This window comes from Cyanistes caeruleus, unplaced genomic scaffold, assembly GCF_971803275.1.
Source record: "Cyanistes caeruleus unplaced genomic scaffold, bCyaCae1.hap1.1 HAP1_SCAFFOLD_98, whole genome shotgun sequence".
Lineage (NCBI taxonomy): Eukaryota > Metazoa > Chordata > Aves > Passeriformes > Paridae > Cyanistes > Cyanistes caeruleus.
Genome location: NW_028255900.1, coordinates 482,763 through 726,675, shown reverse-complemented (window position 1 = coordinate 726,675; position 243,913 = coordinate 482,763). Strand labels below are relative to the sequence as shown.

Genomic DNA, 243,913 nt, shown 5'->3' with positions numbered 1-243,913 from the left:
ACAGTTAGTAAGATGATCGCACTCTCAATGATAGATTTAATCCATGAACTCACATTCCACCCTAACCCTTTGAAGATTTTGCCTAACCAACTTGTAGACAAATCCTTTTGCTCTTCCTGTGCTCCGTGCTCTATTTGTTGCAATTGATTGATGTCATATTCTACACCTGCAGTCACATTTGGGGTGTGGATGCAGCAATGATCAATCCGTCCCTTTAAAAAAACTCACACACTCCATGCTCTATCAGGAGTAGTAAATTGTAATTGTACGTTTAGTTCTTTAAATCTTTCTCAGGTCACTCTTGCTAATTTATCTACCGGACCTGTAAGTTTGTACAACATTTCTTTATTCTGATAGTTTGCTATAGGACCGAGCAAAGACTCTAGGGCCCACCCAGATTCCACTCTACTAGAGGCTTCTTGCCAAGTGTCATCCTGATTCTGTTCCTATCCTAATCTTCCCTAGCTATGCCTGTGTCTAGTCACTGAGTTGTTTTTTAAGCAGATTTCACATTTTGACATTACTGATTTTGTCATTGTTAGCATCTGTACTGAGATTAATTTTTGTTTCATCAATTTCACCAATGCCTCTGCACCCCAATGACATTTGCTATGTTTCATTTGTAGAACTTTATTGGAGGACTGCCAGCGATTCACCGCTCTTCACAGAAGTAAACGTGAACGCCGTTTATTTCTATCTTTAGCACACCTTTTATAGGGTTCTACAGGGCCTGCGGGCAGAGCAAGTTACTATTGGCTAACACACACAGGTTTACATTTTTTCTCCTACACACAAAGATATTGTTTTGCTTTACTCTTCTGCAGAAAGGTTTCAAGGACTTTAGCCTTTAATATCATGACTTATTTCAAAGACTGGTTTGTGCAGACAGGCCTTTACTAATATATAAAATATAGTAACAATTCCCCCTTTCTCTTTTTGCACAAACCAGGCTTTGGATGTGACTCATTCTATAGTTTCATGAAGCCAAGATAACACACAACTTAGACTTTCATCCCAATTAACATTATAAGTAAAGTCCGTCCCCCTTCTAGCACAAGAGACCTCAACCATCCAGTGATGCCCCAGCTGGAGAACCAACTTCCAGTGGGGTCACTATCTTCTTTCAGGGCATGTAACCCATCCTGTAGCTGTTGCAGTTGCCCATGGATGGAAACTGAATGATCAGTAAGATTCAAGCAGCACATGCCTTCAAACTCCCCACAACCATGTCCTTGTGCTAAGAGCAAAGAGTCAATTGCAGCTCGATTTTATAATACTGCATGACGTACACTACTCACATCAGCTGAAAGTTCACTTAACATTGTGGATGTTAAGTTCAATCCTTCTTAGTCTAACAAGCGAGCCTTTTTAGAGTTGCTAAGCTTTAATTCATTCAGGCTTCACTTTGACTGATGTTTTTTATTTTATCAACTACATTCAGCAATTGGTGTAAGCTTGGATGGAAACAAAGTAAGTTTCCCAAGATAACAGGGTTTTCTATGTGGATTAGCAGGAATCTAATTCCATGCTCTATCTCCACAAATTAGGAATATGGAACTAAGTAATCGCTTTGGTAATTGTCCTGTGAGATTGCACCACTAATAAAGGCTTTACTTTCAATGGTAGTAACGAGATCAGCTATAGGGTTGTCTGCAGCCCAGTGCTGCATTACTTTGTTAGAATGACGTTTTGTCGGGGGTTCAAACATTATCCATCCACCTGAGGTATGGGTGGAACCTAACAAATCTAATTCTTCTGAGGGCTGCATGGTAACATTGAGAACTTTGATAATTTTTGCTTGCCTGCAGGCTTCAAGTTGTCTTAATGTGAAGCCAACAGTGCAACTGCACTCTTGCAACATTGCAAATTGATTCAGTCGAGTCTCATTACTTATTAAACCTTGAAATGCTGGAGGATCCCATTCAGGGACTCCTATGAGACAGGTGTGAAGGGATCTCCAGGTGTGGCTAGGCTCAAACACATTGACCTTTGGCCAGTTCAGTGTGCCAGAGTGACCCATATGTTCTGTCACTTTTGGATGTTAGTTAGCAGACAGTTGGTCAGGACTATACACAACACAATTACCATAAGCAGTTTTTTCCATGTAAATGACACCATACTAGCAAATTCACAGCTAAACTTTAACGTTAAATGAACTTTCAAAGATGCTTACACTAGCTCTTGAAGGGGGAAATGCTTATACTTTATACTAATTTATACTAATATAACAATTGCTATACAGGCTAAACTCTTTATCTTAAACTATCTAACTACTTTTAACACACGTGCTCTGGTATATGTGTAGTCTAAGCGTGAAAGCAATTTGCTGAAAGGGTAAACACACAACTACAATTTGCTTTATATACAACTAGATGGAGTCTCTACACTTTTCTTAGATCTTCTACAGAATTTCCTTCACAAACAGACTATAATTTAACACAGTTCAGTCTTGGAACGTTCACTGCTCCCGTGATGTCAGCTGGCAGCTGATCGGTGACTGAAGGCTTTGATGTTCAGGTTGTTCTTCACGTCCTTCTAAATCATAAAACAAAAGATAACTGAAAAATTGGTAGAGACACAACATCATAATAACAACATAAAATCTCTGTTGGCAACTGTCTGTGTAGTGTTCAGACACAACTGTGTCCTGACAGCTCCACTTCTGATCCATGTCTGGAGTACCAAGGCTGTGTGGTGACTTCTCTGTTCACTGATCTCGTGTGTTCAGGGGCACACAGTCTGGTCAGATGGAGAGGTGACCTTTTTGAACCTGCCAACAAAACACAGACACTTCTCCCCTTGAAGTTAATGAATTACACTAATCAAATGCTTTTAGGGCATCAATTTCCCCCGTTTTTTTTTAAAAAAAATAAAAATGAGATGTACTTCTGTTATAAACATCAACATTAACACAAAACCATATACAATCAGTAAGAACCTATAGCAGTTAAAAATCAATAAATCATAAACATTATTAATAACATATGTAATATAAAACTACTATTAATTACTAAAACACTGCACCAGCATCCCATAGTTAGCAAACAAACAGAAACAAAAAATCATCAGTGAAGGATTGGATCACCACCTCCGGAAATGATTCTCCAAGCTCACTTCAAAATTGATCCAGCTGTCATATTAATAGGGTCAAATTGCTGAGTCAAAAAGTGACTCAAATACTGATTTGGGACAGAAAACATCTGGATCTATTGGCAAACAGATCTGTCCAGGTAAAGTTAAGGCTTGGCCAGGGCCTGGCTTTAAACTGGAAAGATGCCTCTTAACTCATTTCTAAAACAAGGTTCTCAGTAGCAGCAGCTAGGAGATGCTCACAGCACAGCAAACTGTTAAAATGCATTTGTACAAAGCAAATGATCAGAAGCCTCAGGTACCAGACCAATTAAACCATGCAGCAGCTGGTTTAATCTGAAGCCTCTCCCATGGCAGCTGTGCCTCAGCAATGGTACATCTTCTTAAAATTCTGGAAACACTGAAAAATAAGAAAACTATGGCAAACAAAAACTGCAGAGATTGTAACAACCAATAGAACTCCCGATGAAGTCAAGGGTGTCACCGACTGCATTCCCTTCTATCCACAAGCAGGTGTTCATCAGTGTTCTGTCACAGCTGTTTCAGTTGTGGCTGTCTTCATCTCTCTAGGAAAATAACTATACTTTGCAGTTTAGACAAGTGTCTCCAATAAAACATAAACAATTTAAATTAAACAATATTTAAACCTAACAATAATGATTTATGACAAAAGGAAATAACAAAACTTAACCTTAAAAAATATCTAAGTTATAAAACTTAACTTAAAAACATTCAAGCCTAAACATAATAAAACTTGACTTTTCTTAATTCTATTAACACTTAATCTATATTAAATAAAAACATACCTTAATCTTATTCTGTTACTATAAAGAGGCAACTAAAAATTTGATATGTACCTTCTAAACACAATATAACAATAACATGGATTCACTATAAAGATTATAAAAACATAACAAATCCATCACAATTCTATGTCATCTAGCTTTGAGAATAACTCACAATAACTGCAAATGGTACTAAAAATACTCATTCAAAACAGGAATTTGTCTAGTATATATTCAAATTAGTTAGGATTTTAAAGTGCAGATTTTCTAGAGAAAAACCACAACACAGGATTTGGCAAGTTGCCATTCAGCTTTTGTAGCACTTTTCAGAAATATTAAGTCTAATTCTTAAACTAAAATCTAAAATCCAAATTGGTATATATGCAGTTATATGTGTTTTATATAACAAAAGGACTCACATTGAAATTACCTTATTAAAATTGTGGAAAAAACAAGCAAATGGGTAATATATACTTTAACTTAACTTTGTCTTGTACAGTAAAGTTCTCTTAACTAATTATTTTTTAAACCACAAATCTCTTCTGCAGATAACGTTAATTGGAGTGTTTTCCTAGTAGCTGTAAATCATACCATATTTTAACCTTAGGTTCTAAAACCAGTTATTGCACGGTAACTTCTGTTAATATTCACCTTAAACACCTTTTTTTTTTTTTAACTTTCAAAGAATCACAATAATTTCTCCAGTAAAACTCCAAAAACTGCAACTGCATGAACTCATAATTACTTAAAACACAAAATCAACTCTAAAAGGGTATATAAAAACATTTTAAAAAACCAATGAACCGTGACTTTTTAACAAACTGGGTACTATCCCGGTGCTTTTTCTTAGAGAGGGAGCGGGGGGGTGGACTGCCCGCCCTGCTGCTGCTCTCTGCTGCTGTTATCTTTCTTCACATTCTCCACATACTCTCGCAGGAAAAAAAAAAACAAAAAAACACCTCACAAAGTTAACTTTAACACATACAGTTACTTCTCTCAATCTCTCTTGTTCACTGATAGAGGAAAAAAGGGGCACAATTTTTACAAAAGCAGGCGATGTTACACAAAAAGTCTCTCACGGTCAGGTGCTAACAATGGTGACCATTGCAGCTTATCAACTTCTAATTACAGTGATGAATTTCGAACTAGATACCATATAGTTTGTGATTTTTTGGCAATTTTATCTCTTTCTGAAGCTGTCTGAGCCACCTGTTCCTGCTCAGCTGTTTCTGTAATTGTTCAGTGTGGCCTTGGAACTTTTTCTGCACTGCTTCTGCCCCGGGGGTGCCCCCGCTCTCTGCGCACACCTCAGTGCTCCCCATGTCCCCCTGGTTCGGGTGGAAACCAATCTATATTTGGATTCTTTTCCTCCAGGGTAGCAAAGTTGGAACTTAAATAAGATTGTAATGTTAAGAGTGACTCCAAAAGTGAAGCAAATAGTTCAGGATATATCACATCCTGCCGTAACTGAACAGATTCTGTTCGTTGTTTCAGCGTTTCCTCTGGAATTTCTTTCTTATTATTTCCTTCTCTCTGACTCTCCCTCCCTCTTTCCATGGGCAGCACAGATAGGAGTGTTTGCCCAGCAGTGGGAGGCAAAGGCGTGAGCATACCCGTAAGCAAGAAGTCCAGGAAGCTCCTTGCACAAATCAAAACCCTTAAGCTGTGGCTTTTCTAAAAAGCAGGTAAATAAATCATGTGCTGCTTGCCTTTCCATCTTACCGTCAGCGCTGTTGCAGCCCTACAAGGTTTGGCAGCACGTTACGGCCAGGACTCTCCTCTGAGGTCGCCTGGGGCGTGGCACCGTTGCTTTTCGCCGTCCTTGCTGCGGAGGACCCGTCCCCTGTCGCCGACTCCCGTGGCCTTCGCTTTTTAATGTCCCAAAGGTCCCAAAGGTCCCAAGGGTCCCATTTGTTCAGGCGCCATTTGATGAGTTCGGCGGGAGACAAGCAGCACTCAATATGAATGATCAGCAAGTCTCCTTTATTGGCAACTCCAAACTCCCTATATAACATCAATAATTAGGCTCATACATAGTGCAAAAGCAAGCTCATTATTGGATATTTCATTTAAGGAGAACTCCACCTAGTTCCACCTTCTTGTGGTCATTCATATGTGCTGAATCCACATTCTTCTGATCACAGTGTCCTGTTCTCAGTTCACAGTTATCAGTAAGGTCTTTCTGACATTGCAACATCTCATACCAACTACACTCCACTGTTGTTTAATTCTTTCTCAGCTAATTGCTGCATGGGAACACGACCTTTGTTAGCTAGCCACTCTTTCACACTGTTGAGCTTCAGGAGCCTCCCGGGAAGCACCAGCCATGAAGATTCCAGTGGGCTCAGCTGCACCCTGCAGGGGTACTGGGTGTGGCCCGTTGTGACTCAGCGGTGCTAAGAGACCCCTGTGACATCAGAGAGCCCCACCACGACTCAGGGTGTGTAAGCGGCGCAGAACCCTGAGGTGCCCAGTCCCGTGAGAGCCACTCTTGCAGAAGGAAGCAGCTCCCGAGATCCATTCGCGCTTCAGGATCTCAGAGATGGAGGAGAAGAAGGCAAAACCCAAATGCTCCCAGCCACCCAGCCCCCTGCCCAGCTGGGGACAAGACCAGGCCCTCAGCGGGCACTTGGTGGGGGCAGTGGGTGGCTCAGCCTGGCCACAGTCAGGCACTGAGGAGAAGGAGGGGCCCTTGGTCATCACGGAAGAGAAGAACCCTGACGTGGATGACGAGCCTTCCCAGTGGGGAGACCTTCGGGCCCAAGAGCCTCGCCTCTACCGAGCAGGGAGTCACCAAGAGTTGCACCAGGGGAAGGTGGCTGTGAGAGTGCCCTGGGGAGATGTGGCACAGCAACACCTCTACCAGTGGCAACAAAGGGTGACAGTCAAGGAGCTGCCTCAAGGGGAAAAGGAGGTGAGTGACCTAAAGCTGTCCCAGCAAGGGGAAGGAAGTGCGAACAGCCAGGAGAACCAGACACATTCTCCTGCCCCCAGTGAGGAGATGCCATCAGCAGGGGTACAGAGCTCAGGCCCTGCCCCTCACAGCACCTGCTGCTCCCCCAGCCTGCCGGGAGCCCAGAGCCCCAGTGAGCAGCAGGCTGTCGCTGAGGGGAGGTCACTCCTAGCAGAGGAAGGGAGTGAGGAGGGGACCCCAGCTGAGTATGATGAAGACTGGGAACAATACACCCAGAGTGAGTCTTCCCAGGAGTGCCAAGCAGAGCCAGAGCTGTCCCAGGAAGAGGTCAGCAGCTCCCAGGACTGGTACGACTCGGAAGAGTGCAGCGAACTGGGCCATGGAGACTTCCTGGACGGGGACTCCAGCAGCCCAGACGATTCCACCGAGGAAGACAACAGCAGCACACAGGACAGCTATGAATATGTGAGCATCCTCAGCTTTGGGATCACCCCCCTGCCACAGGAGGAGGACAGCTTGGACAAAGTCAGCGTCCTCGAGCTGTGTGAAGCAGAAAGCAGGGCCCAAAGCCTGGCAGCTCTTGCGGCAGACGGGCTGCCAGTGCCTGTCCCTCGGGAGGCCTGGCTTGAGGTCCAGGCACCGGAGTCACTCCGTGCCTCACTTTCCTCCCTGCACGGCCAAGCCTCCATGGCCCAGCAGGGGCCTGAGGCAGGGCCTCAGAGCCTGGGGCCTGCCCTGCACAGCCTCGAGGTCCCCGAGGCCCTCAGGCAGCAGCCGTCTCCCTCCAGCAAACGGCCCGGCTTCCTCAGGTGGGCATGGCGGGCGCTGCGGGCGCTGTTCCGCTGGCCCTGCTGGGCACCACAGCCACAGGAGTAGCGCCGGTGCCAGGCTTACAGATGGCAGCTGGCCCAGGGCCCCAGGGAGCCACACCTTGCCCTGGACATGGCCCTGCAGCCTCAGCTGGCATGGCTACTGTGGACTGTGCCAGGGGCATCTCCCCAACACCCAGAGTCACCGCTGTGGCCAACCCCAAACAGCAGCCATGGGGCACATTGGTGCCAGGGCGCTCAGCACTGAATCCCAGAGTCATCAAGGTGGGAAGAGACCCCGACAGTCACCCAGTGCCACTGGCCTCCTGGCAGCACCGCCATCACCGCAAAACCACATCCCCAAGGGCCACAACTCTTCGACACTCCAGAGACAGCCACTCCACCACCTCCCCGGGCAACTTCTTCTAATGCCTCACGCCTCTGTCAGAGAAAAACTGCTTCTGATATTGAGTCTGAACTTCCCCTCGTGGCATCACGGGACATTTCCTCTCATGAAAGGATCCCACGCCACTCCTTTGGGATTATATCCATGAAGAATGGGCACAGACCAGAGGTGCTGCTCCACTGACGTGACTGCAGAACTTTGGCTCGTACCATTCTTCCAAAAAAATCAACGTTGAGTTTAGGAAATAGTAGTAGTTAGGAATAAGAATAAGAATAGGAATAGGAATAAGAAGATGAATAGGAATAAGAAGATGAAGATAGTCATTAATATAAGAAGAATAGGAATTACAGTAAGCATAACAAGTGAATAAGATTAATTAGAATAAGAAGAATAGGATGAAGAAGAAATAGTAGTAGTAAATAGGAATAAAAATTAGGAATAAGAAGAATAAGAGTAAGACGAAGAAGAAAAAATAGTAGTAGCAATTAAGAAGGGAAAGAAGAAGAAGAAGAAGAAGGGAAAGAAGAAGACGATTTAGATGAAGAAATAGTAAATAGTAAGAAGAAGAAGAAGAAGATCATCAAATTAAAATACACATCTGGGATCCCAGAATGCAGGGAAGGACTTTAAAAAGCACCTACTTCCACCTGATCGTCTTCTGAGCACTCTCTGCCTCTGAGACCTCCTCCCTATTTCTATGTCCCTGGCACCCATTTCTTTCTCAATAAAACCCACGTTCAATAAAATCTGCTTGTTGTCCTCCTATGGTCTCATTTGCACCTTCACTGGGGCAGAGGCACCTCTCCTTCATGGCATCCTAACCCTGGCTGGAACCATGGGCAGGGTCCCTTCCAGTCATGAACGCTCCAGGATTCTGTCAGGACTCCCTTCCCTTCTCCCCTCCGCTTCCAGCTGGAGAATGTGCAGCAAAGCAACCTTTGCTGTCTGCTCTGGGAGCCCACCCAGCTGCTGGACCCTGCCCAGCTCCCTTGGGAGGCACAGCAGGAGCAGCACCCTGGCAGCCTCGGGAATTGCCCTCTGGGGTCCATGGCACACACTGCAATGGGCTGGCATTCCAGCTTCCAGCAAGGAAAAGATGTTCCTGCCCTTCAAGGCAAAGTTCTCAAAGGGCAGAGACCCAAGTGGAGCAAGATCTTACAATGACATTCCACTGCCAGCCTCCATAACTTCATCCAGGGCTGCTTTACCTCCTGGATTGGGGAAAAACAAAAATCAGGAGAAGGTCTTTGGCTGGGAACTGCCACAGGAAAAGAGGGACACTGGGAGGGAAAAAGAGCAGACAAAGGAAGGCAGGAGAGAAAGGAGGACACAAATGGCAACCAGCTGAGAAGGTGGCACTCTGAAAACCAAACCGGAACTTACGGAAAAAGAATGGGGCAGAAATGAAGGATTCTGAAACTTTATTTACTATGCTTCTCTGGGCAACCTGTGCCAGGACCTCACCACCCTCACAGGGAAGATTTTCTACATTAAACATGAATTTCCTCTCTTTCACTCTGAGCCCAATGAAACACCACAAACTCGTTTGTGGTAATTCTCATAAACTGCTCAGCTCTTTGTTCCAGTGCACCCAGCAAGCAACAGGCAGGACAGTTCCACCAGCATGAAGGAAACCCAACTCACAGCTGAGGGACTCAGAAAATCTAAACACCAGCAGAACACCAAAAGGGCACATTTATCATTTTTGCTACAATACACAGCACTGAAAGTGATAGCTAATGACAGCCTCCTAGTCACCCCAATCCTTTCTCCATTTTAAACTTTCTCTGAAATAACCAAAATAACTCTTCAAATTCCTTCATCTTTATCAATCACAGAGCTTTTCAGAGCAGACTCAGGAAGAGAGAACATTAGCATGTTGTTATTCAGACATGGCTTGTTGTCCCTCTTCCCCTGCTAAATGACAGCAGTAGATACTGGGAATAACCAGGTATCCTGAGGAATTTTTCCTGCAGCAAGTTATTTTCCTATCATGGTCCATCTGTAATTTTATGACTTATTAAAAGACCAATATAAATACAGTACAGTGCCTTGCAATTACTCCCCCATATATTTATAAACCTCAAAGTCTTCCAGGTGCTAAAAACAGGAAAAACCCTGTGTCACTCTTTCAGGAGATTAACGTAGTTAGGGACTGGACACATCCTCTGTAGGACTAACTAGAAAAACAGCTGAAGCTCCAGCAGATCCTTAATAAACTTTTCAGGAATAAAATTGTGTTATTTCAGTGTGCTGATTTTTTATTAATCTAGTTATTATCTTTTTATTTCTTTTCTCTTTCTGACTTTTCAAAAGCTGATGTTGCACAAAAAAGTGAGCTGTGGAAACCTGAAGCAAGCTGGGCAATTAGGGCTCAACTGCTCCATCTGCTTCACAGAGAATTTTTATTTGACCCCAGGAATGCTGGTTACTCAAGCAGACTAAACAATTTTGATTCATTTCAGCATGTGAGGACTGGGCTGTGCAGCTTCAGGCCAGGCTGGCAGGGTTGAACAGGAATTCCCAAACAGCACTGGAGTCATGGTCCCCTCAGCATACCCTGCTCCACCCAGCCCCAGCCTGCTGGGAATCAGGCTCAGACGTAAAAGCATGAATTCTGAATATCTCAGGATTGCTGTGTCGCTGCCCGCTCGGCCCTTCACGCCCCGGCTAGCTCGTGCCAAGCGTCAGCGGCAGGAGTGGGGAACCAGGTGAGCACTGTGTGGCTCGACCTGGAACCTCTAGAGCTCCTTTGGGCTCGGGCTCTATAGTGTGCAGGGCGACACGAGGTGCAGTAAAGGGAGAGAGAGTGCTCGGAGTCCTCCAATTTCCCAGGAACAAGTTTATTCCAGCAGGCGCAGGGAGAAGGCGATGAGGGACAGGGCTGGGATCTCGAGGAGAAAGTCCGAGCCGAGACCCTGGGCACCTCTGTGCACCAGGTTTTAAAGCCCGTGGGTGGCTCATACAACAACCAATAATATGGCAGCAGGGGAGGTGTTGTGGGAAGGGGTTACAATACTCAAATCCAATGGTAGGGACTTGGGGGAGGGAGGATAGCTATACAACCAATAGGGCATCAAGTAAGGGGTGATGAACAGGGAAGGAACCAGAACAAAAGGTGTGGTGTACATAGACTGATAGGGCTTGGGGGTAGGACCAAAGTGATGGATGGGGAACAATCTGGAAAGAGGGGAGAGGTTTACAATGACAGGCAACTGGGAACAACTATATCGGGATAGTGGGGAGTAACTGGGGCAAACCAACTCTAAACTCAACGAAGGTGAACAAACATACTTAATGAAGGTAAACTAACAGGTGGCAACATCTCCCCCTTTCTTTTTTAGAAAGAGGAGGTTGCATCGGCAGGAGGTGCAGAGGGTTCAACAAACCAGTCTTGGGGTACGGGAGAAGGAGGAGGTGAAGAGGGAGGAGAAGGAGCACTAACAAAATTGACTTGAGGGGAGGGGGATACAAGATGTAAAACTGATTGAACTAAACATCTTCTTAAAACTGCAAACGCTATTAAAACGATGAAAACGACGAAAACAATCCATAAAACAGTCTTTAAAATGGACGAGAGCCATCCGGAGACCCCCCATCCCGAAAAAAGACTGCTGACCCAGTCATTAGTCTCTTGGCGTATTTGGTGGATCATGCCCTTCATTTCTGTGATGGTTTTCTTGATGTCTGTGCTCCTGGTGGTCAGATTCATGCAGCAAAGTCCCTCAAATTCTTTACAATCATGATTATGGAGGAGCAGTAGGAAATCAATAGCAGCGCGATTTTGTAGCGTTGCTCGCCTGGTTATCTCCTCGTCTTCGAGGAGGTCGCTCAGCGCGGTTGACGTTAAATTGGCTTGCTTGACCACCCAACACTCTAATTGGCCTAATTCTCCGAGGGCTTGTGCCGCAGCCAACCATGGCAGAAATACTGACACAGCAACCCGTTTTGGTTTATTCCAATGAAAAATTTCAGAGTCGCAATCAGGGTCAAGATCTTCGAGACTGCGCTTCTTAATGACCGAATTATTCTTTCGTTCCCAATTTTCAATTTGAGATGTATTGGGCGCAAACAAAGACAACCGGCCTAAAGTGCACGGCCCTCCGAGAAGGCGAGAGGGGATGCCAGCCCACGCTCGGTCCCCACAAACTAAAAATATGCCCTTAGGCAACTTAAGAGGGTAGGAACTGAGGGTTGAGGGCATCTTAACATGGGCGATGTTCTTGCACCAGGAGGATGCTTGAAACTGTTTGTTGTCCTGCATTAAATTAGAATAAGGAGTAGGATCTGAGGGGTAGTAACAGAAATGGATACAATAGGGTGCGGGGGAGGAGTTTAACAAATCAAATTCTTGGGGCTCAGCGGTTGCCCTTTCCAAGAAGACCAGCCAGTCTCTCCATAGTAGGAGAGGGTTCTGGACAGGCCTCTTAATCTTGTAGGTGAGTGCAGAGCGGGCCACTCGCTGAGCTGGCCTCCCTTTATTAGCTTCGCTCAACAAACTCAACAGGGAATCCGGGTATTCATTAGGCTTTAACGGGATCCCCACCAGGCAAGTGGTCATCGGATTTCCTGCTGCTCCTGTGGATAGGCATAGCTCATCCCGTTGGAGGGACTTTGCCAACATGACCCAAACATTTTGTTTGGGTTGGGGCACGATCCACATGTTGATCTGGGTCACCAGCATCATCAGGAGTGCAGTGGTTGGTGCAACGATCGGGGTGGTCATCTTTCCGATGGCTCTTTCTGAAAACAAAACATACGAAAAACATAACTTTAACTGAAAAGAAAGGTAGGTTGACATAACAAAAAGGGGCTTGGGTTGTTTCCTCCTCCTCCTCGGGATGGGGGATGGCTCATCCGGACACGACGTCATTGACATCCTCGACCCTATCTGGTGGCCTGCTTGGATGTCTGGGGACATAAGGTTTCACCCATCTTTGTGGGATCCACCTTGGTCCCTGGGGTGAGGATATGCAAGCGTACCCCCGCCCCCAGGTCACCAGATCGAAAGGACCCAAGATCTTCTGGGTCTCAGGGTCCCGGACCAGCACTGGAGGGCGCTGCTGCAACTGGTAGTTCTTGTTGGTCTTGAAATGCCGGGCCACTGGAGGGTTAGGGTCCTGTTCGGAACAATTGAGAAAGTTTAGCGTGTAAAGGGCTTTGAACAACCGCTCTTGTGGCGTGCAGCCCTTCACAGTCTCCCTTTGATGAGAAAGGACACGCTTGAGCGACTGATGGGCTCACTCAACGATCGCTTGGCCGGTGGGGGAGTGTGGGATGCCTCTCTTATGTTCCACTCCCCACTCCTGCAGGAATTCCTCCAGTTTCCTGGAGGTGTATGCTGGGCCATTGTCTGTTTTTATTTCTTTGGGGACCCCCAGTACAGAGAAAGCCTGCATTAGGTGCTTACAGACATGCTCGGCTTTCTCTCCTGTGTGGGCAGAAGCAAAGACAGCACCTGAGAAGGTATTGATGGAAAGGTGTACGAACCGAAACCTGCCAAACTCAGAGACGTGTGTTACGTCCATCTGCCACACTTCGCAGCTCTCCAGACCTCGAGGGTTGACTCCCGATCCCAAGGAGGGCATTGCGGTGGATTGGCAGTGCGGGCATGTGGCCACAATGGCTCTGGCCTGATCTCGCCGCAGGTGGAATTGGCGGACCAGACCAGGCACATTTTGATGGAACATCTGATGGCTCAGCTTAGCTTGTTGGAACAGATCTGGGAGCTGAGCCATGGAAACAGGGGCAGCGAGGGAATCAGCTACCTGGTTTCCCTCGGCTACCGGGCCAGGGAGATCCATATGTGACCTTACATGCATTACAAAAAATGGTTGCTTTCTGTGGGAAACAGCATGTATTAGCTTAGAAAGCAACTCAAACAATTTCGGGTTTGAGACCTCCTTCAGAGCAGCGTGCTCTGCTCTGGCAACTACCCCTGCAACATAGGCCGAATCAGTGATTAAATTGAAAGGTTCAGGAAACTTCTCAAAGGCTCTGACGACTGCATCCAACTCAGCAACTTGTGGAGACCCTTCCACATATTGAATATCTGCTTCCCACTGCTGAGTTTCGGGATCTCGCCAAGTCACTACAGACTTGTGAGATGCCCCGGATGCGTCTGTGAACACAGTCAAAGCTTTGAGGGGCTTTCTGCTCCGCATTTCTTTTGGAATCGGTTCAAATTTAGAATTGAAAAATTTGTGGGCAGGGGCATGGACCGAAACTTGGCCTTCAAAACTATCTAAAGCAATGTGGAGTGTCTCATTCTCCCGAAGTAGTTGATTAAACATTTCTTTTGTGAGCCTATCTGGAGACGCTTTGTCCCGAGACAAGCTGACTGGTACTCGAACGCATGCAAAATCACATCCAGCCATCTCCCGAAGCCGAGCTCGAGCTCTCCCGATGAGCTGAGCCATCAGCTCCTGTGGCCGGGTGATACTTTTGGACCTTTGATGGCTCAAGAAAACCCACTCTATGATTAAGAGGGGATCCTTAGAGCCCTGGTCCCACTGAAAAATCAGCCCACTGAGGTGTGGCATTCTCCCGAGTATGATGAATTCAAAAGGCAGGGTCGGTTCGTACCGATGTGCTTGCCTTTCGACAAGCGCATCCTCCACTTTCTCTAGGGCTTTCCTCGCCTCTGGGGCCAGAGTCCTGGGAGAACTCAGCTCTTTCTCCCCCTTCAAAAGGTGAAGAGGGGGGCTAGGTCTTCCGTGGAAAGGCCCAGCCAAGGCCTGACCCAGTTTAAGGTCCCACACAGCGAGTGAAGGTCCGCTAAGGTTTTCGGATTGCTGTTTATTGCCAATTTTTGAGGCACAACAGTCCTCTCAGCAATCCGCAGACCCAGATACTTCCAGGGTGGCATCCGTTGAACTTTATCCTCCTGGAGTTGAAAGCCTGCAGATGTTAAAACCTTAACCACTCGGTCAAGTGATCGGGTAAGTAGATCGTCATGGGGGGCGCACACTAGGACATCATCCATGTAGTGATGGATGATGACCTCCCCCATCTCTTTGCGCACAGGAGACAGCAACGAGGAGACGTACCACTGGCAGATGGTGGGTGAATTCTTCATGCCTTGTGGCAAAACCCGCCAGTGGAACCTCCTCATTGGGGCTTCTCGGTTGAGGGTTGGCACCGAGAAGGCAAACCGTGGGGCGTCGTCAGGATGTAGGGGAATTTGAAAGAAACAGTCCTTGATGTCGATTATGGCCAGATTCCAATTTTGGGGGAGCATAGTCGGGGTAGGCATCCCTGGTTGAAGGGGCCCCATGTCAACAATGATTTTGTTGATGGCACGAAGGTCGTGGAGGAGTCGCCACTTGTCTTTCCCCGGCTTTCGGATAACAAACACCGGGGAATTCCAAGGGCTGGTAGTTTCTACTATGTTACCCTTATACAACTGCTCCTCCACGAGCTCGTTGAGCGCCCTTAATTTGTCTTTTCGAAGCGGCCACTGATCAATCCAGATTGCTTCATCAGTGGTCCAATCGAGCTTCTGGAAGGGGCGCTCTACAGTGGCCGCTATTAAAAATCCCGAGGGGTTTTCGGGATTTCAATCTTTACCCCCCATTGTGACATAAGGTCCCTCCCCCACAAGGGAACCTGAAAATCCGCAACAAATGGGCGTAAATTTGCCAATTGCCCATCCGGTCCCTTAATTTGTACTACGCTCTTAGATACCTGCGCCAATTGAGTACCCCCTATACCCTGAACCTTCCCCGCCACGGGTTGCAACTCCCAATGTGACGGCCATCTCCTTTGGGGGATGATTGTCACATCTGCCCCTGTATCAAGCAGACCCCTCAAGTTGACAGATTCCGCACCCTGCTTGATGCTGCAGTCGATGATGGGTTTATTTTCACCCACCACCTCTGCCCAGTAGACGCCTGGTGCGTGGTCGTCTACTGGGACTCCCTCTGGGACAGGAATGTACTGAGCTATGATTTGCCCTTTTGGGAGAAAATATGGTGGGTGAATGCAGTGCGCTAAGAGGATGAGATCTTCCGGACCACCCGGGAAGGTGATCGGGGAGATCTCAATCTCTGGGGGTGTGTGTCTTGTGTCCCCGATGGCGATAAACTTACAGTCGTGTCCATTCCCTGGCTGGTTCTCCTCCAGTGGGTCCACAGCTACCACCGTCCAGTGCTGGGACCGGAAGAGGATGTCTTTGACGGTGATAAGGTGTCGCGTCCGGTAAATTTGGCATGTCCGATGTTTCTTTCCCCCCACCTCCGCGATACCTGCCCCATTTTTTGCATCACGCGGGGCAGGTTCGCGCCGCGCTCTCAGTTTTTTTGTTTTTTATTAGTTGTTCCCTCCAGTACTCTCCCCCCAGATCCATTTCCCACGAGCCCCTGGCGTGGGTGGGCGGTGGGACAGTCCCTCGCCTTGTGACCCAGTTGTCCACATCGGTAACACTGAGTAGTTCTTGCTGGTGGAAGGATGAACTGGCCCGACGGGTGTTGGGTCACTGCCGCTGTTGGTGTTCTCCTGGCCGCCTGTGGTGGTGGTTGTACCCTGGACGCCCCCACTAACGGAACTTTCTTCTCACATGCATCAATGAGGACGTCCAAGGTTGGCGGTGGATACATGGGCAAACTAAATATAACCTGTTTGCAGATGTCATTACAGTTTGCCTTAGCCATTTCTAAGACAAGCTGCTCTTGTAGCTCAGGTTTATCAACTTGTCTTTCTATTTGCTCCTGTAAACGGTTAATAAACACGGTAAATGGCTCATCGGGGAACTGTTTAATATTTGAGAAGTTGGTCAGGGGTTCCCCCCCTGGCAGGATGTTAAATACCTTCTCTGCGGCCTCCGTGATCTTAGCTAAGACAGGCCATGGTAAAACCCTTGCCTGTTCTTCTGGCTTCCCCCAATTTCCTTCACCGCACAAGTGATCTATCGACAGGGGGTTTTCGTCCGCGTCAACCGCGGACTCCTCGCTGCGCAACAGCTCAGGAAGGATGGCCTCTAATGACTTCTTCCACCTCTGTTTCCACAGCCTATAATCAGCTGGGGAAAGGAGGCAGGCAAACAACTCTTTTAAGTCGTGGGGGACCATCTCGTTCGCGGAGAAGGTGGCTTTTAATAAACCCTTAAAGTATTCACTTCTCCTACCGAACTCTTTCTGGGCTTTGCACAGCTCCCTCTTTGTCTGGAAGGAGAAGGGTTCCCATTCTCGGTACCTCCCTCCCTTTCCTCTAAAACTGACCGGTGTGGCAAAGGGAATCACTACCTGTTCCGGGTTCTGGTCTTCAGGCCTGTCACTTCCTGTCCCCGAAGCGTGGGAACCGGATGGGACAGTGTGGGAGCTGGGAGGAGGGACGTGGGAACCCGGAGGAGGGGCGTGGGAACCGGAAGGAGGGGCGTGGGAACCAGAAGCCGGAAGAGGCGGGGCTGGAGGACCGACTGAGGAGGAGGGCTGAAGGGAGGAGCAGCGGCCGGAAGGAGTGGGGTTTTGGGAGGTCACACTTTGGAGACACGCCCCCGAGGAGGAGGAACCACCCAAGGGGAAGCGGGAGGAGTCAGGGTAGGATGGAAGGGAGGGGCTAGGGAGGAAGGGGTTGGTCATTGAGGGAAGAAAGGGGGTCTTGGAAGAAGGAGCACAAGGGGGGGGTCCGACCATGCGGTCTCTGCCATCTTGTGCCCTTTGGAGGCCATTTTGAGGGTTAGGAGAGGGGTCAGGGAATATAGGGGAGCATTGGAAACTGGGGGAAACTGAGGCACGGGGGTTAGAAGAGGAAGCAGGGTACATGGAGGAGCCTTGGAGACTGGGGGAAACTGAGGCACGGGGGTCTGAGAGTAAAAACTGGGGACTTGTAACCTGGGAAACGTTTAACTGAGGGCTGATAACTGGGGAAACTGAGGAATGGGAAGACACTCTGGCAGCTTGGCCAGGGCTGCCAGGGCAAGGGTTCTGGGAGAGACGTGGGGAGCCAGGGATCCTGTTACCCTTGGGGGATCCCTGAACAGGACAACTTTCCCTGCAGGTCGCTCTGCAGGTCTCCCTCAACTCGGGATCAGGGGGAGAGGAACATGGGGATAGGGAAACTGGGGAAACTGGGGAATTTTGTGGTGGCTGCTTCTGCATTTTCTTTTCCTCTATTACAGCAGACCGAAGTAAAATAAATAATGTTACAAATTTTTCCACTGAATTATCACCTCCATTAACTATTTCCGTTAATTTGGACCCAACCGCATTCCAGAATTCTACAGAATTTGCTTTGTCTGGGGTTACATTTGGGAAATGCAGGAACAGCCATCTCACAAACTTCTTTACCCTCCCACGAGAAAACTTCTTATTCCCCCCCTCAAGGGTACCCACAACTTGGTAAAAAACTCTCTTTTGCTGTGCCGAAAGATGTGCTCCCATCTTGTCAACCCTGGCACAGCAATCCCACCGCCCTCTGCAACCAAACAACAAATCAACTAAAATAAAAATACGGGTCCGGACCGGGCTACACACACACTCCCCCCGAAGGAGTTTTCACACACTGGGCGCCCACTTTTCCCACACACAGGGACCACTCACCCAAGTCCGGACAGATGTTGCAGGCGACGTCCACACCTCCCGAGGCGACCGTCTGCACGTCTGACGGCTTCCGCCTCGACCTCTGGGAGCGCAACTCGGCAAAAACGAGTCTGCTACTACCAGAGCAGCTGCCGCTCACGGTCTTTGTGAAATAGGTCCACCAACCTCTCCGGGGGTCTCTACGCCTCGCGAGAGGCCCCACGTTGGGCGCCAGCTGTCGCTGCCCGCTCGGCCCTTCACGCCCCGGCTAGCTTGTGCCAAGCGTCAGCGGCAGGAGTGGGGAACCAGGTGAGCACTGTGTGGCTCGACCTGGAACCTCTAGAGCTCCTTTGGGCTCGGGCTCTATAGTATGCAGGGCGACACGAGGTGCAGTAAAGGGAGGGAGAGTGCTCGGAGTCCTCCAATTTCCCAGGAACAAGTTTATTCCAGCAGGCGCAGGGAGAAGGCGATGAGGGACAGGGCTGGGATCTCGAGGAGAAAGTCCGAGCCAAGACCCTGGGCACCTCTGTGCGCCAGGTTTTAAAGCCCGTGGGCGGCTCATACAACAACCAATAATATTGCAGCAGGGGAGGTGTTGTGGGAAGGGGTTACAATACTCAAATCCAATGGTAGGGACTTGGGGGAGGGAGGATAGCCATACAACAAATAGGGCATCGAGTAAGGGATGATGAGCAGGGAAGGAACCAGAACAAAAGGTGTGGTGTACATAGATTGATAGGGCTTGGGGGTAGGACCAAAGTGATGGATGGGGAACAATCTGGAAAGAGGGGAGAGGTTCACAATGACAGGCAACTGGGAACAACTATATCGGGATAGTGGGGGAGTAACTGGGACAAACCAACTCTAAACTCAAAGAAGGTAAACAAACATACTTAATGAAAGTAAACTAACAGGCGGCAACAAATCTCCTCCAATATCCACACAATTTCAGAAATATCCTTCCAAATTCTTAACGTCTCATCAATATCCCACAACATTCCGAAAAAATCCCACAAAATTGCAGAAAACTGCCACAAAATGGCAGAAAACTCCCACAAAATTCCCTAAAACTTCTCAAAACTCTACCAAATTCCAGAAACATCCCACAAAATCTCTCCCAATTTCCACACAATTCCAGAAATATCCTTCAAAATTCTTCAAGTCTCATCAATATCCCACAACATTCCAGAAAAATCCCACAACATTCAGAAAAAATCCCACAAAATTGCAGCCAAATCCCACAAAATTGTAGAAAAGTCACAAAAAAATCCTTAAATCTTCTCAAAACCATATCAAATATTTGAAATATCCCACAAAATCTTTACCAAGTTCCACAGAATCTAAGATAATTGACTCAAAATTCTTCTTGTCTCCTCAATATCTCTCAAAATTCCACAAAACCCCCACGTAATTCCAGAAACAGCCCACAAAATCTCCTCAATATCCCACAAAATTAAAAGAAAAATTCCATAAAATGGCAGAAAACTCCCACCAAATTCCCTACACCTTCTCAAAACCCTACCAGATTCCAGAAACATCTCACGAAATCTCCACAAATTTCCACACAATCTAAGAAAATTCCACAAAATTCTTCAAGTCTCCTCAGAATCCCATAAAATTCCAAAAAAATTCCAGAAAATTCTCAAAAATGCCACCAAATTCCAGAGACATCCCAAAAAATCACCTCCAATTCCCACAAAATTCGAGAAATATGCTTCAAAATTCTTCAAGTCTCATCAATATCTCTCAAAATTCCATAAAACCCCCATGTAATTCCAGAAATATCCCATCAAATTTAAGGAACAATCCAACAAAATGGCAATAAATTCCACAAAATTCCCTAAATCGTCTCTATACACAAACAAATTCCAGAAACATCCCACAAAATCTCCACAAATTTCCACACAATATAAGAAAAATCCCACAAAATTCTTCAACTCTCCTCAATACCCCACAAAATTCCACAAAAATTCCACAAAATTCTTAAACTTGTCACCAAATTCCAGAAACATCCCACAAAACCTCCTCCAATTTCCACACAATTCCAGAAATATCCTTCAAAATTCTTCAAGTCTCATCAATATCCCACAACATTCCAGAAAAATCCCACAACATTCAGAAAAAATCCCACAAAATTGCAGCCAAATCCCACAAAATTGCAGAAAAGTCACAAAAAAATCCTTAAATCTTCTCAAAACCATATCAAATATTTGAAATATCCCACAAAATCTTTACCAAGTTCCACAGAATCTAAGATAATTGACTCAAAATTCTTCTTGTCTCCTCAATATCCCTCAAAATTCCACAAAACCCACACGTAATTCCAGAAACAGCCCACAAAATTTAAGGAACAATCCCACAAAATGGCAGAAAACTCCCACCAAATTCCCTAAAACTTCTCAAAACTCTACCAAATTCCTGAAACATCCCACATAATCTCCACAAATTTTCACACAATCTGAGAAGATCCCACAAAATTCTTCAAGTCTCCTCAGAATCTCACGAAATTCCACAAAAATTCCAGAAAATTCTCAAAAATGTCACCAAATTCCAGAGACATCCCAAAAAATCACCTCCAATTCCCACAAAATTCCAGAAATATCCTTCAAAATTCTTCAAGTCTCATCAATATCTCTCAAAATTCCATAAAACCCCCATGTAATTCCAGAAATATCCCACAAAATTTAAGGAACAATCCAAGAAAATGGCAATAAACTTCCACCAAATTCCCTAAATCGTCTCTATACAAAAACAAATTTCAGAAACATCTCACGAAATCTCCACAAATTTCCACACAATCTAAGAAAAATCCCACAAAATTCTTCAACTCTCCTCAATACCCCACAAAATTCCACAAAAATTCCACAAAATTCTTAAACTTGTCACCAAATTCCAGAAACATCCCACAAAATCTCCTCCAATTTCCACACAATTCCAGAAATATCCTTCAAAATTCTTCAAGTCTCCTCAATATCCTTCAAAATTCCACAAAATCCCCATGTAATTCCAGAAATATCCCACAAAATTTAAGGAACAATCCCACAAAATGGCAATAAACTTCCACAAAATTCCCTAAATCGTCTCTATACACGAACAAATTCCAGAAACATCCCACAAAATCTCCACAAATTTCCACACAATCTACGAAAAATCAAAAAAAATTCTTCATGTCTCCTCATAATTCCATAAAATTCCACAAAAATTCCACAGAATTCTTAAACCTGTCACCAAATTCCTGAAACATCCCACAAAATCTCCACAAATTTCCACACAATCTGAGAAGATCCCACAAAATTCTTCAAGTCTCCTCAGAATCTTACAAAATTCCACAAAAATTCCACAAAATTCTTAAACTTGTCACCAAATTCCTGAAACATCCCACAAAATCTCCTCAATATCCCACAAAATTAAAAGAAAACCCCATTAAATGGCAGAAAACTCTCACCAAATTCCCTAAATAGTCTCTAAACTCGACCAAATTCCAGAAACATCCCACAAAATCTCCACAAATTTCCACACAATCTAAGAAAATTCCACAAAATTCTTCAAGTGTCCTCAATACCCCACAAAATTCCATAAAAATTTCACAAAATTCTTAAAAATGTTACCAAATTCCAGAAACATCCCATAAAATCTCCACCAATTTCTACACAATTCCAGAAATGTCCTTCAAAATTCTTCAATTCTCATCAATATCCCACAACACTCCAGAAAAATCCCACAAAATAGCAGAAAACTCCCACCAAATTCCCTACATCTTCACAAAACCCTACCAGATTCTAGAAACATCCCACAAAATCTCCACAAATTTCCACACAATCTAAGAAAATTCCACAAAATTCTTCGTCTCCTCAGAATCCCACAAAATTCCACAAAAATTCCACAAAATTCTTAAAAGTGTCAACAAATTCCAGAAACATCCCACAAAATCTCCTCAATATCCCACAAAATTTAAGGAACAATCCCATAAAATGGCAGAAAACTCCCACCAAATTCCCTACACCGTCTCAAAACCCGACCAGATTCCAGAAACATCCCACAAGATCTCCACAAATTTCCACACAATCTAAGAAAATTCCACAAAATTCTTCAAGACTCCTCAGAATCTCACAAAATTCCAAAAAAATTCCACAAAATTCTTAAAATTGTCACCAAATTCCAGAAACATCCCAAAAAATCACCTCCAATTCCCACAAAATTCCAGAAATATCCTTCAAAATTCTTCACGTCTCATCCATATCCCACAACATTCCACAAAACCCCCATGTAATTCCAGAAACAGCCCACAAAATTTAAGGAACAATCCCACAAAATGGCAGAAAACTCCCACCAAATTCCCTAAAACTTCTCAAAACTCTACCAAATTCCTGAAACAGCCCACAAAATCTCCACAAATTTCCACACAATCTAAGAAAAATTCCACAAAACTCTTCAAGTCTCCTCAGAATTCCAAAAATTTCCACAAAAATTCCACAAAACTTTTAAAAATGTCACGAAATTCCAGAAACATCCCAAAAAATCACCTCCAATTTCCACACAATTCCAGAAATATCCTTCAACATTTTTCAATTCTTATCAATATCCCACAACATTCCAGAAAAATCCCATAAAATGGCAGAAAACTCACACAAAATTCTTTAAAACTTCTCAAAACCTGACCAAATTCCAGAAACATCCCACAAAATCTTCTCAATATCCAAAAAAATTTAAAAAATCCCCACAAAATTGCAGCAAACTCCCACCAAATTCCCTAAAACTTCTCAAAACCCTACCAAATTCCTGAAACATCCCACAAAATCTCCACAAATTTCCACACAATCTAAGAAAAATCCCACAAAATTCTTCAAGTCTCCTCATAATTCCACAAAATTCCACAAAAATTCCACAGAATTCTTAAACTTGTCACCAAATTCCAGAAACATCCCACAAAACCTCCTCCAATTTCCACACAATTCCAGAAATATCCTTCAAAATTCTTCAAGTCACGTCAATATCCCACAACATTCCAGAAAAATCCCACAACATTCTGAAAAAATCCCACAAAATTTCAGAAAAGTCACAAAAATATCCTTAAATCTTCTCAAAACCATATCAAATATTTGAAATATCCCACAAAATCTTTACCAAGTTCCACAGAATCTAAGATAATTGACTCAAAATTCTTCTTGTCTCCTCAATATCTCTCAAAATTCCACAAAACCCACACGTAATTCCAGAAACAGCCCACAAAATTTAAGGAACATACCACAAAATGGCAGAAAACTCCCACCAAATTCCCTAAAACTTCTCAAAACCCTACCAAATTCCTGAAACATCCCACATAATCTCCACAAATTTTCACACAATCTGAGAAGATCCCACAGAATTCTTCAAGTCTCCTCAGAATCTTACAAAATTCCACAAAAATTCCAGAAAATTCTCAAAAATGTCACCAAATTCCTGAAACATCCCACAAAATCTCCCCAGATTTCCACAAATCCAAGAAAAATCCCACAAAATTCTTCAGGTCTCCTCAGAATCCCTCAAAATTCTACAAAAATTCCACCAAAATTCTTCAAAATTCTAAAAAATGTTACCAAATTCCAGAAACATCCCAAAAAATTTCCTCCAATTTCCTCAAAATTCCAGAAATATCCTTCAAAATTCTTCATGTCTCCTCAATATCCCTCAAAATTCCACAAAACCCACACGTAATTCCAGAAACAGCCCACAAAATAGATGCAAAAATTCCACAAAATGGCAGAAAACTCCCACCAAATTCCCTAAAACTTCTCAAAACCTTACCAAATTCCAGAAACATCTCACGAAATCTCCACAAATTTCGACACAATCTGAGAAGATCCCACAAAATTCTTCAAGTCTCCTCAATACCCCACAAAATTCCACAAAAATTCCACAAAATTCTTAAAAATGTCACCAAATTCCAGAAACATCCCAGAAAACCTCCTCCAATTTCCGCACAATTCCAGAAATATCCTTCAAAATTCTTCAACTCTCATCAATATCCCACAACATTCCAGAAAAATCCCATAAAATGGCAGAAAACTCCCACCAAATTCCCTAAAACTTCTCAAAACCCTACCAAATTCCTGAAACATCCCACATAATCTCCACAAATTTCCACACAATCTGAGAAGATCCCAAAAAATTCTTCAAGTCTCCTCAGAATCTTACAAAATTCCACAAAAATTCCAGAAAATTCTTGAAAATGTCACCAAATTCCTGAAACATCCCACAAAATCTCCTCAATATCCCACAAAATTAAAAGAAAAATTCCAGAAAATGGCAGAAAACTCCCACCAAATTCCCTACACCTTCTCAAAACCCTACCAGATTACAGAAACATCTCAAGAAAACTCCACAAATTTCCACACAATCTAAGAAAATTCCACAAAATTCTTCAAGTCTCCTCAGAATCCCACAATATTCCACAAAAATTCCACAAAATTCTTAAAAATGTCACCAAATTCCAGAGACATCCCAAAAAATCACCTCCAATTCCCACAAAATTCCAGAAATATCCTTCAAAAGTCTTCAAGTCTCATCAATATCTCTCAAAATTCCATAAAACCCCCATGTAATTCCAGAAATATCCCACAAAATTTAAGGAACAATCCAACAAAATGCCAATAAACTTCCACCAAATTCCCTAAATCGTCTCTATACACAAACAAATTCAAGAAACATCCCACAAAATCTCCACAAATTTCCACACAATCTAAGAAAAATCCCACAAAATTCTTCAACTCTCCTCAATACCCCACAAAATTCCACAAAAATTCCACAAAATTCTTAAACTTGTCACCAAATTCCAGAAACATCCCAGAAAACCTCCTCCAATTTCCGCACAATTCCAGAAATATCCTTCAAAATTCTTCAACTCTCATCAATATCCCACAACATTCCAGAAAAATCCCACAACATTCAGAAAAAATCCCACAAAATTGCAGCCAAATCCCACAAAATTGCAGAAAAGTCACAAAGAAATCCTTAAATCTTCTCAAAACCATATCAAATATTTGAAATATCCCACAAAATCTTTACCAAGTTCCACAGAATCTAAGATAATTGACTCAAAATTCTTCCTGCCTCCTCAATATCCCTCAAAATTCCACAAAACCCACACGTAATTCCAGAAACAGCCCACAAAATTTAAGGAACAATCCCACAAAATGGCAGAAAACTCCCACCAAATTCCCTAAAACTTCTCAAAACTCTACCAAATTCCTGAAACATCCCACAAAATCTCCACGAATTTCCACAAATCTAAGAAAAATCCCACAAAATTCTTCAGGTCTCCTCAGAATCCCTCAAAATTCTACAAAAATTCCACCAAAATTCTTCAAAATTCTAAAAAATGTTACCAAATTCCCTAAAACATCCCAAAAAATTTCCTCCGATTTCCTCAAAATTCCAGAAATATCCTTCAAAATTCTTCATGTCTCCTCAATATCCCTCAAAAGTCCACAAAATCCACACGTAATTCCAGAAACATCTCACAAAATAGATGCAAAAATCCCATAAAATGGCAGAAAACTCCCACCAAATTCCCTAAAACTTCTCAAAACCTTACCAAATTTCAGAAACATCTCACGAAATCTCCACAAATTTCCACACAATCTAAGAAAAATCCCACAAAATTCTTCAACTCTCCTCAATACCCCACAAAATTCCACAAAAATTCCACAAAATTCTTAAACTTGTCACCAAATTCCAGAAACATCCCACAAAATCTCCTCCAATTTCCACACAATTCCAGAAATATCCTTCAAAATTCTTCAAGTCTCCTCAATATCCTTCAAAATTCCACAAAATCCCCATGTAATTCCAGAAATATCCCACAAAATTTAAGGAACAATCCCACAAAATGGCAATAAACTTCCACAAAATTCCCTAAATCGTCTCTATACACGAACAAATTCCAGAAACATCCCACAAAATCTCCACAAATTTCCACACAATCTACGAAAAATCAAAAAAAATTCTTCATGTCTCCTCATAATTCCATAAAATTCCACAAAAATTCCACAGAATTCTTAAACCTGTCACCAAATTCCTGAAACATCCCACAAAATCTCCACAAATTTCCACACAATCTGAGAAGATCCCACAAAATTCTTCAAGTCTCCTCAGAATCTTACAAAATTCCACAAAAATTCCACAAAATTCTTAAACTTGTCACCAAATTCCTGAAACATCCCACAAAATCTCCTCAATATCCCACAAAATTAAAAGAAAACCCCATTAAATGGCAGAAAACTCTCACCAAATTCCCTAAATAGTCTCTAAACTCGACCAAATTCCAGAAACATCCCACAAAATCTCCACAAATTTCCACACAATCTAAGAAAATTCCACAAAATTCTTCAAGTGTCCTCAATACCCCACAAAATTCCATAAAAATTTCACAAAATTCTTAAAAATGTTACCAAATTCCAGAAACATCCCATAAAATCTCCACCAATTTCTACACAATTCCAGAAATGTCCTTCAAAATTCTTCAATTCTCATCAATATCCCACAACACTCCAGAAAAATCCCACAAAATAGCAGAAAACTCCCACCAAATTCCCTACATCTTCACAAAACCCTACCAGATTCTAGAAACATCCCACAAAATCTCCACAAATTTCCACACAATCTAAGAAAATTCCACAAAATTCTTCGTCTCCTCAGAATCCCACAAAATTCCACAAAAATTCCACAAAATTCTTAAAAGTGTCAACAAATTCCAGAAACATCCCACAAAATCTCCTCAATATCCCACAAAATTTAAGGAACAATCCCATAAAATGGCAGAAAACTCCCACCAAATTCCCTACACCTTCTCAAAACCCGACCAGATTCCAGAAACATCCCACAAGATCTCCACAAATTTCCACACAATCTAAGAAAATTCCACAAAATTCTTCAAGACTCCTCAGAATCTCACAAAATTCCAAAAAAATTCCACAAAATTCTTAAAATTGTCACCAAATTCCAGAAACATCCCAAAAAATCACCTCCAATTCCCACAAAATTCCAGAAATATCCTTCAAAATTCTTCACGTCTCATCCATATCCCACAACATTCCACAAAACCCCCATGTAATTCCAGAAACAGCCCACAAAATTTAAGGAACAATCCCACAAAATGGCAGAAAACTCCCACCAAATTCCCTAAAACTTCTCAAAACTCTACCAAATTCCTGAAACAGCCCACAAAATCTCCACAAATTTCCACACAATCTAAGAAAAATTCCACAAAACTCTTCAAGTCTCCTCAGAATTCCAAAAATTTCCACAAAAATTCCACAAAACTTTTAAAAATGTCACGAAATTCCAGAAACATCCCAAAAAATCACCTCCAATTTCCACACAATTCCAGAAATATCCTTCAACATTTTTCAATTCTTATCAATATCCCACAACATTCCAGAAAAATCCCATAAAATGGCAGAAAACTCACACAAAATTCTTTAAAACTTCTCAAAACCTGACCAAATTCCAGAAACATCCCACAAAATCTTCTCAATATCCAAAAAAATTTAAAAAATCCCCACAAAATTGCAGCAAACTCCCACCAAATTCCCTAAAACTTCTCAAAACCCTACCAAATTCCTGAAACATCCCACAAAATCTCCACAAATTTCCACACAATCTAAGAAAAATCCCACAAAATTCTTCAAGTCTCCTCATAATTCCACAAAATTCCACAAAAATTCCACAGAATTCTTAAACTTGTCACCAAATTCCAGAAACATCCCACAAAACCTCCTCCAATTTCCACACAATTCCAGAAATATCCTTCAAAATTCTTCAAGTCACGTCAATATCCCACAACATTCCAGAAAAATCCCACAACATTCTGAAAAAATCCCACAAAATTTCAGAAAAGTCACAAAAATATCCTTAAATCTTCTCAAAACCATATCAAATATTTGAAATATCCCACAAAATCTTTACCAAGTTCCACAGAATCTAAGATAATTGACTCAAAATTCTTCTTGTCTCCTCAATATCTCTCAAAATTCCACAAAACCCACACGTAATTCCAGAAACAGCCCACAAAATTTAAGGAACATACCACAAAATGGCAGAAAACTCCCACCAAATTCCCTAAAACTTCTCAAAACCCTACCAAATTCCTGAAACATCCCACATAATCTCCACAAATTTTCACACAATCTGAGAAGATCCCACAGAATTCTTCAAGTCTCCTCAGAATCTTACAAAATTCCACAAAAATTCCAGAAAATTCTCAAAAATGTCACCAAATTCCTGAAACATCCCACAAAATCTCCCCAGATTTCCACAAATCCAAGAAAAATCCCACAAAATTCTTCAGGTCTCCTCAGAATCCCTCAAAATTCTACAAAAATTCCACCAAAATTCTTCAAAATTCTAAAAAATGTTACCAAATTCCAGAAACATCCCAAAAAATTTCCTCCAATTTCCTCAAAATTCCAGAAATATCCTTCAAAATTCTTCATGTCTCCTCAATATCCCTCAAAATTCCACAAAACCCACACGTAATTCCAGAAACAGCCCACAAAATAGATGCAAAAATTCCACAAAATGGCAGAAAACTCCCACCAAATTCCCTAAAACTTCTCAAAACCTTACCAAATTCCAGAAACATCTCACGAAATCTCCACAAATTTCGACACAATCTGAGAAGATCCCACAAAATTCTTCAAGTCTCCTCAATACCCCACAAAATTCTACAAAAATTCCACAAAATTCTTAAAAATGTCACCAAATTCCAGAAACATCCCATAAAATCTCCACCAATTTCCACACAATTCCAGAAATGTCCTTCAAAATTCTTCAATTCTCATCAATATCCCACAACACTCCAGAAAAATCCCATAAAATGGCAGAAAACTCCCACCAAATTCCCTAAAACTTCTCAAAACCCTACCAAATTCCTGAAACATCCCACATAATCTCCACAAATTTTCACACAATCTGAGAAGATCCCACAGAATTCTTCAAGTCTCCTCAGAATCTTACAAAATTCCACAAAAATTCCAGAAAATTCTCAAAAATGTCACCAAATTCCTGAAACATCCCACAAAATCTCCCCAGATTTCCACAAATCCAAGAAAAATCCCACAAAATTCTTCAGGTCTCCTCAGAATCCCTCAAAATTCTACAAAAATTCCACCAAAATTCTTCAAAATTCTAAAAAATGTTACCAAATTCCAGAAACATCCCAAAAAATTTGCTCCAATTTCCTCAAAATTCCAGAAATATCCTTCAAAATTCTTCATGTCTCCTCAATATCCCTCAAAATTCCACAAAACCCACACGTAATTCCAGAAACAGCCCACAAAATAGATGCAAAAATTCCACAAAATGGCAGAAAACTCCAACCAAATTCCCTAAAACTTCTCAAAACCTTACCAAATTCCAGAAACATCTCACGAAATCTCCACAAATTTCGACACAATCTGAGAAGATCCCACAAAATTCTTCAAGTCTCCTCAATACCCCACAAAATTCCACAAAAATTCCACAAAATTCTTAAAAATGTCACCAAATTCCAGAAACATCCCAGAAAACCTCCTCCAATTTCCGCACAATTCCAGAAATATCCTTCAAAATTCTTCAACTCTCATCAATATCCCACAACATTCCAGAAAAATCCCATAAAATGGCAGAAAACTCCCACCAAATTCCTTAAAACTTCTCAAAACCCTACCAAATTCCTGAAACATCCCACATAATCTCCACAAATTTCCACACAATCTGAGAAGATCCCAAAAAATTCTTCAAGTCTCCTCAGAATCTTACAAAATTCCACAAAAATTCCAGAAAATTCTTGAAAATGTCACCAAATTCCTGAAACATCCCACAAAATCTCCTCAATATCCCACAAAATTAAAAGAAAAATTCCAGAAAATGGCAGAAAACTCCCACCAAATTCCCTACACCTTCTCAAAACCCTACCAGATTACAGAAACATCTCAAGAAAACTCCACAAATTTCCACACAATCTAAGAAAATTCCACAAAATTCTTCATGTCTCCTCAGAATCCCACAATATTCCACAAAAATTCCACAAAATTCTTAAAAATGTCACCAAATTCCAGAGACATCCCAAAAAATCACCTCCAATTCCCACAAAATTCCAGAAATATCCTTCAAAAGTCTTCAAGTCTCATCAATATCTCTCAAAATTCCATAAAACCCCCATGTAATTCCAGAAATATCCCACAAAATTTAAGGAACAATCCAACAAAATGCCAATAAACTTCCACCAAATTCCCTAAATCGTCTCTATACACAAACAAATTCAAGAAACATCCCACAAAATCTCCACAAATTTCCACACAATCTAAGAAAAATCCCACAAAATTCTTCAACTCTCCTCAATACCCCACAAAATTCCACAAAAATTTCACAAAATTCTTAAACTTGTCACCAAATTCCAGAAACATCCCACAAAACCTCCTCCAATTTCCGCACAATTCCAGAAATATCCTTCAAAATTCTTCAACTCTCATCAATATCCCACAACATTCCAGAAAAATCCCACAACATTCAGAAAAAATCCCACAAAATTGCAGCCAAATCCCACAAAATTGCAGAAAAGTCACAAAGAAATCCTTAAATCTTCTCAAAACCATATCAAATATTTGAAATATCCCACAAAATCTTTACCAAGTTCCACAGAATCTAAGATAATTGACTCAATATTCTTCCTGCCTCCTCAATATCCCTCAAAATTCCACAAAACCCACACGTAATTCCAGAAACAGCCCACAAAATTTAAGGAACATACCACAAAATGGCAGAAAACTCCCACCAAATTCCCTAAAACTTCTCAAAACTCTACCAAATTCCTGAAACATCCCACAAAATCTCCACGAATTTCCACAAATCTAAGAAAAATCCCACAAAATTCTTCAGGTCTCCTCAGAATCCCTCAAAATTCTACAAAAATTCCACCAAAATTCTTCAAAATTCTAAAAAATGTTACCAAATTCCCTAAAACATCCCAAAAAATTTCCTCCGATTTCCTCAAAATTCCAGAAATATCCTTCAAAATTCTTCATGTCTCCTCAATATCCCTCAAAAGTCCACAAAATCCACACGTAATTCCAGAAACATCTCACAAAATAGATGCAAAAATCCCATAAAATGGCAGAAAACTCCCACCAAATTCCCTAAAACTTCTCAAAACCTTACCAAATTTCAGAAACATCTCACGAAATCTCCACAAATTTCCACACAATCTAAGAAAAATCCCACAAAATTCTTCAACTCTCCTCAATACCCCACAAAATTCCACAAAAATTCCACAAAATTCTTAAACTTGTCACCAAATTCCAGAAACATCCCACAAAATCTCCTCCAATTTCCACACAATTCCAGAAATATCCTTCAAAATTCTTCAAGTCTCCTCAATATCCTTCAAAATTCCACAAAATCCCCATGTAATTCCAGAAATATCCCACAAAATTTAAGGAACAATCCCACAAAATGGCAATAAACTTCCACAAAATTCCCTAAATCGTCTCTATACACGAACAAATTCCAGAAACATCCCACAAAATCTCCACAAATTTCCACACAATCTACGAAAAATCAAAAAAAATTCTTCATGTCTCCTCATAATTCCATAAAATTCCACAAAAATTCCACAGAATTCTTAAACCTGTCACCAAATTCCTGAAACATCCCACAAAATCTCCACAAATTTCCACACAATCTGAGAAGATCCCACAAAATTCTTCAAGTCTCCTCAGAATCTTACAAAATTCCACAAAAATTCCACAAAATTCTTAAACTTGTCACCAAATTCCTGAAACATCCCACAAAATCTCCTCAATATCCCACAAAATTAAAAGAAAACCCCATTAAATGGCAGAAAACTCTCACCAAATTCCCTAAATAGTCTCTAAACTCGACCAAATTCCAGAAACATCCCACAAAATCTCCACAAATTTCTACACAATTCCAGAAATGTCCTTCAAAATTCTTCAATTCTCATCAATATCCCACAACACTCCAGAAAAATCCCACAAAATAGCAGAAAACTCCCACCAAATTCCCTACATCTTCACAAAACCCTACCAGATTCTAGAAACATCCCACAAAATCTCCACAAATTTCCACACAATCTAAGAAAATTCCACAAAATTCTTCGTCTCCTCAGAATCCCACAAAATTCCACAAAAAGTCCACAAAATTCTTAAAAGTGTCAACAAATTCCAGAAACATCCCACAAAATCTCCTCAATATCCCACAAAATTTAAGGAACAATCCCATAAAATGGCAGAAAACTCCCACCAAATTCCCTACACCTTCTCAAAACCCGACCAGATTCCAGAAACATCCCACAAGATCTCCACAAATTTCCACACAATCTAAGAAAATTCCACAAAATTCTTCAAGACTCCTCAGAATCTCACAAAATTCCAAAAAAATTCCACAAAATTCTTAAAATTGTCACCAAATTCCAGAAACATCCCAAAAAATCACCTCCAATTCCCACAAAATTCCAGAAATATCCTTCAAAATTCTTCACGTCTCATCCATATCCCACAACATTCCACAAAACCCCCATGTAATTCCAGAAACAGCCCACAAAATTTAAGGAACAATCCCACAAAATGGCAGAAAACTCCCACCAAATTCCCTAAAACTTCTCAAAACTCTACCAAATTCCTGAAACAGCCCACAAAATCTCCACAAATTTCCACACAATCTAAGAAAAATTCCACAAAACTCTTCAAGTCTCCTCAGAATTCCAAAAATTTCCACAAAAATTCCACAAAACTTTTAAAAATGTCACGAAATTCCAGAAACATCCCAAAAAATCACCTCCAATTTCCACACAATTCCAGAAATATCCTTCAACATTTTTCAATTCTTATCAATATCCCACAACATTCCAGAAAAATCCCATAAAATGGCAGAAAACTCACACAAAATTCTTTAAAACTTCTCAAAACCTGACCAAATTCCAGAAACATCCCACAAAATCTTCTCAATATCCAAAAAAATTTAAAAAATCCCCACAAAATTGCAGCAAACTCCCACCAAATTCCCTAAAACTTCTCAAAACCCTACCAAATTCCTGAAACATCCCACAAAATCTCCACAAATTTCCACACAATCTAAGAAAAATCCCACAAAATTCTTCAAGTCTCCTCATAATTCCACAAAATTCCACAAAAATTCCACAGAATTCTTAAACTTGTCACCAAATTCCAGAAACATCCCACAAAACCTCCTCCAATTTCCACACAATTCCAGAAATATCCTTCAAAATTCTTCAAGTCACGTCAATATCCCACAACATTCCAGAAAAATCCCACAACATTCTGAAAAAATCCCACAAAATTTCAGAAAAGTCACAAAAATATCCTTAAATCTTCTCAAAACCATATCAAATATTTGAAATATCCCACAAAATCTTTACCAAGTTCCACAGAATCTAAGATAATTGACTCAAAATTCTTCTTGTCTCCTCAATATCTCTCAAAATTCCACAAAACCCACACGTAATTCCAGAAACAGCCCACAAAATTTAAGGAACAATCCCACAAAATGGCAGAAAACTCCAACCAAATTCCCTAAAACTTCTCAAAACTCTACCAAATTCCTGAAACATCCCACATAATCTCCACAAATTTTCACACAATCTAAGAAAAATCCCACAAAATTCTTCAAGTCTCCTCAGAATCCCTCAAAATTCTACAAAAATTCCACCAAAATTCTACAAAATTCTTAAAAATGTTACCAAATTCCAGAAACATCCCAAAAAATTTCCTCCAATTTCCTCAAAATTCCAGAAATATCCTTCAAAATTCTTCATGTCTCCTCAATATCCCTCAAAATTCTACAAAACCCACACGTAATTCCAGAAGCATCCCACAAAATAGATGCAAAAATCCCATAAAATGGCAGAAAACTCCCACCAAATTCCCTAAAACTTCTCAAAACCTTACCAAATTCCAGAAACATCTCACAAAATCTCCACAAATTTCCACACAATCTAAGAAAAATCCCACAAAATTCTTCAAGTCTCCTCATAATTCCACAAAATTCCACAAAAATTCCACAGAATTCTTAAACTTGTCACCAAATTCCAGAAACATCCCACAAAATCTCCTCCAATTTCCACACAATTCCAGAAATATCCTTCAAAATTCTTCAAGTCTCATCAATATCCCACAACATTCCAGAAAAATCCCACAACATTCAGAAAACATCCCACAAAATTGCAGCCAAATCCCACAAAATTGCAGAAAAGTCACAAAAAAATCCTTAAATCTTCTCAAAACCATATCAAATATTTGAAATATCCCACAAAATCTTTACCAAGTTCCACAGAATCTAACTCAATATTCTTCCTGCTTCCTCAATATCCCTCAAAATTCCACAAAACCCACACGTAATTCCAGAAACCGCCCACAAAATTTAAGGAACAATCCCACAAAATGGCAGAAAACTCCCACCAAATTCCCTAAAACTTCTCAAAACTCTACCAAATTCCTGAAACATCCCACAAAATCTCCCCAAATTTCCACACAATCTAAGAAAAATCCCACAAAATTCTTCAAGTCTCCTCAGAATCCCTCAAAATTCTACAAAAATTCCACCAAAATTCTACAAAATTCTTAAAAATGTTACCAAATTCCAGAAACATCCCAAAAAATTTCCTCCAATTTCCTCAAAATTCCAGAAATATCCTTCAAAATTCTTCATGTCTCCTCAATATCCCTCAAAATTCTACAAAACCCACACGTAATTCCAGAAGCATCCCACAAAATAGATGCAAAAATCCCATAAAATGGCAGAAAACTCCCACAAAATTCCCTAAAACTTCTCAAAACCTTACCAAATTCCAGAAACATCTCACAAAATCTCCACAAATTTCCACACAATCTAAGGAAAATCCCACAAAATTCTTCAAGTCTCCTCATAATTCCACAAAATTCCACAAAAATTCCACAAAATTCTTAAACTTGTCACCAAATTCCAGAAACATCCCACAAAATCTCCTCCAATTTCCACACAATTCCAGAAATATCCTTCAAAATTCTTCAAGTCTCATCAATATCCCACAACATTCCAGAAAAATCCCACAACATTCAGAAAAAATCCCACAAAATTGCAGCCAAATCCCACAAAATTGCAGAAAAGTCACAAAAAAATCCTTAAATCTTCTCAAAACCATATCAAATATTTGAAATATCCCACAAAATCTTTACCAAGTTCCACAGAATCTAAGATAATTGACTCAAAATTCTTCTTGTCTCCTCAATATCTCTCAAAATTCCACAAAACCCCCACGTAATTCCAGAAACAGCCCACAAAATTTAAGGAACAATCCCACAAAAAAGCAGAAAACTCCCACCAAATTCCCTAAAACTTCTCAAAACTCTACCAAATTCCTGAAACATCCTACAAAATCTCCACAAATTTCCACACAATCTGAGAAGATCCCACAAAATTCTTCAAGTCTCCTCAGAATCTTACAAAATTCCACAAAAATTCCACAAAATTCTTAAAAATGTCAACAAATTCCTGAAACATCCCACAAAATCTCCTCAATATCCCACAAAATTAAAGGAAAATCCATAAAATGGCAGAAAACTCCCACAAAATTCCCTACACCTTCTCAAAACCCTACCAAATTCCAGAAACATCCCACAAAATCTCCACAAATTTCCACACAATCTAAGAAAAATTCCACAAAATTCTTCAAGTATCCTCAAAATTCCAGAAATATCCCACAAAAATTCCACAAAATTCTTAAACTTGTCACCAAATTCCAGAAACATCCCATAAAATCTCCTCCAATTTCCACACAATTCCAGAAATATCCTTCAACATTTTTCAATTCTTATCAATATCCCACAACATTCCAGAAAAATCCCATAAAATGGCAGAAAACTCACACAAAATTCTTTAAAACTTCTCAAAACCTGACCAAATTCCACAAAAATTCCACAAAATTCTTAAAAATGTCACCAAATTCCTGAAACATCCCACAAAATCACCACCAAGTTGCACAAAATTCCAGAAAAATCCACAGAATTCCAGAAAAATTCCCACAAAATTCCCTAAATCTCCTCAATATCCCACAAAATTTTACAGAAAATCCCACAAAATTCCAGTAAAATCTGATGAAATTGTTATCGTTCAAGAACACAGACAATCACGGAATGATTATATGAAGGTGCTTTATTGTAGAGATTTGGGATTTATGGGTACACATACCCAAATCTGACCCGACTTGGTTTTGAGTTGAACATGTTTTTGTACTCTATCGTTATATAACTTACATATTAATTGTTAAACTTACATTGTTCTATTGTATACATTGATGTTACCCAAGCATGGATTTCTCGTGATCCCCCCCAGCCCCCTAACATTGTTCCTCATGTTCTTTAAACAATAATTATATCTAATCACATCTAACAATTGTATCATTTATCATCTACTGACTACACAGGTGCAGTTTCACCTGATCTTTAGCAAGCACAAGGCCTAACATTTTCCATGGCCTACTTTTCCCAGGCTTGCCAAACCTAACTTTCTTTCTAAGTCCCCGAATTTTCTATGATTTCAAAGCCTTTTACTATCATTCCCCCTTTTGAAAGCATTTTCACTTCACTAGAAGTGCAAATGTTTTCACTTGATACAGTCCTTTGTTTCTGAGTTTATACTTGATGTTCTTCGAATCCTTGAGTGATGTAAGCGTTGTCCTGGATGTTGTCACGAACTGGAGAACCAGAAGATGGTGGGGGTGGATCTCACATCAGTGCCTTTATTATTTTCTGGTTCCAGGACGTTTTCTTCTGTATTTCTCCCTTGAAGATGCTGTCAACTAACCAAATTGCTAAGAATACAGTTAGTAAGATGATCACACTCTCAATGATAGATTTAATCCATGAACTCACATTCCACCCTAACCCTTTGAAGATTTTGCCTAACCAACTTGTAGACAAATCCTTTTGCTCTTCCTGTGCTCCGTGCTCTATTTGTTGCAATTGATTGATGTCATATTCTACACGTGCAGTTACATTTGCGGTGTGGATGCAGCAATGATCAATCCGTCCCTTTAAAAAACTCACACACTCCATGCTCTTTCAGGAGTAGTAAATTGTAATTGTACGTTTAGTTCTTTAAATCTTTCTCAGGTCACTCTAGCTAATTTATCTACCGGACCTGTAAGTTTGTACAACATTTCTCTCTTCTGATAGTTTGCTATAGGACCGAGCAAAGACTCTAGGGTCCACCCAAATTTCACTCTACTAGAGGCTTCTTGCCAAGTGTCATCCTGATTCTGTTCCTATCCTAATCTTCCCTAGCTATGCCTGTGTCTAGCCACTGAGTTGTTTTTTAAGCAGATTTCACATTTTGACATTACTGATTTTGCCATTGTTAGCATCTGTACCGAGATTAATTTTTGTTTCATCAATTTCACCAATGCCTCTGCACCCCAATGACATTTGTTATGTTTCATTTGTAGAACTTTATTGGAGGACCGCCAGCAACCCACCGCTCTTCACAGAAGTAAACGTGAACGCCGTTTATTTCTATCTTTAGCACACCTTTTATAGGGTTCTACAGGGCCCGCGGGCAGAGCAAGTTACTATTGGCTAACACACACAGGTTTACATTTTTTCTCCTGTACACAAGGATTTTGTTTTGCTTTACTCTCTCTTCTGCAGGAGGGTTTCAAGGACTTTAGCCTTTAATATCACGACTTATTTCAAAGACTGGTTTGTGCAGACAGGCCTTTACTAATATATTAAATATAGCAACAATTCCCACTTTCTCTTTTTGCACAAAACAGGCTTTGGATGTGACTCATTCTATACTCTTATGAAGACAAGATAACACACAACTTAGACTGTCATCCCCATAACATTATAAGTAAAGTCCGTCCCCCTTCTAGCACAAGAGACCTCAACCATCCAGTGATGCCCCAGCTGGAGAACCAACTTCCAGTGGGGTCACTATCTTCTTTCAGGGCATGTAACCCATCCTGTAGCTGTTGCAGTTGCCCATGGATGGAAACTGAATGATCAGTAAGATTCAGACAGCACATGCCTTCAAACTCCTCACAACCATGTACTTGTGCTAAGAGCAAAAAGTCAATTGTGGCTCGATTTTGTAATACTGCATGATGTACACTACTCACATCGGCTGAAAGCTCACTTAACATTGTGGATGTTAAATTCAATTCTTTCTTAGTCTAACAAGCGAGCCTTTTTAGAGTTGCTAAGCTTTAATTCATTCAGGCTTCACTTTAACTGACTGATGTTTTTATTTTATCAACTACATTCAGCAATTGATGTAAGCTTGGATGGTAACAAAGTAAGTTTCCCAAGATAACAGGGTTTTCTATGTGGATTAGCAGGAATCTCATTCCATGCTCTATCTCCACAGATTAGCAATATGGAACTAGGTAATCACTTTGGTAATTGTCCTGTGAGATTGCACCACTAATAAAGGCTTTACTCTGTGTAGTAAAGAGATCAGCTACAGGGTTGTCTGCAGCCCAGTGCTGCATTACTTTGTTAGAATGACGTTTTGTCGGGGGTTCAAACATTATCCATCCACCTGAGGTATTGGTGGAACCTAACAAATCTAATTCTTCTGGGGGGCCCTATGGTAACATTGAGAACTTTGGTAATTTTTGCTTGCCAGCAGGCTTCATGTTGTCTTAATGTGAAGCCAACAGTGCAATTGCACTCTTGCAACATTGCCAATCCATTCAGTCGAGTCTCATTACTAATTAAACCTTTAAATGCTGCTTGAGGATCCCATTCAGGGACTCCTATGAGACAGGTGTGAAAGGATCTCCAGGTGTGGCTAGGCTCAGACACATTGACCTTTGGCCAGTTCAGTGTGCCAGAGTGACCCATATGTTCTGTCACTTTTGGATGTTAGTTAGCAGACAGTTGGTCAGGACTATACACAACACAATTACCATAAGCAGTTTGTTCCATGTAAATGACACCATACTTGCAAACTCACAGCTAAACTTTAACGTTAAATGGACTTTCAAAGATGCTTACACTACCTCTTGAAGGGGGAAATGCTTATACTTTATACTAACATAACAATTACTACACAGGCTAAACTCTTAAACTATTATCTAACTACTTTTAACACACATGCTCTGGTATATATGTAGTGTAAGTGTGGAAGCAATTTGCTGAAAGGGTAAACACACAACTACAATTTGCTTTATATACAGTTAGATGGAGTCTCTACACTTTTCTTAGATCTTCTACAGAATTTCCTTCACAAACAGACTATGATTTAACACGATTCAGTCTTGGAACATTCACTGATCCCTTGATGTCAGCTGGCAGCTGATCGGTGACTGAGGGCTTTGATGTTCAGGTTGTTCTTCACATCCTTCTAAATCTTAAAACAAAAGAAAACTGAAAAATTGGTAGAGACACAACATCATAATAACAACATAAAATTTCTGTTGGTAAACTGTCTGTGTAGTGCTCAGACACAACTGTGTCCTGACAGCTCCACTTCTGATCCACGTCTGGAGTACCAAGGCTGTGTGGTGACTTCTCTGTTCACTGGATCTCGTGTGTTCAGAGGCACAGTCTGGTCAGATGGACAGGTGACCTTTTTGAACCTGCCAACAAAACACAGACACTTCTCCCCTTGAAGTTAATGAATTACACTAATCAAAATGCTTTTAGGATATCAATTTTCCCCGTTTTCTTAAAAAAAAATAAAAATGAGATGTATTTCTGTTATAAACATCAACATCAACACAAACCCATATATACAAGGATTAAGAACCTATAGCAGTTAAAAAATCAATTAAATCATAAACATTATTAATAAGATATGTAATATAAAACTACTATTAATTACTAAAACACTGCACCAGCATCCCATAGTTAGCAAACAAACAGAAACAAAAAATCATCAGTGAAGGATTGGATAACCACCTCCGGAAATGATTCTCCAAGCCCACTTCAAAATTGATCCAGCTGTCATATTAATAGGGTCAAATTGCTGAGTCAAAAAGTGACTCAAATACTGATTTGGTACAGAAAACATCTGGATCTGTTGGCAAACATTCTGTCCAGGTAAAGTTAAGGCTTGGCCAGGGCCTGGCTTTAAACTGGAAAGATGCCTCTTAACTCATTTCTAAAACAAGGTTCTCAATAGCAGCAGCTAGGAGATGCTTACAGCACAGCAAACTGTTAAAATGCATTTGTACAAAGCAAATGATCAGAAGCCTCAGGTACCAGACCAATTAAACCATGCAGCAGTTGGTTTAATCTGAAGCCTCTCCCATGGCAGCTGATCCTCAGCAATGGTACATCTTCTTAAAATTCTGGAAACACTGAAAAATAAGAAAGCTATAAAAAACAAAAACTGCAGAGATTGCAACAACCAAAAGAACTCCTGATGAAGTCAAGGGTGTCACAGACTGCATTCACTTCTATCCACAAGCAGGTGTTCATCAGTGTTCTATCACAGCTGTTTCAGTTGTGGCTATCTTCATCTCTCTAGGAAAATAACTATACTTTGCAGTTTAGACAAGTGTCTCCAATAAAACATAAACAATTTAAATTAAACAATATTTAAACCTAACAATAATGATTTATGACAAAAGGAAGTAACAAACTTAACCTTAAAAGAATATCTAAGTTATAAAACTTAACTTAAAAACATTCAAGCCTAAACATAATAAAACTTGACTTTTCTTAATTCTATTAACACTTAATCTATATTAAATAAAAACATAACTTATTGTGTTACTACAAAGAGGCAACTAAAAGTTTGATATATACCTTTTAAACACAATATCACAGTAACATGGATTCACTATAAAGATTATAAAAATGTAACAAGTACATCACAATTCTATGTCATCTAGCTTTGAGAATAACTGCAAATGGTACTAAAAATACTCATGCATAACAGGAATTTGCCTAGTATATGTTCAAATTGGTTAGGATTTTAAAGTGCAGTTTTTCTAGAGAAAAACCACAACAACACAGAATTTGGCAAATTGCCATTCAGCTTTTGTAGCACTTTTCAGAAACATTAAGTCTAATTCTTAAACTAAAATCTAAAATCCAAATTGGTATATATGCAGTTATATGTGTTTTATATAACAAAAGGACTCACATTGAAATTACCTTATTAAAATTGTGGGAAAAAAAAGCAAATGGGTAATATATACTTTAACTTAACTTTGTCTTGTACAGTAAAGTTCTCTTAACTAATTAATTTTTTTAAACCATAAATATCTTTTGTAGATAACATCAATTGGCAGGTTTTCTTAGTAGCTGTAAATTATACCATATTTTAACCTTAGGTTTTAAGGCTAATTATTGCAAGGTAACTTCTGTTAATATTCACCTTAAACACCTTTTTTTTTGAAAAGGGGCCTTTTTAAACGTTCAAAGAATCACAATAATTTCTCCAGTAAAACCGCCGTGGGAACGTTGTATCCAAGCACATCCTCCAGCGCTGCACTTTCCTCCTGTGAATTCCCTGTGCAGGGAATGTGGCTGTGCTTTTCCCTGCTCTGTTCACTGACAAACAAACCTGAGCCCGTGGGACTGTCAGAGCTCCTTCATGCAATGAAATCAGGTTGTGTTTCTCATGGCATGTTCTGGAGGAGCTTTTCTTGGTGTGTCTTGTGCTGCTGGAAATGACACAAGAGCCAGGAGGGAACAGAAGCTGCTGCTGCCCGTTGGCTCAGGGCCAGGGAACCAAGTTGTGCTCCCGGGCAGTTGGGCCCTGCTGGAAGCAGAGCCGCGTTTCCCTTGAGCAGCTCAAGCTTGTGACAGCTCCAAACAGGAAACCTCCGCAGAAAACTCTTCCTCCAAACTCAGCTGCTTTCCCTCCTGCAGCTGTTTGGGAAAGAGCCTCAAAGCACAGACTCTGCTGGGAGCCATTGGTGCATTTCCTCCCTCCCGGCAGCAGCAGCTCCTGAGCCCTTCACGGGCTCCTGGCCCTTCCCAAACCCTTCAGCTCCCTTGGAACTCTCAGCAGGCACTAACACAGGTATTTCGTTAATATTTAAGCTGCATTTAAACTTCTCTTTTTCTCTCCTCTTCTATCTTTTTAATCTCTTCTTCATCTCCTTTAATCCCGTCAGCCCCAGTAGGATGGGGATGGAGTCTTGGGGTGGGTGTGGGATGAACTGAGGATCCAGCAGAGAAGGGCAAGGCAGAGGGGAGAGGACTCAGCCAACCCTTCTCCTGCTCTCTCCTCCCCCAGGCTCCAGCTGAAGCAAGTCAGACTGGAAAGGATCCCACAAATGCTGTGTTCTCCTCCCTCTGAGCTTGGCTGGGGATCCTCAGCTTCAGCCTGGTGCAGTGGCTGAGATTCGCTAATTTGAGTTTTTTGGCTAATGCACTAAATAATGTGGTGGGTTTAGCGCTGGCTGAAATCTCCAGGGCACTTACTCATTTCTCACTGTGAGATATGGATTAGGAGAAGGGCAAAATAGGCTTAAAACTTAGAAGGAATAAAGGAACTTTATTAACAGGACTACAAGAATGAGAAACTCTAATAAAACTTTCAGAACGCCCTTCCTCTCCTTTTTTTTTTCCTGACACTGTAGAGATAGAACTTGGGATGTTAACACAGTATTAATTACACAATAGTTTTGTATTAGTTTTTGTAGGGAGAGAAGTTTTTTCCTGTTTTGTCATGGAGGCTTTTTTACAAGGAATGGATTTTTTTGTGCTTTTTCATTTTTACAAATAGCAGCCGCCTGGGAAGAAATTTTTCTGTCGTGACATTTTCCTGATTTTTACAGCCCTCCTAGAGGTGTGTCAATGGATTATGAATTCATGGGGTTTTATTTTAAGGATGAGTTGTTTGAAGGCAAAGGTTCTCTTCATTTGTTTTTGTGATCATCGTTGGAAACAGAAGTTTTCTTCTCTCCCTGGGGGCAAAGGGCATTTTATTGTTTTTATTTGTTTTTCTGTTCAAACTTTTATGGGATAACAGTTACTTTAACATGTGTTTGGTTTCTTTAATGGATGCTTTTGTTTAGATTTACAGTTTTAATATATTTTTATACTTTTTTCATTAATTAAAGGAGTTATTTTGTATATCATTGTTTATTTCTATGGCTTTACTATAAGAATATTTTTGTTTCAATAACCATTTTTTCATTACTTTTCTATCTAATGTTTGACTTCTTTTTTTTACTGACTTTGATGTTTTTTTGTTGTTTTTTTTGTGTGTTATTACTCTGTCCTTTTCTGTCCCTGGAGAGATGAACAAGGTTTGTAGGTCTCATGTCTGTATTGAAAGGGTTAATATCTTGCCCAGCCTCATAATCTTCCTAGTGTTCCAAATAAATAGGTACTGTGAGGGATGCATATCACAGGTGAGCACCCACTGCACAATCTGCTTTGGATTAAATCCCATCTCCGTCTTCATCAGCTCACAGTCACTGTGACACTATTCCTGCATGGAAGAAACAGGCTGGGATGGCCCTTTCTGCTTTTAATCTTTTTATTGGCAAATGAAATATTCTATTTGAAAACCTTCAAACCCTGGAGTTTCTTTGTATTTTCACCTGAAAATGGTGCCAGCCGAGGTTCCCAAGTGTGTGGTACGTGTTTGTGTGCACAGAGCAAAGGTGTCAGCCTGTGTGCGTGGCCCGGGTGTCTGTCAATGCCCATTGAAGCAGACGGCTGGAAGGGGGCTCTGCCCGCCCTGCGCTGCTCCGGGGCTGGGGCTGGGCTGGCAGAGGCTGCAGAGCGCTCTGAGAGGCACAGCCTCAGCCCCGGCCGGCATCTTGTGCACGGTGGCACAGCCTCAGCCCCGGCCGCCATCTTGTGCACGGTGGCACAGCCTCAGCCCCGGCCGCCATCTTGTGCACGGTGGCACAGCCTCAGCCCCGGCCGCCATCTTGTGCACGGTGGCACAGCCTCAGACCCGGCCGGCATCTTGTGCACGGTGGCACAGCCTCAGCCCCGGCCGCCATCTTGTGCATGGTGGCACAGCCTCAGCCCCGGCCGCCATCTTGTGCATGGTGGCACAGCCTCAGCCCCGGCCGCCATCTTGTGCATGGTGGCAGCTCTGAGGGCTGTGCGAGGGACGCTCTTCCCCAGCGCTGTTTCACGTCCTTTCCTTTCCCAGGATGGCATTTGGAAATGTTTCTTCGGCCCTATCAATACACAACTCACTGTCTTACTCACTTGATACCTGGAAGGTTCTAAGAAGACAGTGAAAAGCATAGCGTGATTATGATGCACAAATAGTAGTCAAGAAAACAGTACTCCATAGTGTAGGGCCTGCAGAGCAGGGATTCGTTTATTCAACACCAGGATTGAGGGGGAAGCTCCACCACAAACTCACTTGTCCATTCTTTGCACAGGACAAGCTTTTAAACTTTTTAAACTTAATGGGCACATTCTACTTTCCTAAGCTTCATATTTTCTAATTCCATGATTGTGGAAGCCCATGCAGCAGGGCTCTGCATGTAGTTGTCAGCCTCCTGGTGGTTGTTTTTGATGAAGGCTCAGGAGCTAACTGAATTCAAAAGGCCTTTTTGTTACACTTCAACACTTTCCTTTTCTGGGAATTCAACACAAACTTATGGTCAGTAAGTTCTGCAAGTTCTCTTGCTGTGTGAGGCCACATTGTGTCTTTCATTCAGCAATTCATGAAGAAAACACCACTTGCCTACTGAGACACTTCTGCTCCCTCCCAAATCACTACGCAAGAACAAGCCTCAGGCACATGCCCATAGTCCCTCTCTGCCAGCAGCTCCGAGCTGCATTGCACAGTGCTTGCTGTGCCCCAGAGAGCACCAAGCAGGCTGGCCTGGTGCCCCTGAATATTTCTGCAAAGCCCTCTGCATTTCACACCTTTGCTGTGGCTCAGTGCAGAGCTCCAGGATTGCAGGCGCTTGGTCCCAGAGCTGTGTGAGGCAGTGGCTCGTGCAGATGTGCCCTGACTTGCTGTCAGTGCCTCACGCTGGCCTCGGTTCCCCTGGCAGAAATGCTGTGCCTGAAGGACACTGCCCTGTGCTGGAGCCTGCGGAGCAGCCCGGCTCTCTCCCCCTGTGCCCAGAGTGCTGCACACACTGCTGACCATTGCCAGCAGTTCCAGGGCAGGCGGCAGAAGAGCAGCAATGGTCAGGCAGGGCAGCAGCCCTGGGCTGCTCTTTGCCTTTCTCTCCTCCTGTGCAGACTCCAGACAGCCCATGGCAGCAGTGTGTGCTGTGCCCAGCACGGCGCCACTTCCCCTCAGGAGCAGCCAGCTGCCAGCTTGGCTCTGAGAGTAGAGGATTTGCCTGGTGCCAGCAAGAGGCAGCCAGGGCCAGGCTGCTGCCTCTTGCAGCTCCAAGGGCCTCCTTCCAGCCTGCCTCTGCCGAGGCTCAGGCTTCTCCGGGCTCTGCCAGGGCTCTGCTGGGGCTCCAGCCTGGCCAAGGCTGGGCCCGCTCTCACCTCACAGGCGCTGACAGCTCTGCACCACAGGAGGCCTTGCACAGCACCCTCACTGCTCTTTCTGCTTTCTCTCTTCAGCCAGACTCTCCTCCAGCCAAAGAGATTTCTCTTAGGGATACAAATCCAAGTGGCAGGAACCCAAATACTCTCGAGTCACATCTGCACAGCCTGCATCTGCACGGGATGTTTGCGTTGCACTGCTCCTCCTTTGGTTTTTCCTGCAAATGCCATTGCTGTTTCTGCCTCAAATAGAAATGCCACAGCTCGGAAAAACTTGTCCAGTTGGCCATATTCCAAAGGCAGTGTGGTCTGGAGAGGATGAATGAAGAGGAGCCTTCCCCCCTTACAAACTGTACCAAAGAAGCCATCAATGTCACTTTCCACCTCTAAGAAAAAACTGACAATTCAGGAGGAAATGTTGAGCTTTCTCACAGGGTCAGAAGGAGAGAAATGTTCCAAAGGAGTTGAGATTTTAGAAATTTTATTTAAAATCCTACTCTACAATCCTACACTACAAACCTACACTACCATCCTGCACTACAATCCTACTCTATAATCCTACTCTAAACTGGGCATGGAGAAGGCAGTTCTAAATTAATTGTTGCATTCCTGCCTCCTCCTTCCACTTCTTTACTGCAACGATGAGAGGTGCCAGGCTGGACCCAGGCATGGCCGATGTTATAAATTGATGCTGCAGAAAGGAAAAGAAAACAACAAGAAAGCATGATTTTCCAAGCTAAGAGCTTCAAAGGCAGGGGAATACTTTTTAAATGGAAAGGGGATTGAGTCAGAGTAGGTCAGGAGCATGGGGCAAGAGTGGTAGGAGGCCCATCCCTGGAAATATCTGAGCTGTGAGTATCCTGATCTCTTGAAAGATGTCCCTGCTCATTGCAGGACACAGACTAGATGACCTTTCCATGTCCCTGTGTGTTAGTTTGAGATGAATTGACATTTAGGGAAAGAAGTAAGAAACCCCGCACGGAAGTGATTTCTTTGAGAGAAGCTGCTGGGAGCTTCCCCTGTGCCTGAGACTGGCCAATGGCTGGCTAGTTCTGAGAACTGACAACATTTTGCACCATTTAGAAATGAGATGTGCCTCTGTGATGATGCACATTTTGAAAACCACCAGCCCGGGCACTGGCCCTCTTTGCTTCCGGAGCCCGAAGGTAACGGAGCTCTGGTGAGGCCGGCCCTGCTCGCCCATGGCCTGTGCTCCTGGGGGAGGCCGGGCCAGAGCCCAGCGGCTCCCGGGCGGGGGATGGAGGCTGCGGGACCCCGGCCCCAGGCTGGGCCAGGCCACGGCTGCTGACATCTTGCCCACACTAAACCCTCTCCCCGGCGTGCAGCGACGGCTCCAGGCCGAGCCTCCCCTCCCAGCGGCTCCCGGGCAGAGAGAGGGGCCCAGCACAGCCTGAAATCCAACACCGTGACTGCCATGACCTGGGTGAGATTGAACCCTTTCACTGCACAGGTGAGACCTTTCTTATTCTTGTGGGCCTGATAATAAAATTTGTTATTCCTTTGAAGTTTGAAGCCTGTTTTGCCCTTCTCCTAATCCATAGCTCCCAGCAAGAAATGAGTAAGTGCCCTGGTGATTTTAGCCAGCGCTAAAACCCAGCACTCCCTGCCAGCCCAGCCCAGTCTAGGATTGCTCCCCACTGTCAGCTGAACAGCACCAAGGTTGGAAGTGAGGAGGATGGGGGCTCATCTGATGCCTTGGATTTCAGTGGAGGAGGAGCCCATCCCTGGGACACTGTTTCACCTGCAGCCCTTTTGGCATTTTACCTGCAGCAGCTCCTTGGCAGACCAGCGCTGCGCCTCGCCTTTCTGCAGGCAGCAGCTCAGGAAGTCACGCAGCAAAGGCGAGAATTGCTCGGGCTGCCGCAGCTGTGGGGTCCCTTCTGTGGCTATGTGGAATTTAGCCTGGAGAAAAAAGAAACACAAGGCTCCACCTGCTTCTTTCCCATCTGGAACTGCTCTCCCAGAGCCCATTGTTCCAGCTCCACTCTGCAGTGGCAGTTTTTGCCCTGGCAGAGAGGCAGACATGACTTTCCTGTAGCATTTGGATGACGACTTTCCTGTATCATGAAAAAACCCAAGCCCCAAAGCCACAGCTTTGCCAACATCCAGCAGATCTTGCCTTGGCAGCTGATTTCATTGCCTGCTCTAGTTAGTGGCAACTACATCAGCAAATACGTGTTTCCTTCTCGGAGGATTCCCAGCAGCTTGGCAGCCTTTTTGGAAGAGGGATTATGCTATTCTAACTAACTGTACTATTCCAAGGATTCTTATATGAAAAGAATCTCTGCAGTGCTTGTTGGTCCCTTAAGCACAGCTGCCATAAAGCAAAACTCATCCAGCTTTTTGTCCTGTTCTTGAAAATGATGGTAATTGGAAGAAAAGAAAGGAAATGCAGCAGGTGTTCCTCAGGGAAGGAAACAAACCTTTGAAATCTCATTTTCAACACAGACACATTAAGATGCCTCCACAAATGTATTGGGTTGAAAATGCCTGTTTGGGCACACAGGAGCCACCTGCAGCTCTGTCTCTCAGCACTCTGAAAATTTCAGGTTCCCTTAGGTGGCAAAAGGAAAATATTCATGGTGAAATCAGAAGTGTCATCCCTGTGGTAAGCCTGTGCTCGTTGGATTCTCAAGTCAATGCATTAACGCTGTGCCCATCCCAGAAAGTGCCAGGAAACAAACAGGAGGTTTTGGCAGGCTCTCCCTGTCACCAGGCTCCAGCTTGGTGATATGGAGAAAGTGGCTTGGGTTAGGAAAGAAGGTGGTCACTGAGTGTCTCAGCAGCACTGCACGAGAAGCAGAAGAGACTCTGGCTTTACAGCCTCATCTCCAGGTTTCAGGCAAGTTTCCCTGTGAGAAGAATGGGGCTGCACTTCTTCTCTCAAAAGCACTGTTTTAGAAACTTGGTTTGCTTTGAGTTTCTTTGCTTCATTTCTGGAAAGATAACAGCAGCTCTGAGACGCTTGTTTCCTATTCTTGGGGCCATCTACACAGCCAAAAGAGCTGGAATGACTTCTAAGGCAAAGCAAAATGCTGCCTGAGAATGGAGATGGTTTGGGCGAGGTAAGGCTTGAGTTCCCCCAGTGCTGCAACCAAAGCTCCAGCAGATGCTGATGTGCTGCAGGGCCATTTGTAGAAGGGGCCTTGGTGGAAGTACTTCCAGCAGATGGCCATGGGATTTTGTGCAGTGAGCAGAGAACACGGGACAGGTGAGAAAGACAGCGGGATCAGAGAGTATTTGCTCCTTACCGATCGAGCAGTGAAACTGTCATAAGGAGTTTTTTGTTCGGCCATTTCAATTGCCACAATTCCAAAAGACCACACGTCCACTTTGGGGCCATATGGTTGATGCTTCACCACTTCAGGTGCCATCCACCAAGGAGTCCCGGTCACCGAGCACCGCTGATTTTGCTCAGGGGTGAGCTGAGCAGAAAGGCCAAAATCAGCTGAGGAGAAAGCAAAATACTCTTTTAATTTTAATACTGTCAATTAGGAAACCAAGGCAGAGAATTCCCCGGTAGAAGTTTGAGAATGTGCAGTTGAATTTCCTGGACAATACTCCCTGCTCTGTTTCCTTGGGGCTTTAGCCAAGGCAATTGGCTACTTCAAACATCCCCCCATTTCTTACACTTCCTCCAGCAGTGCCTTTTGTTCCCCTGAAGGTTTAGATTGCAGCTCCCTCCCTCTGGAAGGAACACACACAGACACACACAGAGCAATAGCACTCTGGGCTGCTTGTGGTTCCTTGTCATAGCTGTGTGCACCCTGCAACTGTGCCTTCAGCCCACAGCAGGGGGGACCCCTGCACTGCCAGCAGCAGCATTTTTGGGGAGCTGGCAGTCACTGAAAGCAGCCCCACACCCCCCATTCCTGGAAGGCTGAAGCTGAGCAAGAATACACTGACCCAGCTTGACAGAGCCATCGGTTCTGAGAAGGATGTTGTTGCTCTTGACATCTCGATGGATCACGTGGTTGGAGTGAAGAAAATCCAGTCCTTGCAGGCACTGAGAGAGAAAAGAGAACCAGGGGGGCAAAAAGTAGTGCTGTGAGTTCATCGCACAAGCAAGGAAACAGCTGTGGAAGGTTCCCTTTGCAGGGGAATGGGGAGGAATGGCAGAACACAGCGCCATTGAGAGCAAGAGCCTGCTGCTCCCACAGTAGCAGAGCAGCACCTTTCTCAGTGGAGAACTGCAAATGCCAATGCAAGAGACAGAGATAGAATACAAGAGCAGGGGATAAGAGGACAGGAAGTGAGTCCAGTGAGTGTAGGGGCACTGGCAGACAGTTCCCTTGAGATGCTCTTGCTTGCCCATAGCCTAGCAGCAGCACAGAAACCAAGCCTGGCCCATGAAATCCCTCCCGTTCTGAGCCCCTGTTTCCCAGACAATGCAGCTCAAGGCCTTGGAAGCACAGATGGGATCCCTGACCTCCCGACTGACAGCTGCAATCTCTCCTTCAGACATTTGAATCTCATCGATGAGATCTCTCAGAGTGCCTCCGTCCATGTACTCCATCACCAGCCAGAGTTCCTCATGCACAAGGTAGCTGAAAAAAGGAAACAAGGCCATGCAGGTGAACATGCACGCCTAGGTTGGTTTTTTGCTTGAGTCTTGTTTCTGGGTCCCTTGGAGACAAGGGCAGAAGTAAAGGCATAGACATTGCCTCTAGGCTGTGCAGTGTTTGCAGTCTGTGCTGTCTCAAGGAGAAAGGCAGTTTAGGAAGAGCCCAGATAAAAAACCTGTCACGCATGGCATTTCTGGAAATAAGCACCTAGTCTTCCTGGCATGCACAGCAATGGAAAAGAGGGGCAACAATGCAAGGGCAATCCTCTCTTGGATGGTTCATCAGCATTTAAGAAACTTGAAAAACTGAGTCCCAAAGAACTGTGGAGGCAATGAACTTACAAGGTATTGAATTCTTAAGATAGGGCTGATGCAGGTTTTTGAACAATTTTCAGTCTGCATTTGCCAGGGTGGATTCATGCAGACAAAATGCAGTCTCTTCCCATCCATTGGAGATAAGTAGAGAAATAATCATTAACAACTCTATTTCCTGCCACTGACCAAAGTGGGGTTTTAAGCTCTCCTGCTTGTAGTATGTAAAGAAACATTCAAGGGATAGGACCGTGACCACTCACCTGGCTAAGTAATTCACGATCCTGGGACTCCTATTACTCTCCATGATCCTGATTTCATTCATGGTTAGTATCTTCCTGCTCACTCCTTGCACATTTATTTTCTTGATGGCCACCTCAAATGACATTGAAAAGGAGTAATTTGAGAAAATTGGTAGCATGAGACCACAACACACATGGAGCAAGTGATTTTGGAATGGCACAGCCAAGCTGTGCCAAAGTGCCTTGTGATTAGACCTCATCACTGGAGTAATTAGGAAGTGATATTCCAACAGCCCATTTCTCTGTGCCCTTGGGGGTCAGTTACAGGACATGTGGCCACTGGCGATTTGCCTTGTCCACAAAGCCTGTTCCAAGTGCAATTTGCAGGCTGGCTCCAGTCTGTGCTTCTTGTGCCTTTTCAGCACAGCTCTCCTCAAAGCTCCAGCCACAGCTGTCAGCAGTGGGGAAAGGCCTGGAGAGCAGCAGAGGCTGCAGGGGCTGTTGACATTTACCTCTCCTCCTGTTGCAATGTCAAGTGCTCTGGAAACCTCTCCAAAACCCCTAGAAACAAAACAGCAGCAAAGAAAGGAGAAGCCATTTAGATCTTGCACTGAAAGCCAGTCCAGACAGGAGAGCTCTGCTGTAAATGCCTAAAAGCTGCAGGTTGCAGGAGGGGTCTGCCAGAAGGCAGATGATGCATTTTCCCCTCAAGTGCCTGGGCACTGGGCCTGTTCCTGAAGCCTTGGGATTTACTGCCTCAGCTCCAAAAGGCAGCTTATTCCTTCATCTCGGCTATCAGCTTCTAAACTGTGCAATTCTAATCCTGAGCACGGAGTACTTCCTTTAGCAAACTCTTGGAGAGAAATGTTCCTGAGAACTGTTATCTGACAGCTCTCATTGGGGGTAGGTTGTGCTTTCAGGCAAGCAAGATTCTTCTCCTTTCATTAGTGTGGCCAGATGATTTGGAGACATCCAAAAATGTGAAGGAAATGAACCCTGAGCTGTCCCACACTTGAGAGACAAGCAGATTTACCAGGTTCTGTTCCTTGCTGCAGGCAAGACCTTGGCAGCATGGAGATGTCTTTGACAATGCCTTCTGAGCACACTTGACAAATTCTGGCCAGTACTGGAGATGGGGCAGACTAAGCCCGCTGTCTAAACATGTGGACAACTTGTCTGACTTCCCACTTGATGGATATTCCCCCAGTGAAACCCCTGGCCCATGGCTGTGTAGAAGTGACTGTGGTTGGACTCACCCGCTGCCAAGACTTTCCAGTTCAATGTATTTTGTGATGGGATTTTCCTTGTTCACCATTCTCCCTGAGGGAAACAAAATGCAAGATGCTGACTTTCAGGCAGAGATCCCAACTTTCAGGAGATGCCAAAGGCAGCCCCGCTGTCTGGGGCTCTGAACCCTCTGTGGTCAGCTGGGCAGCAAGCACAGCAGCAACAAGACAGGCAGTTGTGCAGTACAAATGGGCAGCAGAGAGACTGATTTTGTCCAGTCCTTGGAAGGAAATGAAGCGCAGAGAGCACAGCAGGGCACAGCACAAGGCTGGCAAAGGCCAAGCATGAGCACTGACAAGCAATGGCAAGAAGACTCAGCCAGCCTGAGCCCCTGACAAGCTGTGGCCCCCGTTCAGGACACAGCAGCATTGCCTTGGAGATCAGACACAGCCAGGTGCAGATCAAGGCCCTTTTGTGTCCCAGCAGGTGAAGGTAGACACCAGATCAGCTGGGATCTTTCCTCAGCCCCACCAGGTCTTTTCTGAGAGCACAGCACTGGCAGCTGTCATGGGCAAGAAGCAGATTAAATGGGTTGTGCTGCAGAATCACAAAGGGCTTGATGTGTTTTCCCAGAGACTGATCTGAGCAGGGCTTGGGCCAATAGGTAGGATTCTAAGAGTCATGGGAATGGCTGGGAATCAGGGATGAAAAAGTGCCATGGATCTGAGGAATACACAGCACAGGGGCTGCAGGCTCGCTCCTGAGAAATGCCTGCAGTGCTGTTTTATCTGATCACACCACGTGAATGTGTCTCTTGGACACATCTTTATAAAAATAAAAGTAGGATATTAATTACAGATTGTTATACAAGTATCTGTTTCTTCATTGTGGGCCCAATGAAAACATCTCTTGCTCTCTGTTTCTGCTGTCACCTGATGTTCTTTCAAACGAGTCCTCACTGACAAAAATACAGCATTCTCATAAAAACCTTGTAGATGTAGTAGAGGCAATAAAAACAGTCCTAAAAATGACACCAGTAAGACACATGGGGCAGAACAGCTCTTTCAGGATGGAGAAAAAACAAACTCTACCAAAAAACCCCAAATCTGAAACCAAAAAGTATAGAAACTGAAAACTAAAAACAGAACCACAACAAAAAGACAAAACCCCAAATCCAATCAATATCTCTGAAGTATTTTGGTTCTGACGACTGGTGGGAAGTCTGGAGTCTAAGGAGAATTTAGGAATCAAATATTCTGTTCAGTTTGGCCACTAGCACACAGGACTTGCATAGATCATTTGCTAGGCCACAGCCTCCTGCTGATCCAAGAACAATTCCTGCTGCTGCCTTTAGTGGCAAGGGAATGCCAGGCAAAGCCGAGCCAGTCCAAGCTGCCCTCAGAGGCAGCAGGAACAGCCAGAGCGCTCTCTCGCTGCCTCAGAGCACAGCAGTTCCTGTGGGGAGTCCTAAATGTCTCTGGGACACCAAAGTGAGGAGGATCATTTGCTACAGCTCTGCTGGCACGTGCACACAATACACTGTCCCTCAGACAAGAAATACACCAGACGTACTCAGTTGCTCCACGAAGTCTCCCTGGCTCTCCTGGAGCTGAGCAGCAGATGTGTCACTGCTGGAAATGGACAAACTGCCCGGGCTCCACTGCTCAGCTTGGGCAACAAAGGCTCCTTTAGATGCTGCTGCTGCTGCTGCTGCAGCAGATTGAATGGAAGAGCCTGTGTAGATCTGAGAGAAGAAAGGAGTTTGTGTCAGAAAGCTGGCTGGCAGAGATTACCCCGAGTTCCCTTTTCAAATGCAAGCCCTTAGGAAGTTGCTGTTAGCCACATGCAAAGCTCATCAACTGGATTTTTTGGATGCCCACTTCTGGAACCAAATGGTCAAAACCCAAGGTTGGTTTTAATCAAGTTGATGGCCAGTTTCATATTCCATTTTCCTGGATTTTCTGAAGGATGACTGCAACAACGATCATTGCACTTCCTCCCAAGGATCCCTTTCCCCCTCCAAGGGCTGCAGACACATTTGCAGCTCCTTGTTCTAATGTTGGAGCTCCTCCCCCTCAGTCCTCTTTTCCTGCACCATCTTCAGAAGGTGCTCAGCCTGCAGCACTTGTGCTTGGGACAGTACCTGTGCCTGCCGCCGACCTTGGGGCTCTTCATCAGCCGGCATTTGCTGGAAGCCTTCGCAGGCTGCCAGGTGAGATATCAACACGTCCACCTCAAGTCAAAGAGAACAAAGCAGTCAGAGACCACAGCTTGTCCCTGTGTGCCAAGGCTCATTGACTGTGAGCAAAGGGAAAGAGCAGGACAGCAGCAGATTCACCAAGGGATACAGACAGCTTGCAGCTTGTATTCCAAATCTGTCTGGGGGACTGTGTTCACTTGCAAAAAGCCCTGAAGAAACAAGGAGAGCAGGAGCAGGCCAGCAGGAATCCCTTGAGATGAGTGCTGGCAAAAGGGGCAAATGACTGGTGCCACTGTCCAGGGCAGCAGCTGAGATTGAGCACAGCAGGAAATGTCCTTCCAAGCAGCTGGGATAGACACTACAGCAGGATGGCACTGAGAGGCATCAGCCCAGCCCCCTGCTGCTCTGCAGAGGAAAGGCAAGAAGGGCAGAAAGCACCAGACTGCAGTGACTGCTGTGCCTATCGCTCTTTCACTCACTCGATTTTCTAGAGCCTCTTGCTGCTGAGCGAGGAGATGGAATTTCTCTTCGATTATTCTTCTTTCTTCCTCCAGCCTGTTCTCCCTTGCCCTGATCCTAGCCTCAGCTTCCTGCAGTTCTGCCAGAAGCTCCTCATTAGAGGCCTGTGAAGAATGACAGAGATGAATTTCCATGAGTGGAGTGTCTGCCACTCTTTCACTCACCTGGTTCTGTTGATTTCCTCTCTGCCAGGGGAGATTCATCTCCTCTTCGATGCTTCTGTCTTCCTCAGGCCTCCTCTTCACTGCCATGATGGCCCTCGGAGCTTCAGGCAGCTCTGCCTGGGGCTCTGCCTCGATGTTCTGTACACACAAATGGAGAGCAAGTGCCTGGGAGCTGCCATCAGGCTCAGCTTCTTCCTCAGTTTCAGCCTCAAAATCACACTCATTCAGTCACTTCTTTCTGCTTCCCTACCCTCCTCTGCTTCCACTGTAACCTCCTGTCCCGCTGCTGATCTCTGCAGAGGCTCTTTGCTTTCAGGGCCTCTGGCACTCGTGGCCTGCTCAGTCCCAAGAGCTGCGTTTTATGCCCCTCTTCCTGCCCTTCACTCTGTCCCCTGCTGAGTCAGCCTTACCTGGCCATTCTCCAGTGGCTCTTCCACCTGCTGCCCCAGCTGCTCTTCCTGCTCTTGGGCTGGGAACAGCTCTCCCTCAGGCTGGCACGGCCGTCCTGATAAAACAATCTGCTCCTGCTCTTTCTCTGGATGGACCTGCAGAGAAAGCAAGAGAAGATGGGCTTCAGCTTCTCATCCAACATTTGTGGGCCAAGACTCAAAGGCTGATGGGCTCCCACGTTCCCAAAGCTCTGTGCTGCTGCTCTCCTGCCTTGTTCTCTGCCCGTGGGGAAGCACAGATTCCAAAGTGACCCTGGCAGTGCAATCAGGGCCCATCTGGCACTGAATCTCCAACAGACTCTTGGGCAGCTGACAGGAAATGTGGGGCATTTCTCAAGGGCCTCCCTCCCCTTCTGCTGTGTCCTGCTTGTCTCTCCCTAGTGACTGACAGCCAGCCCTGTCCCACAGCTCCATCCTGGCTCTGCAGGGGCTTCCTGGGTGAGCTCACCCCTTGGGAGAGACACTGCTGGAGTTCATGTTCTTTTCAGGCCTGCACTGCCACTCCTGCCCCTCTGACATCTACACTCTTGTTAGAAATCCTGCTCATTCAGGAGACAAGGATGTGTGCAATTGGATCCTCTGCTGCAGGTCAGAGAGCCTCTATGGCCACCTCAGGATATGGAAGAGGACCAAGGTGTTTCTCCTCCCTCTTTTGTCAGCTGAGAATTCTGAGTGGCACTGACAGAGATCCTCAAAAGGCCCCACCAACAAATTAATTGACACACCCCTAGGGATGCCAATGAAGGAAGCCATGGGTCATGTAATACATGTATGACCAAAGTCACCAAAAACCACCTAAAACATGGAATTGTCCCACTAGGACAGGCAGAAATTTATAGGTTAAACAGGGAGTGTCAGGACAGAAGAGGCAGGAGGAAGAAAACAGCTCTAAGGAGAAAAAACAACCATCTCTAAAGGGGTTCTTAGCAACACAAGACAGCACTCAAGGACTTGCAGCTTTGCCCCCACACTAGGCTCCAATGCAGTTTCCAAAGCTGCAGACTTCACCACAAAACGTATCAAGAGAAACTTGCCACTTGTGGATTTTGCCTCAGAAGAAGGGTTCAGAACTACACAGTTTGTTTCTTTGGCCACACAGGACAAGAATGGCCGGCCACAGCTTCATGGACAACACAATCATCTCCTTGCAGCTTATCAAAAGCCAAAAGACAGGTGGCCTAAAAGACTCTGTAGCAGTGAAGAATTACTCCAGAAAACTGCAGAACACTTCTCCAGGTCATCCTGAGGTTTCCATAAAGGGACAGCAAACAAAGCAAGCCCTGTGAGCCCCAGAAATGCCGTGTGAGCCCTTGGCCATGGCTTGGCAGAAGCCAAGAGACAGAGCTTCCCTGAGCCAAGCAGCCAGCTGCTCACCCGCAGGCAGCAGCGCTTTGGGGCCTCAGCACGACGGCTCAAAGCCCAATTTCCAGCTGCCACGGGATGGGGGAATGGCTGGGTGCTGGCAGGACTCCAGCACTCAGCATCCTCAGCCAGCAACAGCAAGTGCTGGCTGCTCAGAAACTTGCAGCTCTGCCTTGCACTAAAGACAGCAGCACCCAGCACTGGCACTTACTGTCTGGGCATGGTCAGGCTGGGCTGTGACCACAGCTGGAGGCTCGTGCTCCTTTTGCTCATTTTGCTCCTCTTTGGCCTCTTCTCCAGGAGCAGAGGGAGCCACAGCAGAGTCTGCTCTTGCTTCTGGGCTCTGTGGACAGATGGTGGAGTTAGGGACAGACAGCTCCCTATCATTTAAAACCTTATTTCTCTTCAGCTCGATTTCTACAACCAGCTCTACCAAGCACAAATCATCAGCTTTGATAGCAATGGGATTCTAAGTCTCTCCAACTAAATCAAAATGGGTTAATTCAGCCAGGCTGCAAATAGCTCTGAATTAGAGAGTTCACCCTGGCTACTATCAGCAAGCAACGTTCTCTCTGCAAATCTGAGCTCTGAGTTCTTTTAAAGCTCTGCAATGGAAAATTAGGAAATAGCCAACAATGCCTTTGCTATTGCTGTTGTAAACATGGAAATGGATCTTCTTTCAGCCCACCCAGCTGGCCCTCTGCACTCTACTGCCACAGGCCAAGCTCACAGTTCCCTGCACAATTCTGAAACTCCAGAAACATCAAATGTTCCTTTCTGACTCACCTCAGGATCGGCACCTCTGAACACACGGCTCAGATGACCTGCAGTGGGCAAGGAAAAGGAACCAAATTCTTTGAGAAAACTGGAGAGAACCGTGGCCTGTTTAGAGCAGCATCTGAGAAGATCTCCCAGTCTGCATTTTCAAAGGTGTCCTGCTTGACTGGTGTGGTTTAAAGCAGCAACTAAAAAATCACTAGAAAACTTACTTATTTCTTGCAGTGAGATATGGATTAGAACAAGAGCAAAACAGGCTTAAAACTTAAATGGAATAAAGAAAGTTTATTGACAAAAACTACAAGAATAAGAAACCAGAATAAAACTTCCAGAACAACCCTTTTCTCCCCCACTACCCAACCATTCCCTTGTTTACATGACAACATAGAGACAAAAAACTTTGGAACTTTGGTGTTTACAACAGTCCCAATTCCTGCTAGAGTCTTTTCATCAGTCTTTGTGGAGAAACAGAAGTCTTCTTCTGCTATCTATGGAGTTTCTCACAAGAAAATGATTTTTCTTCATAGCTTTCTATTTCTCTGATGCCAGCTGCCCAGAAATCTGCCATCAGTTGTCTCCTCCCATTTCCCATCACTCTGAGGTGTGTTATGGGTCATGAGTCTAGGGATGTCATTTTTATGAATGAGTTATTCAAAGGCAAAAGTTCTCTTCATCTGTCTCTGTGAGCTTCTCTGGAAACAGAAGTTTTCTCTTTTTGCTTCTTAAAAGCCACAAATCTTCAACTCTTACTTCTCCCGCTCTGTTCCAGCATCTCACAGTGTCACAACTACTTCATTATTTGCTCAAAATCCACACTTGGAAACTCTCCATTCCTCCCAATATACTCTGTCATGAATTAAAGGCGGTTTTTTCAGAACACTACTGTCCATCTCCATAGCTTAACAGAAAAATATTTCAGCTTAATAAAGCATCTCCTTATTTCTCTTCCCCCTCTCAATTTAATTTGTTTCTTCACTCTCTTTGATGGGTTGATGGTTGATCACTCCCTCTCCCTCTCTCTGGAAAAAAAGGATTAATCTGCATGTCTCATGCAGGCAGTAAAAGAGTTAAAATCTTGCTAAAGCTGCAGATGTTGATGGTGTCAGGTTTCAGTTCAGTGGCAGAAACTGCAAACCAAGTCAGGCCGGCCGGCTCAGCTTCTCCCCCCACCCCGCCCTCTGCAGCCTTGTCCGGCCTGGAGGGGGGGAGGAGGCCGAGACAGAGCCCTGTGACCTCGTCAGAAGCCAGAAACCAAAGAGAGCAAGAAATTCCCGGCCTCACATCTTCAGGTGGTGTTCATAGGTTGATCTCACTTCCCAATAGTTAAAACCGCTGCCAATTCTCACCCATGGCCAGGAATTAGTCAGGAGAAAAAACTCCCATCAGCCTCCAGCAGTTTCAACTTCCCCAGCTCTCAGAGCTATCTTAAAAGTAAAGTCACCCCAAGAGATTGAGCCAGCAAAGTGAGGAAATGACAGACTCTGCTGCCACAGGCTCTCCCGTGGAGGGAACAGAAGCCCTGCAAATGCTGCCCGCAGCCCCCTGGCTACAGACACCCCGTGTTTTGCTGAAGGTGTTGACAGGAGCTTGACCAAACCAGGGGCATCCTCATGGTCTTTGTGTTTCAATAGCAACCCGGTCACTAAGAAAGAGCAGGGAGACCTACAAAAGCCAGCTCAGGTTCCAGCTAGGGAAAACCTCTACTTACGTGCCAGGTTGGTCAGGTAATAGCCGGCATAGGCGATGCCATAAATGGTGCAAACGGCAACAGCGAGCTGCTCCATCACTGTAGCACTGCTGTGCCAGTTTGCACACTCTGCTCCACAACAAAAACAAACAAGGCTCCTGTCAGTGTGCAGCTGCCCACTGACAAACGCCTCAAGCAGGAGGATGCTCCTGCACTGAGCAAGCCCAAGAGCTGCTCTGACCCTGAGGCCTTCCGTGCACCAAGGCAACCTTGGGATGTCACCACGACAAGGTGGCATCCATGCCCTGACATCACAAAGCCAATGCTCTGCGCTGCTCTGGGAATTGATGCAGAGCAACCCAACCTTCCCTACAGCAAACACAAAATTGCCTGGGAGCTTTTCCTCTGTCACAAAGGGTCACAAATCCTTTGGTGGGCTGTGGGAAATGGAAAGACAGAAACTTCCACAGATACTGAAGGGTTTCATTTACAGCCTTGGAAGGAGCTTGGGTTCATGCAATGCTAAAGGTTCACAGACGTTGAGTCAAGAATTCATAAGCTTATGTTCCTATAGCTGTAAGTAAGAATATGCCAGAAGTAAATAAGAAACTGTATTGAGTGAGATGATGGAAAGTTTTCAACTGTAATTGTGTGATTTTATAGAGTAGGCTATGAATCTAAATACTATCCTAAGAAGCACATGTGTGTACGTGAGCTAGCAGTCTATTGGGTGAAAAGCAGACACAGTGCAGCAGAACTTGGCAAAGGTGAAAGGTGATTAAGTAGTAATAAACTCCATGTCATCTGTCCATTGGGCCAAAATGTGATATATTGCTGTGTAACAAAGAAACTCGTGACTACCTTTGAGCTATGGCCCACTTGTTACCCCTCCAAAATCTCATGCCTTCAGACTGAGACCTTTTCTGATATATTTCAGCAATAAATCGACTTCACAGCACCAGTGGTCCCACCGCTCATTATTTACAGCCTGACAATGAGCCAAACCCTGTTGTTCAAGAGATCCAAGAGTAACTCCAAGACTGCCCTGTGGAGAGAGAAAACAAAGAGAACTTGTCCTAAGAGAACAAAGATTGCTCCTCAGTCAAGGCAGGATGGATGGAACAGAGTTTCTAAAATGAAACAAGTAGCAGAAGCAGAGTAGTTTGCAGAAGAAATTGTTATACAAGCGCTTGTCCTAGGGAAATAAACTGATGTTGCTAATAGGGAATTGATCATGGCTGTTATTCGTTAGCAGCCATCTGAACATTTATACTATTGGCTACCCAGGCTCACACTATTCTAACCCAATAGGAAAAACAGCACAAAAGTGATGTACACTTGTAATAAATGTTTCCAGATATACCACCCCTGGGGACCGTGCATCGTTCATGGGCTGCAGTGCCCCAAGCACCCACATCCTGCCCCACAACTGAGCTCTGAGGTGGGACTAAACCAAAGGAAATTGGGATTTTGGCCACTGATGCTTCTGACTAAACCCAGGAATGCCTGTTCCTGTACCAAAGGAACTGCACAGCCATCAGCCTGCTGCAGCACTGCTGGGGCATCTCAAAGAAGCATGTGGGCCTGTGCCTCACCCCTGGAGCCCCCCGGGCACATTTGTGAGCCACAGAGATGAGGCTGCAATGGTCATAAGGAAAGAGAAGAAGAAAGTCACAGAAGAATGGGGGAAGATGTAGGAGATGGTGGGAGGAGGAAGCCAGAGGGATCAAATGGGTAACTTTCATCCAAATTGTGAGCTACGAGGCAGGGACCCAAGAGATGTGGAATAGAGACCCCATTACCTGTGACTTCCTTTCTCAGCTGAAAAGAAAAAGAATAGAGAAATAGCTGGGTTTTAGATGTGTGTCTAGATATGAAGCCACGTTACATTTTTGAATGGCTCCACACAAGTTCTTCAAGTTTTCTCCAAGCCTGCAGGTTCCCCTGCCCCAGGACCACCAGTGGCCAGTTTTGTTGGTTTTGCATGGGTTAAATTTTGGTGAGGAGGGAAGAAGCCAGCCATGGGAATACTATTTCTGCTAAAAGGAGCTGCTAAAAGCTTTCTCCATGCCTGGCAAAACCAATCACTGGCTGGCTCTGAGAACAGGCCCATTGCTAAGGCAATTAGAAAAGCTGGAAACACTTTGATGATAACAGATTTAAGAGAGGAAAGAAACGTGGGAAGCTCTCTTTCTTTCTGCCCTCCAAGGGGTGGGGAGGGGGCACCGAACCCCTTCCCAGCAGGCCAGCTGTGGTGGTTTGGCATTTTAGAGATAAAAGCAGAAAACACCCACAGAAGTGATTTCTCTGAGAGCGGCTGCTGGGAGTTTCTCTCTGCTTGAGATCAGGCCAAGAGCCGGCCAGTTCTGAGAACTGACAGCATTTTGCAGCACTGAAAAGTGAGATCACCTTTGTGAATAGCACATTTTAAAAGCTCCAGCTGGGGAAGTTGTCTCTTTTTGTTTGCAGCCTGGAAAGGTATTGGAGCTGTGGTGTGGCTGGCCCTGCTCCCCACGGCCTGTGTGGCCTGGGGGGGCTGGGCTGGAGCCCAGTGGCTCTGGGCTGGGGGGATGGAGACTGCAGGACTTCCCCCGGCCCCAGGCCAGGCCGGGCTCTGCTGTGGCCCCTCCCAGGAAGCCCTCCCAGTCCCATTCCAGTGGGGTGGCTGAAGCCCTCCCCAGGGGGACCCCGGCCCTAAGCTGGGCGGGGCCACGGCTGCTGACATCTCGCCCATCCCCGCCATGGCCTGCACAGACGGCTCCAAGCTGGAAACCGTCCCCTGCCTTCCAGGGGCTGCTGAGCTGAAATCCCACACCAGGAATGCCTGCCACACCTTGGGCCACATTTAACCCTTTCACTACACAGATGAGACCTGCAGCCTTCATCCCCTCTCCAGAGAGCGCAAAGTGGGAGTGATCGACACGCAAAAGACAACATCAAACATCAAGGTCAGTACGAGGAAGAGTCAAGCCTCAGGTGGAAGGAGAATGAGGAGATGCTTTAATGAGCTGAAATAGTCTTTTGCTAGGGCCATGGAGATGGACAATAACGTTCTGAATAATAACTCCTTTCATTAATGAAAGAGTATTGGGGAGAATGAAGGATTCAAAGTGTAAATCTGAGCAAAGGTATCCATTGATGAAGCCAAGCAGGTGGTGGAGTAGCTGTGATCCCATGAGATGCGTGAACAGAGAGAGAGATGAGAGCTGATGAAGATCCTTTGTCCCCAGGGAGAGAAGAAAAAAACTTCTGTCCCCAGAGATGATCACAGAGACAGATGAAGAGAGTAACTCTTGAATAACTCAACCTTAAAATAATACCCCTTGAGTTCATGGCCCATGAAGACACCTCAGAGTGGTGTGGAAATGGGAGGAAGGCATGGAGGCAGAGTTTTGCCCTGGGTGGCAGATATTCATAGAAATGAAAAGCCATGAGGAAACACTTTTCTTGTGGAGAGCTCTCCATGGAATGAGAAGAGAAAACTCTCCTCTCTGCAGATACTGATGAAAAGACTATCGTATAGTTGGTACTGCATTAACATCCAAAGTTTTATCTCTACATTGTCAGCTGAGAAAGGAAAAAGTTGGGTGGGAAGGGAAAAGGTTTCTGGAGGTTTTATTCAGGTTTCTTATTTCTTGTAGTCCTGTTAATAAAGTTTCTTTATTCCTTCTAACTTTTAAGCCTGGTTTTCCCTTCTCCTAATCCATATCTCACAGTGAGAAATGAGTAAGTGCCCTGGAGATTTCAGCCAGTGCTAAACCCACCACATTATTTAGTGCATTAGCCAAAAATCTCAAATTAGCGAATCTAAGCCATCACTGCACCAGGCTGAAGCTGAGGATCCCCAGCCAAGCTCAGAGGGAGGAGAACACAGCATTTGTGGGATCCTTTCCAGTCTGACTTGCTTTAGCTGGAGCCTGGGGGAGGAGAGAGCAGGAGAAGGGTTGGCTGAGTCCTCTCCCCTCTGCCTGGCCCTTCTCTGCTGGATCCTCAGTTCATCCCACACCCACCCCAAGACTCCAGCCCCATCCTACTGGGGCTGACGGGATTAAAGGAGATAAAGAGGAGATTAAAAAGATAGAAGAGGAGAGAAAAGGAGAAGTTTAAATGCAATTTAAATATGAAAGAAATACGTATGTTAGTGACTGCTGAGAGTTCAAAGGGAGCTGAAGGGTTTGGGAAGGGCCAGGAGCCCGTGAAGGGCTCAGGAGCTGCTGCTGCCGGGAGGGAGGAAATGCACCAATGGCTCCCAGCAGAGTCTGTGCTTTGAGGCTCTTTCCCAAACAGCTGCAGGAGGGAAAGCAGCTGAGTTTGGAGGAAGAGTTTTCTGCGGAGGTTTCCTGTTTGGAGCTGTCACAAGCTTGAGCTGCTCAAGGGAAACGCGGCTCTGCTTCCAGCAGGGCCCAACTGCCCGGGAGCACAACTTGGTTCCCTGGCCCTGAGCCAACGGGCAGCAGCAGCTTCTGTTCCCTCCTGGCTCTTGTGTCATTTCCAGCAGCACAAGACACACCAAGAAAAGCTCCTCCAGAACATGCCATGAGAAACACAACCTGATTTCATTGCATGAAGGAGCTCTGACAGTCCCACGGGCTCAGGTTTGTTTGTCAGTGAACAGAGCAGGGAAAAGCACAGAGACATTCCCTGCACAGGGAATTCACAGGAGGAAAGTGCAGCGCTGGAGGATGTGCTTGGATACAACGTTCCCATGGCAGTTTTGGGGATAAAATCATCAGCAGAGAGAAAAGAAAAAGTGCTACCAAGGGTGGGCTGGGGAGGGCTGGTGCTTCCCGGGAGGCTCCCGAAGCTCAAGAGGACAAAGCCCAGACCTTGTCCAAGCTGCGAGCTGGGTCTGAGCCAGAAACCAGGGGGTGGCAGAGACATTGCTGCTGAAGGGCTTCAGATTGCCAAAGCTAAAGTGTCCAGGATCAAGGAACATCTTGAGGTTACAGAAGTCCCAATGCCCACGTTCCATCCCCTCATTTCAAGCTGAAAGCAGAGCTCCCCTTGTGATTCTGCTTTTTAATAAAGAATGTCAAAATTCAACAAAATTTCCTTAGAAAGACCCCATGAAGGTTCACACTGTGAGAGCTCACTCGAGGCAGCCCCAACTCCTGCCCTGGGTCAGTCCCTGTCAAGCCCACTGTGCTTTCCAGCTGCTTTGCTCCAGCTCCCCCCAAATCACCACGAATTCCACTGAACTGAAACAAATCCAAATCCTCGTGGGTCAGGACAAGGGCAGGGAGAGGTCACTCAGGGATCACCATCAGGGCCACAACAGCCCGACCTGGGGAAATGAACTGAGATTAGGATTGAGCAAATCAGACCAGGAGAATGAGGATTAAAATCAATCTTGAGAAACACCTCCTCCTGCTCCTGAACTTTTCTGTCTGAGCCGCTGCTCGCGGGGCACAGAGAGGGGCCCGGCCGTGTCCCTCCAAACCTCCCTGGGAATCACCCCAGAGCCCTCAGCCTTCCTTGTGCCCATCCCCGGGGCCCCTTGTCCCTCCCAATGGCTCCCATGGCTCTCCCAGTCCATCCCAGCCTCTTCCAGTCCATCCCAGCCTCTCCCAGTCCATCCCAGTCACTCCCAGTGACCCCGCCTGTCCATCTCGCCTCTCTGTGGATCTGCCGCCCCTCAGCCAATCAGAGCGCGCCTCTCTGATGACTCATCAGTTGCCAGGCAGATCCACAGAGCCGAGAGCCCCGCGCTGGACTCGGCCACCCAGTGCCGCGCACTTCATTCCCAGTCCCTCCCAGTGCCACCACAGTCCCGCCGAGTGCCACCACAGTCCCTCCCAGGGCCACCACAGTCCCGCCCAGTGCCACCAGTCCCTCCCAGTGCCACCACAGTCCCGCCCAGTGCCACCACAGTCCCTCCCAGTGCCACCACAGTCCCGCCCAGTGCCACCACAGTCCCGCCCAGTGCCACCACAGTCCCGCCCAGAGGCCCCAGAGTCCTTCCCACTCCTTTTTAGCCCATTCCCAGTCTATTCCGAGTTCATTCCCACTTCACTCGCAGACCTCCACACTCTCTTCCAGTGTCCCAGTATCCACTCTCATCTCTTTCAGTGCCACCCCAGTCCCTCCCTGTCCATTCTCAGTCCCTGTCAATGCCACACCACTCCTCTCCCATCTCTCCCAGTTACCCCCCAAGCTCATCCCAGTCTGTCCCCACTCTCTCCCAGTGTCCCCAGCGTGTCCATCTCGCTGGTGCCCTCCAGCTCCCAGCCCGGCCCCGGCCGCCTGCTCTGCTCCCTGATGGATTTCTCCCCTGCCCACATCCAGCTGAGCTGCTCCCAGGGCCAGCAGCAGCTCTCGGGCCACGTGCTGGCCACTGCCGTGCTCCCCAGCGGGGACTGGAGCCAGCAGCTCCTGGTGCTGCTGGAAACCGCCCCCGGCAATGCGGGCTCAGCTCCAGCTGCCAGGTGCAGCACGGCAGCCTGGAGCACCCCCTGAGCCGGCACTGGGGCACGGCCCGGCCCCCACAGCGCCGGGGGCAGCGGGGGAGGCACTGGGGGGGCCCAGAGGGGGATTGGGGTGTGCTGGGAGGAACTGGGAGGGAGTTTGAGATAGACTGGTTTAAACTGGGGAAGGGATTGAGGTGCTTAGGATGGCTGGGAAGGGGATTAAAGGATGTTGGGGAGGGTGGGATGGGGTTCTGGGGGTGCTGGTGGACACTGGGAGGGAGTTTGGGGGTGCTGGGTGTCACTGGGAGGGATTTGAGTGAGCCTGAAGGAGCTGGAAGGAGATTGGGGATTGGAAAGCAGGGATTGGGATGAGGTTGGTTGTGCTGGAAGAGACTGGGAGGAGTCTTGATGAGTCCTGGTGGGGCTGGGAAGGGACTGGGAGAGGGTCTGGGGGTCCAGGGGCAGAGGGGGGAAATTGGGAGGGGTCTGTGGGATCCTGAGAGGAACAGGAGGGGCTCTGCTGGGTCCTGGGGAGGCTGGGAAGAGACTGGCAGTGATTTACCAAAATAGCAATATTGATCCAGTATCAACATCGATCTGTTAATGGACAAAAAACCTCTCCAACAGTTTAAAGTTACAAAGTGGATGTTTAAATCCCAGCACTGGGTAAGTACAGGAGTCACCCCTTAATATGCACTGCAAGCTGACAAAAGATTCCAGTGTCTATTTATGTACAAAAGTCTTAAATATCCAAAATACTAATACATATTAATACCAATACATATGCATAATGCTAACATTTCCCATTCCCCACTTCGTATTAAAATGTACGGTAATGAATTTAAAAAGTCATTCTGCCTGCGTGATGGGTGCCCTAATTAGAGGAGGGGGTCGTTTTGGCAAGGAGGAATCATCAAGTGATGAAGGAAAACCGCTCTTCCTCACTCTCACCTTTCTACCTTTACAATGGTTAACATTACAAATGACATTTGGTACAACTCCAGTTTCCTCCCTTGTGACTTTGAAATGGGTTTCCAGATGTAAGGTCTCTGATGTTCCTGAACCCGTTTATTACTTTCTCTTTTCTCATTATAAGCACAGAAAAACAAACACACAATGAAAAGGAATTTTCTACCTCAGTCTGAGATTCATTATCTCAAATCCTGCTTCTCACTTCATCATTAACTCTAACTAGTTCCAACAAGGCCTATCTCTAGCCAAGACCCCTAATTTTTCTAAAATTACTAATTGTTTAAAATTAGTGACTCCAAAGGAGGTTTCAGAGGGTCCTGGGTGGGCTGTGGGAGACTGGGAGGGACCTTGGAGGGGCTTGGGGTGTCTGTAAGAGGTTTTGGGGGTCCTGAACCCTGCAGACACCCAGGGATGCTGTGAAATGCTGCCTGCAGCAAGATGCTGACAGGGATTGGAGTCTCCGGGTTGGGCTTCGTCTTCCGGGCACTGGGGCTCGGCTTCTGCCTGCGCAGGAAGGTGAGGGGGGATCCCGGGGGTCGTGTCCTCCCTCCCCACAGAGCGTGTGTGCTCCCCTTGGGCCCCTCAAGCCTGGTATCACCTTCTTTTCTCTGCCCACACAGCTCCTGAGGCAGCAGGAAAAGGTTCTCTAGGATTAAAAGTCAACGAATCCACTCTCCCCAAGGAATTCCCACTGCTGGTCTGTGTCCCAGTGGATGTTCCTGCACCTGTGTTCATCCAGGTGCCCACAGGGAGCCAGGAAGATGTGGAGCCTCCCAGCCAGGTGTCTTCCCAACACGCATCACCAGGACCACGGATCACCAGGGCTCTGCCCAACGGGGGTCACTGGGGATCATCCAACGCCCATCCTCCCATGGGGGATGGAGCTGGAGCAGCGCACGAAGCTCTTCCCGCACTCGGGGCACTCGCAGGGCTTCCCTTACTGGTGCCTCCGTTGGTGTTGGGTCAAGTTAGAGCTGGTGGAGAAGCTCTTCCCACACTGGGGACACTCGTAGGGCCTCTCCCCACTGTGGATGCGCCGGTGGACGGTGAGGTTGGAGTTGTCCTTGAAGCCCTTCCCGCAGTCGGGGCAGCGGAAGGGCCTCTCGTCTGTGTGAATCCGCTCATGTAGGAGGACATGGGAGCTGGTCCGAAAACTCTTCCCACACTTGGGACACTCGTAGGGCCTCTCCCCAGTGTGGATGAGCTGGTGTTTTCTCAGGTAGGAGCTCCACCCAAAGCTCTTCCCACATTCCAAGCAGGTGTAGGGCCGTTCCCCCGTGTGGATCACCTGGTGTATCATCAGGTTAGAGATATCTCTGAAGCTCTTCCCACATTTTCCACACTCATACGGCTTTTCCCCAGTGTGGATCACCTGGTGCCGGATCAGGTGGCAGCTCTGGCTGAAGCTCTTCCCACATTCCCCACACCCATAGGGCTTTTCCCCAGTGTGGATCCTCTGGTGCCGGATCAGGTGGGAGCTCTTTCTGAAGCCCTTCCCACATTCCAAGCACTTGTGGGGCTTCTCCCCCTGCTCTGAGCTCTGGCTGGATCTCTGGCCGTGTTCCTGGCACTGGGGGGATCTTTCCTCCTCGCAGCTCCCTGAGCTGGGTTTGCAGCCCTTCCTTGTGTGGCACCTCCAGGACTTTTCCTCCTCCTCTTCCATTTAGACACGGTATGAAAATTCCTGATTAGGAGGAAAAAAAGACAGGAGAGAGCCTTGGACTGGGGGTTCCTCCATGCCCATGTTCATCTCAGAAAGTCATTTGGCATCTTGTGTCTGTAACAAACCAAAACACCAAGATTCAGCCCAGACATCCTCCAAACATCAAAACTAGATCAAAAAGATCAAAAACTAATCAAACACCAAATTCAGGTAAAAACCCCTCCAGCATAGAAAGATTCAGCCCCTGCAAAAAGACAAAGCACCAACATTTAGCCCAATAAAGCTCAGAAACAACAGGATTCAGCCCAGTGAAAATCGTGAATCCCCCTCTCCAGTCACCTGCTGACTGTGGGCAGGGAAACACTCCTGGGACTGCACATACAGGGAGGGAGGAACCTTGTGCTGCTTCCTCTTCCTGCTCCTCCTCCTCCTCCTCCTGTGGCCCAACTCTTGCTCACACCTCTTCCTCCTTCTGTAAAACCCGAGATAGATATTTTGACCATTTTGTTCCTCACCCCTGCTTCTCCTTCCCTTCTCCTCCTGCCCCCAGGCCCAGCACCCACTGCCGCCTCCCTCTTCCCCCCCAGTCCCACAGCATCCCACCGCAGGGGCACGGATGCAGCTGGGCCAGCTCGGCCTGGGGCAGCGCTGGGCTCTCGGCCGCTTCCGCCCGCACTCGCTCCCCACTGCAGCCGCTCCCGCCACCACAGCGCGGGGGGGCCCGGCCTTGGCGCTCCCCCCTCCCACCTCCCCAAATTCCCCTCAAGGGGGGTGCCAAGGCCCGGGGGGGAGGGGCGCAGCTGGGATCCAGGTAGAACCATTGAGGGGACAATATGGAATGCTAGAAGGGCATCCTGGACAAAGGGATGATGACCCCAAAATATCTCTCAAGGGTCCCTTGGGAGCATGTGGAGGTCGTTTGCACATTCTCCCAGAGCTAACTAGGGACATGGACACCCAGGGGGGCAAGAAGGGAAGTCCAGAAGGGATTTAGACAACAGGGGATGGATGGTGTTGGTGTGCTGAGAAGGGATTGGCTGAAGGGGAGTGTGCAGGAATGTGCTTAAGGCAAGAAGCAGCAGGAGGAATCCATGGGGTAAGAAAAAGGATGATGGAAAAGAACTGGAAGAGAAAAATACTGAGGATTGTGATGTTTTCCAGAAGGGTCTTATCCTCAGCACTTGCCAGCTGACTCAGATCCTTTGTATCCCAGTTTTGGAGGACAGGAAAACAAGGAGGTGAGGATTTCAGGGGGTTTCTCTGAGCTGGGAGCGGCAGGAGCGGGCGCAGAGCTGCGGCACCGGGAGCACGGGCTGGGGGCCTGTGGGGAGCTGTGGGGCCGGGCCGGGGCTGTGGGGCAGCCGGGGCTCAGCGCCGGGCGCTGCCTGAGCCCAGCACCCCCCGGGCAGGGCCGGCAGTGGCCCCCGGCCCCCAGGAGGCTGCGGGACGCCCCGGCCGCTGCCCGGCCCCGTGGAGCTGCCGGCCCTGCCCGCCGGGGGGGCCGCCTTTGGACACTGCGGCAGGACAGGGACCGGCTCTGGGATACGGGCTGGGGAGGGGAGCCTCAGCACAGCCAGCACGAGGAAGGAACAGCTCACAAATGGCGATTAGACCTGCAAGGATCCACATGATCTTTTAAGCATTTCCTGCTGGGTCCCTGGAGAAAGGAAGGATTTTGCAGAAAGCTCAGCAGCTGCCACAGGATGAGCACCCACAGGCACTGAGGGGGGCTGCAGCAGCGACAGAAGAAGCCCCTGCAGCACTTGCTCACAAAGGCTCAGCAGCTGAATGCAGCAAGGGATGAGCAAAAGGCCAAGCTGAAGGCAAAGGCCATGGCACACTTCCTACAGCCCCTGAGGGATCAAGCCCAGGGCCCAAGGGGGCCCCAGCACCCAGGGGACACCCTCGGCCACAAGCACCTGGCACAGGCATTGCCCTCCTGGCCAGGGCACAGCCCACCCAAACAGCCCCTGGCAAGGAATCAGCCTTCCAGCTGCAGGGCACAAGGACACTGCAAGCACAGACAGCAGCACCCTCAGCACCAGCAAGTCCAGCCCTTGATGGACACGCATTCTTAGCGGTGGCACAGCTCCCATTCCACCAGGGACCCACCACACTGCAGCCCTTGGGAACATCCAGGGTGGCTCTGGATCCAGAGGAGACCTTTCCTGATGGACACAGGGGCCTCTCCATCCACTCAGAATCTTACACCTAAAGGTGTTAGGGAATATTTTAATTATTAAGGCACTAAGTGGGAAAGATGAGTGGGTGTGTTTTATTCAGCCACTATTAGCAGATGTGGGGGATGGGTTTAAAATGCAGGAACTTTTATTTGCTCACAATTGTGATTGTAATTTACTGGGAAGGGATTTGATGGCAAAATGGGGAATGCAAATTAATGTTGGAAAAGGTGATACAGAGGCTGGTTCTGTTGTACCTCTGTGTCAAATGTCAGGCAGAGCCAAGGCTGAAGTGAACCCACAAGTGTGGGCAGCCCGAGGGAAATTGGCAAAATTAGATATGGAGCCTCTCCAAATTTCCCTGAAGCAACCAGGACAAGAAGTGTCCAAAAGCAATCCCCTGTTCCAAGGGAGGGAAGGAAGGGCTCACAGCCTGTCTGGGAGTGCTGCTCAAGGCTTGGGGAGCCAGGGATGGCTCCCTAGAATGCTCCTGTCCTGCCAAACAAGAAATCCAATGGAATCCAGAGAATGCTGCAGGACCCAAGAAGAAGAAATGAGATGATGAAACCGAGGCACCCCACACTCTCAGATCCTTACACCAGCCTGAACCAGGTGCCCTCCTCACACTGCTGCCATTCACAACTTGATGCAAAAGATGCTTTCTGGGGATCTGCCCACTCACAGAGGATGCAAACACAATTCTGCCTTGGGCTGGCAACAAGAGGTAGAAGGGAAAATGCTCAAGACATGGACGGTCCTTCTGCAGGGATGCACGGAAGCACCGGCCTGATTGGGGCAAGCCTTGCAGGAAATATCAAAGGAATTGACCTCACCCCCAGGGACTGGCTTAATGCAGGATGTGGAGGACTTGATCCAGTCAGGAGGACAAGGAGAAGAGGTAGAGGGAGCCTCTGTGAAATGGCTTCATTTTCAGGCGAAAAAGCAGCTTTGAGTAGCTGAAAAAAAAGGGCAAACATTACAGAAAATGTTGAAATATTTTGAGACCCATTTTGACTGAAGGCTTGTGGTGTATTGACTCTGAAAGGGTCCAGTGAATCTGAGAAGTAATGTTACTCAGGACTAAAATGGAGCTTGAACAATTCTTACAATTAACAGGGAATTGTAGGAGCTGGACTGAGGATTCTATCTTTTAGCCAGAACATTCTGTGACTTCTTTAGCCCCAGATAGTCTCAATGTTATGGTGTAGATATAAGAAAGAGAACAAAACTTAACAAAACTAAAAAAATAAAATGATTGATGCCCCAGCCATGGCTCTTCCAGACTCAGAAATCTGTATTGCAAGGGAATATTAAACAGGCCACCCCTGAGCCTGCACTGAAGGCAACGCAGCAGCAGCCAGGGCTCCCCAGCGGGGGAAGCCCCTGCGCCTGCCCACAGATCCTCTGCTCAAATCCTCGGCCTGGCCACCCTCCTTTGCCATCTCCAGCCACTGCAGGACAATCCTTGCTCTCACTCTTGCACCTTCAGGCCTTTCTGTGCCTGCCCTCACCACAGCTGCTGGGGAAGGCACCGGGACAATTCCACTCTGCCTCTCAATTACACTCACACTCTGCCCTGCCTGGGATTCAATTCTGGCAAAATAGACCAACTTGAAAATGGTTTAAAATCTTATTTCTCTAAAGGGACTTGGTTTGCCTTTGCCTTGGGGAAAGGAATTTTAAAGGGTTTTTTAAGGGATGTTCCACCACTCAGCAGAGATGAAATTAACATCTCAACAGACTGGGAATAGCCCAAAAGATTCCCCCCAAGATAACGACCATCAACAAAACATCAACACCCAGCAGCAAACATCAACCAACATCTTACCCCAGACACTGCCCCAGGCACAGCTGGAGACACCTGGTCTGGAAAAGGCTGAGCAGGAAATCCAGGAGTGCCCACCTAATTCCCATCACAGGCACAGAAATCCGGCTGCAACAGGAAGCCAAATCCTAACAACTCCACACCTTGAAACCAATGAACAATAAAGCAATGGATTTCTATGGGGTCAGAGTGTATGAATTTAGGAAAATCTAGTCAAACTCATGTGTCATGGAATGATTTTCTCTGCACACCCAGCCTAAGTGTGCATGAAATTATTCCTGTTGCACATTCTGGCCAGAATCAAGTAATGTCTTATTTTTCTAAAGACATTGTTGAAGAGTTTTTGCTTTTCTCAGTTTCAGTGAAAGGATTACACAGTTAGAGTAATTTTTTGTAATAATTTTACTTCTATATTGTCGGTTCTGTTTGGGACAGTGGTGTGAGAATCAGTTTTAGTCCAAGGAGAATGAAAAGATAACACTTGATTGCTTTCTCATTTTTGTTTTATATTTGTACTTGACTCTTAGTCATGACAAAATGATGGTATGAGTTTTTTGATGTTCCCATTTAAACTGAACTTTCAAAACTAGAAGAGCTTTAAAGTTGGTGCTTTAACACATAAACAATTAGTAGAATATTGTTTAAAAAAAAATAAACAGCAGATCTGTGGGGGGCCACGTGTGAGTCATGGGATGTCTGCCCTGGAAGAGAAGCTTTGCTCCAGGCAGTCAGGAGAGGAGCTTTAGAAATGCAAATTAACACTGATGGCCCAAAGCCTGCACAATGGCCCAGGGGCTTCCTGGCTGCAGGAGGAACTGGGCTGATTCCAGGAAGGAAAAAACAGAGGCAATGAGTGAATCTGCTTGGAGATAGGGCCAGGGACTTGTACATAAGGCAACAATGGGAGAAACCATCATTTTCAGAAAATGTTACTAATTGACAAGGACTGCTGCTCAGACCCAGTCCCAATACATTCCTGAACTTCCAGAAGAACAAACACTTCACAGAGCCAGGAATATCGGGTGTTATACAAAAAGGACATGCAGCAGGCGGATCGGGAAGGCTGAACCTTCCAAGCACCTCGGCCAGTGTTGGGCAAAGGGACAGGGACATGCGGCCGGGAAAATCAGGACAAAAACGAGGCCGCGTCCTCCAACAACTGGAGAGAGCGCATGGCAAATGCCCCATGGCCTCTCCCTTTGGGCAGCAATAAAGTCACTTGCACACCGCTCCTCTGGCTCCTTGGGCCACACAAACCTCTGGCGCCGGGAATTTTCCCGCCCGGCCCCGGGCCCAGCGCAGCCACCTCCGGCCTCCCGACACGAAGCGGGACGAGCCAGCGCTGCTCCGCCACCGCCTCCTGCCGAGGCCCCAGCGGCAAGGAGACCGCGGGCAGCCGCTCCCGCAGCGCCCTCAGCCCAGGGCCAACACGGGCCGGCCACGGCACAAGCCACCCGCCAAAGCCCCCTGCCGCCCCCTCCCGGGCCCGCAGCGAGCCCCGAGCCCCCGCAGAACCGAGCGCGGCTCCCACCTGCGATGGCCGGGGCCGCCTCCGAGCTCCGCCGCCGCCTCACCGGGCTCCGGCCGCAGCTGCCGCCGCTGCCGGGCCCGCACAGACGCTCCGGCAATGGCGGCTCTCCTGCCCCACGGCCGCCCTGGGGGCGCCAGCGGGGCCGGGCTTGTCTCCGCTCTGCCCAATCAGCGCGCGCCAGAACCACGAGTGACGGCAGAAGCAGCCAATCGCTGCCAGCGGCGGGCTCTGCACACGGCACAGCCCCGCCCCGCGCTCTCAGGGCCCGCCCCGGGCTGCGTGAGGGGAAAGGCGGGGATGAGGAACAGCCCTGGAACGGGCCCGGCCCGAGCCGCCATTGAGCTCCCAACACAAACAAAGTTCTCCGCACCTCCCGGCCCGCCTTGCCCAGCCCTGGCTGCTGGGTGGCTCCGGCTCGCCGGAAAATCTGGAGCCTCATGCACATCTAATTAGGAGCATCAGTGCATCGCTGTGATTTCCCCCAAAAAAGGGAACACCCCCCCCCCCAATCCCCTTTGGCTGAGTGGAGGAGAGGAGAGATTTCTTGCACAAAACTCCCAAAATTACCAAAACCAAAGCGAAGTGAACCGGGACCACCCAGCAGCGCCTCTCTGCCGTCCCAGCTGAAGCCCTCGCTGGCTGCTCCAGGCTGGAGCGGCACACTGGGAGCACTGGGAAGGGGCCCCGGCTCGGGGCGCAGCCCCCGGGGCAGCCCCACGGCCCCCACGGCAGCTCCAAGGCTCCGCCAGCCGGGATGGAACGTGGGACGGGGAGCAGGGGAAGGGACGGGGATACCGGAGGCGAGGGAATACGAGGGACACCGGGGGCACTTCACGAGCATTTAACGCAAAAGATAAAATCATAAGGGAGACAAAAGCAACAGCACCTGTAGCACCATAGCACAGGGCCACACAAGGACATGTCCCACTGCTGTGGGGTGATGCTGGCCCGAGTCCAGGCACCCACCACAGCTGCTCTCTCACTGCCCTCCACAGCCACACAGGGAGAGAAAATTTAACCAAGGGTTCATGAGTTAAGGACCTGAGACTGTTTCCTCATCAAACAGAGTCATGGGCAAAACAGGTGATATGAATTGAATTTATTGCCAATAAGCTCAGAGCAGGAGAATAAGAAGACCCTTAAAAGCACCTTCCTTCCACCCCTCCCTCCTTCCAGCTCTGCATCCTAACCTGGCAGTGCAGGGATACAGGGAATGGAGGCATGGTCAGTTCATCTCCCAGGGCTTTTCCTGCTGTTCAGGGACAGGAGTCATTCCCCTGCTGCACTCTGGGATCTCTCCCACCAGAGAGGTCTCCAGGAACTTCTCCAACCTGAGTCCATTCCATGGGAGCAGCCCCCTCACAGTGCTGCAGCGTGGGTCACTGCCACGGGGTCAGACCTTCCAGGACATGCGGCTCCAGCAGGGACCCCTCTGTCCACAGGTGTCCCCCAGGGTCACAGCCTCATCTCAGGCATTCCACTGCTCGGGCATGGGCTTCTCCAGGGGCTTTGGGTGTATCATTATTCTGGTGAATCTTCAGGGGCTGTCAATCTGCAATTCCCATTGTTGCTCTGTGTTCTGATGGATGTTCCTGCCCCTGTGTTCATCCAGGTGCCCATGGGGAGTCAGGAAGATCTGTTTGGTCAAGATTGAGCTCTGTGAGAAGCTCTTCCCACACTGGGGACACTCATAGGGCCTCTCCCCAGTGTGGATGTGCCGGTGCCTGATGAGGGTGCAGTTTTGTGAAGCCCTTCCCACAGTCAGGGCAGTGGAAGGGCCTCTCCTCTGTGTGAATCCACTGGCATTGATGAGACCTGAGCTCCTTGGAAATCTCTTCCCACACTCAGGATGCACTGGTGTGCCCCGAGGTTGGAGCTCCAGCTGAAGCTCTTCCCACATTCCAAGCATTTGTGGGGCTTCTCCCTGCCATGAGCTCTCTCCCCCAGCTCTGAGCTCCGGCAGGATCTCCAGATGCCTTCCTGGCACAGGGGGGATCTTTCCTCCTTGCAGCTCCCTGGGCTGGGTTTGCAGCCCCTCCTCATGCAGGATCTCTGGGGATTTTCCTCCTCCTCCATCTGGCCATGGCTTTGGAATGACAAATCCTGATTTGGCGGAAACCAAAGTGGGAGTGCCTTGGAGTAGAGGCTCCACCTACCCAAGTCCATGTCTAGAGCTCAGCAGGAGTCTTGTGGCCATGAAAATCTCCAAAATATCAAGATTCAGCCCCAAAAAAGTGTCCCAGGATTTCCCCATCTCTTGTCTTTCCTATTTGGGATTCCAGAGGTTTCCCTTCCCTGGGATGATGGGGGTCCAAGGGCTTCAGGGGTTCCCCCTTCTCTGGGGTCCTCCTTAGCGATGATCCAGGGGCTTTTGGGGGTCCATGGGCTCCCTTCTCCCCTGATCTCTGCTTTGAGATCCCAGGGATCCCAGGAGTCTCTCCTCTCCAGGCTCCCACCTCTCCAAGCTGCCAGGATCCCCCAGCTCTGGGATCGCCCCTCTCTGCTCTCCCCATTCTGGGGGTCCCAGGGGTTCCTCTCCTCTGCTCTCCCGGGGGTCCCCAGGACCAATGTCCTCCCCAGCCAATACTGGGCAATGGCCACGTGGACCCCAAAGATCCCCCAAGGGGCTCAGCTTTGGGGTTCTGCAAGATCCAAACCTACACACACAGAGGGAAAAAACCTCCCAGGGACGCCAGACAATATTTGGGGCTCAATTCCTCAATCTGCAAGTTCCAAACACACCCCAATAAAAAGACCCTCTCAGGGACCCCCTGACAGATTTGGGACCAGCTCCCCCTCCCTGCTCACCTGCAGGATGAGGTGGGGGCGATGGGCCCGTGGCCGGGGGTGCTGTGGACACAGAGGGCACTGGAACCTCCAGCTTCTCCTTCTATTCCTGTTCCTGCTCCTCCTTTTCCTTTCTCCCTCCTCCTGCTCCTCCTCCTTCCTAATCCCACCTCCTCCCCAGTTCCTGCCTTCTGTATATTTACAGTGGAGAATCTTGCTTGTTTTTAGAACTAGAACGAAGATTCCAGATGGAACAAGCCTTGCTGGTTTTATTCAGCAGTATCAGTGACTACAGGTCATCTTTGCTTTGGTTTGGTGCTGTCCTCGTTCCTCCTCAGTGCTCAGACTGGGCTATGGGGTGTCCTTGTTTGCTGCATTTTCAGAGTTCCTCTTGGATCCTCTGGGCAATAGGCCGTGCCCTGGGAGGATTCTTTGTGCTCCTTTGTGACACAGGAGAAGCTTCCAGGCGGTTTTTGCGTGAGCGGCTGCTGTGGTGTCACAGGAGCGTTGCCACGTCCCCGTGGTGTTCCCGTTGCTGTGGGACACGGAGGCCTCAGTGTCCAGAGCGGCTCTGGGCGCCTGCTCGTTGCCAGAGGATCCTCCTGCCCGAGGCATTCTCAGCAGCCAGCCCAGCCCCTGACGGGTGTCCTTCGGTGCTTGCAGGGGTACAGTCTGCAGACGTGTGCAGCGCAGCCAAAATGATGCAGCAAGTGGTTGCTGCAGTTGGCACTCTGTTCTCTGTGGCTTATTCGGGGTATTTTTTAACCCACTTGGCACGTAAGTTGAGGTTTTCCCTCGGTGCAGCCTCTGTGGCTTTGGGCTTGCTGTGTGCTTTCTGTTCTTCATCTGCAACGGAGTTGACTCTGTAACCAAATTGCCATGAGGGCAGGGTTGGTTTGGGAGACCTCCTGCCAGCAGCTGCAGCTGAAAAAGGGGGTGTCTGCAGCCAGCGGGGCGTGCACAGCATTTGCAATGAGGCCTGGGGGGTTCTGTTCCCTCAAGCGGGGAGTCTGTGGCAGCGGAGCCTGGAACTCCCTCCGTTTGCTGCTCCAGCCAAGAGCTGACACAGCCCAGTATTTTGTGCTGCTCTCTTGCTTGCTGTGTGAAGGGCCTGTGGCTCCTGGAGGGATGCTGTGAAAGCAAAATGCTCTCTCGGGCTTGCCTTGCTCATTTCCCACCACAGGCAGTTTTTTCCTAACAACATCTGGTTCACGTTCCCTCTCCCGTTGCAGGGCACCTCACGCGTGGATCCCAAGCAGCTCCTCCTTCGGTGAGTGGCAAAGGAAGCTTTGGTGTTCAGAATTGTGCAGCAAGTTGTGAGCTCGGCGTGTGGCAGCCGAGTGCCAGCCTGGGAGGCTGAAGGGAAGTTCCTGTCAGTGTCTTTGCAGCAGCAGCAGCAGCAAAGAGATCCCTGGCAGTTTTCTCTGTTTCTGCTGAAGAGCTTTTGAAGAGCTGCAGGACTGGTTTTGCAGGCAGAAGATTGCTTGCTGGCTTTAGCCATGCTGGAATATGGAATTCCCAACAATAAGTGGCAATGTGGGCTTTAGCCCATTGTTAGTTTGAACAGCTCTGAACCCTATTTCTGCTTAGTGCAGCTGGATGTGTAGCTGAGGATAAAGAAGGTGATAACTGAGATAGAACTTCCCGTCCCTCACGCTCCCGTCTGTCCACAGGGCACCAAAGCAGCATCAGCACCTCCTCTGGCTCCCTCTGCTTGCAAAGAGGAGGCCAAAGAGGAGGAAGAGAGCAGTGAACTTCCCGCTGTTCTGGGAGACGAGGGCGAACACCCCGCGGTTTGGGAATACAACGGCGAGGCTCCCGCGGTGTGTGACAAGGACAGTGGACATCTCCCGGTGGGGGACGAGGACGGTGGATGTCCCTTGGTGTGGGATGAGCATGGCCAAGCTCCCATGGCATGGGACGAGGATGACAGCAATCTCCCGGTGTGGGATGACGACAGAGAACGTCCTGTGGCTTGGGAAGAGGAGGGTGAACCAGCAGCATTTTGGGAAGAGGATGAGGAACCTGCACTGCTTTGGGAAGAGGATGGAGAACTTCCCTCTGCTCCTGAAGAGGACACCGAAGCTCCCTGTGCTGCTGGATCCTGGGCTGAACATTCTGACAGCAGCACAGCCCTGCAGCCAGAGGGGAGCGGGGAGTGGAGCCTGATGCAGCTGAGTACGTCTGCTCTGTTCCTGTGTGCCAGAGCAGGGTGCTGTGTGTGTGTCTCAGCATCAGCTGCACCCAGGGTTGCTCTGCAGCTGAATGGCACAGGGTCATTTATTGTCCTTCCCCAGCTGAGAGCAAGGGGCTCCCGGCCCCAGGGAGTGGGGCTGCATTCTGGCTCTCATCTGAGAGGGAGCATCTTCCACCTGGTTTCTTTCAGGGAACACCGTGAGCGTGGGGGAGCCTGCCGAGAAATACCTGGAACTGGAGCAGATTGGCCAAGGGTAAGTGCAAGGCAGTTACTTCTGCACAAGCAGGGCCCAGGTATTTTGCTGGTGCAGGATGCAGTGAGAAGTCAGGAGAGCTCCAAACCCCTTCAGACACTGGGGTACGATGCTGCTGCCTCTCAGTGCTGATCAGAATTGATAACTGTGGTCAGAAGGCACCTTGCATGGCAGAGGGCTGGTGGCTGCTGTGCTGTTGTTTGAAGGGTGGATGCACTCGGGTGTTTTGTGAACGCTGCAGACAGCAGAGATCTCCTGTCTGGGCTGGCTTTCACTGCCAGGGCCTAAAGCGCTGCTTCTTTCTTCTCTGCTGTTTTGTCTCCAGGGCTTTTGGAACCGTTTCCAAAGGACTCGACAGGGCCACGGGAGGAGAGGTCAGTGTCAACACGCCCAGCACGTCTGGCAGCTCTCGAGGGCTTTCCCCTCTGCTGGGAGCTGTGGCTGGAGCTGTGGGGCCCAGCAGAGCTTTCCTGCACAGGCTGCTCCTCTGAAGGCAGAGCAGGGTCAGCCTGCAGAGCACAGCTGGGACAGACTTGGTCCTTCTCAAGTGCCCAAAGGAAGGCAAGGAGGGCAGCGGTGTCTGTCAGAGCAGGACACGCTGGCCTGGTCTTCATGTCTAAAAGTGTGAATGCATCAGCTGGTGGAGACTGAGGCCAAATTTACCTTCATCCCAGCCTCGGACAGGAACACTATTTAGCAGTTTTATCATCCTGAGTTTCATCAGGATACCTCAAGGCCTAATTAAGGAGAGATCCTGCTTGGGCTCAGTTTGGGGTTTTAGTCTTACTGCAGCTGTTCCCACAGAGACAGGAGAGAAATGAGAAGATGGATGTGCAGAGCAAAGCTCTCTCCTAAACCCTGCAGCTGTGTTTGGGTCTGGTGTCAGTGGCAGCTGTGACAGGGATTATCTGAGCAATGGATGTGCACGTTTGCTTTGTTGTGCTATCCCAAACAGAGCAGGGACATTTGAAATCATGGCCAAATGCCATAGAATTGCTAAAGGGTTCCCGGCTGTTTTGCTCTGTGTGCACGGAAACAGAATTACCTCCTGCTTGCAAAATGTGTTGGAATAATAATCCTAAGAGTGTTGAGGCCATTTGAGAAGACTGTAGGTGCAGAGAATGTTGTTAGAGCTTTGAGGCTGACAGCTGAGGGAGCATTTCTGCAGAGCTTACAGAGCCAAATGTCTCTGGCCATGAGTCCTGTAACAGCCCCAGCGAGCAGAGCAATGGGCTGTGGGAATGGCACTTGCTGAGCTCTGGTGTCCCATCCCAAGGCAGTTTGGCACAGCCCGGCTCGCTCGCTCCAAAAAGACTCGCTCCGTGTTTGCTGTGGCCTCCTGCCACAGACTGCTCCAGTTAAAGGTCTGCAATGTCCCTTCAGGTGGCCATCAAGAAAATGAGTCTCAGAGGGCACAACAGGGAACGAGCTGTGAATGAGGTCGTGGTCCTGAAGGACAAGAAGAACCCCAACATTGTCAACTCTCTGGACAGGTGAGTGCTTCAGGTCTTCTCCCGTGCACGGGCCCTGCGTTCATCTTTCCTGGCATCCCCAGTCTGTAGCCTGTTCTGAAAATGCCTGACCCGGCCATATCTTCCCAGAACAACAGCCTGGCACTTCACTCCTTCCATGTGCTTTTGTTGCTTTGCTTTGGCTTTTTCTTCAACTTCACCCCATTTGCTGTGTTTTACAGCAAGTGCTGATAAAACCTGGTAGAAATTATTTTCCTTGGCTTCTTCTTCCCAGCCCTTTCCCATTGCTGCAGGTGCCAGGAAAACCAGGTTCTTGTTTCCAGAAATGCCTCATTTGCCCATTTTTCAATGGCTTTGCCTATTTCTGAAGGGACTTTGTGCAAGGTTTTCCAAGCATTTGACTGCTTTTGCCCCAAGTGCTGCACGGCCTCCTCCCCTGCATAACTCTGGAAGTTGTGTTGCCTTGTTCCGGAGGGAATGGTGGAACTGATGAGTTCAGATGCTGAAGCAGCTGGGGACAAGTGTTGTGGTTCCACATTGAGCTGGGTTGTTGCTAAAGTGCATTTTTCACCTGCTTGCCATCTAAGGCCTCTCCTTTCTCCCGGGTGCCTCCTTCTCCTTTAGCCTGGGCAGATTCCAAGGCCTGTGCAGCCTGGCAGGAATATCTCTCCATCTGATTCTGCCCTCATTGACAAGTGACCTGGGAACAAAACTCCACTCTGGGCTTTTCCCTGGGGGAATTGAGCAATGCACATTCATCTCTGTGCCATTGTTCTCCTCTTCCAGCTTCCTTGTTGATGGAGATCTCTGGCTGGTGATGGAATACATGGATGGAGGAACTTTGCAGGACGTTGTCAGACAGACACGCATGGCTGAAGGAGAGATGGCAGCTGTCAGTCAGGAGGTGAGGGATCCTGCTTGTGCTTCCCATGGCTGGGACACCATGGTCCTTCCAAAGAGGCTGTGAGAGCAGAGTGGCTCCATGCTCAGGCCTTTGTTTCTGTGTTGTTTTTATGAGCTGGAGAGGAAAGAGCCTCTGAAGTGAATGGCCTGCAAATATCACTGCATTTCTACTCTGTTCTTGTGTTCTTTCCTGCTGTTGTGGTACTCTGTCTTTTTTGGATCTGATTTCCTGTTCTCAGCTTTGCCTTGAACCTTTTGCCTGGAGCTTGTCTGCACTGCACTCCTGGGCTGTCACAGCAAAGTTGCTGCTGGCAGAATTCTAAACTGTCCTTTCTTGTGTGATATATTCCGGCCTCTGATTTTTTCCCTCGTGTTTCTTGTTGTCTCTCAGTGTCTGCAGGGCCTGGATTTCCTCCATTCCATCCGGGTGATCCACAGAGATCTGAAGAGCTCCAACATCCTTCTGGGAATGGACGGCTCTGTCAAGCTGGGTGGGTGTTCCTGGCCAGGCACGGCGCTCCCGGGGTGCGGCTGTGGGGCTGCTTCCCAGTGAGGGCCAGAGCCCCACAAGTGCTGCTGGTGGCACTGCCCGGCCCCTGCTGCCAGCTGAGAGCGGCTGCCCCGTGCAGAGAGCTCAGGAGAGGAGCAGGCTGTCAGGAGTGCCTTTGCTCTGGGTATGGCCCTCCCAGAGGGGCAGGAGTTGCAATCTAAAGCTTCAAAGGAAATCAGTAAAGCCAAGCATGAAAGCTGAGGGCTTCTTTAAGGGTCCACTTCCATCTTTCCTTGGCTACAGCCCTGAGGACATTTCCAGCTGGATTCAGCACTGCATTCCCAGACTGAGAGTGGGGAATCTTTGTGCTTGGTTTCCTCATTGCAGCTGCCTTTGACAGTGCTTGTTTCTGTCCTCAGCTGATTTTGGCCTCTGCGCTCAGCTCAGCCCTGAGCAGGACCAGTGCAGCTCCATGGTGGGCACTGCTCACTGGATGGCCCCAGAAGTTGTGACCAGTTCTCCTTACGGCCCCAAGGTGGACATCTGGTCCTTTGGCATTGTGACCATCGAGATGGTGGAAGGAGAACCTCCTTACTTCCAGCAAACGGGGGCCATGGTAAGAGGCAAATTCTCCAGGCTATGCAGAGGCCTGTGAGCACAGGGTGACCCTGCACTGGGAGGAGCAGCTGGAGGTTTCTGCACATCGCAAAGGGAATTCCCACAGCACCTGAGCCTGAACACAGACAAATATTCTGCAGCCTCCAGCAACAATTTGCTTTGGGATTTAAGTTGTTGCAGCTCTTGTGAGGATGACCCAAATACATGAAGCAAGTGCATCAGCTCTAATGTTGTCTTGCAGAATACCCCAAACCAACCCCAACACCCACACCCAAACCCAACAAGATTTCTGGAGGAGTTTCTAAAAGAGGTTTTGTGAGATGAACTCCCCCTGGCTCTTCTCACTGGGAAACTTGTCTAAAACATGAAGATGATTGTTTAACATCCCCACACTCTAACATATTTCTTTCCTAGTCCAAGCTACTTTCTCTGTGTCACCAAGCCTGAGCTTTCAGCCACACAAACCTGCTGTTCCTTGCCTGGCAGTTTCTGGCATGGGGCATCAGGAATGCTTTTAACTTGAGTGTCAGTGGCACTGCAGAGATGCATTTGATGTAAGAATCCCTTGAAATAACACAGGCAGACCACACTAACTCTTGCAAATGGCCTGTAAAGCTGGTGTCTGTATTTGGAGAAGCAAAATGGGCTATTTCTGATGGAGGTTCCTGCTGACAAAGTCAGCCAATGCAGTCGGCTCTGAAGGCAAGATCATTTGGATGTTGCAATGGCTGTGGCTGCACCAGGGTTTGGGTTTTTTGGCTGGCCCAGAAGAATGAGCTGTGAGCAGCAGCATCTGTGCCAGGGAGGAAAGTGCCCGGGGAGCTGGGGCAGAGAAAGCGGGCTGGATGTGAGCACCTGTGGGTGTGGAGGAAGCTGTCAGAGCGCTGTGTTTGCTTTTCCTGCAGGCCCGCGCTCTGATCCGGCAGAATGGGAGCCCGCAGCTGCAGGAGCCCAGGCGCCTGTCGGCTCTGCTGCGGGACTTCCTCGAGTGCAGCCTGGAGCCGGACGAGGAGCGGCGCTTCTCTGCCCAGGAGCTGCTGCAGGTGAATGCCAAGCGGCTGCGGGGGAAACGGCAGCGCCAGGGAGGGCTTTTCTTGTGGGGCCCCCCTCCCATCATCTCCAGTCCCGCTGCTTTTCACACGCAAAGCCAGCAGAATCCTCGCCTGCTTTGGCTTGGCAGGCTCCTGTCGAGCTCATCTGGAGCTGGTGCCCCGCCACGAGCGGGGACATCTTCAAGCACATCAGGTGGCTCAGAGCCCTGCCTGACCTGAGCCTGGATGTTTCCAGGGAGGAGCCACCTCCCACATCTCTGGGCTCCCTCTCTCAGTGTTTCCCCACTCTCCTGCTACAGCAATTCTTCTTTACATCTAATCTGAGCCTGCTTCCCTCTCTTGACTTTCAAACCATTCCCCTTTGTCCTGTTGCAACAGAGCCTGTGAGGAACTTGAGTCTGGAAAGTAACAGTTCATTTCTTTCTTTTTTATCCCTTGGGCAGCACCCATTTTTGTCATCAGCCAAGCCTCTCTCCAGCCTGACCCCTCTGATCACTGCAGCAAAGCAACTGAGGGAGCAGCGCAGGAGGAGATGAAGCACAGGAGGCCAACTTTTCGTTATAGTAGTTAGGACAAGTAGTTAGTAATGTTAGTTAACACTGTTAGTTAGTTAGAGTAGGTTAGGACAGCCTGTTTGTTATGGCAGTTATTTGAATAAAATCTCTGTTAAACCTCCAGTCCCTTGAGGTGTCCTGTCCTTCTCCCGCTGTGACTCAGCTGCCCGGAGCACTGCGAGGGGAGAGCGGGCCCAGCCTCGCCCAGAGCTGAGCCCCAGCAGAGCCTGGCAGAGCCCAGAGCAGCCTCGGCATCTGCAGAGTCAGCCTGGAAGGAGGCGCTTGGAGCCTTCTGGGCTGCAGCCGGCTCTTGCTTACAAACTGTGTGCGCTGGAAAATGCCTCTGGTTCTGCGGGAGGGCAGAAGGGGCCCGGGGAAGGCCCAAGTGCTCCATGCAAGGGAAAAACCTGCCCTGTGTTTGTGATAAAGAACTATGTTGTTGTTGACCTTCGCTATTATGTGTTGGCTTTTCCAAATTATTATAATCACAACGATTTTGATATAGCACAGTTTGTAATCACTTTTAACTGCTTTTGATATAGTAGTGTTATAAATGACTTTCAAATTTCCAAACAATCAAATTTAATTAATTGATAACATAGCTTAATAAATTGGATACAAAATAATAAAAGAATACAATTTAGTAAAAAAGAGATACAATTTAGTAGATATAATCAGATACATATTTTATATATATATATATATGTGTGAATATAATTGGCCTGTGGTTACAAATGCTTAAGGCATAATCAAAATCGACCGGGGTGTGGGGGGGTCTTCTCGCCTCACCTCACATATGAAACAAAGCACTTCAAGCTAAACTTATATACTGTATGCTTATACATATTCATTAATGTTTCCCATAAGTTTCCTCCTTTTTCTGGTTTTACTGACCATTTATTTTCTAAACTACATCCTGTACTTTAATTTTGACATGTAACATCTGCAAAGGGGTACATCTGCTTTATAACACTGATTCTTGATAGTTTCTAATAATAACTTTAATAACAGTTACAATTTAGTTAGCACGAATCAATTCCATTTATTACACTGGGAATGGGGAACCCCTGCGCTTCCATTTCTGGGTGAACCCTCCTTCCTGGGCACAGAGACCCCCTTGAACGTTCATTTCGGGGCACCAGGACCCCCTGGGACCCCCTTCCCCGGCCCCAAAAACCCCTGCACCCCCTTATCTGGAACCTGGAATCCCCTGAACCCCCATTCTCGGGAATGGAAACCTCCCAGAACCCCCATTTCTGGACACCAGGACCCCCCTGAACCTCCATTTTCAGGCACTGGGACCCCTTGAACCCCAGAACAGAGGAAGGGACCCCCCTGAACTCCCATTCCGCTGCAGCAGGACCCCCGTGCACCCCTGTATCCAGGACTGGAACCCTCCCAAACCCCCCATCCTCACACCCTGGGACCCCCCTGCAGCCAAGCCAGGCTGTTACCCCCCTGCTTTGTTGGTTTAACCCAAAGTTATCTCCTCCCCTGCCCTGCCCATCATTGTATCCCAACCCCTTTTTCCAGCACCTTCCCTATCAATCTTGTCCACCCTGCCCCTTGTTCCCAAATGTTCCCTGTCAATCCTGCCTTATGCCAACCCCCTGCTTGGACGTCCCCTTTGGAAATCCCCTAATCCACAGCACCCCATTGGTCCATGTGTCCTATTCCCCTCCCCAGGATATCCCTCACTGGTTGAAGTTTTGTATCCCCCCCTGAGCCCTCCCCATATATAAATTGCTGTACACTTGTATTCTGTGTCTTTTGTCCCTGGACCCTTGGGCGGTTAAACCTTTCCCTGAACCCCAATATAAAAGACCTTCGCCCATTCTTGCCTCCACACTGTGCCTGACAGCTGTTAAGTGCTGTAGAGCATTGCTCTAAGCCACACCTCGGGTCATCCTGCTCCTGAGGTGTGTTCCACTCCTGGCGTGGAGCTGAGGAAGAGCTGACCGGCCTTGGCACCATTTCACACCCAGCTGATCCCAGTGTGTCTCCACTCTCTCCCAGTGCCCTCCAGCGTGTCCATCTCGCTGGTGGCCTTGAGCTGGAGCCAGCAGCTCCTGGTGCTGCTGGAAACCGCCCCCGGCAATGCGGGCTCAGCTCCAGCTGCCAGGTGGAGCACGGCAGCCTGGAGCACCCCCTGAGCCGGCACTGGGGCACGGCCCGGCCCCCACAGCGCCGGGGGCAGCGGGGGAGGCACTGGGGGGGCTGGGAGGAGGATTGGGGTGTGCTGGGAGTGTGGATGTTAACTATGAGCAAAAGTAGGGAGCACAGTGCCTGTAGAATAGCAGGCTGCATAACTTTCTCAGTCCCGCCTGAGAAAGTGGCCGGGGAAATCATGGGGAGGAATTAAAACAATCCTCAGAGATAGAGAACAGCCCTGCAGGTGCTGTTTGTCAGTTTCGTGTTTTCTTGCAAGAGAAGGTCGAGGGGTGGTGTACCCCAGTGACCAATGATGGTGATGTGTTAGTTCACTGACCAATAAGAGTTTTAACTTTCTATACTTTCATGTATCGGTCTATAAAAAAAGATCTGAGGTAATAAACCTTAAGAGCTCTCCTGTTCAACTCACAAGAGAGTCTGTGTTGTTCTTCTCACCGTTCCCAATAGAGCGACACTGGGAGTAACTGGGAGGGAGTTTGAGATAGAGTGATTTAAACTGGGAGAGGGGTTTGTGGGCCAAGAATGGCTGAGAAGGGGATTAAAGGTTATTGGGGAGGGTGGGATGGGGTTCTGGGGGTCCTGGTGGAAACTGGGAGGGAGTTTGGGGGTGCTGGGTGTAACTGGGAGGGATTTGAGTGAGCCTGGAGGGGCTGGATGGAGACTGAAGATTGGAAAGCAGAGATTGGGATGTGGTTCATTGTGCTGGGAAGAGACTGAGAGGGTTCCTGATGAGTCCTGGTGGGGCTGGGAAGGAACTGGGAGAGGGTTTGGAGGTCCAGGGGCAGGGCATTGTCCAGGGGGGCATCTGGGAGGGGGCTGTGGGATCTTGATAGGGACAGGAGGGGCTTTGGTGGATCCTGGGGAGGCTGGGAAGGGACTGGGAGGACATTTCAGAGGTCCTGGTGGGGTGGGTGAGAGTGGAAGGGTGCTTGGAAGGGCTTGGGGTGTCTGTGAGAGGTTTTAGGGGGGATCCTGACCCCTGCAGACCTCCAGAGATGTTGCTGTACACTGCCCGCAGGAAGATGCTGATATGGATCGAGGGCTCCATGTTGGGCTTCGTCTTCCTGGCACTGGGGCTCAGCTTCTGCCTGCACAAGAAGGTGAGGGGGGGTCCTGGGGGTCATATCCTCCCTCTCCCGGAACGTGTGTGCTCCCCCGGGGCCCCCAGCCCAGTGTCACCCCCTTTTCTCTGCACACAGAGCTCCTGAGCCGCTGGCAGCCGCAGCCCATCCCCATGGCTTCAGGCCCAGCCAGGACCCCCCGCTCCATCCCTGGGCTGATTTTGGAGAGGTCGTGTGCCCCCCCAGCCCTGCTGTGACTCTGCCCTTGCCCAGCTGCTCCCAGTGTTCCCAGTAAAGCTTCCCAGTTCGCCCCTGTCCCGTTTATGGGGGACAGTGGGGAGGGACTTGGGAGACCCCATGGGGGTACCCTGTCAGGGACAGATGCTGCCCCAGGATGGATCAGGACCCCCGTGTGTCCCCCCGATCTGTCACCCTGTTCTGGGGACTCCTTGGGAGACACCAAACTCCAGCATGGCACCCAGCAAACCCTAAAAAGGGCTGGGACCCCTGAAGCGACCAGGGAAATTTGGGGAGGGGGCACATGGGTGGTACCTGGACCATGCCAAGAGCCCAGCGCTGCCCCAGCCCGGCCTGCCCCGGCTCCTCCTGTGGGATGTGAAGGAATTGGAAAAATGGGGATCCAAGGCTGGGCGCTGGGCTCAGGGGAGCAGAAGAGATGGAGGAGGAGGAGGAGGGCAGAGGAAGTAGTGGGAGAAGGGCTGGAGAGGAGAAGGAGGCGGGATGAAGAAGAAGGAGGAGTGCCACTCATCCAAACCCAATATGGAGCTCCCATGCGCCCCTTGTCCTCTGCACTTCCACCCCTGCCCCACTGCCGCCCAATCCACCACCCCACCCCTCTGCTTGGTTTTGGGAGTTCCAGGTCCCTCCTGCTCTGAGCCTCCCATCCCCCACTTCACTCAATTCTGGCAGCTCCTGGCAGCCTTTTCCTGGGCAGAATCCCAGAGTTTGGGAATTATGAGGTGCAGTTCTGGAGGAGTGCCGCGCCGGTGTCAATGGCAGGGGTGCCACGACTACCCTGAAGAAGCCGTCCTGAAAAGGACTGTCCAGGGGCACAGGCACATCCTCTGCCCAGTGAGTGATCTCAGCTCAGCGGCAGCGTGCAGGCGACAGGGAGAGAGGCTAGGGAGCTGTATGGCATTCCACTGAGAAATAGCCTTTATTATAGCAGGGCCCTCAGTGAAGGGAGCCAGTGACAGCAGCTCTCTGAACAGGGGAAAACTCGGGGTATTTATAGAGGAGAGGGGCGGGGGAAACTGGGATACATGTATCAGGGTGGATTGATAGGGAGGAAAACCGATGGGGTGTAACAAATTAACATGTTCAACTCAAAGGCCTCTGGGAGTGACACTTTTTCTCTCCATGAGAGAAAGTGTCTCACCTAGGGAGAAGCTCTCCAGGGAAGAGCCAAAATCTCTGAGCTGGCAGGTTCTTTGGGCTCCACAGAGGAGGACAGCGCTGTCTGCTGTGGCCTCTCAGCTGCCCCCCACACCCTGGGGGTGCTGGGATTTCCCTCCTGGGCACAAGGACGTTCATTCCCTTCCAGGAGCCCAATGCCCGGCTGGGGCTCCAGGCCAGGGGGTTCTTGAGCAGCTGCCCCAGAACCTCCGCCAGGGGCTCCCAGCGCAGCCGCAGCCGCTCGGCCTGGGCTCCCCAAAGCCCTCAGCAAGCCCCAAGTCCCTGCCAGGAACCCTCAACTCCCTCAAACCCAGCATCCCCCACAGCCCCTGCAAGTTCCCCCCATGGCAGCGGCCAAGGCCATGGCCCCACATGTCCTCACCCATGGCTGTGTCCCCACCATGTTTCCATCCTGGCATTGTCCCCCCATGTCCCCATGAATGGCCATGTCCCTGTCCATGTGTCCCCACGTCACTCTCCATGTCTGTGTGTCTCAATGTCCTCACCCATGTCTTAATTCAATGTCTTTATTTTTACCCCCAAATTAGATATTTTAAAGGAAAGAAGAGAAATGAAAAAAAATCAAGGCCAAAACAAAAGGATTTCTTTGTGCTGGCTGAGCATCCCTGTGACTGAGTGGAAGGAAAGAAGCATTTTTGGAGGGGTTTCCACCCCACTGTCTCCAAAACCTTGATCTTTGCCCCACTTCATCACCATTTGGCTGTGGAAGACACCCTTGGGCAATAAGAAATCAAAATTGTGCAATCAGTGAGTCCACCCTTACTGCTGGTTGGTGTTGGGTCAAGTTAGAGCTGGTGGAGAAGCTCTTCCCACACTGGGGACACTCGTAGGGCCTCTCCCCAGTGTGGATGCGCCGGTGGACGGTGAGGTGGGCGTTGTCTTTGAAGCCCTTCCTGCAGTCAGCAGCAGAAGGGCCTCTCCTCCGTGTGTGTTTTCTGATGCCTGAGGAGATTTGACCTGGTCCGAAATCCTTTCCCACACTCGGGACACTCGTAGGGCCGTTCCTCACTGTGGCTCTTCTGGTGGCTGATCAGGCTGGATTTCTGGCAGAAGCTCTTGCCACACCTGAAGCACTTGTAGGGCCGTTCCCCAGAGTGGATCTTCTGGTGCTGGACCAGGACAGAGCTCAGGCTGAAGCTCTTCCCACATTCCCCACACTCGTAGGGCCGTTCCCCTGTGTGCTGGCGCATGTGGGGGATGAGATGGGAGGTGCAGTTGAAGCTCTTCCCACATTCCAAGCACTTGTAGGGCCATTGCCCCGTGTGTACTTGGTGGTGGATGAAGAGGTGGGAGGTGTGGCTGAAGCTCTTCCCATATTCCAAGCACCTGTAGGGCTTCTCCCCGGCATGAAGCTGCTCATGGACCACCAGGTTGGATCTCCGGATGAAGCCAAGGGGGGGTCTTTTCTCCTCAGAGCAGCCTGGGATGGGTTTGGAGCCCCTCCCTGTGGGGGATCCCTTTGGCATTTCCTCCCCATTGGATTCCTGCCCCTTGGAGCTGCTCAAAACGGCCTCGTCCACGAGGTTCTGCTGCGGGGATTTGTCCTCCCTGGTCTCCCTCAGCAGCTCAGTGCCTGGGGGAGGAAGGACAAGGGGAGGAAGGGACAAGGAAAGGAAGGAGCGAGGAAGGAAGAAGGGAAGAACAAGGAGAAGAAGGAGGGTAGAGAAGGATGAAGGAGAGGAAGGGACAGTAAGAAAAAAGGGAAAAAGAAAGGGATCAAGAAGGAAGAGAAACAAGAAGAGGAAAGAACAAGGGGAGGGAGGGAGGGAGGGAGGGAGGGAGGGAGGGAGGGAGGGAGGGAGGGAGGGAGGGGGGGGAGGGAGGGGGGGGAGGGAGGGAGGGAGGGGAGGGAGGAAGGGAGGGGAGGGAGGGAGGGCGGGAGGGGAGGGAGGGAGGGCGGGAGGGAGGGAGGGAGGGAGGGAGGATTTGTCTCCAAGCCACAGGGAAGGGGAAGGAGCTCTGCCCAGTCTGTCCCTGGCAGGACGGCATCTGCAGCAGGACTGTCCTTCAGCCGGGGGCCATCCTGGGCTGGGAGATGGAGCAGAAGAGAGGGGGAAAGGGGCAGTGACTTCCTCCTCACCTGCCTGGGGGTCCCAGAGCATCTTCCTCTCTGCCTCCTCCATTTGTCTAATGCTTGGGCATGAGAAGTCTGGTTTGGGGGGAAAAAAAGGGGTGACCACCTAGGACTCAGGGTTCCTCCTGCCCAAGTCCATCTCTGGAAGTCATCAGCCATGAAAATCTCCAAAGCATCAGGACTGAGAGATAAAAATCCCTCCCTGAGGTTCACCTTCTCTGGGGTCCCCACTTTGGTGTCCCAGGGCTTCCCCCTCTGCAGGCTCATCCCTTCTCCGGGCTGCCCCTTCTCCAGGCTCCCCTCACTCCCGGCTCTCGGGGTCCCCCCTCTCCAGGCCCCCATTTCAGGCTCCGGGACTCCCGGGGCTCCCCCCTTTTCGCTGCTCCCCTCCCCCTGCCGGTACCGGGCATCTCAGCTCAGCTTTGGAGTCCTGCAAGATCCAGACATCGCTCTGCCCGGCCCGGCCCCAGAAAAAGGAACAGGGGTCCCCAAAGCTACTTCGAGTGAGCTCCAAATATCCCTTCCCCTGTAAACAAATCCTGCCAGGACGGCCCAAGACCTTCGGGGCGAGGTTCCCGTCCCCGGTGAGCTGCGGGCTGCGGGGCCCGATGCTCCCGGCGCGAAGGGGCTGCAGATCCAGAGAGCGATGGACGCACCTGGGTGATTTGCGGAATAAAAGGAGCTCTATAACTCACAGAGTAGTTATAAGAGCAGGTATGAATTTATTCAGCGCTGAGGTGCATGGGGGATATCTCCTCCAAAAAGCATGCACACCTTTTTGATTAGGTTTTCCCTTTTTATCCTTTACAGAGCAGGTTTACACGATACGGCTAATACATATTAATTTCCTAACCCCGCCTGTCTTCACTTCATATTAAAATTAGCCCTGTGCCCCTTTCAGTCCTTTGGCCGCTTTTTTTGGGGGAGGGGGACGTCAAATCCGTTTCCTCCGGCTTAGGGTCCAGGAATCTCCTTTGCATCTTGTTTGTGTATTCCAGCTCCTTATCTTATCTTGCAGTCTGACTCTTTTTCCTGTTCTTGTGGATTAGGGTGTCAGGGTCTGGTTTTTGTCAGACACCTCTTTTAAACATTTCTTCTTAATTCTTAATTTCTTTGTTTCATGGGGCCTCCTCTGCTGCTCCTCTTGCAGTTCCTGCTCCTCCTCTACCCCTCCTCTTCCTCCCGCTCCTCCGCTTTCCCCTCCTTGCCCTCCTCCTCCTCCATCTCTCGGCTGCTGGCGAGGAGCTCTGGGGTGAGCGGAGCGGGGCCGGGAGCCGGTGGGAAAGGGCTGGGAGAGGGGGATGAGGGGAGCTGGGCCAGGGGGAGAGGGGTTCTCAAGGAGGGGCTGCCAGTTAAGGCCAGGAGCCCCAAATCCCCTCCGTGTCCTGCCAGCCCCTGCCCCCGGCGCTGTGGGGGCCGGGCCGTGCCCCAGTGCCGGCTCAGGGGGTGCTCCAGGCTGCCGTGCTCCACCTGGCAGCTGGAGCTGAGCCCGCATTGCCGGGGGCGGTTTCCAGCAGCACCAGGAGCTGCTGGCTCCAGTCCCCGCTGGGGAGCACGGCAGTGGCCAGCACGTGGCCCGAGAGCTGCTGCTGGCCCTGGGAGCAGCTCAGCTGGATGTGGGCAGGGGAGAAATCCATCAGGGAGCAGAGCAGGCGGCCGGGGCCGGGCTGGGAGCTGGAGGGCACCAGCGAGATGGACACGCTGGGATGGGCAGGGGGCTTGGGGACCCCCCAGTGCAGATCTTCCTCCCCACAAGCCGCAAGGAATCGCTCCAGGGATCGAGTGCTGCGGGGACGGGGAACCAGGTTTCTTTCATCCCAGCCCCACCTTTCCCTCTCCTCTCCCCCTTTCTCATCCTTCCCCCAATCCACTGACCCCTCTCAATGCAATTTGAGTTTCCCAGCACCCTCCCCCACGCTTTGGGGGTCCCAGCCCTCTCCTTTTCCCACTCTAGCCCCTTCCTAATCATCCGTCCAATCTCCAACCCACTCCCCCGTGCTTGGATTTGGGGGTTCCAGGCCCCTCCTGCTCAGTCTGGGGGTCCCATCCCCCCTTTCACTCAATTTGGAGAGATCCTAGCAGATTTCTTCGGGGAGGAATCCTGGCGTTACAGGAATTTTGGGGTGTAGGTTTGAAGGGGGACAGCTCTGTCTGGCATTTGTTTAACCCATGGTCTGCCAGGGAAGCACAAAAACGTTTCCCATTCCCATCCTTTCCTTGTTTGGTCTGGTTCATGAGCTGCTTTCTTGTTTCCTTTGGTATCTGTTCTCATCTATTTGTCAACAGCAGTTTGAGTCATTTACTTTTCCAGAAATTCTGTCTCCTTCTAATAATAGATAATGTGATCCCATCCCATGGTGAAATGTTGTGTTCCTCATCTGAGTGGATTGGTTGGGGGGAAGGTCAGGAGCTGGAGCTGTCTGGTTGGTTATTATTTCAATGGCATCCTGTAATCTAATTATCCCATTGAAATGAGAAATGGTTTCTCTGGTACCTGCTATGAATTCATCAGGGTTCCCGGGTCTGGTCCATGGTGTTGCAGCATTTGTTCTGGTGGCTGTCCATCTTTTCCCCATTTCTGGGTGCTCCCTCCAGCCAGGGCTGCATCAATTGTCAGCTTTTCTCATTAAATCATCACATACTTGGATTCCCAACTGATTTCCCTGACCTTGTGGTAGCAAATAAACCCCAGTGGTCTGATACACCCTATATAACATAGACAGAGACAGCACATGTTGGAGTGGGGACAGGGATGATTCTCCCCCACTTGTTTTAGTGAAGTTTTCACAACATTCTCCATTTTCTGTTTTCCTTTGCAGCTGAACCAATTTCTGCTGCAGAGTCAGATATCCTCACAATGGGCTGTGCCTTTATCTGTGCAAATTCCATCTGTGCAAGCAGGCAGAGCTTGGGCTGAGGGGCAGAGGGAATCAGTCCAATTCCTCCTGCAGGCAGGAAGCCCCTGGGCCATTGTGCAGGCTTTGTCCCTTCAGTGTTAATTTGCATTTCTAAAGCTCCTCTCCTGGCTGCCTGGAACAAAGCTTCTCTTCCAGGGCAGTCATGGGATGACTCACATTTGTTAGTGCCACAATGTGGTTGTTTTTTGTTTTGGTTTATTTTTTTAACAGTACTCTAATAAGTATGAGATAAAGGGTCACCTTTAAAGCTCTTCTGGTTTTCAGAAACAGCCTAAAATTCAACATCCAAAAACCCATACAGAATTTTTGCTATAACTATGAGCCAAGCACAAACATTCCCAAAACATTTTCAAGGCAATCGAATTTTTCCTACTTCTCTCTCGGCCTAAAAATTGATTCTCCCTGCCCTGGCCCAAACTGAACTGACAATATAAAATCAGGATTATTACAAAAAAAAATTTCTAATGGTGTAATCCTTTCACGGAAACTTTGGGAAAATCAAAAACTCTCCCACAATGTCTTTAGTGCTAGAGAGTCAAGGCACAACGTGATTCTGGCCAGGATGTGCAACAGAAATCATTAAATCCATACTTAGGCTGGGTGTGCAGAGAAAATCATTCCATGACACGGGAATTTACTAGATTTTTCCAAAACTTTATACAGTCTGAACCCATAGAAATCCCTTGGTTTATTGTTCATTGGTTTGAAGGTGTGGAGTTGTTAGGATTTGGTTTCCTGTTGCACCTGGATTTCTGTGCCTGTGATGGGAATTAGGTGGGCACTCCTGGATTTCCTGCTCAGCCTTTTCCAGACCAGGTGTCTCCAGCTGTGCCTTGGGCAGTGTCTGGGGCAGGTGTTGGTTGATGTTAGCTGATGGAATCTTTTGGGCTATTCCCAGTCTGTTGAGATGTTAATTTCATCTCTGCTGAGTGTTGGAACATCCCTTATAAGAAACATTAAAATTCCTTTCCCCAAGGCAAAGGCAAACCAAGTCCTCTCAGAGAAATAGGATTTTAAGCGAATTTAAAGTTGGTCTATTTTCCCAGACTTTAATCCCAGGCAGGGCAGAGTGTGAGTGTAATTGAGAGGCAGAGTGGAATTGTCCCGGTGCCTTCCCCAGCAGCTGTGGCGAGGGCAGGCACAGAAAGGCCTGAAGCTGCAAGAGTGAGAGCAAGGATTGTCCTGCAGTGGCTGGAGATGGCAAAGGAGGGTGACCAGGCCGAGGATTTGAGCAGAGGATCTGTGGGCAGGCGCAGGGGCTTCCCCTGCTGGGGAGCCCTGGCTGCTGCTGCGTTGCCTTCAGTGCAGGCTCAGGGGTGGCCTGTTTAATATTCCCTTCCAATTCAGATTTCTGAGTCTGCAAGAGCCATGGCTGGGGCATCAATCATTTTATTTTTTTCATTTTGTTAAGTTTTGTTCTCTTTCTTATGTCTACCCCATAACATTGAGACTATCTGGGGGTAAAAAATTCACAGAATATTCTGGCTAGAAGAGAGAATCCTCAATCCAGCTCCTGCAATTCCCTGTTAATCCTAAGGATTGCTGCAGCTCCTTTTTAGTCCTGGGTAACATTTTTTCTGAGATTCCCTGAACCCTCTCAGGGTCAATACAAGACAAAGCTTCAGTTAAAATAGGTCCCAAATATTTAACCATTTTTTCTACCGTTTGCCATTTTTTTCCAGATACTCAAAGCTGCTTTTTAGCCTGAAAATGAAGCCATTTCACAGAGGCTTCCTCTACCTCTTCTCCTTGTCCTCCTGACTGGATCAAGTCATCCACATCCTGCATGAAGCCAGTCCCTGGGGGTGAGGTCAATTCCTTTGATATTTCCTGCAAGGCTTGCCCCAATCAGGCCGGTGCTTCCGTGCATCCCTGCAGAAGGACCGTCCATGTCTTGAGCATTTTCCCTTCTAGCTCTTGTTGCCAGCCCAGGGCAGAATTGTGTTTGCATCCTCTGGAAGTGGGCAGATCCCCAGAAAGCATCTTTTGCATCAAGCTCTGAATGGCAGCAGTGTGAGGAGGGCACCTGGTTGAGGCTGGTGTAAGGATCTGAGAGTGTGGGGGGCCTCGGTTTCATCATCTCATTTCTTCTTCTTGGGTCCTGCAGCATTCTGTGGATTCCATTGGATTTCTTGTTTGGGAGGATAGGAGCATTCTAGGGAGCCATCCCTGGCTGCCCAAGCCGTGCCTTGAGCAGGACTCCCAGACAGGCTGTGAGCCCTTCCTTCCCTCCCTTGGAACAGGGGATTGCTTTTGGACACCTCTTGTCCTGGTTGCTTCAGGGAAATTTGGAGAGGCTCCATATCTAATTTTGCCAATTTCCCTGGGTCTGCCCACACTTGTGGGTTCACTTCAGCCATGGCTCTGCCAGATATTTGATCTTGATCCTTGCATGTCTAATCGCCATTTGTGAGCTGTTCCTTCCTCGTGCTGGCTGTGCTGAGGCTCCCCTCCCCAGCCCGTATCCCAGAGCCGGTCCCTGTCCTGCCGCAGTGTCCAAAGGCGGCCCCCCCGGCGGGCAGGGCCGGCAGCTCCACGGGGCCGGGCAGCGGCCGGGGCGTCCCGCAGCCTCCTGGGGGCCGGGGGCCACTGCCGGCCCTGCCCGGGGGGTGCTGGGCTCAGGCAGCGCCCGGCGCTGAGCCCCGGCTGCCCCACAGCCCCGGCCCGGCCCCACAGCTCCCCACAGGCCCCCAGCCCGTGCTCCCGGTGCCGCAGCTCTGCGCCCGCTCCTGCCGCTCCCAGCTCAGAGAAACCCCCTGAAATCCTCACCTCCTTGTTTTCCTCTCCTGGAAACTGGGATACAAAGGATCTGAGTCAGCTGGCAAATTCTGAGGATAAGACCCGTCTGAAAAACATCCCAGTCCTCAGTATTTTTTCTTCCTCCTCTTTTCCATTATCCTTTTTCTTACCCCATGGATTCCTCCTGCTGCTTCTTGCCTTAAGCACATTCCTGCACACTCCCCTTCAGCCAATCCCTTCCCAGCACACCAACACCATCCATCCCCTGTTGTCTGAATCCCTTCTGGACTTCCCTTCTTGCCCCTATGGGTGTCCATGTCCCTAGTTAGCTCTGGGAGAATGTGCAAACAACCTTCACATGCTCCCAAGGGACCCTTGAGAGAGATTTTGGGGTCATCATCCCTTTGTCCAGGATGCCCTTCTAACATTCCATTTTCTTCCCTCAATGGTCTTACCTGGACCCCACCTGTGCCTCCCCGGGCCTTGGCGCCCCCCTGGAGGGGAATTTGGGGAGGTGGGAGGGGGGAGCGCCAAGGCCGGGCCCCCCCGCGCTGTGGTGGCGGGAGCGGCTGCAGTGGGGAGCGAGTGCGGGCGGAAGCGGCCGAGAGCCCAGCGCTGCCCCAGGCCGAGCTGGCCCAGCTGCATCCGTGCCCCTGCGGTGGGATGCTGTGGGACTGGGGGGGAAGAGGGAGGCGGCAGTGGGTGCTGGGCCTGGGGGCAGGAGGGGAAGGGAAGGAGAAGCGGGGTTGAAGAACAAAATGGTCAAAGGATTCATGTGGGAGGAAAAGGTGGGATTATGCAGGAGGAGAAATAGTAGGAGGAAGCAGAGTGTGAGGAAGAGTAGGAACACATGAGGAGGAGGAGCAGGAAGAGGAAGCAGCACAAGGTTCCACCCTCCCTGTATGTGCAGTCCCAGGAGTGTTGCCCTGGAGGTGACTGGGGAGGGGATCCATGATTTTGATGGGGCTGAATCTTGGTGTTTCTGAACTTTATTGGGCTAAATGTTGGTGCTTTGTTTTTTTGCAGGGGCTGAATCTTTGTATTCTGGAGGGGGTTTTTCATGAATTTGGTGTTTGGGTAGTTTCTGATCTTTGTTTTGATGTCTCGGCTGAATCTTGATGTTTTGGTTTGTTACAGACACAAGATGCCAAATGACTTCCTGAGATGAACTTGGGCATGGAGGAACCCCCAGTCCAAGGCTCTCTCCTCTCCTTTTCCTCCTAACCAGGAATTTTCATTCCCAAGCTGTGTCCAGATGGAAGAGGAGGAGAAAAAGCCCCAGAGATGCCGCACGAGGAGGGGCTGCAAACCCAGCTCAGGGAGCTGCGAGGAGGAAAGATCCCCCCAGTGCCAGGAACACGGCCAGAGATCCAGCCGGAGCTCAGAGCTGGGGGAGAAGCCCCACAAGTGCTTGGAATGTGGGAAGGGGTTCAGAAAGAGCTCTGAGCTGCTCCAGCACCAGAGGATCCACACTGGGAAAAAGCCCTATGAGTGTGGGAAATGTGGGAAGAGCTTCAGAGATACCTCTAACCTGATGAGACACCAGGTGATCCACACAGGGGAACGGCCCTACACCTGCTTGGAATGTGGGAAGAGCTTTGGGTGGAGCGCTGCCCTGAGGGCACACCAGCGCATCCACACTGGGGAGAGGCCCTACGAGTGTCCCCAGTGTGGGAAGAGGTTTCAGACCAGCTCTGATGTCCTCGTACATGAGCGGATTCACACAGACGAGAGGCCCTTCCGCTGCCCCAACTGCGGGAAGGACTTCAAGCACAACTCTCACCTCAACAGACATCGGCGCATCCACACTGGGGAGAGGCCCTACGAGTGTCCCCAGTGTGGGAAGAGCTTCTCACAGAGCTCTCGCTTGACCCAACACCAACGGAGTCACCAGTAAGGGAAGCCCTGTGAGTGCCCCGAGTGCAGGAAGAGCTTCGTGCGCTGCTCCAGCTCCATCCCCCATGGGAGGATGGGCGTTGGATGATCCCCAGTGACCCCCGTTGGGCAGAGCCCTGGTGATCCGTGGTCCTGGTGATGCGTGTTGGGAAGACACCTGGCTGGGAGGCTCCACATCTTCCTGGCTCCCTGTGGGCACCTGGATGAAAGCAGGGGAATGAAAATCCATCAGGACACAGACCAACAATGGGAATTCCTTGGGGAGAGTGGATTTGTTAACTTTCAATCCTGGAGAACCTTTTGCCGCTGCTTCAGGAGCTCTGTGGACAAAGAAAAGGGGTGACACCAGGCTTGGGGTCCCTGAGGAGAGCACACACACTCTGGGGAAGGCGATATCCCAACCTAAGGACCCCCTCTCACATTCTTGCTCAGGTAGAAGCCGAGCCCCAGTGCCAGGAAGACAAAGCCCAACACGGAGACTCCAATTCCCGTCAGCATCTTGCTGTGGGCAGTGCTTGACGGCATCTCTGGGGGGTCTGCAAAGGTCAGGACCTCCAGAACCTCTCAGAGACACCCCAAGCCCCTCCAAGCACCCTCCCAGTGTCCCCCAGCCCACCCAGGACATTCTGAAACATCCTTTGGGGTCACTAATTTTAAATAATTAGGTATTGTAGAAAAATTAGAGATCTTAGCTAGAGATAGGCCTTTGTGGAACTAGTTTGAGTTGATGATGAAGTGAGAAGCAGGATTTGAGATAATGAGTCTTGGACTTAGGTAAAAAATTACTTGTCATTGTATGTTTGTTCAGCTGTGCTTATCATGAGAAAAGAGAAACTGATAAACGGGTTCAGGAAGATCACAGACCTTACATCTGGAAACCCATTTAAATGTCACAAGGGAGGAAACTGGAGTTGTACCAAATGTCATTTGTAATGTCAACCATTGTAAAGGTAGAAAGGTGAGAGTGAGGAAGAACAGTTTTCCTTCATCTCTTGATAACTCCTCCTCGCCAAAACTACCCCCTCCTCAAATTACGGAGTTAACCACGCAGGCATAGTGACGTTTTAAACTCATTACCATGAATTTTAGTCTGAAGTGGAGCATGGGAGGTGTTAAGCATTAGGAATATGTATTAGTATTAATATGTATTAATATTTTGGATATTCAAGACTTCTGTAAATAGACACTGGAATCTTTTTTCAACTTGCAGTGCATATTAAGGGGATGACTCCCGCACTCGCCCAGTGCTGTGATTAAACATCCACTTTGTAACTTTAAACTGTTGGAGAGGATTTTTGTCCATTAACAGATTGATGTTGATACTGGATTGTTGCCGCCAATTTGTTTAGTTTTATTAAGTTCAGAGTTGGTTTATCCCAGTTGCTCCCCCGTTATCCAAAATGGTTTGTCCCCAGTTGCCCATCATTGTAAACCCTTCCCTTTTTCCAGATTGTTCCCCATCCATCACCCCAATCCTGCCCCCGAGTCCTATCAATCTATGTAAACCCCACCTTTTGTTCCAGTTCTTTCCCTGCCTATCATGCCTTCCTTTACGCCCTATTGATTGTACAACTGCCTTCCCTCCCCCGGGTCCCTGCCATTGGTTCTGCGTATTGTAATCCCCACCCACAACTCCTCCCCTGCTGCTGTCCCATTGGTCTCTGTATGGGCCGCCCACAGTCCTTAAACCTGGCGCAGGGCGGTGCCCAGTGTTCTCGGCTCAGACCTCTTCCCTTCAATTCCGGCCCGTACCTTGTCTCCTTCCCCTACACCTGTTGGAATAAACTTGGTCCTGGGAAATTGGGAGAGCCTGAGCACTCTTTCTCCCTTCGCCACAACCCGTGTCGCCCTGTGAGCTACAACGCCAGAGCGCAGAGGAGCTCTGGAGGTTCCAGGTTGAGCCACGCAGTGCTCGCCTGGTTCCCTACTCCTGCCGCTGCCGTCGGCCAGAACTAGCCGAGGCGTGAAGGGGCGAGCGGGCAGCGACAGCGGATCAATATTGCTATTTTGGTAAATCGCTCCCAGTCTCTTCCCAGCCTCCCCAGGATCGACCAGAGCCCCTCCTGTTCCTCTCAGGATCCCACAGCCCCCTCCCAATTTCTCCCCATTGCCCCAGGACCCCCAGACCCTCTCCCAGTCCCTTCCCAGCCCCACCAGGACTCATCAAGTCTCCTCCCAGTCTCTTCCCAGCACAACCAACCTCATCCCAATCCCTGTTTTCCAATCTCCTTCCAGCTCCTCCAGGCTCACTCAAATCCCTCCCTGTGACACCCAGCACCCCCAAACTCCCTCCCAGTTTCCACCAGGAACGCCAGAACCCCATCTCACCCTCCTCAGCATCCTTCAAACCCCTTCCCAGCCATTCTTGACCCCCAAAACCCTCTCCCAGTTTAAACCAGTCTGTCTCAAACTCCCTCCCAGTTCCTCCCAGCACACCCCAATCCCCCTCTGGGCCCCCCCAGTGCCTCCCCCGCTGCCCCCGGCGCTGTGGGGGCCGGGCCGTGCCCCAGTGCCGGCTCAGGGGGTGCTCCAGGCTGCCGTGCTCCACCTGGCAGCTGGAGCTGAGCCCGCATTGCCGGGGGCGGTTTCCAGCAGCACCAGGAGCTGCTGGCTCCAGTCCCCGCTGGGGAGCACGGCAGTGGCCAGCACGTGGCCCGAGAGCTGCTGCTGGCCCTGGGAGCAGCTCAGCTGGATGTGGACAGGGGAGAAATCCATCAGGGAGCAGAGCAGGCGGCCGGGGCCGGGCTGGGAGCTGGAGGGCACCAGCGAGATGGACACGCTGGGATGGGCACTGGGGATCAGCGGGGACAGACTGGGATGAGCTTGGGGGGTAACTGGGAGAGATGGGAGAGGAGTGGTGTGACGTCGGGTGGGACCGGGAACAGGCTGTCAGGGACTGGGGTGGCGCTGAAAGAGATGAGAGTGGATACTGGGACACTGGATGAAGGCGCAGATGTCTGGGAGTGGAAGGAGGAATGAATTCGAAATGGACTGGGAATGGGCTAAAAGGAGTGCGAGAGACTCCCGGGCACTGGGCGGGACTGTGGTGGCACTGGGCGGGACTGTGGTGGCACTGGGCGGGACTGTGGTGGCACTGGGAGGGACTGTTGGGGCACTGGGCGGGACTGTGGTGGCACTGGGCGGGACTGTGGTGGCACTGGGAGGGACTGGGAATGAAGTGCGCGGCACTGGGTGGCCGAGTCCAGCGCGGGGCTCTCGGCTCTGTGGATCTGCCCGGCAACTGATGAGTCATCAGAGAGACGCGCTCTGATTGGCTGAGGGGCGGAAGATCCACGGAGAGGCGAGATGGACAGGCGGGGTCACTGGGAGTGACTGGGATGGACTGGGAGAGACTGGGATGGACTGGGAGAGCCACGGGAGCCACTGGGAGGGACAAGGGGCCCCGGGGATGGGCACACGGAAGGCTGAGGGCTCTGGGGTGATTCCCAGGGAGGTTTGGAGAGACAAGGCCGGGCCCCTCTCTGTGCCCCGCGAGCAGCGGCCCGGACAGAAAAGCTCAGGAGCGGGAGGAGGTGTTTCTCAAGATTGATTTTAATCCTCATTCTCCTGGTCTGATTTGCTCAGTCCTAAGTTCAGTGCATTTCCCCATGTCGGGCTGTTGTGGCCCTGATGGTGATCCCTGAGTGACCTCTCCCTGCCCTTGTCCCGACCCACGAGGATTTGGATTTGTTTCAGTTCAGTGGAATTCGTGGTGATTTGGGGGGAGCTGGAGCAAAGCAGCTGGAAAGCACAGCGGGCTTGACAGGGACTGAACCAGGGCAGGAGTTGGGGCTGCCTCGAGTGAGCTCTCACAGTGTGAACCTTCATGGGGTCTTTCTAAGGGAATTTTGTTGAAGTTTGACATTCTTTATTAAAAAGCAGAATCACAAGGGGAGCTCCGCTTTCAGCTTGAAATGAGGGGATGGAACGTGGGCACTGAGACTTCTGTAACCTCAAGTTGTTCCTTGATCCCGGACACTTTAGCTTTGGCAATCTGAAGCCCTTCAGCAGCAATGTCTCTGCCACCCCCTGGTTTCTGGCTCAGACCCAGCTCGCAGCTTGGACAAGGTCTGGGCTTTGTCCTCTTGAGCTTTGGGAGCCTCCTGGGAAGCACCAGCCCTCCCCAGACCACCCTTGGTAGGACTTTTTCTTTTCTCTCTCCTGACGATTTTATCCCCAAAACTGCCGTGGGAACGTTGTATCCAAGCTCATCCTCCAGCGCTGCACTTTCCTCCTGTGAATTCCCTGTGCAGGGAATGTGTCTGTGCTTTTCCCTGCTCTGTTCACTGACAAACAACCCTGAGCCCGTGGGACTGTCAGAGCTCCTTCATGCAATGAAATCAGGTTGTGTTTCTCATGGCATGTTCTGGAGGAGCATTTATTGGTGTGTCTTGTGCTGCTGGAAATGACACAAGAGCCAGGAGGGAACAGAAGCTGCTGCTGCCCGTTGGCTCAGGGCCAGGGAACCAAGTTGTGCTCCCGGGCAGTTGGGCCCTGCTGGAAGCAGAGCCGCGTTTCCCTTGAGCAGCTCAAGCTTGTGACAGCTCCAAACAGGAAACCTCAGCAGAAAACTCTTCCTCCAAACTCAGCTGCTTTCCCTCCTGCAGCTGTTTGGGAAAGAGCCTCACAGCACAGACTCTGCTGGGAGCCATTGGTGCATTTCCTCCCTCCCGGCAGCAGCAGCTCCTGAGCCCTTCACGGGCTCCTGGCCCTTCCCAAACCCTTCAGCTCCCTTTCAACTCTCAGCACTCACTAACATATGCATTTCTTTCATATTTAAACTGCATTTAAACTTCTCCTTTTCTCTCCTCTCTATCTTTTTAATCTCCTCTTTATCTCCTTTAATCCCGTCAGCACCAGTAGGATGGGGATGGAGTCTTGGGGTGGGTGTGGGATGAACTGAGGATCCAGCAGAGAAGGGCAAGGCAGAGGGGAGAGGACTCAGCCAACCCTTCTCCTGCTCTCTCCTCCCCCAGGCTCCAGCTAAAGCAAGTCAGACTGGAAAGGATCCCACAAATGCTGTGTTCTCCTCCCTCTGAGCTTGGCTGGGGATCCTCAGCTTCAGCCTGGTGCAGTGGCTGAGATTCGCTAATTTGAGTTTTTTGGCTAATGCACGACATTGAAGAGGTTTATTATTACTTAATCACCTTTCACCTTTGCCAAGTTCTGCTGCACTGTGTCTGCTTTTCACCCAATACACTGCTAGCTCACCTACACACATGTGCTTCTTAGGATAATATTTAGATTCATAGCTTACTCTATAAAATCACACAATTACAGTTGAAAACTCTCCACCATCTCACTCAATGCAGTTTTTTATTTGCTTATGGCATATTCTTACTTGCAGCTATAGGAACATAAGCTTATGAATTCTCGACTCAACGTCTGTGAACCTTTAACATTACATGAACCCAAGCTCCTTCCAAGGCTGTCAATCAAACCCTTCAGTATCTGTGGAAGTTTCTGTCTTTCCATTTCCCACAGCCCAGCAAAGGATTTGTGACACTTTGTGACAGAGGAGAACCTGCCAGGCAATTTTGTGTTTGCTGTAGGGAAGGTTGGGTTGCTCTGCATCAATTCCCAGAGCAGCGCAGAGCATTGGCTTTGTGATGTCAGGGCATGGATGCCACCTTGTTGTGGTGACAACCCAAGGTTGCCTTGGTGCACGGAAGGCCTCAGGGTCAGAGCAGCTCTTGGGCTTGCTCAGTGCAGGAGCATCCTCCTGCTTGAGGCGTTTGTCAGTGGGCAGCTGCACACTGACAGGAGCCTTGTTTGTTTTTGTTGTGGAGCAGAGTGTGCAAACTGGCACAGCAGTGCTACAGTGATGGAGCAGCTCGCTGTTGCAGTTTGCACCATTTATGGCATTGGCTATGCCGGCTATTACCTCACCAACCTGGCACGTAAGTAGAGGTTTTCCCTGGCTGGAACCTGAGCTGGCTTTTGTAGGTCTCCCTGCTCTTTCTTAGTGACCGGGTTGCTATTGAAACACAAAGACCATGAGGATGCCCCTGGTTTGGTCAAGCTCCTGTCAACACCTTCAGCAAAACACGGGGTGTCTGTAGCCAGGGGGCTGCGGGCAGCATTTGCAGGGCTTCTGTTCCCTCCACGGGAGAGCCTGTGGCAGCAGAGTCTGTCATTTCCTCACTTTGCTGGCTCAATCTCTTGGGGTGACTTTACTTTTAAGATAGCTCTGGGAGCTCGGGAAGTTGAAACTGCTGGAGGCTGATGGGAGTTTTTTCTCCTGACTAATTCCTGGCCATGGGTGAGAATTGGCAGCGGTTTTAACTATTGAGAAGTGAGATCAACCTGTGAACACCACCTTAAGATGTGAGGCCGGGAATTTCTTGCTCTCTTTGGTTTCTGGCTTCTGAGGAGGTCACAGGGCTCTGTCTCGGCCTCCTCCCCCCCTCCAGGCCGGACAAGGCTGCAGAGGGCGGGGTGGGGGAGAAACGGAGCCGGCCAGCCTGACTTGGTTTGCAGTTTCTGCCACTGAACTGAAACCTGACACCATCAACATCTGCAGCTTTAGCAAGATTTTAACTCTTTTACTGCCTGCATGAGACTTGCAGATTAATCCTTTTTTTCCAGAGAGAGAGAGAGAGGGAGTGATCAATCATCAACCCATCAAAGAGAGTGAAGAAAAAAATGAAATTGAGAGGGAGAAGAGAAAGAAGGAGATACTTTAATAAGCTGAAATATTTTTCTGTTAAAGCTATGGGCATGGACAGTAGTGTTCTGAAAAAACCTCCTTTAATTCATGACAGAGTATATTGGGAGGAATGGAATGTTTCCAAGTGTGGATTTTGAGCAAATGATGAAGTAGTTGTGACACTGTGAGATGCTGGAACAGAGGAGGAGAAGTAAGAGTTGAAGATTTATGGCTTTTAAGAAGCAAAAAGAAAACTTCTGTTTCCAGGAGGGCTCACAAAAACAGATGAAGAGAACTTTTGCCTTTGAATAACTCATTCATAAAAATGACATCCCTAGACTCATGACCCATAACACACCTCAGAGTGATGGGAAATGGGAGGAGGCAACTGATGGCAGATTTCTGGGCAGCTGGCATCAGAGAAATAGAAAGCTATGAAGAAAAATAGTTTTCATGTGAAAAACTCCATAGATAGCAGAAGAAGACTTCTGTTTCTCTACAAAGACTGATGAAAAGACTCCAGCAGGAATTGGGACTGTTGTAAACACCAAAGATCCAAAGTTTTTTGTCTCCATGTTGTCATGTAAACAAGGGAATGGTTGGGTAGTGGGGGAGAAAAGGGTTGTTCTGGAAGTTTTATTCTGGTTTCTTATTCTTGTAGTTTTTGTAAATAAACTTTCTTTATTCCATTTAAGTTTTAAGCTTGTTTTGCTCTTGTTCTAATCCATATCACACTGCAAGAAATAAGTAAGTTTTCTAGTGATTTTTTAGTTGCTGCTTTAAACAACACCTGTCAAGCAGGACACCTTTGAAAATGCAGACTGGGAGATCTTCTCAGATGCTGTTCTAAACAGGCCACGGTTCTCTCCTCTTTTCTCAAAGAATTTGGTTCATTTTCCTTGCCCACTGCAGGTCATCTGAGCCGTGTGTTCAGAGGTGCCGATCCTGAGGTGAGTCAGAAAGGAACATTTGATGTTCCTGGTGTTTCAGAATTGTGCAGGGAACTGTGAGCTTGGCCTGTGGCAGTAGAGTGCAGAGGGCCAGCTGAGTGGGCTGAAAGAAGATCCATTTCCATGTTTACAACAGCAATAGCAAAGGCATTGTTGGCTATTTCCTAATTTTCCATTGCAGAGATTTAAAAGAACTCAAAGCTCAGATTTGTAGAGAGAACGTTGCTTGCTGATAGTAGCCAGGGTGAACTCTCTAATTCAGAGCTATTTGCAGTATGGCTGAATTAACCCATTTTAATTTACTTGGAGAGACTTAGAATCCCATTGCTATCAAAGCTGATGATTTGTGCTTGGTAGAGCTGGTTGTAGAAATAGAGCTGAAGAGAAATAAGGTTCTAAATGATAGGGAGCTGCCTGTCCCTAACTCCACCATCTGTCCACAGAGCCCAGAAGCAAGAGCAGACTCTGCTGTGGCTCCCTCTGCTCCTGGAGAAGAGGCCAAAGAGGAGCAAAATGAGCAAAAGGAGCACGAGCCTCCAGCTGTGGTCACAGCCCAGCCTGACCATGCCCAGACAGTAAGTGCCAGTGCTGGGTGCTGCTGTCTTTAGTGCAAGGCAGAGCTGCAAGTTTCTGAGCAGCCAGCACTTGCTGTTGCTGGCTGAGGATGCTGAGTGCTGGAGTCCTGCCAGCACCCAGCCATTCCCCCATCCCGTGGCAGCTGGAAATTGGGCTTTGAGCCGTCGTGCTGAGCCCCCAAAGCGCTGCTGCCTGCGGGTGAGCAGCTGGCTGCTTGGCTCAGGGAAGCTCTGTCTCTTGGCTTCTGCCAAGCCATGGCCAAGGGCTCACACGGCATTTCTGGGGCTCACAGGGCTTGCTTTGTTTGCTGTCCCTTTTTGGAAACCTCTGCATGACCTGGAGAAGTGTTCTGCAGTTTTCTGGAGTAATTCTTCACTTCTGCAGAGTCTTTTAGGCCACCTGTCTTTTGGCTTTTGATAAGCTGCAAGGAGATGATTGTGTTGTCCATGAAGCTGTGGCCAGCCATTCTTGTCCTGTGTGGCCAAAGAAACAAACTGTGTAGTTCTGAACCCTTCTTCTGAGGCAAAATCCACAAGTGGCAAGTTTCTGTTGATACGTTTTGTGGTGAAGTCTGCAGCTTTGGAAACTGCATTGGAGCCTAGTGTGGGGGCAAAGCTGCAAGTCCTTGAGTGCTGTCTTGTGTTGCTAAGAACCCCTTTAGAGTTGGTTGTTTTTTCTCCTCAGAGCTGTTTTCCTCCTCCTGCCTCTTCTGTCCTGACACTCCCTGTTTAACCTATAAATTTCTGCCTGTCCTAGTGAGGTGGGACAATTCCATGTTTTAGGTGGTTTTTGGTGACTTTGGTCATACATGCATTACATGACCCATGGCTTCCTTCATTGGCATCCCTAGGGGTGTGTCAATTAATTTGTTGGTGGGGCCTTTTGAGGATCTCTGTCAGTGCCACTCAGAATTCTCAGCTGACAAAAGAGGGAGGAGAAACACCTTGGTCCTCTTCCATATCCTGAGGTGGCCATAGAGGCTCTCTGACCTGCAGCAGAGGATCCAATTGCACACATCCTTGTCTCCTGAATGAGCAGGATTTCTAACAAGAGTGTAGATGTCAGAGGGGCAGGAGTGGCAGTGCAGGCCTGAAAAGAACATGAACTCCAGCAGTGTCTCTCCCAAGGGCTGAGCTCACCCAGGAAGCCCCTGCAGAGCCAGGATGGAGCTGTGGGACAGGGCTGGCTGTCAGTCACTAGGGAGAGACAAGCAGGACACAGCAGAAGGGGAGGGAGGCCCTTGAGAAATGCCCCACATTTCCTGTCAGCTGCCCAAGAGTCTGTTGGAGATTCAGTGCCAGATGGGCCCTGATTGCACTGCCAGGGTCACTTTGGAATCTGTGCTTCCCCATGGGCAGAGAACAAGACAGGAGAGCAGCAGCACAGAGCTTTGGGAACGTGGGAGCCCATCAGCCCTTGAGTCTTGGCCCACAAATGTTGGATGAGAAGTTGAAGCCCATCTTCTCTTACTTTCTCTGCAGGTCCATCCAGAGAAAGAGCAGGAGCAGACTGTTTTATCAGGACGGCCATGCCAGCCTGAGGGAGAGCTGTTCCCAGCCCAAGAGCAGGAAGAGCAGCTGGGGCAGCAGGTGGAAGAGCCACTGGAGAATGGCCAGGTAAGCCTGACTCAGCAGGGGACAGAGTGAAGGGCAGGAAGAGGGGCATAAAACGCAGCTCTTGGGACTGAGCAGGCCACGAGTGCCAGAGGCCCTGAAAGCAAAGAGCCTCTGCAGAGATCAGCAGCGGGACAGGAGGTTACAGTGGAAGCAGAGGTGGGTAGGGAAGCAGAAAGAAGTGACTGAATGAGTGTGATTTTGAGGCTGAAACTGAGGAAGAAGCTGAGCCTGAAGGCAGCTCCCAGGCACTTGCTCTCCATTTGTGTGTACAGAACATCGAGGCAGAGCCCCAGGCAGAGCTGCCTGAAGCTCCGAGGGCCATCATGGCAGTGAAGAGGAGGCCTGAGGAAGACAGAAGCATCGAAGAGGAGATGAATCTCCCCTGGCAGAGAGGCAATCAACAGAACCAGGTGAGTGAAAGAGTGGCAGACACTCCACTCACAGAAATTCCTCTCTGTCATTCTTCACAGGCCTCCGAGGAGGAGCTTCTGGCAGAGCTGCAGGAAGCTGAGGCTAGGATCAGGGCAAGGGAGGAGAGGCTGGAGGAAGAAAGAAGAATAATCGAAGAGAAATTCCATCTCCTCGCTCAGCACCAAGAGGCTCTAGAAAATCGAGTGAGTGAAAGAGCGATAGGCACAGCAGTCACTGCAGTCTGGTGCTTTCTGCCCTTTTGCCTTTCCTCTGCAGAGCAGCAGGGGGCTGGGCTGATGCCTCTCAGTGCCATCCTGCTGTAGTGTCTATCCCAGCTGCTTGGAAGGACATTTCCTGCTGTGCTCAATCTCAGCTGCTGCCCTGGACAGTGGCACCAGTCATTTGCCCCTTTTGCCAGCACTCATCTCAAGGGATTCCTGCTGGCCTGCTCCTGCTCTCCTTGTTTCTTCAGGGCTTTTTGCAAGTGAACTCAGTCCCCCAGACAGATTTGGAATACAAGCTGCAAGCTGTCTGTATCCCTTGGTGAATCTGCTGCTGTGCTGCTCTTTCCCTTTGCTCACAGTCAATGAGCCTTGGCACACAGGGACAAGCTGTGGTCTCTGACTGCTTTGTTCTCTTTGACTTGAGGTGGACGTGTTGATATCTCACCTGGCAGCCTGCGAAGGCTTCCAGCAAATGCCTGCTGATGAAGAGCCCCAAGGTCGGCGGCAGGCACAGGTACTGTCCCAAGCACAAGTGCTGCAGGCTGAGCACCTTCTGAAGATGGTGCAGGAAAAGAGGATGAGGGGGAGGAGCTCCAGCATTAGAACAAGGAGCTGCAAATGTGTCTGCAGCCCTTGGAGGGGGAAAGGGATCCTTGGGAGGAAGTGGAATGGTCGTTGTTGCAGTCATCCTTCATAAAATCCAGGAAAATGGAATATGAAACTGGCCATCAACTTGATTAAAACCAACCTTAGGTTTTGACCATTTGGTTCCAGAAGTGGGCATCCAAAAAATCCAGTTGATGAGCTTTGCATGTGGCTAACAGCAACTTCCTAACGGCTTGCATTTGAAAAGGGAACTCGGGGTAATCTCTGCCAGCCAGCTTCCTGACACAAACTCCTTTCTTCTCGCAGATCTACACAGGCTCTTCCATTCAATCTGCTGCAGCAGCAGCAGCATCTAAAGGAGCCTTTGTTGCCCAAGCTGAGCAGTGGAGCCGGGGCAGTTTGTCCATTTCCAGCAGTGACACATCTGCTGCTCAGCTCCAGGAGAGCCTGGGAGACTTCGTGGAGCAACTGAGTACGTCTGGTGTATTTCTTGTCTGAGGGACAGTGTATTGTGTGCACGTGCCAGCAGAGCTGTAGCAAATGATCCTCCTCACTTTGGTGTCCCAGAGACATTTAGGACTCCCCACAGGAACTGCTGTGCTCTGAGGCAGCGAGAGAGCGCTCTGGCTGTTCCTGCTGCCTCTGAGGGCAGCTTGGACTGGCTCGGCTTTGCCTGGCATTCCCTTGCCACTAAAGGCAGAAGCAGGAATTGTTCTTGGATCAGCAGGAGGCTGTGGCCCAGCAAATGATCTATGCAAGTTCTGTGTGCTAGTGGCCAAACTGAACAGAATATTTGATTCCTAAATTCTCATTAGACTCCAGACTTCCCACCGCTTGTCAGAACCAAAAGACTTCAGAGATATTGATTGGTTTTGGGGTTTTGTCTTTTTGTTGTGGTTCCGTTTTTAGTTTTCAGTTTTTATCCTTGTTTGGTTTTGCATTTAGGGGTTTTTGCTTTTTCTCCATCCTGAAAGAGCTGTTCTGCCCCATGTGTCTTACTGGTGTCATTTTTAGGACTGTTTTTATTGCCTCTACTACATCTACAAGGTTTTTATGAGAATGCTGTATTTTTTGTCAGTGAGGACTCCTTTGAAAGAACATCAGGTGACAGAAGAAACACAGCAAGAGATGTTTTCATTGGGCCCACACTGAAGAAACAGATATTTGTATAACAATCTGTAATTAATATCCCAGTTTTATTTTTATAAAGATGTGTCCAAGAGACACATCCACGTGGTGTGATCAGATAAAACAGCACTGCAGGCATTTCTCAGGAGCGAGCCTGCAGCCCCTGTGCTGTGTATTCCTCAGATCCATGGCACTTTTTCATCCCTGATTCCCAGCCATTCCCATGACTCTTAGAATCCTACCTATTGGCCCAAGCCCTGCTCAGATCAGTCTCTGGGAAAACACATCAAGCCCTCTGTGATTCTGCAGCACAACCCATTTAATCTGCTTCTTGCCCATAACAGCTGCCAGTGCTGTGCTCTCAGAAAAGACCTGGTGGGGCTGAGAAAAGATCCCAGCTGATTTGGTGTCTACCTTCACCTGCTGGCACACAAAAGGGCCTTGATCTGCACCTGGCTGTGTCTGATCTCCAAGGCAATGCTGGTGTGTCCTGAACGGGGGCCACAGCTTGTCAGGGGCTCAGGCTGGCTGTGTCTTCTTGCCATTGCTTGTCAGTGCTCATGCTTGGCCTTTGCCAGCCTTGTGCTGTGCCCTGCTGTGCTCTCTGCGCTTCATTTCCTTCCAAGGACTGGACAAAATCAGTCTCTCTGCTGCCCATTTGTACTGCACAACTGCCTGTCTTGTTGCTGCTGTGCTTGCTGCCCAGCTGACCACAGAGGGTTCAGAGCCCCAGACAGCGGGGCTGCCTTTGGCATCTCCTGCAAGTTCGGATCTCTGCCTGAAAGTCAGCATCTTGCATTTTGTTTCCCTCAGGGAGGATGGTGAACAAGGAAAATCCCATCACAAAATACATCGAACTGGAAAGTCTTGGCAGCGGGTGAGTCCAACCACAGTCACTTCTACACAGCCATGGGCCAGGTGTTTCACTGGGGGAATATCCATCAAGTGGGAAGTCAGACAAGTTGTCCACAGGTTTAGACAGCGGGCTTAGTCTGCCCCATCTCTCAGTACTGGCCAGAATTTGTCAAGTGTGCTCAGAAGGCATTGTCAAAGACATCTCCATGCTGCCAAGGTCTTGCCTGCAGCAAGGAACAGAACCTGGGAAATCTGCTTGTCTCTCAAGTGTGGGACAGCTCAGGATTCATTTCCTTCGCATTTTTGGATGTTTCCAAATCATCTGGCCACACTAACGAAAGGAGAAGAATCTTGCTTGCCTGAAAGCACAACCTACCCCCAATGAGAGCTATCAGATAACAGTTCTCAGGAACATTTCTCTCCAAGAGTTTGCTAAAGGAAATACTCCGTGCTCAGGATTAGAATTGCACAGTTTAGAAGCTGATAGCCGAGATGAAGGAATAAGCTGCCTTTTGGAGCTGAGGCAGTAAAGCCCAAGGCTTCAGGAACAGGCCCAGTGCCCAGGCACTTGAGGGGAAAATGCATCATCTGCCTTCTGGCAGACCCCTCCTGCAACCTGCAGCTTTTAGGCATTTACAGCAGAGCTCTCCTGTCTGGACTGGCTTCCACTGCAAGATCTAAATGGCTTCTCCTTTCTTTGCTGCTGTTTTGTTTCTAGGGGTTTTGGAGAGGTTTCCAGAGCACTTGACATTGCAACAGGAGGAGAGGTAAATGTCAACAGCCCCTGCAGCCTCTGCTGCTCTCCAGGCCTTTCCCCACTGCTGACAGCTGTGGCTGGAGCTTTGAGTAGAGCTGTGCTGAAAAGGCACAAGAAGCACAGACTGGAGCCAGCCTGCAAATTGCACTTGGAACAGGCTTTGTGGACAAGGCAAATCCTCAGTGGCCACGTGTCCTGTAACTGGCCCCGAAGGGAGCAGAGAAATGGGCTGTTGGAATGTCACTTCCTAATTACTCCAGTGATGAGGTCTAATCACAAGGCACTTTGGCACAGCTTGGCTGTGCCATTCCAAAATCACTTGCTCCATGTGTGTTGTGGTCTCATGCTACCAATTTTCTCCAATTACTCCTTTTCAATGTCATTTGAGGTGGCCATCAAGAAAATAAATGTGCAAGGAGTGAGTAGGAAGATACTAACCATGAATGAAATCAGGATCATGGAGAGTAATAGGAGTCCCAGGATCGTGAATTACTTAGCCAGGTGAGTGGTCACGGTCCTATCCCTTGAATGTTTCTTTACATACTACAAGCATGAGAGCTTAAAAACCCACTTTGGTCACTGGCAGGAAATAGAGTTGTTAATGATTATATCTCTACTTATCTCCAATGGATGGGAAGAGACTGCATTTTGTCTGCATGAATCCACCCTGGCAAATGCAGACTGAACATTGTTCAAAACCCTGCATCAGCCCTATCTTAAGAATTCAATACCTTCTAAGTTCATTGCCTCCACAGTTCTTTGGGCTTGAGTTTTTCAAGTTTCTTAAATGCTGATGAACCATCCAAGAGAGGATTGCCCTTGCATTGTTGCCCCTCTTTTCCATTGCTGTGCATGCCAGGAAGACTAGGTGCTTATTTCCAGAAATGCCATGCGTGACAGGTTTTTTATCTGGGCTCTTCCTAAACTGCCTTTCTCCTTGAGACAGCACAGACTGCAAACACTGCACAGCCTAGAGGCAATGTCTATGCCTTTACTTCTGCCCTTGTCTCCAAGGGACCCAGAAACAAGACTCAAGCAAAAAACCAAGCTAGCCGTGCATGTTCACCTGCATGGCCTTGTTTCCTTTTTTCAGCTACCTTGTGCATGAGGAACTCTGGCTGGTGATGGAGTACATGGATGGAGGCACTCTGAGAGATCTCATCGATGAGATTCAAATGTCTGAAGGAGAGATTGCAGCTGTCAGTCGGGAGGTCAGGGATCCCATCTGTGCTTCCAAGGCCTTGAGCTGCATTGTCTGGGAAACAGGGGCTCAGAACGGGAGGGATTTCATGGGCCAGGCTTGGTTTCTGTGCTGCTGCTCGGCTATGGGCAAGCAAGAGCATCTCAAGGGAACTGTCTGCCAGTGCCCCTACACTCACTGGACTCACTTCCTGTACTCTTATCCCCTGCTCTTGTATTCTAGCTCTGTCTCTTCCATTGGCATTTGCACTTCTCCACCTTGCCTAGCTGAACTTTTGCCTGTCTGCACTACGTTCCTTGGCTCTAAAGCAAAGGTGTGCTGGGAGGATTTGAAACCAACAGGAAAGAAACAAAGAGAGACTAATTTCTTTTATTCCTCAGCTGAAAAGGATAGTAGTGCAGCCCAAATGCTGTTTGCTTCTGAGCACATGCACTGCAGCTGCAGTCACCCTGGCTGCTTTGCAGGGGACAGTCTACAACAGCAGTTGCTGGTGCTCTTTCAAAAGCTGACATGCCTTTCCTGAGAAAGGTGCTGCTCTGCTCCTGTGGGAGCAGCAGGCTCTTGCTCTCAATGGCGCTGTGTTCTGCCATTCCTCCCCATTCCCCTGCAAAGGGAACCTTCCACAGCTGTTCCTTGCTTGTGCGATGAACTCACAGCACTACTTTTTGCCCCCCTGTTTCTCTTTTCTCTCTCAGTGCCTGCAAGGACTGGATTTTCTTCACTCCAACCACGTGATCCATCGAGATGTCAAGAGCAACAACATCCTTCTCAGAACCGACGGCTCTGTCAAGCTGGGTCAGTGTATTCTTGCTCAGCTTCAGCCTTCCAGGAATGGGGGCTGTGGGGCTGCTTTCAGTGACTGCCAGCTCCCCAAAAATGCTGCTGCTGGCAGTGCAGGGGTCCCCCCTGCTGTGGGCTGAAGGCACAGTTGCAGGGTGCACACAGCTATGACAAGGAACCACAAGCAGCCAAGAGTGCTATTGCTCTGTGTGTGTCTGTGTGTGTTCCTTCCAGAGGGAGGGAGCTGCAATCTAAACCTTCAGGGGAACAAAAGGCACTGCTGGAGGAAGTGTAAGAAATGGGGGGATGTTTGAAGTAGCCAATTCATATTGCCTTGGCCAAAGCCCCAAGGAAAGAGAGCAGGGAGTGTTGTCCAGGAAATTCAACTGCACATTCTCAACCTTCTACTGGGGAATTCTTTGCCTTGGTTTCCTAATTGACAGTATTGAAATTAAAAGAGTATTTTGCTTTCTCCTCAGCTGATTTTGGCCTTTCTGCTCAGCTCACCCCTGAGCAAAATCAGCGGTGCTCGGTGACCGGGACTCCTTGGTGGATGGCACCTGAAGTGGTGAAGCGTCAACCATATGGCCCCAAAGTGGACGTGTGGTCTTTTGGAATTGTGGCAATTGAAATGGCCGAACAAAAAACTCCTTATGACAGTTTCACTGCTCAATCGGTAAGGAGCAAATACTCTCTGATCCCGCTGTCTTTCTCACCTGTCCCGTGTTCTCTGCTCACTGCACAAAATCCCATGGCCATCTGCTGGAAGTACTTCCACCAAGGCCCCTTCTACAAATGGCCCTGCAGCACATCAGCATCTGCTGGAGCTTTGGTTGCAGCACTGGGGGAACTCAAGCCTTACCTCGCCCAAACCATCTCCATTCTCAGGCAGCAGTTTGCTTTGCCTTAGAAGTCGTTCCAGCTCTTTTGGCTGTGTAGATGGCCCCAAGAATAGGAAACAAGCATCTCAGAGCTGGTGTTATCTTTCCAGAAATGAAGCAAAGAAACTCAAACCAAACCAAGTTTCTAAAACAGTGCTTTTGAGAGAAGAGGTGCAGCCCCATTCTTCTCACAGGGAAACTTGCCTGAAACCTGGAGATGAGGCTGTAAAGCCAGAGTCTCTTCTGCTTCTTGTGCAGTGCTGCTGAGACACTCAGTGACCACCTTCTTTCCTAACCCAAGCCACTTTCTCCATATCACCAAGCTGGAGCCTGGTGACGGGGAGAGCCTGCCAAAACCTCCTGTTTGTTTCCTGGCACTTTCTGGGATGGGCACAGCGTTAATGCATTGACTTGAGAATCCAACGAGCACAGGCTTACCACAGGGATGACACTTCTGATTTCACCATGAATATTTTCCTTTTGCCACCTAAGGGAACCTGAAATTTTCAGAGTGCTGAGAGACAGAGCTGCAGGTGGCTCCTGTGTGCCCAAACAGGCATTTTCAACCCACTACAATTGTGGAGGCATCTTAATGTGTCTGTGTTGGAAATGAGATTCCAAATGTTTGTTTCCTTCCCTGAGGAACACCTGCTGCATTTCCTTTCTTTTCTTCCAATTACCATCATTTTCAAGAACAGGACAAAAAGCCTGATGAGTTTTGTTTTATGGCAGCTGTGCTTAAGGGACCAACAAGCACTGCAGAGATTCTTTTCACATAAGAATCCTTGGAAGTAGTAGAGTTAGTTAAAATAGCAAAATCCCTCTTCCAAAAAGGCTGCCAAGCTGCTGGGAATCCTCCGAGAAGGAAACACGTATTTGCTGATGTAGTTGCCACTAACTAGATCAGGCAATGGAATCAGCTGCCAAGGCAAGATCTGCTGGATGTTGGCAAAGCTGTGGCTTTGGGGCTTGGGTTTTTTCATGATACAGGAAAGTCGTCATCCAAATGCTACAAGGAAAGTCATGTCTGCCTCTCTGCCAGGGCAAAAACTGCCACTGCAGAGTGGAGCTGGAACAATGGGCTCTGGGAGAGCAGTTCCAGATGGGAAAGAAGCAGGTGGAGCCTTGTGTTTCCTTTTTCCCCAGGCTAAATTCCACATAGCCACAGAAGGGAGCCCACAGCTGCGGCAGCCCGAGCAATTCTCGCCTTTGCTGCGTGACTTCCTGAGCTGCTGCCTGCAGAAAGGCGAGGCGCAGCGCTGGTCTGCCAAGGAGCTGCTGCAGGTAAAATGCCAAAAGGGCTGCAGGTGAAACAGTGTCCCAGGGATGGGCTCCTCCTCCACTGAAATCCAAGGCATCAGATGAGCCCCCATCCTCCTCACTTCCAACCTTGGTGCTGTTCAGCTGACAGTGGGGAGCAATCCTAGACTGGGCTGGGCTGGCAGGGAGTGCTGGGTTTTAGCGCTGGCTAAAATCACCAGGGCACTTACTCATTTCTTGCTGGGAGCTCTGGATTAGGAGAAGGGCAAAACAGGCTTCAAACTTCAAAGGAATAACAAATTTTATTATCAGGCCCACAAGAATAAGAAAGGTCTCATCTGTGCAGTGAAAGGGTTCAATCTCACCCAGGTCATGGCAGTCACGGTGTTGGATTTCAGGCTGTGCTGGGCCCCTCTCTCTGCCCGGGAGCCGCTGGGAGGGGAGGCTCGGCCTGGAGCCGTCGCTGCACGCTGGGGAGAGGGTTTAGTGTGGGCAAGATGTCAGCAGCCGTGGCCTGGCCCAGCCTGGGGTCGGGGTCCCGCAGCCTCCATCCCCCGCCCGGGAGCCGCTGGGCTCTGGCCCGGCCTCCCCCAGGAGCACAGGCCGTGGGCGAGCAGGGCCGGCCTCACCAGAGCTCCGTTACCTTCGGGCTCCGGAAGCAAAGAGGGCCAGTGCCCGGGCTGGTGGTTTTCAAAATGTGCATCATCACACAGGCACATCTCATTTCTAAATGGTGCAAAATGTTGTCAGTTCTCAGAACTAGCCAGCCATTGGCCTGTCTCAGGCACAGGGGAAGCTCCCAGCAGCTTCTCTCAAAGAAATCACTTCCGTGCGGGGTTTCTTACTTCTTTCCCTAAATGTCAATTCATCTCAAACTAACACACAGGGATATGGAAAGGTCATTTAGTCTGTGTCCTGCAATGAGCAGGGACATCTTTCAAGAGATCAGGATACTCACACCTCAGATATTTCCAGGGGTGGGCCACCTACCAGCTCTTGGGGCAACCTGTGCCACTCTTGCCCCATGCTCCTGACCTACTCTGACTCAATCCCCTTTCCATTTAAAAACTATTCCCCTGCCTTTCAAGCTCTTAGATTGGAAAATCATGCTTTCTTGTTGTTTTCTTTTCCTTTCTGCAGCATCAATTTATAACATCGGCCATGCCTGGGTCCAGCCTGGCACCTCTCATCGTTGCCGTGAAGAAGTGGAAGGAGGAGGCAGGAATGCAACAATCAATTTATAAACTGTCTTCTCCATGGCCAACTTAGAGTAGGATTATAGAGTAGGATTGCAGAGTAGGATTGTAGAATAGGATTATAGAGTAGGATTGTAGTGCAGGATGGTAGGGTAGGTTTGTAGTGTAGGATTGTAGAGTAGGATTTTAAATAAAATTTCTAAAATCTCAACTCCTTTGGAACATTTCTCTCCTTCTGACCCTGTGAGAAAGCTCAACATTTCCTCCTGAATTGTCAGTTTTTTCTTAGAGGTGGAAAGTGACATTGATGGCTTCTTTGGTACAGTTTGTAAGGGGGGAAGGCTCCTCTTCATTCATCCTCTCCAGACCACACTGCCTTTGGAATATGGCCAACTGGCCAAGTTTTGCCCAGCTCTGGCATTTCTATTTGAGGCAGAAACAGCAATGGCACTTGCAGGAAAAACCAAAGGAGGAGCGGTGCAACGCAAACATCCTGTGCAGATGCAGGTTGTGCAGATGTGACTCGAGAGTATTTGGGTTCCTGCCACTTGGATTTGTATCCCTAAGAGAAATCTCCTTGGCTGGAGGAGAGTCTGGCTGAAGAGAGAAAGCAGAAAGAGCAGTGAGGGTGCTGTGCAAGGTCTCCTGTGGTGCAGAGCTGTGAGCAACTGTGAGGTGAGAGCGGGCCCGGCCTTGGCCAGGCTGGAGCCCCAGCAGAGCCCTGACAGAGCCCAGAGAAGCCTGAGCTTTGGCAGAGGCAGGCTGGAAGGAGGCCCTTGGAGCTGCAAGAGGCAGCAGCCTGGCCCTGGCTGCCTCTTGCTGGCCCCAGGCAAATCCTCCGCTCTCAGAGCCAAGCTGGCAGCTGGCTGCTCCTGAGGGGAAGCGGCGCCGTGCTGGGCACAGCACACACTGGTGCCATGGGCTGTCTGGAGTCTGCACAGGAGGAGAGAAAGGCAAAGAGCAGCCCAGGGCTGCTGCCCTGCCTGACCATTGCTGCTCTTGTGCCGCCTGCCCTGGAACTCCTGGCAATGGTCAGCAGTGTGTGCAGCACTCTGGGCACAGGGGGAGGGAGCCGGGCTGCTCCGCAGGCTCCAGCACAGGGCAGTGTCCTTCAGGCACGGCATTTCTGCCAGGGGAACCGAGGCCAGCGTGAGGCAGTGACAGCAAGTCAGGGCACATCTGCATGAGCCAGTGCCTCACACAGCTCTGGGACCAAGCGCCTGCAATCCTGGAGCTCTGCACTGAGCCACAGCAAAGGTGTGAAATGCAGAGGGTTTGCAGAAATATTCAGGGGCACCAGGCCAGCCTGCTTGGTGCTCTCTGGGGCACAGCATGCACTGTGCAATGCAGCTCGGAGCTGCTGGCAGAGAGGGACTATGGGCATGTGCCTGAGGCTTGTTCTTGAGTAGTGATTTGGGAGGGAGCAGAAGTGTCTCAGTAGGCAATTGGTGTTTTCTTCATGAATTGCTGAATGAAAGACACAATGTGGCCTCACACAGCAAGAGAACTTGCAGAACTTACTGACCATAAGTTTGTGTTGAATTCCCAGAAAAGGGAAGTGTTGAAGTGTAACAAAAAGGCCTTTTGAATTCAGTTAGCTCCTGAGCCTTCATCAAAAACAACCACCAGGAGGCTGACAACTACATGCAGAGCCCTGCTGCATGGGCTTCCGCAATCATGGAATTAGAAAATATGAAGCTTAGGAAAGTAGAATGTGCCCATTAAGTTTAAAAAGTTTAAAAGCTTGTCCTGTGCAAAGAATGGACAAGTGAGTTTGTGGTGGAGCTTCCCCCTCACTCCTGGTGCTGAATAAACGAATCCCTGCTCTGCAGGCCCTACGCTATGGAGTACTGTTTTCTTGACTACTATTTGTGCATCATAATCATGCTATGCTTTTCACTGTCTTCTTAGAACCTTCCAGGCATAAAGTGAGTAAGACAGTGAGTTGTGTATTGATAGGGCCGAAGAAACATTTCCAAATGCCATCCTGGGAAAGGAAAGGACGTGAAACAGCGCTGAGGAAGAGCGTCCCTCGCACAGCCCTCAGAGCTGCCACAATGCACAAGATGGCGGCCGGGGCTGAGGCTGTGCCACCGTGCACAAGATGGCGGCCGGGGCTGAGGCTGTGCCACCGTGCACAAGATGGCGGCCGGGGCTGAGGCTGTGCCACCGTGCACAAGATGCCGGCCGGGGCTGAGGCTGTGCCACCATGCACAAGATGGCGGCCGGGGCTGAGGCTGTGCCACCGTGCACAAGATGCCGGCCGGGGCTGAGGCTGTGCCACCGTGCACAAGATGCCGGCCGGGGCTGAGGCTGTGCCTCTCAGAGCGCTCTGCAGCCTCTGCCAGCCCAGCCCCAGCCCCGGAGCAGCGCAGGGCGGGCAGAGCCCCCTTCCAGCCGTCTGCTTCAATGGGCATTGACAGACACCTGGGCCACGCACACAGGCTGACACCTTTGATCTGTGCACACAAACACGTACCACACACTTGGGAACCTCGGCTGGCAGCATTTTCAGGTGAAAATACAAAGAAACTCCAGGGTTTTAAGGTTTTCAAATAGAATATTTCATTTGTCAATAAAAGGACCAAAAGCAGAAAGGGGCATCTCAGCCTGTTTCTTCCATGCAGGAATAGTGTCACAGTGACTGTGAGCTGATGAAGACGGAGATGGGATTTAATCCAAAGCAGATTGTGCAGTGGGTGCTCACCTGTGATATGTATCCCTCACAGTACCTATTTATTTGGAACACTAGGAAGATTATGAGCCTGGGCAAGATATTAACCCTTTCAATACACGGATGAGACCTACAAACCTTGTTCATCTCTCCAGGGACAGAAAAGGACAGAGTAATAACACACAAAAAAACCAACAAAAAAACATCAAAGTCAGTAAAAAAAAGAAGTCAAACATTAGATAGAAAAGTAATGAAAAAATGGTTATTGAAACAAAAATATTCTTATAGTAAAGCCATAGAAATAAACAATGATATACAAAATAACTCCTTTAATTAATGAAAAAAGTATAAAAATATATTAAAACTGTAAATCTAAACAAAAGCATCCATTAAAGAAACCAAACACATGTTAAAGTAACTGTTATCCCATAAAAGTTTGAACAGAAAAACAAATAAAAACAATAAAATGCCCTTTGCCCCCAGGGAGAGAAGAAAACTTCTGTTTCCAACGATGATCACAAAAACAAATGAAGAGAATCTTTGCCTTCAAACAACTCATCCTTAAAATAAAACCCCATGAATTCATAATCCATTGACACACCTCTAGGAGGGCTGTAAAAATCAGGAAAATGTCACGACAGAAAAATTTCTTCCCAGGCGGCTGCTATTTGTAAAAATGAAAAAGCACAAAAAAATCCATTCCTTGTAAAAAAGCCTCCATGACATAACAGGAAAAAACTTCTCTCCCTACAAAAACTAATACAAAACTATTGTGTAATTAATACTGTGTTAACATCCCAAGTTCTATCTCTACAGTGTCAGGAAAAAAAAAAAGGAGAGGAAAGGCGTTCTGAAAGTTTTATTAGAGTTTCTCATTCTTGTAGTCCTGTTAATAAAGTTCCTTTATTCCTTCTAAGTTTTAAGCCTATTTTGCCCTTCTCCTAATCCATATCTCACAGTGAGAAATGAGTAAGTGCCCTGGAGATTTCAGCCAGCGCTAAACCCACCACATTATTTAGTGCATTAGCCAAAAAACTCAAATTAGCGAATCTCAGCCACTGCACCAGGCTGAAGCTGAGGATCCCCAGCCAAGCTCAGAGGGAGGAGAACACAGCATTTGTGGGATCCTTTCCAGTCTGACTTGCTTTAGCTGGAGCCTGGGGGAGGAGAGAGCAGGAGAAGGGTTGGCTGAGTCCTCTCCCCTCTGCCTTGCCCTTCTCTGCTGGATCCTCAGTTCATCCCACACCCACCCCAAGACTCCAGCCCCATCCTACTGGTGCTGACGGGATTAAAGGAGATAAAGAGGAGATTAAAAAGATAGAGAGGAGAGAAAAAGACAAGTTTACATGCAGCTTAAATATTAACGAAATACCTGTGTTAGTGACTGCTGAGAGTTCCAAGGGAGCTGAAGGGTTTGCGAAGGGCCAGGAGCCCGTGAAGGGCTCAGGAGCTGCTGCTGCCGGGAGGGAGGAAATGCACCAATGGCTCCCAGCAGAGTCTGTGCTTTGAGGCTCTTTCCCAAACAGCTGCAGGAGGGAAAGCAGCTGAGTTTGGAGGAAGAGTTTTCTGCTGAGGTTTCCTGTTTGGAGCTGTCACAAGCTTGAGCTGCTCAAGGGAAACGCGGCTCTGCTTCCAGCAGGGCCCAACTGCCCGGGAGCACAACTTGGTTCCCTGGCCCTGAGCCAACGGGCAGCAGCAGCTTCTGTTCCCTCCTGGCTCTTGTGTCATTTCCAGCAGCACAAGACACACCAAGAAAAGCTCCTCCAGAACATGCCATGAGAAACACAACCTGATTTCATGGCATGGAGGAGCTCTGACAGTCCCACGGGCTCAGGTTTGTTGGTCAGTGAACAGAGCAGGGAAAAGCACAGACACATTCCCTGCACAGGGAATTCACAGGAGGAAAGTGCAGCGCTGGAGGATGAGCTTGGATACAACGTTCCCACGGCAGTTTTGGGGATAAAATTGTCAGGAGAGAGAAAAGAAAAAGTGCTACCAAGGGTGGGCTGGGGAGGGCTGGTGCTTCCCGGGAGGCTCCCGAAGCTCAACAGTGTGAAAGAGTGGCTAGCTAACAAAGGTCGTGTTCCCATACAGCAATTAGCTGAGAAAGAATTAAACAACAGTAGAGTGTAGTTGGTATGAGATGTTGCAAAGTCAGAAAGACCTTAGTGATAACTGTGAACTGAGAACAGGACACTGTGATCAGAAGAATGTGAATTCAGCACAGATGAACAACCACAAGAAGGTGGAACTAGGTGGAGTTGTCCTTAAACGAAATACCCAATAATGAGCTTGCTTTTGCACTATGTAGGAGCCTAATTATTGATGTTATATAGGGAGTTTGGAGTTGCCAATAAATGAGACTTGCTGATCATTCATATTGAGTGCTGCTTGTCTCCCGCCGAACTCATCAAATGGCGCCCGAACAAATGGGACCCTTGGGACCTTTGGGACCTTTGGGACATTAAAAAGCGAAGGCCACGGGAGTCGGCGACAGGGGACGGGTCCTCCGCAGCAAGGACGGCGAAAAGCAACGGTGCCGCGCCCCAGGCGACCTCAGAGGAGAGTCCTGGCCGTAACGTGCTGCCGAACCTTGTAGGGCTGCGACAGCGCTGACGGTAAGATGGAAAGGCAAGCAGCACATGATTTATTTACCTGCTTTTTAGAAAAGCCACAGGTTAAGGGTTTTGATTTGCGCAAGGAGCTCCCTGGACTTCTTGCTTATGGGTATGCTCATTCCTTTACCTCCCACTGCTGGGCAAACACTCCTATCTATGCTGCCCATGGAAAGAGGGAGGGAGAGTCAGAGAGAAGGAAATAATAAGAAAGAAATTCCAGAGCAAACACTGAAACAACGAACAGAATCTGTTCAGTTACGGCAGGATGTGATATATCCTGAACTATTTGCTTCACTTTTGGAGTCACTCTTAACACTACAATCTTATTTAAGTTCCAACTTTGCTACCCTGGAGGAAAAGAATCCAAATTTAGATTGGTTTCCACCCAAACCAGGGGGACATGGGGAGCACTGAGGTGTGCGCAGAGAGCAGGGGCACCCCTGGGGCAGAAGCAGTGCAGAAAAAGTTCCAAGGCCACACTGAACAATTACAGAAACAGCTGAGCAGGAACAGGTGGCTCAGACAGCTTCAAAAAGTGACAAAATAGCCATAATTCACAAATTATATGGTACCTAGTTCGAAATTCATCACTGTAATTAGAAGTTGATAAGCTGCAATGGTCACCATTGTTAGCACCTGACTGTGAGAGACTTTTCATGTAACATCGCTTGCTTTTGTAAAAATTGTGCCCCTTTTTTCCTCTATCAGTGAACAAGAGAGATTGAGAGAAACAACTGTATGTGTTAAAGTTAACTTTGTGAGGTGTTTTTTTGTTGTTTTTTTTCTGCAAGAGCATGTGGAGAATGTGAAGAAAGATAACAGCAGCAGAGAGCAGCAGCAGGGCGGGCAGTCCACCCCCCGCTCCCTCTCTAAGAAAAAGCACCGGGATAGTACCCAGTTTGTTAAAAAGTCATGATTCATGGGTTTTTAAAAATGTTTTTATATACCCTGTTAGAGTTAATTTTGTGTTTTAAGTAATTATGAGTTTATGCAGTTGCAGTTTTTTAGAGTTTTACTGGAGAAATTATTGTGATTCTTTGAAAGTTTAAAAAGGCCCCTTTTCAAGAAAAAAGGTGTTTAAGGTGAATATTAACAGAAGTTACCTTGCAATAATTAGCCTTAAAACCTAAGGTTAAAATATGGTATAATTTACAGCTACTAAGAAAACCTTCCAATTGATGTTATCTACAAAAGATATTTATGGTTTGAAAAAATTAATTAGTTAAGAGAACTTTACTGTACAAGACAAAGTTAAGTTAAAGTATATATTACCCATTTGCTTGTTTTTTCCACAATTCTAATAAGGTAATTTCAATGTGAGTCCTTTTGTTATATAAAACACATATAACTGCATATATACCAATTTGGATTTTGGATTTTAGTTTAAGAATTAGACTTAATGTTTCTGAAAAGTGCTACAAAAGCTGAATGGCAACTTGCCAAATCCTGTGTTGTTGTGGTTTTTCTCTAGAAAAACTGCACTTTAAAATCCTAACCAATTTGAACAAATACTAGGCAAATTCCTGTTTTGAATGAGTATTTTTAGTACCATTTGCAGTTATTGTGGGTTATTCTCAAAGCTAGATGACATAGAATTGTGATATACTTGTTACATTTTTATAATCTTCATAGTGAATCCATGTTACTATTATATTGTGTTTAAAAGGTATATATCAAACTTTTAGTTGCCTCTTTGTAGTAACAGAATAAGATTAAGTTATGTTTTTATTTAATATAGATTAAGTGTTAATAGAATTAAGAAAAGTCAAGTTTTATTATGTTTAGGCTTGAATGTTTTTAAGTTAAGTTTTATAACTTAGATATTCTTTTAAGGTTAAGTTTTGTTATTTCCTTTTGTTATAATTAATTTTATTAATTTTAAATACTGTTTAATTTAAATTGTTTATGTTTTATTGGAGACACTTGTCTAAACTGCAAAGTATAGTTATTTTCCTAGAGAGATGAAGATAGCCACATCTGAAACAGCTGTGACAAAACGCTGATGAACACCTGCTTGTGGATAGAAGGGAATGCAGTCTGTGACACCCTTGACTTCATCAGGAGTTCTATTGGTTGTTACAATCTCTGCAGTTTTGTTTGTTATAGCTTTCTTATTTTTCAGTGTTTCCAGAATTTTAAGAAGATGTACCATTGCTGAGGATCAGCTGCCATGGGAGAGGCTTCAGATTAAACCAACTGCTGAATGGTTTAATTGGTCTGGTACCTGAGGCTTCTGATCATTTGCTTTGTACAAATGCATTTTAACAGTTTGCTGTGCTGTGAGCATCTCCTAGCTGCTGCTATTGAGAACCTTGTTTTAGAAATGAGTTAAGAGGCATCTTTCCAGTTTAAAGCCAGGCCCTGGCCAAGCCTTAACTTTACCTGGACAGAATGTTTGCCAGCAGATCCAGATGTTTTCTGTACCAAATCAGTATTTGAGTCACTTTTTGACTCAGCAATTTGACCCTATTAATATGGCAGCTGGATCAATTTTGAAGTGGGCTTGGAGAATCATTTCCGGAGGTGGTTATCCAATCCTTCACTGATGATTTTTTGTTTCTGTTTGTTTGCTAACTATGGGATGCTGGTGCAGTGTTTTAGTAATTAATAGTAGTTTTATATTACATATCTTATTAATAATGTTTATGATTTAATTGATTTTTTAACTGCTATAGGTTCTTAATCCTTGTATATATGGGTTTGTGTTGATGTTGATGTTTATAACAGAAGTACATCTCATTTTTATTTTTTTTTAAGAAAATGGGGAAAATTGATATCCTAAAAGCATTTTGATTAGTGTAATTCATTAACTTCAAGGGGAGAAGTGTCTGTGTTTTGTTGGCAGGTTCAAAAAGGTCACCTGTTCATCTGACCAGACTGTCTGCCTCTGAACACATGAGATCCAGTGAACAGAGATGTCATCACACAGCCTTGGTACTCCAGACATGGATCAGAAGTGGAGCTGTCAGGACACAGTTGTGTCTGAGCACTACACAGACAGTTGCCAACAGAAATTTTATGTTGTTATTATGATGTTGTGTCTCTACCAATTTTTCAGTTTTCTTTTGTTTTAAGGTTTAGAAGGATGGGAAGAACAACCTGAACATCAAAGCCCTCAGTCACTGATCAGCTGCCATCTGACATCAAGGGAGCAGTGAACGTTCCAAGACTGAATTGTGTTAAATCATAGTCTGTTTGTGAAGGAAATTCTGTAGAAGATCTAAGAAAAGTGTAGAGACTCCATCTAACTGTATATAAAGCAAATTGTAGTTGTGTGTTTACCCTTTCAGCAAATTGCTTCCACACTTAGACTACATATATACCAGAGCATGTGTGTTAAAAGTAGTTAGATAATAGTTTAAGAGTTTAGCCTGTGTAGTAATTGTTATGTTAGTATAAAGTATAAGCATTTCCCCCTTCAAGAGGTAGTGTAAGCATCTTTGAAAGTCCATTTAACGTTCAAGTTTAGCTGTGAGTTTGCAAGTATGGTGTCATTTACATGGAACAAACTGCTTATGGTAATTGTGTTGTGTATAGTCCTGACCAACTGTCTGCTAACTAACATCCAAAAGTGACAGAACATATGGGTCACCCTGGCACACTGAACTGGCCAAAGGTCAATGTGTTTGAGCCTAGCCACACCTGGAGATCCTTTTCACACCTGTCTCATAGGAGTCCCTGAATGGGATCCTCAAGCAGCATTTAAAGGTTTAATAAGTAATGAGACTCGACTGAATAGATTGGCAATGTTGCAGGAGCGCAATTGCACTGTTGGCTTCACATTAAGACAACTTGAAGCCTGCTGGCAAGCAAAAATTACCAAAGTTCTCAATATTACTATGCAGCCCTCAGAAGAATTAGATTTGTTAGGTTCCACCAATACCTCAGGTGGATGGATAATGTTTGAACCCCCAACAAAAAGTCATTCTAACAAAGTAATGCAGCACTGGGCTGCAGACAACCCTATAGCTGATCTCGTTACTCACACTGAGACTAAAGCCTTTATTAGTGGTGCAATCTCACAGAACAAATACCAAAGTGATTACCTAGTTCCATATTCCTAATCTGTGGAGTTAGAGCATGGAATTAGATTCCTGCTAATCCACATAGAAAACCCTGTTATTTTGGGAAACTTACTTTGTTTCCATCCAAGCTTACATCAATTGTAGAATGTAGTTGATAAAATAAAAAACATCAGTCAAAGTGAAGCCTGAATGAATTAAAGCTTAGCAACTCTAAAAAGGCTCGCTTGTTAGACTAATAAAAAATTGAATTTAATATCCACAATGTTAAGTGAACTTTCAGCTGATGTGAGTAGTGTACGTCATGCAGTATTATAAAATCGAGCTACAATTGACTTTTTGCTCTTAGCACAAGGACATGGTTGTGGGGAGTTTGAAGGCATGTGCTGCTTGAATCTTACTGATCATTCAGTTTCCATCCATGGGCAACTGCAGCAGCTTCAGGATGGGTTACATGCCCTGAAAGAAGATAGTGACCCCATTGGAGGTTGGTTCTCCAGCTGGGGCATCACTGGATGGTTGAGGTCTCTTGTGCTGGAGGGGGGATGGACTTTACTTATAATGTTAATGGGGATGAAAGTCTAAGTTGTGTGTTATCTTGTCTTCATAAGAGTATAGAATGAGTCACATCCAAAGCCTGGTTTGTGCAAAAAGTGAAAGGGGGAATTGTTGCTATATTTTATATATTAGTAAAGGCCTGTCTGCACAAACCAGTCTTTGAAATAAGTCGTGATATTAAAGGCTAAAGTCCTTGAAACCCTCCTGCAGAAGAGAGAGTAAAGCAAAACAAAATCCTTGTGTCCAGGAGAAAAAATGTAAACCTGTGTGTGTTAGCCAATAGTAACTTGCTCTGCCCGCAGGCCCTGTAGAACCCTATAAAAGGTGTGCTAAAGATAGAAATAAACGGTGTTCACGTTTACTTCTGTGAAGAGCGGTGAGTTGCTGGCGGTCCTCCAATAAAGTTCTAAAAATGAAACATAACAAATGTCATTGGGGTGCAGAGGCATTGGTGAAATTGATGAAACAAAAATTAATCTCGGTACGGATGCTAACAATGGCAAAATCAGTAATGTCAAAATGTGAAATCTGCTTAAAAAACAACTCAGTGACTAGACGCAGGCATAGCTAGGGAAGATTAGAATAGGAACAGAATCAGGATGACACTTGGAAAAACCCTCTAGTAGAGTGAAATTTGGGTGGACCCTAGAGTCTTTGATTGGTCCTATAGCAAACTATCAGAAGAGAGAAATGTTGTACAAACTTACAGGTCCGGCAGATAAATTAGCAAGAGTGACCTGAGAAAGATTTAAAGAACTAAACGTACAATTACAATTTACTACTCCTGAAAGAGCATGGAGTGTGTGAGTTTTTTAAAGGGACGGATTGATCATTGCTGCATCCACACCGCAAATGTAACTGCACATGTAGAATATGACATCAATCAATTGCAACAAATAGAGCACAAAGCACAGGAAGAGCAAAAGGATTTGTCTCCAAGGTGGTTAGGCAAAATCTTCAAAGGGTTAGGGTGGAATGTGAGTTCATGGAGTAAATCTGTCATTGAGAGTGTGATCTTACTAACTGTATTCTTAGCAATTTGGTTAGTTGACAGCATCTTCAAGGGAGAAATACAGAAGAAAACGTCCTGGAACCAGAAAATAATAAAGGCACTGATGTGAGATCCTCACCCACCATCTTCTGGTTCTCCAGTTCATGACAACATCCAGGACAACGCTTACATCAATAAAGGATTTGAAGAACATCAAGTATAAACTCAGAAACAAAGGACTGTATCAAGTGAAAACATTTGCACTTATAGTGAAGTGAAAATGCTTTCAAAGGGGGGAATGATAGTAAAAGGCTTTGAAATCATAGAAAATTCGGGGACTTAGAAAGAAAGTTAGGTTTGGCAAGCCTGGGAAAAGTAGGCTCTGGGAAATGTTAGGCCTTGTGCTTGCTAAAGATCAGGTGAAACTGCACCTGTGTAGTCAGTAGATGATAAATGATACAATTGTTAGATGTGATTAGATATAATTATTGTTTAAAGAACATGAGGAACAATGTTAGGGGGCTGGGGGGGATCACGAGAAATCCATGATTGGGTAACATCAATGTATACAATAGAATGATGTAAGTTTAACAATTAATATGTAAGTTATATAACGATAGAGTAGAAAAACATGTTCAACTCAAAACCAAGTCGGGTCAGATTTGGGTATGTGTACCCATAAATCCCAAATCTCTACAATAAAGCACCTTCATATAATCATTCCGTGATTGTCTGTGTTCTTGAACGATAACAATTTCATCAGATTTTACTGGAATTTTGTGGGATTTTCTGTAAAATTTTGTGGGATATTGAGGAGATTTAGGGAATTTTGTGGAAATTTTTCTGGAATCTTGTGTATTTTTTTGGAATTTTGTGCAACTTTGTGGTGCTTTTGTGGGATGTTTCAGGAATTTGGTGACATTTTAAAGAATTTTGTGGAATTTTTGTGGAATTTGGTCAGGTTTTGAGAAGTTTTAAAGAATTTTGTGGGTGTTTTCTGCCATTTTATGGAATTTTTCTGGAATGTTGTGGGATATTGATAAGAATTGAAAAATGTTGAAGGATATTTCTGGAATTGTGTGGAAATTGGAGGAGATTTTATGGGATGTTTCTGGAATTTGGTAACATTTTTAAGAATTTTGTGGAATTTTTGTGGAAATTTTTGGAATTTTGAGGATACTTGAAGAATTTTGTGGGATTTTTCTTAGATTGTGTGGAATTTTGTAGAGATTTTGTGGGATGTTTCAGGAATTTGGTAGAGTTTTGAGAAGTTTTAGGGAATTTGGTGGGAGTTTTCTGCCATTTTGTGGGATTGTTCCTTAAATTTTGTGGGCTGTTTCTGGAATTACGTGGGGGTTTTGTGGAATTTTGAGAGATATTGAGGAGACAAGAAGAATTTTGAGTCAATTATCTTAGATTCTGTGGAACTTGGTAAAGATTTTGAGGGATATTTCAAATATTTGATATGGTTTTGAGAAGATTTAAGGATTTTTTGGTGACTTTTCTGCAATTTTGTGGGATTTGGCTGCAATTTTGTGGGATTTTTTCTGAATGTTGTGGGATTTTTCTGGAATTTTGAGGGATGTTGATGAGACTTGAAGAATTTTGAAGGATATTTCTGGAATTGTGTGGAAATTGGAGGAGGTTTTGTGGGATGTTTCTGGAATTTGGTGACAAGTTTAAAAATTCTGTGGAATTTTTGTGGAATTTTGTGGAATTATGAGGAGAGTTGAAGAATTTTGTGGGATTTTTCTTAGATTGTGTGGAAATTTGTGGAGATTTTGTGGGATTGTTTCTGGAATTTGTTCGGGTATAGAGACAATTTTTAGGGAATTTTGTGGAAGTTTATTGCCATTTTGTTGGATTGTTCCTTAAATTTTGTGGGATATTTCTGGAATTACGTGGGGGTTTTGTGGAATTTTGAGGGATATTGATGAGACTTGAAGAATTTTGAAGGATATTTGTGGAATTTTGTGGGAATTGGAGGTGATTTTTTGGGATGTTTCTGGAATTTGGTGACATTTTTAAGAATTTTGTGGAATTTTTGTGGAATTTTGTAAGATTCTGAGGAGACTTGAAGAATTTTGTGGGATCTTCTCAGATTGTGTGGAAATTTGTGGAGATTTTGTGGGATGTTTCAGGAATTTGGTAGGGTTTTGAGAAGTTTTAGGGAATTTGGTGGGAGTTTTCTGCCATTTTGTGGGATTGTTCCTTAAATTTTGTGGGCTGTTTCTGGAATTACGTGGGGGTTTTGTGGAATTTTGAGAGATATTGAGGAGACAAGAAGAATTTTGAGTCAATTATCTTAAATTCTGTGGAACTTGGTAAAGATTTTGTGGGATATTTCAAATATTTGATATGGTTTTGAGAAGATTTAAGGATTTTTTTGTGACTTTTCTGCAATTTTGTGGGATTTGGCTGCAATTTTGTGGGATTCTTTCTGAATGTTGTGGGATTTTTCTGGAATTTTGAGGGATGTTGAGGAGACTTGAAGAATTTTGAAGGATATTTCTGGAATTATGTGTGGAAATTGGAGGAGGTTTTGTGGGATGTTTCTGGAATTTGGTGACAAGTTTAAAAATTCTGTGGAATTTTTGTGGAATTTTGTGGAATTATGAGGAGAGTTGAAGAATTTTGTGGGATTTTTCTTAGATTGTGTGGAAATTTGTGGAGATTTTGTGGGATTGTTTCTGGAATTTGTTCGGGTATAGAGACAATTTTTAGGGAATTTTGTGGAAGTTTATTGCCATTTTGTTGGATTGTTCCTTAAATTTTGTGGGATATTTCTGGAATTACATGGGGGTTTTGTTGAATTTTGAGGGATATTGATGAGACTTGAAGAATTTTGAAGGATATTTCTGGAATTTTGAGGAAATTGGAGGTGATTTTTTGGGATGTTTCTGGAATTTGGTGACATTTTTAAGAATTTTGTGGAGTTTTTTTAGAATTTTGTAAGATTCTGAGGAGACTTGAAGAATTTTGTGGGATCTTCTCAGATTGTGTGGAAATTTGTGGAGATTTTGTGGGATGTTTCAGGAATTTGGTAGGGTTTTGAGAAGTTTTAGGGAATTTGGTGGGAGTTTTCTGCCATTTTGTGGGATTGTTCCTTATTTTGTGGGCTGTTTCTGGAATTACGTGGGGGTTTTGTGGAATTTTGAGAGATATTGAGGAGACAAGAAGAATTTTGAGTCAATTATCTAAGATTCTGTGGAACTTGGTAAAGATTTTGTGGGATATTTCAAATATTTGATATGGTTTTGAGAAGATTTAAGGATTTTTTTGTGACTTTTCTGCAATTTTGTGGGATTTGGCTGCAATTTTGTGGGATTCTTTCTGAATGTTGTGGGATTTTTCTGGCATGTTGTGGGATATTGATGAGACTTGAAGAATTTTGAAGGATATTTCTGGAATTGTGTGGAAATTGGAGGAGATTTTGTGGGATGTTTCTGGAATTTGGTGACAAGTTTAAAAATTCTGTGGAATTTTTGTGGAATTTTGTGGAATTATGAGGAGAGTTGAAGAATTTTGTGGGATTTTTCTTAGATTGTGTGGAAATTTGTGGAGATTTCGTGAGATGTTTCTGGAATTTGGTAAGGTTTTGAGTAGTTTTAGGGAATTTTGTGGGAGTTTTCTGCCATTTTATGGGATTTTTGCATCTATTTTGTGGGATGTTTCTAGAATTACGTGTGGGTTTGGTGGAATTATGAGGGATATTGAGGAGACTTGAAGAATTTTGAAGGATATTCCTGGAATTTTGAGGAAATTGGAGGAGATTTTTTGGGATGTTTCTGGAATTTGGTAACATTTTTAAGAATTTTGTAGAATTGTGGTGGAATTTTTTTAGAATTTTGAGGGATTCTGAGGAGACCTGAAGAATTTTGTGGGATTTTTCTTAGATTGTGTGGAATTTTGTGGAGATTTTGTGGGATGTTTCAGGAATTTGGTAGGGTTTTGAGAAGTTTTAGGGAATTTGGTGGGAGTTTTCTGCCATTTTGTGGGATTGTTCCTTAAATTTTGTGGGCTGTTTCTGGAATTACGTGGGGGTTTTGTGGAATTTTGAGAGATATTGAGGAGACAAGAAGAATTTTGAGTCAATTATCTTAAATTCTGTGGAACTTGGTAAAGATTTTGTGGGATATTTCAAATATTTGATATGGTTTTGAGAAGATTTAAGGATTTTTTTGTGACTTTTCTGCAATTTTGTGGGATTTGGCTGCAATTTTGTGGGATTTTTTCTGAATGTTGTGGGATTTTTCTGGAATTTTGAGGGATGTTGAGGAGACTTGAAGAATTTTGAAGGATATTTCTGGAATTATGTGTGGAAATTGGAGGAGGTTTTGTGGGATGTTTCTGGAATTTGGTGACAAGTTTAAAAATTCTGTGGAATTTTTGTGGAATTTTGTGGAATTATGAGGAGAGTTGAAGAATTTTGTGGGATTTTTCTTAGATTGTGTGGAAATTTGTGGAGATTTTGTGGGATTGTTTCTGGAATTTGTTCGGGTATAGAGACAATTTTTAGGGAATTTTGTGGAAGTTTATTGCCATTTTGTTGGATTGTTCCTTAAATTTTGTGGGATATTTCTGGAATTACATGGGGGTTTTGTGGAATTTTGAGGGATATTGAGGAGACTTGAAGAATTTTGAAGGATATTTCTGGAATTTTGAGGAAATTGGAGGAAATTTTTTGTGATGTTTCTGGAATTAGGTAACATTTTTAAGAATTTTGTAGAATTTTGTTGGAATTTTTTTAGAATTTTGAGGGATTCTGAGGAGACCTGAAGAATTTTGTGGGATTTTTCTTAGATTGTGTGGAATTTTGTAGAGATTTTGTGGGATGTTTCAGGAATTTGGTAGAGTTTTGAGAAGTTTTAGGGAATTTGGTGGGAGTTTTCTGCCATTTTGTGGGATTGTTCCTTAAATTTTGTGGGCTGTTTCTGGAATTACGTGGGGGTTTTGTGGAATTTTGAGAGATATTGAGGAGACAAGAAGAATTTTGGGTCAATTATCTTAGATTCTGTGGAACTTGGTAAAGATTTTGTGGGATATTTCAAATATTTGATATGGTTTTGAGAAGATTTAAGGATTTTTTTGTGACTTTTCTGCAATTTTGTGGGATTTGGCTGCAATTTTGTGGGATTTTTTCTGAATGTTGTGGGATTTTTCTGGCATGTTGTGGGATATTGATGAGACTTGAAGAATTTTGAAGGATATTTCTGGAATTGTGTGGAAATTGGAGGAGATTTTGTGGGATGTTTCTGGAATTTGGTGACAAGTTTAAGAATTTTGTGGAATTTTTGTGGAATTTTGTGGGGTATTGGGGAGAGTTGAAGAATTTTGTGGGATTTTTCTTAGATTGTGTGGAAATTTGTGGAGATTTCGTGAGATGTTTCTGGAATTTGGTAAGGTTTTGAGAAGTTTTAGGGAATTTTGTGGGAGTTTTCTGCCATTTTATGGGATTTTTGCATCTATTTTGTGGGATGTTTCTGGAATTACGTGTGGGTTTGGTGGAATTATGAGGGATATTGAGGAGACTTGAAGAATTTTGAAGGATATTTCTGGAATTTTGAGGAAATTGGAGGTGATTTTTTGGGATGTTTCTGGAATTTGGTGACATTTTTAAGAATTTTGTGGAGTTTTTTTAGAATTTTGTAAGATTCTGAGGAGACTTGAAGAATTTTGTGGGATCTTCTCAGATTGTGTGGAAATTTGTGGAGATTTTGTGGGATGTTTCAGGAATTTGGTAGGGTTTTGAGAAGTTTTAGGGAATTTGGTGGGAGTTTTCTGCCATTTTGTGGGATTGTTCCTTATTTTGTGGGCTGTTTCTGGAATTACGTGGGGGTTTTGTGGAATTTTGAGAGATATTGAGGAGACAAGAAGAATTTTGAGTCAATTATCTAAGATTCTGTGGAACTTGGTAAAGATTTTGTGGGATATTTCAAATATTTGATATGGTTTTGAGAAGATTTAAGGATTTTTTTGTGACTTTTCTGCAATTTTGTGGGATTTGGCTGCAATTTTGTGGGATTCTTTCTGAATGTTGTGGGATTTTTCTGGCATGTTGTGGGATATTGATGAGACTTGAAGAATTTTGAAGGATATTTCTGGAATTGTGTGGAAATTGGAGGAGATTTTGTGGGATGTTTCTGGAATTTGGTGACAAGTTTAAAAATTCTGTGGAATTTTTGTGGAATTTTGTGGAATTATGAGGAGAGTTGAAGAATTTTGTGGGATTTTTCTTAGATTGTGTGGAAATTTGTGGAGATTTTGTGGGATTGTTTCTGGAATTTGTTCGGGTATAGAGACAATTTTTAGGGAATTTTGTGGAAGTTTATTGCCATTTTGTTGGATTGTTCCTTAAATTTTGTGGGATATTTCTGGAATTACATGGGGGTTTTGTGGAATTTTGAGGGATATTGAGGAGACTTGAAGAATTTTGAAGGATATTTCTGGAATTTTGAGGAAATTGGAGGAAATTTTTTGGGATGTTTCTGGAATTAGGTAACATTTTTAAGAATTTTGTAGAATTTTGGTGGAATTTTTTTAGAATTTTGAGGGATTCTGAGGAGACCTGAAGAATTTTGTGGGATTTTTCTTAGATTGTGTGGAATTTTGTAGAGATTTTGTGGGATGTTTCAGGAATTTGGTAGAGTTTTGAGAAGTTTTAGGGAATTTGGTGGGAGTTTTCTGCCATTTTGTGGGATTGTTCCTTAAATTTTGTGGGCTGTTTCTAGAATTACGTGGGGGTTTTGTGGAATTTTGAGAGATATTGAGGAGACAAGAAGAATTTTGAGTCAATTATCTTAGATTCTGTGGAACTTGGTAAAGATTTTGTGGGATATTTCAAATATTTGATATGGTTTTGAGAAGATTTAAGGATTTTTTGGTGACTTTTCTGCAATTTTGTGGGATTTGGCTGCAATTTTGTGGGATTTTTTCTGAATGTTGTGGGATTTTTCTGGAATTTTGAGGGATGTTGATGAGACTTGAAGAATTTTGAAGGATATTTCTGGAATTGTGTGGAAATTGGAGGAGGTTTTGTGGGATGTTTCTGGAACTTGGTGACATTTTTAAGAATTTTGTTGAATTTTTGTGGAATTTTGTAAGATTCTGAGGAGACTTGAAGAATTTTGTGGGATCTTCTCAGATTGTGTGGAAATTTGTGGAGATTTCGTGAGATGTTTCTGGAATTTGGTAAGGTTTTGAGTAGTTTTAGGGAATTTTGTGGGAGTTTTCTGCCATTTTATGGGATTTTTGCATCTATTTTGTGGGATGTTTCTGGAATTACGTGTGGGTTTGGTGGAATTATGAGGGATATTGAGGAGACTTGAAGAATTTTGAAGGATATTTCTGGAATTTTGAGGAAATTGGAGGTGATTTTTTGGGATGTTTCTGGAATTTGGTGACATTTTTAAGAATTTTGTGGAGTTTTTTTAGAATTTTGTAAGATTCTGAGGAGACTTGAAGAATTTTGTGGGATCTTCTCAGATTGTGTGGAAATTTGTGGAGATTTTGTGGGATGTTTCAGGAATTTGGTAGGGTTTTGAGAAGTTTTAGGGAATTTGGTGGGAGTTTTCTGCCATTTTGTGGGATTGTTCCTTATTTTGTGGGCTGTTTCTGGAATTACGTGGGGGTTTTGTGGAATTTTGAGAGATATTGAGGAGACAAGAAGAATTTTGAGTCAATTATCTAAGATTCTGTGGAACTTGGTAAAGATTTTGTGGGATATTTCAAATATTTGATATGGTTTTGAGAAGATTTAAGGATTTTTTTGTGACTTTTCTGCAATTTTGTGGGATTTGGCTGCAATTTTGTGGGATTCTTTCTGAATGTTGTGGGATTTTTCTGGCATGTTGTGGGATATTGATGAGACTTGAAGAATTTTGAAGGATATTTCTGGAATTGTGTGGAAATTGGAGGAGATTTTGTGGGATGTTTCTGGAATTTGGTGACAAGTTTAAAAATTCTGTGGAATTTTTGTGGAATTTTGTGGAATTATGAGGAGAGTTGAAGAATTTTGTGTGATTTTTCTTAGATTGTGTGGAAATTTGTGGAGATTTCGTGAGATGTTTCTGGAATTTGGTAAGGTTTTGAGTAGTTTTAGGGAATTTTGTGGGAGTTTTCTGCCATTTTATGGGATTTTTGCATCTATTTTGTGGGATATTTCTGGAATTACATGGGGGTTTTGTGGAATTTTGAGGGATATTGAGGAGACTTGAAGAATTTTGAAGGATATTCCTGGAATTTTGAGGAAATTGGAGGAGATTTCTTGGGATGTTTCTGGAATTAGGTAACATTTTTAAGAATTTTGTAGAATTGTGGTGGAATTTTTTTAGAATTTTGAGGGATTCTGAGGAGACCTGAAGAATTTTGTGGGATTTTTCTTAGATTGTGTGGAATTTTGTGGAGATTTTGTGGGATGTTTCAGGAATTTGGTAGGGTTTTGAGAAGTTTTAGGGAATTTGGTGGGAGTTTTCTGCCATTTTGTGGGATTGTTCCTTAAATTTTGTGGGCTGTTTCTGGAATTACGTGGGGGTTTTGTGGAATTTTGAGAGATATTGAGGAGACAAGAAGAATTTTGAGTCAATTATCTTAAATTCTGTGGAACTTGGTAAAGATTTTGTGGGATATTTCAAATATTTGATATGGTTTTGAGAAGATTTAAGGATTTTTTTGTGACTTTTCTGCAATTTTGTGGGATTTGGCTGCAATTTTGTGGGATTTTTTCTGAATGTTGTGGGATTTTTCTGGAATTTTGAGGGATGTTGAGGAGACTTGAAGAATTTTGAAGGATATTTCTGGAATTATGTGTGGAAATTGGAGGAGGTTTTGTGGGATGTTTCTGGAATTTGGTGACAAGTTTAAAAATTCTGTGGAATTTTTGTGGAATTTTGTGGAATTATGAGGAGAGTTGAAGAATTTTGTGGGATTTTTCTTAGATTGTGTGGAAATTTGTGGAGATTTTGTGGGATTGTTTCTGGAATTTGTTCGGGTATAGAGACAATTTTTAGGGAATTTTGTGGAAGTTTATTGCCATTTTGTTGGATTGTTCCTTAAATTTTGTGGGATATTTCTGGAATTACATGGGGGTTTTGTGGAATTTTGAGGGATATTGAGGAGACTTGAAGAATTTTGAAGGATATTTCTGGAATTTTGAGGAAATTGGAGGAAATTTTTTGTGATGTTTCTGGAATTAGGTAACATTTTTAAGAATTTTGTAGAATTTTGTTGGAATTTTTTTAGAATTTTGAGGGATTCTGAGGAGACCTGAAGAATTTTTTGGGATTTTTCTTAGATTGTGTGGAATTTTGTAGAGATTTTGTGGGATGTTTCAGGAATTTGGTAGAGTTTTGAGAAGTTTTAGGGAATTTGGTGGGAGTTTTCTGCCATTTTGTGGGATTGTTCCTTAAATTTTGTGGGCTGCTTCTGGAATTACGTGGGGGTTTTGTGGAATTTTGAGAGATATTGAGGAGACAAGAAGAATTTTGAGTCAATTATCTTAGATTCTGTGGAGCTTGGTAAAGATTTTGTGGGATATTTCAAATATTTGATATGGTTTTGAGAAGATTTAAGGATTTTTTTGTGACTTTTCTGCAATTTTGTGGGATTTGGCTGCAATTTTGTGGGATTTTTTCTGAATGTTGTGGGATTTTTCTGGAATTTTGAGGGATGTTGATGAGACTTGAAGAATTTTGAAGGATATTTCTGGAATTGTGTGGAAATTGGAGGAGGTTTTGTGGGATGTTTCTGGAATTTGGTGACAAGTTTAAAAATTCTGTGGAATTTTTGTGGAATCTTGTGGAATTATGAGGAGAGTTGAAGAATTTTGTGTGATTTTTCTTAGATTGTGTGGAAATTTGTGGAGATTTTGTGGGATTGTTTCTGGAATTTGTTCGGGTATAGAAACAATTTTTAGGGAATTTTGTGGAAGTTTTTTGCCATTTTGTTGGATTGTTCCTTAAATTTTGTGGGATATTTCTGGAATTACGTGGGGGTTTTGTGGAATTTTGAGGGATATTGATGAGACTTGAAGAATTTTGAAGGATATTTGTGGAATTTTGTGGGAATTGGAGGTGATTTTTTGGGATGTTTCTGGAATTTGGTGACATTTTTAAGAATTTTGTGGAATTTTTGTGGAATTTTGTAAGATTCTGAGGAGACTTGAAGAATTTTGTGGGATCTTCTCAGATTGTGTGGAAATTTGTGGAGATTTTGTGGGATGTTTCAGGAATTTGGTAGGGTTTTGAGAAGTTTTAGGGAATTTGGTGGGAGTTTTCTGCCATTTTGTGGGATTGTTCCTTAAATTTTGTGGGCTGTTTCTGGAATTACGTGGGGGTTTTGTGGAATTTTGAGAGATATTGAGGAGACAAGAAGAATTTTGAGTCAATTATCTTAGATTCTGTGGAACTTGGTAAAGATTTTGTGGGATATTTCAAATATTTGATATGGTTTTGAGAAGATTTAAGGATTTTTTTGTGACTTTTCTGCAATTTTGTGGGATTTGGCTGCAATTTTGTGGGATTTTTTCTGAATGTTGTGGGATTTTTCTGGCATGTTGTGGGATATTGATGAGACTTGAAGAATTTTGAAGGATATTTCTGGAATTGTGTGGAAATTGGAGGAGATTTTGTGGGATGTTTCTGGAATTTGGTGACAAGTTTAAGAATTTTGTGGAATTTTTGTGGAATTTTGTGGGGTATTGGGGAGAGTTGAAGAATTTTGTGGGATTTTTCTTAGATTGTGTGGAAATTTGTGGAGATTTCGTGAGATGTTTCTGGAATTTGGTAAGGTTTTGAGAAGTTTTAGGGAATTTTGTGGGAGTTTTCTGCCATTTTATGGGATTTTTGCATCTATTTTGTGGGATGTTTCTGGAATTACGTGTGGGTTTGGTGGAATTATGAGGGATATTGAGGAGACTTGAAGAATTTTGAAGGATATTTCTGGAATTTTGAGGAAATTGGAGGTGATTTTTTGGGATGTTTCTGGAATTTGGTGACATTTTTAAGAATTTTGTTGAGTTTTTTTAGAATTTTGTAAGATTCTGAGGAGACTTGAAGAATTTTGTGGGATCTTCTCAGATTGTGTGGAAATTTGTGGAGATTTTGTGGGATGTTTCAGGAATTTGGTAGGGTTTTGAGAAGTTTTAGGGAATTTGGTGGGAGTTTTCTGCCATTTTGTGGGATTGTTCCTTATTTTGTGGGCTGTTTCTGGAATTACGTGGGGGTTTTGTGGAATTTTGAGAGATATTGAGGAGACAAGAAGAATTTTGAGTCAATTATCTAAGATTCTGTGGAACTTGGTAAAGATTTTGTGGGATATTTCAAATATTTGATATGGTTTTGAGAAGATTTAAGGATTTTTTTGTGACTTTTCTGCAATTTTGTGGGATTTGGCTGCAATTTTGTGGGATTCTTTCTGAATGTTGTGGGATTTTTCTGGCATGTTGTGGGATATTGATGAGACTTGAAGAATTTTGAAGGATATTTCTGGAATTGTGTGGAAATTGGAGGAGATTTTGTGGGATGTTTCTGGAATTTGGTGACAAGTTTAAAAATTCTGTGGAATTTTTGTGGAATTTTGTGGAATTATGAGGAGAGTTGAAGAATTTTGTGTGATTTTTCTTAGATTGTGTGGAAATTTGTGGAGATTTTGTGGGATTGTTTCTGGAATTTGTTCGGGTATAGAAACAATTTTTAGGGAATTTTGTGGAAGTTTTTTGCCATTTTGTTGGATTGTTCCTTAAATTTTGTGGGATATTTCTGGAATTACATGGGGGTTTTGTGGAATTTTGAGGGATATTGATGAGACTTGAAGAATTTTGAAGGATATTTGTGGAATTTTGTGGGAATTGGAGGTGATTTTTTGGGATGTTTCTGGAATTTGGTGACATTTTTAAGAATTTTGTGGAATTTTTGTGGAATTTTGTAAGATTCTGAGGAGACTTGAAGAATTTTGTGGGATCTTCTCAGATTGTGTGGAAATTTGTGGAGATTTTGTGGGATGTTTCAGGAATTTGGTAGGGTTTTGAGAAGTTTTAGGGAATTTGGTGGGAGTTTTCTGCCATTTTGTGGGATTGTTCCTTAAATTTTGTGGGCTGTTTCTGGAATTACGTGGGGGTTTTGTGGAATTTTGAGAGATATTGAGGAGACAAGAAGAATTTTGAGTCAATTATCTTAGATTCTGTGGAACTTGGTAAAGATTTTGTGGGATATTTCAAATATTTGATATGGTTTTGAGAAGATTTAAGGATTTTTTTGTGACTTTTCTGCAATTTTGTGGGATTTGGCTGCAATTTTGTGGGATTCTTTCTGAATGTTGTGGGATTTTTCTGGCATGTTGTGGGATATTGATGAGACTTGAAGAATTTTGAAGGATATTTCTGGAATTGTGTGGAAATTGGAGGAGATTTTGTGGGATGTTTCTGGAATTTGGTGACAAGTTTAAAAATTCTGTGGAATTTTTGTGGAATTTTGTGGAATTATGAGGAGAGTTGAAGAATTTTGTGGGATTTTTCTTAGATTGTGTGGAAATTTGTGGAGATTTTGTGGGATTGTTTCTGGAATTTGTTCGGGTATAGAGACAATTTTTAGGGAATTTTGTGGAAGTTTATTGCCATTTTGTTGGATTGTTCCTTAAATTTTGTGGGATATTTCTGGAATTACATGGGGGTTTTGTGGAATTTTGAGGGATATTGAGGAGACTTGAAGAATTTTGAAGGATATTTCTGGAATTTTGAGGAAATTGGAGGAAATTTTTTGGGATGTTTCTGGAATTAGGTAACATTTTTAAGAATTTTGTAGAATTTTGGTGGAATTTTTTTAGAATTTTGAGGGATTCTGAGGAGACCTGAAGAATTTTGTGGGATTTTTCTTAGATTGTGTGGAATTTTGTAGAGATTTTGTGGGATGTTTCAGGAATTTGGTAGAGTTTTGAGAAGTTTTAGGGAATTTGGTGGGAGTTTTCTGCCATTTTGTGGGATTGTTCCTTAAATTTTGTGGGCTGTTTCTAGAATTACGTGGGGGTTTTGTGGAATTTTGAGAGATATTGAGGAGACAAGAAGAATTTTGAGTCAATTATCTTAGATTCTGTGGAACTTGGTAAAGATTTTGTGGGATATTTCAAATATTTGATATGGTTTTGAGAAGATTTAAGGATTTTTTTGTGACTTTTCTGCAATTTTGTGGGATTTGGCTGCAATTTTGTGGGATTTTTTCTGAATGTTGTGGGATTTTTCTGGAATTTTGAGGGATGTTGATGAGACTTGAAGAATTTTGAAGAATATTTCTGGAATTGTGTGGAAATTGGAGGAGGTTTTGTGGGATGTTTCTGGAATTTGGTGACAAGTTTAAAAATTCTGTGGAATTTTTGTGGAATTTTGTGGAATTATGAGGAGAGTTGAAGAATTTTGTGTGATTTTTCTTAGATTGTGTGGAAATTTGTGGAGATTTTGTGGGATTGTTTCTGGAATTTGTTCGGGTATAGAAACAATTTTTAGGGAATTTTGTGGAAGTTTTTTGCCATTTTGTTGGATTGTTCCTTAAATTTTGTGGGATATTTCTGGAATTACGTGGGGGTTTTGTGGAATTTTGAGGGATATTGATGAGACTTGAAGAATTTTGAAGGATATTTGTGGAATTTTGTGGGAATTGGAGGTGATTTTTTGGGATGTTTCTGGAATTTGGTGACATTTTTAAGAATTTTGTGGAATTTTTGTGGAATTTTGTAAGATTCTGAGGAGACTTGAAGAATTTTGTGGGATCTTCTCAGATTGTGTGGAAATTTGTGGAGATTTTGTGGGATGTTTCAGGAATTTGGTAGGGTTTTGAGAAGTTTTAGGGAATTTGGTGGGAGTTTTCTGCCATTTTGTGGGATTGTTCCTTAAATTTTGTGGGCTGTTTCTGGAATTACGTGGGGGTTTTGTGGAATTTTGAGAGATATTGAGGAGACAAGAAGAATTTTGAGTCAATTATCTTAGATTCTGTGGAGCTTGGTAAAGATTTTGTGGGATATTTCAAATATTTGATATGGTTTTAAGAAGATTTAAGGATTTTTTTGTGACTTTTCTGCAATTTTGTGGGATTTGGCTGCAATTTTGTGGGATTTTTTCTGAATGTTGTGGGATTTTTCTGGAATGTTGTGGGATGTTGATGAGACTTGAAGAATTTTGAAGGATATTTCTGGAATTGTGTGGAAATTGGAGGAGATTTTGTGGGATGTTTCTGGAATTTGGTGACAAGTTTAAGAATTTTGTGGAATTTTTGTGGAATTTTGTGGGGTATTGAGGAGAGTTGAAGAATTTTGTGGGATTTTTCTTAGATTGTGTGGAAATTTGTGGAGATTTTGTGGGATTGTTTCTGGAATTTGTTCGGGTATAGAGACAATTTTTAGGGAATTTTGTGGAAGTTTATTGCCATTTTGTTGGATTGTTCCTTAAATTTTGTGGGATATTTCTGGAATTACATGGGGGTTTTGTGGAATTTTGAGGGATATTGAGGAGACTTGAAGAATTTTGAAGGATATTTCTGGAATTTTGAGGAAATTGGAGGAAATTTTTTGGGATGTTTCTGGAATTAGGTAACATTTTTAAGAATTTTGTAGAATTTTGGTGGAATTTTTTTAGAATTTTGAGGGATTCTGAGGAGACCTGAAGAATTTTGTGGGATTTTTCTTAGATTGTGTGGAATTTTGTAGAGATTTTGTGGGATGTTTCAGGAATTTGGTAGAGTTTTGAGAAGTTTTAGGGAATTTGGTGGGAGTTTTCTGCCATTTTGTGGGATTGTTCCTTAAATTTTGTGGGCTGTTTCTAGAATTACGTGGGGGTTTTGTGGAATTTTGAGAGATATTGAGGAGACAAGAAGAATTTTGAGTCAATTATCTTAGATTCTGTGGAACTTGGTAAAGATTTTGTGGGATATTTCAAATATTTGATATGGTTTTGAGAAGATTTAAGGATTTTTTTGTGACTTTTCTGCAATTTTGTGGGATTTGGCTGCAATTTTGTGGGATTTTTTCTGAATGTTGTGGGATTTTTCTGGAATTTTGAGGGATGTTGATGAGACTTGAAGAATTTTGAAGAATATTTCTGGAATTGTGTGGAAATTGGAGGAGGTTTTGTGGGATGTTTCTGGAATTTGGTGACAAGTTTAAAAATTCTGTGGAATTTTTGTGGAATTTTGTGGAATTATGAGGAGAGTTGAAGAATTTTGTGTGATTTTTCTTAGATTGTGTGGAAATTTGTGGAGATTTTGTGGGATTGTTTCTGGAATTTGTTCGGGTATAGAAACAATTTTTAGGGAATTTTGTGGAAGTTTTTTGCCATTTTGTTGGATTGTTCCTTAAATTTTGTGGGATATTTCTGGAATTACGTGGGGGTTTTGTGGAATTTTGAGGGATATTGATGAGACTTGAAGAATTTTGAAGGATATTTGTGGAATTTTGTGGGAATTGGAGGTGATTTTTTGGGATGTTTCTGGAATTTGGTGACATTTTTAAGAATTTTGTGGAATTTTTGTGGAATTTTGTAAGATTCTGAGGAGACTTGAAGAATTTTGTGGGATCTTCTCAGATTGTGTGGAAATTTGTGGAGATTTTGTGGGATGTTTCAGGAATTTGGTAGGGTTTTGAGAAGTTTTAGGGAATTTGGTGGGAGTTTTCTGCCATTTTGTGGGATTGTTCCTTAAATTTTGTGGGCTGTTTCTGGAATTACGTGGGGGTTTTGTGGAATTTTGAGAGATATTGAGGAGACAAGAAGAATTTTGAGTCAATTATCTTAGATTCTGTGGAGCTTGGTAAAGATTTTGTGGGATATTTCAAATATTTGATATGGTTTTAAGAAGATTTAAGGATTTTTTTGTGACTTTTCTGCAATTTTGTGGGATTTGGCTGCAATTTTGTGGGATTTTTTCTGAATGTTGTGGGATTTTTCTGGAATTTTGAGGGATGTTGAAGAGACTTGAAGAATTTTGAAGGATATTTCTGGAATTGTGTGGAAATTGGAGGAGATTTTGTGGGATGTTTCTGGAATTTGGTGACAAGTTTAAGAATTTTGTGGAATTTTTGTGGAATTTTGTGGGGTATTGAGGAGAGTTGAAGAATTTTGTGGGATTTTTCTTAGATTGTGTGGAAATTTGTGGAGATTTCGTGAGATGTTTCTGGAATTTGGTAAGGTTTTGAGAAGTTTTAGGGAATTTTGTGGGAGTCTTCTGCCATTTTATGGGATTTTTGCATCTATTTTGTGGGATGTTTCTGGAATTACGTGTGGGTTTGGTGGAATTATGAGGGATATTGAGGAGACTTGAAGAATTTTGAAGGATATTTCTGGAATTTTGAGGAAATTGGAGGAAATTTTTTGGGATGTTTCTGGAATTTGGTAACATTTTTAAGAATTTTGTAGAATTTTGGTGGAATTTTTTTAGAATTTTGAGGGATTCTGAGGAGACCTGAAGAATTTTGTGGGATTTTTCTTAGATTGTGTGGAATTTTGTAGAGATTTTGTGGGATGTTTCAGGAATTTGGTAGAGTTTTGAGAAGTTTTAGGGAATTTGGTGGGAGTTTTCTGCCATTTTGTGGGATTGTTCCTTAAATTTTGTGGGCTGTTTCTGGAATTACGTGGGGGTTTTGTGGAATTTTGAGAGATATTGAGGAGACAAGAAGAATTTTGAGTCAATTATCTTAGATTCTGTGGAACTTGGTAAAGATTTTGTGGGATATTTCAAATATTTGATATGGTTTTGAGAAGATTTAAGGATTTTTTTGTGACTTTTCTGCAATTTTGTGGGATTTGGCTGCAATTTTGTGGGATTTTTTCTGAATGTTGTGGGATTTTTCTGGAATTTTGAGGGATGTTGATGAGACTTGAAGAATTTTGAAGGATATTTCTGGAATTGTGTGGAAATTGGAGGAGATTTTGTGGGATGTTTCTGGAATTTGGTGACAAGTTTAAGAATTTTGTGGAATTTTTGTGGAATTTTGTGGGGTATTGAGGAGAGTTGAAGAATTTTGTGGGATTTTTCTTAGATTGTGTGGAAATTTGTGGAGATTTCGTGAGATGTTTCTGGAATTTGGTAAGGTTTTGAGAAGTTTTAGGGAATTTTGTGGGAGTTTTCTGCCATTTTATGGGATTTTTGCATCTATTTTGTGGGATGTTTCTGGAATTACGTGTGGGTTTGGTGGAATTATGAGGGATATTGAGGAGACTTGAAGAATTTTGAAGGATATTTCTGGAATTTTGAGGAAATTGGAGGTGATTTTTTGGGATGTTTCTGGAATTTGGTGACATTTTTAAGAATTTTGTGGAGTTTTTTTTGAATTTTGTAAGATTCTGAGGAGACTTGAAGAATTTTGTGGGATCTTCTCAGATTGTGTGGAAATTTGTGGAGATTTTGTGGGATGTTTCAGGAATTTGGTAGGGTTTTGAGAAGTTTTAGGGAATTTGGTGGGAGTTTTCTGCCATTTTGTGGGATTGTTCCTTATTTTGTGGGCTGTTTCTGGAATTACGTGGGTTTTGTGGAATTTTGAGAGATATTGAGGAGACAAGAAGAATTTTGAGTCAATTATCTTAGATTCTGTGGAACTTGGTAAAGATTTTGTGGGATATTTCAAATATTTGATATGGTTTTGAGAAGATTTAAGGATTTTTTGGTGACTTTTCTGCAATTTTGTGGGATTTGGCTGCAATTTTGTGGGATTTTTTCTGAATGTTGTGGGATTTTTCTGGCATGTTGTGGGATATTGATGAGACTTGAAGAATTTTGAAGGATATTTCTGGAATTGTGTGGAAATTTGTGGAGATTTCGTGAGATGTTTCTGGAATTTGGTAAGGTTTTGAGAAGTTTTAGGGAATTTTGTGGGAGTTTTCTGCCATTTTATGGGATTTTTGCATCTATTTTGTGGGATGTTTCTGGAATTACGTGTGGGTTTGGTGGAATTATGAGGGATATTGAGGAGACTTGAAGAATTTTGAAGGATATTTCTGGAATTTTGAGGAAATTGGAGGAAATTTTTTGGGATGTTTCTGGAATTTGGTAACATTTTTAAGAATTTTGTAGAATTTTGGTGGAATTTTTTTAGAATTTTGAGGGATTCTGAGGAGACCTGAAGAATTTTGTGGGATTTTTCTTAGATTGTGTGGAATTTTGTAGAGATTTTGTGGGATGTTTCAGGAATTTGGTAGGGTTTTGAGAAGTTTTAGGGAATTTGGTGGGAGTTTTCTGCCATTTTGTGGGATTGTTCCTTAAATTTTGTGGGCTGTTTCTGGAATTACGTGGGGGTTTTGTGGAATTTTGAGAGATATTGAGGAGACAAGAAGAATTTTGAGTCAATTATCTTAAATTCTGTGGAACTTGGTAAAGATTTTGTGGGATATTTCAAATATTTGATATGGTTTTGAGAAGATTTAAGGATTTTTTTGTGACTTTTCTGCAATTTTGTGGGATTTGGCTGCAATTTTGTGGGATTTTTTCTGAATGTTGTGGGATTTTTCTGGAATTTTGAGGGATGTTGATGAGACTTGAAGAATTTTGAAGGATATTTCTGGAATTGTGTGGAAATTGGAGGAGGTTTTGTGGGATGTTTCTGGAATTTGGTGACATTTTTAAGAATTTTGTGGAATTTTTTTGGAATTTTGCGGGATTCTGAGGAGACTTGAAGAATTTTGTGGGATCTTCTCAGATTGTGTGGAAATTTGTGGAGATTTTGTGGGATGTTTCTGGAATTTGGTAGGGTTTTGAGAAGGTGTAGGGAATTTGGTGGGAGTTTTCTGCCATTTTATGGGGTTTTCCTTTAATTTTGTGGGATATTGAGGAGATTTTGTGGGATGTTTCTTTAATTTGGTGATATTTTTAAGAATTTTGTGGAATTTTTGTGTAATTTTGTGGGATTCTGAGGAGACTTGAAGAATTTTGTGGGATCTTCTCAGATTGTGTGGAGATTTTTGGAGATTTTGTGGGATGTTTCTGGAATCTGGTAGGGTTTTAGGAAGATGTAGGGAATTTTGTGGGAGTTTTCTGCCATTTTATGGAATTTTTCTGGAATGTTGTGGGATATTGATAAGAATTGAAAAATGTTGAAGGACATTTCTGGAATTGTGTGGAAATTGGAGGTGATTTTTTGGGATGTTTCTGGAATTCCGTGACATTTTTAAGAGTTTTGTGGAATTTTTGTGGAAATTTTTGGAATTTTGAGGATACTTGAAGAATTTTGTGGGATTTTTCTTAGATTGTGTGGAAATTGGAGGAGATTTTGTGGGATGTTTCAGGAATTTGGTAGGGTTTTGAGAAGTTTTAGGGAATTTGGTGGGAGTTTTCTGCCATTTTGTGGGATTGTTCCTTAAATTTTGTGGGCTGTTTCTGGAATTACGTGGGGGTTTTGTGGAATTTTGAGAGATATTGAGGAGACAAGAAGAATTTTGAGTCAATTATCTTAGATTCTGTGGAACTTGGTAAAGATTTTGTGGGATATTTCAAATATTTGATATGGTTTTGAGAAGATTTAAGGATTTTTTTGTGACTTTTCTGCAATTTTGTGGGATTTGGCTGCAATTTTGTGGGATTTTTTCTGAATGTTGTGGGATTTTTCTGGAATTTTGAGGGATGTTGATGAGACTTGAAGAATTTTGAAGGATATTTCTGGAATTGTGTGGAAATTGGAGGAGATTTTGTGGGATGTTTCTGGAATTTGGTGACAAGTTTAAGAATTTTGTGGAATTTTTGTGGAATTTTGTGGGGTATTGAGGAGAGTTGAAGAATTTTGTGGGATTTTTCTTAGATTGTGTGGAAATTTGTGGAGATTTCGTGAGATGTTTCTGGAATTTGGTAAGGTTTTGAGAAGTTTTAGGGAATTTTGTGGGAGTTTTCTGCCATTTTATGGGATTTTTGCATCTATTTTGTGGGATGTTTCTGGAATTACGTGTGGGTTTGGTGGAATTATGAGGGATATTGAGGAGACTTGAAGAATTTTGAAGGATATTTCTGGAATTTTGAGGAAATTGGAGGTGATTTTTTGGGATGTTTCTGGAATTTGGTGACATTTTTATAGAATTTTGTGGAGTTTTTTTTGAATTTTGTAAGATTCTGAGGAGACTTGAAGAATTTTGTGGGATCTTCTCAGATTGTGTGGAAATTTGTGGAGATTTTGTGGGATGTTTCAGGAATTTGGTAGGGTTTTGAGAAGTTTTAGGGAATTTGGTGGGAGTTTTCTGCCATTTTGTGGGATTGTTCCTTATTTTGTGGGCTGTTTCTGGAATTACGTGGGTTTTGTGGAATTTTGAGAGATATTGAGGAGACAAGAAGAATTTTGAGTCAATTATCTTAGATTCTGTGGAACTTGGTAAAGATTTTGTGGGATATTTCAAATATTTGATATGGTTTTGAGAAGATTTAAGGATTTTTTGGTGACTTTTCTGCAATTTTGTGGGATTTGGCTGCAATTTTGTGGGATTTTTTCTGAATGTTGTGGGATTTTTCTGGCATGTTGTGGGATATTGATGAGACTTGAAGAATTTTGAAGGATATTTCTGGAATTGTGTGGAAATTTGTGGAGATTTCGTGAGATGTTTCTGGAATTTGGTAAGGTTTTGAGAAGTTTTAGGGAATTTTGTGGGAGTTTTCTGCCATTTTATGGGATTTTTGCATCTATTTTGTGGGATGTTTCTGGAATTACGTGTGGGTTTGGTGGAATTATGAGGGATATTGAGGAGACTTGAAGAATTTTGAAGGATATTTCTGGAATTTTGAGGAAATTGGAGGAAATTTTTTGGGATGTTTCTGGAATTTGGTAACATTTTTAAGAATTTTGTAGAATTTTGGTGGAATTTTTTTAGAATTTTGAGGGATTCTGAGGAGACCTGAAGAATTTTGTGGGATTTTTCTTAGATTGTGTGGAATTTTGTAGAGATTTTGTGGGATGTTTCAGGAATTTGGTAGGGTTTTGTGAAGTTTTAGGGAATTTGGTGGGAGTTTTCTGCCATTTTGTGGGATTGTTCCTTAAATTTTGTGGGCTGTTTCTGGAATTACGTGGGGGTTTTGTGGAATTTTGAGAGATATTGAGGAGACAAGAAGAATTTTGAGTCAATTATCTTAAATTCTGTGGAACTTGGTAAAGATTTTGTGGGATATTTCAAATATTTGATATGGTTTTGAGAAGATTTAAGGATTTTTTTGTGACTTTTCTGCAATTTTGTGGGATTTGGCTGCAATTTTGTGGGATTTTTTCTGAATGTTGTGGGATTTTTCTGGAATTTTGAGGGATGTTGATGAGACTTGAAGAATTTTGAAGGATATTTCTGGAATTGTGTGGAAATTGGAGGAGGTTTTGTGGGATGTTTCTGGAATTTGGTGACATTTTTAAGAATTTTGTGGAATTTTTTTGGAATTTTGCGGGATTCTGAGGAGACTTGAAGAATTTTGTGGGATCTTCTCAGATTGTGTGGAAATTTGTGGAGATTTTGTGGGATGTTTCTGGAATTTGGTAGGGTTTTGAGAAGGTGTAGGGAATTTGGTGGGAGTTTTCTGCCATTTTATGGGGTTTTCCTTTAATTTTGTGGGATATTGAGGAGATTTTGTGGGATGTTTCTTTAATTTGGTGATATTTTTAAGAATTTTGTGGAATTTTTGTGTAATTTTGTGGGATTCTGAGGAGACTTGAAGAATTTTGTGGGATCTTCTCAGATTGTGTGGAGATTTTTGGAGATTTTGTGGGATGTTTCTGGAATCTGGTAGGGTTTTAGGAAGATGTAGGGAATTTTGTGGGAGTTTTCTGCCATTTTATGGAATTTTTCTGGAATGTTGTGGGATATTGATAAGAATTGAAAAATGTTGAAGGACATTTCTGGAATTGTGTGGAAATTGGAGGTGATTTTTTGGGATGTTTCTGGAATTCCGTGACATTTTTAAGAGTTTTGTGGAATTTTTGTGGAAATTTTTGGAATTTTGAGGAGACTTGAAGAATTTTGTGGGATTTTTCTTAGATTGTGTGGAAATTGGAGGAGATTTTGTGGGATGTTTCTGGAATTTGGTGACAAGTTTAAAAATTCTGTGGAATTTTTGTGGAATTTTGTGGGGTATTGAGGAGAGTTGAAGAATGTTTTTTCATTTTTCTTAGATTGTGTGGAAATTTGTGGAGATTTTGTTGGATTGTTTCTGGAATTTGTTCGGGTATAGAGACAATTTTTAGGGAATTTTGTGGAAGTTTATTGCCATTTTGTTGGATTGTTCCTTAAATTTTGTGGGATATTTCTGGAATTACATGGGGGTTTTGTGGAATTTCAAGGGATGTTGATAAGACTTGAAGAATTTTGAAGGATATTTCTGGAATTTTGTGGGAATTGGAGGAGATTTTGAGGGATGTTTCTTAAATTTGGTGACATTTTTAAGAATTTTGTGGAATTTTTTTTGAATTTTGTGGAATTCTGAGGAGACTTGATGAATTTTGTGGGATTTTTCTTAGATTGTGTGGAAATTTGTGGCGATTTTTTGGGATTGTTTCTGGATTTTGTTCGGGTATAGAGACAATTTTTAGGGAATTTTGTGGAAGTTTTTTGCCATTTTGTTGGATTGTTCCTTAAATTTTGTGGGATATTTCTGGAATTACGTGGGGGTTTTGTGGAATTTTGAGGGATATTGATGAGACTTGAAGAATTTTGAAGGATATTTGTGGAATTTTGTGGGAATTGGAGGTGATTTTTTGGGATGTTTCTGGAATTTGGTGACATTTTTAAGAATTTTGTGGAATTTTTGTGGAATTTTGTAAGATTCTGAGGAGACTTGAAGAATTTTGTGGGATCTTCTCAGATTGTGTGGAAATTTGTGGAGATTTTGTGGGATGTTTCAGGAATTTGGTAGGGTTTTGAGAAGTTTTAGGGAATTTGGTGGGAGTTTTCTGCCATTTTGTGGGATTGTTCCTTAAATTTTGTGGGCTGTTTCTGGAATTACGTGGGGGTTTTGTGGAATTTTGAGAGATATTGAGGAGACAAGAAGAATTTTGAGTCAATTATCTTAGATTCTGTGGAACTTGGTAAAGATTTTGTGGTATATTTCAGATATTTGATATGGTTTTGAGAAGATTTAAGGATTTTTTTGTGACATTTCTGCAATTTTGTGGGATTTGGCTGCAATTTTGTGGGATTTTTTCTGAATGTTGTGGGATTTTTCTGGAATTTTGAGGGATGTTGATGAGACTTGAAGAATTTTGAAGGATATTTCTGGAATTGTGTGGAAATTGGAGGAGGTTTTGTGGGATGTTTCTGGAATTTGGTGACAAGTTTAAAAATTCTGTGGAATTTTTGTGGAATTTTGTGGAATTATGAGGAGAGTTGAAGAATTTTGTGGGATTTTTCTTAGATTGTGTGGAAATTTGTGGAGATTTTGTGGGATTGTTTCTGGAATTTGTTCGGGTATAGAGACAATTTTTAGGGAATTTTGTGGAAGTTTATTGCCATTTTGTTGGATTGTTCCTTAAATTTTGTGGGATATTTCTGGAATTACGTGGGGGTTTTGTGGAATTTTGAGGGATATTGATGAGACTTGAAGAATTTTGAAGGATATTTGTGGAATTTTGTGGGAATTGGAGGTGATTTTTTGGGATGTTTCTGGAATTTGGTGACATTTTTAAGAATTTTGTGGAATTTTTTTGGAATTTTGCGGGATTCTGAGGAGACTTGAAGAATTTTGTGGGATCTTCTCAGATTGTGTGGAAATTTGTGGAGATTTTGTGGGATGTTTCTGGAATTTGGTAGGGTTTTGAGAAGGTGTAGGGAATTTGGTGGGAGTTTTCTGCCATTTTATGGGGTTTTCCTTTAATTTTGTGGGATATTGAGGAGATTTTGTGGGATGTTTCTTTAATTTGGTGATATTTTTAAGAATTTTGTGGAATTTTTGTGTAATTTTGTGGGATTCTGAGGAGACTTGAAGAATTTTGTGGGATCTTCTCAGATTGTGTGGAGATTTTTGGAGATTTTGTGGGATGTTTCTGGAATCTGGTAGGGTTTTAGGAAGATGTAGGGAATTTTGTGGGAGTTTTCTGCCATTTTATGGAATTTTTCTGGAATGTTGTGGGATATTGATAAGAATTGAAAAATGTTGAAGGACATTTCTGGAATTGTGTGGAAATTGGAGGTGATTTTTTGGGATGTTTCTGGAATTCCGTGACATTTTTAAGAGTTTTGTGGAATTTTTGTGGAAATTTTTGGAATTTTGAGGATACTTGAAGAATTTTGTGGGATTTTTCTTAGATTGTGTGGAAATAGGAGGAGATTTTGTGGGATGTTTCAGGAATTTGGTAGGGTTTTGAGAAGTTTTAGGGAATTTGGTGGGAGTTTTCTGCCATTTTGTGGGATTGTTCCTTAAATTTTGTTTGCTGTTTCTGGAATTACGTGGGGGTTTTGTGGAATTTGGAGGGATATTGAGGAGACAGGAAGAATTTTGAGTCAATTATCTAAGATTCTGTGGAACTTGGTAAAGATTTTGTGGGATATTTCAAATATTTGGTATGGTTTTGAGAAGATTTAAGGATTTTTTTGTGACTTTTCTGCAATTTTGTGGGATTTGGCTGCAATTTTGTGGGATTTTTTCTGAATGTTGTGGGATTTTTCTGGAATTTTGAGGGATGTTGAAGAGACTTGAAGAATTTTGAAGGATATTTCTGGAATTGTGTGGAAATTGGAGGAGATTTTGTGGGATGTTTCTGGAATTTGGTGACAAGTTTAAGAATTTTGTGGAATTTTTGTGGAATTTTGTGGGGTATTGAGGAGAGTTGAAGAATTTTGTGGGATTTTTCTTAGATTGTGTGGAAATTTGTGGAGATTTCGTGAGATGTTTCTGGAATTTGATAAGGTTTTGAGAAGTTTTAGGGAAGTTTGTGGGAGTTTTCTGCCATTATATGGGATTTTTGCATCTATTTTGTGGGATGTTTCTGGAATTACGTGTGGGTTTGGTGGAATTATGAGGGATATTGAGGAGACTTGAAGAATTTTGAAGGATATTCCTGGAATTTTGAGGAAATTGGAGGAGATTTTTTGAGATGTTTCTGGAATTTGGTAACATTTTTAAGAATTTTGTAGAATTGTGGTGGAATTTTTTTAGAATTTTGAGGGATTCTGAGGAGACCTGAAGAATTTTGTGGGATTTTTCTTAGATTGTGTGGAATTTTGTGGAGATTTTGTGGGATGTTTCAGGAATTTGGTAGGGTTTTGAGAAGTTTTAGGGAATTTGGTGGGAGTTTTCTGCCATTTTGTGGGAGTGTTCCTTAAATTTTGTGGGCTGTTTCTGGAAGTACGTGGGGGTTTTGTGGAATTTTGAGAGATATTGAGGAGACAAGAAGAATTTTGAGTCAATTATCTTAGATTCTGTGGAACTTGGTAAAGATTTTGTGGGATATTTCAAATATTTGATATGGTTTTGAGAAGATTTAAGGATTTTTTTGTGACTTTTCTGCAATTTTGTGGGATTTGGCTGCAATTTTGTGGGATTTTTTCTGAATGTTGTGGGATTTTTCTGGAATTTTGAGGGATGTTGAGGAGACTTGAAGAATTTGGAAGGATATTTCTGGAATTGTGTGGAAATTGGAGGAGATTTTGTGGGATGTTTCTGGAATTTGGTGACAAGTTTAAGAATTTTGTGGAATTTTTGTGGAATTTTGTGGGGTATTGAGGAGAGTTGAAGAATTTTGTGGGATTTTTCTTAGATTGTGTGGAAATTTGTGGAGATTTTGTTGGATTGTTTCTGGAATTTGTTCGGGTATAGAGACAATTTTTAGGGAATTTTGTGGAAGTTTATTGCCATTTTGTTGGATTGTTCCTTAAATTTTGTGGGATATTTCTGGAATTACATGGGGGTTTTGTGGAATTTCAAGGAATGTTGATAAGACTTGAAGAATTTTGAAGGATATTTCTGGAATTTTGTGGGAATTGGAGGAGATTTTGAGGGATGTTTCTTAAATTTGGTGACATTTTTAAGAATTTTGTGGAATTTTTTTTGAATTTTTTGGAATTCTGAGGAGACTTGAAGAATTTTATTGGATTTTTCTTAGATTGTGTGGAAATTTGTGGCGATTTTTTGGGATTGTTCCTTGAATTTGTTCGTGTATAGAGACGATTTAGGGAATTTTATGGAAGTTTATTGCCATTTTGTTGGATTGTTCCTTAAATTTTGTGGGATATTTCTGGAATTACATGGGGGTTTTGTGGAATTTTGAGGGATATTGAGGAGACTTGAAGAATTTTGAAGGATATTTCTGGAATTTTGAGGAAATTGGAGGAAATTTTTTGGGATGTTTCTGGAATTTGGTAACATTTTTAAGAATTTTGTAGAATTTTGGTGGAATTTTTTTAGAATTTTGAGGGATTCTGAGGAGACCTGAGGAATTTTGTGGGATTTTTCTTAGATTGTGTGGAAATTTGTGGAGATTTCGTGAGATGTTTCTGGAATTTGGTAAGGTTTTGAGAAGTTTTAGGGAATTTTGTGGGAGTTTTCTGCCATTTTATGGGATTTTTGCATCTATTTTGTGGGATGTTTCTGGAATTACGTGTGGGTTTGGTGGAATTATGAGGGATATTGAGGAGACTTGAAGAATTTTGAAGGATATTTCTGGAATTTTGTGGCAATTGGATGTGATTTTTTGGGATGTTTCTGGAATTTGGTGACATTTTTAAGAATTTTGTGGAATTTTTGTGGAATTTTGTAAGATTCTGAGGAGACTTGAAGAATTTTGTGGGATCTTCTCAGATTGTGTGGAAATTTGTGGAGATTTTGTGGGATGTTTCAGGAATTTGGTAGGGTTTTGAGAAGTTTTAGGGAATTTGGTGGGAGTTTTCTGCCATTTTGTGGGATTGTTCCTTAAATTTTGTGGGCTGTTTCTGGAATTACGTGGGGGTTTTGTGGAATTTTGAGAGATATTGAGGAGACAAGAAGAATTTTGAGTCAATTATCTTAGATTCTGTGGAACTTGGTAAAGATTTTGTGGTATATTTCAGATATTTGATATGGTTTTGAGAAGATTTAAGGATTTTTTTGTGACATTTCTGCAATTTTGTGGGATTTGGCTGCAATTTTGTGGGATTTTTTCTGAATGTTGTGGGATTTTTCTGGAATTTTGAGGGATGTTGATGAGACTTGAAGAATTTTGAAGGATATTTCTGGAATTGTGTGGAAATTGGAGGAGGTTTTGTGGGATGTTTCTGGAATTTGGTGACAAGTTTAAAAATTCTGTGGAATTTTTGTGGAATTTTGTGGAATTATGAGGAGAGTTGAAGAATTTTGTGGGATTTTTCTTAGATTGTGTGGAAATTTGTGGAGATTTTGTGGGATTGTTTCTGGAATTTGTTCGGGTATAGAGACAATTTTTAGGGAATTTTGTGGAAGTTTATTGCCATTTTGTTGGATTGTTCCTTAAATTTTGTGGGATATTTCTGGAATTACGTGGGGGTTTTGTGGAATTTTGAGGGATATTGATGAGACTTGAAGAATTTTGAAGGATATTTCTGGAATTTTGAGGAAATTGGAGGTGATTTTTTGGGATGTTTCTGGAATTTGGTGACATTTTTAAGAATTTTGTGGAATTTTTTTGGAATTTTGCGGGATTCTGAGGAGACTTGAAGAATTTTGTGGGATCTTCTCAGATTGTGTGGAAATTTGTGGAGATTTTGTGGGATGTTTCTGGAATTTGGTAGGGTTTTGAGAAGGTGTAGGGAATTTGGTGGGAGTTTTCTGCCATTTTATGGGGTTTTCCTTTAATTTTGTGGGATATTGAGGAGATTTTGTGGGATGTTTCTTTAATTTGGTGATATTTTTAAGAATTTTGTGGAATTTTTGTGTAATTTTGTGGGATTCTGAGGAGACTTGAAGAATTTTGTGGGATCTTCTCAGATTGTGTGGAGATTTTTGGAGATTTTGTGGGATGTTTCTGGAATCTGGTAGGGTTTTAGGAAGATGTAGGGAATTTTGTGGGAGTTTTCTGCCATTTTATGGAATTTTTCTGGAATGTTGTGGGATATTGATAAGAATTGAAAAATGTTGAAGGACATTTCTGGAATTGTGTGGAAATTGGAGGTGATTTTTTGGGATGTTTCTGGAATTCCGTGACATTTTTAAGAGTTTTGTGGAATTTTTGTGGAAATTTTTGGAATTTTGAGGATACTTGAAGAATTTTGTGGGATTTTTCTTAGATTGTGTGGAAATAGGAGGAGATTTTGTGGGATGTTTCAGGAATTTGGTAGGGTTTTGAGAAGTTTTAGGGAATTTGGTGGGAGTTTTCTGCCATTTTGTGGGATTGTTCCTTAAATTTTGTTTGCTGTTTCTGGAATTACGTGGGGGTTTTGTGGAATTTGGAGGGATATTGAGGAGACAGGAAGAATTTTGAGTCAATTATCTAAGATTCTGTGGAACTTGGTAAAGATTTTGTGGGATATTTCAAATATTTGGTATGGTTTTGAGAAGATTTAAGGATTTTTTTGTGACTTTTCTGCAATTTTGTGGGATTTGGCTGCAATTTTGTGGGATTTTTTCTGAATGTTGTGGGATTTTTCTGGAATTTTGAGGGATGTTGAAGAGACTTGAAGAATTTTGAAGGATATTTCTGGAATTGTGTGGAAATTGGAGGAGATTTTGTGGGATGTTTCTGGAATTTGGTGACAAGTTTAAGAATTTTGTGGAATTTTTGTGGAATTTTGTGGGGTATTGAGGAGAGTTGAAGAATTTTGTGGGATTTTTCTTAGATTGTGTGGAAATTTGTGGAGATTTCGTGAGATGTTTCTGGAATTTGATAAGGTTTTGAGAAGTTTTAGGGAAGTTTGTGGGAGTTTTCTGCCATTATATGGGATTTTTGCATCTATTTTGTGGGATGTTTCTGGAATTACGTGTGGGTTTGGTGGAATTATGAGGGATATTGAGGAGACTTGAAGAATTTTGAAGGATATTCCTGGAATTTTGAGGAAATTGGAGGAGATTTTTTGAGATGTTTCTGGAATTTGGTAACATTTTTAAGAATTTTGTAGAATTGTGGTGGAATTTTTTTAGAATTTTGAGGGATTCTGAGGAGACCTGAAGAATTTTGTGGGATTTTTCTTAGATTGTGTGGAATTTTGTGGAGATTTTGTGGGATGTTTCAGGAATTTGGTAGGGTTTTGAGAAGTTTTAGGGAATTTGGTGGGAGTTTTCTGCCATTTTGTGGGAGTGTTCCTTAAATTTTGTGGGCTGTTTCTGGAAGTACGTGGGGGTTTTGTGGAATTTTGAGAGATATTGAGGAGACAAGAAGAATTTTGAGTCAATTATCTTAGATTCTGTGGAACTTGGTAAAGATTTTGTGGGATATTTCAAATATTTGATATGGTTTTGAGAAGATTTAAGGATTTTTTTGTGACTTTTCTGCAATTTTGTGGGATTTGGCTGCAATTTTGTGGGATTTTTTCTGAATGTTGTGGGATTTTTCTGGAATTTTGAGGGATGTTGAGGAGACTTGAAGAATTTGGAAGGATATTTCTGGAATTGTGTGGAAATTGGAGGAGATTTTGTGGGATGTTTCTGGAATTTGGTGACAAGTTTAAGAATTTTGTGGAATTTTTGTGGAATTTTGTGGGGTATTGAGGAGAGTTGAAGAATTTTGTGGGATTTTTCTTAGATTGTGTGGAAATTTGTGGAGATTTTGTTGGATTGTTTCTGGAATTTGTTCGGGTATAGAGACAATTTTTAGGGAATTTTGTGGAAGTTTATTGCCATTTTGTTGGATTGTTCCTTAAATTTTGTGGGATATTTCTGGAATTACATGGGGGTTTTGTGGAATTTCAAGGAATGTTGATAAGACTTGAAGAATTTTGAAGGATATTTCTGGAATTTTGTGGGAATTGGAGGAGATTTTGAGGGATGTTTCTTAAATTTGGTGACATTTTTAAGAATTTTGTGGAATTTTTTTTGAATTTTTTGGAATTCTGAGGAGACTTGAAGAATTTTATTGGATTTTTCTTAGATTGTGTGGAAATTTGTGGCGATTTTTTGGGATTGTTCCTTGAATTTGTTCGTGTATAGAGACGATTTAGGGAATTTTATGGAAGTTTATTGCCATTTTGTTGGATTGTTCCTTAAATTTTGTGGGATATTTCTGGAATTACATGGGGGTTTTGTGGAATTTTGAGGGATATTGAGGAGACTTGAAGAATTTTGAAGGATATTTCTGGAATTTTGAGGAAATTGGAGGAAATTTTTTGGGATGTTTCTGGAATTTGGTAACATTTTTAAGAATTTTGTAGAATTTTGGTGGAATTTTTTTAGAATTTTGAGGGATTCTGAGGAGACCTGAGGAATTTTGTGGGATTTTTCTTAGATTGTGTGGAAATTTGTGGAGATTTCGTGAGATGTTTCTGGAATTTGGTAAGGTTTTGAGAAGTTTTAGGGAATTTTGTGGGAGTTTTCTGCCATTTTATGGGATTTTTGCATCTATTTTGTGGGATGTTTCTGGAATTACGTGTGGGTTTGGTGGAATTATGAGGGATATTGAGGAGACTTGAAGAATTTTGAAGGATATTTCTGGAATTTTGTGGCAATTGGATGTGATTTTTTGGGATGTTTCTGGAATTTGGTAACATTTTAAAGAATTTTGTAGAATTTTGGTGGAATTTTGTAAGATTCTGAGGAGACTTGAAGAATTTTGTGGGATCTTCTCAGATTGTGTGGAAATTTGTGGAGATTTTGTGGGATGTTTCAGGAATTTGGTAGGGTTTTGAGAAGGTGTAGGGAATTTGGTGGGAGTTTTCTGCCATTTTGTGGGATTGTTCCTTATTTTGTGGGCTGTTTCTGGAATTACGTTAGGGTTTTGTGGAATTTTGAGAGATATTGAGGAGACAAGAAGAATTTTGAGTCAATTATCTAAGATTCTGTGGAACTTGGTAAAGATTTTGTGGGATATTTCAAATATTTGATATGGTTTTGAGAAGATTTAAGGATTTTTTTGTGACTTTTCTGCAATTTTGTGGGATTTGGCTGCAATTTTGTGGGATTCTTTCTGAATGTTGTGGGATTTTTCTGGCATGTTGTGGGATATTGATGAGACTTGAAGAATTTTGAAGGATATTTCTGGAATTGTATGGAAATTGGAGGAGATTTTGTGGGATGTTTCTGGAATTTGGTGACAAGTTTAAGAATTTTGTGGAATTTTTGTGGAATTTTGTGGGGTATTGAGGAGAGTTGAAGAATTTTGTGGGATTTTTCTTAGATTGTGTGGAAATTTGTGGAGATTTCGTGAGATGTTTCTGGAATTTGGTAAGGTTTTGAGAAGTTTTAGGGAATTTGGTGGGAGTTTTCTGCCATTTTATGGGATTTTTGCATCTATTTTGTGGGATGTTTCTGGAATTACGTGTGGGTTTGGTGGAATTATGAGGGATATTGAGAAGACTTGAAGAATTTTGAAGGATATTCCTGGAATTTTGAGGAAATTGGAGGAGATTTTTTGGGATGTTTCTGGAATTTGGTAACATTTTTAAGAATTTTGTAGAATTGTGGTGGAATTTTTTTAGAATTTTGAGGGATTCTGAGGAGACTTGAAGAGTTTTGTGGGATCTTCTCAGATTGTGTGGAAATTTGTGGAGATTTTGTGGGATGTTTCAGGAATTTGGTAGGGTTTTGAGAAGTTTTAGGGAATTTGGTGGGAGTTTTCTGCCATTTTGTGGGATTGTTCCTTAAATTTTGTGGGCTGTTTCTGGAATTACGTGGGGGTTTTGTGGAATTTTGAGAGATATTGAGGAGACAAGAAGAATTTTGAGTCAATTATCTTAGATTCTGTGGAACTTGGTAAAGATTTTGTGGTATATTTCAGATATTTGATATGGTTTTGAGAAGATTTAAGGATTTTTTTGTGACATTTCTGCAATTTTGTGGGATTTGGCTGCAATTTTGTGGGATTTTTTCTGAATGTTGTGGGATTTTTCTGGAATTTTGAGGGATGTTGATGAGACTTGAAGAATTTTGAAGGATATTTCTGGAATTGTGTGGAAATTGGAGGAGGTTTTGTGGGATGTTTCTGGAATTTGGTGACAAGTTTAAAAATTCTGTGGAATTTTTGTGGAATTTTGTGGAATTATGAGGAGAGTTGAAGAATTTTGTGGGATTTTTCTTAGATTGTGTGGAAATTTGTGGAGATTTTGTGGGATTGTTTCTGGAATTTGTTCGGGTATAGAGACAATTTTTAGGGAATTTTGTGGAAGTTTATTGCCATTTTGTTGGATTGTTCCTTAAATTTTGTGGGATATTTCTGGAATTACGTGGGGGTTTTGTGGAATTTTGAGGGATATTGATGAGACTTGAAGAATTTTGAAGGATATTTCTGGAATTTTGAGGAAATTGGAGGTGATTTTTTGGGATGTTTCTGGAATTTGGTGACATTTTTAAGAATTTTGTGGAATTTTTTTGGAATTTTGCGGGATTCTGAGGAGACTTGAAGAATTTTGTGGGATCTTCTCAGATTGTGTGGAAATTTGTGGAGATTTTGTGGGATGTTTCTGGAATTTGGTAGGGTTTTGAGAAGGTGTAGGGAATTTGGTGGGAGTTTTCTGCCATTTTATGGGGTTTTCCTTTAATTTTGTGGGATATTGAGGAGATTTTGTGGGATGTTTCTTTAATTTGGTGATATTTTTAAGAATTTTGTGGAATTTTTGTGTAATTTTGTGGGATTCTGAGGAGACTTGAAGAATTTTGTGGGATCTTCTCAGATTGTGTGGAGATTTTTGGAGATTTTGTGGGATGTTTCTGGAATCTGGTAGGGTTTTAGGAAGATGTAGGGAATTTTGTGGGAGTTTTCTGCCATTTTATGGAATTTTTCTGGAATGTTGTGGGATATTGATAAGAATTGAAAAATGTTGAAGGACATTTCTGGAATTGTGTGGAAATTGGAGGTGATTTTTTGGGATGTTTCTGGAATTCCGTGACATTTTTAAGAGTTTTGTGGAATTTTTGTGGAAATTTTTGGAATTTTGAGGATACTTGAAGAATTTTGTGGGATTTTTCTTAGATTGTGTGGAAATTGGAGGAGATTTTGTGGGATGTTTCAGGAATTTGGTAGGGTTTTGAGAAGTTTTAGGGAATTTGGTGGGAGTTTTCTGCCATTTTGTGGGATTGTTCCTTAAATTTTGTGGGCTGTTTCTGGAATTACGTGGGGGTTTTGTGGAATTTGGAGGGATATTGAGGAGACAGGAAGAATTTTGAGTCAATTATCTAAGATTCTGTGGAACTTGGTAAAGATTTTGTGGGATATTTCAAATATTTGGTATGGTTTTGAGAAGATTTAAGGATTTTTTTGTGACTTTTCTGCAATTTTGTGGGATTTGGCTGCAATTTTGTGGGATTTTTTCTGAATGTTGTGGGATTTTTCTGGAATTTTGAGGGATGTTGAAGAGACTTGAAGAATTTTGAAGGATATTTCTGGAATTGTGTGGAAATTGGAGGAGATTTTGTGGGATGTTTCTGGAATTTGGTGACAAGTTTAAGAATTTTGTGGAATTTTTGTGGAATTTTGTGGGGTATTGAGGAGAGTTGAAGAATTTTGTGGGATTTTTCTTAGATTGTGTGGAAATTTGTGGAGATTTCGTGAGATGTTTCTGGAATTTGATAAGGTTTTGAGAAGTTTTAGGGAAGTTTGTGGGAGTTTTCTGCCATTTTATGGGATTTTTGCATCTATTTTGTGGGATGTTTCTGGAATTACGTGTGGGTTTGGTGGAATTATGAGGGATATTGAGGAGACTTGAAGAATTTTGAAGGATATTCCTGGAATTTTGAGGAAATTGGAGGAGATTTTTTGAGATGTTTCTGGAATTTGGTAACATTTTTAAGAATTTTGTAGAATTGTGGTGGAATTTTTTTAGAATTTTGAGGGATTCTGAGGAGACCTGAAGAATTTTGTGGGATTTTTCTTAGATTGTGTGGAATTTTGTGGAGATTTTGTGGGATGTTTCAGGAATTTGGTAGGGTTTTGAGAAGTTTTAGGGAATTTGGTGGGAGTTTTCTGCCATTTTGTGGGAGTGTTCCTTAAATTTTGTGGGCTGTTTCTGGAAGTACGTGGGGGTTTTGTGGAATTTTGAGAGATATTGAGGAGACAAGAAGAATTTTGAGTCAATTATCTTAAATTCTGTGGAACTTGGTAAAGATTTTGTGGGATATTTCAAATATTTGATATGGTTTTGAGAAGATTTAAGGATTTTTTTGTGACTTTTCTGCAATTTTGTGGGATTTGGCTGCAATTTTGTGGGATTTTTTCTGAATGTTGTGGGATTTTTCTGGAATTTTGAGGGATGTTGAGGAGACTTGAAGAATTTGGAAGGATATTTCTGGAATTGTGTGGAAATTGGAGGAGATTTTGTGGGATGTTTCTGGAATTTGGTGACAAGTTTAAGAATTTTGTGGAATTTTTGTGGAATTTTGTGGGGTATTGAGGAGAGTTGAAGAATTTTGTGGGATTTTTCTTAGATTGTGTGGAAATTTGTGGAGATTTTGTTGGATTGTTTCTGGAATTTGTTCGGGTATAGAGACAATTTTTAGGGAATTTTGTGGAAGTTTATTGCCATTTTGTTGGATTGTTCCTTAAATTTTGTGGGATATTTCTGGAATTACATGGGGGTTTTGTGGAATTTCAAGGGATGTTGATAAGACTTGAAGAATTTTGAAGGATATTTCTGGAATTTTGTGGGAATTGGAGGAGATTTTGAGGGATGTTTCTTAAATTTGGTGACATTTTTAAGAATTTTGTGGAATTTTTTTTGAATTTTTTGGAATTCTGAGGAGACTTGAAGAATTTTATTGGATTTTTCTTAGATTGTGTGGAAATTTGTGGCGATTTTTTGGGATTGTTCCTTGAATTTGTTCGTGTATAGAGACGATTTAGGGAATTTTATGGAAGTTTATTGCCATTTTGTTGGATTGTTCCTTAAATTTTGTGGGATATTTCTGGAATTACATGGGGGTTTTGTGGAATTTTGAGGGATATTGAGGAGACTTGAAGAATTTTGAAGGATATTTCTGGAATTTTGAGGAAATTGGAGGAAATTTTTTGGGATGTTTCTGGAATTTGGTAACATTTTTAAGAATTTTGTAGAATTTTGGTGGAATTTTTTTAGAATTTTGAGGGATTCTGAGGAGACCTGAGGAATTTTGTGGGATTTTTCTTAGATTGTGTGGAAATTTGTGGAGATTTCGTGAGATGTTTCTGGAATTTGGTAAGGTTTTGAGAAGTTTTAGGGAATTTTGTGGGAGTTTTCTGCCATTTTATGGGATTTTTGCATCTATTTTGTGGGATGTTTCTGGAATTACGTGTGGGTTTGGTGGAATTATGAGGGATATTGAGGAGACTTGAAGAATTTTGAAGGATATTTCTGGAATTTTGTGGCAATTGGATGTGATTTTTTGGGATGTTTCTGGAATTTGGTAACATTTTAAAGAATTTTGTAGAATTTTGGTGGAATTTTGTAAGATTCTGAGGAGACTTGAAGAATTTTGTGGGATCTTCTCAGATTGTGTGGAAATTTGTGGAGATTTTGTGGGATGTTTCAGGAATTTGGTAGGGTTTTGAGAAGGTGTAGGGAATTTGGTGGGAGTTTTCTGCCATTTTGTGGGATTGTTCCTTATTTTGTGGGCTGTTTCTGGAATTACGTGGGGGTTTTGTGGAATTTTGAGAGATATTGAGGAGACAAGAAGAATTTTGAGTCAATTATCTAAGATTCTGTGGAACTTGGTAAAGATTTTGTGGGATATTTCAAATATTTGATATGGTTTTGAGAAGATTTAAGGATTTTTTTGTGACTTTTCTGCAATTTTGTGGGATTTGGCTGCAATTTTGTGGGATTCTTTCTGAATGTTGTGGGATTTTTCTGGCATGTTGTGGGATATTGATGAGACTTGAAGAATTTTGAAGGATATTTCTGGAATTGTATGGAAATTGGAGGAGATTTTGTGGGATGTTTCTGGAATTTGGTGACAAGTTTAAGAATTTTGTGGAATTTTTGTGGAATTTTGTGGGGTATTGAGGAGAGTTGAAGAATTTTGTGGGATTTTTCTTAGATTGTGTGGAAATTTGTGGAGATTTCGTGAGATGTTTCTGGAATTTGGTAAGGTTTTGAGAAGTTTTAGGGAATTTGGTGGGAGTTTTCTGCCATTTTATGGGATTTTTGCATCTATTTTGTGGGATGTTTCTGGAATTACGTGTGGGTTTGGTGGAATTATGAGGGATATTGAGAAGACTTGAAGAATTTTGAAGGATATTCCTGGAATTTTGAGGAAATTGGAGGAGATTTTTTGGGATGTTTCTGGAATTTGGTAACATTTTTAAGAATTTTGTAGAATTGTGGTGGAATTTTTTTAGAATTTTGAGGGATTCTGAGGAGACTTGAAGAGTTTTGTGGGATCTTCTCAGATTGTGTGGAAATTTGTGGAGATTTTGTGGGATGTTTCAGGAATTTGGTAGGGTTTTGAGAAGTTTTAGGGAATTTGGTGGGAGTTTTCTGCCATTTTGTGGGATTGTTCCTTAAATTTTGTGGGCTGTTTCTGGAATTACGTGGGGGTTTTGTGGAATTTTGAGAGATATTGAGGAGACAAGAAGAATTTTGAGTCAATTATCTTAGATTCTGTGGAACTTGGTAAAGATTTTGTGGTATATTTCAGATATTTGATATGGTTTTGAGAAGATTTAAGGATTTTTTTGTGACATTTCTGCAATTTTGTGGGATTTGGCTGCAATTTTGTGGGATTTTTTCTGAATGTTGTGGGATTTTTCTGGAATTTTGAGGGATGTTGATGAGACTTGAAGAATTTTGAAGGATATTTCTGGAATTGTGTGGAAATTGGAGGAGGTTTTGTGGGATGTTTCTGGAATTTGGTGACAAGTTTAAAAATTCTGTGGAATTTTTGTGGAATTTTGTGGAATTATGAGGAGAGTTGAAGAATTTTGTGGGATTTTTCTTAGATTGTGTGGAAATTTGTGGAGATTTTGTGGGATTGTTTCTGGAATTTGTTCGGGTATAGAGACAATTTTTAGGGAATTTTGTGGAAGTTTATTGCCATTTTGTTGGATTGTTCCTTAAATTTTGTGGGATATTTCTGGAATTACGTGGGGGTTTTGTGGAATTTTGAGGGATATTGATGAGACTTGAAGAATTTTGAAGGATATTTCTGGAATTTTGAGGAAATTGGAGGTGATTTTTTGGGATGTTTCTGGAATTTGGTGACATTTTTAAGAATTTTGTGGAATTTTTTTGGAATTTTGCGGGATTCTGAGGAGACTTGAAGAATTTTGTGGGATCTTCTCAGATTGTGTGGAAATTTGTGGAGATTTTGTGGGATGTTTCTGGAATTTGGTAGGGTTTTGAGAAGGTGTAGGGAATTTGGTGGGAGTTTTCTGCCATTTTATGGGGTTTTCCTTTAATTTTGTGGGATATTGAGGAGATTTTGTGGGATGTTTCTTTAATTTGGTGATATTTTTAAGAATTTTGTGGAATTTTTGTGTAATTTTGTGGGATTCTGAGGAGACTTGAAGAATTTTGTGGGATCTTCTCAGATTGTGTGGAGATTTGTGGAGATTTTGTGGGATGTTTCTGGAATCTGGTAGGGTTTTAGGAAGATGTAGGGAATTTTGTGGGAGTTTTCTGCCATTTTATGGAATTTTTCTGGAATGTTGTGGGATATTGATAAGAATTGAAAAATGTTGAAGGACATTTCTGGAATTGTGTGGAAATTGGAGGTGATTTTTTGGGATGTTTCTGGAATTCCGTGACATTTTTAAGAGTTTTGTGGAATTTTTGTGGAAATTTTTGGAATTTTGAGGATACTTGAAGAATTTTGTGGGATTTTTCTTAGATTGTGTGGAAATTGGAGGAGATTTTGTGGGATGTTTCAGGAATTTGGTAGGGTTTTGAGAAGTTTTAGGGAATTTGGTGGGAGTTTTCTGCCATTTTGTGGGATTGTTCCTTAAATTTTGTTTGCTGTTTCTGGAATTACGTGGGGGTTTTGTGGAATTTGGAGGGATATTGAGGAGACAGGAAGAATTTTGAGTCAATTATCTAAGATTCTGTGGAACTTGGTAAAGATTTTGTGGGATATTTCAAATATTTGGTATGGTTTTGAGAAGATTTAAGGATTTTTTTGTGACTTTTCTGCAATTTTGTGGGATTTGGCTGCAATTTTGTGGGATTTTTTCTGAATGTTGTGGGATTTTTCTGGAATTTTGAGGGATGTTGAAGAGACTTGAAGAATTTTGAAGGATATTTCTGGAATTGTGTGGAAATTGGAGGAGATTTTGTGGGATGTTTCTGGAATTTGGTGACAAGTTTAAGAATTTTGTGGAATTTTTGTGGAATTTTGTGGGGTATTGAGGAGAGTTGAAGAATTTTGTGGGATTTTTCTTAGATTGTGTGGAAATTTGTGGAGATTTCGTGAGATGTTTCTGGAATTTGATAAGGTTTTGAGAAGTTTTAGGGAAGTTTGTGGGAGTTTTCTGCCATTTTATGGGATTTTTGCATCTATTTTGTGGGATGTTTCTGGAATTACGTGTGGGTTTGGTGGAATTATGAGGGATATTGAGGAGACTTGAAGAATTTTGAAGGATATTCCTGGAATTTTGAGGAAATTGGAGGAGATTTTTTGAGATGTTTCTGGAATTTGGTAACATTTTTAAGAATTTTGTAGAATTGTGGTGGAATTTTTTTAGAATTTTGAGGGATTCTGAGGAGACCTGAAGAATTTTGTGGGATTTTTCTTAGATTGTGTGGAAATTTGTGGAGATTTTGTTGGATTGTTTCTGGAATTTGTTCGGGTATAGAGACAATTTTTAGGGAATTTTGTGGAAGTTTATTGCCATTTTGTTGGATTGTTCCTTAAATTTTGTGGGATATTTCTGGAATTACATGGGGGTTTTGTGGAATTTCAAGGGATGTTGATAAGACTTGAAGAATTTTGAAGGATATTTCTGGAATTTTGTGGGAATTGGAGGAGATTTTGAGGGATGTTTCTTAAATTTGGTGACATTTTTAAGAATTTTGTGGAATTTTTTTTGAATTTTTTGGAATTCTGAGGAGACTTGAAGAATTTTATTGGATTTTTCTTAGATTGTGTGGAAATTTGTGGCGATTTTTTGGGATTGTTCCTTGAATTTGTTCGTGTATAGAGACGATTTAGGGAATTTTATGGAAGTTTATTGCCATTTTGTTGGATTGTTCCTTAAATTTTGTGGGATATTTCTGGAATTACATGGGGGTTTTGTGGAATTTTGAGGGATATTGAGGAGACTTGAAGAATTTTGAAGGATATTTCTGGAATTTTGAGGAAATTGGAGGAAATTTTTTGGGATGTTTCTGGAATTTGGTAACATTTTTAAGAATTTTGTAGAATTTTGGTGGAATTTTTTTAGAATTTTGAGGGATTCTGAGGAGACCTGAGGAATTTTGTGGGATTTTTCTTAGATTGTGTGGAAATTTGTGGAGATTTCGTGAGATGTTTCTGGAATTTGGTAAGGTTTTGAGAAGTTTTAGGGAATTTTGTGGGAGTTTTCTGCCATTTTATGGGATTTTTGCATCTATTTTGTGGGATGTTTCTGGAATTACGTGTGGGTTTGGTGGAATTATGAGGGATATTGAGAAGACTTGAAGAATTTTGAAGGATATTCCTGGAATTTTGAGGAAATTGGAGGAGATTTTTTGGGATGTTTCTGGAATTTGGTAACATTTTTAAGAATTTTGTAGAATTGTGGTGGAATTTTGTAAGATTCTGAGGAGACTTGAAGAATTTTGTGGGATCTTCTCAGATTGTGTGGAAATTTGTGGAGATTTTGTGGGATGTTTCAGGAATTTGGTAGGGTTTTGAGAAGGTGTAGGGAATTTGGTGGGAGTTTTCTGCCATTTTGTGGGATTGTTCCTTATTTTGTGGGCTGTTTCTGGAATTACGTGGGGGTTTTGTGGAATTTTGAGAGATATTGAGGAGACAAGAAGAATTTTGAGTCAATTATCTAAGATTCTGTGGAACTTGGTAAAGATTTTGTGGTATATTTCAGATATTTGATATGGTTTTGAGAAGATTTAAGGATTTTTTTGTGACATTTCTGCAATTTTGTGGGATTTGGCTGCAATTTTGTGGGATTTTTTCTGAATGTTGTGGGATTTTTCTGGAATTTTGAGGGATGTTGATGAGACTTGAAGAATTTTGAAGGATATTTCTGGAATTGTGTGGAAATTGGAGGAGGTTTTGTGGGATGTTTCTGGAATTTGGTGACAAGTTTAAAAATTCTGTGGAATTTTTGTGGAATTTTGTGGAATTATGAGGAGAGTTGAAGAATTTTGTGGGATTTTTCTTAGATTGTGTGGAAATTTGTGGAGATTTTGTGGGATTGTTTCTGGAATTTGTTCGGGTATAGAGACAATTTTTAGGGAATTTTGTGGAAGTTTATTGCCATTTTGTTGGATTGTTCCTTAAATTTTGTGGGATATTTCTGGAATTACGTGGGGGTTTTGTGGAATTTTGAGGGATATTGATGAGACTTGAAGAATTTTGAAGGATATTTCTGGAATTTTGAGGAAATTGGAGGTGATTTTTTGGGATGTTTCTGGAATTTGGTGACATTTTTAAGAATTTTGTGGAATTTTTTTGGAATTTTGCGGGATTCTGAGGAGACTTGAAGAATTTTGTGGGATCTTCTCAGATTGTGTGGAAATTTGTGGAGATTTTGTGGGATGTTTCTGGAATTTGGTAGGGTTTTGAGAAGGTGTAGGGAATTTGGTGGGAGTTTTCTGCCATTTTATGGGGTTTTCCTTTAATTTTGTGGGATATTGAGGAGATTTTGTGGGATGTTTCTTTAATTTGGTGATATTTTTAAGAATTTTGTGGAATTTTTGTGTAATTTTGTGGGATTCTGAGGAGACTTGAAGAATTTTGTGGGATCTTCTCAGATTGTGTGGAGATTTGTGGAGATTTTGTGGGATGTTTCTGGAATCTGGTAGGGTTTTAGGAAGATGTAGGGAATTTTGTGGGAGTTTTCTGCCATTTTATGGAATTTTTCTGGAATGTTGTGGGATATTGATAAGAATTGAAAAATGTTGAAGGACATTTCTGGAATTGTGTGGAAATTGGAGGTGATTTTTTGGGATGTTTCTGGAATTCCGTGACATTTTTAAGAGTTTTGTGGAATTTTTGTGGAAATTTTTGGAATTTTGAGGATACTTGAAGAATTTTGTGGGATTTTTCTTAGATTGTGTGGAAATTGGAGGAGATTTTGTGGGATGTTTCAGGAATTTGGTAGGGTTTTGAGAAGTTTTAGGGAATTTGGTGGGAGTTTTCTGCCATTTTGTGGGATTGTTCCTTAAATTTTGTTTGCTGTTTCTGGAATTACGTGGGGGTTTTGTGGAATTTGGAGGGATATTGAGGAGACAGGAAGAATTTTGAGTCAATTATCTAAGATTCTGTGGAACTTGGTAAAGATTTTGTGGGATATTTCAAATATTTGGTATGGTTTTGAGAAGATTTAAGGATTTTTTTGTGACTTTTCTGCAATTTTGTGGGATTTGGCTGCAATTTTGTGGGATTTTTTCTGAATGTTGTGGGATTTTTCTGGAATTTTGAGGGATGTTGAAGAGACTTGAAGAATTTTGAAGGATATTTCTGGAATTGTGTGGAAATTGGAGGAGATTTTGTGGGATGTTTCTGGAATTTGGTGACAAGTTTAAGAATTTTGTGGAATTTTTGTGGAATTTTGTGGGGTATTGAGGAGAGTTGAAGAATTTTGTGGGATTTTTCTTAGATTGTGTGGAAATTTGTGGAGATTTCGTGAGATGTTTCTGGAATTTGATAAGGTTTTGAGAAGTTTTAGGGAAGTTTGTGGGAGTTTTCTGCCATTATATGGGATTTTTGCATCTATTTTGTGGGATGTTTCTGGAATTACGTGTGGGTTTGGTGGAATTATGAGGGATATTGAGGAGACTTGAAGAATTTTGAAGGATATTCCTGGAATTTTGAGGAAATTGGAGGAGATTTTTTGAGATGTTTCTGGAATTTGGTAACATTTTTAAGAATTTTGTAGAATTGTGGTGGAATTTTTTTAGAATTTTGAGGGATTCTGAGGAGACCTGAAGAATTTTGTGGGATTTTTCTTAGATTGTGTGGAATTTTGTGGAGATTTTGTGGGATGTTTCAGGAATTTGGTAGGGTTTTGAGAAGTTTTAGGGAATTTGGTGGGAGTTTTCTGCCATTTTGTGGGAGTGTTCCTTAAATTTTGTGGGCTGTTTCTGGAAGTACGTGGGGGTTTTGTGGAATTTTGAGAGATATTGAGGAGACAAGAAGAATTTTGAGTCAATTATCTTAAATTCTGTGGAACTTGGTAAAGATTTTGTGGGATATTTCAAATATTTGATATGGTTTTGAGAAGATTTAAGGATTTTTTTGTGACTTTTCTGCAATTTTGTGGGATTTGGCTGCAATTTTGTGGGATTTTTTCTGAATGTTGTGGGATTTTTCTGGAATTTTGAGGGATGTTGAGGAGACTTGAAGAATTTGGAAGGATATTTCTGGAATTGTGTGGAAATTGGAGGAGATTTTGTGGGATGTTTCTGGAATTTGGTGACAAGTTTAAGAATTTTGTGGAATTTTTGTGGAATTTTGTGGGGTATTGAGGAGAGTTGAAGAATTTTGTGGGATTTTTCTTAGATTGTGTGGAAATTTGTGGAGATTTTGTTGGATTGTTTCTGGAATTTGTTCGGGTATAGAGACAATTTTTAGGGAATTTTGTGGAAGTTTATTGCCATTTTGTTGGATTGTTCCTTAAATTTTGTGGGATATTTCTGGAATTACATGGGGGTTTTGTGGAATTTCAAGGGATGTTGATAAGACTTGAAGAATTTTGAAGGATATTTCTGGAATTTTGTGGGAATTGGAGGAGATTTTGAGGGATGTTTCTTAAATTTGGTGACATTTTTAAGAATTTTGTGGAATTTTTTTTGAATTTTTTGGAATTCTGAGGAGACTTGAAGAATTTTATTGGATTTTTCTTAGATTGTGTGGAAATTTGTGGCGATTTTTTGGGATTGTTCCTTGAATTTGTTCGTGTATAGAGACGATTTAGGGAATTTTATGGAAGTTTATTGCCATTTTGTTGGATTGTTCCTTAAATTTTGTGGGATATTTCTGGAATTACATGGGGGTTTTGTGGAATTTTGAGGGATATTGAGGAGACTTGAAGAATTTTGAAGGATATTTCTGGAATTTTGAGGAAATTGGAGGAAATTTTTTGGGATGTTTCTGGAATTTGGTAACATTTTTAAGAATTTTGTAGAATTTTGGTGGAATTTTTTTAGAATTTTGAGGGATTCTGAGGAGACCTGAGGAATTTTGTGGGATTTTTCTTAGATTGTGTGGAAATTTGTGGAGATTTCGTGAGATGTTTCTGGAATTTGGTAAGGTTTTGAGAAGTTTTAGGGAATTTTGTGGGAGTTTTCTGCCATTTTATGGGATTTTTGCATCTATTTTGTGGGATGTTTCTGGAATTACGTGTGGGTTTGGTGGAATTATGAGGGATATTGAGGAGACTTGAAGAATTTTGAAGGATATTTCTGGAATTTTGTGGCAATTGGATGTGATTTTTTGGGATGTTTCTGGAATTTGGTAACATTTTAAAGAATTTTGTAGAATTTTGGTGGAATTTTGTAAGATTCTGAGGAGACTTGAAGAATTTTGTGGGATCTTCTCAGATTGTGTGGAAATTTGTGGAGATTTTGTGGGATGTTTCAGGAATTTGGTAGGGTTTTGAGAAGGTGTAGGGAATTTGGTGGGAGTTTTCTGCCATTTTGTGGGATTGTTCCTTATTTTGTGGGCTGTTTCTGGAATTACGTGGGGGTTTTGTGGAATTTTGAGAGATATTGAGGAGACAAGAAGAATTTTGAGTCAATTATCTAAGATTCTGTGGAACTTGGTAAAGATTTTGTGGGATATTTCAAATATTTGATATGGTTTTGAGAAGATTTAAGGATTTTTTTGTGACTTTTCTGCAATTTTGTGGGATTTGGCTGCAATTTTGTGGGATTCTTTCTGAATGTTGTGGGATTTTTCTGGCATGTTGTGGGATATTGATGAGACTTGAAGAATTTTGAAGGATATTTCTGGAATTGTATGGAAATTGGAGGAGATTTTGTGGGATGTTTCTGGAATTTGGTGACAAGTTTAAGAATTTTGTGGAATTTTTGTGGAATTTTGTGGGGTATTGAGGAGAGTTGAAGAATTTTGTGGGATTTTTCTTAGATTGTGTGGAAATTTGTGGAGATTTCGTGAGATGTTTCTGGAATTTGGTAAGGTTTTGAGAAGTTTTAGGGAATTTGGTGGGAGTTTTCTGCCATTTTATGGGATTTTTGCATCTATTTTGTGGGATGTTTCTGGAATTACGTGTGGGTTTGGTGGAATTATGAGGGATATTGAGAAGACTTGAAGAATTTTGAAGGATATTCCTGGAATTTTGAGGAAATTGGAGGAGATTTTTTGGGATGTTTCTGGAATTTGGTAACATTTTTAAGAATTTTGTAGAATTGTGGTGGAATTTTTTTAGAATTTTGAGGGATTCTGAGGAGAGCTGAAGAATTTTGTGGGATTTTTCTTAGATTGTGTGGAAATTTGTGGAGATTTTGTGGGATGTTTCAGGAATTTGGTAGGGTTTTGAGAAGTTTTAGGGAATTTGGTGGGAGTTTTCTGCCATTTTGTGGGATTGTTCCTTAAATTTTGTGGGCTGTTTCTGGAATTACGTGGGGGTTTTGTGGAATTTTGAGAGATATTGAGGAGACAAGAAGAATTTTGAGTCAATTATCTTAGATTCTGTGGAACTTGGTAAAGATTTTGTGGTATATTTCAGATATTTGATATGGTTTTGAGAAGATTTAAGGATTTTTTTGTGACATTTCTGCAATTTTGTGGGATTTGGCTGCAATTTTGTGGGATTTTTTCTGAATGTTGTGGGATTTTTCTGGAATTTTGAGGGATGTTGATGAGACTTGAAGAATTTTGAAGGATATTTCTGGAATTGTGTGGAAATTGGAGGAGGTTTTGTGGGATGTTTCTGGAATTTGGTGACAAGTTTAAAAATTCTGTGGAATTTTTGTGGAATTTTGTGGAATTATGAGGAGAGTTGAAGAATTTTGTGGGATTTTTCTTAGATTGTGTGGAAATTTGTGGAGATTTTGTGGGATTGTTTCTGGAATTTGTTCGGGTATAGAGACAATTTTTAGGGAATTTTGTGGAAGTTTATTGCCATTTTGTTGGATTGTTCCTTAAATTTTGTGGGATATTTCTGGAATTACGTGGGGGTTTTGTGGAATTTTGAGGGATATTGATGAGACTTGAAGAATTTTGAAGGATATTTCTGGAATTTTGAGGAAATTGGAGGTGATTTTTTGGGATGTTTTGGAATTTGGTGACATTTTTAAGAATTTTGTGGAATTTTTTTGGAATTTTGCGGGATTCTGAGGAGACTTGAAGAATTTTGTGGGATCTTCTCAGATTGTGTGGAAATTTGTGGAGATTTTGTGGGATGTTTCTGGAATTTGGTAGGGTTTTGAGAAGGTGTAGGGAATTTGGTGGGAGTTTTCTGCCATTTTATGGGGTTTTCCTTTAATTTTGTGGGATATTGAGGAGATTTTGTGGGATGTTTCTTTAATTTGGTGATATTTTTAAGAATTTTGTGGAATTTTTGTGTAATTTTGTGGGATTCTGAGGAGACTTGAAGAATTTTGTGGGATCTTCTCAGATTGTGTGGAGATTTGTGGAGATTTTGTGGGATGTTTCTGGAATCTGGTAGGGTTTTAGGAAGATGTAGGGAATTTTGTGGGAGTTTTCTGCCATTTTATGGAATTTTTCTGGAATGTTGTGGGATATTGATAAGAATTGAAAAATGTTGAAGGACATTTCTGGAATTGTGTGGAAATTGGAGGTGATTTTTTGGGATGTTTCTGGAATTCCGTGACATTTTTAAGAGTTTTGTGGAATTTTTGTGGAAATTTTTGGAATTTTGAGGATACTTGAAGAATTTTGTGGGATTTTTCTTAGATTGTGTGGAAATTGGAGGAGATTTTGTGGGATGTTTCAGGAATTTGGTAGGGTTTTGAGAAGTTTTAGGGAATTTGGTGGGAGTTTTCTGCCATTTTGTGGGATTGTTCCTTAAATTTTGTTTGCTGTTTCTGGAATTACGTGGGGGTTTTGTGGAATTTGGAGGGATATTGAGGAGACAGGAAGAATTTTGAGTCAATTATCTAAGATTCTGTGGAACTTGGTAAAGATTTTGTGGGATATTTCAAATATTTGGTATGGTTTTGAGAAGATTTAAGGATTTTTTTGTGACTTTTCTGCAATTTTGTGGGATTTGGCTGCAATTTTGTGGGATTTTTTCTGAATGTTGTGGGATTTTTCTGGAATTTTGAGGGATGTTGAAGAGACTTGAAGAATTTTGAAGGATATTTCTGGAATTGTGTGGAAATTGGAGGAGATTTTGTGGGATGTTTCTGGAATTTGGTGACAAGTTTAAGAATTTTGTGGAATTTTTGTGGAATTTTGTGGGGTATTGAGGAGAGTTGAAGAATTTTGTGGGATTTTTCTTAGATTGTGTGGAAATTTGTGGAGATTTCGTGAGATGTTTCTGGAATTTGATAAGGTTTTGAGAAGTTTTAGGGAAGTTTGTGGGAGTTTTCTGCCATTTTATGGGATTTTTGCATCTATTTTGTGGGATGTTTCTGGAATTACGTGTGGGTTTGGTGGAATTATGAGGGATATTGAGGAGACTTGAAGAATTTTGAAGGATATTCCTGGAATTTTGAGGAAATTGGAGGAGATTTTTTGAGATGTTTCTGGAATTTGGTAACATTTTTAAGAATTTTGTAGAATTGTGGTGGAATTTTTTTAGAATTTTGAGGGATTCTGAGGAGACCTGAAGAATTTTGTGGGATTTTTCTTAGATTGTGTGGAATTTTGTGGAGATTTTGTGGGATGTTTCAGGAATTTGGTAGGGTTTTGAGAAGTTTTAGGGAATTTGGTGGGAGTTTTCTGCCATTTTGTGGGAGTGTTCCTTAAATTTTGTGGGCTGTTTCTGGAAGTACGTGGGGGTTTTGTGGAATTTTGAGAGATATTGAGGAGACAAGAAGAATTTTGAGTCAATTATCTTAGATTCTGTGGAACTTGGTAAAGATTTTGTGGGATATTTCAAATATTTGATATGGTTTTGAGAAGATTTAAGGATTTTTTTGTGACTTTTCTGCAATTTTGTGGGATTTGGCTGCAATTTTGTGGGATTTTTTCTGAATGTTGTGGGATTTTTCTGGAATTTTGAGGGATGTTGAGGAGACTTGAAGAATTTGGAAGGATATTTCTGGAATTGTGTGGAAATTGGAGGAGATTTTGTGGGATGTTTCTGGAATTTGGTGACAAGTTTAAGAATTTTGTGGAATTTTTGTGGAATTTTTTGGAATTCTGAGGAGACTTGAAGAATTTTATTGGATTTTTCTTAGATTGTGTGGAAATTTGTGGCGATTTTTTGGGATTGTTCCTTGAATTTGTTCGTGTATAGAGACGATTTAGGGAATTTTATGGAAGTTTATTGCCATTTTGTTGGATTGTTCCTTAAATTTTGTGGGATATTTCTGGAATTACATGGGGGTTTTGTGGAATTTTGAGGGATATTGAGGAGACTTGAAGAATTTTGAAGGATATTTCTGGAATTTTGAGGAAATTGGAGGAAATTTTTTGGGATGTTTCTGGAATTTGGTAACATTTTTAAGAATTTTGTAGAATTTTGGTGGAATTTTTTTAGAATTTTGAGGGATTCTGAGGAGACCTGAGGAATTTTGTGGGATTTTTCTTAGATTGTGTGGAAATTTGTGGAGATTTCGTGAGATGTTTCTGGAATTTGGTAAGGTTTTGAGAAGTTTTAGGGAATTTTGTGGGAGTTTCCTGCCATTTTATGGGATTTTTGCATCTATTTTGTGGGATGTTTCTGGAATTACGTGTGGGTTTGGTGGAATTATGAGGGATATTGAGGAGACTTGAAGAATTTTGAAGGATATTTCTGGAATTTTGTGGCAATTGGATGTGATTTTTTGGGATGTTTCTGGAATTTGGTAACATTTTAAAGAATTTTGTAGAATTTTGGTGGAATTTTGTAAGATTCTGAGGAGACTTGAAGAATTTTGTGGGATCTTCTCAGATTGTGTGGAAATTTGTGGAGATTTTGTGGGATGTTTCAGGAATTTGGTAGGGTTTTGAGAAGGTGTAGGGAATTTGGTGGGAGTTTTCTGCCATTTTGTGGGATTGTTCCTTATTTTGTGGGCTGTTTCTGGAATTACGTGGGGGTTTTGTGGAATTTTGAGAGATATTGAGGAGACAAGAAGAATTTTGAGTCAATTATCTAAGATTCTGTGGAACTTGGTAAAGATTTTGTGGGATATTTCAAATATTTGATATGGTTTTGAGAAGATTTAAGGATTTTTTTGTGACTTTTCTGCAATTTTGTGGGATTTGGCTGCAATTTTGTGGGATTCTTTCTGAATGTTGTGGGATTTTTCTGGCATGTTGTGGGATATTGATGAGACTTGAAGAATTTTGAAGGATATTTCTGGAATTGTATGGAAATTGGAGGAGATTTTGTGGGATGTTTCTGGAATTTGGTGACAAGTTTAAGAATTTTGTGGAATTTTTGTGGAATTTTGTGGGGTATTGAGGAGAGTTGAAGAATTTTGTGGGATTTTTCTTAGATTGTGTGGAAATTTGTGGAGATTTCGTGAGATGTTTCTGGAATTTGGTAAGGTTTTGAGAAGTTTTAGGGAATTTGGTGGGAGTTTTCTGCCATTTTATGGGATTTTTGCATCTATTTTGTGGGATGTTTCTGGAATTACGTGTGGGTTTGGTGGAATTATGAGGGATATTGAGAAGACTTGAAGAATTTTGAAGGATATTCCTGGAATTTTGAGGAAATTGGAGGAGATTTTTTGGGATGTTTCTGGAATTTGGTAACATTTTTAAGAATTTTGTAGAATTGTGGTGGAATTTTTTTAGAATTTTGAGGGATTCTGAGGAGAGCTGAAGAATTTTGTGGGATTTTTCTTAGATTGTGTGGAAATTTGTGGAGATTTTGTGGGATGTTTCAGGAATTTGGTAGGGTTTTGAGAAGTTTTAGGGAATTTGGTGGGAGTTTTCTGCCATTTTGTGGGATTGTTCCTTAAATTTTGTGGGCTGTTTCTGGAATTACGTGGGGGTTTTGTGGAATTTTGAGAGATATTGAGGAGACAAGAAGAATTTTGAGTCAATTATCTTAGATTCTGTGGAACTTGGTAAAGATTTTGTGGTATATTTCAGATATTTGATATGGTTTTGAGAAGATTTAAGGATTTTTTTGTGACATTTCTGCAATTTTGTGGGATTTGGCTGCAATTTTGTGGGATTTTTTCTGAATGTTGTGGGATTTTTCTGGAATTTTGAGGGATGTTGATGAGACTTGAAGAATTTTGAAGGATATTTCTGGAATTGTGTGGAAATTGGAGGAGGTTTTGTGGGATGTTTCTGGAATTTGGTGACAAGTTTAAAAATTCTGTGGAATTTTTGTGGAATTTTGTGGAATTATGAGGAGAGTTGAAGAATTTTGTGGGATTTTTCTTAGATTGTGTGGAAATTTGTGGAGATTTTGTGGGATTGTTTCTGGAATTTGTTCGGGTATAGAGACAATTTTTAGGGAATTTTGTGGAAGTTTATTGCCATTTTGTTGGATTGTTCCTTAAATTTTGTGGGATATTTCTGGAATTACGTGGGGGTTTTGTGGAATTTTGAGGGATATTGATGAGACTTGAAGAATTTTGAAGGATATTTCTGGAATTTTGAGGAAATTGGAGGTGATTTTTTGGGATGTTTCTGGAATTTGGTGACATTTTTAAGAATTTTGTGGAATTTTTTTGGAATTTTGCGGGATTCTGAGGAGACTTGAAGAATTTTGTGGGATCTTCTCAGATTGTGTGGAAATTTGTGGAGATTTTGTGGGATGTTTCTGGAATTTGGTAGGGTTTTGAGAAGGTGTAGGGAATTTGGTGGGAGTTTTCTGCCATTTTATGGGGTTTTCCTTTAATTTTGTGGGATATTGAGGAGATTTTGTGGGATGTTTCTTTAATTTGGTGATATTTTTAAGAATTTTGTGGAATTTTTGTGTAATTTTGTGGGATTCTGAGGAGACTTGAAGAATTTTGTGGGATCTTCTCAGATTGTGTGGAGATTTGTGGAGATTTTGTGGGATGTTTCTGGAATCTGGTAGGGTTTTAGGAAGATGTAGGGAATTTTGTGGGAGTTTTCTGCCATTTTATGGAATTTTTCTGGAATGTTGTGGGATATTGATAAGAATTGAAAAATGTTGAAGGACATTTCTGGAATTGTGTGGAAATTGGAGGTGATTTTTTGGGATGTTTCTGGAATTCCGTGACATTTTTAAGAGTTTTGTGAAATTTTTGTGGAAATTTTTGGAATTTTGAGGATACTTGAAGAATTTTGTGGGATTTTTCTTAGATTGTGTGGAAATTGGAGGAGATTTTGTGGGATGTTTCAGGAATTTGGTAGGGTTTTGAGAAGTTTTAGGGAATTTGGTGGGAGTTTTCTGCCATTTTGTGGGATTGTTCCTTAAATTTTGTTTGCTGTTTCTGGAATTACGTGGGGGTTTTGTGGAATTTGGAGGGATATTGAGGAGACAGGAAGAATTTTGAGTCAATTATCTAAGATTCTGTGGAACTTGGTAAAGATTTTGTGGGATATTTCAAATATTTGGTATGGTTTTGAGAAGATTTAAGGATTTTTTTGTGACTTTTCTGCAATTTTGTGGGATTTGGCTGCAATTTTGTGGGATTTTTTCTGAATGTTGTGGGATTTTTCTGGAATTTTGAGGGATGTTGAAGAGACTTGAAGAATTTTGAAGGATATTTCTGGAATTGTGTGGAAATTGGAGGAGATTTTGTGGGATGTTTCTGGAATTTGGTGACAAGTTTAAGAATTTTGTGGAATTTTTGTGGAATTTTGTGGGGTATTGAGGAGAGTTGAAGAATTTTGTGGGATTTTTCTTAGATTGTGTGGAAATTTGTGGAGATTTCGTGAGATGTTTCTGGAATTTGATAAGGTTTTGAGAAGTTTTAGGGAAGTTTGTGGGAGTTTTCTGCCATTTTATGGGATTTTTGCATCTATTTTGTGGGATGTTTCTGGAATTACGTGTGGGTTTGGTGGAATTATGAGGGATATTGAGGAGACTTGAAGAATTTTGAAGGATATTCCTGGAATTTTGAGGAAATTGGAGGAGATTTTTTGAGATGTTTCTGGAATTTGGTAACATTTTTAAGAATTTTGTAGAATTGTGGTGGAATTTTTTTAGAATTTTGAGGGATTCTGAGGAGAGCTGAAGAATTTTGTGGGATTTTTCTTAGATTGTGTGGAATTTTGTGGAGATTTTGTGGGATGTTTCAGGAATTTGGTAGGGTTTTGAGAAGTTTTAGGGAATTTGGTGGGAGTTTTCTGCCATTTTGTGGGAGTGTTCCTTAAATTTTGTGGGCTGTTTCTGGAAGTACGTGGGGGTTTTGTGGAATTTTGAGAGATATTGAGGAGACAAGAAGAATTTTGAGTCAATTATCTTAAATTCTGTGGAACTTGGTAAAGATTTTGTGGGATATTTCAAATATTTGATATGGTTTTGAGAAGATTTAAGGATTTTTTTGTGACTTTTCGGCAATTTTGTGGGATTTGGCTGCAATTTTGTGGGATTTTTTCTGAATGTTGTGGGATTTTTCTGGAATTTTGAGGGATGTTGAGGAGACTTGAAGAATTTGGAAGGATATTTCTGGAATTGTGTGGAAATTGGAGGAGATTTTGTGGGATGTTTCTGGAATTTGGTGACAAGTTTAAGAATTTTGTGGAATTTTTGTGGAATTTTGTGGGGTATTGAGGAGAGTTGAAGAATTTTGTGGGATTTTTCTTAGATTGTGTGGAAATTTGTGGAGATTTTGTTGGATTGTTTCTGGAATTTGTTCGGGTATAGAGACAATTTTTAGGGAATTTTGTGGAAGTTTATTGCCATTTTGTTGGATTGTTCCTTAAATTTTGTGGGATATTTCTGGAATTACATGGGGGTTTTGTGGAATTTCAAGGGATGTTGATAAGACTTGAAGAATTTTGAAGGATATTTCTGGAATTTTGTGGGAATTGGAGGAGATTTTGAGGGATGTTTCTTAAATTTGGTGACATTTTTAAGAATTTTGTGGAATTTTTTTTGAATTTTGTGGAATTCTGAGGAGACTTGATGAATTTTGTGGGATTTTTCTTAGATTGTGTGGAAATTTGTGGCGATTTTTTGGGATTGTTCCTTGAATTTGTTCGTGTATAGAGACGATTTAGGGAATTTTATGGAAGTTTATTGCCATTTTGTTGGATTGTTCCTTAAATTTTGTGGGATATTTCTGGAATTACATGGGGGTTTTGTGGAATTTTGAGGGATATTGAGGAGACTTGAAGAATTTTGAAGGATATTTCTGGAATTTTGAGGAAATTGGAGGAAATTTTTTGGGATGTTTCTGGAATTTGGTAACATTTTTAAGAATTTTGTAGAATTTTGGTGGAATTTTTTTAGAATTTTGAGGGATTCTGAGGAGACCTGAGGAATTTTGTGGGATTTTTCTTAGATTGTGTGGAAATTTGTGGAGATTTCGTGAGATGTTTCTGGAATTTGGTAAGGTTTTGAGAAGTTTTAGGGAATTTTGTGGGATTTTTCTGCCATTTTATGGGATTTTTGCATCTATTTTGTGGGATGTTTCTGGAATTACGTGTGGGTTTGGTGGAATTATGAGGGATATTGAGGAGACTTGAAGAATTTTGAAGGATATTTCTGGAATTTTGTGGCAATTGGATGTGATTTTTTGGGATGTTTCTGGAATTTGGTAACATTTTAAAGAATTTTGTAGAATTTTGGTGGAATTTTGTAAGATTCTGAGGAGACTTGAAGAATTTTGTGGGATCTTCTCAGATTGTGTGGAAATTTGTGGAGATTTTGTGGGATGTTTCAGGAATTTGGTAGGGTTTTGAGAAGGTGTAGGGAATTTGGTGGGAGTTTTCTGCCATTTTGTGGGATTGTTCCTTATTTTGTGGGCTGTTTCTGGAATTACGTGGGGGTTTTGTGGAATTTTGAGAGATATTGAGGAGACAAGAAGAATTTTGAGTCAATTATCTAAGATTCTGTGGAACTTGGTAAAGATTTTGTGGGATATTTCAAATATTTGATATGGTTTTGAGAAGATTTAAGGATTTTTTTGTGACTTTTCTGCAATTTTGTGGGATTTGGCTGCAATTTTGTGGGATTCTTTCTGAATGTTGTGGGATTTTTCTGGCATGTTGTGGGATATTGATGAGACTTGAAGAATTTTGAAGGATATTTCTGGAATTGTATGGAAATTGGAGGAGATTTTGTGGGATGTTTCTGGAATTTGGTGACAAGTTTAAGAATTTTGTGGAATTTTTGTGGAATTTTGTGGGGTATTGAGGAGAGTTGAAGAATTTTGTGGGATTTTTCTTAGATTGTGTGGAAATTTGTGGAGATTTCGTGAGATGTTTCTGGAATTTGGTAAGGTTTTGAGAAGTTTTAGGGAATTTGGTGGGAGTTTTCTGCCATTTTATGGGATTTTTGCATCTATTTTGTGGGATGTTTCTGGAATTACGTGTGGGTTTGGTGGAATTATGAGGGATATTGAGGAGACTTGAAGAATTTTGAAGGATATTCCTGGAATTTTGAGGAAATTGGAGGAGATTTTTTGGGATGTTTCTGGAATTTGGTAACATTTTTAAGAATTTTGTAGAATTGTGGTGGAATTTTTTTAGAATTTTGAGGGATTCTGAGGAGAGCTGAAGAATTTTGTGGGATTTTTCTTAGATTGTGTGGAAATTTGTGGAGATTTTGTGGGATGTTTCAGGAATTTGGTAGGGTTTTGAGAAGTTTTAGGGAATTTGGTGGGAGTTTTCTGCCATTTTGTGGGATTGTTCCTTAAATTTTGTGGGCTGTTTCTGGAATTACGTGGGGGTTTTGTGGAATTTTGAGAGATATTGAGGAGACAAGAAGAATTTTGAGTCAATTATCTTAGATTCTGTGGAACTTGGTAAAGATTTTGTGGTATATTTCAGATATTTGATATGGTTTTGAGAAGATTTAAGGATTTTTTTGTGACATTTCTGCAATTTTGTGGGATTTGGCTGCAATTTTGTGGGATTTTTTCTGAATGTTGTGGGATTTTTCTGGAATTTTGAGGGATGTTGATGAGACTTGAAGAATTTTGAAGGATATTTCTGGAATTGTGTGGAAATTGGAGGAGGTTTTGTGGGATGTTTCTGGAATTTGGTGACAAGTTTAAAAATTCTGTGGAATTTTTGTGGAATTTTGTGGAATTATGAGGAGAGTTGAAGAATTTTGTGGGATTTTTCTTAGATTGTGTGGAAATTTGTGGAGATTTTGTGGGATTGTTTCTGGAATTTGTTCGGGTATAGAGACAATTTTTAGGGAATTTTGTGGAAGTTTATTGCCATTTTGTTGGATTGTTCCTTAAATTTTGTGGGATATTTCTGGAATTACGTGGGGGTTTTGTGGAATTTTGAGGGATATTGATGAGACTTGAAGAATTTTGAAGGATATTTCTGGAATTTTGAGGAAATTGGAGGTGATTTTTTGGGATGTTTCTGGAATTTGGTGACATTTTTAAGAATTTTGTGGAATTTTTTTGGAATTTTGCGGGATTCTGAGGAGACTTGAAGAATTTTGTGGGATCTTCTCAGATTGTGTGGAAATTTGTGGAGATTTTGTGGGATGTTTCAGGAATTTGGTAGGGTTTTGAGAAGTTTTAGGGAATTTGGTGGGAGTTTTCTGCCATTTTGTGGGATTGTTCCTTAAATTTTGTGGGCTGTTTCTGGAATTACGTGGGGGTTTTGTGGAATTTTGAGAGATATTGAGGAGACAAGAAGAATTTTGAGTCAATTATCTTAGATTCTGTGGAACTTGGTAAAGATTTTGTGGTATATTTCAGATATTTGATATGGTTTTGAGAAGATTTAAGGATTTTTTTGTGACATTTCTGCAATTTTGTGGGATTTGGCTGCAATTTTGTGGGATTTTTTCTGAATGTTGTGGGATTTTTCTGGAATTTTGAGGGATGTTGATGAGACTTGAAGAATTTTGAAGGATATTTCTGGAATTGTGTGGAAATTGGAGGAGGTTTTGTGGGATGTTTCTGGAATTTGGTGACAAGTTTAAAAATTCTGTGGAATTTTTGTGGAATTTTGTGGAATTATGAGGAGAGTTGAAGAATTTTGTGGGATTTTTCTTAGATTGTGTGGAAATTTGTGGAGATTTTGTGGGATTGTTTCTGGAATTTGTTCGGGTATAGAGACAATTTTTAGGGAATTTTGTGGAAGTTTATTGCCATTTTGTTGGATTGTTCCTTAAATTTTGTGGGATATTTCTGGAATTACGTGGGGGTTTTGTGGAATTTTGAGGGATATTGATGAGACTTGAAGAATTTTGAAGGATATTTCTGGAATTTTGAGGAAATTGGAGGTGATTTTTTGGGATGTTTCTGGAATTTGGTGACATTTTTAAGAATTTTGTGGAATTTTTTTGGAATTTTGCGGGATTCTGAGGAGACTTGAAGAATTTTGTGGGATCTTCTCAGATTGTGTGGAAATTTGTGGAGATTTTGTGGGATGTTTCTGGAATTTGGTAGGGTTTTGAGAAGGTGTAGGGAATTTGGTGGGAGTTTTCTGCCATTTTATGGGGTTTTCCTTTAATTTTGTGGGATATTGAGGAGATTTTGTGGGATGTTTCTTTAATTTGGTGATATTTTTAAGAATTTTGTGGAATTTTTGTGTAATTTTGTGGGATTCTGAGGAGACTTGAAGAATTTTGTGGGATCTTCTCAGATTGTGTGGAGATTTGTGGAGATTTTGTGGGATGTTTCTGGAATCTGGTAGGGTTTTAGGAAGATGTAGGGAATTTTGTGGGAGTTTTCTGCCATTTTATGGAATTTTTCTGGAATGTTGTGGGATATTGATAAGAATTGAAAAATGTTGAAGGACATTTCTGGAATTGTGTGGAAATTGGAGGTGATTTTTTGGGATGTTTCTGGAATTCCGTGACATTTTTAAGAGTTTTGTGAAATTTTTGTGGAAATTTTTGGAATTTTGAGGATACTTGAAGAATTTTGTGGGATTTTTCTTAGATTGTGTGGAAATTGGAGGAGATTTTGTGGGATGTTTCAGGAATTTGGTAGGGTTTTGAGAAGTTTTAGGGAATTTGGTGGGAGTTTTCTGCCATTTTGTGGGATTGTTCCTTAAATTTTGTTTGCTGTTTCTGGAATTACGTGGGGGTTTTGTGGAATTTGGAGGGATATTGAGGAGACAGGAAGAATTTTGAGTCAATTATCTAAGATTCTGTGGAACTTGGTAAAGATTTTGTGGGATATTTCAAATATTTGGTATGGTTTTGAGAAGATTTAAGGATTTTTTTGTGACTTTTCTGCAATTTTGTGGGATTTGGCTGCAATTTTGTGGGATTTTTTCTGAATGTTGTGGGATTTTTCTGGAATTTTGAGGGATGTTGAAGAGACTTGAAGAATTTTGAAGGATATTTCTGGAATTGTGTGGAAATTGGAGGAGATTTTGTGGGATGTTTCTGGAATTTGGTGACAAGTTTAAGAATTTTGTGGAATTTTTGTGGAATTTTGTGGGGTATTGAGGAGAGTTGAAGAATTTTGTGGGATTTTTCTTAGATTGTGTGGAAATTTGTGGAGATTTCGTGAGATGTTTCTGGAATTTGATAAGGTTTTGAGAAGTTTTAGGGAAGTTTGTGGGAGTTTTCTGCCATTTTATGGGATTTTTGCATCTATTTTGTGGGATGTTTCTGGAATTACGTGTGGGTTTGGTGGAATTATGAGGGATATTGAGGAGACTTGAAGAATTTTGAAGGATATTCCTGGAATTTTGAGGAAATTGGAGGAGATTTTTTGGGATGTTTCTGGAATTTGGTAACATTTTTAAGAATTTTGTAGAATTGTGGTGGAATTTTTTTAGAATTTTGAGGGATTCTGAGGAGAGCTGAAGAATTTTGTGGGATTTTTCTTAGATTGTGTGGAATTTTGTGGAGATTTTGTGGGATGTTTCAGGAATTTGGTAGGGTTTTGAGAAGTTTTAGGGAATTTGGTGGGAGTTTTCTGCCATTTTGTGGGAGTGTTCCTTAAATTTTGTGGGCTGTTTCTGGAAGTACGTGGGGGTTTTGTGGAATTTTGAGAGATATTGAGGAGACAAGAAGAATTTTGAGTCAATTATCTTAAATTCTGTGGAACTTGGTAAAGATTTTGTGGGATATTTCAAATATTTGATATGGTTTTGAGAAGATTTAAGGATTTTTTTGTGACTTTTCTGCAATTTTGTGGGATTTGGCTGCAATTTTGTGGGATTTTTTCTGAATGTTGTGGGATTTTTCTGGAATTTTGAGGGATGTTGAGGAGACTTGAAGAATTTGGAAGGATATTTCTGGAATTGTGTGGAAATTGGAGGAGATTTTGTGGGATGTTTCTGGAATTTGGTGACAAGTTTAAGAATTTTGTGGAATTTTTGTGGAATTTTGTGGGGTATTGAGGAGAGTTGAAGAATTTTGTGGGATTTTTCTTAGATTGTGTGGAAATTTGTGGAGATTTTGTTGGATTGTTTCTGGAATTTGTTCGGGTATAGAGACAATTTTTAGGGAATTTTGTGGAAGTTTATTGCCATTTTGTTGGATTGTTCCTTAAATTTTGTGGGATATTTCTGGAATTACATGGGGGTTTTGTGGAATTTCAAGGGATGTTGATAAGACTTGAAGAATTTTGAAGGATATTTCTGGAATTTTGTGGGAATTGGAGGAGATTTTGAGGGATGTTTCTTAAATTTGGTGACATTTTTAAGAATTTTGTGGAATTTTTTTTGAATTTTGTGGAATTCTGAGGAGACTTGATGAATTTTGTGGGATTTTTCTTAGATTGTGTGGAAATTTGTGGCGATTTTTTGGGATTGTTCCTTGAATTTGTTCGTGTATAGAGACGATTTAGGGAATTTTATGGAAGTTTATTGCCATTTTGTTGGATTGTTCCTTAAATTTTGTGGGATATTTCTGGAATTACATGGGGGTTTTGTGGAATTTTGAGGGATATTGAGGAGACTTGAAGAATTTTGAAGGATATTTCTGGAATTTTGAGGAAATTGGAGGAAATTTTTTGGGATGTTTCTGGAATTTGGTAACATTTTTAAGAATTTTGTAGAATTTTGGTGGAATTTTTTTAGAATTTTGAGGGATTCTGAGGAGACCTGAGGAATTTTGTGGGATTTTTCTTAGATTGTGTGGAAATTTGTGGAGATTTCGTGAGATGTTTCTGGAATTTGGTAAGGTTTTGAGAAGTTTTAGGGAATTTTGTGGGAGTTTTCTGCCATTTTATGGGATTTTTGCATCTATTTTGTGGGATGTTTCTGGAATTACGTGTGGGTTTGGTGGAATTATGAGGGATATTGAGGAGACTTGAAGAATTTTGAAGGATATTTCTGGAATTTTGTGGCAATTGGATGTGATTTTTTGGGATGTTTCTGGAATTTGGTAACATTTTAAAGAATTTTGTAGAATTTTGGTGGAATTTTGTAAGATTCTGAGGAGACTTGAAGAATTTTGTGGGATCTTCTCAGATTGTGTGGAAATTTGTGGAGATTTTGTGGGATGTTTCAGGAATTTGGTAGGGTTTTGAGAAGGTGTAGGGAATTTGGTGGGAGTTTTCTGCCATTTTGTGGGATTGTTCCTTATTTTGTGGGCTGTTTCTGGAATTACGTGGGGGTTTTGTGGAATTTTGAGAGATATTGAGGAGACAAGAAGAATTTTGAGTCAATTATCTAAGATTCTGTGGAACTTGGTAAAGATTTTGTGGGATATTTCAAATATTTGATATGGTTTTGAGAAGATTTAAGGATTTTTTTGTGACTTTTCTGCAATTTTGTGGGATTTGGCTGCAATTTTGTGGGATTCTTTCTGAATGTTGTGGGATTTTTCTGGCATGTTGTGGGATATTGATGAGACTTGAAGAATTTTGAAGGATATTTCTGGAATTGTATGGAAATTGGAGGAGATTTTGTGGGATGTTTCTGGAATTTGGTGACAAGTTTAAGAATTTTGTGGAATTTTTGTGGAATTTTGTGGGGTATTGAGGAGAGTTGAAGAATTTTGTGGGATTTTTCTTAGATTGTGTGGAAATTTGTGGAGATTTCGTGAGATGTTTCTGGAATTTGGTAAGGTTTTGAGAAGTTTTAGGGAATTTGGTGGGAGTTTTCTGCCATTTTATGGGATTTTTGCATCTATTTTGTGGGATGTTTCTGGAATTACGTGTGGGTTTGGTGGAATTATGAGGGATATTGAGGAGACTTGAAGAATTTTGAAGGATATTCCTGGAATTTTGAGGAAATTGGAGGAGATTTTTTGGGATGTTTCTGGAATTTGGTAACATTTTTAAGAATTTTGTAGAATTGTGGTGGAATTTTTTTAGAATTTTGAGGGATTCTGAGGAGAGCTGAAGAATTTTTTGGGATTTTTCTTAGATTGTGTGGAATTTTGTGGAGATTTTGTGGGATGTTTCAGGAATTTGGTAGGGTTTTGAGAAGTTTTAGGGAATTTGGTGGGAGTTTTCTGCCATTTTGTGGGATTGTTCCTTAAATTTTGTGGGCTGTTTCTGGAATTACGTGGGGGTTTTGTGGAATTTTGAGAGATATTGAGGAGACAAGAAGAATTTTGAGTCAATTATCTTAAATTCTGTGGAACTTGGTAAAGATTTTGTGGGATATTTCAAATATTTGATATGGTTTTGAGAAGTTTTAAGGATTTTTTTGTGACTTTTCTGCAATTTTGTGGGATTTGGCTGCAATTTTGTGGGATTTTTTCTGAATGTTGTGGGATTTTTCTGGAATTTTGAGGGATGTTGAGGAGACTTGAAGAATTTTGAAGGATATTTCTGGAATTGTGTGGAAATTGGAGGAGATTTTGTGGGATGTTTCTGGAATTTGGTGACAAGTTTAAGAATTTTGTGGAATTTTTGTGGAATTTTGTGGGGTATTGAGGAGAGTTGAAGAATTTTGTGGGATTTTTCTTAGATTGTGTGGAAATTTGTGGAGATTTTGTTGGATTGTTTCTGGAATTTGTTCGGGTATAGAGACAATTTTTAGGGAATTTTGTGGAAGTTTATTGCCATTTTGTTGGATTGTTCCTTAAATTTTGTGGGATATTTCTGGAATTACATGGGGGTTTTGTGGAATTTTGAGGGATATTGATGAGACTTGAAGAATTTTGAAGGATATTTGTGGAATTTTGTGGCAATTGGAGGTGATTTTTTGGGATGTTTCTGGAATTTGGTGACATTTTGAAGAATTTTGTGGAATTTTTTTGGAATTTTGCGGGATTCTGAGGAGACTTGAAGAATTTTGTGGAATTTTCTTAGATTGTGTGGAAATTTGTGGAGATTTTGTGGGATGTTTCTGGAATTTGGTAGAGTTTTGAGAAGGTGAGGGAATTTGGTGGGAGTTTTCTGCCATTTTATGGAATTTTTCTGGAATGTTGTGGGATATTGATAAGAATTGAAAAATGTTGAAGGATATTTCTGGAGTTGTGTGGAAATTGGAGGTGATTTTTTGGGATGTTTCTGGAATTCCGTGACATTTTTAAGAGTTTTGTGGAATTTTTGTGGAAATTTTTGGAATTTTGAGGATACTTGAAGAATTTTGTGGGATTTTTCTTAGATTGTGTGGAAATTGGAGGAGATTTTGTGGGATGTTTCAGGAATTTGGTAGGGTTTTGAGAAGTTTTAGGGAATTTGGTGGGAGTTTTCTGCCATTTTGTGGGATTGTTCCTTAAATTTTGTTTGCTGTTTCTGGAATTACGTGGGGGTTTTGTGGAATTTGGAGGGATATTGAGGAGACAGGAAGAATTTTGAGTCAATTATCTTAGATTCTGTGGAACTTGGTAAAGATTTTGTGGGATATTTCAAATATTTGGTATGGTTTTGAGAAGATTTAAGGATTTTTTTGTGACTTTTCTGCAATTTTGTGGGATTTGGCTGCAATTTTGTGGGATTTTTTCTGAATGTTGTGGGATTTTTCTGGAATTTTGAGGGATGTTGAGGAGACTTGAAGAATTTTGAAGGATATTTCTGGAATTGTGTAGAAATTGGAGGAGATTTTGTGGGATGTTTCTGGAATTTGGTAGAGTTTTGAGAAGTTTTAGGGAATTTTGTGGGAGTTTTCTGCCATTTTGTGGCATTTTTCTGCAATTTTGTGGGATTTTTTCGGAATGTTGTGGGATATTGATGAGACGTGAAGAATTTGGAAGGATATTTCTGAAATTGTGTGGATATTGGAGGAGATCTGTTGCCGCCTGTTAGTTTACTTTCATTAAGTATGTTTTTTCACATTCTTTGAGTTTAGAGTTGGTTTGCCCCAGTTACTCCCCACTATCCCGATATAGTTGTTCCCAGTTGCCTGTCATTGTAAACCTCTCCCCTCTTTCCAGATTGTTCCCCATCCATCACTTTGGTCCTACCCCCAAGCCCTATCAATCTATGTACACCACACCTTTTGTTCTGGTTCCTTCCCTGCTCATCATCCCTTACTCGATGCCCTATTGGTTGTATGGCTATCCTCCCTCCCCCAAGTCCCTACCATTGGATTTGACTATTGTAACCCCTTCCCACAACACCTCCCCTGCTGCCATATTATTGGTTGTTGTATGAGCCGCCCACGGGCTTTAAAACCTGGCGCACAGAGGTGCCCAGGGTCTCGGCTCGGACTTTCTCCTCGAGATCCCAACCCCGTCCCTCATCGCCTTCTCCCTGCACCTGCTGGAATAAACTTGTTCCTGGGAAATTGGAGAACTCCGAGCACTCTCTCTCCCTTTACTGCACCTCGTGTCGCCCTGCACACTATAGAGCCCGAGCCCAAAGGGGCTCTAGAGGTTCCAGGTCGAGCCACACAGTGCTCACCTGGTTCCCCACTCCTGCCGCTGACGCTTGGCACAAGCTAGCCGGGGCGTGAAGGGCCGAGCGGGCAGTGACAGCTGGCGCCCAACGTGGGGCCTCTCGCGAGGCGTAGAGACCCCCGGAGAGGTTGGTGGACCTATTTCACAAAGACCGTGAGCGGCAGCTGCTCTGGTAGTAGCAAACTCGTTTTTGCCGAGTTGCGCTCCCAGAGGTCGAGGCGGCAGCCGTCAGACGTGCAGACGGTCGCCTCGTGAGATGTGGACGTCGCCTGCAACAACTGTCCGGACTTGGGTGAGTGGTCCCTGTGTGTGGGAAAAGGGGGCGCCCAGTGTGTGAAAACTCCCTCGGGGGGAGTGTGTGTGTAGCCCGGTCCGGACCCGTATTTTTATTTTAGTTGATTTGTTGTTTGGTTGCAGAGGGCGGTGGGATTGCTGTGCCAGGGTTGACAAGATGGGAGCACGTCTTTCAGCACAGCAAAAGAGAGTTTTTTACCAAGTTGTGGGTACCCTTGAGGGGGGGAATAAGAAGTTTTCTCGTGGGAGGGTAAAGAAGTTTGTGAGATGGCTGTTCCTGCATTTCCCAAATGTAACCCCAGACAAAGCAAATTCTGTAGAATTCTGGAATGCGGTTGGGTCCAAATTAACGGAAATAGTTAATGGAGGTGATAATTCAGTGGAAAAATTTGTAACATTATTTATTTTACTTCGGTCTGCTGTAATAGAGGAAAAGAAAATGCAGAAGCAGCCGCCACACAATTCCTCAGTTTCCCCAGTTTCCCTATCCCCATGTTCCTCTCCCCCTGATCCCGAGTTGAGGGAGACCTGCAGAGCGACCTGCAGGGCAAGTTGTCCTGTTCAGGGATCCCCCAAGGGTAACAGGATCCCTGGCTCCCCACGTCTCTCCCAGAACCCTTGCCCTGGCAGCCCTGGCCAAGCTGCCAGAGTGTCTTCCCATTCCTCAGTTTCCCCAGTTATCAGCCCTCAGTTAAACGTTTCCCAGGTTACAAGTCCCCAGTTTTTACCCTCAGACCCCCATGCCTCAGTTTCCCCCAGTCTCCAAGGCTCCTCCATGTTCCCTGATTCCTCTTCTAACCCCCGTGCCTCAGTTTCCCCCAGTTTCCAATGCTCCCCTATATTCCCTGACCCCTCTCCTAACCCTCAAAATGGCCTCCAAAGGGCACAAGATGGCGGGGACCGCATGGTCGGACCCCCCCCTTGTGCTCCTTCTTCCAAGAACCCCTTTCTTCCCTCAATGACCAACCCCTTCCTCCCTAGCCCCTCCCTCCCATCCTACCCTGACTCCTCCCATTTCCCCTTGGGTGGTTCCTCCTCCTCGGGGGCGTGTCTCCAAAGTGTGACCTCCCAAAACCCCACCCCTTCCGGCCGCTGCTCCTCCCTTCAGCCCTCCTCCTCAGTCGGTCCTCCAGCCCCGCCTCTTCCGGCTTCTGGTTCCCACGCCCCTCCTTCCGGTTCCCACGCCCCTCCTCCCAGTTCCCACGCCCCTCCTCCTGGTTCCCACGTCCCTCCTCCCAGCTCCCACACTGTCCCATCCGGTTCCCACGCTTCGGGGACAGGAAGTGACAGGCCTGAAGACCAGAAACCGGAACAGGTAGTGATTCCCTTTGCCGCACCGGTCAGTTTTAGGGGAAGGGGAGGGAGGTACCAAGAATGGGAACCCTTCTCCTTCCAGACAAAGAGGGAGCTGTGCAAAGCCCAGAAAGAGTTCGGCAGGAGAAGTGAATACTTTAAGGGTTTATTAAAAGCCACCTTCTCCGCGAACGAGATGGTCCCCCACGACTTAAAAGAGTTGTTTTCCTGCCTCCTTTCCCCAGCTGATTATAGGCTGTGGAAACAGAGGTGGAAGAAGTCGTTAGAGGCCATCCTTCCTGAGCTGTTGCGCAGCGAGGAGTCTGTGGTTGACGCGGACGAAAACCCCCTCTCGATAGATCACTTGTGCGGTGAAGGGAATTGGGGGAAGCCGGAAGAACAGGCAAGGGTTTTACCACAGCCTGTCTTAGCTAAGATCAAGGAGGCCGCAGAGAAGGTATTTAACATCCTGCCGGGGGGGAACCCCTGACCAACTTCTCAAATATTAAACAGTTCCCCGATGAGCCATTTACCGTGTTTATTAACCGTTTACAGGAGCAAATAGAAAGACAAGTTGATAAACCTGAGCTACAAGAGCAGCTTGTCTTAGAAATGGCTAAGGCAAACTATAATGACATCTGCAAACAGGTTATATTTAGTTTGCCCATGTATCCACCGCCAACCTTGGACGTCCTCATTGATGCATGTGAGAAGAAAGTTCCGTTAGTGGGGGCGTCCAGGGTACCACCACCACCACAGGTGGCCAGGAGAACACCAACAGCAGCAGTGACCCAACACCCGTCGGGCCAGTTCATCCTTCCACCAGCAAGAACTACTCAGTATTACCGATGTGGACAACTGGGTCACATGGCGAGGGACTGTCCCACCGCCCACCCACGCCAGGGGCTCGTGGGAAATGGATCTGGGGAGAGGGTACTGGAGGGAACAGCTAATAAAAAACAAAAAAACTGAGAGCGCGGTGCGAACCTGCCCCGCGCGATGCAAAAAATGGGGCAGGTATCGCGGAGGTGGGGGGAAAGAAACATCGGACGTGGCAAATTTACCGGACGCGACACCTCATCACCGTCAAAGACATCCTCTTCCGGTCCCAGCACTGGACAGTGGTAGCTGTGGACCCACTGGAGGAGAACCAGCCAGGGAATGGACGTGACTGTAAGTTCATCACCATCGGGGACACTAGACACACGCCCCCAGAGATTGAGATCTCCCCGATCACCTTCCCGGGTGGTTTGGAAGATCTCATCCTCTTAGCGCGCTGCATTCACCCACCATATTTTCTCCCAAAAGGGCAAATCATAGCTCAGTACATTCCTGTCCCAGAGGGAGTCCCGGTAGACGACCACGCACCAGGCGTCTACTGGGCAGAGGTGGTGGGTGAAAATAAACCCATCATCGACTGCAGCATCAAGCAGGGTGCGGAATCTGTCAACTTGAGGGGTCTGCTTGATACAGGGGCAGATGTGACAATCATCCCCCAAAGGAGATGGCCGTCACATTGGGAGTTGCAACCCGTGGCGGGGAAGGTTCAGGGTATAGGGGGTACTCAATTGGTGCAGGTATCTAAGAGCGTAGTACAAATTAAGAGACCGGATGGGCAATTGGCAAATTTACGCCCATTTGTTGCGGATTTTCAGGTTCCCTTGTGGGGGAGGGACCTTATATCACAATGGGGGGTAAAGATTGAAATCCCGAAAACCCCTCGGGATTTTTAATAGCGGCCACTGTAGAGCGCCCCTTCCAGAAGCTCGATTGGACCACTGATGAAGCAATCTGGATTGATCAGTGGCCGCTTCGAAAAGACAAATTAAGGGCGCTCAACAAGCTCATGGAGGAGCAGTTGTATAAGGGTAACATAGTAGAAACTACCAGCCCTTGGAATTCCCCGGTGTTTGTTATCCGAAAGCCGGGGAAAGACAAGTGGTGACTCCTCCACGACCTTCGTGCCATCAACAAAATCATTGTTGACATGGGGCCCCTTCAACCAGGGATGCCTACCCCGACTATGCTCCCCCAAAATTGGAATCTGGCCATAATCGACATCAAGGACTGTTTCTTTCAAATTCCCCTACATCCTGACGACGCCCCACGGTTTGCCTTCTCGGTGCCAACCCTCAACTGAGAAGCCCCAATGAGGAGGTTCCACTGGCGGGTTTTGCCACAAGGCATGAAGAATTCACCCACCATCTGCCAGTGGTACGTCTCCTCGTTGCTGTCTCCTGTGCGCAAAGAGATGGGGGAGGTCATCATCCATCACTATATGGATGATGTCCTAGTGTGCGCCCCCCATGACGATCTACTTACCCGATCACTTGACCGAGTGGTTAAGGTTTTAACATCTGCAGGCTTTCAACTCCAGGAGGATAAAGTTCAATGGATGCCACCCTGGAAGTATCTGGGTCTGCGGATTGCTGAGAGGACTGTTGTGCCTCAAAAATTGGCAATAAACAGCAATCCGAAAACCTTAGCGGACCTTCACTCGCTGTGTGGGACCTTAAACTGGGTCAGGCCTTGGCTGGGCCTTTCCACGGAAGACCTAGCCCCCCTCTTCACACTTTTGAAGGGGGAGAAAGAGCTGAGTTCTCCCAGGACTCTGACCCCAGAGGCGAGGAAAGCCCTAGAGAAAGTGGAGGATGCGCTTGTCGAAAGGCAAGCACATCGGTACGAACCGACCCTGCCTTTTGAACTCATCATACTCGGGAGAATGCCACACCTCAGTGGGCTGATTTTTCAGTGGGACCAGGGCTCTAAGGATCCCCTCTTAATCATAGAGTGGGTTTTCTTGAGCCATCAAAGGTCCAAAAGTATCACCCGGCCACAGGAGCTGATGGCTCAGCTCATCGGGAGAGCTCGAGCTCGGCTTCGGGAGATGGCTGGATGTGATTTTGCATGCGTTCGAGTACCAGTCAGCTTGTCTCGGGACAAAGCGTCTCCAGATAGGCTGACAAAAGAAATGTTTAATCAACTACTTCGGGAGAATGAGACACTCCACATTGCTTTAGATAGTTTTGAAGGCCAAGTTTCGGTCCATGCCCCTGCCCACAAATTTTTCAATTCTAAATTTGAACCGATTCCAAAAGAAATGCGGAGCAGAAAGCCCCTCAAAGCTTTGACTGTGTTCACAGACGCATCCGGGGCATCTCACAAGTCTGTAGTGACTTGGCGAGATCCCGAAACTCAGCAGTGGGAAGCAGATATTCAATATGTGGAAGGGTCTCCACGAGTTGCTGAGTTGGATGCAGTCGTCAGAGCCTTTGAGACGTTTCCTGAACCTTTCAATTTAATCACTGATTCGGCCTATGTTGCAGGGGTAGTTGCCAGAGCAGAGCACGCTGCTCTGAAGGAGGTCTCAAACCCGAAATTGTTTGAGTTGCTTTCTAAGCTAATACATGCTGTTTCCCACAGAAAGCAACCATTTTTTGTAATGCATGTAAGGTCACATACGGATCTCCCTGGCCCGGTAGCCGAGGGAAACCAGGTAGCTGATTCCCTCACTGCCCCTGTTTCCATGGCTCAGCTCCCAGATCTGTTCCAACAAGCTAAGCTGAGCCATCAGATGTTCCATCAAAATGTGCCTGGTCTGGTCCGCCAATTCCACCTGCGGCGAGATCAGGCTAGAGCCATTGTGGCCACATGCCCGCACTGCCAATCCACCGCAATGCCCTCCTTGGGATCGGGGGTCAACCCTCGAGGTCTGGGGAGCTGCGAAGTGTGGCAGATGGACGTAACACACGTCCCTGAGTTTGGCAGGTTTTGGTTCGTACACCTTTCCATCGATACCTTCTCAGGTGCTGTCTTTGCTTCTGCCCACACAGGAGAGAAAGCCGAGCATGTCTGTAAGCACCTAATGCAGGCTTTTTCTGTACTGGGGGTCCCCAAAGAAATAAAAACAGACAATGGCCCAGCATACACCTCCAGGAAACTGGAGGAATTCCTGCAGGAGTGGGGAGTGGAACATAAGAGAGGCATCCCACACTCCCCCACCGGTCAATCGATCGTTGAGCGAGCCCATCAGTCGCTCAAGCGTGTCCTTTCTCATCAAAGGGAGACTGTGAAGGGCTGCACGCCACAAGAGCGGTTGTGCAAAGCCCTTTACACGCTAAACTTTCTCAATTGTTCCGAACAGGACCCTAACCCTCCAGTGGCCCGGCATTTCAAGACCAACAAGAACTACCAGTTGCAGCAGCGCCCTCCAGTGCTGGTCCGGGACCCTGAGACCCAGAAGATCTTGGGTCCTTTCGATCTGGTGACCTGGGGGCGGGGGTACGCTTGCATATCCTCGCCCCAGGGACTAAGGTGGATCCCACAAAGATGGGTGAAACCTTATGTCCCCAGACATCCAAGCAGGCCACCAGATAGGGTCGAGGATGTCAATGACGTCGTGTCCGGATGAGCCATCCCCCATCCCGAGGAGGAGGAGGAAACAACCCAAGCCCCTTTTTGTTATGTCAACCTACCTTTCTTTTCAGTTAAAGTTATGTTTTTCGTATGTTTTGTTTTCAGAAAGAGCCATCGGAAAGATGACCACCCCGATCGTTGCACCAACCACTGCACTCCTGATGATGCTGGTGACCCAGATCAACATGTGGATCGTGCCTCAACCCAAACAAAATGTTTGGGTCATGTTGGCAAAGTCCCTCCAACGGGATGAGCTATGCCTATCCACAGGAGCAGCAGGAAATCCGATGACCACTTGCCTGGTGGGGATCCCGTTAAAGCCTAATGAATACCCGGATTCCCTGTTGAGTTTGTTCAGCGAAGCTAATAAAGGGAGGCCAGCTCAGCGAGTGGCCCGCTCTGCACTCACCTACAAGATTAAGAGGCCTGTCCAGAACCCTCTCCTACTATGGAGAGACTGGCTGGTCTTCTTGGAAAGGGCAACCGCTGAGCCCCAAGAATTTGATTTGTTAAACTCCTCCCCCGCACCCTATTGTATCCATTTCCGTTACTACCCCTCAGATCCTACTCCTTATTCTAATTTAATGCAGGACAACAAACAGTTTCAAGCAGCCTCCTGGTGCAAGAACATCGCCCATGTTAAGATGCCCTCAACCCTCAGTTCCTACCCTCTTAAGTTGCCTAAGGGCATATTTTTAGTTTGTGGGGACCGAGCGTGGGCTGGCATCCCCTCTCGCCTTCTCGGAGGGCCGTGCACTTTAGGCTGGTTGTCTTTGTTTGCGCCCAATACATCTCAAATTGAAAATTGGGAACGAAAGAATAATTCGGTCATTAAGAAGCGCAGTCTCGAAGATCTTGACCCTGATTGCGACTCTGAAATTTTTCATTGGAATAAACCAAAACGGGTTGCTGTGTCAGTATTTCTGCCATGGTTGGCTGCGGCACAAGCCCTTGGAGAATTAGGCCAGTTAGAGTGTTGGGTGGTCAAGCAAGCCAATTTAACGTCAACCGCGCTGAGTGACCTCCTCGAAGACGAGGAGATAACCAGGCGAGCAACGCTACAAAATCGCGCTGCTATTGATTTCCTACTGCTCCTCCATAATCATGATTGTAAAGAATTTGAGGGACTTTGCTGCATGAATCTGACCACCAGGAGCACAGACATCAAGAAAACCATCACAGAAATGAAGGGCATGATCCACCAAATACGCCAAGAGACTAATGACTGGTTTTTTCGGGATGGGGGGTCTCCGGATGGCTCTCATCCATTTTAAAGACTGCTTTATGGATTGTTTTCGTGTTTTCATCGTTTTAATAGCGTTTGCAGTTTTAAGATGTTTAGTTCAATCAGTTTTACATCTTGTATCCCCCTCCCCTCAAGTCAATTTTGTTAGCGCTCCTTCTCCTCCCTCTTCACCTCCTCCTTCTCCCGTACCCCAAGACTGGTTTGTTGAACCCTCTGCACCTCCTGCCGATGCAACCTCCTCTTTCTAAAAAAGAAAGGGGGAGATGTTGCCGCCTGTTAGTTTACCTTCATTAAGTATGTTTGTTCACCTTCGTTGAGTTTAGAGTTGGTTTGCCCCAGTTACTCCCCACTATCCCGATATGGTTTGTTCCCAGTTGCCTGTCATTGTAAACCTCTCCCCTCTTTCCAGATTGTTCCCCATCCATCACTTTGGTCCTACCCCCAAGCCCTATCAGTCTATGTACACCACACCTTTTGTTCTGGTTCCTTCCCTGTTCATCACCCCTTACTCGATGCCCTATTGGTTGTATAGCTATCCTCCCTCCCCCAAGTCCCTACCATTGGATTTGACTATTGTAACCCCTTCCCACAACACCTCCCCTGCTGCCATATTATTGGTTGTTGTATGAGCCGCCCACGGGCTTTAAAACCTGGCGCACAGAGGTGCCCAGGGTCTCGGCTCGGACTTTCTCCTCGAGATCCCAGCCCTGTCCCTCATCGCCTTCTCCCTGCGCCTGCTGGAATAAACTTGTTCCTGGGAAATTGGAGGACTCCGAGCACTCTCTCTCCCTTTACTGCACCTCGTGTCGCCCTGCATACTATAGAGCCCGAGCCCAAAGGAGCTCTAGAGGTTCCAGGTCGAGCCACACAGTGCTCACCTGGTTCCCCACTCCTGCCGCTGACGCTTGGCACAAGCTAGCCGGGGCGTGAAGGGCCGAGCGGGCAGCGACACAGCAATCCTGAGATATTCAGAATTCATGCTTTTACGTCTGAGCCTGATTCCCAGCAGGCTGGGGCTGGGTGGAGCAGGGTATGCTGAGGGGACCATGACTCCAGTGCTGTTTGGGAATTCCTGTTCAACCCTGCCAGCCTGGCCTGAAGCTGCACACCCCAGTCCTCACATGCTGAAATGAATCAAAATTGTTTAGTCTGCTTGAGTAACCAGCATTCCTGGGGTCAAATAAAAATTCTCTGTGAAGCAGATGGAGCAGTTCAGCCCTAATTGCCCAGCTTGCTTCAGGTTTCCACAGCTCACTTTTCTGTGCAACATCAGCTTTTGAAAAGTCAGAAAGAGAAAAGAAATAAAAAGATAAAAACTAGATTAATAAAAAATCAGCACACTGAAATAACACAATTTTATTCCTGAAAAGTTTATTAAGGATCTGCTGGAGCTTCAGCTGTTTTTCTAGTTAGTCCTACAGAGGATGTGTCCAGTCCCTAACTACGTTAATCTCCTGAAAGAGTGACACAGGGTTTTTCCTGTTTTTAGCACCTGGAAGACTTTGAGGTTTATAAATATATGGGGGAGTAATTGCAAGGCACTGTACTGTATTTATATTGGTCTTTTAATAAGTCATAAAATTACAGATGGACCATGATAGGAAAATAACTTGCTGCAGGAAAAATTCCTCAGGATACCTGCTTATTCCCAGTATCTACTGCTGTCATTTAGCAGGGGAAGATGGACAACAAGCCATGTCTGAATAACAACATGCTAATGTGCTCTCTTCCTGAGTCTGCTCTGAAAAGCTCTGTGATTGATAAAGATGAAGGAATTTGAAGAGTTATTTTGGTTATTTCAGAGAAAGTTTAAAATGGAGAAAGGATTGGGGTGACTAGGAGGCTGTCATTAGCTATCACTTTCAGTGCTGTGTATTGTAGCAAAAATGATAAATGTGCCCTTTTGGTGTTCTGCTGGTGTTTAGATTTTCTGAGTCCCTCAGCTGTGAGTTGGGTTTCCTTCATGCTGGTGGAACTGTCCTGCCTGTTGCTTGCTGGGTGCACTGGAACAAAGAGCTGAGCAGTTTATGAGAATTACCACAAACGAGTTTGTGGTGTTTCATTGGGCTCAGAGTGAAAGAGAGGAAATTCATGTTTAATGTAGAAAATCTTCCCTGTGAGGGTGGTGAGGTCCTGGCACAGGTTGCCCAGAGAAGCATAGTAAATAAAGTTTCAGAATCCTTCATTTCTGCCCCATTCTTTTTCCGTAAGTTCCGGTTTGGTTTTCAGAGTGCCACCTTCTCAGCTGGTTGCCATTTGTGTCCTCCTTTCTCTCCTGCCTTCCTTTGTCTGCTCTTTTTCCCTCCCAGTGTCCCTCTTTTCCTGTGGCAGTTCCCAGCCAAAGACCCTCTCCTGATTTTTGTTTTTCCCCAATCCAGGAGGTAAAGCAGCCCTGGATGAAGTTATGGAGGCTGGCAGTGGAATGTCATTGTAAGATCTTGCTCCACTTGGGTCTCTGCCCTTTGAGAACTTGGCCTTGAAGGGCAGGAACATCTTTTCCTTGCTGGAAGCTGGAATGCCAGCCCATTGCAGTGTGTGCCATGGACCCCAGAGGGCAATTCCCGAGGCTGCCAGGGTGCTGCTCCTGCTGTGCCTCCCAAGGGAGCTGGGCAGGGTCCAGCAGCTGGGTGGGCTCCCAGAGCAGACAGCAAAGGTTGCTTTGCTGCACATTCTCCAGCTGGCAGCGGAGGGAAGAAGGGAAGGGAGTCCTGACAGAATCCTGGAGTGTTCATGACTGGAAGGGACCCTACCCATGGTTCCACCCAGGGTTAGGATGCCATGAAGGAGAGGTGCCTCTGCCCCAGTGAAGGTGCAAATGAGACCATAGGAGGACAACAAGCAGATTTTATTGAACGTGGGTTTTATTGAGAAAGAAATGGGTGCCAGGGACATAGAAATAGGGAGGAGGTCTCAGAGGCAGAGAGTGCTCAGAAGACGATCAGATGGAAGTAGGTGCTTTTTAAAGTCCTTCCCTGCATTCTGGGATCCCAGATGTGTATTTTAATTTGATGATCTTCTTCTTCTTCTTCCTATTTACTATTTCTTCATCTAAATCGTCTTCTTCTTTCCCTTCTTCTTCTTCTTCTTCTTTCCCTTCTTAATTGCTACTACTATTTTTTCTTCTTCGTCTTACTCTTATTCTTCTTATTCCTAATTTTTATTCCTATTTACTACTACTATTTCTTCTTCATCCTATTCTTCTTATTCTAATTAATCTTATTCACTTGTTATGCTTACTGTAATTCCTATTCTTCTTATATGAATGACTATCTTCATCTTCTTATTCCTATTCATCTTCTTATTCCTATTCCTATTCTTATTCCTAACTACTACTATTTCCTAAACTCAACGTTGATTTTTTTGGAAGAATGGTACGAGCCAAAGTTCTGCAGTCACGTCAGTGGAGCAGCACCTCTGGTCTGTGCCCATTCTTCATGGATATAATCCCAAAGGACTGGCGTGGGATCCTTTCATGAGAGGAAATGTCCCGTGATGCCACCAGGGGAAGTTCAGACTCAATATCAGAAGCAGTTTTTCCCTGACAGAGGCGTGAGGCATTAGAAGAAGTTGCCCGGGGAGGTGGTGGAGTGGCTGTCTCTGGAGTGTCGAAGAGTTGTGGCCCTTGGGGATGTGCTTTTGCGGTAATGGCGGTGCTGCCAGGAGGCCAGTGGCACTGGGTGACTGTCGGGGTCTCTTCCCACCTTGATGACTCTGGGATTCAGTGCTGAGCGCCCTGGCACCAATGTGCCCCATGGCTGCTGTTTGGGGTTGGCCACAGCGGTGACTCTGGGTGTTGGGGAGATGCCCCTGGCACAGTCCACAGTAGCCATGGCAGCTGAGGCTGCAGGGCCATGTCCAGGGCAAGGTGTGGCTCCCTGGGGCCCTGGGCCAGCGGCCATCTGTAAGCCTGGCACCGGCGCTACTCCTGTGGCTGTGGTGCCCAGCAGGGCCAGCGGAACAGCGCCCGCAGCGCCCGCCGTGCCCGCCTGAGGAAGCCGGGCCGTTTGCTGGAGGGAGACGGCTGCTGCCTGAGGGCCTCGGGGACCTCGAGGCTGTGCAGGGCAGGCCCCAGGCTCTGAGGCCCTGCCTCAGGCCCCTGCTGGGCCATGGAGGCTTGGCCGTGCAGGGAGGAAAGTGAGGCACGGAGTGACTCCGGTGCCTGGACCTCAAGCCAGGCCTCCCGAGGGACAGGCACTGGCAGCCCGTCTGCCGCAAGAGCTGCCAGGCTTTGGGCCCTGCTTTCTGCTTCACACAGCTCGAGGACGCTGACTTTGTCCAAGCTGTCCTCCTCCTGTGGCAGGGGGGTGATCCCAAAGCTGAGGATGCTCACATATTCATAGCTGTCCTGTGTGCTGCTGTTGTCTTCCTCGGTGGAATCGTCTAGGCTGCTGGAGTCCCCGTCCAGGAAGTCTCCATGGCCCAGTTCGCTGCACTCTTCCGAGTCGTACCAGTCCTGGCAGCTGCTGACCTCTTCCTGGGACAGCTCTGGCTCTGCTTGGCACTCCTGGGAAGACTCACTCTGGGTGTATTGTTCCCAGTCTTCATCATACTCAGCTGGGGTCCCCTCCTCACTCCCTTCCTCTGCTAGGAGTGACCTCCCCTCAGCGACAGCCTGCTGCTCACTGGGGCTCTGGGCTCCCGGCAGGCTGGGGGAGCAGCAGGTGCTGTGAGGGGCAGGGCCTGAGCTCTGTACCCCTGCTGATGGCATCTCCTCACTGGGGGCAGGAGAATGTGTCTGCTTCTCCTGGCTGTTCGCACTTCCTTCCCCTTGCTGGGACAGCTTTAGGGCACTCACCTCCTTCTCCCCTTGGGGCAGCTCCTTGACTGTCACCCTTTGTTGCCACTGGTGGAGGTGTTGCTGTGCCACATCTCCCCAGGGCACTCTCACAGCCACCTTCCCCTGCTGCAACTCTTGGTGACTCCCTGCTCCGTAGAGGCGAGGCTCTTGGGCCCGAAGGTCTCCCCACTGGGAGGGCTCGTCATCCACGTCAGGGTTCTTCTCTTCCGTGATGACCAAGGGCCCCTCCTTCTCCTCAGTGCCTGACTGTGGCCAGGCTGAGCCACCCACTGCCCCCACCAAGTGCCCGCTGAGGGCCTGGTCTTGCCCCCAGCTGGGCAGGGGGCTGGGTGGCTGGGAGCATTTGGGTTTTGCCTTGTTCTCCTCCATCTCTGAGATCCTGAAGCGCGAATGGATCCCAGGAGCTGCTTCCTTCTGCAAGAGTGGCTCTCACGGGACTGGGCACCTCAGGGTTCTGCGCCGCTTACACACCCTGAGTTGTGGTGGGGCTCTCTGATGTCACAGGGGTCTCTTAGCACCGCTGAGTCACAACGGGCCACACCCAGTACCCCTGCAGGTAGCAGCTGAGCCCACTGGAATCTTCATGGCTGGTGCTTCCCGGGAGGCTCCCGAAGCTCAGCAGTGTGAAAGAGTGGCTAGCTAACAAAGTTCGTGTTCCCGTGCAGCAATTAGCTGAGAAAGAATTAAACAACAGTAGAGTGTAGTTGGTATGAGATGTTGCAATGTCAGAAAGACCTTACTGATAACTGTGAACTGAGAACAGGACACTGTGATCAGAAGAATGTGGATTCAGCACAGATGAATGACCACAAGAAGGTGGAACTAGGTGGAGTTGTCCTTAAATGAAATATCCAATAATGAGCTTGCTTTTGCACTATGTGTGAGCCTAATTATTGATGTTATATAGGGAGTTTGGAGTTGCCAATAAATGAGACTTGCTGATCATTCATATTGAGTGCTGCTTGTCTCCCGCCGAACTCATCAAATGGCGCCCGAACAAATGGGACCCTTGGGACCTTTGGGACCTTTGGGACATTAAAAAGCGAAGGCCACGGGAGTCGGCGACAGGGGACGGGTCCTCCGCAGCAAGGACGGCGAAAAGCAACGGTGCCGCGCCCCAGGCGACCTCAGAGGAGAGTCCTGGCCGTAACGTGCTGCCAAACCTTGTAGGGCTGCAACAGCGCTGACGGTAAGATGGAAAGGCAAGCAGCACATGATTTATTTACCTGCTTTTTAGAAAAGCCACAGGTTAAGGGTTTTGATTTGCGCAAGGAGCTCCCTGGACTTCTTGCTTATGGGTATGCTCACGCCTTTGCCTCCCACTGCTGGGCAAACACTCCTGTCTATGCTGCCCATGGAAAGAGGGAGGGAGAGTCAGAGAGAAGGAAATAATGAGAAAGAAATTCCACAGCAAACGCTGAAACAACGAACAGAATCTGTTCAGTTACGGCAGGATGTGATATATCCTGAACTATTTGCTTCACTTTTGGAGTCACTCTTAACACTACAATCATATTTAAGTTCCAACTTTGCTACTCTGGAAGAAAAGAATCCAAATTTAGATTGGTTTCCACCCGAACCAGGGGGACATGGGGGAGCACTGAGGTGTGCGCAGAGAGCGGGGGCACCCCTGGGGCAGAAGCAGTGCAGGAAAATTTCCAAGGCCACTCTGAACAATTACAGAAACCGCTGAGCAGAAACAGGTGGCTCAGACAGCTTCAAAAAGAGACAAAATAGCCAAAAAGTCACAAACTATATGGTATCTAATTCAAACTTCATCACTGTAATTAGAAGTTGATAAGCTGCAATGGTCACCGTTGTTAGCACCTGGCCGTGAGAGACTTTTCGTGTAACATCGCTTGCTTTTGTAAAAATTGTGCCCCTTTTTTCCTCTATCAGTGAACAAGAGAGATTGAGAGAAACAACTGTATGTGTTAAAGTTAACTTTGTGAGGTGTTTTTTTGGTTTTTTTTTTCTTCAAGAGTATGTGGAGAATGTGAAGAAAGATAACAGCAGCAGAGAGCAGCAGCAGGGCGGGCAGTCCACCCCCCGGCTCCCTCTCTAAGAAAAAGCACCAGGATAGTACCCAGTTTGTTAAAAAGTCATGATTCATTGGTTTTTAAAAATGTTTTTATATACCCTGTTAGAGTTAATTTTGTGTTTTAAGTAATTATGAATTTATGCAGTTGCAGTTTTTTAGAGTTTTACTGGAGAAATTATTGTGTTTCTTTGAAAGTTTAAATAGGCCCCTTTTTTAAAAAAAAAGGTGTTTAAGGTGAATATTAACAGAAGTTACCTTGCAATAATTAGTTTTAAAACCTAAGGTTAAAATATGGTATGATTTACAGCTTCCAAGAAAACCTTCCAATTAATGTTATCTACAAAAGAGATTTGCGGTTTAAAAAAAAAATAATTAGTTAAGAGAACTTTACTGTACAAGACAAAGTTAAGTTAAAGTATATATTACCCATTTGCTTGTTTTTCCCACAATTTTAATAAGGTAACTTTAATGTGAGTCCTTTTGTTATATAAAACACATATAACTGCATATATACCAATTTGGATTTTGGATTTTAGTTTAAGAATTAGACTTAATGTTTCTGAAAAGTGCTACAAAAGCTGAATGGCAACTTGCCAAATCCTGTGTTGTTGTGGTTTTTCTCTAGAAAAACTGCACTTTAAAATCCTAACCAATTTAAGCAAGGCAAATTCCTATTATGAATAAGTATTTTTAGTACCATTTGCAGTTATTGTGGGTTATTCTCAAAGCTAGATGACATAGTATTGTGATGGATTTGTTATGTTTTTATAATCTTTATAGTGAATCCATGTTACTGTTATATTGTGTTTAAAAGGTATATATCAAACTTTTAGTTGCCTCTTTGTAGTAACAGAATAAGATTAAGTTATGTTTTTATTTAATATAGATTAAGTGTTAATAGAATTAAGAATAGTCAAGTTTTATTATATTTAGGCTTGAATGTTTTTAAGTTAAGTTTTATAACTTAGATATTCTTTTAAGGTTAAGTTTGTTACTTCCTTTTGTCATAAATCATTATTGTTAGGTTTAAATATTGTTTAATTTAAATTGTTTATGTTTTATTGGAGATACTTGTCTAAACTGCAAAGTATAGTTATTTTCCTAGAGAGATGAAGATAGCCACAACTGAGAAAGCTGTGACAGAACACTGATGAACACCTGCTTGTGGATAGAAGGGAATGCAGTCTGTGACACCCTTGACTTCATTGGGAGTTCTATTGGTTGTTGCAATCTCTGCAGTTTTGTTTGTTATAGCTTTCTTATTTTTCAGTGTTTCCAGAATTTTAAGAAGATGTACCATTGCTGAGGATCAGCTGCCATGGGAGAGGCTTCAGATTAAACCAACTGCTGCATGGTTTAATTGGTCTGGTACCTGAGGCTTCTGATCATTTGCTTTGTACAAATGCATTTTAACAGTTTGCTGTGCTGTGAGCATCTCCTAGCTGCTGCTATTGAGAACCTTGTTTTAGAAATGAGTTAAGAGGCATCTTTCCAGTTTAAAGCCAGGCCCTGGCCAAGCCTTGACTTTACCTGGACAGAAAGTTTGCCAGCAGATCCAGATGTTTTCTGTCCCAAATCAGTATTTGAGTCACTTTTTGACTCAGCAATTTGACCCTATTAATATGACAGCTGGATCAATTTTGAAGTGGGCTTGGAGAATCATTTCCGGAGGTGGTTATCCAATCCTTCACTGATGATTTTTTGTTTCTGTTTGTTTGCTAACTATGGGATGCTGGTGCAGTGTTTTAGTAATTAATAGTAGTTTTATATTACATATGTTATTAATAATGTTTATGATTTAATTGATTTTTAACTGCTATAGGTTCTTACTAATTGTATATGGTTTTGTGTTAATGTTGATGTGTATAACAGAAGTACATCTCGTTTTTATTTAAAAAAAAAAAACAAACGGGGGAAATTGATGCCCTAAAAGCATTTGATTAGTGTAATTCATTAACTTCAAAGGAAGAAGTGTCTGTGTTTTGTTGGCAGGTTCAAAAAGGTCACCTGTCCATCTGACCAGACTGTCTGCCTCTGAACACACAAGATCCAGTGAACAGAGAAGTCACCACACAGCCTTGGTACTCCAGACATGGATCAGAAGTGGAGCTGTCAGGACACAGTTGTGTCTGAGCACTACACAGACAGTTGCCAACAGAAATTTTATGTTGTTATTATGATGTTGTGTCTCTACCAATTTTTCAGTTATCCTTTGTTTTAAGATTTAGAAGGATGTGAAGAACAACCTGAACATCAAAGCCCTCAGTCACCGATCAGCTGCCAGCTGACATCACGGGAGCAGTGAACGTTCCAAGACTGAATCGTGTTAAATCATAGTCTGTTTGTGAAGGAAATTCTGTAGAAGATCTAAGAAAAGTGTAGAGACTCCATCTAACTGTATATAAAGCAAACTGTAGTTGTGTGTTTACCCTTTCAGCAAATTGCTTTCATGCTTAGACTACATATATACCAGAGCACATGTGATAAAAGTAGTTAGATAGTTTAAGATAAAGAGTTTAGCCTGTATAGCAGTAGTTATATTAGTATAAATTAGTATAAAGTATAAGCATTTCCCCCTTCAAGAGGTAGTGTAAGCATCTTTGAAAGTTCATTTAACGTTAAAATTTAGCTGTGAGTTTGCAAGTATGGTGTCATTTACATGGAACAAACTGCTTATGGTAATTGTGTTGTGTATAGTCCTGACCAACTGTCTGCTAACTAACATCCAAAAGTGACAGAACATATGGGTCACTCTGGCACACTGAACTGGCCAAAGGTCAATGTGTGTGAGCCTAGCCACACCTGGAGATCCTTTCACACCTGTCTCATAGGAGACCCTGAATGGGATCCTCAAGCAGCATTTAAAGGTTTAATTAGTAATGAGACTCGACTGAATAGATTGGCAATGTTGCAGGAGCGCAATTGCACTGTTGGCTTCACATTAAGACAACTTGAAGCCTGCTGGCAAGCAAAAATTATCAAAGTTCTCAATGTTACCATGCAGCCCTCAGAAGAATTAGATTTGTTAGGTTCCACCCATACCTCAGGTGGATGGATAATGTTTGAACCCCTGACAAAAAGTCATTCCAACAAAGTAATGCAGCACTGGGCTGCAGACAACCCTATAGCTGATCTCGTTACTACACAGAGTAAAGCCTTTATTAGTGGTGCAATCTCACAGAACAATTACCAAAGCGATTACTTAGTTCCATATTCCTAATTTGTGGAGATAGAGCATGGAATGAGATTCCTGCTAATCCACATAGAAGACCCTGTTATCTTGAGAAACTTACTTTGTTTCCATCCAAGCTTACACCAATTGCTGAATGTAGTTGATAAAATAAAAAACATCAGTCAGAAAATTCTAAAATTTTTTTCTAAAAGTGAAGCCTGAACGAATTAAAACTTAGCAACTCTAAAAAGGCTCGCTTGTTAGACTAAGAAGGATTAAACTTAACATCCACAATGTTAAGTGAGCTTCAGCCGATGTGAGTAGTATACATCATGCAGTATTACAAAACTGAGCTGCAATTGACTTTTTGCTGTTAGCACAAGGACATGGTTGTGAGGAGTTTGAAGGCATGTGCTGCTTGAATCTTACTGATCATTCCGTTTCCATCCATGGGCAACTGCAACAGCTACAGGATGGTTTACATGCCCTGAAAGAAGATAGTGACCCCACTGGAAGTTGGTTCTCCAGCTGGGGCATCACCGGATGGTTGAGGACTCTTGTGCTAGAAGGGGGACAGACTTTACTTATAATGTTAATGGGGATGACAGTCTAAGTTTTGTGTTATCTTGGCTTCATAAGAGTATAGAATGAGTCACATCCAAAGCCTGGTTTGTGCAAAAAGAGAAAGGGGGAATTGTTGCTATATTTTATATATTAGTAAAGGCCTGTCTGCACAAACCAGTCTTTGAAATAACTTGATATTAAAGGCTAAAGTCCTTGAAACCCTCCTGCAGAAGAGAGAGTAAAGCAAAACAAAATCCTTGTGTACAGGAGAAAAAATGTAAACCTGTGTGTGTTAGCCAATAGTAACTTGCTCTGCCTGCAGGCCCTGTAGAACCCTATAAAAGGTGTGCTAAAGATAGAAATAAACGGCGTTCACGTTTACTTGTGTGAAGAGCGGTGGGTTGCTGGCGGTCCTCCAATAAAGTTCTACAAATGAAACATAACAAATGTCATTGGGGTGCAGAGGCATTGGTGAAATTGATGAAACAAAAATTAATCTCGGTACGGATGCTAACAATGGCAAAATCAGTAATGTCAAAATGTGAAATCTGCTTAAAAAACAACTCAGTGACTAGACACAGGCATAGCTAGGGAAGATTAGGATAGGAACAGAATCAGGATGACACTTGGCAAGAAGCCTCTAGTAGAGTGAAATTTGGGTGAGCCCTGGAGTCTTTGCTTGGCCCTATAGCAAACTATCAGAATAAAGAAATGTTGTACAGACTTACAGGTCGGGTAGATAAATTAGCAAGAGTGACCTGAGAAAGATTTAAAGAACTAAACATACAATTACAATTTACTACTCCTGAAAGAGCATGGAGTGTGTGAGTTTTTTAAAGGGATGGATTGATCATTACTGTGTCCACACCGCAAATGTAACTGCACATGTAGAATATGACATCAATCAATTGCAACAAATAGAGCACGAAGCACAGGAAGAGCAAAAGGATTTGTCTACATGTTGGTTAGGCAAAATCTTCAAAGGGTTAGGGTGGAATGTGAGTTCATGGATTAAATCTATCATTGAGAGTGTGATCATCTTACTAACTGTATTCTTAGCAATTTGGTTAATTTACAGCATCTTCAAGGGAGAAATACGGAAAAAAATGTCCTGGAACCAGAAAATAATAAAGGCACTGATGTGAGATCCACTCCCACCATCTTCTGGTTCTCCAGTTCGTGACAACATCCCGGACAACGCTTACATCAATCAAGGATTCGAAGAACATCAAGTATAAACTCAGAAACAAAGGACTGTATCAAGTGAAAACATTTGCACTTCTAGTGAAGTAAAAATGCTTTCAAAGGGGGGAATAATAGTAAAAGGTCTTAAAATCTTAGAAAATTCAGGCACTTAGAAATAAAGTTAGGTTTGGCAAGCCTGGGAAAAGTAGGCTCTGGGAAATGTTAGGCCTTGTGCTTGTTAAAGATCAGGTGAAACTGCACCTGTGTTAGCAGTATATAATAAATGATACAATTGTTAGATATGATTAGATATTATTATTGTTTAAAGAACATGAGGAACAATGTTAGGGGTCTGAGGGGGATCATGAGAAATCCATGCTTGGGTAACATCAATGTATACAATAGAACGATGTTAGTTTAATAATTAATATGTAAGTTATATAACGATAGAGTACAAAAACATGTTCAACTCAAAACCAAGCCGGGTCAGATTTGGGTATGTGTACCCCTGACACCCAGATCTCTTAATAAAGCACCTGCATATAATCATTCGTGATTGTCTGTGCTCCTGAACGCTAACAATTTCATCAGATTTTACTGGAATTTTGTGAGAAATTTGTGGAATTTTGTGGGATATTTTGTAAAATTTTGTGAGATATTGAGGAGATTTAGCGAATTTTGTGGGAAATTTTCTGGAATTTTGAGGATTTTTCTAGAATTTTGTGGGATTCTGAGAAGACTTGAAGAGTTTTTTGGTATTTTTTTTGGAATTTTGTGGAACACTGTGGAGATTTTGTGGATGTTTCTGGAATTTGGTAGGGTTTTGTGAAGATTTAGGGAATTTTGTGGGATTTTTCTGGAATTTGGTGGGATTTTTCTGGAATTTTGCGGGGCTTTTCAAGAATTTTGTGATTTTTTTTTCTGGAATTCTGTGTAAATAGGAGGAGATTCTGTGGGATGTTTCTGGAGATTGGTAGGGTTTTGATAAGATTGAGAGGTTTTTTTATTTTTCTGCAATTTTATGGGATTTTTCTGGAATTTTGTAGAAATTTATGAAGATACTTTGGAATGTTTCTGGAAATGTGTAGGGTTTTGAGAAGTTTTAGGAAATTTTGTGGGTGTTTTCTGCCATTTTGTGGGATTTTAAGGAGACTTGAAGGATTTTGTGGGAGGTTTATAGAATTATTGGGATTTTTATGGAATGTTGTGGGGTTTTTGTGGAATTTTGTGGGATTTTGAGGAGACTTGAGGAATTTTGAGGGATTTTTCTTAGTCTTTGTGGAAATTGGAGCAGATTTTTTGGGATGTTTCTGGAATTCGGTAGGGTTTTGAGACGTTTCAGGGATTTTTGTGGGATTTTTCTGGAATTTCATGGGATTTTTCTGAGCTTTTGTGGGATTTTGATAAAATTTAAATACTTTTGTGGGATTTTTTTTGAATGTTGTGAAATTTTGTGGGATTTTGAGGAGTCTTGAAGAATTTTTGGGGGATTTTTCTGGAATATTGTGGGATTGTTCCTTAAATTTTGTGTGATGCTTCTGGAATTTCATGGGGGTTTTATGGAAGTTTGAAGGATATTGTGGAGACATGAAGAATTTTCAGGCATCTTTCTTAGATTTTGTGGGAATTTGTGGAAATTTTTTTGGATGTTTCTGGAATTCGGTGGGATTTTGAGAAGATTGATGGAATTCTTTGGGGGTTTTTTTTGGAATTTTGTAGGATTTTTTGGAGTTATTCTGGAATTATGAGGAGATTTTGTGGGATGATTCTGGAATTATTGAGGTTTTTGTGAAATTTTGAAAGATTTTGGGAAGACTTCAAGAATTTTGTGGGCTTTTTCTTAGATTTTGTGGAAATTTGTGGAGATTTTGTGGGATGTTTCAAAAATTTGATTCGGTTTTGAGAAGATTTAAGGACTTATTTTATTTTTTTCTGCAATTTTGAGGGATTTATATGCTATTTTTTGGGATTTTTTTTGAATTTTGTGGGATTTTTCTGGAATGTCGTGGGATAATGAAGAGACTTGAAGAATTTTGAGGGATATTTCTGGAATTTTGTTGAAAGTGGAAGAGATCTGTGTGGATGTTTGGAATTTTCAGGAAATATTTTGGGATGTTGTGGAAATTGGAAGAGTTTTTTTTTATGTTTCTGGAATTTGGTGACATTTTGAAGAATTTTGTGGCACTTTTGTGGAATTTTTGTAGAATTTTGTGGGATTTTGAGAAGACTTGAACAATTTTGTGGGATTTTTCTTAGATTGTGTGGAAATTTGTGGAGATTTTGTGGGATATTTACAGAATTTGGAGGGGGTATTGTAGAATTTTGAGGGATATTGAGGAAACATGTAGAATTCCGCGGGATTTTTCTTAGATTTTGTGGAACTTTGTGGAGATTTTGTGGGATGTTTCAAAAATTTGGTAGGGTTATGAGAAGATTTAAGAATTTTTTGGGATTTTGCTGCAATTTTGTAGGATTTTTCTGGAATTTTGTGGTGTATTGAGGAAACTTGATGAATTTTGAGGGATATTTCTAGTATTTTCTGGAAATTTGTGCAGATTTTGTGAGATGTTTCTGAAATATGGTGAAGGGAGGAAATTTAGGTAATTTTGTGGTATTTTTTTCAAATGTTGTGGAACTTCTCTTAAATTTTGTGGAATTTTCTCAAATTTTGAGGGATTTTTGTAGAATTTTGTGGAAATTGTGGAGATTTTGTGGGATGTTTCTGGAATTCAGTAAAGTTTTGAGAAGATTTAGGGAATTTTGTGGTATTTTTTTCTTTAATGTGGGATTTTTTTCTTAAATTTTGTGGGATATTGAAGAGATTTTTGTGGAAGTTTCTTGAATTTTGTGAGATTTTTTTTGAATTTTGAAACATTTCGAAGACTCATGAAAAGTTTTTAAGCATTTTTCTTAGATTGTGTGGAAATTTGTGGAGAATTTTGTGGGATATATCTGGAATTTCGTGAGCCTGTGAGAAGATTTAAGGAATTTCATGATTTTTTTCTAGAATTTTGTGGGATGTTTCTAGAATTTTTAGGATTTTTTTGGATTGTTTTGGGGTTTTGTGGATCTTTGTAGGATTTTAAGGAGACTTGAAGGATTTTGATGGCCTTTTTCTTAGATTTTGTGGAAATTAGTGGAGATTTTGTAGGGTGTTTCTGGAATTTTGTTGGGTTTTCTGAAGTTTTAGGGAATTTTGTGGGATTTTTTTGGAATTTTGTAGTAATTTTCTGGAATTTTGTGGGATTTTGAAAAGCCTTGAAGAATTGTGAGGGATTCTTTTTAGATTGTGTGGAAACTTGTGGAGATTTTTTGGGATATTTCTGGAATTTGTTGGGTTTATGGGAAGGTTTTTGAAATTTTGAGGGGTTTTTTTCTGGAATTTTGTGAGGTGTTCCTGGAATTTGGTGGGATTTTTTTGGAATGTTGTGGAATTTTCAGGAATTTTGTGGGATTTTGAGGAGACCTGAGAGATTTTGTGGGTTGTTTCTAGAATTGTTAGGATTTTTTGGAATGTTGTGGGGTTTTTGTGGAATTTTGTAGGATATTGAGGAGCCCTGAAGAATTGTGTGGGATTTTTCTCAGGCTTTGTGGAAATTTGTGAAGATTATTTGGGATATTTCTGGAATTTGGTAGGGTTTTGAGAAGATTTAGGGAATTTTGTGGGTGTTTTCAGGCATTTTTTGGGATTTTTCTGGAATGTGGCGGGATGTTTCTGGAATTTTGTGATGATTTCTTGTAATTTCGGTGATTTTGGAGAGACTTGAAGGATTTTGAGTACATTTTTCTTAGATTGTGAGGAAATTAGTGGAGATTTTGTGGGGATATTTCAAGAATTTGGTAGGGTTTTCTGAAGTTTTATGGAATTTTGTGGGATTTTTTTGGAATGTTGTGGTAATTTTCTGGAATTGTGTGTGATTTTAAGCAGCCTTGATGAATTGTGTGGGATTTTTCTTAGATTGCATGGAAATTTGTGGAGATTTTTGTGGGATATTTCTGGAATGTGGTAAGCTTATGAGAAGATTTTGGGAATTTTGTGGGATTTTTTTGGAATGTTGTGGTAATTTTCTGGAATTTTCTGGGATTCTGAGGAGACGAGGAATTTTGAGGGCCTTTTTCTTAGATTGTGCGGAAATTTGTGGAGATTATGTGGGATGCTTCTGTAATTTGGTAGGGTTTTGAGAAGACTTAGGAAATTTTGTGGGTGTTTTCTGCCATTTTTTGGGATTTTTCTGGAATTTTGAGGGATGTTTCTGGAATTTTGTGATGTGTTTGTGTAATTTGGGTGATTGTCCTGGTTTAGGGTAAATTTGGGAGAAAACCTCCAGTGGGCTCCCCCCGGGAAGCAAACCCACGTGGCCCCTTTCTCCCACCCCCCATCCAGTTCGGGAAGAGATTTCTCTGAGAGGAGTGGAAAAAACCTGTTTATTTCCCAGGCACAGCACTACCCAGCACAAAAATGAACGATATCAAATTACAAAACCTCTCGCCCTTCAGCAGAGATGAGGAACTTCAGAGGGTCTCTTTCCTGGGGGTGTTGGCTCTGTTATCAGTCCCTCTGGCGCTGGAAAATGCCGCTGCCCAGGCCGGGCTCCCGGTAGTCCAGGGGTGCTCCCGGTGCTCCCCCGAGTCCCCAGTCCAGAGCAGCTTCGATTCGTTTCAGGAAAAGGGAAAGAAAACAGTCCAGGAAGACCTCTCTGCTCCGGCTAGCTGGAAAGCCAAGGCGATCTGTGTCTTGTTGTCTGTCTGTGCTGTAGTCAAAACTCCCGATGCGGGGGGAGCAAGTGCAGTCTGATAACAGACTTGGTGCTTCTTTTCCACTCACTTTTACTCTCAGATGGAATTTTAAGAATACAAAACCTGTGTCTGGGTTAGGTGGACGAATGGGGATACAATTTAACATCATAATCAACCCAGGACACACGCCCACTGTGCTTTCCAGCTGCTTTGCTCCAGCTCCCCCCAAATCACCATGAATTCCACTGAACTGAAACAAATCCAAATCCTCGTGGGTCGGGACAAGGGCAGGGAGAGGTCACTCAGGGATCACCATCAGGGGCACAACAGCCCGACTTGGGGAAATGAACTGAATTTAGGACTGAGCAAATCAGACCAGGAGAATGAGGATTAAAATCAATCTTGAGAAACACCTCCTCCCGCTCCTGAACTTTTCTGTCCGGGCCGCTGCTCGCGGGGCACAGAGAGGGGCCCGGCCGTGTCCCTCCAAACCTCCCTGGGAATCACCCCAGAGCCCTCAGCCTTCCTTGTGCCCATCCCCGGGGCCCCTTGTCCCTCCCAATGGCTCCCGTGGCTCTCCCAGTCCATCCCAGCCTCTCCCAGTCCATCCCAGCCTCTCCCAGTGACCCCGCCTGTCCATCTCGCCCCTCCATGGATCTCCCGCCCCTCAGCCAATCAGAGCGCGTCTCTCTGATGACTCATCAGTTGCCGGGCAGATCCACAGAGCCGAGAGCCCCGCGCTGGACTCGGCCGCCCAGTGCCGCGCACTTCATTCCCAGTCCCTCCCAGTGCCACCACAGTCCCTCCCAGTGCCACCACAGTCCCGCCCGGTGCCACCACAGTCCCGCCCAGTGCCACCACAGTCCCGCCCGGTGCCACCACAGTCCCTCCCAGTGCCAACACAGTCCCGCCCAGTGCCAGCACAGTCCCTCCCACTCCTTTTTAGCCCATTCTCAGTCTATTCCGAGTTCATTCCCGCTTCACTTCCAGACCTCCACGCTCTCTTCCAGTTTCCGGTATCCACTCTCATCTCTCACAGTGCCACCCCAGTCCCTGCCAGTCCATTCCCAGTCCCTCCCAATGCCACTCGTCTTTCATCTCTCCCAGTTCCCCTCCAGCTGGTCCCACTCTGTCCCCACTCACTCCCAGTGCCCCCAGCGTGTCCATCTCGCTGGTGCCCTCCAGCTCCCAGCCCGGCCCCGGCCGCCTGCTCTGCTCCCTGATGGATTTCTCCCCTGCCCACATCCAGCTGAGCTGCTCCCAGGGCCAGCAGCAGCTCTCGGGCCACGTGTTGGCCACTGCCGTGCTCCCCAGCGGGGACTGGAGCCAGCAGCTCCTGGTGCTGCTGGAAACTCCCCCGGCAATGCGGGCTCAGCTCCAGCTGCCAGGTGGAGCACGGCAGCCTGGAGCACCCCCTGAGCCGGCACTGGGGCACGGCCCGGCCCCCACAGCGCCGGGGGCAGCGGGGGAGGCACTGGGGGGGCCCAGAGGGGGATTGGGGGGTGCTGGGAGGAACTGGGAGGGAGTTTGAGATAGACTGGTTTAAACTGGGGAAGGGATTGATGTGCTTAGGATGGCTGGGAAGGGGTTTGAAGGATGTTGGGGAGGGTGGGATGGGGTTCTGGGGGTCTTGCTGGACCCTGGGAGGGAGTTTGGGGGTGCTGGGTGTCACTGGGAGAGATCTGAGTGAGCCTGGACGAGCTGGAAGGAGACTGAGGATTGGAAAGCAGGGATTGGGATGAGGTTGGTTGTGCTGGAAAGAGACTGGGAGGAGTCTTGATGAGTCCTGGTGGGGCTGGGAAGGGACTGGGAGAGGGTTTGGGGGTCCAGGGGCAGTGGGGAGAAATTGGGAGGGGGCTGTGGGATCCTGAGAGGAACAGGAGGGGCTCTGCTGGGTCCTGGGGAGGCTGGGAAGAGACTGGCAGTGATTTACCAAAATAGCAATATTGATCGAGTATCAACATCAATCTGTTAATGGACAAAAAACCTCTCCAACAGTTTAAAGTTACAAAGTGGATGTTTAATCACAGCACTGGGCAAGTGCAGGAGTCACCCCTTAATACGCACTGCAAGCTGACAAAAGATTCCAGTGTCTATTTATTTACAAAAGTCTTAAATATCCAAAATACTAATACTTATTAATACTAATGCATATGCATAATGCTAGCACCTCCCATGTGCCACTTCGGATTAGAATTCATGGTAATGATTTTAATGTCATTACGCCTGCATGGTTGGCTCCCCAATTTGAGGAGGAGGTCATTTTGGTGTGGAGGGTTCATCAGGAGATGAAGGAAAACCGCTCTTCCTCACTCTCACCTTTCTACCTTTACAATGGTGGACATTACAAATGACATTTGGTCCAACTCCAGTTTCCTCCCTTGTGACTTTGAAATGGGTTTCCAGATGTAAGGTCTGTGATCTTCCTGAACCCGTTTATCAGTTTCTCTTTTCTCATTATAAGCACAGCTGAACAAATATACAATGAAAAGTAATTTTTTATCTAAGTCCGAGATTCATTATCTCAAATCCTGCTTCTCACTTCATCATTAACTCTAACTAGTTCCAACAAGGCCTATCTCTAGCCAAGACCCCTAATTTTTCTAAAATTACTAATTGTTTAAAATTAGTGACTCCAAAGGAGGTTTCAGAGGGTCCTGGGTAGGCTGGGGGAGACTGGGAGGGTCCTTGGAGGAGGCTTGGGGTGTCTGTGAGAGGTTTTGGGGGTCCTGACCTCTGCAGATGCCCCAGGGATGCCATCAAACGCTGCCCAACGCAAGATGCTGATGGGGATTGGAGTCTCAGTGTTGGGCTTCGTCTTCTTGGCACTGGGGCTTGGCTTCTGCCTGCGCAGGAAGGTGAGGGAGGGTTCTGGGGTCGTGTCTCCCTCACCCAGAGCGTTTGTGCTCCCCTCTGGGCCCCCGAGCCCGGTGTCACCCCCTTTTCTCTGCCCACACAGCTCCTGAGGCAAAAGGTTCCAAGGATTGAAAGTCAACAATTCCCATTGTCATTCTGTATCCTGTTGAATTTCCATTCCCCTGATTTCATCCAGGTGTCCACAGGGAGCCAGGAAGATGTGGAGCCTCCCAGCCAGGTGTCTTCCCAACATGGATCACCAGGACCACGGATCACCAGGGCTCTGCCCAACGGGGGTCACTGGGGATCATCCAACGCCCATCCTCCCATGGGGGATGGAGCTGGAGCAGCGCACGAAGCTCTTCCCGCACTCGGGGCACTCACAGGACTTCCCTTACTGGGGCCTCCGTTGGTGTCGGGTCAAGTGAGAGCTCCGTGAGAAGCTCTTCCCACACTGGGGACACTCGTAGGGCCTCTCCCCAGTGTGGATGCGCCGGTGCCTGATGAGGTTGGAGTTGTGTTTGAAGCCCTTCCCGCAGTCGGGGCAGCGGAAGGGCCTCTCCTCTGTGTGAATCCGCTCATGTTTGAGGACATTGGAGCTGGTCCGAAACCTCTTCCCACACTGGGGACACTCATAGGGCCTCTCCCCAGTGTGGATGCGCTGGTGCTCCCTCAGACTGGAGCTCCACCCAAAGCTCTTCCCACATTCCAAGCAGGTGTAGGGCCGTTCCCCTGTGTGGATCACCTGGTGTCTCATCAGGTCAGAGATATTTCTGAAGCTCTGCCCACATTTCCCACACTCATAGGGTTGTTCTCTCATGTGGATCTTCTGGTGATTCCTCAGGCTGGAGCTCTGGCTGAAGCTCTTCCCACATTCCCCACACCCATAGGGCTTTTCACCAGTGTGGATCACCTGGTGCTCGATCAGGTGGGATCTCTTTCTGAAGCCCTTCCCACATTCCAAGCACTTGTGGGGCTTCTCCCCCAGCTCTGAGCTCCGGCTGGATCTCTGGCCGTGTTCCTGGCACTGGGGGGATCTTTCCTCCTCGCAGCTCCCTGGACTGGGTTTCCAGCCCCTCCTCATGCAGGATCTCTGGGGCTTTTTCTCCTCCTCTTCCATCTGGACACAGTTTGGGAATGAAAATTCCTGGTTAGGAGGAAAAGGAGAGGAGAGCGCCTTGGGCAGGGGATTCCTCCATGCCCAAGTTCATCTCAGAAAGTCATTGGGCATCTTGTGTCTGTAACAAAGCAAAGCACCAAGATTCAGCCCAAACAAGAAAACAATGATGAAAAACTACCCAAACACCAAATTCAGGAAAAACCCCCTCCAGAATACAAAGATTCAGCCCCTGCAAAAAAACAAAGCACCAATATTTAGCCCAATAAAGTTCAAAAACACCAAGATTCAGCCCCATCAAAATCGTGGATCCCCTCCCCAGTCACCTCCAGGGCAACACTCCTGGAACTGCACATACAGGGAGAATGGAACGTTGTCCTGCTTCCTCTTCCTTCTCTCCCACCTCCTCCTGTGGCCCTACTCTTCCTCCCACTCTGCTTCCTCCTACTATTTCTCCTCCTCCTGCACCTGCTCCTCCCACGTGAATCCTTCGACCGTTTTGTTCTTCAAACCTGCTTCTCCTTCCCTTCTCCTCCTGCCCCCAGGCCCAGCACCCACTGCCGTCTCCCTCTTCCCCCCCAGTCCCACAGCATCCCACCGCAGGGGCACGGATGCAGCTGGGCCAGCTCGGCCTGGGGCAGCGCTGGGCTCTCGGCCGCTTCCGCCCGCACTCGCTCCCCACTGCAGCCGCTCCCGCCACCACAGCGCGGGGGGGCCCGGCCTTGGCGCTCCCCCCTCCCACCTCCCCAAATTCCCCTCCAGGGGGGCGCCAAGGCCCGGGGGGGAGGGGCGCAGCTGGGCTCCAGCTGGGGAACGCTGGCAGCTGCGGCTCTGCCTGGACACTGATGAGTCATCAGCGCCGCGCGCTCTGATTGGCTCAGCCCTGCCTGAGCCCTGCGCCTGCACCAATGGGGGACACCCTGCTCCAGGGGGGATGGCCCCAAAACGGGGCAACCCCAGCAAAGGAACAACAACAAAGGCTCTTTACAAACTGATCGCCTCAACCTCATTGCACATAGGGCCAGGGACGTGGACATAAGGAAGTGACAGGAGGAGCCAGCAGCTGCACAAAATGTTATTAATTGATGACACAGACTGCTGCTCAGCCGAGGTCCTGCTAAATTCATCAACTTCTAGAAGAACAACAAAGACTTAACACAGCCATCAATATCGTTAGCTATACAAAAGTGAGGTACATATTAAGGGGGTATGTGGGAGGTGCATTGGGAAGTCTGTGCCTCTCCAGGACTTCAGCCAATGGGGAAAGGGAGAGGGAGATGTGACCAAGAAAATTAGGATGAAAAGGAGGCTGTGTCCTCCAATAATTGGAGAGACCCCATGGGAAATGTCCCATGGCCTCGCCCTATTTTTATGAATGAAATTACTGTTACAGGACTCCTCTGCCTTCCTTGTGGACAGAAACCTCTGGGGATGTCAATTTTTCCACACACCTTGGGGCTCCTCTGCAATTCCTTCCACCGTCCGGGCCGGCGGGCAGTGAGTGCAGCTGAAGGGGCCTCACCCAGTTTGGGGGATCGGCTCCCTCGGCTGGCGGCGGCACCGGGCATTGATTGGGTACCCGAGAGTGAGCAGGAGACAGACGAGGGACGGAGCAGGGCGGCTCTCAAGAGTCGGCAGGGAGAGAGCACTGAAAATCTCAGCAGTGACTACAGTGGCATCTTCGGGGAGTGAACATGGCAGGGCACCCAGGGAGGGGACAAAAGGGAAAGCCACAATGGGGTCCCAGCCAAAGGGATGAGGATCCCAAAATATCTCTCAAGGGTCCCTTGGGAGCATGTGGAGGTCGTTTGCACATTCTCCCAGAGGGAATTAAGGACATGGACACCCAGGGGGGCAAGAAGGGAAGTCCAGAAGGGATTTAGACAACAGGGGATGGATGGTGTTGGTGTGCTGGGAAGGGATTGGCTGAAGGGGAGTGTGCAGGAATGTGCTTAAGGCAAGAAGCAGCAGGAGGAATCCACGGGGTAAGAAAAATGATTATATAAAAGAGGAAAAAGAGAAAAATACTGAGGATTGGAAGGATTTTCAGAAGGGTCTTATCCTCAGAATTTGCCAGCTGACTCAGATCCTTTGTATCCCAGTTTTGGAGGACAGGAAAACAAGGAGGTGAGGATTTCAGGGGGTTTCTCTGAGCTGGGAGCGGCAGGAACGGGCGCAGAGCTGCGGCACCGGGAGCACGGGCTGGGGGCCTGTGGGGAGCTGTGGGGCCGGGCCGGGGCTGTGGGGCAGCCGGGGCTCAGCGCCGGGCGCTGCCTGAGCCCAGCACCCCCCGGGCAGGGCCGGCAGTGGCCCCCGGCCCCCAGGAGGCTGCGGGACGCCCCGGCCGCTGCCCGGCCCCGTGGAGCTGCCGGCCCTGCCCGCCGGGGGGGCCGCCTTTGGACACTGCGGCAGGACAGGGACCGGCTCTGGGATACGGGCTGGGGAGGGGAGCCTCAGCACAGCCAGCACGAGGAAGGAACAGCTCACAAATGGCGATTAGACCTGCAAGGATCCACATGATCTTTTAAGCATTTCCTGCTGGGTCCCTGGAGAAAGGAAGGATTTTGCAGAAAGCTCAGCAGCTGCCACAGGATGAGCACCCACAGGCACTGACGGGGGCTGCAGCAGCGACAGAAGAAGCCCCTGCAGCACTTGCTCACAAAGGCTCAGCAGCTGAATGCAGCAAGGGATGAGCAAAAGGCCAAGCTGAAGGCAAAGGCCATGGCACAGTTCCTACAGCCCCTGAGGGATCAAGCCCAGGGCCCAAGGGGGCCCCAGCACCCAGGGGACACCCTCGGCCAAAGCACCTGGCACAGGCATTGCCCTCCTGGCCAGGGCACAGCCCACCCAAACAGCCCCTGGCAAGGAATCAGCCTTCCAGCTGCAGGGCACAAGGACACTGCAAGCACAGACAGCAGCACCCTCAGCACCAGCAAGTCCAGCCCTTGATGGACACGCATTCTTAGCGGTGGCACAGCTCCCATTCCACCAGGGACCCACCACACTGCAGCTCTTGGGAACATCCAGGGTGGCTCTGGATCCAGAGGAGACCTTTCCTGATGGACACAGGGGCCTCTCCATCCAATCGGAATCTTACAATAAAAGGGGGGAAAATTGTTAAGGAATATTTTAGCTATTGAGGCACAAAGTGGGAAAGATGAGTGGGTGTGTTTTATTCAGCCACTATTAACAAATGTGGGGGATGGGTTTAAAATGCAGGAACTTTTATTTGCTCACAATTGTGATTGTAATTTACTGGGAAGGGATTTGATGGCAAAACGGGGAATGCAAATTAATGTTGGAAAAGGTGATACAGAGACTGGTTCTGTTGTACCTCTGTGTCAAATGTCTGGCAGAGCCTAGGCTGAAGTGAACCCACAAGTGTGGGCAGCCCCAGGGAAATTGGCAAAATTAGATATGGAGCCTCTCCAAATTTCCCTGAAGCAACCAGGACAAGAGGTGTCCAAAAGCAATCCCCTGTTCCAAGGGAGGGAAGGAAGGGCTCACAGCCTGTCTGGGAGTCCTGCTCAAGGCACGGCTTGGGGAGCCAGGGATGGCTCCCTAGAATGCTCCTATCCTGCCAAACAAGAAATCCAATGGAATCCACAGAATGCTGCAGGACCCAAGAAGAAGAAATGAGATGATGAAACCGAGGCACCCCACACTCTCAGATCCTTACACCAGCCTCAACCAGGTGCCCCCCTCACACTGCTGCCATTCAGAGCTTGATGCAAAAGATGCTTTCTGGGGATCTGCCCACTTCCAGAGGATGCAAACACAATTCTGCCTTGGGCTGGCAACAAGAGCTAGAAGGGAAAATGCTCAAGACATGGACGGTCCTTCTGCAGGGATGCACGGAAGCACCGGCCTGATTGGGGCAAGCCTTGCAGGAAATATCAAAGGAATTGACCTCACCCCCAGGGACTGGCTTCATGCAGGATGTGGAGGACTTGATCCAGTCAGAAAAACAAGGAGAAGAGGTAGAGGAAGCCTCTGTGAAATGGCTTCATTTTCAGGCAAAAAAACAGCTTTGAGTATCTGAAAAAAAAGGAAGAGCAAATGGTAGAGAAAATGGTTAAACATTTGGGACCTATTTTGACTGAAGGCTTGTGGTGTATTGACCCTGAGAGAGTCCAGGGAAACTAAGAAATAATGTTACCCAGGACTAAAATGTAGCTGGTACAATTCTTACAATTAACAGGGAATAGCAGGAGCTGGATTGAGGATTCTCTCTTCCACCCAGAACATTACATGAATTTTTTTCCCCCATATAGTCGCAATGTTATGGAGTGGACATAAGAAAGAGAACAAAACTCAACAAAATGAAAAAAATAAAATGACAGATGCCCCAGCCATGGCTCTTCCAGACTCAGAAATCTGAACTGGAAGGGAATATTAAACAGGCCACCCCTGAGCCTGCACTGAAGGCAACGCAGCAGCAGCCAGGGCTCCCCAGCGGGGGAAGCCCCTGGGCCTGCCCACAGATCCTCTGCTCAAATCCTCGGCCTGGCCACCCTCCTTTGCCATCTCCAGCCACTGCGGGACAATCCTTGCTCTCACTCTTGCAGCTTCAGGCCTTTCTGTGCCTGCCCTCGCCACAGCTGCTGGGGAAGGCACCGGGACAATTCCACTCTGCCTCTCAATTCCACTCACACTCTGCCCTGCCTGGGATTAGCTGCTGGCAAAATAGACAAACTTGAAAATGGCTTCAAATCTTATTTCTCTAAAGGAACTTGGTTTGCCTTCGCCTTGGGGATAGGAAATTTAAAGGTTTTTTTAAGGGATGTTTCTTTTCCACCACTCAGCAGAGATGAAATTAACATCTCAACAGACTGGGAATAGCCCAAAAGATTCCCACCAAGATAACGACCAACAACAAAACATCAACACCCAGCAGAAAACATCAACCAACACCTGCCCCAGACACTGCCCCAGGCACAGCTGGAGACACCTGGTCTGGAAAAGGCTGAGCAGAAAATCCAGGAGTGCCCACCTAATTCCCATCACAGGCACAGAAATCCGGCTGCAACAGGAAACCAAATCCTAACAACTCCACACCTTCAAACCAATGAACAGTAAACCAAGGGATTTCTATGGTGTCAGAGTGTATGAATTTAGAAAAATCTAGTCAAACTCATGTGTCATGGAATGATTTTCTCTGCACACCCAGCCTAAGTGTGCATGAAATTATTCCTGTTGCACATTCTGGCCAGAATCAAGTAATGTCTTATTTTTCTAAAGACACTGTTGAAGAGTTTTTGCTTTTCCCAGTTTCAGTGAAAGGATTACACCGTTAGAGTAATTTTTTGTAATAATTTTACTTCTATATTGTTGGTTCTGTTTGGGCCAGTGGTGTGAGAATCAGTTTTAGTCCTAGGAGAAAGAAAACACTTGATTGCTTTCTCATTTTTGTTTTATATTTGTACTTGACTCTTAGTCATGACAAAATGATGGTATGAGTTTTTTGATGTTCCCCTTTAAGCTGCACTTTGAAAACTAGAAGAGCTTTAAAGTTGGTGCTTTAACACATAAACAATTATTAGAATATTGTTTAAAAAAAAATAAATAGCAGATCTGTGGGGGGCCACGTGTGAGTCACGGGATGTCTGCCCTGGAAGAGAAGCTTTGCTCCAGGCAGCCAGGAGAGGAGCTTTAGAAATGCAAATTAACACTGATGAGACAAAGCCTGCACAATGGACCAGGGGCTTCCTGCCTGCAGGAGGAATTGCAATGATTCCAGGAAGAAAAAACAGAGGCAATGAGTGAATCTGCTTGGAGATAGGGCCAGGGACTTGTACATAAGGCAACAAAGGGAGAAACCATCATTTTCAGAAAATGTTACTAATTGACAAGGACTGCTGCTCAGACCCAGTCCCAATACATTCCTGAACTTCCAGAAGAACAAACACTTCACAGAGGCAGGAATATCGGGTGTTATACAAAAAGGACATGCAGCAGGAGGATCGGGAAGGCTGAACCTTCCAAGCACCTCGGCCAGTGTTGGGCAAAGGGACAGGGACATGCGGCCGGGAAAATCAGGACAAAAACGAGGCCGCGTCCTCCAACAACTGGAGAGAGCGCACGGCAAATGCCCCATGGCCTCTCCCTTTGGGCAGCAATAAAGTCACTTGCACACCGCTCCTCTGGCTCCTTGGGCCACACACAAACCTCTGGCGCCGGGAATTTTCCCGCCCAGCCCCGGGCCCAGCGCAGCCACCTCCGGCCTCCCGACACGAAGCGGGACGAGCCAGCGCTGCTCCGCCACCGCCTCCTGCCGAGGCCCCAGCGGCAAGGAGACCGCGGGCAGCCGCTCCCGCAGCGCCCTCAGCCCAGGGCCAACACGGGCCGGCCACGGCACAAGCCACCCGCCACAGCCCCCTGCCGCCCCCTCCCGGGCCCGCAGCGAGCCCCGAGCCCCCGCAGAACCGAGCGCGGCTCCCACCTGCGATGGCCGGGGCCGCCTCCGAGCTCCGCCGCCGCCTCACCGGGCTCCGGCCGCTGCTGCCGCCGCTGCCGGGCCCGCACAGACGCTCCGGCAATGGCGGCTCTCCTGCCCCACGGCCGCCCTGGGGGCGCCAGCGGGGCCGGGCTTGTCCCCTCTCTGCCCAATCAGCGCGCGCCAGAGCCACGAGTGACGGCAGAATCAGCCAATCGCAGCCAGCGGCGGGCTCTGCACACGGCACAGCCCCGCCCCGCGCTCTCAGGGCCCGCCCCGGGCTGCGTGAGGGGAAAGGCGGGGATGAGGAACAGCCCTGGAACGGGCCCGGCCCGAGCCGCCATTGAGCTCCTAACACAAACAAAGTACTCCGCAGCTCCCGGCCCGCCTTGCCCAGCCCTGGCTGCTGGGTGGCTCCGGCTCGGCGGGAAGCCCTGTAGCGTCACTTCTCCCACCTCTAATTAGGAGCATCAGTGCATTGCTTTGATTTCCCCCAAACAGGGAAAACATCCCCAAACCCTGTGGACGAGAAAGAGGGAGAATTCTGGTAGAAAACAACCAAAATAGTTTGTCCCCAGCTTGGGAAGAGCCAGCCAAAGCGAAATGAGCCAAGACCCCATAGCAGTGCCTCTCTGCCGTCCCAGCTGAAGCCCTCGCTGGCTGCTCCAGGCTGGAGCGGCACACTGGGAGCACTGGGAAGGGGCCCCGGCTCGGGGTGCAGCCCCCGGGGCAGCCCCACGGCCCCCACAGCAGCTCTAAGGCTCTGCCAGCCGGGATGGAGCCATGGTCAGTTCATCTTCCGTGGCTTTTCTCACTTCTCAGCGACAGGAGTCGTTCCCCTGCTGCACTCTGGGATCTCTCCCACCAGAGAGGTCTCCAGGAACTTCTCCAACCTGAGTCTATTCCATGGAAGCAGCCCCCTCACAGTGCTGCAGCGTGGGTCACTCTGCCACGGGGTCAGACCTTCCAGGACAGGCGGCTCCAACAGGGACCCCTCTGTCCACAGGTGTCCCCCAGGGTCACAGCCTCATCTCAGGCATTCCCCTGCTCAGGCATGGGCTTCTCCAGGGACTGTGGGGAGATCTCTGCATCCAGCACCGCCATCTTTGGAGGCACCAGAACTAGGCAGAGCTGCACCTGACGCTCTTCTCACGTTCCCCACACACGTAGGGCCAATCCCCGCTGTGGATGTTCTGAGGTTTCTTCAGCTTGAAGCTCCACTTGAAGTCCTTCCCACATCCCAAGCACTTGTGGGGCTTCTCCCCACCATGAGGCTTCTCCCCTAGCTCTGAGCTCTGGCCGGGTCTCCGGCCACCTTCGTGGGACAGGGAGGGTCTTTCCCCCTCACAGCTCCCTGGGCTGGGTTTGCAGCCCCTCCTGCTGTGGGATCTTGGGGGCTTTTCCTCCCCTTTGGATTTCTTTGTGGAGCAGCTGCTCCAAATGGCCTCTTCCACGAGGTTCTGTGGCAGGGATTTGTTTTCCCTGGTCTCTGTCCACAGCTCAGTGCCTGCAGGAGGAAGGACAAGGAGAGGAAGAGACAGGGAGAAGGGAAAGGAAAAAGCAGAATGAGGGGAAGGTACAAGAAGGAACCAGAGAGGATGGAAAAGGTAAAGGAATGTAGATGGGTGAAAGGCAGAATGAAGAGAGGAAGGAGTTTGGAGAAAGAGAGGATGGGATTTGTCTCCATGCCAGAGGGATGGGGAAGGAGATCCCCCCAATCTGGCATTAGCAGCAGGGTTGTCCTGCAGCCAGGGGCAATGCTGGGCTGGGAGATAGAGCAGAGGAGAGGGGGGAAAAGGGCAGTGGCTTCCTCCTGACCTTCCTGGGGATCCCGGGGTACCTTCCTTTACCTCTAATCCTCCTTCTCCATCCGGACAAAGTTTGGGATTGACAAATCTTGGCTTGGGGAAAAAGCAAGGTGTGAGCACCTTGGGTTTTGTGAGAAATGAGCCTACCTCTTGAAAATTTTTAAAAGTTTAATAAGGGATAAAAGGGGATAAAAACAGCATTGGGTGCGTAGCCATAACCAGAAGCACATCAGTAACAACTCTTCTATATTTTTTCATTGCATTGGTCAAATACATATCCATAACATTAATACATATTCAAACATTGCTCTGAACTCGTTTATATGTTCCAGGAGTTCTTTAGCTTGTTTCAACCCCTGACCTGCCTTTTTAGAGTAGGAGCAGTAATTGTGGATTGTTGTTTTGAGGGTTGTGTGTGACTCCCTCACAACAGCCCCGTTCCGTGCTCGCAGCAGGAGACAGGTACTGATAGCCCGAGGGTCAGTGGCACGGGTCCTTGTCACATCTGTTCCTTAAATGTTATCTGACCGTGCAGACAGTTTTAGCTACTTCCACAAGTACTTTAAATTAACATCAGCTATTTCAGAAATACATCTGTGTTATTCTCATTATAGTCAGTTAGTTACAAAAATAAAAGCATTTGTTGTTATATCACAGCTACTTCTGCCAAAGTTAACATTATATTGCACAACACATAACATACACCTTAATATTCTGTAAAAGCCAAAACTATAATATATGTTTATCACACTGTCCACAAGCTAAAATATCATCCATAAATGATGTCCTGAGGATATGAGCTACACAGGGGCCAGGGCATCGGCCACAGAAAGCTGACAAATTCTACTATATCAAAAGCAGATAAAAGTGATTACAAACTGTGCTATATCAAAATCATTGTGATTATAATAATTGGCAAAAGCCAGCACATAATAGCAAAGGGCAACAACAACATAGTTCTTTATCACAAACACAGGGCAGGTTTTTCCCTTGCATGGAGCACTTGGGCCTTCCCCGGGCCCCTTCTGCCCTCCCGCAGAACCAGAGGCATTTTCCAGCGCACACAGTTTGTAAGCAAGAGCCGGCTGCAGCCCAGAAGGCTCCAAGCGCCTCCTTCCAGGCTGACTCTGCAGATGCCGAGGCTGCTCTGGGCTCTGCCAGGCTCTGCTGGGGCTCAGCTCTGGGCGAGGCTGGGCCCGCTCTCCCCTCGCAGTGCTCCGGGCAGCTGAGTCACAGCGGGAGAAGGACAGGACACCTCAAGGGACTGGAGGTTTAACAGAGATTTTATTCAAATAACTGCCATAACAAACAGGCTGTCCTAACCTACTCTAACTAACTAACAGTGCTAACTACCCTAACTAACTACTTCTCCTAACTACTATAATGAAAAGCTGGCCTCCAGGGCTTCATCTCCTCCTGCGCTGCTCCCTCAGTTGCTTTGCTGCAGTGATCAGAGGGGTCAGGCTGGAGAGAGGCTTGGCTGATGACAAAAATGGGTGCTGCCCAAGGGATAAAAAAGAAAGAAATGAACTGTTACTTTCCAGAGTCAAGTTCCTCACAGGCTCTGTTGCAACGGGACAAAGGGGAATGGTTTGAAAGTCAAGAGAGGGAAGCGGGCTCAGATTAGATGTAAAGAAGAATTGCTCTAGCAGGAGAGTGGGGAAACACTGAGAGAGGGAGCCCAGAGATGTGGGAGGTGGCTCCTCCCTGGAAACATCCAGGCTCAGGTCAGGCAGGGCTCTGAGCCACCTGATGTGCTTGAAGATGTCCCCGCTCGTGGCGGGGCACCAGCTCCAGATGAGCTCGACAGGAGCCTGCCAAGCCAAAGCAGGCGAGGATTCTGCTGGCTTTGCGTGTGAAAAGCAGCGGGACTGGAGATGATGGGAGGGGGCCCCACAAGAAAAGCCCTCCCTGGCGCTGCCGTTTCCCCCGCAGCCGCTTGGCATTCACCTGCAGCAGCTCCTGGGCAGAGAAGCGCCGCTCCTCGTCCGGCTCCAGGCTGCACTCGAGGAAGTCCCGCAGCAGAGCCGACAGGCGCCTGGGCTCCTGCAGCTGCGGGCTCCCGTTCTGCCGGATCAGAGCGCGGGCCTGCAGGAAAAGCAAACACAGCGCTCTGACAGCTTCCTCCACACCCACACGTGCTCACATCCAGCCCGCTTTCTCTGCCCCAGCTCCCCGGGCACTTTCCTCCCTGGCACAGATGCTGCTGCTCACAGCTCATTCTTCTGGGCCAGCCAAAAAACCCAAACCCTGGTGCAGCCACAGCCATTGCAACATCCAAATGATCTTGCCTTCAGAGCCGACTGCATTGGCTGACTTTGTCAGTAGGAACCTCCATCAGAAATAGCCCATTTTGCTTCTCCAAATACACACACCAGCTTTACAGGCCATTTTCAAGAGTCAGTGTGGTCTGCCTGTGTTATTTCAAGGGATTCTTACATCAAATGCATCTCTGCAGTGCCACTGACACTCCAGTTAAAAGTATTCCTGATGCCCCATGCCAGAAACTGCCAGGCAAGGAACAGCAGGTTTGTGTGGCTGAAGGCTCAGGCTTGGTGACACAGAGAAAGTAGCTTGGACTAGGAAAGAAATGTGTTAGACTGTGGGGATGTTAAACAATCATCTTCATGTTTTAGACAAGTTTCCCAGTGAGAAGAGCCAGGGGGAGTTCATCTCACAAAACTTCTTTTAGAAACTCCTTCAGAAAACTTGTTGGGTTTGGGTGTGGGTGTTGGGGTTGGTTTGGGGTTTTCTGCAAGACAACATTAGAGCTGATGCACTTGCTTCATGTATTTGGGTGATCCTCACAAGAGCTGCAACAACTTAAATGCCAAAGCAAATTGTTGCTGGAGACTGCAGAATATTTGTCTGTGTTCAGGCTCAGGTGCTGTGGGAATTCCCTTTGCGAGGTGCAGAAACCTCCAGCTGCTCCTCCCAGTGCAGGGTCACCCTGTGCTCACAGGCCTCTGCAAAGCCTGGAGAATTTGCCTCTTACCATGGCCCCCGTTTGCTGGAAGTAAGGAGGTTCTCCTTCCACCATCTCGATGGTCACAATGCCAAAGGACCAGATGTCCACCTTGGGGCCGTAAGGAGAACTGGTCACAACTTCTGGGGCCATCCAGTGAGCAGTGCCCACCATGGAGCTGCACTGGTCCTGCTCAGGGCTGAGCTGAGCGCAGAGGCCAAAATCAGCTGAGGACAGAAACAAGCACTGTCAAAGGCAGCTGCAATGAGGAAACCAAGCACAAAGATTCCCCACTCTCAGTCTGGGAATGCAGTGCTGAATCCAGCTGGAAAAGTGCTCAGGGCTGTAGCCAAGGAAAGATGGAACTGGACCCTTAAAGAAGCCCTCAGCTTTCATGCTTGGCTTTACTGATTTCCTTTGAAGCTTTAGATTGCAACTCCTGCCCCTCTGGGAGGGCCATACCCAGAGCAAAGGCACTCCTGACAGCCTGCTCCTCTCCTGAGCTCTCTGCATGGGGCAGCCGCTCTCAGCTGGCAGCAGGGGCCGGGCAGTGCCACCAGCAGCACTTGTGGGGCTCTGGCCCTCACTGGGAAGCAGCCCCACAGCCGCACCCCGGGAGCGCCGTGCCTGGCCAGGAACACCCACCCAGCTTGACAGAGCCGTCCATTCCCAGAAGGATGTTGGAGCTCTTCAGATCTCTGTGGATCACCCGGTTGGAATGGAGGAAATCCAGGCCCTGCAGACACTGAGAGACAACAAGAAACACGAGGGAAAAAATCAGAGGCCAGAATATATCATACAAGAAAGGACAGTTTAGAATTCTGCCAGCAGCAACTTTGCTGTGACAGCCCAGGAGTGCAGTGCAGACAAGCTCCAGGCAAAAGGTTCAAGGCAAAGCTGAGAACAGGAAATCAGATCCAAAAAAGACAGAGAGTACCACAACAGCAGGAAAGAAGACAAGAACAGAGTAGAAATGCAGTGATATTTGCTGGCCATTCACTTCAGAGGCTCTTTCCTCTCCAGCTCATAAAAACAACACAGAAACAAAGGCCTGAGCATGGAGCCACTCTGCTCTCACAGCCTCTTTGGAAGGACCATGGTGTCCCAGCCATGGGAAGCACAAGCAGGATCCCTCACCTCCTGACTGACAGCTGCCATCTCTCCTTCAGCCATGCGTGTCTGTCTGACAACGTCCTGCAAAGTTCCTCCATCCATGTATTCCATCACCAGCCAGAGATCTCCATCAACAAGGAAGCTGGAAGAGGAGAACAATGGCACAGAGATGAATGTGCATTGCTCAATTCCCCCAGGGAAAAGCCCAGAGTGGAGTTTTGTTCCCAGGTCACTTGTCAGTGAGGACAGAATCAGATGGAGAGACATTCCTGCCAGGCTGCACAGGCCTTGGAATCTGCACAGTCTGAAGGAGAAGGAGGCACCCGGGAGAAAGGAGAGGCCTTAGATGGCAAGCAGGTGAAAAATGCACTTTAGCAACAGCCCAGCTCAATGTGGAACCACAACACTTGCCCCCAGCTGCTTCAGCATCTGAACTCATCAGTTCCACCATTCCCTCCGGAACAAGGCAACACAACTTCCAGAGTTCTCCAGGGGAGGAGGCCGTGCAGCACTTGGGGCAAAAGCAGGCAAATGCTTGGAAAACCTTGCACAAAGTCCCTTCAGAAATAGGCAAGGCCATTGAAAAATGGGCAAATGAGGCATTTCTGGAAACAGGAACCTGGTCTTCCTGTCACCTGCAGCAATGGGACAGGGCTGGGAAGAAGAAGCCAAGGAAAATAATTTCTACCAGGTTTTATCAGCACTTGCTGTAAAACACAGCAAATGGGGTCAACTTGAAGAAAAAGGCAAAGCAAAGCAACAAAAGCACATGGAAGGAGTGAAGTGCCAGGCTGTTGTTCTGGGAAGATATGGCCGGGTCAGGCATTTTCAGAACAGGCCACAGACTGGGGATGCCAGGAAAGATGAACGCAGGGCCCGTGTACGGGAGAAGACCTGAAGCACTCACCTGTCCAGAGAGTTGACAATGTTGGGGTTCTTCTTGTCCTTCAGGACCACGACCTCATTCACAGCTCGTTCCCTGTTGTGCCCTCTGAGACTCATTTTCTTGATGGCCACCTGAAGGGACATTGCAGACCTTTAACTGGAGCAGTCTGTGGCAGGAGGCCACAGCAAAGACGGAGCGAGTCTTTTTGGAGCGAGCGAGCCGGGCTGTGCCAAACTGCCTTGGGATGGGACACCAGAGCTCAGCAAGTGCCATTCCCACAGCCCATTGCTCTGCTCGCTGGGGCTGTTACAGGACTCATGGCCAGAGACATTTGGCTCTGTAAGCTCTGCAGAAATGCTCCCTCAGCTGTCAGCCTCCAAGCTCTAACAACATTCTCTGCACCTACAGTCTTCTCAAATGGCCTCAGCACTCTTAGGATTATTATTCCAACACATTTTGCAAGCAGGAGGTAATTCTGTTTCTGTGCACACAGAGCAAAACAGCTGGGAACCCTTTAGCAATTCTATGGCATTTGGCCATGATTTCAAATGTCCCTGCCCTGTTTGGGATAGCACAACAAAGCAAACGTGCACATCCATTGCTCAGATAATCCCTGTCCCAGCTGCCACTGACACCAGACCCAAACACAGCTGCAGGGTTTAGGAGAGAGCTTTGCTCTGCACATCCATCTTCTCATTTCTCTCCTGTCTCTGTGGGAACAGCTGCAGTAGGACTAAAACCCCAAACTGAGCCCAAGCAGGATCTCTCCTTAATTAGGCCTTGAGGTATCCTGATGAAACTCAGGATGATAAAACTGCTAAACAGTGTTCCTGTCTGAGGCTGGGATGAAGGTAAATTGGGCCTCAGTCTCCAGCAGCTGATGCATTCACACTTTTAGACATGAAGACCAGGCCAGTGTGTCCTGCTCTGACAGACACCGCTGCCCTCCTTGCCTTCCTTTGGGCACTTGAGAAGGACCAAGACTGTCCCAGCTGTGCTCTGCAGGCTGACCCTGCTCTGCCTTCAGAGGAGCAGCCTGTGCAGGAAAGCTCTGCTGGGCCCCACAGCTCCAGCCACAGCTCCCAGCAGAGGGGAAAGCCCTCGAGAGCTGCCAGACGTGCTGGGCGTGTTGACACTGACCTCTCCTCCCGTGGCCCTGTCGAGTCCTTTGGAAACGGTTCCAAAAGCCCTGGAGACAAAACAGCAGAGAAGAAAGAAGCAGCGCTTTAGGCCCTGGCAGTGAAAGCCAGCCCAGACAGGAGATCTCTGCTGCCTGCAGCGTTCACAAAACACCCGAGTGCATCCACCCTTCAAACAACAGCACAGCAGCCACCAGCCCTCTGCCATGCAAGGTGCCTTCTGACCACAGTTATCAATTCTGATCAGCCCTGAGAGGCAGAAGCATCGTACCCCAGTGTCTGAAGGGGTTTGGAGCTCTCCTGACTTCTCACTGCATCCTGCACCAGCAAAATACCTGGGCCCTGCTTGTGCAGAAGTAACTGCCTTGCACTTACCCTTGGCCAATCTGCTCCAGTTCCAGGTATTTCTCGGCAGGCTCCCCCACGCTCACGGTGTTCCCTGAAAGAAACCAGGGGGAAGATGCTCCCTCTCAGATGAGAGCCAGAATGCAGCCCCACTCCCTGGGGCCGGGAGCCCCTTGCTCTCAGCTGGGGAAGGACAATAAATGACCCTGTGCCATTCAGCTGCAGAGCAACCCTGGGTGCAGCTGATGCTGAGACACACACACAGCACCCTGCTCTGGCACACAGGAACAGAGCAGACGTACTCAGCTGCATCAGGCTCCACTCCCCGCTCCCCTCTGGCTGCAGGGCTGTGCTGCTGTCAGAATGTTCAGCCCAGGATCCTGCAGCACAGGGAGCTTCGGTGTCCTCTTCAGGAGCAGAGGGAGGTTCCTCGTCCTCTTCCCAAAGCAGTGCAGGCTCCTCGTCCTCTTCCCAAAAAGCTGCTGGTTCACCCTCCTCTTCCCAAGCCACAGGACGTTCTCTGTCCTCATCCCACACTGGGAGATTGCTGTCATCCTCGTCCCATGCCATGGGAGCTTGGCCATGCTCATCCCACACCAAGGGACATCCACCGTCCTCGTCCCACACCGGGAGATGTCCACTGTCCTTGTCACACACCGCGGGAGCCTCGCCGTTGTATTCCCAAACCGCGGGGTGTTCGCCCTCGTCTCCCAGAACAGCGGGAAGTTCACTGCTCTCTTCCTCCTCTTTGGCCTCCTCTTTGCAAGCAGAGGGAGCCAGAGGAGGTGCTGATGCTGCTTTGGTGCCCTGTGGACAGACGGGAGCGTGAGGGACGGGAAGTTCTATCTCAGTTATCACCTTCTTTATCCTCAGCTACACATCCAGCTGCACTAAGCAGAAATAGGGTTCAGAGCTGTTCAAACTAACAATGGGCTAAAGCCCACATTGCCACTTATTGTTGGGAATTCCATATTCCACCATGCCTAAAGCCAGCAAGCAATCTTCTGCTTGCAAAACCAGTCCTACAGCTCTTCAAAAGCTCTTCAGAAAAAACAGAGAAAACTGCCAGGGATCTCTTTGCTGCTGCTGCTGCTGCTGCTGCAAAGACACTACAGGAACTTTCCTTCAGCCTCCCAGGCTGGCACTCGGCTGCCACACACCGAGCTCACAACTTGCTGCACAATTCTGAACACCAAAGCTTCCTTTGCCACTCACCGAAGGAGGAGCTGCTGGGGATCCACGCGTGAGGTGCCCTGCAACGGGAGAGGGAACGTGAACCAGATGTTGTTAGGAAAAAACTGCCTGTGGTGGGAAATGAGCAAGGCAAGCCCGAGAGAGCATTTTGCTTTCACAGCATCCCTCCAGGAGCCACAGGCCCTTCACACAGCAAGCAAGAGAGCAGCACAAAATACTGGGCTGTGTCAGCTCTTGGCTGGAGCAGCAAACGGAGGGAGTTCCAGGCTCCGCTGCCACAGACTCCCCGCTTGAGGGAACAGAACCCCCCCAGGCCTCATTGCAAATGCTGTGCACGCCCCGCTGGCTGCAGACACCCCCTTTTTCAGCTGCAGCTGCTGGCAGGAGCTCTCCCAAACCAACCCTGTCCTCAGGGCAATTTGGTTACAGAGTCAACTCTGTTCCAGTGGAAGAACAGAAAGCACACAGCAAGCCCAAAGCCACAGAGGCTGCACCGAGGGAAAACCTCAACTTACGTGCCAAGTGGGTTAAAAAATACCCCGAATAAGCCACAGAGAACAGAGTGCCAACTGCAGCAACCACTTGCTGCATCATTTTGGCTGCGCTGCACACGTCTGCAGACTGTACCCCTGCAAGCACCGAAGGACACCCGTCAGGGGCTGGGCTGGCTGCTGAGAATGCCTTGGGCAGGAGGATCCTCTGGCAACGAGCAGGCGCCCAGAGCCGCTCTGGACACTGAGGCCTCCGTGTCCCACAGCAACGGGAACACCACGGGGACGTGGCAATGCTCCTGTGACACCACAGCAGCCGCTCACGCAAAAACCGCCTGGAAGCTTCTCCTGTGTCACAAAGGAGCACAAAGAATCCTCCCAGGGCACGGCCTATTGCCCAAAGGATCCAAGAGGAACTCTGAAAATGCAGCAAACAAGGACACCCCATAGCCCAGCCTGAGCACTGAGGAGGAACGAGGACAGCACCAAACCAAAGCAAACACGACCTGTAGTCACTGATACTGCTGAATAAAACCAGCAAGGCTTGTTCCATCTGGAATCTTTGTTCTAGTTCTAAAAACAAGCAAGATTCTTCAATGTAAATATACAGAAGGCAGGAACTGGGGAGGAGGTGGGATTAAGAAGGAGGAGGAGCAGGAGGAGGGAGAAAGGAAAAGGAGGAGCAGGAACAGGAATAGAAGGAGTAGCTGGAGGTTCCAGTGCCCCCTGTGTCTGCAGCACCCCCGGCCACGGGCCCATCGCCCCCACCTCATCCTGCAGGTGAGCAGGGAGGGGGAGCTGGTCCCAAATCTGTCAGAGGGGTCCCTGAGAGGGTCCTTTTATTAGGGTGTGTTTGGAACTTGCAGATTGCGGAATTGAGCCCTAAATATTGTCTGGCGTCCCTGGGAGACTTTTTTTCTCTGTGTGTGTAGGTTTGGATCTTGCAGGACCCCAAAGCTGAGCCCCTTGGGGGATCTTTGGGGTCCACATGGCCATTGCCCAGTATTGGCTGGGGAGGACATTGGTCCTGGGGACCCCTGGGAGAGCAGAGGAGAGGAACCCCTGGGACCCCCAGAGTGGGGAGAGCTGAGAGGGGCGATCCCAGAGCTAGGGGACCCTGGCAGCTTGGAGAGGTGGGAGCCTGGAGAGGAGAGACTCCTGGGATCCCTGGGATCTCAAAGCAGAGCATCAGGGGAGAAGGGAGCCCATGGACCCCCAAAAGTCCCTGGATCATCGCTAAGGAGGACCCCAGAGAAGGGGGGACCCCTGGAGCCCTTGGACCCCCATCATCCCAGGGAACTGAAACTTCTGGGAGACCAAATAGGAAAGACAAGAGATGGGGAAATCCTGGGAGACTTTTTTGGGGCTGAATCTTGATATTTTGGATATTATCATGGCCACAAGACTCCTGCTGAGCTCTAGACATGGACTTGGGTAGGAGGAGCCTCTACTCCAAGGCACTCCCACTTTGGTTTCCCCCAAACCAGGATTTGTCATTCCCAAGCCATGGCCAGATGGAGGAGGAGGAAAATCCCCAGAGATCCTGCATGAGGAGGGGCTGCAAACCCAACCCAGGGAGCTGCAAGGAGGAAAGATCCCCCCAGTGCCAGGAAGGCATCTGGAGATCCTGCCGGAGCTCAGAGCTGGGGGAGAGAGCTCATGGCAGGGAGAAGCCCCACAAATGCTTGGAATGTGGGAAGAGCTTCAGCTGGAGCTCCAACCTCGGGGCACACCAGTGCATCCTGAGTGTGGGAAGAGATTTCCAAAGGGCTCAGGTCTCATCAAACATCAGTGGATTCACACAGAGGAGAGGCCCTTCTGCTTCCCTGACTGGGGGAAGGGCTTCACAAAACTGCACCCTCATCAGGCACCGACACATCCGCACTGGGGAGAGGCCCTATGAGTGTCCCCAGTGTGGGAAGAGCTTCTCACAGAGCTCAACCTTGACCAAACAGATCTTCCTGACTCCCCGTGGGCACCTGGGTAAACACAAAGGCAGGAATATCCATCAGAACACAGACCAACAATGGGAATTGCAGATTGACTGCCCCTGGAGATTCACTGGGATGCAGAGATACACCCAAAGCCCCTGGAGAAGCCCATGCCAGAGCAGGGGAATGCCTGAGATGAGGCTGTGACCCCAGGGGACACCTGTGGACAGAGGGGTCCCTGCTGGAGCCGCCTGTCCTGGAAGGACTGACCCCGTGGCAGAATGACCCACGCTGCAGCACTGTGAGGGGGCTGCTCCCCATGGAATGGACTCAGGTTGGAGAAGTTCCTGGAGACCTCTCTGGTGGGAGAGATCCCAGAGTGCAGCAGGGGAACGACTCCTGTCCTTGAACAGCAGGAAAAGCCACGGGAGATGAACTGACCATGGCTCCATTCCCTGTATCCTTGCACTGCCAGGTTAGGATGCAGAGCTGGAAGGAGGGAGGGGTGGAAGGAAGGTGCTTTTAAGGGTCTTCTTATTCTCCTGCTCTGAGCTTATTGGCAATAAATTGAAGTCAAATCTCCTGTTTTATCCGTGACTTCATTTGATGAGGAAATGCTCCCGGGTCCTTAACTCATGAACCCTTGGTTAAATTTTCTCTCCCTGTGTGGCTGTGGAGGGCAGTGAGAGAGCAGCTGTGGTGGGTGCCTGGACTCGGGCTAGCATCACCCCACAGCAGTGGGACATGTCCTTGTGTGGCCCTGTGCTATGGTGCTACAGGTGCTGTTGCTTTTGTCTCCCTTATGATTTTATCTTTTGCGTTAAATGCTCGTGAAGTGCCCCCGGTGTCCCTCGTGTTTCCTCGGCGCCGGTATCCCCGTCCCTTCCCCTGCTCCCCGTCCCACGTTCGATCCCGGGTGGCGGAGCCTTGGAGCTGCCGTGGGGGCCGTGGGGCTGCCCCGGGGGCTGCGCCCCGAGCCGGGGCCCCTTCCCAGTGCTCCCAGTGTGCCGCTCCAGCCTGGAGCAGCCAGCGAGGGCTTCAGCTGGGACGGCAGAGAGGCGCTGCTGGGGGGTCCTGGCTCACTTCGCTTTGGTTTTGGTATTTTTGGGAGTTTTCTGCAAGAAATCTCTCCTCCACACAGCTGAAGGGGTTTGGAGGGCGGGTTCCCTTTTTTGGGGGAAATCAAAGCGATGCACTGATGCTCCTAATTAGACGTGCATGAGGCTCCAGAGTTTCCCGCTGAGCCGGAGGCACCCAGCAGCCAGGGCTGGGCAAGGTGAGCCGGGAGCTGCGGAGAACTTTGTGTTGGGAGCTCAATGGCGGCTCGGGCCCGGCCCGTTCCAGGGCTGTTCCTCATCCCCGCCTTTCCCCTCACGCAGCCCGGGGCGGGCCCTGAGAGTGCGGGGCAGGGCTGTGCCGTGTGCAGAGCCCGCCGCTGGCTGCCATTGGCTGCTGCTGCCGTCACTCGTGGCTCTGGCGCGCGCTGATTGGGCAGAGAGGGCACAAGCCCGGCCCCGCTGGCGCTCCCAGGGCGGCCGTGGGGCAGGAGAGCCGCCATTGCCGGAGCGTCTGTGCGGGCCCGGCAGCGGCGGCAGCGGCGGCCGGAGCCCGGTGAGGCGGCGGCGGAGCTCGGAGGCGGCCCCGGCCATCGCAGGTGGGAGCCGCGCTCGGTTCTGCGGGGGCTCGGGGCTCGCTGCGGGCCCGGGAGGGGGCGGCAGGGGGCTGTGGCGGGTGGCTTGTGCCGTGGGCGGCCCGTGTTGGCCCTGGGCTGAGGGCGCTGCGGGAGCGGCTGCCCGCGGTCTCCTTGCCGCTGGGGCCTCGGCAGGAGGCGGTGGCGGAGCAGCGCTGGCTCGTCCCGCTTCGTGTCGGGAGGCCGGAGGTGGCTGCGCTGGGCCCGGGGCCGGGCGGGAAAATTCCCGGCGCCAGAGGTTTGTGTGGCCCAAGGAGCCAGAGGAGTGGTGTGCAAGTGACTTTATTGCTGCCCAAAGGGAGAGGCCATGGGGCATTTGCCGTGCGCTCTCTCCAGTTGTTGGAGGACGCGGCCTCGTTTTTGTCCTGATTTTCCCGGCCGCATGTCCCTGTCCCTTTGCCCAACACTGGCCGAGGTGCTTGGAAGGTTCAGCCTTCCCGATCCGCCTACTGCATTTCCTTTTTGTATAACACCCGATATTCCTGGCTCTGTTAAATGTTTGTTCTTCTGGAAGTTCAGGAATGTATTGGGACTTGGTCTGAGCAGCAGTCCTTGTCAATTAGTAACATTTTCTGAAAATGATGGTTTCTCCCATTGTTGCCTTATGTACAAGTCCCTGGCCCTATCTCCAAGCAGATTCACTCATTGCCTCTGTTTTTTCCTTCCTGGAATCAGCCCAATTCCTCCTGCAGCCGGGAAAACCCTGGTCCATTGTGCGGGCTTTGGGCCATCAGTGTTAATTTGCATTTCTAAAGCTCCTCTCCTGGCTGCCTGGAACAAAGCTTCTCTTCCAGGGCAGACATCCCCTGACTCACACGTGGTCCCCCACAGATCTGCTATTTATTTTTCGTTAAACAATATTCTAATAATTGTTTATGTGTTAAAGCACCAACTTTAAAGCTCTTCTAGTTTTCAAAGTGCAGCTTAAAGGTGAACATCGAAAAACTCATACCATCATTTTGTCATCACTAAGAGTCACGTTCAAATATAAAACAAAACTGCGAAAGCAATCAAGTGTTTTCTTTTTATTCTCCTAGGGCTAAAAACTGATTCTCACACCACTGGCCCAAACAGAACCGACAATAGAGAAGTAAAATTATTAGAAAAAATTACTCTAACGGTGTAATCCTTTCACTGAAACTGAGAAAAGCAAAAACTATTCAACAGTGTCTTTAGAGAAATAAGGCATTACTTGATTCTGGCCAGAATGTGCAACAGGAATAATTTCATGCACACTTAGGCTGGGTGTACAGAGAAAATCATTCCATGACACACGAGTTTGACTAGATTTTTCTAAATTTATACAGTCTGACCCCATAGAAATCCATTGGTTTAATGTTCATTGGTTTGAAGGTGTGGAGTTGTTAGGATTTGGTTTCCTGTTGCACCTGGATTTCTGTGCCTGTGATGGGAATTAGGTGGGCACTCTTGGATTTCCTGCTCAGCCTTTTCCAGACCAGGTGTCTCCAGCTGTGCCTGGGGCAGTGTATGGGGCAGGTGTTGTTTGATGTTTGCTGCTGGGTGTTGATGTTTTGTTGCTGGTCGTTATCTTGGTGGGAATCTTTTGGGCTATTCCCAGTCTGTTGAGATGTTAATTTCATCTCTGCTGAGTGGTGGAAAAGAAACATTAAAACTCCTTTCCCCAAGGCAAAGGCAAACCAAGTCCCTTTAGAGAAATAAGATTTTAAATCATTTTCAAGTTGGTCTATTTTGCCAGCAGCTAATCCCAGGCAGGGCAGAGTGTGAGTGGAATTGAGAGGCAGAGTGGAATTGTCCCGGTGCCTTCCCCAGCAGCTGTGGCGAGGGCAGGCACAGAAAGGCCTGAAGCTGCAAGAGTGAGAGCAAGGATTGTCCCGCAGTGGCTGGAGATGGCAAAGGAGGGTGCCCAGGCCGAGGATTTGAGCAGAGGATCTGTGGGCAGGCGCAGGGGCTTCCCCCGCTGGGGAGCCCTGGCTGCTGCTGCGTTGCCTTCAGTGCAGGCTCAGGGGTGGCCTGTTTAATATTCCCTTGCAATTCAGATTTCTGAGTCTGGAAGAGCCATGGCTGGGGCATCAATCATTTTATTATTTTCATTTTGTTAAGTTTTGTTCTCTTTCTTATATCTACACCATAACATTGAGACTATCTGGGGCTAAAGAAGTCACACAGTGTTCTGGCTAGAAAAGAGAATCCTCAATCCAGCTCCTGCAATTCCCTGTTAATCCTAAGAATTGCTGCAGCACTATTTTAGTCCAGGGAAACATTATTTCTGAGATTCCCTGAACCCTCTCAGGGTCAATAAAAGACAAAACTTCCATCAACGTAGGTCCCAAATATTTAACCATTTTCTCTACCTTTTGCCCTTTCTTTTTTTTCAGATACTCAAAGCTGCTTTTTTGCCTGAAAATGAAGCCATTTCACAGAGGTTTCCTCTACCTCTTCTCCTTGTTTTTCTGACTGGATCAAGTCATCCACATCCTGCATTAAGCCAGTCCCTGGAGGTGAGGTCAATTCCTTTGATATTTCCTGCAAGGCTTGCCCCAATCAGGCCGGTGCTTCCATGCATCCCTGCAGAAGGACCGTCCATGTCTTGAGCATTTTCCCTTCTAGCTCTTGTTGCCAGCCCAAGGCAGAATTCAGTTTGCATCCTCTGTGAGTGGGCAGATCCCCAGAAAGCATCTTTTGCATCAAGTTGTGAATGGCAGCAGTGTGAGGAGGGCACCTGGTTGAGGCTGGTGTAAGGATCTGAGAGTGTGGGGTGCCTCGGTTTCATCATCTCATTTCTTCTTCTTGGGTCCTGCAGCATTCTGTGGATTCCATTGGATTTCTTGTTTGGCAGGATAGGAGCATTCTAGGGAGCCATCCCTGGCTCCCCAAGCTGTGCCTTGAGCAGGACTCCCAGACAGGCTGTGAGCCCTTCCTTCCCTCCCTTGGAACAGGGGATTGCTTTTGGACACCTCTTGTCCTGGTTGCTTCAGGGAAATTTGGAGAGGCTCCATATCTAATTTTGCCAATTTCCCTGGGGCTGCCCACACTTGTGGGTTCACTTCAGCCATGGCTCTGCCAGACATTTGACACAGAGGTACAACAGAACCAGCCTCTGTATCACCTTTTGCAACATTAATTTGCATTCCCCATTTAGCCATCAAATCCCTTCCCAGTAAATTACAATCACAATTGTGAGCAAATAAAAGCTCCTGCATTTTAAACCCATCCTCCACATCTGCTAATAGTGGCTGAATAAAACACACCCACTCATCTTTCCCACTTTGTGCCTTAATAATTAAAATATACCTTAACAATTTTCCCCCTTAGGTGTAAGATTCCGAGTGGATGGAGAGGCCCCTGTGTCCATCAGGAAAGGTCTCCTCTGGATCTATAGCCACCCTGGATGTTCCCAAGGGCTGCAGTGTGGTGGGTCCCTGGTGGAATGGGAGCTGTGCCACCGCTAAGAATGCGTGTCCATCAAGGGCTGGACTTGCTGGTGCTGAGGGTGCTGCTGTCTGTGCTTGCAGTGTCCTTGTGCCCTGCAGCTGGAAGGCTGATTCCTTGCCAGGGGCTGTTTGGGTGGGCTGTGCCCTGGCCAGGAGGGCAATGCCTGTGCCAGGTGCTTGTGGCCGAGGGTGTCCCCTGGGTGCTGGGGCCCCCTTGGGCCCTGGGCTTGATCCCTCAGGGGCTGTAGGAACTGTGCTATGGCCTTTGCCTTCAGCTTGGCCTTTTGCTCATCCCTTGCTGCATTCAGCTGCTGAGCCTTTGTGAGCAAGTGCTGCAGGGGCTTCTTCTGTCGCTGCTGCAGCCCCCTCAGTGCCTGTGGGTGCCCATCCTGTGGCAGCTGCTGAGCTTTCTGCACAATCCTTCCTTTCTCCAGGGACCCACCAGGAAATGCTTAAAAGATCATGTGGATCCTTGCAGGTCTAATCGCCATTTGTGAGCTGTTCCTTCCTCGTGCTGGCTGTGCTGAGGCTCCCCTCCCCAGCCCGTATCCCAGAGCCGGTCCCTGTCCTGCCGCAGTGTCCAAAGGCGGCCCCCCCGGCGGGCAGGGCCGGCAGCTCCACGGGGCCGGGCAGCGGCCGGGGCGTCCCGCAGCCTCCTGGGGGCCGGGGGCCACTGCCGGCCCTGCCCAGGGGGTGCTGGGCTCAGGCAGCGCCCGGCGCTGAGCCCCGGCTGCCCCACAGCCCCGGCCCGGCCCCACAGCTCCCCACAGGCCCCCAGCCCGTGCTCCCGGTGCCGCAGCTCTGCGCCCGCTCCTGCCGCTCCCAGCTCAGAGAAACCCCCTGAAATCCTCACCTCCTTGTTTTCCTGTCCTCCAAAACTGGGATACAATTGATCTGCTGGCAAATTCTGAGGATAAGACCCTTCTGGAAAACATCACAATCCTCAGTACTTTTCTCTTACTCTTCCATTATTATTTTTCTTACCCCATAGATTGCTCTTGTTGCTTCTTGCCTTAAGCACATTCCTGCACACCCCCCTTCAGCCAATCCCTTCCCAACACACCAACACCATCCATCCCCTGTTGTCTAAATCCCTTCTGGACTTCCCTTATTGCCCCCTGGGTGTCCATGTCCTTAATTCCCTCTGGGAGAATGTGCAAATGACCTCCACATGCTCCCAAGGGACCCTTGAGAGATATTTTGGGATCCTCATCCCTTTTGCTGGGACCCCATTGTGGCTTTCCCTTTTGTCCCCTCCCTGGGTGCCCTGCCATGTTCACTCCCCGAAGATGCCACTGTAGTCACTGCTGAGATTTTCAGTGCTCTCTCCCTGCCGACTCTTGAGAGCCGCCCTGATCCGTCCCTCGTCTGTCTCCTGCTCACTCTCGGGTACCCAATCAATGCCCGGTGCCGCCGCCAGCCGAGGGAGCCGATCCCCCAAACTGGGTGAGGCCCCTTCAGCTGCACTCACTGCCCGCCGGCCCGGACGGTGGAAGGAATTGCGGAGGAGCCCCAAGGTGTGTGGAAAACTTGACATCCCCACAGGCTTCTGTCTACAAGGAAGACATAGGAGTCCTGTAAAAGTTATTTCATTCATAAAAATAGGGAGAGGCCATGGTTCATTTCCTGTGGGGTCTCTCCAGTTGTTGGCAGACACAGCCTCCTTTTCATCCTAATTTTCTTGGTCACATCTCCCTCTCCCTTTCCCCATTGGCTGTAGTCCTGGAGAGGTAGAGACTTCCCAATGCACCTCCTACATACCCCCTTAATATGCACCCCACTTGTATAGCTAAGGATATTGATGGTTGTGTTAAGTCTTTGTTGTTCTTCTGGAAGTTGATGAATTTAGCAGGACCTTGGCTGAGCAGCAGTCTGTGTCATCAATTCATAACATTTTCTGCAGCTGCTGGCTCCTCCTGTCACTTCCTTATGTCCACGTCCCTGGCCCTATGTGCAGTGAGGTTGAGGGGATCAGTTTGTAAAGAGGCTTTGTTGTTGTTCCTTTGCTGGGGTTGCCCCGTTTTGGGGCCATCCCCCCTGGAGCAGGGTGTCCCCCCTTGGTGCAGGCGCAGGGCTCAGGCAGGGCTGAGCCAATCAGAGCGCGCGGCGCTGATGA

At 45.1% G+C, this 243,913-nt stretch overlaps 6 protein-coding genes and 2 long non-coding RNA genes across 10 annotated transcripts; 3 read left to right on the top strand and 5 right to left on the bottom strand.

The window, feature by feature from the left end:
* Window positions 1-36,692: 36,692 nt before the first annotated feature.
* On the bottom strand, window positions 36,693-103,604 carry LOC147646452 (uncharacterized). Its single transcript, XR_015281874.1, has 2 exons — window positions 103,421-103,604; window positions 36,693-42,527 (listed from the first exon to the last, which is right to left on the bottom strand). It is a non-coding gene; the product is annotated as an uncharacterized LOC147646452 (long non-coding RNA).
* Window positions 49,670-59,755, bottom strand: LOC147646454 (uncharacterized). Its single transcript, XM_086873426.1, has 12 exons — window positions 59,492-59,755; window positions 57,793-57,830; window positions 57,218-57,349; window positions 55,606-55,740; window positions 54,992-55,333; window positions 54,456-54,545; window positions 53,885-54,056; window positions 52,342-52,405; window positions 51,598-51,646; window positions 51,107-51,219; window positions 50,397-50,514; window positions 49,670-49,973 (listed from the first exon to the last, which is right to left on the bottom strand). The coding sequence occupies exons 1-12, from the start codon at window positions 59,565-59,567 to the stop codon at window positions 49,749-49,751; spliced, it is 1,554 nt and encodes a 517-aa protein (XP_086729552.1). The 5' UTR covers window positions 59,568-59,755; the 3' UTR covers window positions 49,670-49,748.
* Window positions 59,869-60,691, top strand: LOC111944836 (uncharacterized). The gene is made up of 2 exons (XR_015281871.1): window positions 59,869-60,046; window positions 60,408-60,691. It is a non-coding gene; the product is annotated as an uncharacterized LOC111944836 (long non-coding RNA).
* LOC147646449 (uncharacterized) lies at window positions 66,505-224,954 on the bottom strand. Of its 3 annotated transcripts, none has more exons than XM_086873431.1 (4): window positions 224,829-224,954; window positions 222,302-222,424; window positions 68,852-68,984; window positions 66,505-68,626 (listed from the first exon to the last, which is right to left on the bottom strand). In XM_086873431.1, the coding sequence occupies exon 4, from the start codon at window positions 68,510-68,512 to the stop codon at window positions 67,787-67,789; it is 726 nt and encodes a 241-aa protein (XP_086729557.1). In that variant the 5' UTR covers window positions 68,513-68,626; window positions 68,852-68,984; window positions 222,302-222,424; window positions 224,829-224,954; the 3' UTR covers window positions 66,505-67,786. The 3 variants fall into 3 exon arrangements, with proteins under 3 accessions (XP_086729557.1, XP_086729558.1, XP_086729559.1); XM_086873432.1 differs by lacking the exon at window positions 222,302-222,424 and adding an exon at window positions 71,526-71,648 and having other exon boundaries at window positions 224,829-224,926; XM_086873433.1 differs by lacking the exon at window positions 222,302-222,424 and adding an exon at window positions 71,526-71,648 and having other exon boundaries at window positions 68,895-68,984; window positions 224,829-224,926.
* Window positions 75,166-84,495, top strand: LOC147646453 (serine/threonine-protein kinase PAK 1-like). Its single transcript, XM_086873430.1, has 11 exons — window positions 75,166-75,272; window positions 78,068-78,105; window positions 78,509-79,013; window positions 79,222-79,285; window positions 79,611-79,659; window positions 80,669-80,778; window positions 81,544-81,661; window positions 82,052-82,151; window positions 82,570-82,766; window positions 83,674-83,811; window positions 84,264-84,495. Exons 3-11 carry the CDS (start codon window positions 78,746-78,748, stop codon window positions 84,354-84,356), a joined length of 1,137 nt encoding a protein of 378 aa, XP_086729556.1. The 5' UTR covers window positions 75,166-75,272; window positions 78,068-78,105; window positions 78,509-78,745; the 3' UTR covers window positions 84,357-84,495.
* On the top strand, window positions 104,238-117,972 carry LOC147646451 (uncharacterized). The gene is made up of 15 exons (XM_086873423.1): window positions 104,238-104,571; window positions 106,233-106,270; window positions 106,714-106,845; window positions 108,328-108,462; window positions 108,735-109,076; window positions 109,522-109,611; window positions 110,010-110,175; window positions 111,645-111,708; window positions 112,405-112,453; window positions 112,832-112,944; window positions 113,537-113,654; window positions 114,340-114,439; window positions 114,904-115,100; window positions 116,452-116,589; window positions 117,706-117,972. The coding sequence occupies exons 1-15, from the start codon at window positions 104,295-104,297 to the stop codon at window positions 117,832-117,834; spliced, it is 2,088 nt and encodes a 695-aa protein (XP_086729549.1). The 5' UTR covers window positions 104,238-104,294; the 3' UTR covers window positions 117,835-117,972.
* Window positions 217,664-218,392, bottom strand: LOC147646450 (uncharacterized). The gene is made up of 2 exons (XM_086873437.1): window positions 218,090-218,392; window positions 217,664-218,005 (listed from the first exon to the last, which is right to left on the bottom strand). Exons 1-2 carry the CDS (start codon window positions 218,387-218,389, stop codon window positions 217,664-217,666), a joined length of 642 nt encoding a protein of 213 aa, XP_086729563.1. The 5' UTR covers window positions 218,390-218,392.
* Window positions 224,955-227,895: 2,941 nt separating the features above from the next.
* On the bottom strand, window positions 227,896-238,088 carry LOC147646448 (serine/threonine-protein kinase PAK 1-like). The gene is made up of 10 exons (XM_086873429.1): window positions 234,294-238,088; window positions 233,381-233,885; window positions 233,109-233,172; window positions 232,735-232,783; window positions 231,616-231,725; window positions 230,733-230,850; window positions 230,241-230,340; window positions 229,626-229,822; window positions 228,581-228,718; window positions 227,896-228,129 (listed from the first exon to the last, which is right to left on the bottom strand). The coding sequence occupies exons 2-10, from the start codon at window positions 233,646-233,648 to the stop codon at window positions 228,037-228,039; spliced, it is 1,137 nt and encodes a 378-aa protein (XP_086729555.1). The 5' UTR covers window positions 233,649-233,885; window positions 234,294-238,088; the 3' UTR covers window positions 227,896-228,036.
* Between the last annotated feature and the right edge of the window lie 5,825 nt (window positions 238,089-243,913).

Excerpts from the sequence above, each read along its gene's own strand:
- LOC147646450 (XM_086873437.1), bottom strand. The coding sequence starts at position 218,389 with ATGGAAGAGGAGGAGAAAAAGCCCCAGAGATCCTGCATGAGGAGGGGC. Across the intron at positions 218,006-218,089 it reads GGAATCACCAGAAGATCCAC|ACAGGGGAACGGCCCTACAC; the intron begins ATGAGAGAACAA and ends CAGGTGATCCAC.
- LOC147646448 (XM_086873429.1), bottom strand. The coding sequence starts at position 233,648 with ATGGCATGGGACGAGGATGACAGCAATCTCCCAGTGTGGGATGAGGAC. Across the intron at positions 233,173-233,380 it reads GTGGAGCCTGATGCAGCTGA|GGAACACCGTGAGCGTGGGG; the intron begins GTACGTCTGCTC and ends GGTTTCTTTCAG. Across the intron at positions 230,341-230,732 it reads TGGCAGCTGTCAGTCAGGAG|TGTCTGCAGGGCCTGGATTT; the intron begins GTGAGGGATCCT and ends GTTGTCTCTCAG.
- LOC147646453 (XM_086873430.1), top strand. The coding sequence starts at position 78,746 with ATGGCATGGGACGAGGATGACAGCAATCTCCCGGTGTGGGATGACGAC. Across the intron at positions 80,779-81,543 it reads ATTGTCAACTCTCTGGACAG|CTTCCTTGTTGATGGAGATC; the intron begins GTGAGTGCTTCA and ends CTCCTCTTCCAG. Across the intron at positions 82,767-83,673 it reads TCCAGCAAACGGGGGCCATG|GCCCGCGCTCTGATCCGGCA; the intron begins GTAAGAGGCAAA and ends CTTTTCCTGCAG.
- LOC147646449 (XM_086873431.1), bottom strand. The coding sequence starts at position 68,512 with ATGGAAGAGGAGGAGGAAAAGTCCTGGAGGTGCCACACAAGGAAGGGC.
- LOC147646451 (XM_086873423.1), top strand. The coding sequence starts at position 104,295 with ATGCCACCTTGTTGTGGTGACAACCCAAGGTTGCCTTGGTGCACGGAA. Across the intron at positions 111,709-112,404 it reads CTGGAAAGTCTTGGCAGCGG|GGGTTTTGGAGAGGTTTCCA; the intron begins GTGAGTCCAACC and ends TTTTGTTTCTAG. Across the intron at positions 112,454-112,831 it reads ACATTGCAACAGGAGGAGAG|GTGGCCATCAAGAAAATAAA; the intron begins GTAAATGTCAAC and ends ATGTCATTTGAG.
- LOC147646454 (XM_086873426.1), bottom strand. The coding sequence starts at position 59,567 with ATGGAGCAGCTCGCTGTTGCCGTTTGCACCATTTATGGCATCGCCTAT. Across the intron at positions 54,057-54,455 it reads AAGGTCGGCGGCAGGCACAG|ATCTACACAGGCTCTTCCAT; the intron begins GTACTGTCCCAA and ends TTCTTCTCTCAG. Across the intron at positions 52,406-53,884 it reads AGACTTCGTGGAGCAACTGA|GGAGAATGGTGAACAAGGAA; the intron begins GTACGTCTGGTG and ends TGTTTCCCTCAG.